The sequence below is a fragment of the Uloborus diversus genome, chromosome 3 (assembly GCF_026930045.1).
Source record: "Uloborus diversus isolate 005 chromosome 3, Udiv.v.3.1, whole genome shotgun sequence".
Classification (NCBI taxonomy): Eukaryota; Metazoa; Arthropoda; class Arachnida; order Araneae; family Uloboridae; genus Uloborus; species Uloborus diversus.
The window spans coordinates 10720351-11008708 of NC_072733.1; the positions used below are offsets into that span (position 1 = coordinate 10720351).

General features: G+C 33.0%; 2 protein-coding genes across 2 annotated transcripts in view; one reads left to right on the forward strand and one right to left on the reverse strand.

Annotated features, from left to right (window-relative positions):
• Positions 1-77410: 77410 nt before the first annotated feature.
• Positions 77411-217690, reverse strand: LOC129219334 (importin-5-like). Its single transcript, XM_054853694.1, has 27 exons — positions 217499-217690; positions 204667-204747; positions 196857-197049; positions 188752-188854; positions 180391-180484; positions 173209-173313; positions 172977-173108; positions 170379-170499; positions 166914-167001; positions 157567-157673; positions 153983-154107; positions 151505-151594; positions 142961-143131; positions 132152-132252; positions 127744-127861; positions 118192-118275; positions 117971-118103; positions 117805-117866; positions 110825-110981; positions 107082-107254; positions 100188-100355; positions 98999-99121; positions 87656-87730; positions 83391-83535; positions 80630-80858; positions 78290-78431; positions 77411-77670 (listed from the first exon to the last, which is right to left on the reverse strand). Exons 1-27 carry the CDS (start codon positions 217571-217573, stop codon positions 77584-77586), a joined length of 3282 nt encoding a protein of 1093 aa, XP_054709669.1. The 5' UTR covers positions 217574-217690; the 3' UTR covers positions 77411-77583.
• Positions 217691-270080: 52390 nt separating this feature from the next.
• LOC129218224 (latrophilin Cirl-like) overlaps positions 270081-288358 on the forward strand; it is a 147676-nt gene continuing 129398 nt past the window's right edge. Inside the window, exons 1-2 of the mRNA XM_054852445.1 lie at positions 270081-270100; positions 273507-274530. Coding sequence (XP_054708420.1) covers positions 270081-270100; positions 273507-274530 — 1044 coding nt within the window. The remainder of the gene's footprint in view (positions 270101-273506; positions 274531-288358) is intronic.

Genomic DNA, 288358 nt, shown 5'->3' on the forward strand with positions numbered 1-288358 from the left:
GAAATAAAATAATCGGTGTCACTCCTATTACTTTCGGAAATATAATCATTCGAAATTAGCATGTTATGGAGTTATTAAAAAAAAAGACTTTTCTAATTCGAATGGCTTTTTGCACGGTTTGTTTTAAACTTTAATATAAAATTACAGTAGTGACACCTAAAATAATTTGTTTCTAATGCTTTTTATAAAAAAAAAGCTTTATAAAAAGCATTAGAAATACAGTAAATCGATATAGGTACAGATGGACGTATTGTGTAATGTGCATTATGGCTAACATAGTCGTACTAATATTCATATTTTTCCAACCATACTAATTTTTTATCTGTTATTTATATTAAAAATAGAACTATTTATAACATAATGTCTTGAATAGTGATGGACACAATGTATTATATAGCGAGCATTCAGAATCTGAAACATAATTTGAGGATGACGTATATTAAAACAAAGAAAACATAAAAAATCAAATCACCCATTTCAGGAAGACGGTTATTTCTTATTGATATCTGGTAATTTTGTAGCACTAAAGCTTGAGAAAACATGGTATCCCGGAGAAATAGTAGAAGTTGACCATTTGCTAATCTAAATACAACTAGCCCCCTCATAGCAGAGATCTGAAACTAATTAAGTTTGATAACCAACTCGTTTATCTAACATTTGAATTAAAAAAATTAGTGTCACTCCTACTACTTTTGGAAATATAATCATTCAAAGTTAGTATGTTGTGGTGCATTTTTTTAATTTATTATTATTATTTTTAATTTATTTTATTTGTTTATTTATGTATTTTGTTAATTTAATCTTATCACACCCAGATAGTGTTTTGACCATAATTATTTTTAATTCATTACAAAGAAGCAACGTTTAACATAAACAGCTTTGGGCAGTAAGAGCGTCTTTATCTTGAATAGAAAATGCTCGTTTTGATATAGGTACAGGTGGATCTATTGTGCATAATATGTTTAGATTATCATACCAATACTCACCTTTTTTCGGTCAAATAAATTTATTTATTCCAATCCTTCTTGCCATGCATTTGACCTTTACTTACAAATGGTCAACTTCTACTATTTCTCCGGGACACTATGTTTTCCCAAGCTTTAGTGCTACAAAATTACCAGATATCAATAAGAAATGACCGTCTTTCTGAAACTCTGTGATTTGATTTTGTATGATTTCTTTGTTTTAGTCTACGTCACCCTCAAATTATGTTTCAGATTCTGAATGCTCGCTATATAATACATTATGTTCATCACTATTTAAGACATTATGTTATAAATAGTTGTATTTTTAATATAAATAACAGATAAAAAATTAGTATGGTTGGAAAAATATGAATATTAGTCCGACTATTTTAGCCATAATGCACATTACACAATCTGCAAATTTGAAAAACACGCAAAAATGTGCCACGCCCCCTAAATTTAAAAATTTAATTTCCCAGAAACGGTAAGTCAGACAAAGCTCATATTTTGCACAAACATTACATTCATGATAAGGAACAACATTTGCAAAAATAAAGAAAATTAAAAATGTCAACAATCACAACCTGCCTGATCCTTACAGACAATGGCTCTTAATTATTTATTCGAATACGATATAAAACATTAAAATTATTATCAACTTCATTAATAAGAAACTCCTCTACTCCTCTGCTTCCGGCTGAAAGAAAAAAAAAATACATTTTGTCTACGTTCGAAAAATTACACTTAAAAAACGGACTCAGTTCAACTGGTTTTGGTTTTGAATTTTAAGTGTTCGATTAAAAGAAAAACATGTGCGGGCATCTAAGCCATAACGGTTAAAGCAGCCTGCTATAGGAAATTGTTCAATATTCAAAAATAAAAACACTTAATTTCAATCGAATTTATTACTTCTCTAGAATGTCTGTTTCAATCGCTACGTGAGATCTTCCTCATTCTTTAATTAAATTCCATGTTTTACGAATAATTTTAAATCGTACTATGCTGGCTAATGACAAAACATAGACGCATGATTTTATTTTTTTTTCGGCAGAAAGCTTTTTTGCTGTTTTTTATTACGCATTCCTTTAATGAATAGCATTCGAAAAGGAATTCGCAATTGCTAGGTTTATTGGAGTGTCGTTCTGTTAATCAGAATGGCGAAGGTTCGAATCCGTGCCAATAAATATTTCTTTAATGTTTCTTTTTCCCGTCAGATGCTCATATGGGCAGGACTGTATTTGCCACAACCTGTTTTTTCACATGCAAAATTACTGCTTTTTCACGAGTCACTAAGTCACACTTTTAATGATATTTATGTTTGCATTGAAAATACGTACTACCTAAAGGTGAGCGATGATCAAATTATCGCAACGTTGTATTTAACGAGGTTTTGTTACTGATGTCTTCAAATTACATGCCTTCTCTTGTGCGCTTACTTTTTTTGGTTCTTCTTCATAATGTTCTTGAAATTTTTAAACAGCGAAATGCCTTATGAAACGATTCGAAGCACAGTGCGGAGTTCCGCACGGGTCGACTAGTAGTGATTAAAACAGAGAAAAATCACTTTTTTTTCTATCAAAGAAGCATTAATGAAGGAATCGTGGCACTTTGTACCTTTGAATTCGGAATTTGTGAGCTTTATGTATTTTTTTGCCTTGACCTCTGACTGCAGTATTGCCCTCATAACAAAATCAAAGGGATTTTATTGAAATATATGTTTTATGTGGGTGTGATTTCCTTTTTTTAGTTTTTACTTATGTTCTGAAAAAGTAACTTAAAATCTAGTTAATGATGTAGTTAAGTTATTTTATTCTCTTCGGGAGGGAAAATATTCTCCCCCTCTCAAATCCGCTACAGTTAATAATAATGGTATGAATGTTTCAGCAATATTTTAGTAATGATGAATGAGTATTTTTTTCCAGCTCTAAAATGAAAAGTAAACATAAACACATATTAATTACTACTGTTTTAATTGCTAATAAACATTATTGGTAATACTTAACATTGTAGTCAGAACCTTAAACTACAAGCTTTAAAATGAGGGGTAAATTATGAAATTTGATAAAGGAATGATTAAGATTTTGCGTGGTGGCAGAAATACAGGTTAGAAAAATAATGTATGAGATTATGTATAAAATGTTATGTTTTAGGGGCCCCAACACTTCTAATGCCTATGGGCCCCGAAATTCTTGATCCGGCCCTGCATCCAATGGAACAATCGTCTTTTGGATTCTATCTCAATGAAGCAAGTGAATTCTTTTACGGCAACCCTGACCTTAGACACGGCGCGGTGCTGCATTGGCGCGTTCTTAGCGCCAAAACTGACAAAATACATTTTTTTTTTTTTGTTCTGCAAAGCACGAAAATAATGGAAAATTTTGCTCGTAATCATAACAAGGAAAAAAGACATGAAAATCCGTAAAGCTTTTGGGAAATCTGGAAGAGTTGGCAGGTGTGGTCCACTCATTGAGCACTAAGAATTATGAATAAATATGCATTTTTAAGTCATTATTTCAATTAGTTCTTATTTAAGTCCGGTCAGACGATATATCGGACAGATTTAAATCTGAATATCGTTACCGAAGTAATAGATATATATTGATATATTACGGTATATCGGTATATCGCCCAGCCCTGATATGCACATATAATACGTGTGCGTGTAAACATATGTAATCCAGCTTCTATATTTCAATATTTTGGGTTCTAAGATTCTGCAACGCAACGATTGCAAAAAAAAAAAAAAGAGAGAGAGAGAGGGGGAGAGATTTTCGAATTTGTCGATGGATTGCTTTCGTAGTGTTACGGTAAAAATAGTTCATGCGATTTTCCAGCTGAGGTGCGTTATCGTTTTGAACGTGTTTCTAATGATAAAAAAAAAAGTAGTAGACGTTTCAAGGTCAGTTGTTAGATAATTTTAATCGGGGAAAGAAAAAGTGGAGGGAAACTTACTTGTTTACAGGAAAGAAAAAAAAAAAAATGCTATGCACTGCAGAGAAAAATTGTTCTTTTTAAAGCTATATATAATCATTACAAGTATTGCTTCGTTCCTGGATGCGTATCTACATCTAAAAAAACTCCTCACAAGCGATTTGTTATTGTTCCGTCCCAGCAGGATCTTCGAAAGAAGTGTTTTCAAGTGTGTTTATTAATTAAAATTTGAAATGAAAATTTGCACTTCATTTTAATTAAAAACTATGTCAAGTGAGAAATACAGTTTGAAATATATGTTCACAACTGTTCATAAATAAATGTTTAATAAGCATATGAGATATTTTTAAAAAAATGCAAGTAAACAAAGGAATTTAAACCGTGCACAATAAACTTAAATAGAAAGTAATAGATGCATTACTATTTCCATTTTACTAACAATGCAAAAACTATTAATACTTCCTTTTTAACATTCAAACTATCTTCAAATTTTAACTATTACAAATTGATAATTTAAAAATACATTTTCAGTTTATCACCAGAAGCGTTTCTATATATACAAGACCTTTCTCACATGCAAAAAGGTACTTATTTTATGAAATGAACACCATTTTCAAATTTATTATTTTTATCAAAAGAGCAAAAAAATATATTTTTCCTTTTTTTTGCTAAGTTGCACAAAAACTCGAGGATAATCAACATGTATTAATGGATTTAAAACAATTTTCCACCAAAAAAAAGCAGATCAACTTTTATTGCCAACAAAGCGAAAAATTTTCATGCAAAAACTGCTCTAAAACTTAGTACTGGAATCACTTGCAGTAGGGTTGTTACAAAATGCGCGCCTCATTAAAAGCCGCCAAGTAAGAACTGTAATAGCGCTCTTACATTGTAATTTATATATTCAGGTAAAAAAACCGTCGACACACAAATGGAAATGATCAATCTTGATAAGGGAAACTAATGCGAATAATATGAACTGCAAACATAGACGGATATGTACGTACAATTTTAAAGAATAACAATGGTGAAACTTTGTTGTTTCACTCCCTGCACTTCTAGGACATTAAATCTCTCGTCCTTTCGAAAAAAGTCAAACACCATGAATGACTTTACTTGCGGAAGATTATTGGATTGACCTTTCGTGAATCCTAGCTCCATGATGGAAAAAATGCTGGTTAAAGGCTTTAAAAAGGCTGAAAAAGACAGTGCTATTCACCTCCTGGTAGGCGCAACACGGCATGGAAATGGAGCTCTGATCGGAACAGGGAAATGACGTCAGCTGCTGACGTTTTAGGCCACACCTCTTTTTTGCGCATCGCTCTTTAAAAAATTCATAAAAAATCAATCGTTGGTTTTAAAAATCCGGCCATGGTGAATTTTTGTGTTTTGTAAGCCTGTCAACATTGTGCAATAGTTAAAATCGGAATATTTGATAGGTTGATACTTCCCTATTGTGTAGAAGAAGCTGTGCGATCCGTCAGCGCTATACGCACCAGGTGTCTGTCATCGCGAGCTGACGTCACATTTCGGGGTCCACTCCCAGGTTTCCGAGCTGTCCGACCCTCGTCCGCCCACTGCTTCCAAACACACATGATTGTGCTGCTGTTACGCTGCACACGAACGGCTACTGCACGATAAGACAATCCAGCTTCACGAAGGCCGACGATTCTGCTCCGTTTAAACTCATAAATTTGCTCAAATTTCGCTTTCTTTCGTCGAAGAGGTATAGTAAAGATTCAGTTAACGTTTACTCTAGCATATAACCACCGATAATCATACACGCCTCGCTACAGCCTTCTATTTATATTCGGTTCGATCCGCCGTTCAGAGGTCGCTGCTCAGCATACGCATGCGCTACCGATCTGCAATTCTAATCATTTGCATATCATACCCTACTTTACATTAACTGCAATTTTCAGCTCACTCTCCTAAGTCCTTCGTGGTGTTGCAATTTTCAAAAACAGGAGTGTATTAACAAGAGAGACCGATATATAAAAATAAATATCATATTTCAAAAGGACGACCGTTCATTTTTACTGCCGTGTGCAGATAAACGGCAGTATCTACAAAAATGAGTTTTTGAGATATTTGAAGAAACGCGTTTTTGATTTCCCACAAATATTAATTAAATATTAAAGTTTGATTTTATGTGATTCTATATGTTTATATCGAAATATTTTTTGGGTAATCTGTTTCATTTTGATTTGTCAATCAAAATTTTGATTAATGCAGATACTGCCGTTTACCTGCTCTTCGCGCTAGTAATTTTCATCCACTTTTGACTGGTAGTTAGCAGTAACTGCACACTATGCTATTGAATGACCAATAATTACAGATTCGACATAATACGGAGTAGGTACGTTATTACGAAGTATATTCATTGCGAAGGGAATAATATATTTTGTTTTAAAACATAAATAAATACCATGTATACACTTGACATAAATTTAAAATAAATGAATTAAATGTAACTTGAAAATAAAAAGAAAATTTTATTTTCTTACATACAAAAAGGAAAATAAATGCCTTTATGCATATATGTTGGTTTATTATTAAAAAAGATATAACTTAAATATGTATCAAACAAAATGACCTACATACATTTGATAGAAAATTAATGCAACATCATATACGTACCTACCCAAATACCAGATATACTTGCTTATTTAAACAGTCCTTGCTAAACAAACTCAGATTTCTAGTTTATATTTTTTGAATTTAATAAAACGTTGAATATTATAAAACTTCAGTAGATTTTCTTTTCTCTCTCTCTTTTTTTTAATGAAAAATCGCTTAATGTTCCAATAAATCTCTATGAAAATTTAGGCAAAAGAAATGCTTCGTATGTTAACAATGGCTCTCATCGAACAACTAAAATTGCAGCCGCTTAACATTAAAAATTGCGGAAAATATCGTCTGCGACAAAACAAAACAAATGGAACAAAATCGTTCTGTTGCTGCACGTTTATTTATCGTCTGCCAAGTATTGCTTGTGTTTGCTCGTATGTTAGCTTTTATAACTGTATGTTAGCAAGAACCGATTTTGTTTTCTTGTTTTTAGAACACGAATATGACGAATCAAAGAACATTTTTTTAAATGTCTGAGGCCTGTAAAATTACAAAACGTTTTCTTCGACTTTATTTGAAATAAAGTATGGTTATTTTCCTCAAGTAATGGTTTTAAATCTCTCTTGCGCTGAAAGACGCCCGAAGATAAATTTTTGAGAGGCGATAATTCCCAATTTTGCCGACTGATAAAATACGACCTGGCACGTATTTCTACATCTGATGAGAAGAGACTAGGAATCATTTTTAAAAATGCAATATTGTCTCTAAATTTGCCGAATAAAGGAATTTTTTGAGAGGCCACGCAACGAACTCCAATCGGGGCGCTATTGCTTGCGCTTAGTTGAGTTTTAAAAAAATCGTGAAAACGGTTTTTGCGTCTTGGTGCCAGTTTTGGCAGCGATTCATTTATGTTCCATTCTTCGAGCAATGGTTATGGACCGGTATAGATCAGTAAATACATGCTACTGATTACTTGCACAATGCAGCGATAATATCAATTACTGCTAATCACCACTGATTAAAAAAAATGCTCTTATTTAGCGGCAAGTAAATAAACATGTTTTTACCATAAAGCTGAAGTAATGTAGATTTTAGAAATGCAAAAAAGATGAAAGTGGAAAATTTCGCAGTTACTGCCGTTTACCTTCCCACGGCAGAACGGTTATGGGCAAAAAATTTCAAAGATGAAAATAAATGAAAATCAAAAATTTGTAGTTACTGCCGTTTGCCTGCCCACGGGAGAAAGTTTCCGTTCTTCCGTGTGCAGGTAAAGAGCAGTAAGTGCATTCTGCGGATTACCTGCAAAATGTAGCGATAAAAGCAGTTACTGCTTTTTGCCTGCCCACGAGAGAAAGTTTTCGTTCTTCCGTGGGCAGGTAAAGAGCAGTAAGTACATTCTGCCGACTTCCCGCAAAATGTTGCGAAAAAAGCAGTTACTGCTAATTACCACTGGTAAAAAAATACTTTTTTTCTGCGGCAACCAAATAAACATGTTTGTACCATAAAACTATATCAATATAGATATCAAAAATGCAAAAAAAAAATGAAAATCGAAAAATCTGCAGTTACTGCCGTTTACCTGCACACGGCAGTTTAGGACTTCGTACTACACCGCCCATTTTAAGGATCTGGTCTTTTGAACCCGTTCGTTTGTAAACGACACATCCCTAATGTATTGCGAATTTTAGATTGTGATGTACATTTTTAGTATGGTCCATAGGTTAATTTCTTGAATTGTCAATCAAGCATAAATAACCATTCATGTCCAGATATGTTTAAGTTTTCAAATGAAAAAATAATTATTTTTATATTTATAAAATGTTTTTTCGGTATATCTATTACGAAGGTGTTTCAAAACGTAAGACAACAAGAGGTCTGACGAGTGTGCAGATTCTCTATGAGTAAAAATAACTTTGATCGCTGAAGAAGACAAAAATAATTAGAACTTTCTTTCAAACTCTGACGGTAGAGGGAGCTGTGTCTCGAATAACAGGACGAAATATCAGTTAGATGATTGGTGGCATTGGCAGAAACATGGTCAATCGTAAATTATGTCCATTATTATGTAACACTGGGTCGATTGCGATAGGATAGATGATTCGACACAAACGACCAGGACTCACAACAGGCATTTTGTTGTTACACGACAATGCCCGACCGCATACGGTCACAGCTACTCACGATTTGTTACAGCGTTTTCTATGGGAGGCATTGGACCACCCTCCTTACAGTCCCGACCTTGCACCAAGTGATTTATTTCCATCTCTTCGGACATTTAAAGAAACACTTGTTGGGTCAGCGTCACAGAACAGATGCTGTGGATCAGCAAGCCTTCTTGACGTGGTTTCACAACTTTCACGAAGAATTCTTCCGTGCAGGTTTCAATGATTTGGTGTATCGCTGGAACAAATGCCTCTATAAGTACGTTGACTATGTCGAGAAGTAATCTTTACCTTTGTCGTCTTACATTGTAAATATTTTTGTAGTTCCTGAATAAATTCTTTTGCTGCATGCGTCTGTTACCTTACTTTTTGAAAATCCTTCGTAAATAGTGTATAATATACGTAATTTAAGAATGTGTAATGATGCTTTCATACTTTTTATTTCTGTTTCTGTGTGAGTTTACCAACCAAATTCCTCTATTTCAAACAACTACATCTTTTTTTACAAACTTAATACACAAAACAATATACACAACATGAATAGTACATACTTGAATTAAATACCAAATTGGCCAAGAAATTTTATTTTTCATTCCGTCCCCTTTTGGTTTACTGAAGTCTAAAAACGTTATTTTTTGTCATTGATTTGATTTTTGAGGAGCTGTGAAGTATAAATGGTAAACAATCAACACACAATAACAGTTAGAATTCATCATTCGTGTAATTTCAGTGATTAGTTTTTTCCATATTTCATTTCGTGTTTTTGACCCCTAAGCGAGTTATCACCCTTTGAAATGAGTAAAAATTTTACATTTGACCTTGAATTTTGATTTATCGTCATTATTTTAATTATATTAACTTACAGCTATATAACTTAGCATGTGAGACTATTACCTTATGCATTTTCTCATTGAAATGCTCAATTAACTGCCATAAATGTAATTCAAATAAATTTGTGTCAAAGTGTAAATGTCAAAAAGTCCCATTTTTGACTACGAAAAAAAAGTGGTTCACTCTCAGAAATGGACTTTCAAATTTGACGAAATTTTCTTCGTTTTTGACGAAACCACTTCCAGGGATATGCTCCGAGCGAACATTTCGTCAAATTGAAGAAACTGCTTTTGTTAGTGGTTTGAGGGGGCGAATTTCGTCAAATGTAACGAAATATTTCTTCATTCTAGTTTCGTCAAATTAACAATCATTTTCGTAGTTTTGAGAGCATTAGTTTCGTCAAATTAATTTCGTCATATATGAGGACATTAGTTTCGTAAATTTTTAAGAAAATTTATTTCCTTTTTTTTTCTTCTTTGAGCACATTATTATTTTTTTTTTTTTTGAGAATACAGTCGAACCTCGTTAATTCGAACACGCTTAAAACAAATAACTGCTGAAATGAACTTTTTTGCAATCTTTGTCGTATTGTTTATTGTTTTTTGGATAAAGCGAACCAACTTTTTATAATAATCGATTTTAATGGTCCCTTTAAGTTCGTTATAACGAGGTTCGACTGTATTTTATAAGATTCGTGTGCGTGTGATCAAATCCTAACTTCAGAATCTTACCACCGTAGTTTCCCACTTTATTACGTATAGTCACTTTCACAGGCCCGTCATTTACGAGGTCAGGGGGTCAATTGACCCCCCCCCCTCCCGTCTTGATTTTTGAACATTCATGTTTTTATACATGACTGGCCGTTGTTTTAGTTCGTTTTCTGTAAAATTTTTATTGAGTACAGACTCTTTGTCATATTTGGGAAAAAATTGAAACAACGGGCCTGCAGTCCCCTCCCCCCCCCCATCAAAAAAAAAGACAAGTAATTGTTAAAAAAAAGAGGCACATAGAATATGTCAAGCGAATTTTTATTTATGTAAAAATGCAAACAAAAAACTTCTTAAAAAAGGTAAAACAAATCATTGCAGATTAAACTCCCCATGATATCTAATCAACCCCCCCCCCCCCCCATAATGGGGGTTTTCCTTCAAAAAATCTAATTTTTGTCGGATATTTTCCAAAATTTGGCACAGAAGATCGTTATTGGACGCTCGGGAATTCACACAAGGTCGTTTATGTCCCTCTATGGGGGGGGGGGCAGACAACCCCACATTGGGGGTTCTCCGTATTAAAAAAAATTTTTTGTCCGATCTTTTTTAAATTTGCCACAGAGGTTCTTAGATGCTCAAGAATCACGCAGTGTAGTTTTCATCACTTTATAAGGGGAGGGGGGGGGGCGATAGGGGGGGGGTTCTTTGAAAAAATCCAATTTTTGTCGGATCTTTCCAAAATTTGACATATAGGCTCTTTGATGCACGGGGATTCACACAGGGTAGTTTTCGGTCTTCTATGGGGGGGGAGGGCAACCCCTATGGTAGTTTTCCTACAAAAAATCCAGTTTTTGTTGGATCTTTCCGAATTTGGCAGAGTTTCGTTATTTGATGCTCAGGAATTCTGATAGGGTGGTTTTCTTTCCGCTATGGGGGGCAACCCCCATACGGGAGGGGTTCTTATAGAAAAACAGTTTTTATCATATCTTTTCCAAATTTGGAACAGAGGTCCTCTGATGCTCGGGAATTCACACATGGTAGTTTTCAACCCTCCATGATGGGGGGGGGGAGCAACACCGCATTGGGGGTTCTCCTTATATAAAAAGTTTTTTTCCGATCTTTTCTAAATTTGCCATAGAGGTTCTTTGATGCTCAGGAATTCACGGAGGTTAGCTTCCGTCAATGTATGGGTTGGGGGGGGGGGGCAACCCCGATGGGGTTTTCCTTGAAAAAAAATTATTTTTTGTCGGATCTTTCCAAAATTTGGCATAGAGGTTCGTACATTGATGCTCAGGAATTCTCATAGGGTGGTTTTCGCCCCGCTATGGGGGACAACCACCAAATGAGGGGTTTTCTTACAAAAAACCAGTTTTATCATGCCTTTTCCGAAATTGTCACAGATATCCTTTGACGCTCGGAAATTCCCGTCTTCGCCCTGCTATGGAGTGGGAAACCACGTGTGTGTGGGGGGGGGGGGGTCTTAAAAGAACCCAGTTTTTGTCTGATCTGTTCCAAATTTGGTACATTTGTCTTTTGATGTTTCGGCATTCTCATAGTGTAGTTTTCGCCTCGCTATGTGTGGCAAACCCCATAGGAGTTTTCCTTATTAAAATCCAGTTTTCATCGGATCTTTTCCAGATTCGGCCCAGATATCCTTTGATGCTGGAAATCCACATAGCATAGTTTCCCATGGGGTAGTATTCATATGGGGTACTACCCCATGTGATTAAAGAACCTATGTGCCGAATTAGAAAAAGATCTGACAAAAGCCTGGATTTTTTGTAAGGAAAACTCCCCTAATTGGGGAGGGGGGGGGTGCCCCTAAAGCGGAAAGAATATTTCAAACTGTTTGAACTACATCGCTACATCGCGATGTAAGGACGGCGAATCATCACGATGTTGAAATTCCTACATCGCCCTGCCCCTACTGGGAATATAAAAGTGCTACTTCCTCAGCAGACATTGGGTTCTGGAAAAATAAATCATGTGCCACTTTTATGCACAGTTAGATCGATATATGCTCGGGAGAAAATTGCTGAGAAGTTTCTTCATTGCATCGCATGAAAAATTCCAGAAAAAAAAAAAAAAGATTTTTATCCACCTTATACCACAAATTTCAAAGAAAAAGTACAATAAATTGGACAACTTTAAGTTAGTACATATTTGTTCTAAAATTAGATACAGAAAATAAAATTAGATAATCTTAAGAAAAAGCGTACCTTTTTCTTTTTCTAATTAATTATTTGTTTTATTAATTTTGCTTGTATGTAGAATGTTTATTTGGCCACATGAAATGCATGCAATAATAAAACTCCTGTTTTTTAATACAGGAATTTTGTTATTGCATGAATTTCATACTTCATACTTTGAAAACAATTCTCTGCCAAAATTGCAAAAGGTATTTGAAAATATAAATCTTAAAAAAATGCAGATGTGAAATAAATCTTTCGGTAAAATTAATTTAGTGTAATGTTTGTTAAATAATTATAAAAATATACCTTTGCTTTTCACTCCTAAGTTTTTATTTTTATTTCCAAACATGTGTAACATGAAATCAATGTATAATATACGAACATTTAGAATATTGTTATAATTATGAAAAAGTCTTCGTCTGTCCTTGTTCCAGTTATCTCCGTGATGTTGGATCCATCCTAAAAAAAGTTTTAAAAAGAGAATATATAACATAATAAGTAAAGGTTTAAGTCCATAGGTGTATGCCCTCATGCACATGGATCTTTTTTCTATTTCGAGGAAAGTTTTAAGATTAAATTCATCAGTTTATTTCTGAAATAAAACATGTTTTCACGATATCTTTCAAAATCTGAGTTTTTTTTTCCTTAAGTTAAAAATCTAAGATTCGCTTGTGACTTTGAAAAGCATCTGATTTAATTTTCATATTTTTCAAAATATATGATGATTTCAATGCTGACAGTTTTTTTTCAAGCAGATTGCAAGAATGAGTTATTTTTACAGCGGATGAACAAAATTTTTATTTAGGCAGATAGACTCTCAGTTAGTTTCTGAAATTAATTTCCAAATAATATTCTAGAATTAGAGTTTCTTCAATTTTTCGAGAATCAGCATTATTTAGCCATTAAACGAGTTAATTCTTTTGCACATTTTGAATTTTCATTTTTTTGAGCTATAAAAAAATCAAAAGGGCGAAAATTGTTGATCTGTGATTTTTTTTTAAATTTATTTTTTATTTTAACCGATAGCCAAAATACACCGTTTTCTTTTTTTTTTCCGATTTTCGTGTTCCGTTTTCTTCACGAATGTTTTCTGAAATACTCTCTCCCCCTACTCAAATTAGTTCCAATAAAGTACTTATGAATTAAGTACTGAAACTGGTGATTATGATTTTATTTGCACTTTTTTCAGAGATTTTATTGTGCAATGTTATCAATGAACAACATTTACTTACCGAGCTTTACCTCCTTAAACCATTATCAAATTCGAGTCAAAAACCCAGGGCTCCAACACTCGAAGCCAAGCTTCATTTCATAAGTTAACTAATAATTACATAAAGCTACCTTCTAGCTGATGGATAGGGATTTAGTAGGAAAAAAAAAACTGATTTTTCTGCTATACTGGGGGTAGAGTACTTACAAAATGGGGCGTAGCTTAAGGGCGTGTGTACTTCGGATTTTTTTAACTCAGCTGGTAATGATTTTAAGAGGGAATGCTTGCCAAGTAAAGTTTTTAATTGATAGTACACTGTCAAAACTGCGGGTGCCTTTGACTAACTATTTGGCTCCCTGGGGTGAAAACACCGGGCCTCAGGGTGCAGTAGAGGCTAGGAAGTGTGATCAAGGTGAATGACGCTAATAAATGTGAAAACGGACCTCCTAAATGCATGGGTGAAACGCTGGCGCATGAGCTCTCCGCTCTGACATCATTCAACCACAATCAATGGCGGACGCAAGAATAACTACGCACATGCACTTTCCCATTGAATGAAGTACGAAATTGGATTAAAACTTATAAGTTTCTGCGATTTACTCTTCAAAGTTTCGCGTAAGTACATGCATTTGATCATAGTGTAGCTTTTAAGGCTTTCGAACATATTTAAAATTGTTTCAAAAGGTACGTTGATTCTTCAGTTAGCCGTTATATACATTTGCTATTCCTATCATGCATAAATTTTACCTAAAAATAGCTATCAGCACCGGATAAGTAACATTTAATAATCAAAACGCTTAAATTAGATGATATTTGAAAAGTTATTTCAACTATTAATTTTGACTATGTCGTTTTACTTGCTTGTATTATCAACAATCTTGTGGATTTTTAACTAAAAGATTCATTGTTAGCAATGTGATGCACTCAGCAAGTGAACGGAAACTCTAATTACGATGATAGCAAAAACATAAAAGCACGAAAAAAAAGGAAAGCGGATTGAGAAAAAGAAATTTCTTCTCCGTCTCGATTTTTTTTTTTTTTTTTTTTATTTATTATCTCGTGTCTAAGTTAACTAGCTTTCCTCGGCGTTATTGCTTAAAGCGAATGACTGAACTTTTTTCGTCACTCTAGTAATAGTAAGAATGAATAACTCGTTAGAATTTGTTTTGGCTTTTAATTTATCGAAAGACTTTTGTTCTTTTATATTCTTTACGGATATTCAAATGTCGAATCATATATACGTACGTACTAATATGGTGCTCTTTGATTAAAATTTCGAACGTGATGAAAGGTTTTATTTTTCCATGATTGCAACATAATTGAATATTTATTGTTCGTGTTAATGATTTACAAATAGTACCTACGTTCTTCATTTTCGGTACGATCGTGCTGCAGTAAATGTCAATAACATATTAAAATTACTGAGCAATCCAAGTGGATGTACGAAAATTAATGCACGGCAGACAAATTTAAGTCATGAACACTTCTAAACTATGTTCGAAAGTTGAAATGTGATCAAATGCCTTAAAGTACAAGTTTTAATCATTTTCAGAACTATTCAATGTGGAAAATGTACCAAGACTTAGCTTTTTATAACTCAAAACAATAAATAATAATGTATACAATTGTTTACGGAAATGCACACAAAACCGAGGGGGGGGGGGGGGTGCTCAGCAACAGAAAACAGAGGGTGCCAATGTTCTGCCATAGGGTTCCGTTTTTCACCGCGGTGCACGCTGGGTGAAGGGTGCCGGTTTTTCGCCCGTGTTAAGGGTGCAATTTCGGCACCGTAAAGAGTGCCGCTGGCGAACAAGCTTTTCACCCTCGAAAAGTGCCAAATGCAACCTGTAGTTTTAACAGTGTATAGTACCTTGAAATCTTTAAAAAATATTCGAACAAAATCATAAAATCATCAGAATCAATCACTAGTACAAAAATATTCAAACGTAGCTCTACTTACTAGTTTGGGACGGAGACGAAGGGAGTATCACCTTTTAACTAAGCATATTTGATTTTTAAAATATGCAATTTTCACGCAGTAAATAAAAAAAACGCCAAGGGAGAAGAGCTGCCAAAGATAGGGGAAATCCAATAACAAAGTGCATTTCCTTGTTTGTTTGTGTCTTGAGAACTAATTGACTGATATCAATGGATTTTTTTTTTCCAAAGATTTATAATGAAAATAGGGACCAGTGTGGTACAAACAAGCAAAGCTTGTTACTTCTTATCATATATTTTCATTATCCTTTTAATTTTACATATTTTTTCATTATCCTTTTAATTTTTCATATATTTTCATTATCCTTTCAATTTTTTAATTGAAGTTCGGTTAAATTTTCAGACATTTTACTTTGTATCCAGCAAAATCAACAAAAACAAAACATTTGCTCACACATGCTCACATGCATGCTCACACATGCTCCAACAAAAAATTTGGATTTATTGGAAGTTCATCTATAAAATGCTTCTTAGTCTGATTTAATGTAGACCGGAATTTCTCACTTTTTGCTGACAATACCTTGAGGCGGCAAATATGGCAATGAAATTAATGCTGCATTTACTGTAGCTGTAGAAACTATGTATAATGGAAAAGTTCATAATTATGACAAATCATGTAGCACAAATTGACATAGAAAAACCTATAAATTTAGTGTATGAAGTGGGAAAATAAACAAAAAATGCTTATTATTGTTATTACAATTTTCAAACATGCTGCTATACTATCTTTTCTTTTTAAATCGAGGTTAAACATTAAAACTCTACTTTCAATAATTTATTTTAATTTGCGGAAAATTTTTAAAAAATATTGAAAATATTCTGCTGAAATATCAAGCACAACGATAGAGTTCTTTATGGAAATTAATATTTTCTTTATCTTAAAATGATTTGTATTAAATTGATATTTACTTTACTTCATGTTTTATGCAAGTAAAAAAAAAAAGGCTCCACAAATAATGAACATAAGCACTTATTGCTAGAAACATCTGCTGCAGGGAAAGAGATTATATAAACAACATGGGATATGCATTTAAAAGTCTTGTCTACGAACTTAACAAAATAAAAGACGGTATCATTTCGGATCCAAAAGCTGATATAAACGGTTTGCATTTATTTTTTATTGCATCAAGCGCTTTTTTTTTTCCTCGAGTTTCATCGATTTTATTCAAAGATTGCTAAACAATTATTTTAAAATATTTTCTACGAACACTTTTGTGTTATAAAGTTCTTGATACTTTTTGATTATTAATTTCTTCAAAATCAATTTTATTTTGCTACTTAAATATTTCATGAAGTTTTGTAATATTGTTTACCCATTCCAAAATATTAATTTTTACTAATGGGTATAGCAATATTTCATTGAAAATGATAAGTTTGCGAACACTTTTGGGAACTACTGTATAAATTATTATATTGAAAAAAACATTAAATGTGGAGTGGAAGAAGAAAAAATATCAATACTTACTGGGGGATTGGTACATAGTATTTTTTTAAGAAAATAAAAATGCAGAATGAAACAAATTTGAACTATTAAACTAAAAAATACACTTCGTTTAACAGAATTATTTTTGTAAAATTCATGGAGAAGAATGAAAACACATAACCATGTAATATATTACACGTCGAAATTAAAAGCTTCAAAGTTCTATGCCATTTATAAAAGCGCTTATATCATCTGTGTTAGTTTAGCTACGGTGGAGTGTTTTTTTTTTTTTTTTTTGTGAGTTTAAATTCGTACAAATTCTTTATAGTCCAGTCAATAGATACATTTTATCTTGCAAACAATGGGGTCAAAGTTTTTATTTTTTAAATTTGTGCATATTGGTGCCGACATGGAAAAACCAAGTTATCCAACACGAAAGACCTCGGGAGAACTTTTGGGGGCCAAAAAACCACTAAAATTTATGACTTTTTTTGTTTTTTCCAAAATATCTCCGAAATGGTTCAACTTAGAAAAAAGTTTTAAATGTAAAATATAAAGAACATAAAATTTCCTACAACTTTTGTATTTACAACTTTTTTGTAGCACAAATAACAAGCTTGCTATAGCTCTTTGAAAATAGGCAGTTTTCCTCCACTCCGAAAAAAAAAAACTTTCATACTGAAAGCAAGGCGTCATAATTATTAGAACTTGAATAGAAACTGTAGTTTCAGAAAGTTTATCGACAGTTAGAGTAGTTTGAGTTTCTTGCTCCCCCCTCCCCCCCCCCCGCTGGACACAGTAGCAGTTCTGGCTGACAGATTAGTTCCCACTAGACTCCAAAAACAAACGATGTATTATGAAACTGAAATACATATATACGCATTCATTTAAAGCACATACGACGATGCGATAATAATTTTAAAAAAATTTAAAAAAAAAAAAACCTTCCCCACTGCTCACGAACTAACTTTTCTGATCTGACAGAGGTAGTCTTCATCAGACTCCAATAATAGATGATATATTGTTATTTGTAACTGGATTACACAATATATACATTCATTTGAGGGATATAATTCGTACATTCTAGTCTAATTATTGCAAACAAAGATGCGATTTTTAAAATTAATGTGAAGGAATGAATATTAGGCAGCTAATAAGCAAACAATCAACACAGTCATGCAACCTATGCTCTGATACAATAATAATAATAAACCCTCCCCCACCGCTCACGAACTAATATTTCTATTTATTATTTTCGAAGACAGAGGTAATCTTCAGTCAGACTCCAATAACATATGATTTATATTGCAGTTTGTAATTGAATAACATATACTTCTCATTCATTTAAAGCACATAATTCGTACCATCTATTCTATTACAAGCGGAAATGCAACATTCGAATATAAATGTGAATAAATAAATATTAGGGTGATAATAAGCAAACAATAGACATAATAAAGAATAAATAAAGGTACAATAGTAATACGTACTGAACACTTTGAAAAAATTCTGCAGAAACTGACTTTTGGAGGCATGAAAAACCCAAAAGAATTACCTTACAAAATGAAAATCCAACTGTAGAAGATTAATACATACATCTAAATTACAGAGAGATTCATTCGACCTTAAAGCAAATAGAGAAATGACAACAAAATGCGCTGTTTATCTTCTTCGAAGCCGTTTTGGAGGTCCAGGTTCTTCCGGTTCAGAATCTGTAGGGGGTAGAAAGAAGCTATGGTCCTTTAATTGTTCATCTCCTTGTTGCGGTAATTCCAAAAGCTCCTGGAACAAATCATCTTCTTCGGCAGTCTCATCCAAAGATGAAATTTCTGCAAAATTTTCACAATGCGTTGTGCCACTGCAGTGTTTGCACGTGCTGGAGCATTTTAAACCTGCCTTGTGACAAGAACAGGCTCCAGTACAATTTTTCTAGCAGGTACAAGGTACAATCTTCAAAAGATTCTGAGTAACTGAATCTCTTTTCGTGTCAACATGCATTAGACCTTGCGTCTTGCGTTCCCAACCCCATTTCTCTGGATCAATTATGTTGCCCAACCAACTTTGAATTTGGTGGTAGAACCGATATAAGTGATTACGTCCAGCAGGTAGCCCTGCAAGATTTATTTTATCCCTGTATACTAGTTTTATAAAAAGATTAAATTGCAAAGTATCCAAAAATAGGTTCAAATACTTTACGTCACCTGTGTATAATATTTGCAAAATGTTTTCTCCAGCTGCAGCTAAGGAAGGCATCATGATGACAGAGTAGGTCCATAAATACTTCAACAGCTTCCTTAATTTCATGATTTTTTTTTTTTTTTGACTATTTTGTACAACTTAATTTTGCCTTGGCCAAAGATTGCCGAAGTCGTATCACACCCACTAAACGCATGGATGAAAAGAATATTGCTGGGGTCAAACTTAAAAGATTTAGTGGGGAAAAAAACAAAAAAACAAATCACAAGCATTCCCTCTTCCAGGTTTTAAAAAGAACAAGTTGCTGAAAGGCTGTCCTAAAGCTGTCATCAATCCTCTCGCCTACTATAACAACCTTTTCAGTTTCTTTTGCCTTTGAAAGAGCAGAAAGTAAGTCGACATCATCTTGAGTCTGCCTAACTTCAATGCCACACTCTTCGAAATATGTCTCAAGAAGTAGAATAAGACAATTATTTTTGTTACTATTTGCCAGAAACCTTTTTTGAGCAATTTAGTTAACATGTTAGGTTCAACCATTACTTCAAGGGAAGAGATTGATTGCTCATTGATATAGCATTTGTGACAGGCAGTGTGAATTGTCACTTCTTTTAAGAACTTCAAAAAACGCTGATGTTTTTCATTTTGCCGTTTTGCGCTGCATCTTTGAAGATTTTCTGTTCCCTTCTCCTTCACAATCTTTATTTCGCATTCATGCAAACTGATTTCGCAAATAATAATGATAATAATAAAAAACACCTTGGTCAGGCGTAATCATTTCTAGGAAAAGAAATTGTAATTCAGAACATACAAATTGATAAAACATACTCTCGCTCAAACCGTGAAGTGACCAACATGAGTAGCTATTGAGTCGATTCATCTCATTTGGAGAAAAAAAAAGGGGGGGGGGGGTGGAATGGGGGTGTTTTGTTTAACATAAAGGGAACGGAGGCATTTACCCTCAGCTGTGAAAGACAAATGATTTTCAAGGTCAGACTGCCGGCTTTTCTCCTTTTTTCCTCCGTTATCCGATGCGCTTTCACGCACTTCGCTGAAGGGGTTCAGAAAAAGTGTGACTTTCAAGAAGCTGTAACTCGCTTGCTTTTCATGCTACAAAAATGTTGTAATGACAAAAGTTGAAGGAAATTTAATCCTCTTTATCATTTGCATTGGAAGTTTTTTTGTAATTGTAACCATTTTTGAGATATTTTGAAAATACTACAAAAAGTCACAAATTTTTGGGGGTTTTCGGCCCCCAAAAGTTCTCCCGAGGTCTTTCGTGTTGGATAACTTGGTTTTTTCATATTGGCACTAGTGTACACAAATTTAAAAAATAAAATCTTTGACCCCATTTTTTGTAAGGCAAGCCCGTTTTTTTCTACCTATTGACTGGACTATTAGTCATGTTTGTAATTTTTTTAACGAAATAAAGGAAGTACGTTTTGGAAATAAATGTCAACAAACCAATATTCTCTTTTTCAAATAAAAAAATAACGCTAGCTAAGCCCAACGTGGAGGTGACTCAAAGTTAACAGACAGAATTCTAAACCTAATCGAACCGTTCGTTTTCAATTTTAATGTGTTTTAAATACAACAATAAACACAACACTAAACAAAAATGTAACAATACATAAAAGAAGGCACATTGCACATACAAATTTCAATAAATACTAACCTTTTTTATGAATCCTGTAGGATAATTTCCGTAAGATAATTTAACGAGCAAGTACAAGACTGAAACGAAAATTCCCAGAATGCACTGCAATATGACGAAATTGGGACGAAATAATTTCGTCAAAAATTTGAGATTTCTGGTTTTGTCAAATATCACGTGATTCGGTGACGAAAGGATCGTCGAAAATAACGAAATAGTGCTCGAGGATTGCCGAATCGTCAAAATTGAGCGTTTCATTTTTGACAGTGTTTTAAACGTTTTTCATGTGCAGCTTTTAGTGATATGAGTTTCAATAAGAAAAAGGGTAAATAAATATGATGGAGCACAGCCATCCCATGAATTTGTATACATTGACCCCACTTCGACTGCGAAAAGAATCTTGTTGCAATTATTGCTGTTGTGGCAGCCTCGTCCAAGAACTGCGGGGTATTTTTGGCCGACGTCCGCCGCTCATTACGGCGTGGGGGGGTGAGGTATGTACCATTACGGGTGGTGGCTTTGTTTTAGCATGTTCTGTAACTTTGTATGTTCTATAATTTATTTTAAATTAAACGTATTTCAAGGTTTCTAATTTTGTGTAGTATTTTAGCTTCAGAACTTATAGATTTCTAAGATTTACACTAGGGATGTGTCGTTCATGAACGAACGAGTCAAAAAGAACAAATCTTTAAAATAAACGGATCAGTTCGTTCACCTAAAAAATAAACGACCGTTCTTTTGAACTGTAAGCAGTTTCAACATTGTATTAATGCACTTGAGCACTTGTGATTAAATGGAATTTTTTTTCTTTTGAATTACATTCATCTTCAAATTTTTAACTGTTTAATCAGTCTCAAATTTCCTATTTCTATAGGTGCAATACAAAAAATTCATTTCGAACCCTTTTATTTTCTGCCTTTTCATCATTTTTCTTAAACCGTTGCAGTTCATTTGCAATTTTCCAATGTATCCATTAGTAATGTTATGTGTAACTTGTTTGGGCGATTAACAAAATGTTTGGACGACTAACAAAATGTTAAGACTTTCCACCTCTTGTCCACGCACCTGCTGAAATCCTTCTCACGCTTTCTGTTGCCAAAATAATTTCTAAAAATACTTTTTATCACTTTTCTGGCAATCCTTTTGTCTTCTATAACAATCCTCCTATCAACAACCATCTGTATTGATTTGACTTTCTTTTAACTAGGCGATTTCCAAGTCGCTTGTTTTCTATTCAATATCCAGAGATTTTTTTTAATAGGGATTATTACTGCCTAATTTTTTCCCCTTATAGAAAAGTGTTGCGGTTTTTTTTTTTCTGTTCTCATTGGTACTGTGAAATAATTTTGAATCTCCTAAATATTTAGCTGAGTTTTTTTTATTTTTAAATTAAGTTATCCAGTACTCCGGCTGAGCTACCAATATAGTTATTGTTACCTTTTTTGTTACACATGATCTATTGGTAATACTATAAGATGTATACAGTGCTGTAGCTGGAAATTAATATTTGAAGGAACTCATCTCTTTCTTTTGGATAGATGTAATTGGTGACAGATGTTTGTTTTAGGGTTAAAAAGATCAGTTCCGACAGCTTACGCCAGTTTTTATTTAAAAAGCAGACGTTTTATGATTATAATATTTTTGTTAAGTTTATGTACATTTAACGTACATAGTTTAATGTACGTTCTCGTGTTTTATATTATAGCCTGTTTTTTGTAGTTCTCTCTTTTATTGTTTTTGCGATTTACATTTTTTAAATGCAACCTAATGTACACATTCAAAATTATTTTTTGCTTTATTTTCACCTGTAACCATACTACACTTGGAGATATGATATTTCCGTTTACAATTAGAGCACTACTTTACGTAAGTTCAATTTTGCAAATTTTCTGATGTCACAAATAGTTTATTTATTTTTTTTATATAGTAAAATTTAATAACTTAATTATGAGACAGACTGAAATGGAACTTACGATTTTTGGAATGGAAAACATATTTTAACAATTCAAACATTCGGCAACTGAGAAATATCTTACAACTATAATCGCTTTATACATCTAAGCCTAAATGAAGAGATTTATTTTTAATTCATGTTTCATAAGCATATTTTCTTACTTTCAGATGATTTTATTAATTTTTTTCTTCAAAGAATATTACTGACCTAGTGAAACATTTCGCGTATACATGAGTATGTCGTGCAGAAAGATCACCAGCACTTTTTTTTTTTTTTTTTAAAGAACGAAGTCGTTCAAACGAACGAGTTGAATGAACGGATCAAAGGAATGAACGGATCATTAAAAAGAACGACATTGCCCACCTCTAATTTACACATACACTCTTATAACAAGAGAATGGACTTACCCAAGAAGGGGTATTCAAAATATGGAACGAAATTTTACAAAGACATCATTAATATATGAAAATGATCACAAAATGATCATATCCCGAATGCATGGAGATTTTAATACCCTAGCGTGAACGTACGAGGCAGCTGAGGCTCGAACCCCTATAACTGGAGAGGCCGACGCATCCGCCATTTTGGAGCAAGCGTACAACACGGAAAGCTACCTTTATTGGCAATTATTCGCCAAACAGGTAACAAGAGAGTCAGAGAGCGAAAGTGAACATTGGCGAAATTTTGGAAACAGTTGGCGTCCTTTCCAGGCTGCCAGTCACTTCGCGGGTCATTAATTATCCATTTCTTTTTTCTTTCTGCATCTGCTGGAAATCTGAAGATCTGAAATCCTTTTCTGGAGCTGTTTGCACAATTAACAATCGAACAACCACCCATTTGACTCAATTTAACACATGCGAAAGAAATGTAAACATCAGCAGCAATGCTATTGCTACGAAGCACTATGGATCAAGTTTGCTCCAAAATGGCGGATGCGTCGGCTCCTCCACTATAGGGGCCTTAGCTGAGGCGAGCATTGAGGCATAACAGTCGCGTACGATGTCTTACGCAATTTCATACCACAATTACTGACAAAGCGATCCGAGACATACTCGATCTGTGCCAAATCAGAGTAGATCAGAAAATGTGGAAGAGGAAGTCCTTTGGCACCCTTGCTGTGTATGATCCAGCATTGGCCTGTTAAAATATGTCTCCTGGGAGCCCGGTAATGAGTGCAAGCACATGTAACTGAAACCTGGCACAAACGTACCATTAGGCTGTCATGGTGTTGTAGATTAATATTAGGGGTAATTATGCATCATATGGCACTCGATGCTATCGTTCCAGCTGCAGGTGCGTTATGCCGTTGAAAACAACGGCAGGATTAGAACTCTCACACTATTACCTCCATTTGAATAGGTGTCGCGAATGTGGATCGAGAATGATCGAAATCGTCTTTAGAGACAAACCAATATTCAATTTGGGCAGAGATAACAATCGCGCACGCTTATGAAGATCCCGTTGTGAAGGCTCTATAAATAGTGCTTTGCCTTTCAGCTGAAAACCGCACCCACAGTTGGAATGATGTAATAGGGTGCTCTCGTATACGAAACATGGTCATCCCTAATACTGACCCACAAAGCCAAGTCATGGCGGCCTTACCGTACGTATGTGGCAAGCTTCAGACCCAGACACATTTCGTCCGCCCACTAAAGAATTTTCCAAGAGTAATGTAACACCGTGCATACATGTAAACACTGTTATGACTCCCCCCCCCCCCGTCAGGATAAATTTCAGGCTGCACCGCAGCTAAAGCCTAAATACTGGAATATCTAATCCTGTTGTTAATGGTTTGTTAAGATTTATTAAAATGTCATTTATTCACAAACTTGGGGACAAAAGTGCTGTGAGTTTTGCAGAATTAAGGCTTTTTTGGACAAGAACAAAAAATCCAGATTTTGAATTAGCATAATACTGACTGTGTTGCTTAAACATTTGATTTTCACTAAGATTTGAATTTTACTAACAGATTGGATTGAACTAACAGATCTTTTCATAAAGGACAGTTAGATGATTTTAGTACATCGTTAAAAAAAACTTTAAAAAAAAGGTGTGGTAAAAGACTTAAAATTTGTATGGTGTTTCTGTTTGCAAGAAACCTCCTTTCATGAACGAAAAGTTGTCCAGGTGAAGATAAAAATCATTTTTGATAGAAGTCAGTTTTTCAGTCTTTACTAGAGATTAAATGCCTTTGTCCGAAACACTGTTTAGAGGTTCATTAAAGCTTGTAGCCAAATTTGTTAGCCGTAGAAAAAGCTAATACTGTCAACTGTCTCGAATCCAAAGGCTGTTTTGGATTTCAGGTATGAGTATTTACACATTAAAAAAAATTAATTGTGCTCTTGCAAAAATAAGCGTTTTTATTTTTCGTCAGAAAAATACATTGCTTAGATGTTGAAGAAAACATAATTATTTATACATTGAAACAAGTCACTTAAAATTGGTTCCAAAAGCTAAATTGCTCAAATGTTTTAATCTATGGATTTTTGAGTCAAATGCATTAAAACGAAAGGTATTGACAATCTAAATTTTTGCAACAATGGCTAAATAAAAAGTCATTGTTTCAAGTTTTTAAACCCCAAGCTAATCCTGAAATTAGGAAAAATTACTACTCCAATATAGTTGTAGACATTTGAAATAATTTACTGAAAGAAGTTTGTACTTGCAAGGGGGTGAATAGTTTTAAGAGGGCTCTTGATCTTTATTGAGGATTAATAAAAAGACTAGGATTAGCCAAGCTGGGTCCAGAGCCGATTGCTAGCCGTTAGTCTGCGTTTGTATATATTGGAATCATATGCTGTAGCTCAAAGAGTTAATTGAAAGAAATCATGGAAACATCTAATGTTTTAAAGATTGTTTGAATTTTTTAAATAGTAAATATGATTGATGTTGAGAAACGTATTCAAAATTGCATCTTGTAAAATAGAGTTTATTTGCTAAATTTTTGATCGTAATTAGCGCATCGTTTTAAATCCAAACATTTTTCTCCAAACAGATATTCGAATTTTTGGTCAATCCATTTTTTTCTACCTTTTGTGATCACTTCAACCATTAATAATTAAAGTTTATCTATATTTATGTATATAAAAAGAAACAACGAAAGCAAAAGCATGCTCAAAAATTATTTTTTTTCAAAAATTATTTTATTTTTATATCACATCTGGCTACCAAGTTGCTCAAACAACGTTATATTATAACGTATTTATGACAGGCATGGATGAAGGCAAATTCATCAGAAATTAATTCAGGGGACAAATGAAACAATTCGGAAATTTTTGCTGTTTTCAAGAATAGAGGAGAGTTTGGAGGAATGTAACAGCTGTATTTATGCTGAAAAAAAAGTGAAAAATTATTTCTACAGGGTGCGGCAGGGAAATTTGCTGATTTGAAAAGTCAATAAAAGAAAAAGTACTTTATGTATCAATTTATTTTTTTTATAAGATATTATATACATTCTGAATTTTTATTTTAACTAGATTTAAAAATTACATCGGGCAAATGGCGGCCCCCATTAACGATGCACTGATCTACCCTAGATTTGAAGTTTTGTTCCGCTCTTTTGAGCATATCGACAGGAATGTTGGTGATGACTAGCCGAATGATGTCCTTCAGGTGTTGCAGGGTCCGGGGCTTGTCGTTGTAAACGATCGATCTCAAATCGATCGATACGATCTAGTTAAAATAAAAATTCAGAATATATACAATGTCTTATAAAAAGAAATAAATCGATATATGAAATACTTTTTCTTTTATTGACTTTTCAAATCAGCAAGTTTCCCTGCCGCATGCTGTAGCTAGTGCAGTTGCTATGCCCGATTATAACCCATTTAAAGGGTGTCCCAAAATTAATGCAAGATTTGAATTTGCCGCCATTTTTTCAATAAATGGTTGGCAACCCTGAAAAAAGAACAATTTGACAGCTGAGAGTTTAGGGTAATAAAAAATGGAGCGTTATACGATACCATAACGCGCTTTCATTATTGAACAATTGTTTCAAAAATAATGAAAGTTGAGGCTGGTCAAACAGTTACTGTTATTGGCGTTCGGTATCGCAACACGGTAATGCACGGGTGGTTGTGGGCTTGTTGACATAGACCTTTGAATCCAAATAACCCCATAAGAAGAAATTTAAAAATGATAAATCACACGATCTAGGTAACAATTCTGATCACCGCAATGAGAGAGTACGCGACTAGGAAATGCCTTATGCAGTAATTGAAATGTTTCACTCTAGCTGTATGGTACAATAACACCCCATTTTTACTAACCCTAAACTCTCAACTGTCAAATTGTTCTTTTTTCATGGCTGCCAACAATTTATGGAAAAAATGGTGGCAAATTCAAATCTTGCGTTAATTTTGGGACACCCTTTAGAAGCGAGAGTCTGCTGCTGTTACATCTGCTGAACAAGATATTTATATATACAGACACACACTCTATAACAAAAAAATCGACGCACCAAGATCGGACAATTCCTTTTTGGTGCGTTGATTCTTTTGTTATAGAGTGTATATATATATATATATATATATATATATATAATATTTTGTTATGGCATAAATGCAGCTGTACAATTACTCCCATCATGCCATCCTTTCTAACTCGCCCCTATGTTTCAAGCTCATGTTGAATCAATTTTATCACTCGTTTAGAGCATTTTCATTCATGTTTATGTTTTATAATGTCATCGTTATTTTCTCATTGAATTTTCATTCATACTGGGCATGGTTACAGGACTCAACTGTGAATGGGCCGAAAGTTACTTTTCTAGAAGTTCTCAAACTCAGTTATAGCGTGACTCTGATGAGTTGAGCTATGACCTTGACAATATTTACCTCTTATGGGGCTAACAGGAAAGGTTCATTGGCGCTTACTTCAGTTTTGCAAAGGTATCCCAAACCCAATACATGCCAATAACACGTCTTTTTAAATTAAACTCCTCAAAAAGAGGTAAACATTGTCAAGGTCATTGCTCAACTTGTCAGAGCCACACTACATCGATACTTAACAGTTGGAAATTGAGAACAAAACTAGGTTTCGTTTGAAATTGTCCTTGGCTTTGAATTTTCTTTTATAAATCCTCTATGAGGTTGATGAATTTCGGCAGTATTTCCATAACACGTTCTTCGACGAACGGGTGTGTTTGCCAAAGTAGATCTCGTTTTCTCTTCCGGCCTGTAGCAGCAGCAAGTTGTGCAGCTGTGGTTGTAGCTCCATTGCTTTGCATGATGAGGAAAAGAGTTGACAATAAGTTAGCATTTAAGGGTATAATGATAGCGAAGAGAAGAAGAGGCAGCAAAAGAAGAAGAAGAAGTGGAATCAAATGATCGTCTTTCTCATGGTGATGAGATGGAACATGGATTGGAAAAAAGAAACCTTCGTGCTCATGTATATACTTTCTGTCGCTTAATTCATGGTGTTTCGATTCGAGACTGAGAAAGTCTTCAAAGCTGTCGGGGAATTTGCTCTTTCTTTTACCGCTATTTTTTTCCGATGGCCAGAAGACATCGAACTTTCGAATATTTTCGTTGCGTCTGGTACGATTTTCAAAGGGTTTTTTCATCCGGTAATTTTCCACTTTAGGTGACAATTTAATAGGAATTCCATCAAAAAAGTGTTCTGGGTCAGATCTTTTACTGATTAATTTCTGAGTACTTAAATTATAATTTTCTGCCGGCCTATCTCTAAATGAAGCTTCTGGTCCAAGAGATTGGACGAAGAGAGAAGGTGAAGATTTTTCCATAAATCGATGATTATTTGACTCAAGTTTAGATGTTGCAAGGCCAACCAGTAGACAAACAAGCACAAACGACCATCGCGTTTCCATTTCCAATCTGAAAAGGAAAAAAATGTATTAAATGACGGAAACACACTGTAGATCATTGTTTGAAGTAAAAGCATTTCGACACAAATATTGTAATGCTTTTTATTAAATAATCGTGCACAGTTGCATACATAGTACTAAAATTTTAAACGATCTTCCTTAATTAACTCTCGTTACTTTAGCAATTGCCAACTCATCTTGGACCGACATATATTAAGACAAACGATTGGAAAGGTACTGCATAAGGACACATGGGGGAATATTCTGCTTCTTTAAAACTTCATTTGTGACTGGGAGTTTACAAAACACACCACTCTAAAACTTAGATACACTTAAAAAGACATCGATATCTAAACGCTTTCTCACCAATACCAACAACTAGCAACTCTGCCCATGACCTCCTCAAGTGTGTTTCTAAACCAAACCAAACATATGGCTAAAATTGATTCAGGCGGGGTATAGTGCTGCTCTGGTTAGTTGAACTACGGACCTTGACAATGATTTCCTTTATTTGGGAGGTTCCGTATAAAAGTTACGTGTTACTATAGTGCATTTGAGTTGCAATATTTCAGGAAAAATTACTTCGAAAGTAACCTCACTTAGCTCAGTATACCAATTACCCTTTGTCTGAAAAGAGGTAAACATTGTCAAGGTCAAAGTTCAACTAACCAGAGCGGCACTATATTCCTACCAGTGAACGAACACACTCCATTGAATAAACATTTCGTTTTTTCTTTCTTAAATGAGCTGTAAAAAGTCTTTCCTAGATCAATTGGTAACAGTAACTCCCTTCTGTACAATTCCAAAAAGGAAACGACTAGAGAATTTTGTTTTTGTCCGATAGGGTTTGCAGGTACTGGGTTAACGCAAAATTTATCATTTAATCCGTCAAAAAACCTGGAGCAGATTTGTAGAAGTTTTCAAGTTCAAAAAAAAAAAAAAAAAAAAAAATATATATATATATATATATATATATATATATATATATATATATATATACATATGATTACAACTATTTTTAAACCTCTAGCGGGCATATGCATATGAGAGAAACAGAAAGATCTAATTTCGTTTAATAGTTTTACACTGGATAGCAGGGTGAACGTCTGACCTAAGCTATTCTTTCCTCTCCCATAGACCTACTTTTTTCATTGAAAATTTTCTTGGAGTCTATAGTAGTCTGCACACGTTATGTTTCTATCTGAGAGATACGCGGGACTGTTTTAAGTTTTTGTTGTGTTTTATTTTCTATTTATTTTATTATTTTGGGCTTAAATATTACACGTTTTTCAGGAACGGACCATTGAATAGAAATACGTTTAAACCGTGTTCCATTATCATAAAAACTTTTGACGAAAATATAGAAAATGTAATGTAATCAGAGATGAGCTTACTTAAACAGTAAAGCGTATCTCTCAGTCATACTGCTTCTATTCTAAAACTAAACTAAAACTAAATTACCTCAAATCATAATCTAAAATGATAAGCGCACGAGACAAGAAGTTCAGCTACGGCATATGCCAAAAATTTATACGTACAGAATAGTGTATTTAAAAGATACGCGCGACCTTTCATATAAGTAGAGAGGCCTCCTCGCTTGCTGCAAGGTTATTTTTATGCTCCAAATGCTATTTTTTTTACGATAATTATGAATGAAATTGTTCATTTACTGTATAGATTAGTATACTATATTAGACTACCCAATTTTTCCTCTGAATCACGAAATTGTTCTTGATTCTTTGAAACAAAGTTTATCAAGCGATACGTTTTCCATTGCACATAGAACATTCTCGAGCTCTTTACGTTGCTCGCTCATATAGTGGTGGTCAGAATTATTACGACAGCAGGAAATTGCACAAAAAAACAAAATTCTGAAATATTTCAGTGAAATTTATTCACAAAATGCATTTTTATGCTAGGAATGCGGAACATTTGAAAATACAAAATATAACTGTTTTGCCACAAGTAATAGAAAAATGTCATCGTTAAAGCTGGACAAAATTATAAGGACACCGAGCGTTTTGCTCTGAAAAACCCTAGTAATCAATAATATCTCTCTTTTTTTCAATCCATTTTATCAGCCTTGATGTCATGAAAGTTGAAGAACGTCCTTGGAAATTTTTATCCTGGCTTTTTCGATGGAGAAAATGAATTTTTGCTTGGTTCAATATTGAATAACATTTTTTCATACTTCGGGTGCCAGAATGCCTCACAAAGTTTCCATTAAACTTAGATAGAGCCTTTCGTCCGGCCAGCATAGTAATTTTACGAAATAAGAATCAAGCAATGATTTTGAGGTATGATAAACATTTCAATTTTCATCTTTTAACCACTGACAACCCTGGTTAGGATCCGGAAAAAAGTAGACAACCTTACTTTAACGTTTTCTTTACAACTTTTACTCTTCATTAATGACAACAATTTTTGGAAACTCAATGAACAAGGCCGTATCCAGAAATTTTTTTCGGGAGGGGCCCGGATTAGCACATTGCCCTAACACACACACATACACATATAGTATATATAGACACAACAAACGCATAAAAATGTTAACATAGAAGACTTTTTGTCTCGATTTTTAATGCTTCCATTGTTTGGGCGTTGTTATTTTAATTTATTATTATTTTTCTTATTCACCTTGTAGTGGTAAGGATAACAGGAGAGTGTCCCTTTAAGTCGGTTGTAGAACATCCATAACTTCAGGGGGTCCGGGGGGTTTTCCCCCGAGAAATTTTCGGAAAAAAAAACTGTATTTTAAGGTCTTATATTAGGTAATTGAGACTACAAAAATATGAAAAAAAAAAAAAAAAATTAGGCAAACAAAGTCTTTTAAAAGTTATACATTCTTTTGCAAATCAAGATCAAACAAAATAAAAATTACTTGCTCGACAAATCATGGAACTTAATGGACAGAGAGGAGAAACGAGAGAGGAGAAAAGAGAAGCACCTCCTCATCTGCTCATATCGGCTTTTAGTGAAGTTTGTTTTTGATCACTTCCCCTATCCCCATTTTTTTCCCTTAAATGCCATACAGTATGTGAAAATTGTACAAAATAGTTTAAAAGAAATGGTGTAGACATTCAGAAAATAAGAATGGAAGAGTAATATTCTGGCCATTTGGACAATTCATACTTTATTTTCTCGATAAGATACAAAATTGAAGAACTTTTCAAGGAATTTCAAAAACTTAAATAATTTTCAAAGACTATCGAACAGTTGAAATTATTTGAAGCTCTTTATTTATACTTTTCAAAAGTTGATTGCACAGTCTTACAAAATGAGTATAACTTTGTAAGACACACTCATTTTAAGTTAAAAATAAATGCAACGAAATATTTCTCGAAACAAACTTTTTTTTTTTCAATCACAAGTAGTGCAGAAAATGAAAGAGAGTACAGTAAGTGTTATTTTTTTCTCATACTAAAGGTATTAACAGTATGCAGTAGAAGTAAGAAAAAAAAAAACAAGCAATAAAAAAAGAACTTTCATGATACTGAATTCGGCATTAAATAAATGCAAGACAAGAAACATATCAGTCACAAAAATGATCTTGAAAATTATGCTACAAAAACGCGAGAATCGTGATTTTTGCATTTTTTACTCAGGATGTATCAAGGAGCTGAATTTGGCACATCTTGGTAACAAAATACTCGCCTAATCGGAAACTAGGGGCCCAGCCTTTGGGGAGTCCCCGGCTCGAAATCAGTACAGTGCAAGTTTTATAAGAGTTTTAGGGGGAGGAGGGCAGGGTCGTGTACAGAGGGGAGAAAGGACACCTGTTGGCCCGGGCCCGAGCTTAAATGGGACCCAATATTTTTAAACCTAGGGTTGAAAATATGGGTAAACAATATGGAGGGGGCTCAAAAGAAGCATTTGTGACAGCCCCAAAATTTCTGTGCACGCCCCTGGAAGAGGAAGTGCACAGAAGTCAGTTCGGTAGACTTGAAAAGTCTACCGAACTGACAAAGGGCCTGCTTTAACCCTGGACTGCCCTGAATTGAATGGGGAAAGAGATCAGGAAGTCCTAATTAAAGATCTAAATTTCAAGTGTGCCTTGCAGCTAATGAGAACTAGAACTGCTTTCTCTGTATTTCTGCAAAATATTATAAATTTTGAATAGTAGCAAAATTAAGATTAAAAAAAACTTTGTCATTTTCCTTTTCTGACATTAGGAATTAAAAAAAAAAAAAAAAAAAAAAAAACCTTCTTCTGTTTTACGGTACAAAACATTTCGGGTTTCGGGGGGGGGGGGGGGGCGTCAGCTCCCCCCCCCCTCCTTCTGGATACATCCCTGTCAATGAAGTTAAATCACTCATTTTTGGGCACCTTTTAACCCCTGGCGACCCTGATTAGTTCATAAGAAACAGGTAGGCAACCTTGCATTAACGTTTTCTTTACAACATTTAGTCTTCATTTATGACAACAATTATTGGAAACTCGATGAGGGTAAATTACTCATTTTTGGGCACTCTTTAGCCTCTGGCAATCCTGATTAGGAACCGGAAAAAGGTAGGCAACCTTATTTTAGCGTTTTATTTACAGCTTTTACTCTTTAGTTATGACAACAATTTTCGGAAACACGGTAAGGGGTAAATTACCCCCCTTATTGAAAACCTTTTATCCTTTGACAACCCTGATTAGCGACCCGAAAAAGGTATGTAACCTTACTTAAGCGTTTTATTTCCATCTTTTACTCTTCATTTATGATAAAGATTTTCGGAAGCTCGATGAGGGTAAATTACTTATTTTTAGGCACCTTTCAACCCCTGGCAACCCTGATTAGTTCACGTGAAAGAGGTAGAAATTCTTACTTTCACGTTTTATTTACAACTTTTACTCTTCATCTATGGTAATAATTTCTGGAAACTCAATGACGGTAGGTCAAGCCTAGTGGGATCTTAGACTATTGGGACACTTTTCGAAATTTACGGTATGAAAATGCATTTTTAGGCAATGTTTGGTGACGCTGAGGGAAGGGGCATTAACCTTACCCTTTTGTACCTAACTGATCGAGAGAGCCGCGTCTACCCACTTTTCTTCAAGTCTTTATATCAAGTTTCAACGAAAAGAACACAGAAATAGTAGGCATTTTCCACCGCCAGAAGTTGCCATTGGGGCCAAAGGCTCTGGCTTGCCCCCCCCCCCCCGCAATCCATCACTGAATTGTTCTATTGTTATTTTTTTCAGAGACACATTTATACTTTTATTAACTTGTATTATTTTCATTCATACTGGTTTTATGAAATCCATATACAAAATTTTACACTTGATGAGAAAAAGGAAAAAAGATGAAGATGAATAAAAAGGCACCGCAAGAGGAGGGCGCACCAGGATTCGTCCCTGCGTCTCGGTGGGCCAGCACGGGCCTGAACCGAGGTCTAGGATTCAATTTAGGGAGGGGCAAGCAGAGTCACATCCAGACTGGTTTTTAGATCGCCCTCCGAATGTCTAAACATGTAGCATTAAATTGCGTTTTAAAAACTTCAATATCAAAACATCTCTTGGAATAACTCAGTATTCTTACCATTCTTCTATCATCATCAAACATATCCTAAAATGTTTCTAGGATTGCCCCACCTCCCATGGCATTTGAAAATCAATGTATTTACATACTGAGCGTGTTTTTTTCTTTGTGGTAATTTGCATTGAGTGTACAGCGTGTCCTCATTTAACATGCAAGACCTCTATTCTAGCAACCTTTAGTCCTAGATACATGCTCCCAACAGCAAAAAATAGTAAAAATAATTATTAAATAAAAAAAAACCCGCCTGCGTAAAAAAAAACATTAAAAAAATATACATATATAAGCACAGTAGTTTAGAATTTCATTAAGTATTACTGAATAACTACTGCATTGAAATAGTTTTATAATAGATACACACATAAGACAAATCATAAATTCAAAAGCAGAATAGTGCAGAAAATGAAAGAGAGTACAGTAAGTGTTATTTTTTTCTCATACTAAAGGTATTAACAGTATGCAGTAGAAGTAAGAAAAAAAAACAAGCAATAAAAAAACATTAAAAAATATACATATATAAGCACAGTAGTTTAGAATTTCATTAAGTATTACTGAATAACTACTGCATTGAAATAGTTTTATAATCGATACACACATAAGACAAATCATAAATTCAAAAGCAGAATAGATGGATCAGCAGTCGGAGTCCATTCCTTTTTGACCAGTCAAGGAATCCCTTAAAATTTTAATTTTAACGCCCCATTCCACGCCCTAAGAGGCATAGTAAAGATTCAGTTAATGTTTACTCTAGTATATAACCACCGATAATCATACACGCCTCGCTACAGCCGTCTATTTATATTCGGTTCGATCCGCCGTTCAGAGGGCGCTGCTCAGCATATATATATATATATATATATATATATATATATATATATATATATATATATATATATATATATATATATATATATATATATATATATATATATATATATATGCTGTGCAAAATCTCCAACAATTTGAGAAAAAAAAATGCATACTAAGCCGTTATGTAGCCCCCCAAGAGTATAAAGCGAGTGGCCACCACAAAACGCAGCGTTTCATATCATGGTGAATATTGGTCGTTCTAATACCTTTTTTATTTATTTTTTTTAATGTTCTAATTGTTTTTAAATTCTTGTGATTACCTAAAATATTACTTTAGGGATGCGGGAGTCATATAAAATACCCATCCCTGGAACAATTCGAAATGATGATGGGCGTGGATGATGATTTTCCCGTTTTTATAGTAGGGAGCAAATGAAGGGCGTGGCTTAGCTGTTTCATGCTATTTTTTCTTTCATTATTTTACAACATATGCGTCTCAGGCAAGTTTCACATAGAACGCATTCGTAAGATATATTTGTCATTTAATAGTTATTCGCTACCTTAAACTTTCATTGTACAACATGAATAAAAAAAGATTCTGAAGACTTTATGTGCACACTAGCCGCCGTCGACGGCCGCTTCGACCTCGTTGCCTACGGCGGCTTGTGCAGCCGGTGGCTCGTGTAACAAATAGTTTACTTCTAAGAGACGATTCATTTTTTTACTATTTCCTTAATTTTTCAAAAGTAATTTCTAACTTTCATCCAGTTTCTTTGTTCTAACTACCATATTATTGTGAACAAAATTACTTTATGTTACCTAGACATGAAAATTGAGAAATATTAGGGGGCAACAAGTAGTAAGCAGATACTTTAGGAGCACTTTTAATTAAAAAAATATTAGTAGCCATTTAATGCAAGACTTTTATTCTATATTAGCAGTACCCGCATGGCGATGCCCGTGCTAAGAGTTGAAAGTAAGTCCGTTGAATAAAAAAAATCCACGCCCCCCCCTCTTCTGATCTGAAATGATCATTTTTCTCCAACTGAAACGCGTACACTGTTATAACCAGAGGTGCCATATAGGAGCGAATTTCCGCCTTAGGGTGCAAAGACGGAACCAAAGGGAGCCATGGAGGATAGGAAATATTGTTCCGATATCTTTTAGCACCTCAGTGGATGAAAGAAGGTAATGAAAGGCCATCAGCCCACGCAGTAGCCAATAGCTGAATCTTTTTCCTTCGAAAAGGTGCCCCGCTCGCACATGCGCTGTGCGTTCCGGTATAAGTTCAGTTTACCCACTTTAATGGCGGACGACGATGCTGCAACAAAGTTGTGGGTACATTGAAGTTTCACATTGAATCGACAACGAAACTGGATTAAAATTCAACATTTCTGTGACAAACCTTCAAAAACTTGCGTAAGTACAGGCTTTTAATCATGGTGTAACATTTAAGGCTTTCCAACAGGCTTTTAGTGTTTTCAGAGTTGTGTTTCAACAAAGTAAACTATTACTTATTAGTTATAGTTAACCGTTTTAACATGGTGATGTATGGCTTTTTCTATCATGTGTAATAATATATGATGTTACTTGTTTGTCGCGTCAGCGGCCTCGCGGATTTTCCCCAAAAATGTTTATCATTAGCTATACGAAATAATTAATAAGTACGGGATCAAAATGCAATGATTTAACTACCTGCTACAGCAGATACTCTAAATGTCTTTATCTTCTCAATAAAATAGGTGCGTAGACGTAGCAAAGGATGAAAAAAAAACGCTTTGAAAAGAAATCTGTGTGTGTTTTATGTCATGACTCATTACGTGAAAATTTTCGTTGGTGTTATTTCAAAAAAAAGAATGCAGTGCCTAGACGCGTTTATTTTTTTTTCTTTCTAATTTCTGTTTCCAATGATTTTTATTATGTAGGATGCTAAAAATTTGTTTTTATTTTTAATGTCAAATAAGTTCCTATTTAAAAAAGAAAAAAAGTGCTTTTTTAGATCACTTATGTTCAAATATGATATTCAAATGTCGAACCATATGTACGTATCTATATGTTACTCTTGATTAAAATATTTTGAACGTTTATCAAATGCCTGCAATTTATGAAACGATTTGATTTTTCCGTGATCGTAATATAACTGAATATTTTTGGCTGTGCCTGTAAATTATCCATAAATGCCTACACTCTTAATTTTTGGTACCATGCTGTAGTAAAAGTCAATATTATTTAAAACTACTGAACAATCCAAGGGTTACAACTCGAATAGAGGAATTGAAGTCATGAACTCTTCTAAATTATGTTGGAAAGTCTGAACTGTGATCAAAAGCCTTAAATGACAAATTTTAATCCAAAATCAGTTCAATGAGAAAAACGTACCAACACATTGTATATCATAAACCCAAACATTAAACACCATAATATTAAAAAACGCACACAATACGGGGGAGGGGGGAAGAGGATCTACTGTAGAAATCAGTAAGGGTGCCATTTATCTCTCCGAAGGGTCCTTCTTTTCACCCGCGCTGTCTGTCTTTTAAAAGGTGCTCATTTTTCACCCTTGTAAAAGGTGCGATTTCGGCTCCGTATTGGGTGTCGCTGGTGAACAATCGTTTCCCCCCTGAAAGGTGCCAAACGCAACCTGTAGTTTTAACAGTGTGCACACCTTTTCAAAAAAAACCTTTGGAATTTATAACTATTCACCAAAACACATAAAAAGATTAACAATAGCTTTAAAACTGAAAATAATCCTTCAACTGTATAGTTCATCGCTTAGCGTGCAAAGCAACTACGCTACTGTAACCCTGCCTTTTAGTGAGTGAAGCAGTTTTTTTTTTTCTGCATTTTAAAATTCTTCGCCAAATAAACAATACTATAATAAAAACGTTATAAAGAACAATCACAATTGAATAATACGATAAATCAAATTAATAACTTAGATAAGTAACTATCTTTAACTATAAGAACAAAAAAAAAAGTTGAAGAAATAAGAAAAACAAACTCCAATAAAAAAATCCTCCAAAATCAAATTATGTACCTAAATATCGAGAAAAAAAAGCATTCAAAAATCAGTTCGATGACCACAACAAAGTCATGTGGGACACAATAGCGTAGCGTTTGAGCCGTGCGGCATGGCTCCTCGCAGCTATCAACACTGTCGGCCAGCGCCCTCCCGATGAGTTAACGTACCCTGCCATCTATTAAGAATTCATAGAACTAAACTTACCCCGCCATCTATTAGGAATTTACGGAACTAAACAATACATTAAACATTTAATTTGCAATTGTAAATATTTCAGTCAATCTGATTAGAAAAAAAAAAAAAAAAACCTATAGCCTTCCTCAATAAGTGGACTATTCAACACAAAAAGAATGTTTCAATTCGAACCAGTAGTTCCTGATATTAGCGCGTTCAAACAAACAAACTCTTCAGCTTTATATTAATAGTATAGATGAGAATTATAAGGTCATCTAAAAGCACTATTCTGAAGGGAAAAAGTATCGACGCATGAAAAATGTTGCAACATTGAATATACATGTTTATTTATTCAAAATAATAACAATAAATGAAAAATAACATTACTTCAGCCATCAGTTTGTAAAACAAATAATGACAAAAAAAGTATGTACATAATTTTTAAAAATCAAATGATACTAGATAATAGTAATTTTTTGTTGAATTAAAAATTTATTATTTAAAGAGTAAGCTGTAAAATGTATGATGCAAACATATGTATAGTTAGAAGGTACAAAATAACTGGGAAAAAATGTTGTGTCATCAAAAGCTGGGTAAGAGTGTCATAAAATAAACTAAGGAAATGATCCTGATTTTCTTTAAGAAATAAAACAGAGGCGTTATGAAGCTTTTTCTTTTTCGTTGGAGAGAGTTAAGGGGAGTTTGTAGTGTGATCACATACACTTTAACGAATATGATATTCCATGTAACTATATAATTCCTTATTCAGAAAGTTACCGCCCTATAGCCAGGGCTATGGCAGAAATACATCGCCAGCTCAGTCATTCCAGCCGAGGACTGCAGTTTCGTGCTTATTAGCACTCGTCAACCCGGCATAGGAAGTGACTGAGCTGGAAATGGAAAACCTCTTAAGGAAGCCAAGAGTGCCAAACAAACTGGTAGCTAATATAAATATAAAATTAGCACTGGCCAGTCGAGTGACCGAAGCAATGGTTCGGCTCAACTCGAAGATTGAAGGCAGGACATGGTATATTCAGAAAGTTACCGCCCTATAGCCAGGGCTATGGCAGAAATACATCAGCCCTATGCCGGGCTGACGAGTGCTAATAAGCACGAAACTGCAGTCCTCGGCTGGAATGACTGAGCTGGTGATGTATATAATTCCTTGCATCACCGAAACATGAGTCTGCAGTAATTTGCCATTTTTGTGCATCAAAACGCTGGTAATTTATTCATTTAATTGTATACACATTTGTTTATTTCTGTTACATTTCTGTCCTTCAAAAAATAAATAGAAATTTAGTATTAAAAACATAAATACAAAAAGTAGCTGCAAATCAGGTGATGAGAAAAGAGTGAGGGACGGTGGGATAAATATTGACCTGATATGGATTGAAAGTTCTTCTTATTATTGAAAATATGGAGTTGGAGAGGGAAGAGAGGATTTTTTTACTCATGTTTTTCGCATTCCTATTTAACAGTCAAGGAATTTAAAATATCATAGTAGTGACATGTGAATATATCAGCTATAAGGGGTTTTATTAATTATTTGCTTCAGTTTTGAGAAATTTCTAAACGATTTATTTTGTTTTTACTCTGTCCACTTCCATACCACATTCTATAATAATGTTTGCAGAAAATCAAACTGATTTATTGTTAAAATATGTATTCACCACAGTTTTTTTTTTTTTTTGTAAAAAGTGTACTTTAAAAAAAAATTTGAATTTTTTTTTCCGCCGATTAATTGGCAGATTATAAATAATCGCAAAATGGCCAATTATGACAGATTAATCTTCGCATCCCTGGTCAAGGGGTGCCCAATATTTTAAAAACTACGTCTCACTTTTCAGAAACTTATTTTTTGAAGACCCACTTTATCTCCAGCATAGAAGTTCAATGTGTCTACCGTGTTTGAAAAAAAGGCGGTGTGTAAAAATAATCCTTTTCTTTTATTTTGTAAGATTGATTCATTTAATTGTTATGAAAACGTGTTTTGCTTATATACCATGCGTTTTTGCTCGTGGAAGGAGGTTTACTATGTTCAACAGAGCTTTGAAAGGAAAAATGATGATTATCATCAAGAACTTCCTACTGAAGTGTTAAAAATCTCTTGACTTTTACCGAAATTATCGACATTTAATTTCTCAAACGAAGATTTTAAACAAATTTCTTACACGAAGTTTTCTAAATTAAAAAAAAAAAAAATAATAATGAAATATAGTCAATTCGCGATAACTCGAAATCCGATAACTTGAATATTATTATAACTCGAAGTTTTTATCAAATCCCGACCCCTTTGTCTTTAACTCCATGCTAATTATTCCCAATATCTCGAAGTTAATTTCCTTTAACTGGAAGTTTTTTCAAAGATGACTCGAAATTTATTTCGGAAAAACGAAAAAAAAAAACAGAAACAAGTGACTGTAAGAGAAAAATTAATTTACCTGCACTTGCAATTCCTGCACAATAGACCTCTAAAGCAAGAAGAGTTGAGCCAATGTGTGATAAAGGAGTTACACGTGTGGAAATGAGGTATCTTGTTTTCTCTTGTTATACTGTACTGTTTACATTTTCCCATGTTGTTAGACTACGGATTTGCTTTTAAGTTGTCAAGTCAACTGATCGTACCTTTATTCAAAGGCTGACTTAAGTTAAGATGCGTTCCCCTTTATTCTTCAGTTCGATCATTTGCTGATAAGTTCCTGAGAGACAGAGTGAGCTTTCTTTACTATTAAAGATGTCTAAGCAAGTACTATGTCCATGATATTAAAAGAAAAAGTGAAACTTCTAAAGTAGTAGAATCCATGAATCCGAATTTAAAATGAATGAAGACATATATGTACCTTTCCTGAAGCAGAATCGCCTCTGTGTAAATGGTTCCAGCAGTATCGAAATCAAAACCATGCTTTTGATATTTTTCTCTCGATATTTTTGATTAAACTGTGCATATTGTGCTTAAAAACCTTCAAGATTTGTCATTCTGTCTGTTATTTGCACATATTAATGAAAGTATTCGATGGTTTTTCATATTAAAGTGTCGAAAACCGAAACTAGTGGTATTTCGAACTTCCGATAAGTCGAAGTTTTCGTCGGTTCCTTAGAAATCGAGTTATCGCGAATCGACAGTATATAAAATTGAAGACTTCGGTGCACACACAAGAAGGGGGCAACTCCTTTTTTTTTTTTGCCAGTTTTTTCTTACATTGAAATATGTGAAGAAAAATATTATTTTTTTCAATCTGAACAAAAACGAGACATCTCCAACGAATATATTCCATAAGATACTTTTAAAAAGGCTGAAACGTAACTGATGGTTATGTTTCACAAAAAAAGTGAAGAAAACGTTAAGAATTTTTTGTTACTAAATTGTTTTTCTTTTCTTTAATCATTAATCCTGCATTGTTTTATTATTTGATCCAAATGCTAGGGATGCATCGATTATACGGCAAATTCGCTAAATAATCATTATTGGCCACTTTGCCGATTAATTATAATCGGTCAAATTTTGCTGATTAATTATAATCGGCCAAATTTTGTCGATTAATAGGATTTTTTTTAAATACATTTTTTAAGTATACCTTTACCCAGAAGCTATAATGAATGCATTATTTAATATATAAGTACATGTAATTTTCTGCAAACAGACTAACATGTTGTAGTAGAAGGAAAGCGTTCAGAGTAGAAACATTTTGATTATAAAAAAAAAAAAGAAAAAGAAAAAAAAAAACGGATCATTTCCTTACCTTAGTGTATGTTTTCACGATACCCTCATCCCAGCTTTAAATGAAACTACATGATTACATCACACATTTTACATCTCATTATTTAAATTATTAATTTTTGATCTCACAAAATATTTTTTATTTTTTAAAGTCATTGGATTTAAAAAAAAAAAAATGTCTACATACGCTATTATTATTATTATTTCGTAAACTGATGGTTGAAGTAATGTCATTTTTTTTAATTAGTTTTTCTATTGTGAATAAATATACACATAACATACATATGAAAATGTTGCAACTGTTTTCATGTGTCGATACTTTTCTTCTTCCGCCTATTGCTCTTGGATAACCTTCTAATTTTTATAAAGAATGAAATTATTGGATTAAATGGCTAATAATAATTAAAAAATAAATTTAAATTAAAAATGCTCTTAAGTTAGCCTGCTGACCACAGGCTACTCCCTACAAATTTTAAAATTTCATACCTAGGTTACGTGATGTAATTTTTAAGCAAAAATATGAAAAAGAAATTGGATAAAACTTTGAAACTATTTTAGAAAAATTAGGAAAGAAGAAAAATGAATCGTCTCTCTATTGACTGTTTCTATGATCGAAATCATAAAAGAAAAAATGAAAGAGACATTGGTAGTATTAAAAATAATCATTATGATCATTAATCGGCTAGGCCGATTAATCCACCGATTATCAACATCCGATCAATCGGTAATCGGCCAATTCGCTAATCGGTGCATCCTTACCTAATACTATTTGGATTATTATTATGAATTCAAAATGTATTTTGAATTACAAGTACTTGGAGCAAGAACGAGACAACGCCAATACGTAACAATTTCAGTTATAATGCATTAGTTTCAATAAATAAAAAAAAAAAAAAAAAAAAAAAAAAAAAAAAAAAAAACTGAAATTGGTTTCATAGAGGCAAATTCTAACATAATATAAAGTATGAACACAAAATCTTTAAAATACAATTTTTTAAACTTTTTTTTTTTTTTTGCAATCTTTGAAAGATTAAAAAAGGATACAGCGGACTTTTGAAGTCTTCAATATTTAACTTTTTCACGTTGGATGATAACTAATCTTATATATTATACTTTCAAAAGTCAGGTGCAAAACAATTATCTAATTATGAAGTAAATAGTGTATTAGAGTGTTGCGACTCACTGAAAAATGACGCACGATTTACAATTCGAGATACGCTTGATGTTAAGTTATAAAAATCACGAAACTTAGAAATTAACTGGACACACTCACCTTTCTATTTGGCTATAACTTTCTGTATTCAAACGGTACTTTGTCTTGACTTTAACTCCTCATTCCGGGAGAGATAAGTGGGAGCTGAAAAATTGAAACTATTTTAGTGAGCTCCGCAATCGGGCGAACATTTAGCTTTGACTGCAAGTCGCGGTTGGTGTCACGAAACGACTCCGCCCTTTCTCGAATGCCACTTCTAGTTTGAAAGAATAGGAGAAATTTTTTTCGTTACATTTTAACAGGTGCGGACACAATTCAGAAGTCATCTGATGAGCAACAATTAGCAAAAAGCCGACTCTTCACTGACAAACTATGGCCTTCTCGGTTGCGTACATTTTATCAATTCACTTATTGGAGCGATTCGGACGAAAAAGAATGAGCGTCAGGAAGTATTTTGTCTTTGGCTTTGCAGAAAAAAAAGAGAAAGAAAGAGACAATTTCATGAAACTACTAATAGCTTTGACCCCACTATTTAGTCGGTTGCTTTCGGAAATGATATGTAAGATGGTTAGGGACAGGGTTTTTCTAAAGTTCGAGTTTCCTGGGACAGCTCCAAAATTTCAGTCCCTGTTCCGATTTTTTTTCTACTCGTTTTTATTATCCAGAATTAAGAATATCTTTCTCGAGTTGTTCCAAAAAGGAGTGCGTTAATCACCAAAATAAACTCTGATGAAACTTAAACATACTTTAATAAGATCAAAAAAGGAAAAGAAATATTAATGCTTCAGAGAAATTTAAAACTACTTCATCAAAATAATTTAGAAGGGTAACAAATTTATTATTTGTTCACTTTAAAAAAAAATAAATAAAAAAAGCAAAATTATTTATTTTGTCACACAATAAGCATAAGAAAATAATTTATTGGTAAGAAAGTATTAACGAAATTATTTACACACGTAGCGCCCCGAAATTCGAAATCTGGTCAACTTAATTTAATTTTAATCAAATTAGTAGAATTTTACTCAAAACTTAGGAGTTTTAGAATTATGTCTTGGTATGTATGTGATCCAACACAAAAAATAGAAACCAGATGAAAAAGGATATTCAGGTGTATGAGTAGCATCTCCTCGTAATAACGCGTTTGTTGGAAGACAACAAAGAAACTGCGATTTCTTGTCAGCGAAAGTCTGAAAACGGGATGTAACCGAGGTCATTAAAAATAACGTTTTACAAACATTCAAGAAACTAATATGTGTATTCATAACAATGTATTTTTTTTTTACATTGGGATGATTTATTTTAAAAAAAAATTGTTTTTTTTCTTTTTTTGCTGAAATAAGGAACTAAACAATTTTATAACTTTCAAAAACAGCTAATTTATAGGCCATTTTATTTATAGGCTAAAAAGGGAAGAAAAACAATTTTCCTGAGAAATAAAATATTTTTACTACTTAAGTGATCTTAAATTGAATTGAAAGCTGCTTTATTACCTCTCATATTTCGGGAAGGAAAAGCGCGATGCATCCGAATGAGCGTATAACGAGGGGTTATAAAAGTATTATGTATTAATATGATCATATGTTTTTCATAAACACAATACTACTTTTTATTTTTTACTGTGGTTCATTGCAGTTACAATGGCCGTTTCGTTTTAATTTATTGAAGTATTTTCAACACCCCTCCCCCTGCCAAGAAAAAAAAATGGAACGATGTGAAATTTTTCTCAAATCAATAATATTGTAACGGATTCGGTGCGACTCCCACTTTCTTGAAATGAAGAAACAGTTCTTGATAAAAACACAGGAGCTTTATTTACACTATGTACAGGAGAGATCGTCAACAACTGCTAAATTATTCATCAGCAATTAAGCAATTATCACACAACACCGTAAACTCAACGTTTACACACGTATTTACTTCCAAATACGAAAACAACACAGCGAAATGCCTCGCAATAAACAGAGCAAATACACACTCTCCAGTACAAATTCTCAAACGAAACTCCCCTTTTCATCACGCAGTACGCCTTTATAAACATCGAAGACGTTTCTACAACATTCTTTCTGCTTCCAGAAATGCGTAGACCGTTATCAAATTTTATCAATGAAAAGAAAAGGAAATAGGGGGTCGTATACTTTAGCGGAATGAAAAGGGGTTGTATATTCATTACGGGAAACTATTTACAGGTTACGTTACTACAATAATTACTATTTACAGGATTTGTAACATTGCCCCCTTCCTAAGGACTGCACGTCCCGGGCAGTACAATCCCCAGAAAGGGTGCCAAACTTCTATCACAAGTTTACAAATATACACATTAATTAATAACTAACAGATACAGAAAACACAATAATAACAAGAAATATTACTAAACATTAAAAGCAAAAATTATCTACAACTTTTATGTTATCAACCATGGTTGTGTACGTAATACTCATGAACTATGGCCACAGTATGGGGCTAACCGATCATAATGTACAACCCTAGGTTTTGCATTAGGTGATTTTTGGATCCTCACTACGACGTCATTCAGTCGGTTAAGGACTTTGTAGGGTCCATCCCAATGCGACTGCAATTTGGGTGAAAGACCTTTCCGTCGGATGGGATTCCATAACCAAACCCTGTCGCCTTCGTTGAATTCATGTCCAGTAGACCTTGTGTCGTATCGGGTCTTCATCTTCTCCGCCGCGATGTTGATTCGCTCTCGTGCGAAGTTATGAACGTCTTCCAACCGGGCCTGGAGATCCTGGATGTACTCCTCAGGCGATGCAGGCGCATCCGGAGGACGGCCGAAGACGAGATCACAAGGTAGCCGAAGCTCTCGTCCGAAGAGCATCTGAGATGGGGCATATCCGGTAGTCTCGTGGACAGCACTGCGGTAGGCCAGCAGGAACAAAGGTAGCTTCTTGTCCCAATCCTGTTGATTTCTGGAGACCATAAGTGAGAGATTATTCAGGATTGTGCGGTAAAATCTCTCCACCATGCCGTCCGATTGTGGGTGTAGTGGTGTTATCCTAGTTTTCTGAATTCCGAGAATTTGACATAGGCCCTTAAACACAGCAGAGATGAAATTCCTCCCTTGATCGGAATGAATCTGCAAAGGTGTTCCGTATCTCGAGATCCATTGTTGGACCAGAGTCTCTGCTACGGTGGTAGCCTCTTCATCTGGAATGGGATATGCTTCCGGCTATTTGGTGAAGTAGTCGATGGAAACAAGAATGTATTTGTTCCCATCAGCAGTTCTTGGTAGAGGACCCAGGATGTCGATCCCAATTCGTTCGAAAGGAGCTCCAACGTTGTACAGATGTAGCTTCCCTCTGCTTCTTTTCTTCGGTCCTTTACGAGCAGAACAGGCGTCACAAGAATGGCACCTCTTCTCCACGTCATCCTTCGCCTTGCTCCAGAAGAAGCGCTCCCGAACTTTATTGAGGGTTTTCAACACACCAAAATGTCCTCCAGTCGCACAACTATGTATTTCTTTCAGAACATCTGAAATCCTTGATCGGGGAAGTAGTAACTGCCACCTAGACGTTTTGCCATCATCAGATTCCCATTTTCGGTGTAGCACGCCGTTCCGTAAATGGAGCGAGTTCCATAAAGCCCAGTATCTTTTTGTTGCAGGACTAAAGATGGAAACGTCCTGCCAGCTAGGTCGCCGACTGTCACTCTCCATGAACTCCAAAATTGGTTTTATGTCGGGGTCTTCAAGTTGATCTTTTCGAACTTGGTCGTCACTCCATGGATCAGGTTCTGAAGATGTTGGAGTCACTGTCACCTGATAGGCAGTAGGGCTAGTCGTTCCATACTGTTTCTCGATTCGGGAACAATAACTGCAGTTCTCAGGACAGGGTCTCCTTGATAAAGCGTCTGCATTACCGTGAGACAACCCTTTTCGGTGCTTGATCTCCATGTCATATTCCTGGAGCCGCTGTATCCACCTGGCTATCTGGCCTTCTGGATTCCTGAAGTTCAAAAGCCAAGTTAACGAGGCATGATCTGTCCGAAGCAGAAACTTTCGGCCGTAGAGGTAATGATGGAAGTGTTCTACAGCTTTCACTATGGCCAGTAACTCCTTTCTGGTGACGCAGTAATTTCGCTCCGACTTCGATAAGCATTTGCTCCAGTAAGCGATGACATGTTCATTGCCGTCAATTTCTTGGGATAAAACAGCTCCGATGCCCTCGTGGCTCGCATCAGTGTCCAGGATGGATTTTTCAGGCTGAGGATAGGCGTTGATGTTAAAGCCTCCTTCAGTCGTAGAAATGCATCTTCGCATTCTTTGGACCATTCAAACTTTTGCTTGCTCTCCGTCAGCTTATGCAAAGGTCGTGCAATGTTGGAAAAACCCTTTACAAACTTCCTGTAGTACGTGCAGAGCCCCAGGAAACTTCGCAGCTGATGGATGTTTTCGGGACGACTCCAACTCTTGACCGCAGATACCTTTTCTGGATCGGTTTGTACACCTTCAGAAGAGATGATGTGACCAAGGTAGTTCACTTCCCGGCGGAACAAATTACATTTGGACGGGCTTAACTTCAGATTGGCTTCCTTAAGCTTTTGCAGCACCTTCCTAAGATTAGCCAGATGTTCTTCGAAACTGCGTCCCACGATGATGATATCGTCTAAGTAGACCAGACAGGATTCGTAGGAAAGTCCTCTTCACTGTCTCCATAAGACGCTCGAACGTAGCTGGTGCATTGCAGAGGCCGAAGGGCATCACTTTAAACTGCCATAAGCCTTGTCCAGTTGTAAACGCTGTCTTTTCTCGGTATCTCAACCTGCCAGTAGCCGCTCTTCAAGTCCAGGGTCGAAAACCACTTGTGTCCGGAAAGAGTGTCCAAGGTGTCGTCTATCCGTGGAAGAGGGTAACTGTCTTTCTTGGTGATTTCATTCAGTCGTCGGTAATCGACACAAAATCTGGTGGAGCCATCTTTCTTTCGGACCAAGACGATGGGAGAGGCCCAAGGACTGGATGAAGGTTCGATTACATCATTCTCCTTCATCTCTTTCAAGAGGGTCTCAACCTCTTCCTTCTTGGCGAACGGTAGTCGTCTTGGATGCTGTTTAATAGGGGGGTGTTCTCCAGTGTAAATCCTATGCTGCGTTAAATTCGTACGGCCAACATCCTCCGATGTAGAGGAAAACAGATGCTTGAAGTCGTCCACCAATTGTTCCGCAGCAGTTCTTTGATCTTTCGATAATGACGCACTCCCAATTAATTTCGATGTCAAGGACTCGGAAGACACAGTCTCGGGGGAATTGATTCTTCTAATGATGCAGTTTACTGGAGTACAAGTTGCCAACACTTCACCTTTTCGGATATTCCTTGGCCTTTCACTCACGTTGGCGACTCTCACAGGAATTACATCCTTAGAAAGGTCCACAAGCGTAGATGCTACCAGCACTCCTTTTAGGCTATTGCTTAGGTTAGGGTATTCAATGAGTCCAAATCGAAAACTATTGCTTTCCTCAATGGAGCCAGGTATTAATGATTCTGACCTTGAGGGAATCGATAAATCTGTTTGGGCTATTATTTGATGAGCAGATTTTACATCATTTTCAACGTTGAAGATGGCTATGTCTTCTCTCATCGAGTGCAGTTCATTGGTCTTGAAGTCAAGGGTGAAGTCGTATTTCTTTAAAAAGTCCAATCCGAGAATGAAGGGGTCCGTGATATCCGCAACGAATGCCGTATGATGGTAGGTGGCATTCCCAAACACTATTTCCAAGTCCACTTTACCCTCAATCTCAATTTTGTCACCTGTCACAGTCTGGAGACTTACGCGTGGCGATGTCCACAACAGTTTCAATCCAAATTCACGAGCCACATCTGTCCTAACGATTGTCACATTGGCTCCAGTGTCGACAATCAGTTTGCAAGGATTCCCATTTACATGGGCGTAAATGAAAAGTCCATCACTGCCACTACTAGTAGAGGAAATCTGCAGAGCTCTGGTGGAGGTGTTTTCTTTCCCTCGCGTAGCTTGGCGAGCAGGACAACTCCTTCGCAGGTGCCCTTCACTACCGCATTTCCAGCACTTCTGCTCTTGTTTCTTTTGGGCTGTTATGCTGTTCAGATGTCTTGCCAAGTCACCGAGTTGTCTCTCAAGTTCAGCGAGATGGGACGACCTGGAATCAGACTCATCAGCTTCCTGAGTCCGGATTAGATGGCGATCCACACGGGTTGCTTCTTGGGCGGCCTCGTATCTCATCGCATATATCAAAGCGGATTTCAAGTCGTTTACATTCGCCATCCGGAGGGCCTTCTGGATCCCAGGATTCCGAACTCCGTCGATGAAGTAGTTGAGTGCCAGGTTGTCTCGAACATCCGCAGGACAGTCGCAAAAAGCAAGATGCGACAGTCTCTCGATATCCGCCGCTAGCTCTTGCAGGGTTTCCCCGGTTTTCTGGAAACGGGACTTCAACTGGAGTCGGCTGAAATCTTTCTGGCACTTCTCACCGAAGCGAAGCTCCAACGCAGATGTGAGGGCGGCGAAATTCAGGCGCGGCTGTCCGGAAGGGTCTGGAGAATGTCCGCTGCGTCACCTCTCAGGGATGCTGCAAGATGACAGGCCTTGGTAACAGAGTCCCATGCGTTCGCTTCCGCCACTATCATGAATTGAGTTTTGTACACCTGCCACGAACTTTTCCCATCAAATGTGGCCAGTTTAATGGACGGTCGAGCAACAGATGTGGGAGCGCCAAACTGTACAGAGCTGCTTTCCGCGGTCGCCAATCTCCTTTCCACGTCCTTAAAGATCTCTTCTTTAAGTAGATGAAATCTTCTATCTTCTTCTTCAAATTTATTTTCTACAGCATTGAATCGGCTTTCAACGGTATCAAATTTTTCTTCAATAGCATCAACTCGATGCTCTATGTCATTAAATTTATTTTCCATCACAGTCTTTACCGAAATAAGGTCGTTTTTAATTTCTTCTTGGTTAGACGTTAAGTCCTATTTCAGCACCGTTAAATCGCTTTTTAACTGGTCTTGATTTGCCAACATACTTGCAGTCAGATCACTTTTTAATTGTTCTTGATTAGCCGCCATATCATTTTTTAATTGTTCTTGATTAGCCGCCATATCATTTTTTAATTGTTCTTGATTTGCAGTAAAACTTGCAGTCAAATCACTTTTTAATTGGTCTTGATTAGCCGCCAATTCATTTTTAACAGAGTTGATTGCATCAAGAAGTTGTTTTAATTGTTCATCCATTGCGCGAGTAATCACCATAAAATTAAAGTCCAAATTCAAAAAGTTTTTTGGAAAAAATGTCCAAAGTCACACTTACTCCAAGAAAGTCCTAAAGTAGCCCCACGTTGGGCGCCAATTGTAACGGATTCGGCGCGACTTCCACTTTCTTGAAATGAAGAAACAGTTCTTGATAAAAACACAGGAGCTTTATTTACACTATGTACAGGAGAGATCGTCAACAACTGCTAAATTATTCATCAGCAATTAAGCAATTATCACACAATACCGTCAACTCAACGGTTGCACACGTATTTACTTCCAAATACGAAAACAACACAGCGAAATGCCTCGCAATAAACAGAGCAAATACACACTCTCAGTACAAATTCTCAAACGAAACTCCCCTTTTCATCACGCAGAACGCCTTTATAAACATCGAAGACGTTTCTACAACATTCTTTCTGCTTCCAGAAATGCGTAGACCGTTATCAAATTTTATCAATGAAAAGAAAAGGAAATAGGGGATCGTATACTTTAGTGGAATGAAAAGGGGTTGTATATTCATTACGGGAAACTATTTACAGGTTACGTTACTACAATAATTACTATTTACAGGATTTGTAACAATATTTTGCGGTTTGTAAAGGTAACCTACGAGCAATCTGCATAGTGATATAAAAACTGGACTTGATTATGGAGCTCAAAAGCTAGCCACTGAATTAATGATCCCCAAACAAGGCTCAAAGCCATAGTTTTTGCTGTTTTTGTAGTAGGGAGCAAATGTGGAGCAAAGTGAAATAGAGGGGCAAAGTGAAGTGGTGAAATATTTACTCTATTTTTGGCACCACTTATTTGGTAAGCTTTTAACTATGTAGTAACGCATGTGGTCTATTTCAGTCAGGAAAAAGTTATCTCTGAAGATCAAAGCATTTGATGATACAATCGATATTCAAAATCTGATACTCTACTCATATTGTAATAGTTTGTTGTTAAGTCAAAAATTATTCTACTGCATTGCTTATTTGTTTAATATTAAGCTTATTTTTTAAAAAAAGGTTTCGTACAATTACTTAAGGCAGCGGTTCCCAACCGGTGGTGGGTGGTTTTCGAGCCCCTGGGGTTTCGTGAGAGGTACAAAGGGGGTTCGCGAAAATTATTTTGCATTGGCGGAATTTTACATTCTTGTTTGAGATGAAGTCTTAAGTTCAACAGATTTTTTGTTCATCATATGTTCATTTGTCTTGGGCACATTCGATGCTCTTTGCATGAAAATGTTTGCCTAATTGCTGACACATTTTACATCTAAAGAATTAATCTTCATTATAACGAGCGAGTTTTACCGCTTTCATCAGCAATGGGGTCGTTTCCAAAATTGTTTTTTTTTTTTTTTTTTTTTTTTTTTTTCTGAAATAGCATGCTTAAAAACATAGGATCTGACCATTTTAAAAATAATTTATTTAAGTTTAATATTTAAAAAAAATTACTTAAATCGGTGCGCTTTCATTGTTTACGCTTCTGTCGTGTGACATCACAAATGATGAAATGCCATTCAATGTTGCCATTCACAGAGTAAAATATTTAATTCGCATCTTTACTCATGTGTATTGGCAACGATATGGTCGATAGCAAGCGCAGAGCGCAATATTCAATTCGCTTTTTGATTATCATAACGTGGAAACGCTGTAGAAAGATGCGCCAAATTGCATCATTTGTGACGTCATAAAGACCACGCCTTGTTTTCGAAATCGGACATTTAAAAAAATTAATTAAAAAATAACTGTAAGGAAAAGGAAAGTATTTTCTGGGTCCATGTTATTTTTTTACTCATTCTATCAATTTCAGTGACTAAAAGTAGTACTTTTGACTGAAGGAAACAACCCCATTGAAAAGTTACACTTTTGAATACAATGTCTTCTGATGAAAGAATATTAATGCTTTAGTTTTCTCAGTAGCTCAAGAAAGATTAATCTTGATGTAAATATTACACGGACCATATGCAATCACCTCAAACATCTTTAGTTAATTTTCAGTGTTTAGTTTATTTTCTATTTGAGTGCGATGAAGAGATTTCGCCTTTCCTTGGTGTGCCTTGAAGTGCGCGGTCGCGCTGCTATTTATTACCATAACATTTTCACACTACAAACGCTACAATTTATTTCCAGCGTTATTGTTGAAAAAATAGAAGGAATGGCGAACAAATAAAGAAAGACTACGGGAAGTGTGAAAAAATAAATTATTTAGGAAAAATTTCCTGTGTGAGATAAGCAGTAAAAAAAATCAACGGAGTTAAACCATGCAACTTGATTTGTGCTGTATGTAAATAAAAATTATTAAATAAAAACAAAAAACCCGACTACGTAAAACCAAAAAATAAATAAATAAAAAGAAAAAATGCATAAGCCAGTAGTTCAGATCAACAGTCGAGACCCATTCCTTTCTGATTCAAGGAACCCCGTAAAGTTTGAATGGGCCCCGACTGTTGATCCTTCTATTCTGCTTTTGAATTTATGATTTGTCTTAGCTGTGTGCGGTTATAAAACTATTTCAACGGTTTAATTATTCAGTAGTACTTAATACATTGTAAACTACTGGCTTATACATTTTTTCCTCTTATTTATTTATTTATTATTATTATTATTATTATTTTTTTTTTTTTTTTGGTTTTTACGCAGTCGGGTTTTTGTTTTTATTTAATAATTTTTTATTTTACACTTTTTAGTTAATTTTCATTGACTTAGTTATTATGATTATAAGACGGTACATTTCGCAACCTTGTCATTTCATTGTAGAGTTTGTTTGTATCGTGAGGTTTATTAAGTAACTTGCGGTGGTCTAAACTACTGATAATTAGTTCCTCTAGGGACCTAACTCGGCTTAAAGCTAAATGTGCTTGACCTTCGACAAAATTGCGCGAACTTAAGACCACAGCACAGCTATAAAAACAGCCTGTAGAACTCATGATAACGCGAAATCGGAAATGTCCCCGTCAATCAAATCTTTCTCGCAAAACTAAAAAAGCCTCTCAAGAAAGAACACGTCGCGAAACTCAGTTCCTTGAATCATGGCAAAAACAGATGCAACATGTTAGAGATGAAAATCCGAATTAGTAGACTTTCTTTCTTTTGGGGCTTTTTGCACAGGTTTATTTTGATGAGGACTACAATCTGAGTGTCTTGCCTTCGTTACGAATAATATATTTTTTATTACAGTATAGAATACATATAAAGAACACATGAAAGAATTTACGTCAGAAAGAGGGGAAAGTACATCCGGAGCGAGGGTGTCTTGACCCACCGTCTCTAGTGGGAGAAGCAATCGCTTAGACCACTCGACCACTGAGACCCCAATTAGTAGACTTAGTAAACAAAAAATTCATGCAGTGAAAACTACCTGCATTTGTCGCACGCAGGTAGCGTGCGACACAGTGTGCGACACCCAGCGTGCGCCGATCCCAAACTGACAAAATGGCAACTGGTTTTTGAAATGGTACTTTTGATTATTGTCATGTGTTTAGTGACACCCCCAAGGTTAAGACAAATCGATTGACGTAAGAATTACCAAAATTGGCCAAGGCGTTTAGCCTGTAGAACACCACATAGGAACAGACATACATAGAATGATAAGACGGTCATAGTGATGATGATAGAATCGAATAAAGATAATAGAATAGAATGATAGACGGACATAGAATGATAAACACATTACCCTCCTTTGCGTCGCGCACGCGCAGTTGTTAAAGGATTCATGGAATTTGAGCAAAAAATTTCACTTGTAAGAAGTGAGCATAAAAATATTTTGTTGGCAAAAAATACTTTCGGGGGGTACAATAATTAGAGATAATTATAAGCGTTTTTTTGGTTTTTCAAAATATCTATTTTATTCCGCACTTTTAGTATACCAACAAGAAAATTCTTCAGTACTTCAAACGATTATGTACGCAGAATAACTTTTATCAAACCGCTGGACTCGAAGCAAGAACGGATCTTTAAATGCTTCAAGGAGGGGGCGATTGATTTTTTAATTTACTTCTTACAACATATCTGGGGGGGGGGGGTATTACCTCAGCATTTCATCAAAAACAACTAAAATATAGAGATTTAGTCAGAGAGACCGCCGGTTTTTCTGTTGGACGAACTTTTTTCGTTGAAAGAGGTATTCAAATCAGTGGTTGGAAGTAGCGCGCTACAAGTAGCGACGCTACTGTAGTAGCTACATTTTTGAGTAGTTTGTAGCGTAGCGCACTACTGTTTTAAAAAAGTAGTGTAGTGAGTAGTTAACTACAAAAAAATAGTAGTTTGTAGCGATTTCTGGAAACTACTTTAAACTGAAAACAAAAAAAAAAAGGTTCAAACGAAATTGATTGGCTCAAATTTTACACAAGTACATCAGCGGATGCAATGAGAAATAAGACTCATAAAAATACGAGCTGACCTCAAGCATTTCATTTTGACGCCACACGTTCTATCTGTTTGACGCCATTAGTTTTTTTGCCGTTGTAATTTTCATATTTCACCAATATTCATATTGCAAAAAGCACTTATTTTCGCGAAAATATATTGGTGATTTCGGGAGTTGAAAATTTGGTGAATTTTATATGAACTGACCGAAGATTAAAAAACAAAAATATTTTAGCGAGGCTTAAATTTTTGACAGTATTCACCAAATAAAAAGAAGCTACTTAAAATGTTATAGAAAAGGATGAAATTGAACTGTTCTAGAGGACTTACAATAAATACGAGCATTACAGTGTGTGAGTATGATAACGAACATTTTTCTTAATGTCTTCTGATGAGCTAATTTATCAATCTGTTTTGTTCAATTTGTTCAACTCTCTTACGGTGTGTGTGTGTGTGTATCAGGACCCCCCCCCCCCCAAAAAAAAAGATCGAAAGTTGGTTTTTCAAGTCGCGCACTCTCGTATATTTTATCCTTTTACATCCAAAAAAAAAAAAAAATCATATAATTTGAACAACGGCAGCAACTGCCGATTATGTCTGAAAGTGTGAATCAGCACTTGTGTAATGCTAGGCCAAATTGAAATAAAATGTTTTTTTTAGAAACTCAAAATTTCTGTTGATAAAACGTTGCGCTCCTATACCCCACATATGCACCACAAAAACATTTATTCAAATTAAAAACCATTTAGATATCCCACACGTGCCTAACATTTATAATTTTCTTCAAAAAATTAAGTTTTTGATACATATTTTCAGAAATGTAAGATTTTACGAAATGAACAAGCTAAAAAATAAACAGTAAAGTAGAAAAGTAGTTAATTAGCGTTAAATAGAAATTTTTGTTTTCATGCAATTTTTAAGTCTCCCACATAGTACTCAAAGATCTGTTTTTTTTTTTCAAGTTGAGTTAAATTTTTCATTTCAAACTTATATTTTTTTAATTATTCGTTTGTACTTGTTGATCTGCAAATGTGTTCGCCAGTAATTTTTTAACTTGATATTCTATTTAATTTTATATGTAATTTTTTAAAAGATAACTGGAAAAAAATCAATTTTTTAAATAAAATTATTAATTTTAGGTCACGTGTGGCATATCTAAATGTTTTTTAATTTGATAAATGTTCTTGTGGTACATGTGGGGTGTTGGGTACAGGGGCAACGTTTTATCAACAAAAATTTCGAGCTTCTAAAAAAAGTTTTTTTTTTTTTTTTCGATTTGGCTTAGCATACACGTAGTTTTACACTTTCAGGTGCAAGTCGGCACGTGTTGCCGTTGTGCAAATTATATGAAACTTTTTCTCACGATTGTTTTGACACAAGACACAAGAGGAAAAATACAAGAGTGTATGCGATTTGAAAAATTGACTTACATTTTTTGAGGGACAACCTATTGTGTATGCTTTTTATTTACTTATTTTTTGGAAAGTAGCGAAGTAGCGACTACATATCAAAAGTAGTTTGTAGTTGCTACATTTTGAAAAAAGTAGTTGTAGTTGTAGTTAACTACATTTGTAACAAAGTAGTTGTAGTTGTAGTTCGCTACAAAAAAAAAATGTAGTTTTTCCAACCACTAATTCAAATATACCGTTTTAAAACTTCAACTTCGTAACAATTCAGGGGTTTTTTCGAAACCCTCTCCCCTCATCGAAGTTCGCCTAAGGACTTCAATTCGGGAAAATTGCCGGTGCAGGATCCCTCAAGGGACGAAGGGGGCGGTGCAGGATCCCCCACGGAGGGGCGATCGCCCCCATCGCCCCTCCCTAGTATCCGTCCTTGACTCGAAGTTATTTTCAAGAAGACAACCTAAATTTAGAGACCTTTCAAATTTTAATGGAAGAAAAATTTACATTTCTCTGAAAGCTTTTTTTTTTTTTTTTAGATTATCCATTAATCGACGTGTGAGTTAGCGTTACCGTTTAATGTACAAAACGGATTTATAGGTTTTGAGGCTGTCGCAAATTAGTTTTAGGGCCCCTTAGAAATGAACAGAACTACATAACATTTTCATGTTCCTTTTCGGGAGCCCCTCGCGATTTCGAGAAATGCGACATGGTAAATCCGCTACGGTAAATGTATACTTTCTTGGCAGAAAAAGACACATTTCAAAATTTATTACCCTTCCGAATAACGTTCCTATGTGAAGAAGGATTTTCAACATACATAGAGATCAATAGAAAAGCAAATTAAATGCTGAATCTAATGAATGACTGAAACTGTCAAATATTTGAGCCCAACTATGAGTTTCTTTATTTCGGTAGAAAAATATTTTATTTTTCACTTTGTGAACTATGAAGAAAAAGCTGAAAATTTTCTTTTTTCTTTTTAGGTACAAATTTACTGCCAAAAATTAAAAAGAATGTTTCAATGCAAGAACTTTCAAAACAAATTTCCCAATTGTTCATTTTGAAAAAGGTAAGTTATCTTAACTCATTTTGCCCTACATTACCCTACTACTTTTAATACAACATTATGAAGCAAAGATATCTCCTGTTATCAGTCAGTATTATCACATTTTGTTTTGATTTTTGTACGTCAAAAAGTGATGCATTTATTTCAGAGGCACCCTAACTTTTTTGACCCGCGAGTTGCACCTCATATTAAGATAAATCTCGCGGGTCAGAACACCGGGACAGAAATAAAGCGGCAAAGAAGTTCAAACGAAGAATTGCTGTCATTATTTCCTAATGGTTTTTTCATTAATGAAAATGTTTATATCTGTTCCTCATATACCAATTTCTGAATATTTGGCAGCAAATTTGATATTTTCCTAATATCTAGGAAACTTACTCCGGCCCATTATGTCCCTGGTTGTTGAATTTTCGTATATGTACTCAATGGCCCCCCAAAAATATGTTTACTAAAAATCATTACCATAGCCCCCTGAAAGGTACAATATGGGGGTAAAAACGAGGGGGGAGGGGGAGGGGGCACAAGGAATGCGTGTGCGAAATTTCAGCTTGATTCCTTTTTTCGTTTAGGCTGTAGCCCTGTCAAAGAAAGCAAAAACTTTTTTGAACAGCGATTTTCTAACTTAAATTCCTCCTCCCAAAATCCCTCTTCCCAAAAGCAAGGATATAAGAGCGTAGCTTTTTGTAATTTCATTAAAACAATAGCGACTTTTTTCTTTTTCCCAATAACAGATTTAGTAATATGTAATTAATCGGGAAATGGGTTCAACATACTGAAATAAAATCATAAGGTCGTTTAAAATGAATGAAAATCATTGCTCATTATATGCATGTAGCCTCCCTTAACGGGTTTTAGGGGGGAGGGGGCCCCTCCTAAAGGATAAATTTATTTAACTATTTCATTTATTATTTTTAATTGACTTCTCTATAACACATTTTTTTTTTTTTTTGGTTATTTAAAAAGCACACAAAACACACACAGCATATTTTGAATAAAAGAATTTTTGTTTGCCATAATAGCAACACTGGAGTCAGAGGCCAGAGCGGAAAAATACATTTATCTCACTGATTTCGAATTCAAGGGAACGTAATATCGCAATTCGTCTATTAATTCTTCTCTGATGGAATCAATAATTAAATGTTTTTAAAAAATGTGTAGACGCACTTAAAAGAGTCATATAGATCCAGGAAGCTATTTTTGAAGCAATAGACTTCTTTTTCAGCTCATAAAAAATATAAAATGAATGAAATCACAGAGTAGTTTCTTTGCAAAACAATGATATCAATGAAAACGTCATGTAGTATCAAAATGTCACCTCAACTCTATCATGGCTTTAAAAATAAATCAGTAACTGCTTCGAAATTTGCAAACAAAGTTTCCGCAGACCCGGATTTATAAATTTTGGGCCCCCGTACAAAAGATCAGCAGGACCCCTAACTGGCAACTGGATTGCTCACCTCTCTTCCCCCCTAACCCCAGTAATGATTTTTTAAAAGAGTGATTGTTGTTGTTTTTTTTTAAACTATTTAATATTTCTACACATATTTTGAATTCATTTTTTTTTGTGTGTTCAAATCTTTTAATACTTTTACTATTATTATTATTTCAAGGTTTTTAACTTGCCTGTTTTAACGCTTCTAGATAGTTATGTACGTTTTTCAGTCATGATCATGACTTACCATTTTCCCCCAGCTCAGAGATTCAACCAATCTTGTAATTTCAATAGCCGAACCTAGTAAGTTATGTCTATTAAAGATTCGCTGTTGTTCTTCACGCATAATATGCGTTAAGTTTTTAATCTTCCTGAATTGTTTACTGAAACATTACAAAAGTATTTTCAACTTTTAAAATTTGAGTATGGGTTCCTTTTATTTATTTTTTTTGGTCTCTTGGGTCGTAGGGCTTTCAGTGTTGGGGAGCCTGTGGGTACGTAGATTCGGAAATGAGTTTCTGAATTCTTCAATAAAACTTGTGTGTTATGAAGCTATGATTTTCTTATTTACATACAGCCAAACCTCCCTTAACGGACACTCCCCGTTAGCAGACAGTTTCTGAATCCCCAACCACCGAGATAGGTGTATAATGTATTTCACTCCTCGTTAGCGAACACTCCCGTTAGCGGACAGTAAATCAGCAGAGTTTCGTTAAGATTTTGCTCAGCACTGCTTTCGTGGAAAGCATTTTTTCTTCATCTTTAGGATGTTCTGGGGCTAACGAGTACCGATAAGAGGATTAACATCCCTTTTGCTCCGAAAACAAGAGCCATTCAATTCAAAATTTTAAGCCGAAGCTTATGAAAATTATCTTTTCATTTCATGACGAAATTTCAGAAAAAAACAAAAGAAATAAAAAAACTCTCTCATTTTACACAGTATTTTGCTTTATCAGTTTGTATGGGAGAGGAATTCATTCAAAAAAAAAAAAAAAAAACTCTCGTGTAACTAAACGGTATCCCCCCCCCCCAGATTTTGGGAGACGAGCGTCGGCGCCGTGTCCTTTCCCTACAGACGCTGATGAGGAATCGGCACAGTATTGTCAGATTAAGTGAAAAGTAGCCGATTGGACTACATTTTGCTAAGATAAAAGAGACATTTTAAGTTGTATTTAAGCCATAAATAATGTTGTGCAAAAGAAAGAGGCTAACTTTAAAAGAAAAAAAATCGAGATTATTGAGTATGCAGAAAAAGAAAAAGCTAGCTTTAGAAAAATTTCTGAGCATTTTGGTGTCGGGATGACACAAGGCGGATGATTATGAAGGATTGGAACTACCAACTACCAACAAACTAAAATTCATTTGGAGAAAAGCCTTTACTTACAATTTTATAAGTAAAATATAAATTAATTTATAAAAACTCAACTGAGGTATGGGTTCATTTAATAACCTAGCCCTCGTGTTATAATCATTATGACAACGTTCCTAATTAAAATCGTCCATTTTATAGAATCTTGGTGATATTATATTGGGTTTAGTATTTATAATTCGCTTGAAATGTTAAACATGTTTTACATCCACATTCAAGCACGTTAGTGCATAATATTTATGTACCTAATAGTAGATTAAAAGGCTTCAAGTGATCCTAAAAGAAACATTTAAAAATAAAGTCAATAAAACTTTGGTATGAAATATTGTATGGGGGTGGCCTGGGGGTGGGGGAGGGCTATTCAATTTCTGAGGACCCTTCAAAAGTTACTTCTGTATCCGCTCCTGGAACACCCCCCCCCCCCCCCCCGAAAAAGGTGAATGGGTTCTCTCAAACATTTTCTTTATTCGGCCAATTTTTTTTTACAATTCGGCAAATTTGGAGACGGTAGGGTAATATTTCACTTTTTTTTAAAATGACGCCTGAAGTGTTTTCTCATTAGATGCAAGCATGAGAGCTTGCTCGTATTTTATCATTTGGTAAATTCAACCACAAAAAAAAAAAAAGTTCGGGGAGCTCTTGTTTGTATGTGTGACGTAAATTTGGCAGTAAAAAGCAAGTTTTATTTTGAATGTTTGGTAAAATCAAATTTCGATTTTAATTATAATTTCTATACTTCCACAAATTATATTACATTTTTAAACGTATTTTAGTCTTCAAGTCAGGCTACTATGCTTTATAACACTTTCTATTTTAAAACAATATCACTAACCAAACAAGGCTGTGTATTCAGGCGATACATTACATAACAGTTCGAGCTTTGTGAAGCTTTAGAACCATTGCTGTAAATGAATAAACAATGTCTCGAAGGTTATCGAGTTTGCTTAAAAGAATGACTCCAATATTGATACTATTGACAATATTTTTGATGACACTATCAGAACATAAGATTAAATATTTTTTATTTATATGAAATGTTTTAAACGTTTTTTTTTTTTTTTTTCTGAAACCAATGACACTTTGGAAAGATAACCGAAAAGCGATTAAATAAAAACCAGATTTTATATTACGTATATCAGGAGCTACAAACGTAATTAATCAATGTTTAAAAGTCATTTTTTTAAGTTAGGACAGTTGAGTCCTTCAATTTTTGTAACAATTTCAGGATGTCTTAGTTGTAATATAATAAGAAGAAAAGAAGTTTCCTTTTTTGAAAATCTGATTTGTTTGATCTTGAGTGAAGGTCAAAGTTTAAAGTTATAAATATATGGTGCTAAATAAATAATCGTTTTACTCTAAAGCATTGTTTCCCAACCAGTGGTTCGCGAAGTGTACGAAGGGGGCTCGCGAAAATAAAACTCTAATGGCGGATTTTTGACACGATCACTTCAGTTTCTCTCTGTAGCCTTTTATCGGATAAAATTCTATCAAAGCTTGAAAAAACATTTAAAAAAATCAGGGGAGGGGGAGAGGAGCATATGCGAACTTTTGAAAAATATTTTATCAACTTTCGAAAAATATTTTCGTAACCATTTGAGTGTGGCAATGCCCTATCCCGTTTCTGTTTTGTTGTGCCAGAAATGCGTAGAAAGATGATCGGACCGCTGTTTGTTACTAACTTTCGCATTAGCTAAACTACTTCGAGCATTATTGATGTAATAGAGATGGAATGTTTAGAAACCTAAAATATCAGTGGAAGAGTATCAATAACTCAAAGATTTTCTTCAGAAAAATTTCCAAGGCGAAACTTGCCACAGTATAAGATATGCAGAACAAATTTGTCATGGAATAAAATAAAATGGTCCAACATAATTTGCGTTCTTCTGAAAAAGGAATTTCATAATGTTGTAGCAAAGAAGAATAAAAAATATTTTTGGTAGAGCTGTTACTTTTTTGAGCAATAATTAAAGTAAATGAAAACCTTTCACAAAATTAATTTGCGAAAAAGAAGGGGGGGGGGGGGAAGGTTTTCGTTATTTGTTATGCTTATGCACTTGTTACCGACTACAAGGGGTTCGCGAACTTCTTTAAAATATTGAAAGGGGTTCGCTAACAGAAAAAAAGGTTGGGAACCGCTGCTTTAAAACAAAGAATGAATCAAGCCAATTTTTTTTAAATGTAATTATTACTACTTGATGTTAGGTACAAGCTAGACGAGACGTTATTTGTAGCCTTTTCTGCGTCAAAAAATTGTCCTTTGTGCTCCCATCTGGTAATAGGTTGACGAGTTAACTTCTATTTTATAACAGTTGATTGCAAAATTAACGAAAGAAACATTGACTGAAATTTTGCTTTTTTCTATTTTTTGAGTACGAAACGAAAATGGTCAATTAAGGAAGAAAGCTTTTCTTTTTTTTTTCAGCAAAGGGAGGAGGACTTCTGCTTAAATGAATAAAATGCGCTAACTGTAAAAGTTCGTTCGAGACTTTTAACAAGTCATTACAAAATTAATGTAAAAAGTATGACATACAATAGAGGAATAAAAATTCTTTTTAGAACCCGAAGGAGGTGTAAAAGATGAATTAAAGCTTGTACTAATTCAATTTTCGGGGGGGGGGGGGGGGTTGCGGATTAACAAAATCGAAAAATAATGAAAATAGAAAAAGTTTTTTTTTTTTTTTTGCCTTTTTACTTACTTTTATAATTACCAATTGCAGAAATAAATCATTACAATGAAAACAATCACATTTTAGATTGTTCGTAAGCTAGAATTAAAACAATGACACAGAGATATGAAAAATATCAAACGTTGTAAAATGATCAACAAAAATCCATAACACAACAAGAATTTCATGATAATTCCAAATTTTCTCACAACAGCACTCAAAAACTAATATTAATAGCACTATAAGGAAAATACAGCGAAATATAAACAAACAAATAAGTTTTACTAAAAAGCATGACTTTAAGTAATGTAAATATCATAAAAAATAACAAGTTTTATTTTTTCCTGAAAGTAAAAATAAAGACGAATAAATAAATAAATGTAAAATGACAAATTTGCTAAAACTCGTAGAGACGCGTTTCAAGGTTACAAGGAACTCCTTTTTCCTTTCAAAAAAAGATGTGAGCTTGCGGATTTAAAAACTCCACCTCAGTCGATTGTTTCTGCTCACATCTTTTCTGCATTGAAAAAAAAGTGTTCCCCGTGACTTCAAAACATGTGTCAGCGAGTTTTTGCGAATTTATACTTGAAAAATAGAAAAAACAAACTTTTATTGGCACATTTCAGTCTTTAGTTTTCGCTAAACTATTAATGACCTCAAAGTGAACGAAATTAATGCCTGAGTATCGAAAATAAATAATAGAAATAATAATACACTGTACAGAAGAAAAAAAAAGGCCTGAAATACAATGAAACAAATAAGTACGAAGAGAAGGTTTTTTTTCTCGAGTAAAAATTTGAAAAACTCGTTGACACTAGGGTTTCCAATTTCGCGCCGAATTCAGTCCCGCGGGGTTTCGGGGTTGTCAAGTACCAATCCCGCGGGATTGACTTTATTTTTCAAAAAATTAAATTTTTATGACAGAGAAAAAGTTCTGCTTTTTAGAATTGCCTGCTATTATTGCTTGAATTAGTAGTTTTCTTGAATTCCGTTCAACAATTGTAAAGCACTTCAAAGTCAGATCCTAATTAGCAACTATCGTTTGGTAAGCAAAAGTGTGCCGCTTGTATGGGATGGTAAAGGATTTGTACTTTAAAAATAATGCGCTTGATGAAAACACGTGCTGTGGCTAAACTGCGATAGGTTTTACTAAAATTAAGAAATTGTGGACAGTTAGAAAAAGATCCACATTAACTTCATCACCTTCTGAAATAGATTTTTCTTTTAAGCTGGGTTTTTGCTTAACAACTGCAAATTTCGGACAAAAACGATGTCTGTTGGATATGTGTTTTGCTGTATCCAATTTAACTTGCATTGACAGTAGCGGATTTTAGGGGGGGAGCACGGGACACGTGCCCCCCCCCCCAAAGGATGAATTAATTTCCCTATTTTATTCATTACTTTTTACTTGACCTCTCTTTTTACGTAGTTATTTAAAAGAACACAAAACACTTACAGCATATTTTGAATAAAAGCATTTTTGTTTGCAAAAGAAGTATTACTGGAGTCAGAGGCCCAAAGTTGCAGAATATATTTAACTCGCTGGTTTTGAATTCAAGGGACCGTATTATCGCGATTTGTCCACTAATTCTTCTTTAATGGAATCAATAATTAACACTTTTTTTCTATGTGTGGGCACACCTAAAAGAGTCATTTTGATCCAAGAACCTATTTGCGAAATAATAAATTTCTTTTTCAGCTTATAAAAAATGCAAAATGAAAGAAATCATAAGGTAGTTTCTATGAAAAACCATGATTTTTAATGGAAACGGCATGTATTGTGTTTCAATATGTTATCTCAACTATATCATGGCTTTAAAAACAAATTAATAACTGTTTTGAAATTCACACAAAAATTGTTTCTGAATTCTTCAGTAAAACTTATATTCTCAGAAGTTATGCTTTTCTTCATAAATTAATTAAAAAAAAACTCAAGTGAGGTATGGATTTATTTAATAAGCTTGCCCTTGTGTTATAATCATTATGACAATGTTCCTAAGTAACACGGATTGAATTCACAGGGAGCTCTTCTTCACTGCAGAAAAGATGGAAGCTTGTTTATGTACACAGACAACCGTCTGAGGTGGAGTTTTTGAATCCACAAGCTCACATCTTTTTTGAAAAGAAAAAGGGGTTCATGGTAACCCCGAAACACCTGCCTACGAGTTTTAGCAATTTTTGTGTCTTTTAGTGTTCATTTATTTACATTTTTACTTCAAGGAAAACTTTCAACCTTTTTGTTTTTCTTGATTTACATTGCTAAAGGTTATGCTATTTACCAAAACTTGTTTAATTATATTTCTGGCATTTTTCTTCTTTTCAGTGTGTTATTATTTCTATTATTCATTTTCGATGCCGACTAGTAAGACATTATTTTCATTCACTTTGATTCACAAATAGTTTAGTAGAGAATAAGGATTAAAATCTGAAATGTACCAATAAACGTCTGTTTCTCTTTTTTCAAGTATAAATTCGCAAAAACTCGCTGATACGTGTTTTGGACTCACGGGGAACTCTTTCTTTTTAATGCAAAAGATGTGAGCAGAGACAATCGACTAAGGTGGAGTTTTTAAATCCGCAAGCTCACATCTTTTTTGAAATGAAAAACGTCCCTACGAGTTTTAGCAAATTTGTCATTTTACATTTATTTATTTATTCATTCATTTTCATTACTTAAAGTTATGCTTTTTAGTAAAACTTATTTGTTAGTTTACATTTTGCCGTATTTTCCTTATAGTGTTATTAATATTAATTTTTGAGTAGTGAGAAAATTTTGAATTATCATGAAATAAATTCTTGTTGTCTTATGGATTTTTGTTGAACATTTTACAACGTTTGATATTTTTCATCGCAGTGTCATTGTTTTAATTCTAGCTTAAGAACAATCTAAAGTATGATTGTTTTCATTTTAATGTATGCACGTATTTTCTTCGTGTGAATTTTTTTTCGATAATTGCTAACTATAAATGTAAGTGAAAAGGCAAAAAAAGTCAAAAATTTACAATCATTTTCATTATTTTTCAATTTTGTTAATCCCCCCCCCCCCCCCCCCCGCTGAAAGCAACGAAATTTGGATTGCAAGCTTTATTTCATTTACTAGCAAATATATCTTGGCCAACATTGGCCTTGAGCAAGTTCATTTCTTTCAAGGGAGAGCAATCAGTAAGAGGAGGAATTGTTGGTCTCAGAGTTGGGCTACCATTGCTACCAGGGTTGCCAGATTTAAGAACAGTAAATACGGGACAGGCTTCGAGGAGTAAAAAGGGGAAGGGGTATTTTTTGAGATTGAGGGCAATTACCTGTTATGTATTTTCAAGGGGTGATAAACAACCGTGTTTTAATAGCTTTCGGAAGATTCCTCTCAGTATGTTTATGGGTCAGCACATGTTTGAAGGAATTCTAACTCAAAGAATAAAGCAAGCAATAGAATGAAGTTCAGTAAACTGATTGACGTTGATAGGAACATGTGCTATTTAGTTTTTTGTTTGCGTTCACTATAAGTTCGACGGTGCAATTGAAAAATTTTCTTACTAAATGTGACTACTTTATCTGAAATAGTAATGAACGGAATCGTAGAACAAAACTTGGTTTTTAATGCCATACCAGCCAATGGAGAAATCTGAATGAGTAAAATAATTTTAACGTACCATTTGCCACTTATTGCCAATGTTCATAGCTTTTTGTGCAACTAAGCTATTAAGAACTTCCTTTATTGTGAAAAATCATCGTATAGATCATCTACTATAGCTACACTCAGAAAACTACTTTATCCGTTAAAGCCATTGGTCTTAAAACAAAAAGGGGATTTTTATTTGTGAAAGCAAACTACTTTCTCATATGTAATTCACAGCTATTTCAAAAAATGTCCGGTATCTCTCAGTCAGTCAGATATTGTATTTTTCTACTGTCTAGATGTTTTAAGAATTTATTGACGAACAATTTATAAAACTTATCTTCAAATCTGCTCTCTAGCTGTTTTACCATATGTGTCACAGTATCATAAAGTTATCAGCTGCAGTTGTAGATTCATTTTGAAGTTTTTCACAGGCAACTTCAAAAACGGGAGACACATTACTAAGAAAATGGAAAACTAATGGAACCTCATTGGTTTCAAATGTTGTAGCTGTACTTTCTTCACTTAAGAGACATTGTCTGTAAGGATCAGACAGGTTGTGATTGTTGACATTTTTAATTTTCTTTATTTTTGCAAATGTTGTTCCTTATCATGAATGTAATGTTTGTGCAAAACATGAGCTTTGCCTGCCTTACCGTTTTTGGGAAATTAAATTTTTAAATTTAGGGGGCGTGGCACACTTTGCATGTTTTTCAATTTTGCAGATTTTAAAGTTCTTGTTGCTTTAAGCGCCCCTATAATGACACGCCTTTTTTAAATTCTATGCTATTATATGGTCTTCTTAGCTACTATCACAGCTGTCAAATTGGTGTCATTACGAGGGCGACGGCCACAAACTCCGTTTAAAAATGACCGAAAATGAATTTTTTTACTACATTCAATGCCAATTTTCTCAAAGCGCCTTCATGATGACACCAACTTTTTTACATAAATTCCTAGCTACACTTGCATATATCAAAAATATGTAATAAAATTCGTGTCACTATAAGGGCGCCAGAAGATATTGGGACTTTCATGTGATAAATTTCACAAAACTGCAAATGTTTAAAACCTAACTACTCGCCCTCATAGCAGAGATCTGAAACTAATTAAGTTTGATAACCATCATGTTCGTCTAACATATGAACTAAAAAATCGGTGTCACTCCTATTACTTTCTATTTATTTTCTATTATTACTTATTTATTATAAAAAGCATTAGAAACACAGTATATCGATATAGGTACAGGTGAACGTATTGTGTAATGTACATTATAGGCTAAAATAGTCGTACTAATATTGATATTTTTTCAACCATGCTAATTTTTTATCTGTTATTTATATTAAAAATGCAACTATTTACAACATAAAATCTTAATTAGTTATGAACATATTATATAGCGAGCATTCAGAATCTGAAATATAATTTGAGGATGACGTAGACTAAAACAAAGAAAACATAAAAAATCAAATCACCCAGTTTCAGTAAGACGGTCATCTCTTATTGTTGTCTGGTAATTTTGTAGCACTAAAACTTGGGAAAACATGGTATCCCGAAGAAGTAGTAGAAAATGACCATTTGCTAATCTGAATACAACTAGCCCCTTCATAGCAGAGATCTGAAACTAATTAAGCTTAATAACCAAATGTTTGTTCTAACATTTGCGCTAATAAAATTAGTGTCACTCCAGCTACTTTTGGAAATATGATCATTCGAAGTTAGTATGTTGTGGTGTATTTTTTTCATTTATTATTATTTTTTTAAAATTTATTTTATTTGTTTATTTATGCATCTTGTTAATTTAATCTTATCATGCCCAGATAGTGTTTTTGACCATACTTATTTTTAATTTATTACAAAGAAGTAACGTTTAACATAAACAGCTTTGGGCAGTAAGAACGTCTTTATCTTGAATAGAAAATGCTCGTGCATAGGTACTTGTGGATCAATTGTGCATAACATGTTTAGATTATCATACCAATACTCGCCTTTTTTCCGGTCAAATAAATTTATTAATTCCAATCCTTCTTGCCATGCATTTGACCTTTACTTGCAAATGATCAACTTCTACTATTTCTCCGGGATACCATGTTTTCCCAAGCTTTAATGCTACAAAATTACCAGATATCAATAAGAGATGACCGTCTTTCTGAAACGGTATGATTTGATTTTATATGTTTTCTTTGTTTTAGCCTACGTCATCCTCAAATTATGTTTCAGATACTGAATGCTCGCTATATAATACATTATGTTCATAACTATTTAAGACATTATGTTATAAATAGTTGCATTTTTAATGTCAATAACAGATAAAAATTAGTATGGTTGAAAAAATATGAATATTAGTACGACTATTTTAGTCTATAATGCACATTACACAATACGTTCATCTGTTTACTGTGTTTCAAATGCTTTTTATAAAAAGCATTAGAAACATTATTTTAGGTGTCACTACTGTAATTTTATATTAAAGTTTAAAACAAACCATGCAAAAAGCCATTCGAATTAAAAAAGTCTTTTTTTAAATAACACCATAATATACTAGTTTCGAATGATTATATTTTCGAAAGTAATAGGAGTGACACCGATTTTTTTAGCTCATATGTTAGACGAATATGTTGGTTATCAAACTTAATTAGTTTCAGATCTCTGCTATGAGGGCAAGAGTAGTAGTTTGGTTTTAAACATTTGCATTTTTGTAAATTTCATCACATAAAAGTTCCAATATCTTCTAGCGCCCTTATAGTGACACCAATTTTATTACATATTTTTGATGTATGTAAGTGTAGCTAGGAATTTATGTAAAAATGTTGGTGTCATCATGAAGGTGCTTTGAGAAAATTGGCATTGAATGTAGTAAAAAAAATTCATTTTTGGTCATTTTTAAATGGAGTTTGTGGCCGTCGCCCTCGTAGTGACACCAATTTGACACCTGTAATAGTAGCTAAGAAGATCATATAATAGTATAGAATTTAAAAATCCATGTCATTATAGTGGCGCTTAAAGTAACAAGAACTTTAAAATCTGCTAATTTGAAAAACACGCAAAAATGTGCCCCGCCCCCTAAATTAAAAAATTTAATTTCACAAAAACGGTAAGGCAGACGAAGCTCATAATTTGCACAAACATTACATTCATGATAAGGAACAACATATGTGAAAATAACAAAAATTAATGTCAACAATCACAAATGCCGTAACCTGCCTGATTCTTACAGACAATGGCTCTTAAAAGCAATAATTTTCTGAGAGGCTTAGGGATGGACGTTCATTCGCTTATAAAATAATTCATGAGAGCAGGCCAAGATTTAATGAGTCGATCTACACAGCAGGAGTTAAACTTTGCCATCGCGTCGGGATTTGCTTTAGTACCTAGCTCTTTAAACTCTAGGTTAGCAAACTCAAAAACTTCTTCGGCTCATTCCGCTTAACTGCAGAAAAATGTGAATAAATTTTTAAAATAATAGTTTTGACATCAATTTCTAAAGCATCAGCAGCATGGCGAAATGCAGTGTTAACTATATGATTTAAACACCCTGACATAAGTAAATTTTTGTTTTGCTAAGTAGTGTATATGTTGACCGCTTTGTTTCAAAATTAGCGTTGATATTGTTGGTTGAAAATGATGAAACTGACTAAATCCAAGTCTGACTCAATCAATGAGTTAGTTAAGCAGTTTACTATAGAGTCAGCTGTCTATGAATTTTTTGCTCTTTAATTTACTTTTGTCTCCTTGCTTCCCATTTTTTGTTTTGCTTTAATTTTTTCCCTTTAAAATAATGTCACGTTTTGTAAAATATTGTTATTAGCTAGAATACGGGACTTCAACCATTCCGTATGGAAGTTCCCCGAGATGCGGGACAATTTTTCAAAATACGGGACTGTCCCTTGAAATCCGGGACGTCAGGCAACCCTGATTGCTACCATTGGCGAGAAAATCCTGTACCGCTTGCTACGACGAACTGTATTGTTCTTCAAGTAGGCTATAACATTGAAAACTAAATTCGCAAGTTCTTAAGCCATTTTTCCTCACTCTTATTTAAAAAAATGGAATCTTTTAATCAATCGGGCAGCGAAGCTCAACTTGCCAAAGGTGGACAGTAACTGTTCTTCAAGCGTTTTCTAATAATCTTCGGAACATGCACAACCTTTCAAAACAGATATATCGGTTATTTCAACGAAAGAGAATGGTCCCTACACCATGAGTGAGCCCTCCCCTTGTTGTCTGCTGAAAAAAGTTTGGAGTTTCTTGCGAATATCGTCCCAGTAATACGCCCAACCGTCAGGACCATCTAAATTGAATTTCTTTTCATCACTAAATAGAACACTTAGCCATTCATTTGTCCAATTCATGTAATTTCAGGCCCATTGAACACGAGCATCTTTATGCTGTTTTGTAAACTTCGGCGAACGACGTATTTTGCGATAAACAAGAAAGGCACTTACCTGCAGCAGTGTTGGGCATTAATCAATTAATTTTTCAATTACCTTGTTAATTGATTAAAAAAGTAACTACAATTAAACTATTAATTGCACTTTGCAATTACTTTAATTGAATTAATGTACGTTAATCGTTTCTAAAAATGAAAATAATTGCAATTAATTTTTTAATTTCTTTTATGAAACAATTAAAACTAACAATTAACTGTATGTATCAATAGGAACACCGCAGGGTACAGAGTCCAAAGTATTATTCGATTTCGTATTTTTATTCAGTGCTGATTGCTCGCTCGCGGAACTAGTCTCGTCTTGGCAAGCTTTTTCCACACGTAAATGTTTGTGTTTTAATTAAGTGTTTTAAGTTTGTGTAAATCATTGTTTTAGTTTACCCCGTAACAAGGGAGCAAAGGTCTCACAGACCGCTCTGTTGTAATTTTTTTTTTAAAATCGTGTCATTAAGATACATTTCTGTAATTTCTCTCAGATGGTCTTTGGACTTCTAGTACCAAAAAAAAAAAGTTTTTTGAATTTTTAATTGAAATATGCCTTTTCAGAGGAAATTTTGCTGGAGTCATAAGATTTTTTGAGAAAAGTCATATGCTGCAGTAAATTATTTATTGCTCATAATAAAGTTACTGTTGTGCATTGATCTTTTATTTGTTGCTAACATGTGTAATTAAATAGTTAAGTAAAATGGTACCCGTCCAGTGTCCACATTCCAGGTAGACCTGTCACTTGTACAGTATATTATACAAAACCAGTAATTGTTTTAAGAGTTAGTCTTAATTAAAATTCACAAACAATTGACAATTGTAGTAAAATACAATTAACAGTTGATGAACTGCTAGCTGTAATAAACTACAACTAACAATAAACTAATTGTTAACTGTAGTAAATACAATACAAAAATGACGCCAGCAACAGGCTCTGGGCCCAGCTAGACTGGTCCTAGTCAATTTACATTCCCCAGTGAAGATCAATGGCCCTCTTAAAGCTATCCACCCCCTTGCTCATTGCCACCTCTTCCGGAAAGCTGTTCCAAGCGATTACAACCCTACTAAAGAAGTAATTTTTTCTAATTCTCAGGTTAGCCTGAGATTTGAATAGCTTAAAACAATGACCCCTCCTCCTGGTCTCCGTGCAAAAATTTAACCAGTTAATGTCTTTCATTTTTTATCAACTTCAAAAAAGGAGGTTATGATTTCGTATTGCGGCTTTTTATGTGTTTTCGTATTGCTTCAAGAATACTGGACGGATTTGAAAAATTCTTTTGTTTGGAAGAGTATGCTTTCCAGATGGTCCCATGTAAATATTTTCTGGATCTGATGATGGGTCCCGGAGAAATCTAAGAAACTTTAAATTTCATACATTGTGGCTACGTAGACCAGCTTTCCTCAGCTCCGTGACACGTCACAGGAGGTCATGTGGTTTTGTCGTGAACCGCGTGAACGGTGCATTTTTTCGACGAAGGAATCTCGACTTGAACAATATTTAATTCTCAAGCATTGGAATGTTTGATTTTTACGGCGACCGCCTGACTTTAATTTTAATTGTAGTTTTACTAATGTATTTATTACTCATGCAGTAATTGAGTAAATTAAATGTATTTTGCTACAAAAATAGTTGAATTAATTTAATGTAAAATTCTTTTTGCTAATAAATAACTTCATTTAGTCATTAGTTTTTTTTTTTTTTAATATTTCAGTTTTGAAATATATTTAGTGTTCAGTTCAAGGGGAATAGAAGACAAAAATCCCCCCCCCAAAATTAAATTTATTTTCCTTAATAAATATAGCGTAGCTGGTGTCCTATTTCTGAAGTTTGACAAGTATTCTAAATTTAATATTTCATGATGCCGCCAGTTTAATTTACAGTTACGGCAATACTAATTAACAGACTTCGTTGGAATTTTTTTATGTACTATGCTCCCCGATTATTAGGAGACGCCTGTACCGATTAGGAAAATTCTTTTCCTGTTTGAAACGGTATACTTCTCCCGGTCGTCTAATGGTCTTCAACTCCGGGTATGAGTGAACCTGGAGAAATCGAGGGAACACTTCAAATTTCTTACTTGCGCTTTTTTGTTTGTGAATCCATAGCGTCTCACTTAGTGAAACGATTTTTATGGTTTTTTTGTTTAAAGGATAGGAGTGATCTAACTTAGCTTCAAACATTTGCTTCACCATATTTGTTCTTTAGAAAAAAAGTTATGGGCAAAAAACAATAAACTCCATTTAATTTCAATATCAAATGATTAAATATAAAACCCATTGTTAAAGAAAATAGCATAAAACAAAGGTACTTTCTTTACTCAGTGTTAAAGAAAGTATCATAAAACATTAATATTAATCAGAGGTGCCTCCTTAAGTGTGGGGAGGGGTGTTTTGTGGGGTATTTTTCCTTTTTAGGGGGGCTCTTGCTTTGGGGAAATCCTCCCCTTAAATATCTCTTCTGTATTAATCATTAGTAGACATATCCAGGGGTCTGGCCAGAGGATATTTGGGTCCGTTAACGGACCCTTCACAAAAATCCGATCAACCAAAACGGACCTTTCAAAAAATATCGATCAAACAAAACGGACCTTTCACAAAATCCCGATCAAACAAAACGGACCCTTCACAAAATTCTGATAAACAAGATCGGATCTTTCACAAAATGTTAATTGAAAGAGCAAATCTGAAAGCAAAACAATGAATATTTCTGTGTATAAACCGATAATTTTTGGAACCTTTTTTGAAGTCAAATTAGAGGGATCAGCTTATACAAAATCGGCTAATTTTGAAAGAAAAAAATCGGCACTCTTGCGATGCTCCTGCAAGGGATAAATAATTGCTACTGCCAAATAAATAAATTGGTTGTTTGTTAGTTTTATCACAGCTAATTAGCAGCGGTGTTGTTGTAAACTTTTCTGAAAAGGCATTGGTAAGCACTTTTCTCCCCGCTCATGATTTAATAAACAATAATAATATATATCTGCGAAATGAACTTAGAACTGCAAAAGGATAGTAAGGGTGGGGAAAAAATATGATCGCTTCAGATAGGGTTACCAACTTCAAAATTATCACCACTTAGCATCTGGCGTTGAACCTTTATAATGACTTGATTAGAAAATATTCTCATTTTACTAGCTTGTCAATATTTGCATTTTTGCAGTGCGGGTGCGATGTTTAATTGTTATTTTGGGAGAAAATTATATGGGTTTTGATTTTTCGATGCTAACAAGGATGATTAACTTTAAAAAAACTCTTTTAATTACCGTTCTTTTTCTTTAGATGTCTACATTTTGAAAAATGCAATCCTTTAAATCTGATATGAGAGTCATATTTTGTTCTTTTTTCGAGCTAACTTCGCTTTATTAGGATGCAAATAAATGAAAAGTCTCTTTATTTCTGTTAGAACTCTCATTTCAAGTTTTTAAAGCAAAATTCCATTTTCTGTTATGAGTCAAAAATTAAAATGCTGAATAGATGGTTTATTTTATTTCATTTATTTATTTATTTATTTATTTTTTTTGCTTCAACTGTGTCCACAGATGTTAATGAAATGTTTATCATAGGACTCTAAAATGCAATTTTAAAATAATTTTATCAAAAATATTTCTTTTACAAGTCGTTTTTATACTTTTGATGCCTTCACTTTGAGAATTGCGATCTCTTTGCATCCGCTATCGGAATCCGATTTTTCGAATTTTTGATGTTTATTACCCTTTGTTAAGAGGTAAACAATTAAAATAACTTTTTATTTTTGTTAAAATCACGGAATTTATACGTTTTAAACGAAATTCTGTGCTTTTTAAGAGTGTCTTGGGTCACAAAGTTAAATGCTGAACCCTACTGTGAATTTTATTTATTTATTTATTTATTTTTGTTACAATTATTTTAAATACTGGACAGAAATATTTGTAGTATGATTTAACAAAATGTAGAATGGTAGATAAATATTGATACTTGAGAGAGCGATGCCCCCGCCAAATATCAGAAAAACACTCCAGAATGATATTCTTGACATAGAAGAGGAAAACACTCAACTTTAAGTTTAATTGATGCAGTTTGTGCCATCTCTAAATTATAAAATTTCGTTTTAACAAAATTTTTTTTTTTGCGAAATTAATTATTTTTCACAAAATTTGTTCATTTTTCACAAAATCATTTAATTTTTCACAAAAAACGGACCCTGTGAAAAATCCTGGACAGACCCCTGATATCGCAAATTGTGAATAAAGACTCCTTCGAAACAAGGAGAACATTCATTTAGTATCATTGCTCTAGTAGTATTTTGATGCTCTATATTAAATTCAATGGTCATCTTATTCAACTTCCAAACTTTGAGCATTCCCCGAATTACTAAAACGTATAAACATTGACGTATAAATGCTCACTCTTATTCATGTGATGTTTCAATCTGATGTTGCTGTGTGATGTTAACACTATTGTGTATGTGAGAATCTTATGAAATCACAGTCTGCCCTTGATGAACACACACAGTATCTTCTCGTCCCTTGGCAACGCAAAATGTTATGATATCTAGCTTTTTTTCCCGCATTTTCTGTTTTTCGTGAAACATTTGGTTAGTAAACTCACTAGTAAATAATGAAAACGCTAACTTAATTGAAAGGTTGATAAACTTGTTCAAAATACAAATTTGTTAGTCAAGTGCCCATATTTGGGACAGTACTCTTAGTTTTGAGGGCTGTTACACCTGTTGGTACTTCACCACTAAGGAATAAATGGTGTTACAGAATAAATTAATAGTTTTCTTATGAGGCTATGTGAGTTGAACTTTGATGTATAAGTTTTATGGGTTATTTTTATGAGTTTGAAAATTTCAAAAAAATTTGCAATTTTTAAGTATGGAAATAACTTTGGTTACCTACGCTAACTGAGCAACATTAGTTTGAATCCGTTTCACAATTCGTTTCGGAAAAATATGCAGTTTTTTAGTATGGAAATAACTTTGGTTACCTACGCTAACTGAGCAGCATTAGTTTGAATTCATTTCACAATTCATCTTGACTTTGTACCTGTGTCTCTTTTGGGAAAATTCATTTGCACCCAACTAATTCAGTTGAACTTATTCATAAATTTGAGAAATTGCAAATACATTTCACACTTGGGCCACTGTTCCAAGTTGAGGCATTATACCATAAAGAGTGTCTATTGAGGTAAAAACTGTATAATTGTATTAATAAAAGCGTATGGATACAAATTTTTATAAATTCAATGATATTTTGATGACAATAAATATGCCATACCATAACAGGACAGAACAGTTGTCATTGGTGAAAACTATGATTCACCTATTCATGAACAAAAGACGTTTAGTCAATAAAATACATTTGTTACTTCTACAAATGAAAATGAGTCTCTAGTATAGATCAGGCTAATTCATTTGAAGTGAATTTAACGTACTATGAAGGAATGAAAAGGAATGTGAAATAAGGAACAGTAAAAGCTAAAAATAAGCTGTGCTAATAATTATTCGGGTTTATCAATTGCTTTTATGTTTCCAAGAGGGGAAAGCAGAAATATTACATTCAAAAGAATTAAGAAGGCAGGGGAGACCGTCAATATTTTCAGAGGCAAGTGTACATTCTGATCATCACTGAAAGTTTACAAGATCATATTATTTCTATGTAATGCTATTTTTTTCTTTATTGGGTTGTAAAATAAACTTCTTTAAAATGACAGTCGGTGTCCCAAACTATTATCTTTTGCTGAATACATGAAAGAAAGATCAAAATAAAAAGTGTCCCAAGTTAGGGAGGGAGGGGGTCCTAACTCGGGACAATGAACATTTGTTTTATTTTTAAAGGGACAAATCTACACTTATACCTTGTCTTGAAGGGACGTAGTAAGGCACATCCTGAAAATAGAAGACTGTGTTCAAATGGAAAACGTATGACTAATATGCTACTAGAGGTAAAAATTCAAAACTGTCCCAAGTATGGGTACTTGACTGTACGAAAAATTAGCAAAAAGTTTTAGCGTTTATGACCATAAAATCATGATTTTTAACTTTTTACGTACTTCTAAAACCTGAGTCCAGTCGTATTCGACCTGGGGCTCCAAATAGTAGGAAGTTCATTTTCAGGTCAATTACTTAGTAATACGCCAATAAATATACATCCAAAACTCGCTAACACCCAAAACTCGAACTGTAGCAAAGTATAAACATTTATTTATATTGGCCTTTTAAATTGAATTTTTCAGTGAATCAAAGTGTAAATCCAAATGGATTCGTATTCATAGATATGAATCAGAAATGATTTGGAAATATAGGTCTGAATCCGATTTCATATTCACACTTGCAAATATGAATCGATTCGAATTCACACTTGTGAATACGAATGTATTCGTATTCCGATTGACACGTTAAGGTGCTGTGAATCAAACTCGAATTCGGATTTATGAATACGAATCTGCCCATCTCTGGTCATAGACATCCTGCAGACTGTGTTATCAAGTCATATCTCTGTTAACTTACAATTTAGAGGAGTGAGTTAGGGCAATGTTAATGTTTAACACAAAAATGCTTAACAAGAAAAATCAGTAAGCACAAAAGGATATAACAATCTGGACAGTACACTGTATAGTTTAATACAAATCTTTCCACATGAAATTCTCTTTCACAAAAATAAATTTTGGTTACCTCAGTTTTGCATTTCACTTTTTTCACTCTCTATTTAGTTTCCTGCACATTTTTCCCATAAGAAATTTCAAATAAATCAGCATTTCATGGTCTCTTGCCAAAGTTATGGAAATTTAAACATTTATTTAGTCATCATAAAAGTAGATCATATTTATATTAAGGCCAAAGAAGTTTTCATGCGTTAACAGAACATCATAAGTTAACAATCTTCACTACAAAAGTCATAGCAACCAGTTTTTAGTCTCTGTACAAGATAGTTTCTTTTCTTTTCTCAATTTATTGAAGTGCTAAGGCTGACTGTAAGGCTGCTAGCTGTTGTTGCGTTAGGTGCCTAACACAGATTGAAAAGAGTTGAGCATTAATCTGAAACAAAATAAAACACTTTTAAATGATTAATTCAAACATGCTGAAGATGAAAATAAACAAATGCAATATTTCTCTGCACAGCGAAAACATAAATGAACCCACTTATAGCATGCCTTGTTTGGCTCTCTGTCTAGCCCTTTGATGATGGGGTTACCTACCATTCAGATTGGAATTCCCTTAGATACCAATAATTAAAGAAAATATTTCATTTAACTAATTATCTAAACTCTAATACTGATAAGAAAAAGCATCAAATTAATTTTCATTGATAGGAAAACTCTTGGCGCCAAAACCTAACTTTAATCAAAACTGCTATTAATTTTGCATTAGAATACACCACATTAAGGTGATATGGCTAATAACTGTACGACCACAAAATGCATTAACATCTGAAAACATTACTTGTGAATAATTTTGAATCTAGTGCATTTTAGATTGTTTTACAGTTCTAGATCCCTCTTTCAGAATAATTTCATAAAAAAATCTTTTATTAAGCAGCCCATACTTTTAATAGCAGTAATTCCTTAAAGATATACTTTTAGTGATTGTTTTTTTCTTTGTTAAAACTATATTAGTGGAAATTAACCTATGAAAAAAAGGGGAAAAACACACTAACCTGAATGTCTTTCATTAAAGCAATTAACCTCTGTCCAACATCAGAAGTAACTTCAATAGCTTCTTTGTGAAATGCCTCAGCAATTATATGCACTATTCTGGGTAAATTACAATTCGCATTTCCTAGAAGTACTGGATTATTCCTTAAAAAAAAGCAAAACAAAAAATTAAAACCATAATTTGAAAACAAAACTACATGTGACAATTGGCATCAATACTAGTAGTTCACAATGGCATATAGACAGAGGAAAAATTCAGATTTCGAAATTTACTAATCTACTTCACATGGATTTTGTACACTGAGCTACATGTGATATATATATATATATATATATATATATATATATATATATATATATATATATATATATATATATATATATATATATGGTGTATCAGTACAGCATTTAGACTTTTTGAGGGCAGACAGAGTACACCTGGATGATGGGAAATCATATAGCAATGCATGGTCGGAAATGCTTTCCTGACGTGATAGTGACGACACAAAGCACAAGACAGGACACGAATAAGAGGAAAAAACATGTTCATTATTTTTAACTAGCAGTACTTGCATGGCGATGCAAGTGCTAAGAAGTTAAAAAAAGTCTGTTGAACAAAAAACATGCCTCCCCTTTTGATGTGCAATGATCATTTTTCTTCAACTAAAATGCGTACACACCTATTTAAAAGACCTATTTCAGTCTCTTTGGAATTTAAAACTATTTGCCAAAACACATAAAAACATTAACAGTAGCTTTAAAACTCAAAATAATCCTTCAACTACATTAGTTCATCGCTTAACGCACCAAGCAACTATACTACTGTAACCATGCCCTTTAGCAAGTGAAGCGGTTTTTTTTCCTGCAATTTAAAGTGTTTCGCCAAAACAATGCTATGATAAAAACGTTATACAAAACAATCACAATTGGATAATACGACAAATCAAGTTATTTACTTAGATAAGTAACTATCTTCAACTATAAGAACAAAAACATGTTGGTTGGTCAGAAGTAATTTTACAATTAATTCTATCAACTAGGTTAATACCAACCAGATTAGAGGTCGTGGTGTGTCATATTTGGAGATGAGATAAAAAGGCAAAGTTTTAAGCAATGAGAATAATTTAACAAGAGTAAATATCACAAACTATCGGCTGCAGGCTACTCATTTAGCATATACAAAAACTATATCACCAGATAGAGTCCTCAAAACACCATTTCTGCTCAGTAGATTCTCCAGTTTGTGGTCGTGGAATTCCATTTATTCATCTCTTTGACCAAACATGGAATACTCATTTGCAGGCATTCATTTGGGTTCGAGCATCAGATCAGCTTGTGATGAGCACCAGCAGACAATAGATCCCCGGGAATAAATAGCTAACCCGGCCATAAAATTTTAAAATGATTTGAAAAATCTTCATCTAGTATACATCATACCTTAATTTTGGAAAAACTTTCTAGGGGAGGACTCTAGAACCCCTTTCCTGTAAAATCTTCAAAGTTAGTCTACAATTGCATTTTTTGAACTACAATTTCGAAAATTTGGAAGAGGAAGGAGAAATTGATTTTGTTCTCATTTAAAAAAAAATGATCAGGGACAATCCCCAAGTCTCGATCCCTTACTCTGACGTCAATAAATATGGCATATAATTGCATTTTTAAGGCTTCCATGTCTAGAAATATCCACTGAGTCACCTGTACCTTCCTCCCCCTAACATCACCAAAAAAAGGTGCAAAATTAGTTTCAAGGCTACAAGCTTCAAAATTTTTCCAGCGAAGAACCCCTGGATCCCCCCTCCTATCACAAGTGATTTTTCCCCCTCAATAAAACTATTTTTCAGTTGTGCTACTGCTCTGAGTATGGCTTAATTTAAACATTGCTATTTAGAAAAATCATCTGACTGGCTGACTCATTGAGTAATAGATAAAGGGAGCATGTGCTTCCCCTGCAAAAATATCGAGATGCATGGAACCATAGTGCCGAATCCTTTGATTTTACATATGTGTGCTTTGCACACATATGTTCATATATGTGTGCTTTGCACACATATGCTGAATTAACACTATTGAAACGAAATTTACCACTTTTTCTTTATAAAAGCAGATTTTCAAGAAAAACTACAATCATTTCAAGTCAGAGAGTAAAATATCAGAACATTTCAGGATTTCTTTCATAAATAAAGGAATTTCAAGACAACTGTGAGTCATGTAGTAAGGAATTACTTCTAACAAAATTTTGCTCAAGAGCCATTACATTTTAAAAACCCATTTTTTCAAAGAGATCTAACAATTATAGTCATGTAACTTTCAAATCTAAAAAATACACACAATTGTTCACTTACGTTTCAAGCAAGGTACATAGGAAACCCAAAACATGTTTGCACTCTTCTCCATCTTCCCATATTGGTAACCACGACATCCACATAGGAATCATCTCACTCAAATTTATAAGTGAATTGTTAGATGCCATGAATTTTGTAACAGCTGATATTGCGTTTTCAGTGGCTCTTACATTTTCTTCAGATCGCGATTGTGGATCATTAATGATTTGAATTAATTGAGGTACACTCTCTAAAAAAAAAACATTTTTATTGAATTTTCTTCATTATATATTATTAAAAGCACAGTAGAATACCATTTATCAGAAACAAATGGGAACCTTGTTTAACTGTCAGTCCTTGAATTTTATTTCATTTTTGTTAAGCAACAACATCACTTCGCAATCAAAAGTAGGCAGCTCTCCCTAGTGCATGACTTCAAATGATACATGCTTTACCACACCTTCTTTCTCTTTAATATTTTTAAAAAACAAATTTGCAAATTTATCTAAATACAAGTATTCAATATATAATTATTATATATTGAATATTTGTAAAGTCAATAGTTCTAATATATAAAATGCTATTAAATTTTTAAGGTAAGGTCCAAACTCCTAAAGATTGCAGATTACGAGTAATCAACTGCATTTTGGCATGCTAATAATAGAGCTTGGGCCACTAGAGACATTTTATGCAATTGGCTCCACAGCTCTTTCCAGAGGTAAAGTTATTAAACTCACACAGTTCAGAACTCACTGAAAGAAGAGCTTTTAGAAGTGACAAAGGAGGCCAAAACCAACGAGGACACCGACACACACAACCAAAAACGTTCTCATTGAAAATTTTGAGTCATTCCTAGACAATAGCAATGATCTTTCTGATTTGTTAGTAAAGGAAGATTCTGTCATTGAAATGACACAAGTGATCACGGATGAGATGCTCTGCAAAGAATTACAGAGAAAAATTCTTAAGGACTGCACCAAGACTATCATAGCCAGCTTCTCTTTATAAAAAGAATATGAAATTAACTTACGTTTTCTTTATGCATGTTGTGCATAATAGTCAATATAAGTACACATTAATCTTATTATACAATTAGTCATCATTAGAATGAAGTATTTTGTTATATACGGAACCAAACCCCTATTTTAATATTAGTATTAGTTCTCAATTTATGCAGTTTCGATTTACGCGGCATTTCCGTGGAATGTAAGCACCGCATAAAAGGAGGGTCTACTGTATTATAAATCGGCACGATGATTTAGGATTAAGCTTTTTAAGAAAATTTAGAGGAGCAGCCAGCAAAAAAGTTGGCTTGGGGTCAAAATGACTCTGTATTTCTAGTGTTAAACATTTCAATTTTCTAAAAATGTTGAAAATGTGCTTTAAGGCACACCAAACTTCGACACAATTTTCTTCTTTGCTATGCCAGAATCAACTTAATTTATTTTAGCTTTTTCTAGCAAGTTTCAGATTTTAAGTTTTCTGTTAGCCATTTTAAAAGTTCTATCTTAAACCTTCAGGAATGAATGAAAAGCAGTACCAAAAGCACTTGCTTTGTATAAAAACGAAAGAAAAAAGCCAGTCTTAGAAGGACCAGTAGATTTGTAGAATACTGCAAAATTCCGAAAGTATCACTCCTGACAAGTAATTATTCCCCAATTCCAAACATATGTCCCTTTGCCCTCTCACTTTTCCACCCAATTTTAGGGCCCCACTAATCAGAGCTTTGTTTCCTCCCATTTGTGCAGGTTTTTCCTCTACAAAAAGAAATAAAGCCAACAATGATTTTAAAAAAACATGCAAGATCATGTGTAAAATATCAGTTCCAGAGATGATTAGATCTACTTTCTTGGATTACTTTTGATGCAATGGTGTTGGTTTCTTTTTTTTTTTTTGCTCACAATATTAGAGCAAAACGGTGATTTTGACCTAAAGAGTTACGTTAACAAGATAAATCAGACAAATGACATGAAATTTGTCAGATCAAATACAGTGAAACTTCTCTGGAGCAGACCACTCTCCATTTCTCAAAAAAAAAAAAAAAAAAAAAAAAAAAAAAAAAAAAAAAAGTAGTCCTTAATGGAGGTTGGTAGCTCAAAGAGATCATTTTTGAAAATGTAAAAACCAATAACAGTATTAACAGAAATTGCGTACTTTCTGCTAACATTAATTTTTCATTCAGTTTGACAGGAATAAATATTCACTGCAGCTTATTGTAGTTTTTGGCTCATCAAAGTTGGCTTACTCAAGTTTTATTGTAATTAAAAACATCACAGTAATTATTTGGAATTTTGTACATGTTTAACTCCTGAGTTCAAGTATCTGAGGTCTTCTAACAGTCACTTATAAGAACTGTCTTTTAACCAGAATTTTTTAAACTATGAAAAGTGGTTTGGTTCTGATTACTTCAGTTAATCAAAGCTAAACAGTACAGTAAACTCCCGATAATCCGTGGGGTGGATTATCAGCAAGTTGTTTAACACTCTGGAACATGTATTTTCGCATTAAAAAGCAAATACCAATGGCTGTTTTTTTGTCGAAAAATTGTAAATAAACTCAGTTGTTTTTGCTTTATTTATTTATTGTGTTTTTTTTCATCGTACACACTTGATCTTTATTGATGTCAAGCTCTTAAGTGCAAAAATACAAGCATTTTTACTGTACTGTATATATTTTCACTGTTTGAAGAAAGTATTATGCATAGAAAAAATCAGCTGCATTCCCAAATGGAAAATAAAGTATTTAGAAGAAGAAAATTGAAAAGAACATTCAAATCAATTACCTTTACAATACTGAGCAAACTCTGGCCCACCAAACTGCCCAAGCACCCCAATTGTATATGCTGCAGTCTGTCTTAGATCAGGATCTGAATCACTTATTGATGATAAAAGTGGCTGCAGAAAGTACTGTTGATATTTAGAGCATGCCTGAAAATATTTATTTTAAGTATAAGAAAAATTTTTTGTGAGAAATTAAAAAATGTCTAAAGAATACCTATTTACAAGTTTTCCAAACTGAAAAATGTTTGAAATGTTTTGCATGCTCAAAAAAAAAAAAAAAAAAAAAAAAATGTATTATACACTTACCAAAGTTATAAAAATTAGGTTAGAAAATACAATTACAATTTTCAATTATGCAACCCACAACTATTTTCAAATCTGGATTTTTATGCCTCATAAAATTCATACAAATGCAGCTAAAGGGACTAAACTGAATGTTAGGAAAATAATATATATTTTTTCATTTATAATGAAAAACTTTATCAATTAAAATCCAATTGGAATAAAATGAATCAGGGCTCGCGTTTACATGCAATAATGGGTTGTTTACGCAAATTCGTTGGAAAGGGATGCAACTACTGTATAAGTTCGAGTCCTGGAGACCCAGAAGTTCAAAAGAAAAGAAACCAAAAAAAAGGGGGGAAAATGCTGAAGATCTATCTCATTTAGTGATTGCTTTTAGGAATCAAGGGCCCCTGTACACTCGACGACTGCTACGTGCGACAGATTAAGGAATCAATTAGCACCCCACCTCATTAGCCCTTTGATTGATTATAGCCGTTAAGCTATACGCGGCTATCTATGGGAGTTGGCCGCACAGCGTTTCGTAGTCTCCTGCCAGTTCTTAGTTGCTCAAGGATTACTAGAGAACAGCAAATCGCAGCAGAAAGAGTTCTGAAAGAACAAGCTACGCAACCCGCACGAAGTACGAGACAGTCAGCGACAGCCTATGGCTAGCACCGACATATTATTCGATAAAGAAAATTTTGTTTTGGCTGTTAGCGAGCACAAATCTCTGTGGGATCTCTCAGCAAGTGATTACTGTGATCAGAATTAAAAAAATAAAAGTATGGAGCATTAGCTCAATTAGTGATTGCACAGTTTTCTGATTTGGATGCTAAGGAATTGTAACGTTAGTTATTTGTAAGACTGTTATAATAATTTATTTAGAATAAAATTTAAATGAAAAGACAAGTAATTATTGTAATTATTATAAGTTAATAAAAACATATAAAAGATCACAGGAAACTAAAAAGTAATTCTAAAATTAACATAAAAATAATCCTAAAATTTATACAATATTACTTTAATCCTATTATTAGTTATTTGATTTTATCTGATTTATTTATTCATTTTTCTAAATACAGATACTCTTTAATTGACTCGGACAAATAAACGTGGAATTAGTGGTTGAGAACCAACTACTTTCAAAACACCTTGTTTTAACACATGTTGCCAATCCTTTCATACGGTAGTTTATTCGCCTATAAAGGCAGTTATGACCAACAGCCCAACCCAGATGGTTCTTTCTGATTGCATTTACTGCCCACCCATAGATGGATTCATGTCAATATATATATTTTTCATTTATTTATTAATGGGGAAGATTATTTAAAAACAAAAATCCAGGCTTAATATTTTGTCTTGAATTTAGTTAGAATACTTTTTAATTAGTTAAAAAAATGAATAGTTCATTTAACATTTAAGTTTAGTTTCATTAGTCATAACTTTTGCTTTCTTTTTTCAATAATTATTATTTGATTCAAGATGATTTACTATGGTTGAAGCAAACCTAACCTAGCAGCGTCGTAATACTGTGATTAGCTTCTAGCGCACTAAGCAGTACAACGCTGCCAGGTCAGGTTTTCCCCAACTGTAGACGAAATTGAATTTAGCAGTCATGAGAACGAAGAATTTTTCTTTACTACATATGAACAACAGATTTGAGAATTTGATTTTTTTTAATTTAAAACTTTGAATGAATTATTCGCACAAATCTTTGCTCAAATCCCCTCTTGGGTAAACCCCTGCGAATATTAGTGCAGTTTAATTATTGTACACATAAACTCAAATTCTGTGTTCAGGGCTGAACTAAATTGATGTTGCTTATAAAAAATTAGATACCATACACATCAAACGTATTTTAATCTCTTTTACAAGCTTATTTCATGTTTTAAAAAACATAAATATGATTCAAACATTTATTCAAGCTTATGTTCAGGTTTTTTTTTTTGCAATTGGAGTTTCAAAAATATTACATTTGAATGATTTTGTTACTTTATAGTATACAAAATGTCAAGCATTCTAGACATTGAAAATCAAAATATTGCACCCCTCTTTTTCACTTCATCCATTTCATCCTTCGAAAGCTATTTTTAATGTGGAAATCACCATCGTTATCCTTTAAAAAATAGGGCAAACTTTGAAGTGTTATTACAAATATTTGCATTACAAGATTTCAAACATATGTCAAATGCACCGTTTCAAGTCAGAGCTTCATTGCCTTTGAATACCGCTTCAAGTCGCATGAGCAATCCACACAGGGTCTTCTCTGATGACTTGTCGACCACCTGTGTCTAATAAGGGGGATTCTTGATCGGTCGGGCGTACAAGTCGTCAAGAGTAGAGGCACCCTAACACCAGAGCAACCAACAGAAAGGAATAAAAATAACACTATCTCTTTATCAGCTATTCAAATAAAATCCTATTGCTAACCACTCAATGGGGTTTTAGTAATGGGCCAGGAGATAACAATGACCTCCTGCTGAGCTATCTGAACTTATCTTTGGGCAATTTCTGAAAACAGCAATAAAGAGTAAAAGTAAAAGTGTGGTTTCAATGCACCCTTCAGGACTTGTGCAAGACAGCTATACAGTAAAAGCTTATCTATTTTGCATTCATGCAACCAGAATTACTTTAAAAAATCATTTTTCAACCCAAATAAAATAATGGGGGGGGGGGGGGGGGGAATGGAGAACGTTTTTGCGATCCAGCCAAAAACAAAGTTCTGAACTTGCCAAAATTGATATTATAAAACAGTCAAAATTAAGTCCAATAGTACTAAATATAAGTGGCAAAATTAAAAATTTGGAGATAACCAGTACAAATAGCAGGAGAACCTGTCTTCTGTCTTGGGGAAAGAGGTAGTACTAGTAGCTACGGTAGGTTTTGCTGTACAGCATGATTTAAAAAAAAAAAAAAAAATCAATGAAAGCCTACCTAAGACATTATCTTTAAACGCATTTTACTAAGAACTTGAAAATGACAACTTATATCCCTTTACTTATAACTGTCTCAGCTGTCAAATTCATTGCAAAATAAAAGCATCTATCCCGATTGATTGAAACTATGATGAAGCAATAACTCATACTAGGTGTAAATTTTGCACTAGGACTTTTTAATAAGTAACCATAATTTTAAAATTCCATTCTACGTTTAACATTTAATACTTTTAAACTTATTCTAACAATTTTGTAAAAGCTATAAAGATAAAATAAACAAATATAAATTTCAATTCAGTGATGAACTCTATCACAACTCTTGCGGCAATTTTGAAACTAAAGTATTGGTGAGTGAAGAGTAGGAAAAATTTTGAATTTCACATATTTCCAAACAATTGTGAAGGTGCTAACATTGATAGATGATGGCACTCTGAAAAAAGTTGCTTTTAAAAGTTAATGGATCTTACATTTTCCATCTCCAGCAGGTCTACAAATGGGAAATATCTGGTTTTACTAGTCATACAGAAGGTACTAAAGATTTTTTTTATGAATTTTTCCTTCCCAGCTGTTTTTGCTATGCAATTTAGACATTTCCATTTACCTGATAAATACTATACTCTGAGGTAAATGAAAACAAAGGAGCTTTTCACTCTTGTTACTATTTTGGAAGAATATGTTTTGATGTAACTGACACTTGTGAAAGTTTAAAGATGTTCAACTTAGTTTGAAATGGATATTTTTTCTCTCTCCTGACAATAAAGACTACATATAAAGGAAGAAAAATAATTATGGAGTAATGTTTAATTGCAAAATTTATTCAAAATCTCAGTAACTCGGTAAAATCTTTGCGCATTCAAGTAAACATTTCTTCAACCATTTTTAGGCAAAGAAACGAATATTTATTTGTCATGAAAATAGATTCAATGTGTCCTTTAATGACTTTTATGAGGATAATATTATTCAACTTTAATAATATCCTACAAAACTTTAAAAAGTTTTATTACATGGTCAAATAAAAAAAATAAGAGAAAATTGTATATACATACAGGTCCACCATGTTCAATGATGTCTGCAAATACACACAATGACCACTGACGATCAGTAGAAGGTCTACCAGGCTCCTAAAATGAGTTAAGATATCAATAAAGACATTTCCAAAAAAAAAAAAAAATCATCAAAATGCTTTAAATAATTTTTTTAATGCTTAATTGAATGAAATTTTATAACAATCTTGCATCAACTTTCAATCCACCACAACCACAGTTTGTGTTGTTAAATACTAACAGAAGGCTCACTAAATCAGAAACATCTAATATATTTAAAAGTCAACTATCACACATGTAAGGATGTGGGGGGGGGGGGGGGGGAGGTTACCATTTTTTGATCCAATTATAATTCTGATCTCCAACTCTATAAAGTGTAAATAAATTAATGTGTAATAAATTTACACATTACGAGAATCTGATACTTGCACTTTCTTGCTATAATGATCACAACACATTCAAAATGAGATAATAGTTAAAAAAAAAGCATGTTTTTGTTTTCTGAGTGCAAATGGAAAAGAGGACTGTCTTCTGTGCGATTTAGAAGGTTTGAAAATAATCGGATAGATAATTTGGTGACCCATTCCACAGTTTCTTGACTAATTTTACTTTTGTGATCAATTATCAAACTTGACATTTTTTGGGGAGATTTTGTGACCAATAAACCACCCACCCTGTATGCATTTGTTAACTGGGTCACTCCAAAATTAATGCAACATTTGGTGTCCAAGACTTTAAGTTGTAACCCTTTCCCAAATTTTATTCCAAAGTTAAATGTAAAATTAAAAATGATAGGTCAGACATATTTTTCTTTAATACATTACTAAAATTTTAGAAAAAGTACATTATTTACTTTTTAAATGGGGTTATTGAAATTGAGTCCTATAAAAAAGCCATGTCCCAACAGCACTTCTTTAATTTTAAACCTTATTTTTTTCATGTTATTAGTGTTTTAAAAATATGTTTTTTTTTTTTTTTTTCTTTTCAACTCTTTGTAAACTTGACATTATACTAACATATTTTTAAGATAAAATTTCAAATTTAATTTTATTTTATGGAGGAAAATCTTGTGTCCCCTAATTTTTTGTCTCCGGTGTTACTGCCTCCTTATTCTTAATATTATAATAATAATTTGTTACTTAAATATTGGCAACAATAGCTATACATGCACTTCTACAAGTTATTATTCATGTTTAGTAGCCATTTTTTTCACATGTGCTTTTTTGAAGAATTCCAGGTGAGGAAAAGAGAACTTTAGAGGTAGGTGTCTTTTTGATGTGTCCCCTGTGTTACTATTAAATTTTATTAATGTTTAATTATTTTTTAGTTTAATCCATGTTAAAACCTTGAGGTTCAGTTAAAAGAAAGAAAATCATATACTTTTGCATTGTTTCCATGAAAACATTGTTACAGGGGGAACTTTTAATACAATTTTGTCCCCTGTGTTACTAGTCCCCTGTGTTACCATGATCTTGGTAACACAGGAGACAACAAAGTAACATAGGGGACTTAATTGTTTCTAAGCTTGTTTTGTAGTTAAATTTTAAAAGAAAAAAATATTTAGGTTAAAAGAACATTCAGTATTTATTTTTAATTATATGAATATTATGTATGTTTATTAGAATTCAATTAAAAATTTGTAAATTTTTCTTTGGTTATATCCAAATTTTGTCAGAGATTGTGATAAAAAAAAACAAAGGAGGGCTAAAAGGAACGTTTTTCTTCTCTTAGACTCTATTTTAGTTTCTGTAGTAAGAAGTTAAATTTTTTTTTTTTAAAGTTATCATTAAATGAGTTCAGTTTTGGTACTTAAAAATATTTTTAATGGAAAAGAGCACTAGTTTTTTTTTTTTCGTTTGTTTGTTTAAATTTCAAGAAGTGTAGTTTTTAAAATAAGCAGCAGGTTTTTAATTTAATGTATCTGTCTTAAAGTCTTTCTTAACCTACAATAATGAAATTTTTAGTAAATTTGCCCCTTTTTGTTGCAGATAATGGCATTAACAGCTGTTGAAAAGCAGCGTCGTTATAGAGAATGAAGGAAAATAAATAAAAGTAAGGAAGAAAAGTCGAAACAAAAAGCACGTGATAGATATCATGCAACAAAACGGTTAAAGTCTGATATGTCTGCTAGGGAACTTCAATTAAATAGAAGAAAATGGCGTACAAATAAGGCCAAACAAAGGAGAGGGAAAAAGCTTGAATCTACATTAATATTTTCACCAGATGAAGACATAAATAAGCGCAGTTGCACTGGTAGGAAGAAAATTAGACAAAACAGAACAAAGCTTTATAAGAATAATTTACATCTTAAAATAGAAAATAAAAAATTAACACAAAAGATAGGAAAATTAAGGAAACAAGTATATAGAAAGAGCATACCAGATAAAAATAAAAAAGGGGTTTTGAGTCCTCGTGCAAAAATTAAACAGTTTATGAGAGCAAATTTCCCTGGGAAAAACTCGCCTGCAACTCAAAAAGTTTCAAAGCCTTAAATATAACTGTTTAACTTATTCAATGACAAAACAATATAAAAATTTGCAGGAAAGAAAGAAGAAATCACTCTTTAAAAAAATTTGTAACAGGCAAAGTGATTAAAAAGTACCGTATTATGAGAGAAATCGGTTTTGAAATCTAGGATTCAAAGAGCTATTGAGAGAGAGAAACGGACCGTAAAAAATGGAAGCGTTCAAGATTTCTTTTTAAGAGATGATGTAAGAAGAGCAACAGCCGGCAAAAAAGAAACTGTTACAAAACATTCAGAAAAAAAACAAAAGAGGTACTTACTTGACACCATGAAAAATTTACATAAAAAATTTCTTAACGAAGGTGGAAGATGCTCTTATTCTTCTTTTGCTGCAAGACGCCCATATTATATGGTAGCCCCCTCTATTGAGACCCGAAATACGTTTTTGTGTAAATTACATTCCAATATTAAATTCAAAGTAAATGCTCTTAAGAAAATGAAAATTTTGAAAACAGATAATTATAATAGCTTAATAGAGTTGACAGTGTGCAGCTCAAACTCAAAAGACTGCATGTATAGGGAATGCCCATCATGTGACAAAAAATGTGTTCCTTTAAACATTATAAATTCTGACACTCTAGTTGATTGGTATGAGTGGGTTTACCAAAATGAGTCCTACGAAAAAAATAAGAAAACTATAACTGTGAAAAAAGTTACGAAGGAAAAGATGACTACTCCAATTTCTGTGTTGGTGGACAAATTCCAAGCTGAAATAGTTGATTTCAAGAAACATGTCCATAACATTCGAGAGCAGTATAAAGCTTATAGAAGTTGTATTGACAATCTGCAAAATAATGAAGCTACTTTGCATATAGATTTCAGTGAGAATTATAATTTAAAATTAGCTGAAGAAATTCAAGCACATCATTACGAAGCATCTCAAAATCAGATAACTTTGCACACTGGAGTATTACATTGTGGTAGTGCAAAACAAGCAATATCTTTTTGTACTGTATCCTCTTGCAACAAACATGATCCTAGTGCAATTTGGGCTCATTTAGCACCCATCATGAAAATGATTAAAGAAATTGAGCCCAATATTGATACTGTACATATTTTTTCCGATGGTCCCTCCACACAATATAAACAAAAAAATAATTTTTATTTATTCAGTAAGAAAATTTTTAAATTTGGATTCAAACGAGGAACATGGTCCTTTTTCGAATCAGGACATGGTAAAGGTGCCGCTGATGAACGAGTACAGATAGAGCTAAGTAATTTAGTGCACAAAAATCTACCACCCTTACGCTATTTTTCGACATCGCTCCCGTGATTTTCAAGCATTTGTCATAGCGTGGTACAGGTTTTTGTATACCTATTCGTACAAAGTTACCGCCCGTTTAGTCAACCATGAGGACTCTTTCAGGGCTTTGGCTGGGGCGTTTTTGAACATCTTCTGGTGTGCCCTCACCTCGCTCGCAGTATCTTTCATTTGTTTCGGCATCTAAAGTCTTTCCAAGGTGGTCTGTGGCACAACAGCAATAATGAGCTCAGAGAAAATGTTATCCCATGGCTGACTACACAGGCGGCAATTTTCTATGAATAGGTATACAAAAACCTGTACAGTGAAACCTGTGTAAGTTGACCACCTGCGGTGCAGTACTTTGGTGGTCAACTTAGACAGGTGGCCAACTTATAAAGGGTGGTACTGATTTTTTTTTTTTTTTGCATCATGCATTTTGACTAATTCACACTTACTTTTTCTGTTCAACTCACTTTCATTGTTTAACATTACTTTGAAACAATAATTGAAAATGTTATTCAAATATTTTTGTTTTTTTACTATATTAGACACTGTAGTTTTAGAAATTCCATATGTGTGAGTCAATTTTCTCCTGCTCTCCCCCTTTTCAATTAACTTTAATATTTCATACTTTTTATAAATCTCAAGTTCATCTAATTTTCTTTTTGAAGCCATTTTATGTAAAACTTATAACACAAAGAGCAACAAGCTGGACTCTCCTAGTTCAATACAGCAGTTGAAAATGAAAATGTTCTATCTAATCCCTTGTACCAGAAATAAATAACTTTACTCTTCAGCACAATTCCAGTGTTGCCACAAAATATTGCAACTGGAAGAAAAGACTTTGTACTTTTCTACTGACACCTGTTTTCATTGAACAGAGAGTACAAAAGGTAATCTCAAATAGAACAACAGAAGAAAAAGTTTTAAACACTATGCCATGCTTGAAAACGCTCGACTGGGAAATGCGGAGCAAGATAACTTTTTTGCGGAACTGCGAAGTGTAGCTATTTTTGCGGAGTGACTCCGCGAGGTGCGGAGCAGCTGGCAACCGTGCATCAAAACATTACAATTATTCATGGAAAGCTATAAAAAATAATAACAAAGTAAAAAAAATGCTTGATTAAGTTTAAAAAAATAAACCAAATGGTCAACTTACAAAGGGTTTTTTACGTTACTCCAAACCAAATTTGGTGTACATTAGTGGTCAAGATAGACAGGTGGTCAAGATAGAGAGGTGGTCAAGTTACAAAGGTTTTCCTTCATTATATAAGATAGGACTAATTCCGTTCCCGACAAAAGCGGTCAACATAGGCAGGTGGTCAACTTACAAGGGTGGTCAACTTTACAGGTTTTACTGTACCACGCTATGACAAATGTCTGGAAAATCACGGGAGCAATGTCAAAAAAATAGCGTAAGGATGGTAGATTTTTGTGCAATAAATTTCTTTGCTCTATCTGTACTCGTTCTTTTTTTATATCAAAACGTAACTTACTTTAAAAATACGCCTCGTACATCTGATGTGTACAGATTCATTCATTTTCTGAGCAAGGCAACGAAAATAAAATTATACATTGTTACGGAAGAAGAAATTGAAGCTGTTCTCCAAACGCTTCCTAAAAATATTCCTGTTCTCAAAGGAACAAGGCGTTTACATCAACTAATTGTTGAAACAGAAGAATTTCTTCATTATAGGGATCTCAGCTGTTTCTGTGAGATAGATAGCAAACGAGGATTTTGCAGTTGCTACGGCCCTAAAATTCGTTTTGCGTGTGACTCAAGAAAAAGTCGGAAACAATTTGGGATTACCGCAAACACCACATCAGAACCCTACTAAAAAAAAATTAAAGGTATCTGATGTCTATTCTTCAAGTAGTAGCAATGATTCTTCCAAGGGTAGTGATGCTGAGTCGAACACTTCAACTAATTCTTCTACTGTTGAACCGAAACATATAGAGGAACCGTCTGTGAAGAGGATCACAACTGGGAGGTATTTGTTAATTCGAATAATTGGAGGGCGAAAATTAAAGTCATGTTATAAATACATAGGAATTGCCCAAAGTGATGTAGAGGAAGATGGGGAAATTCAAGTTATGTTCCTAAGGTCAACTGACGACAGTGGGAAAAACTTTATAGTGAAAGAAAATGACACATTGTATATCAATTTTGATGATGTTTTAGGCATTCTTAAAAATCCAACTTTGAAGATGAACGGGAATAGATTGTATTATGAATTTAATGTACCCATTGATGTATATGAAAAATAAATTGTTAGTTCGATTAAAACCCCACTTTTCAGAGTGTTGCATTCAATATGTCCACTTGGTTACTTTGATGTCTCCCGTGTTACCAACCTGTTTTTTTTAATCTGGACAAAAGGGAAATTTTTTTTTTGAAAATCAAATTGAAACATGGCAATAACTTATTAGTCCAAGTAAATATTAATATATTTTTACTGTATTGATGTGCTTTTTACTGAGCTGCATAAAGTTTTACATTGGGAAAATACAATAAAGGTAACACAGGGGACATAAAAATCCCATTTAAAGAGGAAAAATATTTCAAACAAAAAATTATAAGGCAGAGTAATAGTGCATTTATATCAAAGTCTTAGAACCTTAGAGATAGTTCTTTACTTTCATATGAAAGCATGAAAAGAATTATTTAATATTGGTAACACAGGAGACATTTTTCAGATTACATGGTTACATTTCTAAGTTTTATGATTAATGTTTTTTAAAAAGTGTGCGGCCAATATTCAAACTGTACTCATGTATATATTTACAAACCTCTCAAACATTATTTTGATTCTATTTAAAAATTTTGTTTTTCTTTTTTCAATTCTTGAAAGGGACCTTTATTTTTGGAATGACCCAACTAGGCAAATCAATATTCATTTAACCCTGGCTATTCCTAATGAAAAACTCTATTTTTTAACAAGTAGTGTGTGGCGCCAGATTTTGAAAATCAGTGGGGGGTGCTTAAACACGGAGTCCAAATATTGGTGTAGGGAGGGGGGTCGCAACACGTTAAACGCAGACTAATTCCACAAGTACAAAATTTCAGCCTAAATAACAAAACCATATTTTACTGAACAAAATATTATTGAGAGTCAAACATATTTGTCTAATTTGCTCTTTTTGTATGCTTAAATGAATATTTATAAAATGTGTAATTGTACTGATGTTTTTAAACTACAAGAGAAAATGATAATTTTGAAATATTAAGTACTATAATATTTTAGGCAGAAAAAATAGCAAATTAAATTCATTATCCATCTCAAACAACAAATAAGAATCATAACAGGTACGTCAAGAAATAACTTGAATAACCGAATGCACATTTCAATTCTCGTCATACATTCTTTTATTTGCACCCGCTTGTTTGATCTAAAACTCTTCATTTTAAATTTTATTATACTTCTTCCCTCCTTCCAATTTACGTAAATAATGTAAAGTAACAGAAACACCCGCTAAATTGAACTGTAGAAGGCAAGGTTAAAAAAAAACAAACATTTTTTTAATAAAGGTTTTGAATGATGTCGTCATGTTCTGTCTCCCTTGAAAACATCTTGATTGCGAAGCAGCAATGAATTACACCAGTCAAATTATTCAGAAAATTTCAAGCAAAAGCAAAGAAATAATATAGTAAGTGAGAAAAAAATTTCTTGGGAATTCCAGGATTGTTTTAAGTAAAAATTAAATGAAGTGACTTAGTGACCCTCAAACGTTTTTGCACAAACAGGAAAAATACATAAAATACAAATACAGTAAATGAATGAGCGTAAAGAAACTCATTTAATGTAAGTGAGAGTAAATTTTATGGAAGGTGAATATCTCTGGCGTTATAAAAAATGCCGACAGCTTTCGGTCGCCACATATCTCTAATTGTCCCTCTTTTATGTATGATAACTTGCAGTAAGGTTCTTTGACAACACCACGAATCTTATTGAGAGCGGGGGGGGGGGGGGGGAGCACCCCAGCACCTCCCAGAAATGTTGCCCCTGGCTTGTTGATAGAGTACAAGGAGTACTCGTATCAAATATCACATTTTGCGGTTTTCCTGTTCCATCCAAGAGTCCCAACACCAATTTCTAGTATTCTTTCTAGGTATTATTGGACATATGTGCCGCACCTACTATAAGTCCTTCATTGTAATATTAAGTTAAAGAAAGAAAAAAAAATCTACTGTAAGCACCACACACGAAGTCAACAATGTTAAAGCAATATTACTGTATTTTCGGGAATAAGCACCGTGGTGCATACAAGTAAAAAAGTAAATGCAAAAAAAAAAAAAAAAAAAAGTTGGTGTAGTGCATATAATGGGTACGGCGAATAGTCTTTTTTTTTCACATAAAAAAAATTCAAGTTTTCTAAAACATTGAAAATGCTACTAATAGATGGCATCACATCATCCTGCTGCCAGCAGTTAGCACAAAATAACGATTAACATAGAAAAAGTACGTCAGTCATGTCAAAAAAAGTCAGTGTTTCAATATTTTTTTCTAACATAAAACAACTTTTTTCGATGTTTGCAATTTTCTATTTTACTTCTGATTTCTATATAAATAACAATGTTACTATATAAACGCTTTTAATAATGATTGATTTCAAACGTCAAAATAAGAAGTAAAAAGGACTTTTTAAATACAGTCCGGCGAAAAAACATGTTTGACACAGTTCTGTATGTTTCAAGAACCTTATCCGTTATTGTTCAATATTCGAATGCCTACCTATGTCGTTTCTACATTGGTCGATATTTTTGTGCTACTTGGGCCAGAGAGTTTGACATTGGCGAGGCAATGAGGGGAAGGGTCCGCGTCCCTGGCTCTGGATAACCAACAAATGTCTCCTACCAAGGTAAGAAAATTATATTTACAGTAAAGTATATATAGTTTCGGTAATTAAAAATATTTCTTTTATTTGCATTTCATTAAAGCTTTTTTACTACTAATTGTGCTTTTTAAGTTGTTTAATGTTGGGTTTGACAATTGTGGCACGTATGGCGCATACATTAAAAAAAATTTTTCTTTGAGAATATACATATTTCGATACAGCGCTTACACTAGGTGCAGTGCTTACTCCAGAAAATACGGTAATAGTTTAAAGGGCAGGAATGAAATTTAGACAGAGCTTGTATCTAGTTGATTCAAGACTCACAAAAATTACCATTCATTTTCCACCAGTCTTGAGTTAATAAAAAAAATTGGGCTAAAGAATTAAGGACATTTAGGACAGCTACAGAATACAGAAACAAGTAAGTTTTCATTGTTAAAATTTCAAAACAATTTGAAAATGTTGCAAATTACAAATTTTTTTTCCCAACATTTGTTGCGCATCTTAAAATTTTGACGATTATGTCAGGTAAGTTAATTAGTAGGTAAACTAATTAAATATTTTATTTTTTACTCTGATTAGTTATTTATTTTATTGTGAAATTAATTCTATCTATTCCGAATTTTGCAAAGGAAATTTTATAGTAAGGAAGACAAGAACGGCAATTTTCAGGAATGTCAATCGACGAAGCTCACAAACAAAACAATGTGCTCATTAAAGCAGATGGTGGAGCTACTTACCGTCTGCTATACTCGGATGGTAGCAGGACCCGAAGTTGCACAAATCGAATCGTCCATAAATTTAGAAATATTCTCAAATAAGACCAGCAGAGAAGAGGGAAGCACTCACTATGAAATTTCTAACGCAAAACAGCTTTCATTCATCAACAGCATTGAGATCTATGATTAATATTCTGAATGAAATAAGCAACCCACTCTTAGAACCAAGTGGTGACCTCATGGATTTGAACTCACGATTACTTGTAGATTCTGAAACAGCATCCAATTTGCACAGTATAAAAATAATTGGCAAATCAAGCAAATAAGTTCTTTCAAAAAACACTCATTGATTGCTCTGGTTCTATGAAAAAAAGGGAGGGGGAGGGGAATCCAAACTGCAAACAAATTGGCAGTATTTAAGTGTTTCAGTGAAATCCTTATCTGGGAAAGAGGGACAGCTTTCTGCCGTTAAAAAAGACCACAGCCTTTTTTCCAAGCTCTATTACATTGCTTGTCAAGTACCTCAGGATAATCAGGATGCCTTTTCCAGTCACGAGTATCATATTTACCCTTGATTACTTTATGAAAACGACAAACTTTGAATTGGAAAGAAAGCTGATCTTTCGGCTTGTTTACAGCCTGTGGAAGACAACACAGAGCAGCAATCTCAGAATTTCCATATGGTGGCGATGGATGGAGTAGCAACTGCCTTCACCCAGAGCCGAGAAGCACGTTTTCTGACTATGAAATGAAATTCATTGCTTATTTGAACAGTCCACATTTCGATAAGGCACAGAGAATAAATGTAGCATTTGATGAGTATGTATCTGCTTCTCTAAAGTCTGCGTTAATATTGAAAAGAGGAAAAGGTTCTTGTCCACAAAAATGAAGGCTACAAAACAATTCTTTAAAACTGGCCTGAATTTTTGAGAAATGACCCAAATAAGCAGGAAATATTTGAATGCTTGGAGGACCTTTCAGCACAATAAATTTTCAACAAAAAGTCCTTATTGTTACTCATCACAGGAGTGTCCTTTGCAATGGTGGTTTTAATTTGACAGGCTTGATGCCTTGCTCCTATGATGAAGCCAATGGTAGAATTCTGTTCCAAGCTCATACGGTGCATCTGATGATTACAACCAAGTTTTCATCAGGACAGTAGACAACCCACTGCGATTCTTCAAAACCTCAAGGGGTGTTCGATTTGACAATATTTATGATAAGGAGACATAAAAAGGTGGAATTACACACACTATTGTCTGAAATACATCTATTTATAAAAATTACCTATGGTAAGTCCTATCCGAGTGCAAGATAATTTTGGGATGCTATAAAAAACAATCCAAATGACGTAGTGAATGCCTCCGTGGCTAAAAAGGATCCTTAATGCCTCTAACACATAATGAAAAAAGGAAATAGCTTTTACCTCAAAATGCACAATCTTTTCGTTATGCCTCCGGACTACTACATTTTGCTTTAATTTAAAATTTTATATACATATGCGCAAAACATAGATCAGATGGTTGCTATTTTACTTTTACAAAACACTAATTTAAATATTCTTGTAAAAAATATATTACTTTCTAAAAAATTCTCATCCCACGAGTCATGGAAATTTACAAATAGAAGTGACGAAAAATCATGGAAAGTCATGGATAAATGTAGCAAATACCCTGTTTATCCCAAACTTGTTAAAAGATGAACAGCAAATAATAAATGGTAAGTTCAAAGACATTGGAAAAAATACACTAAACTCCATTTTTTTTTCATTGAAAAGAATTTTATGATTTGTATTCTCTGTGTTTAGTTAAGATAGTATGTGTATGAATTCTGGTAAACAAACCTAGCAAAGATATGTTTCAAAGCAAACATTTTTTGATAAGTCCATGAAAGTTTCAATGAAATTATAATTTTTTAAAGCATATCCCCCAATTTATAAGCATAAAATACACTGTTTAAAAGACTCTATAGTGAAAAATAACACGCAACGTTCAGATTTAGAAAGATAATTAAGCAATACTTACTAGAAGGCGAACAAAAGGTACAAGCAACATATCAAAGTATACGTAGAAGTCTTGCTTATACGTTGCAGTTAAGGTGCAGACAACATCAGCGATTTTACCCAAAAGATAAACGTCATCATCATCCTTAATAGAGCAAAAATTCTTATTACATAATTGCTTTTTATTAAAATTAACAGTGTAAATGCAGGGTGCTATCTAGCAAAATGAAAAATCAATATTTTAATTTTAAATAAAAAATTAGCTTTTAAACCTCTCAGTGAAGAAATCAGTATGTTGCAAAAAAGATGTAGCTCAAGTGTTTGACAAGTAGATAAACAGGAGGATAAAGCATTTTTTGAAGTAAAATGCTCCTATTAAAGTATTTCAACATTCAGTAAGAGAGAGAGTGTGTGTGTGTGGAAGGGGGGGGGGGGGTGCACTTCATCGATAAAAAAAATTACACATTCTATCTTTATATATTTCTAGCAGTAAAGACTAACAAGCAACATGGTAGCTACAGTACTGCAGGCAAAATCTATCTTTTTTCCCTTACACCTCAAGCATTTTTAAATAAATATCTCTGATTTCATTCATACAAGAATATTATTAAAACAAAAAAAATTTTAATGCCAATAAATTTTATGGAGTTTCATTTTTACATGAATCAAAACCAGGAATTCAAAACTTAATATATATTTAGGTTTACTGAAAAAAATTACACTTGTTAATTTTTTGAAATTTCAATGCTGGTTAGGCCTATCAGAAGACACTTTTGATATCCTCCAAAAGCAATTACCTACTTCATGGATTACTTCTGCAGCATGATTTGACAAAATGAAGCAATCAATAAATAGTATATAGTTTTAGCTAAATTTTACTCTGACCAGAAAAGTTTTTCCCTGCATGTTAAACACAACATATTTTGCTGTTTTCAAATTTGAGGTGTAAGCTTTTGTTGATGAATTGTTATGGCATTTTTCATATTTGTATCTTTTTTCAGACCTTTTCTTTATCACAGATTGCCTTCTTTAATTCTCTTTTAAGCTGAAAGGTTTTGCAAATATTTTATTTACGTATCAATTTCTTTTTGTTTCTTTTTCTTAAGCAACATATATATTTACTTTTACTTATTATAGCTCAAAAGCAATTAATAAAATCATTTTTGAATTATTTCAGTACAAAACTTTAAAAGATAACAGATGCAATTTACCTCTCTTTCGAAAGATTCCTCCAATACATCATCATAATCTTCTTCTGTTCTTTTTTGATCACGAGTCTGAGCTCTCGAAAAATGGTTGAATAAACTTTTGTTTAATAAACCAACTAGCACAAGTAAATCATCATGGGCAATGCATGGGTAATTTAAAACTTCAATGCACTGTAAAGAGAAATTGATATGAAAAGGGAAGCATTCAAAAATGATGCAAGGAATTATGAAAACTTTTAAATTTTTACTTCAAATAAATCTGAAACATAAGAGTTAGCAGTTTGAGAGTATGAATTTAATACTCTCATAATAATTAAAATTGTTCTCAAATGAAAATATTCTGTTCTGAGGCAAGTTGTAGTTGTCTAAAAGGTAAAAACTTGGAACCTAACATGAATGAAAACAGGGTTCATACTCAACTTTGAAAATTAAAAGTAAGAAGTTTTTCAGGTGTTTTGTAGAAGACTCTTAAAGAGAATGAATTTCGTTAAAAACTTTTTAAATTTAATGATTGTAATAAAAATACAAATGAACTTAATTTCTTTGCCTCTTCACAAGGCATCATAAATGCAAAAAATCATACCCATGGCGGAAGCAAAGAGATTGCGATTTTCAAAGTGAACGCGTTAAAGGTATAAAGAACGGCACGTAAAAGAAGTTAGTTAAGTAAATTATTTTAGAATTGCATTTTAGAGCTCTACAATAAATGTATTATTAATAACAATCGATGTAATTAAAGCAATTATCAAATTAAACCAGTGGTTTAGATTTTAACTTTTTGATTTGAAAATTAACTTTATGATTTTTTATAGGAATAAAACGAAATTTCATTTATCCTATCCCCCCCAAAAAAAAGCATAATAAAATCAGAAAAATATGATTCTCATATTGGATGCAAAGAGATTGCTTTAATCAAAATGAAAGCAGCAAAAGTCTAAAAACGGCAAATAAAAGAATTTATTACAGCAAAAAATTTTTAGAATGGCACTTTAACAAGTCTACAAGAAGTTATATTATTAATAATTATTGACATAATCATCAGAAATTTGTAAAAAAAAAAAAGCCTAACGAAAAAATCGGATTTCCGGCATTAACAGACAAAAAATAGCAGAATTCCAGTAGAATTCAGTAAAACGTAATCACTTGTATTGGATTAGCGATCGAAGAAAATCTTTAAGGTCATGTAGAATAAAAAAATAAGGAGTTTGTAAGGAGATAATAGCAAAATTCAGGAGTTTTAAGGGCCCTTATTTTCTTTTCTTAAAAAGCAGAAGTTTGTAAGGAGCATACAAATCCTGGAAAAAGGTAATTAATTAAAAAAATCAGTGTTAATGAACAGCAGTTGTCTTCAAACTATGTTCTGCACAGCCCTAGCATTCTGTAAAAAGTGTCTGCAGTTTCCCTGAGTCACAAAATAGAAATTCAAAACTATGTCATAAAATACCCAGTTGTTAACTAGTGTTTTTAACTGAAAAACGATAAAGATGAATGAAATGTGACTGTAGATGACATCAACAAGGCTAGACTTGAACTGTTTATGTAAAGTATTTAACACCTTAATAGCCATGAGCATATATATATATATATATATATATATATATATATATATATATATATATATATATATATATATATATATATATATATATATATATATATATATATATATGCCTTGCTCAGCCAAACTTATATTATTTTGTACTTTAATTTTGTTCTCTTTCTTTATTTTGTTAAAGTAAAGTTGCTAGACAACAAAATTTGCACTCATTTCCTCTCTAATGCATTGCATAATTATGAGCGACTATGTAAAAAACAGTGGCATTGGGGAGTGAATCTTGTACGCTTTTTTTTGGCAGGTACGAGGTTACTTACACCCCAATCACTAAGGCCCTAAACTCCATACCATCAGACCGCAGAGATAAAACTCGGCTCCCAAAAACAGAGAACTAAGGAAAAAGTAGTTTTGAACACTGAGTATTCTCCAAGTTGTTTCAAGCACAAATTACATTAGCCGAGTGTTAACTGAAATAGAAATGAAAGGGCCGTCACCATTGGGTAGAGTGACATTTTCTACCTGACTACATTCCACGTGGTAGCTAAAATCACATGCTGATAAATGATTGACATAAGAATTGGAGTAGCAAAATGGATCTAGTGAATACAATTGTATTTTTATCCGACTCAATTTGAAATTTAAAGATTTCAATGCATTTTTTTAAAGTTTCTGGAAAGAAGCTTAAAAGAAAAAAATGTTATTTCATCTTGTTATTAATCAAGATGAAATAAAAACTAATTCAATATTATAGTCACGTTCTTGGTGAGGGTTTCATCTGGGCCGGGCTGTAATTAACAAAATCACCACCCCTCCCCTTCAAAAAGATGTTTTATGTAAATATGAAGTTCCTACAATTTTTCAGAAACAACTCATTTTTATTTTGGTGTTGTAACTATAGTTGTAATTAAAAAATGAGAGCTGAATTACGAATAATTCTATGTAAAATTTGCCCAAGACGTAATGAACCCAAAATATTTTGCTTTGTTTTCGTTGACATTTAATAGATTAAATATGATTTAAGAAAAATTCAGGAAAAACTTCAGAGAATTAAAGAAAATTTATTTATTTTATACCTTACTTTGGGTGCCATTCCGTGGCAGACCGTTGTCCCCTCCCCCTACATACACTACGGATTAATATATTATATTCTCTTTCTAATATTGAAAATCTGTCAGTCATAAATGTTTTTTATTCTTGTGTGTGTAGTCAACATTTTTGAATAATATAGAAGCTTAATATTTTCTACCGTGTTGTGTATGAATTAAGAAAAAAGATAGAACATAATTAAAAATAGGTAGAAAAGACAAATTATTTACAATATTATTAAAAACTTGTTAATATTGGCTTTAGAATTCGATCCCCTCTCCCCTCAATCTGGACTATTTTGTGAAACATTTGTTAACATTTATTCTCTTAAAAATCCATAAGAAACCATACAGGACAAATTCATAACTGCATTTTGTCCTGCATTAATTTTCCATGTGAAGAACTTTTTTTTTCAACAATATACAGACAGGTGATTTTTTAGTATTTTTACTGAATTTAATATTTCTTGAGAAAGCAAAATGACCTATGCAGAAAAAAAAAAGAAAGGGCATTGGAAGTTAAATTCAGCATGTTCCACTTAATTTCATGCTTCCAATTAAAATAGTCTGCTATATAGATACAAAAATACATGGGAGAGCTTTCAGTTGTAATAAAATATACTAACAGTGTTGTGTTAGTTAACACATCCAAGCAATTTCAGCATTTTTCATCCTGTTAGGGTCACATGTCTGCTTATAGTCCCTTTTATGAGTTGAACAGAAATAATATATAGTTAACACTAGAAAGACGGAAGCGGTCATTTTGACCGCAAATGATTTTCAAATGCTCATATTCGCTGCGTTTAATTTTCAAACTCCTTTTCCTTCATTGACTTTTCCTAACTATTTATTAAGATCTTACAACAGTATTTTTTTTTTCTTTAGGAGTATTATTATAGTTGCTATAAATGTTTATACCTAGAAAGACTGACTACGGTCATTTTGACCGCTAAGTGAACCTTTCTTTATGCATCCGTTTTTTTCTTTTTTTCTCTTATCAGTTATGTGTACTATGGACTATTGTTAGTTGTCAGGGTGAGTAATCTTCTTTTGAGCTTGAGTAGTACCTGCTGGTCAGGTTTAATTCTTTGAACTGTTAGGAAAATGCGAAACACCTGTTGGTTGCATGGTTTCAGTTTTCTGCTATCTGCACAATTGGCAAAGTTGAGAAAGGTAAATTTGAAAAGCATGTGACTGGACACGTGAAATTATTTTGGGTCTAAAAAGAGTAAATATAAACAGGTAAATTCCAAAAATGTTTGCTGGAATTCTTTTGTGTACCAAAACATGTGCTTTGCTTGAAGCATTGAGGTTTATTTTCTTCGATGATAATGAAGTGCTCAGTCACATAATTATCTTCATGATGCCGAGAAGAACCGTTGACAAGCAAAACTTATAGGAGCATTAATACCTGAAACTGTTGCAGATTTATCTAAAACAGATTATGGTTCAAATGAAGTCTGACTTATCTGAAGAGATATATTTCTAGCGGTGAGAATAGTTTGCTTTCATGAGATTTTTGCAAATATTTTTCGAAGCCTAGATTTTCAGAAAAGGATTGTTCTTCTGAGTTAGAATCAGAAGAAACCTCGCTAATAAAAACTGATGCTCAAAATATAAAACTCAGTGAAAGAAAAAGGGAAAAGGATCCAAAGCCGAAAAAAAAGGGGAAATTTAAAAAACAGAACTCCTATTTCTCCAATTTCCTCCAAGACACCTCACTAATCAATTTTGCTGCACATAAATACATATCTATCTCAGGAAAAAGATTAACATAGTGTGAAATTGACTATGCGGAAATAAATCTACAAGCATTCGTTCTGATTGCGAAAAAAAAAGAAGAAAAAACTGTTAATGACTAATATACATGTGACGTGATAACATAAGTATTTCGAAATAATGTAAAAGATAGTAATGTACAGTATCTTGCGATATTTAAATATTTTTTTAAACCAAACACATGCATGGTTGATTATAGTACTTGTTAGTTATTACATGCTAAGAAAATATCCTCATTTTTGTACAAATTTGCTCTTTCTCAATGCCAATTGTGTAAAGCATGTGTGCATCACTTGATCAATAATAAAATTTAAAAAAAGGCTATCTGAGACTTATTTTCAGACTATATTACGATTAAATTGTTAAACTCTGACATGTTGAAACAAATCTTTTCTCTGGTTAAAAATCCGAAAGGAGGAATTTCCTATCTTTTTAGTATGGCGGTCAAAGTGACCGCTGCCAGTCTTTCTAGGTATACGCAAAACGCCGTCTTTCTAGTGTTAAACATTATTTTTTTATCACTTTAAAATTTCTTGTTCTCATTCTTACTTAATTTTTACAATCACTTGTTTTTTCAAAGCTCTTTCTCATCCTCTATCATGAAATTATATGCGTGTTTGTGCGCAAAAATAAAGTTATTCTAATTGCTTCTATATATTTACATTCCCTAGCATAAAATAAAATGTAATTTCATCCATTGAGAATATTTTTCCACATTAATGTGTTACATTATTCATGAAGCTAGTAATAGTATTTTTTTGTGCAATTAAAAATCTAATGACCTGTTTTATTTGTAATTATTTGAAACAAAGAAAATTCTAAATTCGTTTACATATTATTGTGTTACTCTCTAAAATTGTGGGACATTCAGCTTCATTCTGCCATTTTTTGTTTGGGAATGATATATGTAATTCAGTTTCAATTGGACAATATACTTTGCTACTTCATTAATTGATCTGGATAAAAAAGTTGCAACAGGTACTACTGTTTATGAAAAGTAGTTGATTTGTCCACAGGTGCTTCCTTTTTAAGAGCAAGGGCACACCCCTCCCTGAAACCCTTCGCAGTGATGTTATATGACTATAATTATGGAAAGAATTTGCTTAAAAAACTTTTAGCTGTTTACAGATTGTTTGACCAGCATTTTAAGGTTAAAGCAATGCTGCATTAAAAAAAGTTTTTTGTTACTTTAAAATTTCCGAAAATGATTTGATAAAGGATAAATTGAAATGAACCAAAGTGTTCCATGATTGTAAGATATTCTCTCAGAAGTGGCCTATAACCCCCCCCCCCCCATATCTCTTCTAAATAGTTATTTTTCTCATGCATTATGATTTTACAACTTTTTTTTGTTAATTGAGGCAAAAGTTAAAAAAACAAAGAAACAGTGGAATTCCTCATTTTCTTGCATTTTCAGGCATGTTGCCCAATTGGAAAATATCAGTGCTTACCAATTGCAACTTTTCCGCGCTACAGCGACTCGAAAAAAAAAGGGAAGATTTTTTCGCACTATTCTGCCGAGCATTGCGTTAATGTTTTCAGCAGTACCTTTTGATAACACCTATAATGAATGTTAATTCTGATTAAATCTCGTAAATAATCGTTGTTTCTCTGACATTAAGAGTGTTGAGTGAACATTTATCAATAGTTTCTAGCATTTGCAAATCCACGAGCTCAAAATAATCCATATGGCCGTCATCCATTTTGTTTATACTAAAGGATGATGGGAAGGAAATCTAGATTTAAACCATCCGTTTCCCGGTCACAAGTCGAGCTCTGGAAGTGGGCGTTCTGTGACCGAGTTTAACGCCAAACCGGAATGGAGAATAGAGTGGTTTTTCAACTTCGAGGTTTAAGACTCGGTCCGAGTTTTAACCGGAGTGGAGAACACCAGCGTAAATATAATGCAAGAGTAACACCTGAAGTTTGAGCAGTTGATTTTTTCTGTAGTATGCTAAAAATTTGAATGAAAATAAACTACAATACAATTCTAGAAATGGCTTTACAGAAATAGTTGTAATAATTTGATCTACTTTAAGAATTAGACTAAGATTTCTAAGGATGGGATGAGGTTCTTAGAAGAAAGCTTGTAGTTTTAAAAGATTTGTAAGCCAAAAAAGTAAGGAAACCAATAAACTAACTGTTGAGGTAAAAAATAAGAGAACCTGTAAAAATACTGAAAAGAAGAAAGAAAAAATACACAAAAGAAACATAATCCACTTAACTGAATTCTGAAACATATTCTGATTTTAATGATGTACGTCAATCTTGCATTTAAAAATGTTAAAGTTTCATTTCAGGCCATTACTTTTGGACTGATTTCTGAATCTGAAATTGTTTTCAAAGTAAGGTGAATGACACACTAAGATATTCTTGAGTCACTGAAAATGCCACTAAGCCGTGCGACACTCTTCTGTAATTTAATTCTATGAAAATTTAACATTTTGAAAAGCATAATAAAGGCAAGATTTTTTTTACCTCCCCAAGTGCGGCCATTTGTGCACATAAAACTTCTATTTCAGGTTCAGAATCAATTGCTTGTAGAAGTTGAGGAAGTACATATCTCCACACTTCTTGAACATACTGGTCTCCTCGAATTTTAGCACAATCCAATAAACATGGAAGTATTTCAGCAGCAGCTATACGAACACGTATTCTCAGTTAAGAAATCAAGCATATAAAATTATCAAAGAACAGTTGAGAGGCCCAGCAATACCAACTATAAAAAGGAATATTTCTAGAGGCAGTTCGTGTTGTGCTATTAATTGGCCTGAAGGTTCTTTTTAATATAGGAGTGATTGGGGAATAATGGGACAAGTGGATTTTCTCAAGAAATGAATCTCCTTATAGTTTGAAAATTTGTTTCTAGAAGGCGCTGGTAGTACCGCACATGACTTACATGAGCTACTTCGTTTCATTAGATAATTGGACAGCAAAGGAGAAGAATTGTTCAAATCATTTTTTAAAAAATAATTGATCCCGTCAACTTTTCTTCACAATCATTTAATGCTTTCAGTCAGAATCTTAACAATTTTTAATAGTTTTAAGGGCTTATCAGTAGTTTTTAATAGGTGACAAATTCAAAGAAAAAGAACCAAAGGAAAAATAATTTAATTAAAACCTATCCCCTAGAAAATTTAGGGAAATGAAACCATTACTACTCCCTTTCACACATACCCAGGTAGTTATTGCATGTATAATAGGTGTTTTTATGTCAATAGTTGGGCACATTATAATTAAAATTGATCAAGGGTTAAGAAAAAGCATGTACAGTGGGCAAAACCATAAAGATGACTGTTGAGGACTGAAATCATGTAAGTAGTATATGCAAGTTGTCCTATAAACTAATAAGGGTATTATTTTGATTAGTTAATGTTTTATAAATATGCTCTCATGGTACATAGGTATGCGATGCTGCCATTTTTGACATTTTGGATGACAAAAATTTCATTCAGGGTTCATACTTGATTCGGATGAAAAAATTCCATGACTTTTCCAAGACTTTTTCATGACCTCATAAAAATTTTCATGACTGTTTTACATGAAGAGAATAGCACTATTTAAAGTCAAACTTGCCATTTTTTGGAAATGAGCATTAGCAAAACTGCCGTGTGAATGCCACTACCTCTCAGAAGCTTGTGATGGAAAAAATATAAATATACACCTAAAAAGCTTAAACTATTCTTATTTCTCTACATCATATAAATTTAAGTAAAGTAAAAATGAATAGAATATAATGATGCTTAATTGTCTCATAATTTTTTTACTAACAGGCAGAATAAAAATGAAAGGGACAAAGGTGTAATGAGTCATAAGCTTCAATAAATTTACTTCAAAGTTTGTCTTTTAGTGTCAACAGTGCATTTAATCATCCACATAACTTGACAGTTTTTTGGTTCTTTAAAGTAAAGCTGCATTCTTTAGTAAATTCATGTTTCTAAACCAGATATTTATTTAAATAAAAAAATCAGAAGTGAATAAATCTTCTCATTGAAATGTACTTGTTCATTTGCACATTTTCAAATGCATATAAATTAATAGGTTCAGGAATTCCAGAACATAGTGTTTGATTCCTGATATTGAATGCAGCAGGGGGTCACATGGATTATTTTTGCGGCCGTATGTAGGGCACTACCATTTTAGAGTATTAGAATTCCCCTATTTCTGCATTCTATCGCCTGACTAAAGATCTTTATTTTCTAAAAACATCAACAAATTAAGATGAACCCTGACAAATTTAATTGTAAAGTTTTCACGAGTGATGGAAATGAATTCGGATGAAATTGAACTGCGTTTTTTACGTGGGCGTGGCAAAATCAAGAACGTGCATGTTTGCTACTACAGAATATAAAATATTAGAAGTGTTGAAAATAATGGTAAATTCAAGATGAGTGATGTCAAAGCAGTAAAATCACATTGCAAAAAAATACGAGCAGCTGCTACAGAAATGAATGCAATGAGATTTCAAAATTCAAATTTGTTTTTGAGATCTTTCAATTTTCCAGTTTTATTAGCTTTTATATGTTCAATACTGTTAAATCACTCTAGGTTTCTAATGCTCTTTTAGCTACTGTTACTTTCTCTTTGGTCAGGACATTTTTCCATGACTTTAAATAAATTTCCATGACTTTAAATGAAAATTTCAATTTTCCATGACTTTTCCATGTCTGAATTTTGCTTTTTTTTTCCATGACTTTCCAGGATTTCCATGACCCTTACGAACCCTGTTCATTTAACTAGGGTTTTCCAGGCGACGTGCGATGTAGACTGGAGGAGCAATTCCACCAAGACTGTTTTATAGAGAGCATTTAATATCGGAAAAGCACATATTCCAGATTCTACGGTACAAGGAGTGATAAAGCAATAATATAAATCAAATACTGAAATTTAATTGCAAACTGTAGCAACATTGGGTTATTGATAAGTGTCACTTACGTATTAACTACAGCAGACACCAAAACTTTTGGAGAAATATTTTTAGAATACTTAAAACAACCTCACGACTACAGCTGTTTTTTCAAATTAAAGACTAAAACAGGAATAACCTCAGAAGAATAATGATATTAGCAACACTGCAGGACAGAAAAAATGTGGTTTGTTGTTTATTTTTTCAAAAAAATGAGCCTGAACTAGAAAATACGAGAATTTCAGTAGTGTACCTAACAATTTGGCCACCCAATGTAAGTTTGTCGACATTTGGTCCACAGATGTAACCAAGCTCCAACATGTGAGCTGCAAAGCGAACATGAAAACCTTTTTACTCTTTGGTCAATACATGGTTGCTGCAAATATCACTCAACAAGGGAGATGTTCTAGTTAGAACCTAATTTTTAAGGTTTCTCCCACCTTGCAAACTACCACGATTTTATAATCATGCCAAGTATTTAATGCTAAAAATCTGGCCTTTTCCACAGTTTGTAGCAGACATTTTTTTCGTATTATCTATAGAGAACCTGTAGCATCTGGCATCTCCGAAACACCAATACCTGCAATTTTGGAGCTATATTATATGTTCTTCAGTTGCAATTCTCATTTTGTGTTGTTTCTAATTAACTGAAAAAAGGCCTGATTATCTAGCCTAAATATACTTTCACTACTTTATTATATGGAAAACATATTTACATGTATAAATACACTAAACATTTCACAATTTGCTTTTTAAATTTCAACCTTTTAATTTTTATTTTTTAAATATCTTTAAAAAATAAATGTAAATGCTTTAATTATCTTTACAAGGATTGAAAGTTAAAAAAATTAGTTGTTTTAAGTTTCATACTTTCATTTTACACAAATATGCACATTTAAGAACAAGTCACATCAAAAATTTTTTGCTTCTATCATGGAACTGCATGTTGCTGAAAAGCGGACCTTTATTTTGCATGTTTTAATGCTAGATATTATGCATAAGAATTTCTGAATTAGTTAAGAAAATATTGCAAGAAATTTTTTCAAGTAACTGTTCCAGAAAAACATTTTTAAAATTCGTAAGTTTACAAACTTTTGAAAAACAAAAGAAAAAAAAAATCATAACATTTAGAGTATATATAGGAATAAAAATAAATCTAGGTCTCCATATATTTGGCTAGTAGCACACAAGACACTGAATTACTTAACATAAAATAAACACTTAAATTTTTCTTTTTTTGTTCCTGGAAAACATAAACATTTAATTAAGCATTAGAATTGAAGATAGATAATTTTCACTCCAAGACAAAGGATATCATCATGAAAGTAAAATTTTAACATTGGAACCATCAATTTGACTGTGTCTTCAACATAAGCAGCAAAACCTTCCTTTAATTCTCGTGCATAGCAAACAAGCATGTGGCAAGCAGTAGCTTTTTCATCAAGACCAGCTGTACGGATGCCAAAGTTGTGCTACAGGGAAATATTAAATGAAATATTAATATCTCCAAAAGTCCAAAATAAAATAGGTTTTTTAAATTAGTAACACTTAACTTTTATACATCTTTATCTGTTGTTTAGATTAAAAAAAAAAATATGTTTTCCATGCATTTCTTGAAAAATGTAGCTTGAGATTCAACTGTAATAAAAAAATATTATCTTCATTAATTATCAAAGTTATCCGAGTTTCCTCTTTTACAAATAGGACATTAGAATTAACCTTTTTTAATACTGCACCAATGTCCATTTTTATTAAAAACTTCTGATTCCCAACCTGAACAACTCATATTTGGTTTCTGCTCTGTTATGATCGCACTTCAGTCCTGCTACTATGTTTCATAGCCACATGTCATGGCACTATTTGCAAACACAGGCTTATTGAGAAAATGTAATTGATTAGGTTTACAAGCATGAAAAATAAAGATTGCAGTTAGGATTATAATCTTCAGCCTATAAAGTAATTACACTTACAGCAATGATAGCAGAAGTTTAAAAAAGTTATCAATGAGGATTATGATGTGCCAATAAGGATTTTGATTACAGATTCATGACAAATTCATTTTTCTATATTGTTCATTTGAAGTAACAATATGTCATGAAAATTATGATCTTTTGTTTAATACAATAGAATAAACTTCAATGATAAAAAGTTATTCAGTAATATTAACTTTAAATTATAGTTTTCAAATTAAGATGCTTTTGCAACAATTAATGATGTTTTCAAAAAAGCAGAATAAAATCATTTGTACATTTAAAGAGGGTAAGAATAATCTGTATAAGGTCAAAACAAAAATATATCTACAAGTTGTAGATATGTGTGTCATGAAGTCAGGCTAGGAGTCAATTACATTGAAGCATAGGAATTTAATATCAATGCTAGAAAATTGAGAGTACCATACCTATTGTATTGGCTTATAAATTTTGCTGTGGATTATGACTATAATTAGAGTCTATAAAAGTTAATCAACTACATTTACAGAACATCAAAGATGGTGATGAATATTTTTATATGGCAATATAAATATTTTAAGAGCAAACATTTTGGCATTTTTTTTTAAACACTTGCATCTCTATGCTTCTTATTGCCTCAAATATCGCCTAAAATTGTGTAATTGGAATTTTGTTAAAAAACTCAACCCATCCAGGTTTCTGTGGGTTTTTCTAGGTTATTGTGGGTTAAAGTTTTTATTTCTATATGCAGGTATTGATATATAATATATGTGCTTATTAATACAAAAATATATTTATTTAGTTAAATTTCTGAGAATCACATTTGATCAATATCATATAATAAACAGTAACAAATGATTAACAATAATATTATTAATAATATCAAATGTTAAATATTTCCTGTTATCAGTATTAGACGATTTCTAAAGTTAAACTGAAAATTTCTTATTACTTTTAGACATCTAGAATATATTTTAGGTGCCATAATATATACTTTTTATTTTTGTAGTTACAAAAATAATGAAACCCATTTTTAAAGCAGCAACGCAAAATAAATTAGATTCAGAACTAGTTACTAAAATTCACACAGAATACAAATACAAATGTGACGACCAGCAACAGGCTCTGGGCCCAGCTAGGTTGGTCCTAGTCAATTTACAACCCCCATTGAAGATCAATGGTCCTCTTAAAACTATTTACTCCCTTGCTCATTACCACCTCTTCTGGTAAGCTGTTCCAAGGTTCCACTACCCTGCTAAAATAATAATTTTTCCTAATATCCATGTTAGCCTGAGATTCGTATAGCTTAAAACAATGACCCTTTGTCCTGTTTTCAGTGCTAAACTTTAGCCCCGTAACATCTTTCATTTTAATAAAATTAAACAACTGAAGTATGTCCCCTCTGACTCTTTTTTGCTCAAGACTGTACATTTTTAGCCTTCTAAGCCAGGAATCATAGTCTAAATGAGAAAGTCAATTTATTAGCCTTGTAGCCCACCTTTGAACCCTTTCCAATACATTAATACCTTTCTTAAGATAAGGAGACCAAAACTGAACAGCATACTCCAAATGAGATCTTACCAAACTTCTATATAAGGGCAGAAGAACTTCTTTAGATTTGTTTGAAATAGATCTATTGATAAACCCAAGCATCTTATTGGTTTTGTTACTAGCTATGCTGAACTGTTGGCTAAAACGATAACCGACTTCATGCATTTACAAACATGTCATGAGGTACAGAATTGAAAGAAAATAAAATTTGCGAAATTTGGAGTTTAAATGGAGCCGGGTGTTGCAATGAGTAATATTTCAAGAGTTATTAAAGGCTCTAGACGTGCAGTAAGAAATATTTTGAAAAGAGTAATTAATGGATTGATGGTTAAAAGATCTGGACATACTCCTTGCTTGTCCTCGACAGACAGACGACAAGTGCTTTCACTAGCTACACAGAATAAGATGATCACTACAGGCATTAAAAATGCTTTGAAACTGAATTGTGCAAGGAGAACTACTCGCATGGTGTTGCATAATGCTTCCAGGGCCCAATACAGGTTGATTTTACTACCGCTTTTCGGTACTTTCACAAAAATCAAGTTATAAAATCAGCAGCTTCGCAAAACTAACTTTGAAAATCGACACAATCTAGAAACAATATTTAAAAAAAAACGAATGTTTCACAAAAACCTGTGTTTTAAAATAGAAAACATGTTCTGTTTAAAACATAGTTTACTAATAAAATAAAATGCTAAGATGATTTATATGAACAATCGCTTTGGTAACATCTTTTTCATAGCATTAAACTCAAGTTTCACTCTTTTTCGCCAAATTGCTTTTAAGCAATCTTTTAGCATCAGTTTTAGGGGATGGTGATTTCCTGAATTGTACACAGTAAAAGCTTATTGAGCTGAGATACAATACTATTTTCCCTACCTTTTGTGTCTCCCCCACCCTCAAAAAAAAAAAAAAAATGTTCAAAATATTAGTTAATGACATTTGCACTTTTCAAACTAAAGTTTAAATTGCTCTAATTTTCTGAGACAAAAATAAAAATTAGAATGTGCCTTTAAAAGATCAGAAAAATCAATGCTAATAAAAAAAAAAAACCTTTCAGAAAAATAGAATATTGATAAAGTACTTTCACAAAAATAGGTAGTGAGAAAAAAATCCTGGATTTGCCCCTGGCTTCCTATATGAAACATAAAAAGTTCAGAAAAAAACCACCACTTCTAAGCTGCCACAAAATAGAACGTTTAAACTTTGCTAAACAAACTATCGCCTGTACCTCCAAATGGTACTCTCTGTTATTTTCCAATGAAAAAAAAGTTTAACCTGGATGGTCCTGGCAGGTTTCAGTATTATTGGCATGATTTACAGCAGTCTTCTCATGTACTAGTGAGCCAGCAAATGGGTGGAGGCTCAGTCAGACCCCGAAGTGTTTTCTTGGGGGGGAAAAGTAGGAAATAAGGAATAAAAAATTGAAAAAACAGGAAAAGTAGAAAAAAAAATCACTTAAAAAAGTAGGAAAAATAGGAAGCGATGGGACTAAACACACGTAAAGAGGGAACAAATTTAGAGTAAATTTTATTTCTAATGTAAAATAAACTAACAGTATTTTTTATTTAAAACTGTCCCAAAAATAAGCTAACAGTACTTTTGAAGTATTAAATGGATTTAATGAAAGGCCGAGTATCAAAAACAAAAAGAAAGAAACAAGCTGACAATCATCAATATGAAAAATAAACTGGTGGAAACAAAGATATATGAAAATAAAATCCAAACAAACACTTTTCAACAAAACAGTAATAAAATTTTTAAGTGTAAAAGAATAAAATGCAATATAGCGATCGTAAAAAAAAAATAATAAAACTCATACTTTGGTGCAATAAAATCATTTTTGTGGAAGATTTGTTTTGTCAAAAACAAAAACATTCCTTCGAGAGCATCCATTTATCATTTGAAAATACTAACACTTTCAGCTCCTGCTGTCATAAACTATGATACAAAAAGCAAAGCAAATATTAAATTAGTTTTAGTTAAAAATAATCAGCAGCTGACATGCATTCTTGCATAAACAGGGGCAGATGTTTGAATTTGAAGAAAAGGAAAAAGACTGAAAATGCAGAACTAAAATAAATTTGTTCTTAAATATGGGACATAAAATTTATAATAAAGTATTTAAACTAAATAAATAACAAAATAAGTAAACTATAGGGTTTGTATTATGTTGTGTACTTTTAGCATTCAACATAAATTTGTTTCAGACACGTCATTTATGGGGCGTCAGTGGGGTCAATTTCTCCCCTCACTGGCTTTGGCAAATTAATGCTTAACTAAACAAGTTTGTGCGGTTTTTGTTGTTTTCAGATAATATTTGCATCCAGTATACATCCTTTGCTAGCCACCCCCGGGGGAAAATCAGAATGACGGGCCAGTTTTAATTTGAATCAAGCAATAAAAACGAATATTGTTTTATTGGTTTGATGATTTTTTACCTCTTTCGTGTTCCAAAATTTGTCACTGAAAAAAAAAAGGAAAAATACATGCATGGTAAACATAACATTTTTATCAAAGCCAAAGATCAGTTGCTAATGTTCTCTGTGCAGAAGGCATGTAGTTTCGTTCAATCCTCATCATACGACAAAAATATTCATTCGGAAATTGTTCATAAAATTGAGAGTGAGGGGGGAGCACCTGGTATCAAATGCTAGCATATATCTCTTCCACCCCCCCCTGAACAGGCAGCCTGAGTACAATAACTTACAGTAGATACGACGCATCGGTATAATTGCCGCACCCCAACAAGAGTAAGAGTCTGTCAAAAAACTTATATGTTCCGAAATGCCGCACTGCCATAAATGCAGCACATAAAAATCAGGGGCGTAGCTAAGGGGGGGGGTTTGGGGACAAAACCCCCCCGAAAATTTAGTCTCAAAAAAAAAAAGAGAAAAAGAAGAGAGAAGAGAAAGAAAAAAAAAAGAAGAAAAGGGAAAAATTCCAAGCGATTATACATATATATATATATATATATATATATATATATATATTATAGATGTATATATATATATATATATATATATATATATATATATATATATATATAAGAAGTAACCCCCCCCCCCGAAAGTCGGGTCTAGCTACGCCACTGATAAAAATTATGAGCAACTCCTCGATATTGATGATATATCAGAGTAGAAAATACCCATTAAAAAGAAAAAAAAACATAGTACATATTTGCTTCTATCCCTAACTTTTAAAAATGTAAAGAAATAAAAACGGAATCTCGCACTTAAATTGATTTCCGGTTTTTCTCCCAAAATCGGGAACGTTTTGCCCATCTAGGTTTTTCTGTGCTTTTTTTTTTGCAAATACATTTTTGCAAGGAAAGAAAATGAAATTTAATAAATTTTATAATCTTGTTTCCGATTTAGAATGAACAATAATCATATTTATGTATGAAAATGTTTGTTTCCGCGATTATTTTTAAGTGATCCGTTTTTGCGAATTTCTGTTACCCGTGCCTTTTATTTTGTACTAACATCAATAAATATGTACACTGTACAGGTTTTTCATTTTTTGCTTCCTTACGTTCCTTTTATGGTTTTTCATTGCCTTTCTGTTTAAATACAGCTCCGTTTCACTTGTAATCACAATCAACTGTGCAAAAATTTGGCAAATAGGAAATTCAGCTTTTCCCGCAGTTTTTGGACAGTTGGCCATTTACTTTGATTAAAGCTTCTAATTGAGGGGTAAATATTATATTATTGCATCAGAATGGGCCAGTATCTGTATAGGAACTCTTTGGGATCTGCTCAGTAATGTTTTGGGGCTGGTTTTTTTGCTTAAGGGAAAACAGACATTGTTTTTGAGCATTCAAGAATGAATTCGGAAAAGTACAAGAATCTTTTTAAAGATCAATTAGCCATATACGGTAAACTTCTTTGTGGCAAAAACTACACTTTTCAGCACGATAACATGATGATTCATGCATCATACGAAATAAAAAAGTGGCTTTCAGAGCAAAGTATAAATGTTCCCCCGTGGCCTTCTCGCTCCATAGACTTAAATCCAATCGAAAACTTGTGGAGGATCTTAGCTGGAAATGGGAGGCAGTTTATCTGTGTCAAAACCTAAAGAATGCTATAGAATGCTTGGGAAGAACTGTCTTGCGACATTTTGTTACAATTGATAGATTCTATGCCGAATCACATCTTTCATGTGATAAAAAACAATGGAGGCTCCACAAATATTGAACAACCATATTAGAGGATTTTCTTTTAGACCATTAGTGGCAGCTAATTATGTTAACAACTGTATTTGGAAATCACGGTTGGCGTCTGATATTTTTTTCCATTAGGTTTTTAAGATTTTTCATGAAATTGTATGAAAATATCATTCTTATACAATAATTATATACGATAACAGAATAAATTGATGTTTTTGACTCATATGATGAAACATTTTTAAAAGTGCTGAATTTTTTCCTTCACTATCTGTGAAATTAGATAGGTGTTTTATAATTATGTCCACCACTGTAACAGTAAGAAAACGTGCTTCTCAGTTACAAAATTGAGGCATGATAAAAGAGAGAAAAAAAGAAAAAATATAAAAAACAAAAAATGTTTTACAAAATTCAATAGTTTAAGAACTGAATATTTCTTTTATACAATTGCACTTAATGAAAGGATATTAATATAAATCTGTTAGTTAGTTTTACTATGGCAAAATAAAAGTGGGCTAACAAAAGTTAATCTTTACTGAAATTTAAATAAATTTTAGGAAAATTGATACACACAAAGCTTAGTGCAAAATTAGATGAAATGAGTTATTAAAGATAATGTAAACATACCTTTTCACCTAAATTAACCAGTTCCCAATCTTCGTCATTTTCAACAACTTTTGCATCCTCAGCTAGAAACAATACATATGATGAAAAAAGCAGGCAAATGTAGGGTAAGACATGATAAAAAAAATTTTTTTTGGGGGAAAAAGGAGAAGTGAAGAATGTAACTTACAATTCACAAAGGCAATTTCAGGTTTAATAGCAGCAGCTTTAAGTACAGGCTGCATTACATATGGTAAATAAGGTTCAAAAGCCTTTCCTAAAATTTTGCAAATTCTGGCCCAAGCTGCTATCATGTATGAAAGCTATGAGGGAAATTGAAAGAACATTACACTATATTTTTGGAGCTTCGTATATCAATTAAAATAGATTCTTTCTTTTTTCAATACAAACCTGTGGATCATCCTCTGCGATTGGAGCAGCATTTGTTTGTACTTTCAACAATAAGTCCATAATTTCACTTGCATCAGATAAAAACTAAATGAAAAATTTGAAACAAAACATTCATTAAAAAAAATGCATGATAAAGACCTATATACATATTTCAATTTCAGGTCACACTCAGGAACTTAGCGAAACTGACCTTATATGATTACATAAATACTATAAATAATTTTTAAAATTTAATATGTGAAAAAAAAGTTTATTACAGTGTTGTAACTTTTAATAAAGATAAACTGATTGAAACTAATGAAATCAGTTAGAAATAATTATTATTTTTTTAAAAATTTCAATTTGGAATCAAGTTGTATAGGAATATGCGTTAGCAAATTATTGACGTACAACCAAAAAAATAAATAAATAAATAAACAAATAAATAAAAATAAATGAATAAATTTAAAAAAAAATAAATAAAATACAAATTTTTGCTATTTTTCTTTCATTTTTTTCATGCTCTCATGGTTCGTTAAATATGTGTCACAACATAAGTGTTTCTGCTTCTGTCACCAGTTCACTATTGGGTCATTCTATGTCAAATCACCCAGGATTTTCCGAAAATGACATTCACATCCTTATATATTATTTCTGTAACCTGTTTTTGGTTTCTACGCGAGATTTTCCTCAATTCTTGATCGATTTCGTTGATTTACACCTTATTTTAAAGCTTATCGTGCAGGCTACTGACGAAAAATAGACCCACGGTCTAAAATTTGTTTTTTTGGGCAAAAAAACCTGTTTTAAAGAAACAGAATGTGGTTTTCGGTTAAATTTATAACTTTAACTTGCACTGTTACCGACAGAGCTGAATAGCTTGATTGGCAGAGCGTTCGACTGCTAACCAGGAGAATGCGTGTTCGGGCCCACGTCCGGACAATCTGCATCAAAAAATTAGAAAAATATCGCGCATTACATGAACAATAAATATTAAATATGAGGGAATACATGAGGTAGAAACGCTCCTAGCTGTTATGAAAACTTGATGCAACACGGAGCTAAATTGATACTCAATTGTAAGGTTTTTTTTTTTTTTTTTTTTTTTTTTTTAAAGCTTTGGCTCCGGGAAGAAAATTAAAGCACACTGTAAGCGAAAATATAAGTATCAGGTTTAAAATTTCAGACTACATTGGAATTGTTTTTTGTTCAGTAAAATATAATAAATCGTATGTTGAAATATAGATTCTTCTAATGAGTTTTTGACTCTTTGTACAAATTAAAAAAAAAATACTACCTCAATTTAAAGGGTAATATATATATTTTTCTTCTTTTTGCAAAAAAACAAATAGCGTATCACATTTTTACTACATTTGAAAAGCTACACTTAAAAAAGAACTTAGTTCAAATTATTTCGTATTTTAACTGTGCTGTTAAATGATGAACACGTGCTGCCATCTAAGTCATAATGGTTCAAACAGCCTGCGATAACAAATTGTAAAAATTTTCAAAAATAAAAAGACTTCTCAGCAAGAAAAATTTTTTAAAATTACCTGTGTTTTTTTTTTTTCGGTAGAGCGTTCGGCTATAAACTGTCTGAACTTCGGGCCAGTTCAGGTTGTCCGACATAATAGCAAATTTACAGTAATATTACGCATTACATGTACTCATAACATACAACAGATAACACACGTAATAAAATAAATGCAGTGGGAATGCTATTTGGTGTTTCGACTCCTTTATGCAGGCTACAGTTATCAATCAGATAAGTTGATTGCTAATCAAAGGGTGTTCTTCCCTTTTTTTTTAAAGCTTTGACTCCGTCCAGACCACTGAGCATAATGTAAGCATAAAAAGAGTATTAGATATACCTCAAGGGAATCCTTTTTGCACAGAAAAACATTTTCATTGTATGCTGAAATGTAGATTTTTCTAATAGCAGTATTCGAACTTTTGTACAAATGAAAAAACTACGCCAAATTAAAACTACGAGTTTCAACCAGTAAATACAAATACAAAAGTGACGACCAGCAACAGGCTCTGGCATAGCTGCCAACCTCAAGATACAAAAAATAGGAGCACTTAAGGTAAAAAATAGGAGCACTGAGGGCTAAAATAGTAGCATGAAATCGTGGCCTGCGCAAAACCTTCCTTCTGTACCATAAGTTTCCATAAATTCTAAGCACTTATAAAATGCTTTTCTAAATTTTCATGTTAGATTTTCAACAAAACTACAACCAAGTTTAAAACAAAATTATTTTACATTAAAAAAGCAACATTACATAGATACATATTGAAAAGTTTTAAAAAACATGATTACTGTTTGATTTAATAAAACTGCAATCCTTTTTAAAAATATGCTTTTATACATATCCTACATGCATAAGAACATATTGAAGATTTAAAAAAAACAATTATTTCTTATACTTGGAAGTAAAGCAACTTCGTAGTAAAGGTCAAGACTCTGAAATTTTGAAGGTGGCCAGTGGCACTCGACTCCAAAAAATTAGTGGCCACCAATGTCATTAAGTTTTGAAATACAAACTGGAGAGGGGGAGGCAGTTTTTACAACTTCCCTAAAAAAAAAAAAAAAATTCCCCTTCAAGAAAATTATTTTTTAAAAAAAACATAACTTTTTGCCTTCTGTTATTTTTAATAGTTTGTATTGAGACAAACAACTAATTCTGTTTTCGGGAACTTAGGCTATTAATAGTCTTGTCTACTTCATGTTGCAAATGACAAAACAGGGCAACAAAGCGAAAAAGTCAAGACAATAGATTTTTGAGTTTGTTGCATTAAAAGTAATTATAAATAATTAATGAGCATTAAAAAAACTAAAATTTAGACGAAATAGCGAATTTTTAGCACATTAGAGTCTAAACCAATGAGGATAGAATAATATTAAGAAAAAAAATTCTGCATTTTTCAAGAAAAAAATTTAGAATTTTCCGAAAAAAAAGCCTATTTTGCATTATTTTCAATAGTTTGCATTCCAATAAACAACTAATTCCAATTATGAAAACTTGGCCACTTAAGAGTATTGTGTACTAAAATCTCGCAAATGACCAAATATGGCGACTAAGTCAAAAATTCAGATATAAAATTTTGAATTAACAGCATGAAAAACAATTATATAAATAATTAATGACCCTTAAAAAACTAAAATTTAGACGAAATAGCGAGTTTTTAGCACGTTAGTCTAAACCAATGAGGATAAAATAATATTCTGAAGAAAAAATTTTGCATTTTTCAAGAAAAAAATATAGAATTTTCCGGGGGAAAAAAAACAAAAAACAGTCCATTTTGCATTATTTTCAATAGTTTGCATTGCAATAAACATCTAATTCCGATTTTGAAAACTTGGCCACTTAAGTCTTGTGTACTAAAATCTCGCAAATGACCAAATATGGCGACTAAGTCAAAAATTCAGATATAAAATTTTGAATTTATAGCATGAAAATAATTCAAAAATAAAAAATCCCCATGAAACTACAATTTAATTGCGAATTTTTAGCACATCCGTATCCAAAGCAATAAGGATAAAATGAAATTTTAAATGGTATAACTGTTTTCATATTTCTCAATAAAATTATTTAAAATAACCAAAAAAAAAAACCATTTTGCAGCACATTTTGCTTATTTTCATTAGTTTGCAGTTAAAAGAAACACCCAATTCTGCTTTGTCTTTGAAAACGAAGGCGCTTAAGTATCGTCTGCTAACTTCCATCTTGTGAATGACCAAACATGGCGGCTACGTTTTACACGTAGCTGAAATACTCGATGAAAAAACGACGATCTCCAACTGGCGCTCCCCCTCAGTGTTTATCCTGACACTAAGCTTCCAAAGCATCAAATTGTCTTCTCTTTTGTTGAGTTTGCGCATAATTCCTGCCTTCGAGGATAGGGAAATCTCTTCTTTTTCCTCAAAAATCGAAAAGTGTACAAGCAAAGTCAAAGAAACGGAGTTTTTTGGAAAAAATCGGATTTTCGGAGTACGCAATAAAAATCGGAGAAACTCCGGGAAAAACGGAGCACTTGGCAGCTATGCTCTGGGCCCAGCTAGACTGGTCCTTTACAATCCCCAGTGAAGATCAATGGCCCTCTTAAAACTGTCTACTCCTTTGCTCATTACCACCTCTTCCGGTAAGCTGTTCCAAGGTTCCACTACCCTGCTAAAATAATAATTTTTCCTAATATCCATGTTAGCCTGAGATTTAAATAGCTTAAAACAATGACCCCTTGTCCTGTTTTCAGTGCTAAACTTTAGACCCGTAACATCTTTCGTTTTAATAAATTTAAACAGCTGAATCATGTCCCCTCGGTCTCTTCTTTGCTCAAGACTGTACATTTTTAGCCTTCTAAGCCTGGAATCATAATCTAAGTGGGAAAGTCCACTTATTAGCCTTGTAGCCCGCCTTTGAACCCTTTCCAATACATTAATGTCTTTCTTAAGATAAGGAGACCAAAACTGAACAGCATACTCCAAATGGGGTCTTACCAAACTTCTATATAAGGGCAGAAGAACTTCTTTAGATTTATTTGAAATAGATCTATTGATAAACCCAAGCATATTATTGGCTTTGTTGCTAGCAATGCTGCACTGTTGGCTTAACTTTAAATCCTGACTTATTAGGACCCACAGATCAGTAACTTTGTCTGCCTGACTAAAGACTGAACCTTGCAAATAATAACTTGTACACTTATTTCCATGCCCTAAATGTAGCACTTGACATTTCCCAACATTAACAGCCATACCCCATTTATCAGCCCACTCCGTAATATTATCTAGATCCTCTTGCAGCTGATTTGCTTGTTCTTCATTTTCTAGTCCCCATAACTTTGACATCATCAGCAAAACAATTCGTGTTCCCAGAAATATTTTTGTGAATATCGTTCATAAAGACAATGAACAAAACAGGCCCTAACACTGATCCTTGAGGAACCCCCCTTAAGACCTCACTCCAATCAGAATAATTTCCCCTTACAACTACTCTTTGTTTCCTTCCGGTCAGCCAATTTTTTACTCAAATGAAAGTTTTCCCTCCTATTCCTATATCAGCTAATTTGCTAAGTAGAGCAACATGCGGTACCTTATCGAAAGCTTTTTGAAAATCAATGTAAACAACATCTACAGGCTTCTTATTGTCCAAAGCCATGGTAACTTTGTCATAGAAATGTAATAAATTAGTTACACAAGATTTACCTTTCCTGAAACCGTACTGAAAACTAGTCAATAGATTATTAGTCTCTAGAAAATTTACTATCTTAATTTTCATCAATGTTTCAAAAATTTTGCAAACCACCGAAGTTAGACTCACAGGTCTATAATTTTCCGCACTCCCTTTAGACCCTTTCTTGAAGAGCGGTGTAATGTTAGCCAGCTTCCAGTCCTCTGGCTCTGTCCCCGAATTATAAGAAGCATTGAAAATGTTTGCGATTACATCTGCTAATTCCTCTGCACATTCAACTAAAATTTTCGGATAAATATTATCTGGCCCCGGAGCCTTAGTCTCTTTAATTTTTTTCAAATGAAGTAAAACGTCATCCCTGGAAAATACAAAGTCCTCAAGCTGTATTATAGCTTGTGTCTTGTTGGTGTCAACTGTTGAGATACAGTTATCGTTAAAAACACTCGAAAAAAGTTATTAAGAACATTAGCAATATCATTATCGTCCTGAATTAAAATTCCGTGCTCATCAACCAGTGACCCAATATGACTATTTCGAACTTTCCCCGAATTAGCGTATGCAAGAAACCTCTTGGGATTCCTGTTTATGTTATCTGCCAGTCTTTGCTCCAACCCTCTTTTCTGAATCCGTACCAAATACTTAAATTTACGCCTTGCCTTCTTACAATATTGGAGCCTATCTGCACTGTGACTTGTTTCTCTAAACCTATAAAAAGCAGCTTGCTTGTAATTTTGAGCGTCTTTAGTTTTCCTGGAGAACCACATTGGCCAAATTTTAGTGTTGACATCCTTTCTCCTAAAAGGAACATGATCCCTAACCGTATTTGCTAGATTTTCCTTAAACTCTGCCCACTGAAGATTCACATCGCTATTGTCCAATCCAGAAGAAAAAACTGCTTTCAAACTCTGCCGAAGTGCCACAAAGTCAGTATTTCTGAAATTGGGCACAAACCTAAAATTCTCTACTTTGTGCATATCAAATTTAATCCCAAACCTAATACTGTTGTGGTCACTATCTCCAATGTGTTCCCCTACACATAACCCCTGAACAGAGCCTTCCATGTGGCAGAAAACTAGATCTAAAATCGCGTCCTGTCGAGTACCCTGAGTTACAATTTGATCTAAGAAACAGTCACCAATTACTTTCAAAAAATCCTCTTCTCTGCTATTGCTATGGTAAAAATTATTCCAATCAATTCCTGGAAAATTAAAATCTCCCATTATGATGACTGACCCCTTGCTAGAAATGTCACTAATAATACTAAACATCTGTTCGTCTTGACCCTGGCTTAAGTTGGGTGGCCTATAAATATTCCCCAAACGTAGTTTTTTGCCCCTATTACTAATCAACTCCAGCCAAATCATATCAATCTCATTAGGTTTATCATTAATTACCAATTCGTTGCAAATTAAAGTGTCTCTGACATAAAATAAAACCCCACCACCTCTTTTACCTACTCTATCTTGTCTAAACAAATTATACCCAGCAATAGATAATAAATCATCATCACTTTCGGCAGCCCATGTCTCGGTAACTCCAATAATATCCAACCTCTCGTCTATAATTATGCTTTTCAATTCTTCCATCTTGTTCCTAATACTACGAGCATCTGTATAAAAAACCTTAAGTAAGCCCATCTTACTTTTATTTAATGCTGCACGATTGTTTGAATCCCAAGTGTTAAATCTTTTCTCTTATTAGCCACCCTATTTCCGTTTCTACTAAAATCCCGAAAGTTAGTACCCTTTCGAATTCTGCTCCTTAAACCATGCCCCCCATTCCAACTTAGTTTTTTGATTCTGAAGCCTCTAAAACCAAACCACTAACCATTTTGACCCCTGTAGAGCTCAGATGTAGGCGATCCCTAGCAATCCAATCTCGTTTACATCTACTCCACACATCAATAAACCTGATACTACGCTTAACGCAAATTTCCTTGAGTACCAGGTTCATACACCTAGCCCGTTGGTTTAACCAACTCCTATGCACTCCATACCTGGGAAGCAAACCAACCACTTGGACATTTGCCGAACAGTTGGTTGCTTTGTCCAACAGGGAATCCCTTTCCTTTGTAAACTCATCATTGTTACTATGGCCTACATCGTTAGTTCCCACCCACAAAGTAACTACATCCTCTTTATTAAATACCCCCTTCTTTTCAGCAACCCTATTTACATCTCTCACCCGAGCCCCTGGCAAACAACATCTAGCCACCTTACGTCTAACTCTGCCTATTGAGTTTCCCACCTCACGCACCATTGAATCTCCCAAAATTATACCCTTTGTTTCCCAGTCAGTCGCCTCAGCAATAACTTTCCCCTTTACCTCTGGAATTTTCCCACTATCTAACACACAGCTAATTCCCACATCCTTTTTACTAACTTCCTCCTTTAATTCTGGGATATTCCCACTATCTAACACACAGCTAATGCCAACCTCCTTTTTGCTAACTTCCCCCTTTCCCTCTGGAGTGTTTACCCCATCTACATGCCTACAGCCTAATGCTAACTCACCCTCCAAAGTAAGCATCCTAACTCTGATTGCTGAGAGTTCAACACAATTTGTGCAAATGAAATCCTTCTCAGACTCATCCTTCCCCTTAAACAAGCAGAACATCTGACATAGGTCACAAGAAATCCACTTGTCCCCTTTACCACTTTTAACCTCCTTCATTATGCATATAACTCCCATTCTAGCTCAAAATGGTACACTTAAAAAGTCAATACAAAAATACAAAATTGGAGAAATATTGCTAATTATTAGAATTAGAAAGCATTGGAAGTAAAAGATACAAATATTACTAAATCCTAAGACAAGCAGTAAATTAAAATAAACAAGTTACACCCTAAACAGAGCAGTCAGGCTTAACAAGAAATCAAACACAATTTGGGCTTAGCTACACAGAATAGAAAAACACTTTAAGAAAGCAAGTAAATCAAAAATAAGACTTAAAAGCTTATATAATACTTAATTATATAATAAAATACAATAAAAATACTGAAACTAAAGTAGTAAAATAAACAATTACAGTAAAAAATCACTTATCTCAGGAGCAGCAAAAACACTCCCCAGCAACTGTAGCGCCCTCTAGCGGCGAATTGATCACTTGTTGAAATCTTTAATTTCAACAAGTGAATCTTAAATTCGAATACGATATAACACATTAAAATTATTATCAACTTCATTAGTAAGAAATCATTTTCTACTCCTCTGCTTTCGGCTGAAAAAAAAAAAAAAAAAACAAACATTTTGTCTACGTTCGAAAAATTACACTTAAAAAACGGACTCAGTTCAACTGGTTTTGGTTTTGAATTTTAAGTGTTCGATTAAAAGAAAAACAAGTGCGGGCTTTTAAGCCATACAGGTTAAAGAAGCCTGCTATGGGAAATTGTTGAATATTCAAAAATAAAAACACTTTTTTTTTTCAACCAAATTTATTACTTCTCTAGAATGTTTGTTTCAATCGCTACGTGAGATCTTCCTCATTCTTTAATCAAATTCTACGTTTTACGAATAATTTTAAATCGTATCATGCTGGCTAATGACAAAACATAAACGCATGCTCTTATTATATTTTTTCGGCGAAAAACTTTTTTGTGTTTTATTACGCATTCCTTCAATGAATAGCATTCGAAAAGGAAGGCACAGTTGCTAGGTTCGTTGGAGCGTCGTACTGTTAATCAGAATGGCGCCAGTTCGAATCCGTGCCACTAAATATCTCTTTAACGTTTCTTTTTTTTCCCTCAGATGCTCACATGGGCAGGACTGTATTTGCCACAACCTGTTTTATCACATGCAAAATTACTGATTTTTCACGTGTCACTCAGCCACACTTTTAATGATATTTATATTTGCATTGAAAATACGTGCAACCAAAAGGGGAGCGATGATCAAATTACCACAATGCTGTATTTAACGAGGTTTTGTTACTGATGTCTTCAAATTACATGCCTTCTCTTGTGCGCTTACTTTTTTCCGTTTACTTTTTTTGGTTTTTCTTCATAATATTCTTTCTTTGAAATTTTTAAAGAGCGAAATGCCTTATGAAACGATTCGAAGTACAGTGCGGAGGTCCGCACGGATCGACTAGTCTTGTTTTTATTGTGTATCAAACTAAAATGAAAACTTACTAGAAAACTATCAACCTTTGGACCACAACATATCAGTGCAATAAAAAGAACATAAATCCTTCTTAAATTTGAAACTATCTTTTACTTTTTATAGTTACCAAATCCTTTTATGTAAATTATACAGCATATTTACAAAAAAATCCTGCAATGTGTTTGTAAAATGCAGAAAAAGAATCAATAATGCTTTAATATTACATTACATTGAAATTCATTATAAATTCACAAAGGTTAAAACTGATAATAAATTCTTGCACCTTTTCTTTACCAACAGCTAGTCCTATTAGACTGACACACTCAATTGTCTTTCCACGGAGAACTCGCAGATTAGGATCACTGGCACTTTGGATAATGTACTTTAAGCATGGCATGAACCTGTATAAAACAAAATTAGAGAAATATGACATTACTGAAAATTCAGTATGTATCACTGACACTACTCTAAAGTGACCATGTTTGACTAAGAAAAAAAATCAGTATAGATGGTTGTTTTGCTTTCAAATAAACAATATCATTTAAAAATTGCAGGTCTTTAAAATAAGTATTTGATATACATGTCGATAAAACTTGAATATAATTAGAAAAAATCTTGATAGGATATTTGTCCTGAATTTACAGGCTTACTAAAACAAAGCATATTTCATCATCTGCAGTTAAATGTTTAAACAACTAGGCTAGCAACACCAGCCTACTATCCTCAGAGGTATTGATTTGGGACGAAACCCTGGAAGAGTTTGACCACATCTGAATGAACGTGCACTAGTCAAATTAGCGCACATGATGGATCTTCAACCATTGTCAATATTAAACCCATAACCCCAGCCACGAACTCAGTGCTTTACTGAGCTCAGCCGGTGTCCGCAGTACTATTTAACTATGTACGGAAAGCAGGCTTGATGATATAATTTTCTCAAGAAAATTTTGCAACAGTTTTATAAATGTCCCTACAAAAAATTATATCAACATGAATAATGAAATTAATTCATTGTAAAACTGATAATAGCTATAATTTTTTTTCTGTGTGTCAGAATGTTGAGTACGTGCAGCAGGAGCAGAATCAAAGAACTAAATTTGTTTTTTTGGTGCAGATAGAATGGAAAGCTTGTTTTGAATTGATAAGTTGTTACGAGTGGAAGAAGTTTTGAGATGCAGCACTGTTACTAAAGAACAACATTCAGTTTCAACATTAAACCAAATTTTATTGAGTGAAACTGAATCAGAAATTTGGTGCAGCAGATGATCTCTGAAGTGCAACTATGATTCATACTTGGACATAGATAGTATCATAGCTTTCTCAAGTAAACATTAATGGTTTTTAATATCATGAAACACAATCAACTCTCAATAACACAAAGTCCAAAAGGACTGGTTAAAACCTTTGAGTAATTTGTAGTTCAAATTATCAGACGTTCCTTTTTCAGGCTTTTCAAAAAAGATTTTTATTTTCTTTTTCAGGAAAAGTGCATAATAGAGACAACATTTACAGTTTCAAAAAAATTAATTAGTACTACACAAAAATATCTTTGTTGATAAAAATTGTTATTAAGATACTTTGAAAAAGGAAGTCTGCTTACATTTTTTATCACATCTTAAAACATCATTATGTTTGAAAGTCAAAGGCCCAATTTCTTTTCTCTTGATTATAGTTCATATTACTCTTAAACGTCATTTTAGCCTAAAAGCAGATTATTTGAATCATCCAGAAAGTAAAGACAAGATTCTTCAATTTTTAGAGTTTCGCAAAAATTAGCCAGCAGTTAAATTTTAGGTTGTCAGACAAGGCAAAAAGTAGCCCAATCGGCCACTTCTCACTTAATCTTGAGACTACGTGCATTAGGGAGCACTATTGTAAATGAGTTATCTCTCACACAAGCTGATAAGCAAAGCAATGTGTTACAGGAGAAAAATACGTTTTATTTTTATTTTGGCTGTATATGCATAACTAGAAACAAAACTCTGGTAAAACTTCAACTTAAAAAGAGTACATTGAAGATATAGAGACAACTTTGTATTGAAAACAAAATTATTTTGGGACTGAATGAAAATCAAGATAAAGGAATATTAGTGTTGTAAGGCTTCAAGTTATTGAGAGTCGACTGTAGCTGCACTGTGTTTTCTTAGAGACTGTTTCTGCAGAAATTCCCTTTAAGAGAGCAAAACATTCTACATTGTTCTTTTTAGGCAGGGAACACAAAAATTCAACTTTCTTTTTAACTTATTTTGTCTCTCACAACAAACATAGTTACTGTTTTCCTTTCAGTAAAAATAGCTACTTTGTTTTATGCACCAAAAATGTAGACAAAATATTTATCAGCTGTTGTTTCTCATGTGAAACATTGAGAACAGCTGAAAATACTGATGCCTTTTGCTCCAGTCGAAGAACCCTCATTTTATCTGGAACTTCATACAAACTTTTAAAAACTTTTGTTTTGGATAGCCAGCATATTTCATATGAAAAAGTAGTGATTTGTGCTGCCTACTCATGTCTTCCCAAATCATGCTAAATACTCTTAAATGGAGAAAACAAGGTTTGCCAGAATAAAATATTTCAGAAGCCTCATCAAGAGCTTTCCTCAAGTCAGATGATATTTACTTGATTATTCTGGCATGGCTATACTAAACATTATGACGACTACTACTTCAATCAGCAGCAATATTTTAGATCCTTGATATTATCTCTTTTCTTGAAACTAGCAGAAAATAAATTTATACAACAGCTAACCCATGGCAGAATCCTTCTCATACTTCGGCAAAACCCAAGGGTTCCATGGAACACACTTTGGGAAATGCTCCTCTATAATATTGATTCCTATTTAATGAGCAGGGACTTAGAAAATTGACTTCATATCCTAAATGAAATTATTTTAAGGTCAAGATGTGTGAATATATTCCAGGGGTCTGTCCAGGATTTTTCACAGGGTCCATTTTTTGTGAAAAATCAAATAATTTTGTGAAAAATGAATTAATTTTGTGAAAAATCAAATAATTTCGCAAAAAAAAAAAAAATTAAACGAAATTTTAGAATTTAGAGATGGCACAAACTGCATCAATTAAACTTAAAGTTGAGTGTTTTCCTCTTCTATGTCGAGAAAATCATTCTGGGGTGTTTTTCTGATATTAGGCGGGGTGGGGGGGGGGGGTGCATCGCTCTCTCAATATCAATATTTATCTACCATTCTACATTATGTTAAATTTTAAATTATACTAGAAATATTTCTGTGCAGTATTTAAAATAATTGTAACAAAAAAATAAATAAAATTCAGAATAGGGTTCAGCATTTAACTTTTTGACCAAGACATTCTTAAAAAGCACAAATTTCATTAAAAACTTATAAATTCCGTGATTTTAACAAAAATAAAAAGATATTTTAATTGTTTACCTCTTAACAAAGCATAATAATCATCAAAAATTCGAAAAATCGGATTCCCATAGCGGATGCAAAGAGATCGCAATTCTCAAAGTGAAGGCATCAAAAGTATAAAAACGGCTTGTAAAAGAGATATTTCTGATAAAATTCTTTTAAAATTGAATTTTAGAGTCCTATGATAAACATTTCATTAATATCTGTGGACACAGTTGACGCAAAAAAAAAAAAAAAAAAAATAATAATAATAATAAAAAATAAAATAAACCATCTATTCAGCATTTTGATTTTTGACTCATAACAGAAAATTGGAATTTTGCTTTAAAAACTTGAAAAGAGAGTTCTAACAGAAATAAAGAGACTTGTCATTTATTTGCATCCTAATAAAGCGAAGTTAGCTTGAAAAAAGAACAAAATATGATTCTCATATCGGATGTTAAAAGATAGCATTTTTCAAAATGTAGACATCTAAAGAAAAAAAAAAGGTAATTAAAAGAGTTTATTTAAAGTTAATCATCCTTGTTAGCGTCGAAAAATCAAAACCCATATAGTTTTCTCCCAAAATAACAATTAAACATCGCACTGCACCCGTAAAAACGCAAATATTGACAAACTGGTAAAATGATGAGAATATTTTCTAATCAAGTCATTATAAAGGTTCAACGTCAGACGCTAAGTGGTGATAATTTTGAAGTTGGTAACCCTATCTGAAGCGATCATATTTTTTCCCCACCCATATCCCCCCTTTTCCCTATCCCTTTGCAGTTCTAAGTTCATTTCGCAGACACATATTATTATTGTTTATTAAATCATGAGTGGGGAGAAAAATGCTTACCAATGCCTTTTCAGAAAAGTTTACAACAACACCGCTGCAAATTAACTGTGATAAAACAAACAACCATTATATTTATTTGGCAGTAGCAATTATTTATCGCTTGCAGGAGCATCGCAAGAGTGCCGATTTTTTTTTTTTAATTAGCCGATTTTGTATAAGCTGATCCCTCTAATTTGATTTTGAAAAAGGTTCCAAAAATTATCGGTTTATACACAGAAATATGCGTTATTTTGCTTTCAGATTTGCTCTTTCAATAAACAATTTGTGAAAGATCTGATCTTGTTTATCAGAATTTTGTGAAGGGTCCGTTTTGTTTGATCGGGATTTTGTGAAAGGTCCGTTTTAGTTGATCGGATTTTTGTGAAGGGTCCGTTAACGGACCCAAATATCCTCTGGCCAGACCCCTGTATTCGAACACAAACATATATTCCACTAACTATATTTAATATTTTAAAATTAACATACTTTTCATAATACTCAGTGAACTTTTCTTCAGCACTATCTGCCAAAGATGCTAAAGTGACAACAGCTTGCTCTAAAACTAACTTTGTTCCCCGTTCCATTAACTAAAAAAGATAAATTGCACAGTTAGAATTGACAAAGTTGAAAGATGCTTTAGACAAACACAGAAGTAATTTAAAAGTTTTTTTTTTGGTTGGGGATATTCAATTTTTGCTTACAACACAAGGAAAAAGATGCAATAGTTTTAGAAAAAAGTGATAGTTATGCAACTTTTGCATTGAATACTAAGAGAAATGTAATTCAACTTGGTAACCATAAAAAGTTTGTTAGGTAGAAAAATCAGCATAAAATAAAAAACAAGATAATTAAAAAAAGTGATACAGTAAACTTTTAACTCATTTACACAATGAAAGGTAATCTAAATAATAGCTGAAAAAGGACAAAAGTCGATACAACTACGCATTAAAAGTTTCCATTAATATGCAAAAAATCAAAATTTATACATGTACTCATGTAATCGGGATTGCACAAACTGCATACCTGCCAACCTCCGAGAAAAATTATCTGGAAGATTTTTTTATCAATAGTTTTTTTTTTTTATAATTCGATTTATTAATCAATCAATGTTTTTTTAATCAAATCTGGAGGATTTTATTTTTTTTTTATCCAGATGATTTCAACACAAAATAAAACATGAAACCTACTCTCTTTACATTTAACAATATGAAATGAGGTATGAATTTCATATCAATTGAATACTTTCATTTAGTAAAAATTACTAGTATTGCTTTCTTTAAAAGTTAGGAAATAACGTTCACTCATCTTAAGATCAAAGCAAAAACAGCACAAAATGAGCGAATGAGAAAATGATAATTGGCGCTGAATCGTTCCCTTAGTTGCTCGCCGCGGCGCTCGTTTCGATTGAATACCAATGAAGTCATGCACTGTATTACGGACTGACGTCAAAAATTTGCCTCACGTCTTCCCATGCAATTATCCTATGACAGCCTCTCCTTAGCTACTTGGCCTAGAATGCGGTGCTGTGTTCCGAAAAAGTATCATTGTTGGCATAAGCCTATATTTTTTAATGTTCTTGGAGCAATTTCATAAAATGCTAGGAGAGTTTTTAAATTGATTAAACTTAATTGTTAATTCAAACTATCCCAGAAATATATTCTCGTTTTAAATGTCATAGAAAACCTGTGAGCGAAAACCTCAAGAGACGAGAGAGATAAACACCCAACAAGTCAATCATGTGTTTTGCTCATCGGTGGATGTGACGTCAGGCCTCAAGAGTTGAGGATCTTTTTTGCTGATAGCATTGCAGAAAGTAAATTTAAAAATAGCAACAGTTAAAAGATTAACCAAGTTGAGTTGCTATGAGTGCAACATAAGCAAATTTTGACCATGTCACGTCGTTGCGTAGGGTGTAACTGAGAATGCTTAAATAGCAAGTCAATCAATCAATCGATCTCTTATCATTTGGTTCCGTTCTGCAGATGGTGTGTGTTTTTGATTTGAGCATGTGGGCTCAGTAGATTGATTTATCAACGCAGAGGACGTGGAAGTTTTTCATGAGATATGTAATAACAAGATTCGATTCTCGATTACGGAGTCGGTCGGGCTGGACTGAATTTAGTATATGGTGAGGAATCCTCCACTACTAGATGATTCCTGTTTTGCCTAAAGCTGGGTAATTAATTTCCTGTGCTGCCTTTTCTGTGGCATGGGCGTGCCACAGATTGAATGACCATGGATTTGGTCTGCCGTCCACGAGTGGACGTTTTCAACTCGTTTGTACATCTGACAGATGGATGTTGCCTTCGTAATTTTGTGTGCCAAGTTTAAAGTATGAACTTCCAGTGGTACGAACTTTTTAAATAGTTTTCTGGACAGTTCCATCATTGTGGCATTGTGTAAGGTAAACTTTTTAAAAATATTAGGAATGTTTTAGAACTGATGCTTTTAAGTAACTGAATCTTGTGATATTTCTCTGTGATGTTTGTTTGTTGGGGGGTATTATTTTATTTGACTTGTTATAATAGGGGATGTGATTTTTATAAATGTTTGTTTTTTCTTATTTATATTTGTACACCAGTTTTGAATAAATCGTTATTTAAATTTAAAATTGGGTTTCCGTTTGTTCATTTCTCCAAGGGCCTACCATTTCACATCAGTTGGTCTTCTGAGGCCAACAATCGTTAGTGCCAAAATTGGCGAAATACAATTTTTTTTCTACAAAACATGAAAAATCTGGAAGATTTTGCTCATAACCAAAAAACCAGAAATGGATATGAAAATCTGTAAAACTTAAGCAAGAGTTAGCAGGTATGAAACTACCATTGAAACTTTTAGGACAGTGTTTGTTTTTTCTCTTTTCTGTTGAGAATATCATTCTTGAGGGTTTTCCAATAATTAGGGGAGGAGAGGGGGGGAGTGCAGCAATGCTCTCTGGGAGATGGGCGCCCCTTCAGTATCAATATCTGTATACCATTCTACATTATAATACGTTATACAGGAAACATTAACTGGAGATGTTTAAAGGAGGAACATGGAGAAAATAATTGAAATAAAAAGATCAGGCAGAGGTTCAGCATTTAACTTTTGACACAATACACTCTAAGCACAGAATTTCGCACCAAGGCACCAAAAGTAAAAAAAAACAGTTTATAAAAGAATTTATTTTTGTAAAATTTTAGAACTGCATTTTAGACGCCTATGATAAACACCATTTATATCTATCAACACAGTTGAAGGAAAAATAAAATTAAAACATTGATTCAGCATTTTTAAATTTGTGACTCATAAATGAAAACAAAATTTTGCTTTAAAAACTTGAAATAATGGTTTTAATAGAAATGAAGAGTTTTCATTCATTTGCCTCCTAATAAAGCGAATTAAGCTGGAAAAAAAACATAGATTCTCATATCAGATGCACACAAATTGAATTTTTCAAAATGCATGCAATTCATCAAAAGCATGAAAATGGTATAAAAAAAGTCTGATAAAGTAAAATAATTTTAGAATTGCATTTCAACAGGACTACATGATGAAAATTATTAATGATCACTGACACATTCAAGGATAATTGCAAGTGAGAGAAAAAAATTGGGATATGGTGAGGTATAACACAACAGACAATAATGGACTTTCAATATTAACACAATTTCCAATATTATAAAATAGGGAAATTCCAGTGAAAAACTGGAACTTAATCATTAACCCTTAGCATCAAAAAGTCAAACATATAAAATTTTCTCTGAAAATAATGTTTAAACATCACACCATAAAGGGAAATATTGTCAAGCACAGGGATGAAAACAGCCCAAAGTCAAAAAAGAGGAAAAATTGTGCGGCTTAAAATTTGGATTTTTTTAAAAAATACAGTGAAGCACCGTTTATACGTTTCTCTTTTATGCCTTTTTATCAATAATGTGTTTTTAAAATTGGTCCCTGCAAAGTCCAATACACATTAACCTATACCAATTATACGTTTTTTCATTTGTAAGCTTTTTTCATACAATCCCTTCAAAAACGTATAAGGGTGCTTCACTGTATTGTGTGAAACTATAGATATATATTGATATTACGCTGCCTTTTAAATATTAATAGAGAAAAATTGTTTTATTCCTTTTGACTTGTAGAAATGCTAGCATATATATATATATATATATATATATATATATATATATATATATATATATATATATATATATATATATATATATAAAAGCTTGTATTTATTTAAGATTTTAAAAAAGACTTTAATTCTTTTTATCATTTTCAATTTCCCACAGCCCACAAGTTAACAGATACCCCTCAAAGGCGGACACCTCTCTTATGCGGACAATTTTTAATTCCCCAGTTCCAATGCAAATAACATTATTAAACCCCTGTCCTGCAAACACCTTATAATGTGACATCAAATGCTATAAAACTTCCGTATAATTAAACACTTAATATAAGCTGAATCATTAGACACCATAATTACAAAATGACATTATCAGTGTTGCCCACCTTGAAGAAACAATTTGAGGAGCACCTGTGGTGATTGAGAAGCATTTTGAAGTTTTGTAGAGCAGCTGTGTCTATTGTATAAAAACTAATTAAAAAAAAACTAAAACCAATCTAAAACTGTTTCTGAGCTTTGATGGTCATTTTAAGGATTAGCATAAAAAATGATTACTTTAAATTAATTAAACAGCTTTAAACACTATGTCTGCTTGGAGAGTATATGCATCTTTAATTTCCTATATTTACATGCAATCACAATAAAATAGCACAATGTTACTAAAATAAATTAGAATTCAGTAAAATTTTCAAGAGCTATATCTCTGGTAAGCATTAAAACTAAATCTGACAAATGATGTTGGCTTGAATGGTCATGGCAGTCTTCAAGGAATATATAAAAAGGAGGATTGAAAATAATAATCTACAAAAAGGTATTAATGTCATAGCAGTAGAATGGCATAGCAGATAAAAATGAGAGATAGAGTTAAAGAAGGGGATGCAATTGGATTTCAAAAGCTACATCTAACGATTGCAAAGTCACTCTCCAGCATTTCCCCACCAACAGCAAGTTACTTCCTTCTTTCTACCCAAGAAAGAACAATTGCCTCAGCAAAAATCCTGATGGGAAGGTCGGGGAAGAAAGGAGGTGAGGCGGTATTTGCGTGATCGCTTGAAAGTGACTGTAAAATAGGCATGGTAAAACAATAAGCATTGCAAGTCTTCAGCAAAAAAAAAAAAAAAAAACAAGAAGGGTTGAAAATAATAGTCTACAAAAAGTTGTAAAGGTCTGAGTGGATGGATGGCGTAGTAGACAGAAATGAGCGAGTGTTATGGAAGTGGCTGCAATCGGATTTCGAAAATGCTTAAAGGCTGACGATTGCTACGTCATTCTCAAGCCTTTCCCCCTCTCCACTCAGGAAACTAAGTTCCTCTCTTCTATCTACCTTAGAAAGAACACGTGAGACAGCAAAAATCATTGCGAGGAGGGGGGGGGGGAGAGATCGATTGCTTGAAAATCCACGGCCAGGAAATACAAAAAAAAAAAAAAATTAATTTGAATTTTGTCATCTTGAATTCAAATTATGTTTTTCGCAATCACGAGTGTGTGTGTATATGTAAGCGTGTGTGTTTCTGTGTGGGGGGTAAGTGTGTGTGTGTGTAGGCATGTGTGTTTGCGTCTGTGTGCAGGCATGAGTGTGTGGTAGTTGTGTATATGTGAGTGTGTAGGTGTGTTTGTGTGTGTATGTGTGTAGGTGTATATGTATGTGTGTGTGCAGGTGTGTATATGTGTATAGGTGCGTATATGTATGCGTGTAAGTGTAGGATATTGACGAAACCTGGAGACTGTTTTCGCTAGAGGTGCAGCATCGTGAGGAGCCCGTCGACGGTGATGGTGCGGAGGGTGGCGGTGGGAAAAATCAAAGGAACATCAAAAACAGTCAAATGAAAACAATAAGCAATTGTGATCGGAAATCGGATCTGAAGCAATTACATCCCCCCCCACCCTTAGCTATTCATTTGCAATTCTAAGCTCAATTTGCTTATGTATGCTTTTTCAATAGAGTCTGGTGGGGGAAGTGGTCGTTCGTCAAATAAATGGCTATAGCTTGGAAATAAATGTTTGAATAAATGTGAAAATTTTATTATAGAGTAGGACAGTTAGAAACTGCATTTTGAATACAAAATTTTACAATTGGTGAAATTTTGTTTGGTGAAAAAAAAAATATTTTGTGTGAATATGAAATTTTTTTAAATCTAAACACATCTTTTAACTTCCTTGGGAAATTTTGTTTGTTAGAATTATGAACAGATTGACTGCATAGGAAGATTTCTCACATGTTTTGAGAACTCTTACTCATTAGCAGTTAGCTGAATCTATTTTAGATATTTTTTTTAAACAATTTAACTAAAATGGGCTGAAGTGGTCATAATATTAGGCTTAAGAAATATTGTTCTTCTAATGTCACTTAATCATTAGGTGTAACACATATAAATTACATATTAATTTCAATCAACATATATCGTTTTTACAGTAAACAGGGTTGAATATACGAGTATATACCTATGCATACGCATATACTCGTGTAGGCACGCATATAGACGTATTCACATAAATGCACCAATAAATAGGTGTATGGGTATCTGCAAGTATTTTTAATCTATACAGATATACATTTGACTATACACGTATATATTCACTTATACTCGTATATATATATAAACACTTACTCAGGTAGACACGTATATTCGCGTACATACTCCAGTTGACTTACATACAAACATACAGTGGCTCCAAAAAGTGTTCGTACACTTTGAAACTTTTTAGTAAAACCAAAATTACGCGAAACTGAATTCGAATATGAAGTCCAATTTTTTTTTACATCATTCCTATGACATTCTAAATACAACACAGTAGTTTTTTAAAAATATTGACGGAGCTTCTGTTTGAAATGGGTCAAAAAACGAAGAGACAGAGAAATAACACGCCACAAAAGTCATTGTACACTCAAATATTTTCGAATAAATTCATGATTAAAAGATCATATGCTGTTTATTTAATATTTTTGCATTCTGTCGACCCTTAAAAGTCATTTGGCTTTAATTTTTTGTTTATTTATTCCTTAATATTGTGCGTATTACTTTAAAATCGCTGGTATTCGTAAAAAACAACAAACACCATTTGAAATTTGATTTTTTTTCCCTCACTGTAGCGGTAAATTGGTTTAAAATGTATCAAAATTAGATAATTTATACCATTCCATAGTAAAGTGCTAGGTAAAATGCTTTAAAGAAAAGAAACGGACCGAAAACAAGAAAAGAAAAAGTCAACTGGCAAAGTTAACAAAACGTGATCGGAGATTTAAAGTTAAAAAAATTATGAAAAACACACATTTGAGTGATGTAAATGTTTTTGCAGAGTTAAATGAAAAATTTTACATTTAATTTTCACCTAAATTTGCTCACCAAGTTCTCTGATTAGCTGGATTAAATGGGACCTCTTCCCGCAGACATTTTCTTGGACGTGCGAAAAGCAGAAAGCTTATGCTTTTCATCGCAAAATCAATGATAAATAAGCTCAGAACGTTTTATAATTATGTCATACTTACAGATAAAAATGAATTACCCATTTTTGGTTAAATTGTTGTAGAATTGTAAGTAGAAGAAAAAATTTGGAACTTAATCTTAAGAACTTTGTTGGATCAGTTAATCAGGATGGTGGAGGTGTTATAGTGTGAGGGTGCATATCAGCATCAGGACTTGGTAGTTTGGAATTTTTTGATGAAATAATGAATCATGCCATTTCTTTAAATATTTTAAAACCCAATTTTGAACTCTTAGCCAAAAATTTGGTTATTGGAAACAACTTTGTTTTTTTAAATCAAGATAACGATAAGAAGCACATGTTATCCAACGTTTGCATCTAGTGCCTCGAAAATTATCCTAAAGTTTAGAAAATACCCCCTCAATCTCCAGATTTGAACTTAATGCAACATATTTAGAGATATTTGGTGGCTAGATTACGAAAATACGGCTTTGAAACGAAAATAGAGCTAGAAACAGTAAGATTCAAAGTGTTGTTAAACACTTACTCAGAAATTACGCAAAAAAAAAAAAAAAAAAAAAAAAGAATGAAATTTATTCCCAGGCATTTAAAAGGTGTTGTTGATACTGCACGATATTCTACTAAATAATAACTTCATAAAAAGTTAGATTATTCAATAATATATAGACTTTTTTTAAGTGTACTAAGACTTTTGTGAAATAAAACATCCAGCACTTTTTTGGTTTTTTATTTAAAAAAAAAAAAAGAGTTTTAATATTTTTTAAAAACTTTTCACGTAGTTTTGTTAAAAATTGATCATAGATCTTATAATTAAATACCTGTTAAGAAATATTAATTCTAACCAATGGGATAGGGGCCAATTTCGCTGAAAGTCGGAGGTGTACAAACACTTTTGGGAGCCACTGTATGATATACTAATATACAGGGTGAGTTTAAACTTTTTGGGGAAATTATTAAAAGGTATTAGAGGGGATAAGAAGCAAGAATCACACAAGGAACATATGGTAACAAGCACAATGCTGACTCGCTACATGCATGCAAAGCCAGAAGCTAATGGATGTAAAACAGGTCACAAATTTATATTACACAAAGGCAATTTTACACAACATATTAGGTCTCAAGAAAGTTTTAAAGCGATTGAAATTTGCGGCGTGCAGCTGTAATACAAGTGCCTGGCAATCACACAGCACTCTCTGTTGCAATAAGGAGACTTTTGAAAAACTTCCATCAGTCGCTGTACCATTGTTGAGATTCGTGTATTAGAGCTACTACTGACCGCAACTTTTTAACAACTGCTCTAAAAAATTTAGAAAATTAAAATTAGAAAGTAGGGTATTGAGATGGGGTATATGTGTGTCGGTCTATCTGTCCATTTCCTCAAATAACTTTTGAGTGAAAAGTCAAATTCAAATGATTTTTCTTTTGTTCCAAAGATCTCGGCAAGGACACATCATTCTCATATACAACTTTTTTTTCTTAAATTTGAAAATATTTTCGTTCAATTTTGAACAGTTTAAACATTACCAACTACGGGGAAATTCAAGGCAAAAATAAATCTCTAACTTACAGGCGACTTTGCTTGAAACAAATTTTAAAGGAAGAAGCTGCTGAAGAAGAACCCCATGTATAGAGAACATATTTTTTATTTGAACAATTTTATGTTCAGTTTTGACCTCAGACTAAAGAAAATTTAGTTCAAACAAATTTTGTTGGAAATGGCTCCTGCCGACCAACTTCCAACTACTAGAATTTTAGAGCAGTCGATTCCGACTCCTGTACCCAAAACTTAATGGGTAACTTTGACTCTGTAGCTTTGGAAAAAAATTAGACACAGAGAAAAAAAATGATTGACTCTGACTCTTGGATTTCATTGGTATCAAATTTTGAATGAATTCGTTTATAAATACGTATACATTTTTTTCTATTTTTATATATTTTGAAAGATTTTAAATTGAAAAGAATGCAACAAATAGTATCATGTATATCAAGCATTTCTGCATAAACACAAAACTGAAGCTATAGTGAGCGTAACGCATAATGGATTAAAAGCTTTTAGTAAAAAGCTTAATGTAACACGCCAATGTTCCCAAATGGGAACATTCCCAAAATATTAGATAAAAAATTTCAAATTTTTTTTTCTTGTGTTGTGTAAAGGGATGCCTTAGAGTCCTACTTTCATGCAACGATTTAATATTTTACACTCGCAACATAGAGCGGTGTTTGAAAGGTTAAAGCGATCACTCCCATGTGGTTTATATATAGCAGTATTGCTTAATGTGTCACAGATAATGTTGTCATTTATTTAATGTTATCAAAATTGGAAAGTACTGAAACTTTCAATGTTGACACTAGGGAAGGGCAATGTAGGAATCTCTACATCGTGATGCATTGCTAACCTTACATTGCGATGTGTCACAACAATTTTTTTTAACTTGAACTTGCTTGATTAAACTTTACAAAATATAATACAAGGTACAAAAATTGAATATCATGCCTGGTACTTATTAACAGATGTCAGCACCAAAAAAAGAAATATATATTTAAAAAAAAAACGTGAAAAGTGCAAAAAATATTAAAGACATGTTTGGAGATTACAATAAGCCTATTTTTTCCAATGCAAAAAGATTTGAGCATATAGAAGCTAAGTCATGCGTTCCATTCACATCTTCTTGCTTCAAAAGAGGTTCTTTGTAACCAGTAACGTAGTTGGGAGAGAAGGAAAAAGGGGGTTCGCACCGGGTGACTCCCGAAGTGGATATAAGTTTATAAAAAATATGAAACTTTTAATTTTAAAAATGTCCACCAATATGTCAAAATTAAATTTAATCTATTCAATTTTTAAAAAAATAGAGCCTAATATTGCAGGCAGGGGGTAGTTACATGTGTCAAGGGCAAATTTCGTACAAACTGGATTCAGTTTTTATTTGTCTTCTAATTTAAACTTTCGTGACACCGCAGAAAGAAGAATGAGTTGTTTCTGTAAATTGAATAAAGTTCATATCAACATAAAATATCATAAGTTTTTTTTTTTGTGTGTGTGGGTATTTATTGTTATTATTTTTGCTTACCATTTTGAATTCTATTTTTTTTCGCCATTAGCAAACATAAACTTCAAGCAATAAAAGCAGAGGAGACAGAATCCCTAAAATGGCATTTTTTCTTTTTTTGACTAGTGCAAAACTTTTGAGGTTGGGCATGTGGCAGATAATGACACCCATTTGCTCATAGAAGGATGTAGTGGCTGAGTAAGGAGTTGAATTCTTCTCTGAACAGCTAGACAAGTGGTGTTTTCCCTCCCTTTTGAGAGGGATGGAGTCTTAGGCAGAGCAGTAGAAGTTCTGTATTCATCAGAAAGCAAGATTGTTGGAAGATGCAGATATTTTCTGTCCAGTTGCTGCCACACCAAATTTTTCTCTCATCTTGAAATTCCTCCAACTTGGGTCCAGTTTGAACCAAAGAACTTGCATAAAAAAGGCCAAGGCCTACTACTACATTATTCTGCCAACGTTTAACAAAATGAAAAATTATTAAAATTATACACTTATCAAAAAATTACATAAAATATTTCAATTTCTCAATTAAAAATAATTAAACAAAATTCTGTTCCAAAACATAAAATAGCCAATAAAAATTCAGCTAAGGATAAATTAACAAGTCAAACCAGAAAAATTAAATGTTTTACATTAAGTTAAAAATTAAAACAGAATTAAACGATTTATTTCTGATTATTTTTTTACCTCTTTCAATTTTGAAGTAATAACAGATTCAAGCTTCTCAACAATAGTCTTCATGTAAGGGGAAAGTACAGTTTTAGGACATTCTTCAAAGAAATTAACGAGGGCAGCACCAGCATGAGCTTGAACTCGAGGACTGGAATCACTCATCAGCCGTAGTAAGCCAGGTATGACCTGAAAAGTGTAAAAATAAACTAACGAAAATAAGACATGTTAATCTTATATACTTTTAGATTTTCAGTTCTAGGGGAAGTTCTCACGTTATTCTATGAGTAATGATGCCATCCCAAGATTTAAACTTAAATTTTCCGATTAACCACATGGAATACAAAAAAGCTTTCCTATTTATTTTAAAATATCTTGACTGATATTTTATGCTTCCTTTGTATTTATATGTAATTCTTTTGAACTGTTAATCAAAGTAATAAATTCAAAATTAGGAAAATATTCTAGCAGATAATATTTATTTATGTGTCATTTAACAAACGCATTACCAATCTACCAAAACAAGAATTACTTTTTAGTCATCTTGGTCATTAACATTAAAATGAGAAAAATATTTTGTTACCTCCATAAATAGAGCAGGAGGGGAGGAGGGACAAAAATACATTTAAAATGTGAGAGATGTTAAAAACTGAAAATGGTAGAAATGGTATCAGAGAACATAGTTTTACAGTAGGTTAACTTTCTCGAATAAAACTGAAAATTGGATGGGGTTAAAATACTTACTTGTGAAGCGAAGGGGAAGATGCAAGAAAATATTTTACAAGTCAGATTACTTCAACTTGCTTGATTAAGAACTGAATTCATTTTACCAAAATCTTTCGCTATTTTGCTTTTATTTACATGTTATTAATTTTGTACTGAATAACATTTGTCTGAACAAAATCTTCATTTTCGTACTTTGATCAGACTTTACATCCACTTGAGTATGAAAAGGTCCTTAATGGGTCATTCTCCAGAAAACGTAACATTTGAACACAAATATTTTTCAATTTCGAAACTTTTTTTTTGGTTCTTACATGAAAGTGTTACCTACTAGAAGTGACCATAAACAATGGCCCAGCTAAGTTCCAATTATTTTACTCATAATTTTAAAAAAAAAAAGTGCATAATTCATAGAAATTCAAAAAAAAAAAAAAAAAAATTAATATTTAAAAATTGAGGCCAATTTAATATCAAAGTAGTGATTTTGTTAATTGTGCAAACAATCAGCTATTTTAATGATTAGTGGGAATATAATATTAAGCTCTCTTAATTAAAAAAAAAATTCTTCATTGCTACAATCTGCACATGTTAAGCATATAAAAACATGTTCACGTTTTTTTTTTTTTTGCATTAATTTACATCCCTGAAATTCAAGTTCACGGAGGTGAGAAGTCAGGATACCATACAAAGTTTTTAAAGAAAAATCTATCTTTTTGTTTTTCGACAAAAATCTCACAACTTCAACTATGGCTGAAAATAAACCCTTGTATCATGTCCATTGCTTTGGTGGTTCCACACTAATCTCATCATAAAAATCATTCCCGAACTATTAATATCTTAAAGTCATTTTTTTTCCCATTGTGTAAATGTGAAATGTGACAAAATGAAGAGCTTCAGCGATTCAATTTCTTAACCATAGGATTTTCTTTACTTAGTAAATCACCTGTTTTATCATTTACTGTAAAATCCCGAAACTACTGGAAAATCCCCCCCAATTGATTACAGTCCCCCTTTTTTGTGGAAAGTGACATCATTTTAAAATCCAGAATATACCCCCCCCCTTCACCTGAAAAATTTTACGATCATCTTCATTTGCCACTCCCTCCCAAAAAAAAAAAAAAAAAAAAAAAAAGAGAATTCGGCTTTACTTGGAAAGCATTTACAGCGGTTTAGTTTCACCCTCCATGTGCAAATTTTCTTTTCTAAAAAAAGGAAAGAAAACACAATGATTTGAACAAAAAAGAAAAAAAAATGGTCTCCACAGTTTATTCCTTTCAAAATATCTATACTCCTTTTGATGCAAGGGCAGTTTTTCTTCTTTTTCATATGTATTACAAAATAAAATTTATATGATTGTACTGCTTTTTATTCATTTTGGAAGGAGCATTTTTCTTCTGACTTGTGAAAATGAACAATCTTCAACTCGATGCCATTTTGAAAACGTGGTGCCATTTTGGAAATGCGTTGCTTAAAAAGTAGCGCAAAACATAAAATTAAATTTTTTTTAGGAAGAGAAATAAAGTAATTGAACGAGTTTACAATCATCAGAAATGTATATTTTATTGAATTAAATAAGAGATGTCTTTGTTTACGTTCGCGAACTTTGTAAAGCTCAGTTTTCGAAATAACGATCTTCGTAACGAATTTGCAGCCGTGATTACGATTTTTGCTTCTATTCTGAAACAAGAACATTAAGATTTTATTTCTTTTAGTGTAACCTTATGAGATTTAGTACATGAAGAATTTTTATCAATAAATTATAGGGGTCTTGCCAACTGAAGGTGCAGAATCTTTTCTTTCGAAAAAATGGCGCCCACATGCAACTTATTACTACTAGAGAATTATGACACGTTTTTATTAATTAATTTCTTGCTTCATTAGTATTAACTCTTATAATCTTATTTCTTTTCTGTACTCTAAAATTAATTCTACTAAAAACAATAATTTTGGCTAATTTTCCAAAAAAATCTCGATTACAACACCCCTCCTTCTGATATTAAAACCGTTTACCCGCCAATGTTCCAAAAATGGAACATCATATTTAAGTGAAAATTTTCCCAAGAAATAACGTTAAAATAAACAAGTTTTTTTTAACACAGTTTAGTCTTATTTCAAAGTATTTTTTGATTTCCTGCTTGATTGTTTATATGTTTCCAATTATTTATTGCGATTTTTCAAAGATGAGTGTTTTTTTAGCTTTTTGCAACTTTTTCTTATAAAATTTACCAAAAATTGGCTTTTTCAGAAAATGTGATGATATTTATTATAGTTGTGAAAAATACTTCAATGTATGATTTTAAAATGCTTGTAGAAATGTACAATGATATTTCTGAAAGGTGTACCCCTTCAAAATAGCATGTTCCAATTTTGGAACATTGGCGCTTTTAGGGAGTCAAATTTCCAAGAAGTAAATCGTTCGACTTCCAAGGGGAAATTTCATTTTTCGTAATATATGTTTCTTTTTTTTCTCATTTTGAATGTACTGTGATGTAGATGTTGGCAAAACCAAGTAAGTTTATATTTTGAAAGGATATGACGTTTCGTTAGCAGAGAAAACAATAAGTCTTCTGTTTGACTGACTATATGGCTCCGAATCCACACCTGCTCGGACAGCTACATTGTCACGTGATAATAAAAAATAATATTAGTGAGCGCTTTATTCTTCATATTTTAAATGCAGTTCAATAATTCGCTAGCTTTGTTTTCGAGCGAAACGAAATTCTGTTTGACGTATACCAACTGTTCATAAATGTTAAAAAATGTCTACAAGATTTCTTACTGTGGAACAAGCTGTGGCTTATTTAGAGACATTGCATTGTCAGATTCGGATTTGTCAGATGTAGATATATGCCAATTACCCCCTGATGAACTAGGCAATATCACTGAGGAAGAATAGATGTTGACAGAGATGAAATCCTACAATTTTTTGGTTTGTTGCTATTGAGTGGGTACCATTCTGTTCCTTCTGAAGATATGTATTGGAGCAGTGCAGAAGATACATCTGTGCCAATTGTATCAACAGTTATGCCTCAAAATCGTTTTCGAAAAATAAAAAACAACTTTCATTTGATGGACAACTATGAATTAAAACAAAATGACAAACTAAGAAACGTTTTCCCTATTTACGAAGAATTGTGTAAAAACCCTCAACAATTTGGTGTATTTCATGAAAAATTGAGCATAGATGAATCTATGGTTCCCTACTACGGTCGGCATTCATGTAAAATGTTTATTAGATGAAAACCAATAAGATTCGGCTTCAAAATTTGGATGCTGTGCTCTTCAAGTGGATATCCATATTCCATGGAGATTTATTCAGGCAAAAAAGAAGGATCCCCTGATGTGCAATTAGGATCCAGAGTTGTAAATGATCTATTATCAGTTTTGACTGACACGTCTAAGCATGAAGTATACTTTGATAACTTTTTTACATCATATGATTTAATTTCTCAACTATCAAAAAAAACTGTACGAGCAACAGGAACAATTCGTGAAAACCGAACTGGCCATTGTCCACTGAAATCCAAAAAAGCCCTTTCTAAAGAAGATCGAGGAAATTTTGACTATCGATCTGATGGATCAGTGTACATGTGCAGCTGGAATAATAATGCAGTGGTTACAGTAGCATCTAATTGTTATACACATGAGCCACTTGCATCTGTAAAATGTTACTCAAATGCGCAGAAATACAAGATAGATGTGCCACAACCTCATCTTATCAAGAGATACAATGAAGGGGGGGGGGGGGTGGACGTCTTGGATAAACTTTTTGGGAGCTACAGACCTCATTTGAGGAGTAAAAAATGGTGGTGGAATCTTTTTAGTAATGCTCTGAATATTTCAGTTGTAGCTAGTTGGTTACTTCATTGTGAGTTACACGAAATCAAGATGAAGCATTTAGAGTTCTGAAGAGAAATAACAACTGTCCTCCTAAGAAGAAAAGTACGAGTAGAAAGTCATCCAGGGCCTCGTTGTCCTTTACATAAACGATCAAGAATGTCTGATGGACATTTTATTGTATCTGCATCCCAAGGACGTTGCGCAGCGTGCAAAAAAATACGACTAAGAAATGTTTCCATTGCGAGAAACGACTTCACCAGCAATGCTTCCTTTCATATCATGGGCATTAGATATTTCTGTATTGGATTTTCTGAATTCTGATATGTACATAAATGCAATTTAAAATATTACTTTTTCCGCAATAAAGTATGCTAAGACAAAAACCGCATTCAAAACCTCTTAGTTTAAAAAAATTCTCTTTAAAAAAAAAAACTTCATGCAAAGCGCCAATGTTCCAAAAATGGCACACTGAAAAACATAGTAAAAAAATTTTTTCTGGAAATTTTATTTAATTTCTGTATTTACTAGACATAAATAGACATAATTTCAAAAAATTACTCAAATTTGATCATCCGTCAATAGTTTGGCGGTTAAACGGTTAACAAGTTTTGTTTTGAAAATAGGAGGGGGGGGGGGGTTACTTTCAGGATTATACGGTATATAAATATTTTCCACTTTTCATACTCTATACTTTATCAGCACCTTCCTTCTACATAACAAGTATCAGTTTGAAAACATTTGTCAAGCATTCTAATGAATGCTGTTCAGGTTTGACATTACTAAAAAGAGAATATATTTGCAATACATTGTTTAATGGAAGTGGTTATACAATAACAATGACTTTTTAAATTTCCAAATAAAAATATTTCCTTTCTATTTTTAGCTTCTGGGGTTCCTTTCAGGCAAGAAAACCAATATGGTTAATCGGAAAAGAGAACCATTTCTCTGAGTAGTACATTACCAGAAATTTTTCAGGTCAAAAAAAAGCATTCTAGATGTAGTCTGAAACTTTCTTACATGTTTTCAAACTTCTTAAACTCTTATTAGAAGAATCTTCTACCTTAAAAAGTTCACCATAAAATACAGTAGAACCTCTCAATAAGGGACACTAATGGGACCAGTAATTATGTCCCTTAAATAGAGGTGTCCCTTCTTCGGAGGTATTTTAGTTTATGCATGCAGTGTGTTAACTCAGTATAATTGTTTTATGAACTTAAAATATTCACATTTAAGATTAAATACTTTTAATTTTTCAAATGCAGCTTAATAAAACTCACACTTAATGATTTTTTTAAAGTTTTTATTATTTCTTAATAAATAATTTCTTATTAATAATAATTTCTTATTAAAATTAAGTCAAAAATTTGGTATGTCCAAAGTTTTGCAGCATAAAGCAATTATTTTGAAGTAATTCAATGCATGAATTTGCTTCATGTCAAGTAATTTACATTTGCAATGCAAGACATTGTGATTTAAAATTAGTGTATACATTTCAATTTGTATATAAAAATTTAGTGAGTTTCTGTGCCCTCTCCTTTGGTGCTGAGCCTACTTGAATAAAAATCTGGGTGGGCAAATCATGCATGTAACTTTCAGCAAGACTTTTAAATAAGTGCTTGTTTCTTTAACATCTGTTAATGTTAAACTCTCCTCAATTATTTTTTAGAGGAAAAGTGAAACTTGAATAATAATAAATTCATTCTTTCTAATCACGTGTACATAATGTTTTGTAATGTTTTTTCTCTGTGACTGTCCCTTAATAAAGTGTACCTTAATTAGAGGCAAATACATGGAGGTCCCTATTCAAAGGGACTGAGACCAGAAAAAATGTCCCTTAAATAGAGGTGTCCTTTATTCGGAGGTGCCCCTTACGGGAGGTTCTACTGTACATGACAAATGAAGTTTAAAATAACTTCTATAGTTTCTATGTACAGATCTGAAAGATAATCGAGTCAAAACAAAAGAATCAATACGAACAGATCTTAACAATTAAGATGAGTTTGGGGGGGGGGGGGAGCTTTCTACTGGTTGATAATCCTAGTTATAACTGATTTCAGTTTCAGCCATCATTCATAAATCTCATTATCATGCCTTCATTAGTCCCAAACTTTGATTTGGACACCTTGGAAATCTTTGAAAGCCGGACATTTAGGTAAAAATTTAAATGGAGTATCCAAAGATTTTTTGATGTTCCAAGTGGTTTGCTGTGTGAGTCATAATCTGTCTTAAATAATTATGCATCATATGCAAGTTACAAGAAACTGTTCTTATAAAAGAAAGATTTTCTTATCAATTTCTTCAAGGTAGTTTGGTTAACAGATTGTTCATTAGAGTTTAGGAGGAACAACTTGTAAACATATATATTTTTTTCAAGTACGTTGAGTTTCACTTTTGTAACAAATAATTGCAAACCAAACATTTCAGGGAGACAAAATTTAGTGAAAAGGTTACAATACAAACCTAATTTGTGTCTGGGTTGGCCCCAATTGTTTCAGAATATCTGCTGGTATGTGTCGAGTCCAAAGACACAAAGGAAATTATTAATAATTCAGTTATGACCTTTATTCCAAAATTTTAAGTTTAAATCAAGCTGCTTAACAGTAGTTGTTTCGTCGAAAGATAGAGAAAGAAGTTAATTTTTTCATTTAATGAATAAAGCTGTTCTTTGTACTCAGTTTTTTCAAGAAACCAGAAGACTCGACTTTTGCCAGTTTTGAGCATGAATAGAAGAGAAATAAGCTTCTGCAATTTGACAGTCATGAATGGTGCTGTTTTGGTGTTCAAGCTGTTGTTTTGCTCTTCTATCTTTGAGATAATTACAGCAGTTAAAAATTTTTAGATTAAAAAAATACATAATTCATGCAGTTTTCTTGTTTTTTTAGGAAATTTTAAAAATTCCTGGAATTTCACTTTTTCTTTTGATAATTTTTGAATTCCTTGCAGTTCTGTTTTTCAGGTCCCCCCCTCAACTTTGCAAGTCTGTACAAGGGCTAGTATTAACAAAACCATAGAAAAAAACCATCTCATTACTTTTTGATCAGCTTTAGCAAAACAGTAGAGCTGGTAAAATGGCAAAACAACCAGAATTCAATAAAAAACAGGGATATCTTATATATATTTGAGGCGCAGTATAACCTACTAAGGATCTTGCGCCAAAAAACCCAATCAAATCAAACAACCAATATATATTTGAAGCAAAGTTGTATCTACCCTACTTCAGTAAGTTAACCATAAAGCTTATTTTTAACACTATATGCTAATATGTGAATTGGAATGAAGATAGGCTTTTTACACTCAAAGATTAGTTACATACATGATTTGACTCAACTGTCTGTTTCTGATACTATATATCGAGAATTTAACTAAAGATAAATAGGCCACAATCTCTCTTAAGATGAAAATTACTTTAGGCTTTTAGAGATTGGACCAGAAAAAGACATAAATGGAAAATGTCAGAGTGTCAGTGATTTTTGTCCACAGGATATATTTAAGAACTTCATAAACAGTCTCAGAAGTTCTTAAGGAACCATCTAAAAATGAGGAATTATAAAAATGTTTCATACTTTAAAAGCAAGAATGCTTCCGAAGAAAATATATTTACTTTGTTTGTGTAGCTTTAACCAGCCCCCGTGTGCAATGAAAGTGTGAATTTGAGCGCACAAGAATTTGCAGCTTAACAACTATCTTTAGCAAAATAAATAAATCATTTGTGCACAGGTTTGTTTTAGACAACATATTTTCATGACACATAGCCTGTGATTTCAATAGCCTTTATGAATATATAATATACTATTATTCAGTTCACTCTCTTACTATAATTAAGACTCAAAATTCTTTGCTGGCAAGATTTTACTCAAAGGAGCAGAACTCATAAAAGGTAAATTTTAACCACAAACATTCTTCTTATTTAGACAGGTTTTCACTTAAGTAAAAACTTATCTGAAACTTCTAAAAAAAAAAAAAAGAATGAAACATTTATTACAAAAATGCACATCATACCTTGTCATGAAACTTTTTCTGAAAAATGGGTGCAAAATCAGTAGACATTTGGCCAAGTGCATTGCATGCAGCATAGCGAACACGAGAATGCTGAAACAGTTTAAATATTATATTCAGAAATAAATTAAATACATGTATACAGCTTAGTTTTTGAGAAATTCAGACAATTTGTAAATAAAAGAAAAAAAAACACACAATTGGTTGGAATGTGAATGCTGGATGATTGCAGGAACTGCACTATGTGCCATAATCAAACCCCATATATCTTGTAGAACCATCTTAAAAATCAACACATTATAAAAGACGGAGGCCTAATAAATTGCTGACAAGGTGAACATTAAGTGCATAAATGTATGCAGACCATCAGGAGCAACTGAACTAGACGCACGAGTTCAGTCTCAAGTAGCAATCTTTGACTCTGGTATTGGCAACAATTTATCTAAAGGTGGTCATTGCACAAAATAAAGATTTTTTCGGATAATAGAATAGGAAATTTACTATTATCCAATATACTACCATTCAATAACTAGACACATTACCAGAGAATATGCTAAAATTTTTGGACAACAAATGAATATCACTGATTTTGAAAACAGCAACATTTGAATATATAGGGATGAGAGTGGTCAGATAGCAAAAATGAGGAAATCCAAAAAAAATTTCATAAAACCACACGGAAAAGGGATGATATCCAAAACTGCATTGAAATAGCCCCTGGAAACCATGATATTTAAAAATTCAACAAAAAGAAAGAAGTATAATTCACCAGTTTTAAAGGTAATACATATTTAATTATGTATACGCAATCATTTTGTACAAAGTTGCTCCATTACAACATTTCTTGCATGAGTGTTTATTCCTAATTAAATCAAAATTTCAATAAACAGACAAGAATTTCTAATCCCTGAGTCTTTGAATAAAGGGTTGAGGGAGCGAGAGGTCAATCTTGGTTGTTCATAGTGTTGAAAATGAGAGCATTAATTTTAAAATTAGGTTTGTTTGTAAAGTAAAAATTAATGACAGAGTGAAAAATCTAAAATTTCCTTATGTGGTAGAACATACTTTTCATAGAAAGAATTGAAAATAAATAAATATATAGATAAATCATTGGTTATCCTTTTCCTTGCATTGGAACTCAAAATTTAGTTTAAAAAACTTCTTAACATGATTTCAGGATCAAAAGAACAATTTGCAGTTGCCTCATTTAATCATGAAATCCTAAAAAAAAAATAACAGGCAATAAAGCCTGAACCATTTGAGATTCACCATAAATATTTTTTACACTTTCTTAAATACATAAAAAAGTAACCAGTTCAATTAAAATTTGAGACTGAGGGAGCCAAAATACATTTTTTGATTGATTTTTGCATTTTTCTAAAATAAATTAAAGAAATAAAAAATATTTTGAAAATAATGAATAACATAAGCAGATATAAGGTAGCATATAGTAAAAAACCATCCAACATTAAAAAGGATTGAAATAATTGCAGAATGCTAAAAGATTGAAATCTCGTATTATTGTGTGAAAGATCTTTAGTGCTTGTGGACTGACGAATTCGGGACATTCTCGTGAGGTAACAATTTTTAATTAAGTCATTTTTGGGAGATGCATTTTCGCCTATGGGATATTGTGATATTTTTCATTCATGTGATTGGGAGGGGGGGGGGATAAAAGTATAAATTATTTTGGGGTGTATTATCAATAGTCTATTTACATATTTCTATTGCTATCTTGACAATGTTAAATATCTTATTCCTTTACAAATTTGAATCTATGTTTATTTCCTTCTGATGGATTACACAGCATCTTTAACATCAGCCGCTGAACACCTTTTATTTAGAACCTTGAACTTAAGGTAATAGCAGAAACTTATGGCCAACAACACATGCTTTAAATGAAAAATTATCATATCAGCTTTGTGCTAAAATATGATTAAAGTGAAAAATCAACGTAATTAAAGCACAAATTTTGAAAAAAATACAGCATATAGCTAGTTTAAAGCTACATCAGTTGTGTTGGTGACCTTTTTGCCCTGATGAAGAGGCTCCATTGTAGCTTTGAACTAGCTATATGCTGTATTTTTTTCAAAATTTGTGCTTTATTTACATTGGTTTTTCACTTTAATCAATACATGCTTTAATTTAATCATATTTATTAATATTACTATTCTGCACATACATATGTGTAATCTTACTTTATAATTTGATATATTCCCACCCCAGAATCAGATCTGACAGTGGCATTACATCATAATTTAACTTCATACCTACTATACTCCCCCCCCCCAAATATAGATAAAGAAAAATTTAAAGTAATGTCATTAATCAAAACATTGTTAATTATTGGCTCAAAAATGAATAAGATAGTCATTAGGGGGGGGGAGAAAAAAGCTTTTTTGTTTTTTCAAATAAAATTGTTGTGAAGTCAAAACAATAATAAAAAAGGGTAAAATGCGATACAATAAGTATTCAACATACCGGCTCATCCATAAAAGGATAAATAACCTCTACAATTTGAGGTAGTAATGCAGACATCTGTTTATGGCAACCCTCTCCAACAGCTGAAATTGCCATTAAAGCGGCATGTCTTTGTTTCCAGTCAGCTATAACAGAAAAGATGACAACAACTATTTAAGACATGCATTAATCTCATGTGAATTTACAAAGCTGTCATGCAATTCATTTAAGATTCTAACACTAAGTATTTTTTTAAAGACCGTAATATATTTGATTCAAAATATATTCTTTCTATGAAGAATGTAATTTTTATACTTTTCAAAGGGAAACTAAATTTTGATTGCAACATTGTTACTATCAATTATTAACACTAGAATTATGGCAGAATTTGTATACCTGGAAATAGGGTGGGGATCATTTTCATCCTCAGAAAATAAATCTGCATAATGATATATATTTGTAAAAATTAGTTAAAACTACAGTTATTTATAATAATTACAGTTTATTTTAAAGGATTCTCAGATTCAAAGGTTATATAATGAAAAAAGGTTTAAAATGCATTTAAAATCACTAGCGCTGTTTCAGTTGCTTGTCAGAAACTAGGGGCTAAAGTTCTCTTTTAAGTACAAACACATTATGAATACTTGACTTCTTATGACTTACTATGACTCACCAAAAGTCATTTTTGCTTTTTCTTAGCAATAATAAATTAATTTGTACTTAATTTTTTTCAAAGGGGTAAAAATGACATTTACCTACACTTCAAAATTCCTTTAGTAGAACCTTTAATTTAAGTTTTTCAAAAATACTATTTTCTTGAAAACTTTATATTATAACACATTATGACGATTTATGAAAAATCAAAGATTAAGCTTCTTGTGAACATTTAGAGGAGCTGGCAAGAAAAAGTTTGCTAAAAGGTCAAAGTAACCCCTACTCTAATTCTAGTGTTCTCCAATGTTGCAGGCCGCCACAATCATCAGTAATGGCTTATTTTGTCAAACAGCAAAGTTTTTTTTTATAACTGTGCCAAGTGTTCAAAAATGATATTAATTATTTTATTTTTATAGAAAAATTGGGACTTTTTTGTAATTCGTAGTTGACTTTTTTTAAGAATTTTATAGTAGAAACTACAAATAATCCATAGCATTCGGCATCTCTGAGAAAATAAATGTGTATCATACCAAAATTTTTATGGCTTTAAATGATACACACTACTGACCTCCCATTGGCAATAAAATTATATAATTTGGTTAAGTTAGTTCAAAATTTTAATGCTAATTTTTTTCTCATGCTAACATACCAGCCGTGGCTGAACCTCTGGGGCATACCTGACAACCTCATGAAATTAAAAAAAAAAAGGGAAGATTGGGTCAAAGTTTCAAGGGAGAAAACATGCAATTTTAAATGATGTTTATGGAGGAAAAAATATGGTTTTATCAAGCATTTTTAGTTTAAAATACACTAATTTGATCTATAAACTTATGAACATGTTTGAGCTCCAAAAAAGATTCCTTGTAGCATGCAAGTAACACAAGCTTTTTTGCAATTTTGTAACACCGGTATTTGCTGAGATAAAATATCGGTAGTTTTGGTATTAATTGAAAATAATTAATAGTTTCAATTAAAGTATTTTCTCAATTTAACTAATTAAATATATACTTATATATTTTAAAGGTACATTTCTTTTTCCATGATACAGAACCAAAACCATTGGCTTCTAAAGCACGAACCAATAGAATATCCTTAAACAAAAGTTGCGGAAATATTGAAAAACGATATTGTCATTCCTAGATGAAGATGAGATGAATTGCATTTTTGTGAGCATTTTCGTTCGTCAGAGCAATGCAAAGAGATCAAATTTTGCTTTGGGTTTCCTTCTCAAACGTTCACAATGCTACAATAGGCGTTTGGGACTGAAATTCTGTCCTATTCGCAAGTAGAAAAGTGGCACAAGGCTGAGAAGTGATGACTTACAAACCCCAGTCTGGACGCCCATCTTCAGCCTGTACTGACATGAATGCGCAACGAGTGTGTGAATTTTTTAACACATACTAGTGTTTGAGTCTCTATCAAGTAGCAAAAGCCCTGGACTTATAGGAGACAATGGTGCAAAGTATTGTTAAGGAGAAGTTACACATGCTGAAAGTCTGCGCGAAACTGTAGCCGAGAGTTCTGACTGAAGAAAATCCGAGTTAAAGCTGCTGTGGTGCTCTAGCCTTCCTACAGTCTGGGCTTGTGGCCTCCTGACTTCTTGTTTCCACTATTAAAATCAGCGCTAAAAAGGAAACGTTTTGACTCCATCGAGAACATCCAAGCACATGTCAAGGCAGCCCTTGCAGATATCCCGGAACAGGACTTAAAGGGATGCCTTTGAGTCATGGAAAAGCCGTCTACAGAAGTACATTGTTGCAGGAGGTGCCAATTTTTAAAACTAGTCAGTTGTACTGATCAGCTCAATAAATCTGGAACTTAGCTGGTCCATTGTTAAGTTTCTTCTAGTGGGTACCACTTTCATGTAAGAATGAAAAAAAATGAAAACAAAAGTTTTTGAAACTAAAAAAATATTTGCGTTTAAAGGTTACATTTTCTGGAGAATGACCCATAAATGAAAAAGCTTTTTCTGCTGATCAGAAAGGTGCTAAAGATAGGAGGATTTTATTATACTCAGAAAGGTTTTTTTTTTTAATACCAAAAAAGGTTTCTGAAATTTTTTAGTGTAAACAATATGCAGGGGGCCAGTAAAAGTAATTTGTGATGGGCCCTAAAATTTCTGTGCATGCCCTTGTTTATTCTCTATAAGCAAGCAGTTGAGAATGTACCTAAAAAGACTACATTTCAGTGCATAGAAATCAAATGTGTACATCCAAAAACATTTACCGAGAAAAATATTGCTTTCCAATGCTGAATACTGTCAACTCACGATAACTCTAATATTCCTTTATCTCCAAGTTTTTATTGGGTTCCAGACCCTTGAGAAGGCAGTGAACTTCCCAAAACTCGAATGTTTCAGTTGGTTCGTTGAGGTTTCAAGTTATCGAGAATTGACTGTATTTAAATACAGTAGAACCTCAATTATTCCAGCTAATTGGGACCGCTTGTGCCTCGGATGTCAGAAATCTCTGTTAAATTTGTAGAAAAATTTGTCAGAATTGCAAACTTATAAAATTTATCAATTAAAAATATAACGGCAAATTTTTGAAAGATGAAAATAAATGTATAAAAAGTAATATCATACAGTTAAGAACTAAAATAGGAAAATAACTTGTAGTAGGTTTTTAAAAATAAATTGAGTTTTTCTACAATGCCAAGTTAGATATTGAAAGATAAATTAAAAAACTCACTAATTTTTAGAAAATATTTTTATTTTTAAATAGGAAATTCAGCATTTTATTAAATTCACATTATCTTCTTTGAAAAAGATGGCTCCATTATCGTCTCAGAAACCTTGGTTAATCGAGGTTCTACTGTACTATCAAAACTTTGCAAAAAGGTGCCGATTCCTAGATTTCTTAAAAAAACCTTAAAACTTTAACGAAACATAACTCAAACTTTGTTCCAAAAGAAACCAGTTTAAAAATCATATTTATTTAGATACAACTTACGTGAACTTAGCATTCCGTGCAATACATTCAGTACAATAGGCAGAACAGTTTTACCAGACAAAGCACAAGAAAGGCGATCAAGTGCTGCTTCTCCAACTACTGGATTACTAAAAAAAATATTTTAGCATTAATTTTTCTGACACTCAAAAGGTTATATAACTATATATACAATGAAACTTCTATGAGCAGTGAAGTCTCAGAAAAGACCATCAACAATTGCTTCCATCATGCTGATTTTAAAAAGCAAAAGGAAGCAGAATCTACAGCTGAAGCAGGATTATAACCTTTCAGGGGGAAAAGAATTCAAGCACTTTTCAAGGCAAAAATTTTTTTAAGGTAATATCATAAATTTGTACTAAAAACATTGTATGCAGATTTCATTTACTGCAAATATAGAAATAAAGCAAGAGACACTTTGATGAAAAATCTACTATTCTGAAAGTTTTTCTGAAAATGTCTGAAAAGTTCGGTCATGAAGAGAAGCAGATCCCAATGGCATTGCCAGAGGAGTTTTTGAAGTCACTCCCCCCCCCCATTTCAAAATTTATTTCCAATATTAATACAATGGTTTATTACAATATAAGGGCGGTTAAGACAAAAACATCACCCAGAAAGTAATTTCAGGTTGCGCTATCAAGTTCTAAAATGTTAGAGGTTCGCAAATCATTTATAAGTATGCAAATCAATTATTCGTATGTATGTATTAGTTGTTCAGCCAATAAGGCATTTCAACTGTCCTCGAGTAAAATTAGTAAATAAGAAAAGTTTATGAAAGTCCATAGTCCGGTCTCCACACTTCAAAATATGCAAAAGCTGCTTAAAGAAGTGAAATACTTTGAATGTAGGAAGTATTAGGAACAAGATAGAAGAATTGAAAAGCATAATAATAGACGAGAGGTTGGACATTATTGGAGTTACTGAGACATGGGCTATCGAAAATGATGATTTATTTTCTATTGCTGGGTATAATTTGTTTAGACAAGTTAGAGTAGGTAACAGAGGTGGTGGGGTGTTATTTTATGTCAGAGACACTTTAACTTGCAGTGAATTGGTAATTAATGATAAACCTAATGATATTGACATGATTTGGCTGAAGTTGATGAGCAATAAGGACAAAAAAACTATGTTAAGGGATTTACAAGCCAGGGTCAAGATGAACAGATGTTTAGTATTATTAGTGACATTTCAAGCAAGGGGTCAGGCATCATAAAGAGGGATTTTAATTTTCCAGGAACTGATTGGAATAATTTTTAACATAGTAATAGCAGAGAAGAGGAATTTTTGAAAGTAACTGGTGACTGTTTCTTAGATCAAATTGGTAACTCAGGGTACTCGACAGGACGTGATTTTTCTGTGACATGGAAGGTTCTGTTCAGGGGTTATATGTAGGGGAACACATTGGAGATAGTGACCACAACAGTATTAGGGCTACTGGTTGATGAGCACAGAATTTTAATTCAGGACGATAGTGATATTACTAATGTTCTTAATAACTTTTTTCAAGTGTTTTTAACGATAACTGCATCTCAACAGTTGACACCAACAAGACACAAGCTGTAGTACAGCTTGAGGACTTTGTTTTTTCCAAGGATGACATTTTACTTCCTTTGAAAAAATTAAAGAGACTAAGGTTCCGGAACCAGATAATATTTATCCAAAAATTTTAGTTGAACGTGCAGAGGAATTAGCAGATGTAATTGTAAATATTTTCAGTGCTTCTTATAATTTGGGGAAAGTGCAAGAGGACTGGAAGCTGGCTAACATTACACAACTCTTCAAGAAAAGTTCTGAAGGGAGTGCGGGAAATTATAGACCTTGTGATTCTCACTTTGGTGGTTTGCAAAATTTTTGAAACATTGATAAAAATTAAGATAGTAAATCTTTTACAGACTATAATAATCTATTGACTAGTTTTCAGTACGGTTTCAGGAAAGGTAAATCTTGTGCAACTAATAACTAATTTATTACATTCCAGTGTCAAAGTTACCATGGCTTTGGACAATAAGAAGCCTGTAGATGTTGTTTACATTGATTTTCAAAAAGCTTTCGATAAGGTACCCCATGTTGCTCTACTAAGCAAATTAGCTGATATAGGAATAGGAGGGAAAATGTCAATTGGATAAAAAACTGGCTGATCGGAAGGAAACAAAGGGTAGTTGTAAGGGAAAATTATTCTAATTGGAATGAGGTTTTAAGCGGGGTTCCTCAAGGATCAGTGTTAGGGCCTGTTTTGTTCATTGTTTTTATGAGCAATATTCATAAAAATATTTCTGGGAACATGAATTGTTTTGCTGATGATGTCAAAGTTATGGGGAGTGTAGAAAATGAAGAACAAGCAAATCAGCTGCAAGAGGATCTAGATCATATTACGGAGTGAGCTGATAAATCAGGTATGGCTGTTTAATGTTGGGAAATGTCAAGTGCTACATTTAGGGCATGGAAATAAGTGTACAAGTTATTATTTGCAAAGTTCAGTCATTAGTCAAGCAGAAAAAGTTACTGATCTGGGCGTCTTAATAAGTCAGGATTTCAAGTTTACCCAACAGTGCAGCATAGCTAGTAACAAAGTCAATAAGATGCTTGGGTTTATCAATAGATCTATTTCAAACAAATCTAAAAAAGTTCTGCCCTTATATAGAAGTTTGGTAAGACCTCATTTGGAGTACGCTGTTCAGTTTTGGTCTCCTTATCTTAAGAAAGATATTAATGTATTGGAAAGGGTTCAAAGGTGGGCTACAAGGCTAATGAATGGACTTTCTCATTCAGACTATGATTCCAGGCTTAGAAGGCTAAAAAGTCTTGAGCAAAAAAGAGACTGAGGGGATATGATTCAGTTATTTAAATTTATTAAAATGAAAGATGTTATGGGGCTGAAGTTTAGCACTGAAAACAGGTCAAGAGGTCACTGTTTAAAGCTATTTATATCTCAGGCTAACATAGATATTAGGAAAAATTATTATTTTAGCAGGGTAGTGGAATCTTGGAACAGCTTACTGGAATAGGTGGCAATGAGCAAGGGAGTAGGTAGTTTTAAAAGGGCCATTGTTCTTCACTGGGAATTGTAAATTGACTAGGACCAGTCTAGCTGGGCCCAGAGCCTGTTACTGGTCGTCACTTTTGTATTTATAATTTGTAAACTTGAGCCTATTCAGCTTCACTGAATAACTTGTAATAGTCAATAAATGTGCAAGTTCAGATTCATAGAGCCATACTTTAAAATTGGACATATATTATGACAAAAGTAGTTCTATTTTGGGAACAAATGGGTTATTGGGAAATTTAAATTTAGAAAGGCAAAATATTCAGGTGTGATTGTGATTTGTGAGTTCATAGGTTGGTCCTAGTCAATTTACCAGATCCAAATGAAGATCAATGACCTTCCTTAAGCTATCTACTCCTCTGCTGTTTACAGCCTCTTTCAATAAGCTGTTCCAAGTACCCACAACCTTACTAAAGTAGAATTTTTGAACATTTGAGGTAAAGGGGAAAATTGGAGATATAGGGAGGTAAAAGCATAACAAACACTACTGGATTTACAGTGAACAATCATAACACAACTACCCCTGTTACACACCTTAATTATTTTAGCAGACATAAAGAAAATGACGTACTTATAAATTCAACTTTATAAAATTATATAATTCAACTTTGTATTTAAAATACAAACTTTAAGTTAATTTGTTTGGTGCTCAATTGCTTAAATTTTAATTTTTTTCAAAAAACCTGTTATGACCAAAAATTAGCTAAAGATAATTAAATTCCAAATTGAAAAAAAAAAAAAAAATAAGCATATAATTAAACAAGACCAAAGTTTTTAATTCTTTTATTCTTTAGTCATTACAATAAAAAATAAAATAAGCTAATCTGATGTAGCATGAGTCAAAATAACCTTTAGTTGCCAAAAATCTAGAAATATTAACAAGATGCAAAAGGATTGAAATCTCAAACAAGGGAAGCAAATTTTCGAAAATTAAGTTCAATGTTGTCATGTTTCCCATAAAATAAATTTGTATTTCACTAAAATTAAACATAAAATACGCTAATCTGAGATAGCATATATGAAAACAACATCCGATTAGTCAATATATTTCAATATTTGCAAGATGCAAAAAGATTGAAATTTCAAACGCGAGAAGCAATTTTTCACTAAGTCTTAGTGCGTTCAATGTTGGCATGCGTTGTCCAGCGTTGACTGTATACAATTTTTCCTCTTTTAACAAATTCAGTAAATAAAAGCAGAAACAGTATTGCTTTAAGTTTTTTTTACTAATTATAGTAATGTTTTTATCATCCAAAAAGTTATTTAAGCAATTCAATGTTGATAAATGATCACTTCTTTTAATGACTGATTTTTCATGGAACTGCAGTTGGTCACTCTTATGAAGTTTCAGTATATATGAGGCAATGAGAAGCAAAGGGATGTAAGTGGGCCTTTTGAAGTTTTGAGTAAAACATGTTTAAAGATAACATCCTAGGTAGGCTTTCATTGAATTTTTTTTTCTAAATCATGCTGTATAGCAGCAACTACCAGGGCTACTAGTACCATCTCTTGCCCCAAGACAGAGGAGAGGTTCACCTACCATGTGCACTGGTTATCTCCAAATTTTTAATTTTGCCACTTACATCCCTTTGCTTCTCACTGCCTCATAAGTGACAAGTAATGTTGTTGTCAATTTTAATTAAAGGACAAGATTCACGGTCGCCACTCACCATGTGGCGACCTAGTTTGAAAAAGTAGCAACTCGAAAAAACTTCCTCAGTTGCCATTTTTTCCCCCTTTCCCAAGAAAAATTCCTGGAGTGAACAGGAATTATGCACAAACTCAACAGCGGAGAAGACAGTTTATTACTTTGGAAGCATAAGTCTGAGGTCAAATATTGAGGGAGAGGGTTGAGTGGAGAACATCCTTTTTTAGCTATGTGTAAAATATAGCCACCATAGTTAGTCATTCACAAGATGGAAATTGACAAGATGCTTAAGTGCCTACGTTTTCAAAGACAAAGCGCAATTGAAGTTTTATTTAACTGAAAACTAATGTAACTAATGCAAAATGTGCTGCAATTTTTTTTTCTTTTTTTTTTTTGAGTATATTAAATAACTTGATTGAGAAATGAAAGATTTTATATTTAAAACTTCATCTTATCCTCATTGGTTCGGATACAAATGTGCAAAAAAATTTTGAACTAAATTGTAGTTTCATGAGGATTTTTTACTTTTTCATGCTATAAATTCAAAAATTTATATCTTAATTTTTGGCATAGTTGCCATATTTGGTCATTCCCAAGATGGAAGTACACAAAACTAAGTGCCCAAGTTTCCAAAAACGGAATTGGATGTTTCTTGGAATGCAAACTTTGAAAATTTTATGCAAAGTGGACTTTTTTTTTTTGGATAATTCTAAAACATTTCTTGAAAAATACAAAATTTTTTCTTCAGAATATTATTTTATCCATTGTTTTAGACGCTAATGTCAGGGATGAAAACAGCCCGAAGTCAAAAAAGAGGAAAACTTGCGAGTATATATATATATATATTTATTTTACATTACGAAAAATTATATTGACACTATACTGTCTTTTAAATATTAATAGATAAATGTTTTTGTGTTTTTTACTAGTAGAAATGCTAACAAATGAATAAATAAAATAAGCTTGCATTTATTTTAGATTTTAAAAGATATATCAATTCCACTTACCACTTTCGATTTCCCATAGCCCACAAATCAGGTGAAATTAAAACTTTATTACGTGACATTTAATGCTATAAAACTTCCATATAATTAACTTAATACAAGCTGAATCAGGGGACACCATAATTACAAAATAACTATCAGTGTGGCTAACGTAGGAGAAACAATTTGAGGAGCATTTTGAAATTTTATGGAGTAGCTGGGTATATTCTACAAAAATGATTAAAAAACTAAACTCAATCTAAAACTTTTTGAGCTTTGATGGTCATTTGAAGCACTAGCATAAAAATGATTATTTTTAAAATGATAAAAAAGTTTTAAACACTATGTCATGATTTGAGAATATAAGCATCTCCAATTTTCTATATTTACATGTGTCATAATAAAATAGCACAGTATAATTAAAATAAATTTGAATTTATTAATATCTTCAAGAGCTATATCTTTGGTAAGCCTGATAAGCATTATAACTAGATTTGAAGGAAGGTGTTGGCTTAAATCAACTCGGATGGAATAGGATAAACATTTTTGAATGAGCGTGGCAGTCTTCATTAAAAAAACAATAAAGTATTGTCAAAATATTAGTCTACAAAAAGGTATTATTGTCTAAGCAGTAGAATGGCAAAGCAGATAAAAATGAGAGTGTTACAGAAGCGGATGCAATCGGATATCAAAAGCTACTTCTAAGGATTGCACCCACCTTCACTCTCAAGCTTTCCCCCCCCCCACTCCTATTTCACCCTCTTCACCAATAGGAAAAAGTTCCTTACTTCTTTCCACTCAATAAAAAATGTGTGCCTCAGCAAGAATCCTGATGGGAAGGTTGGGGCAGAAGGAGGGTGAGGGGGTATTTGCAAGATCGCTAGAAAGTGGCAGTGAGATGGGTGTGGCAAAACAATGAGAGTACAAGTCTTCAGCAAAAAATAAAATACATACAAGAAGGGTTGAAAATAATAGTCTACAAAATGTTATTAAGGTTTAAGTGATAGGATGGCATAGTAGACAAAAATGAGCGAGTGTTATGGAAGCGGATGCAATCGGATTTCGAATTGCATAAACACTGACACTTTCTACGTCATTCTTGAGCCTTTTTCCCTCCCACCCACGAAATGAAGTTCCATTCTTCTTTCTACCTTAGAAACAGCATGTGAGTCAGCAAAAATCCTGACGGGAAGAATGCGATTGCAATCGATCGATCGATGGCTTGAAAATGCTTAGCGGCCGGAAATGAAAAAAAAATACAAAAAGCGGAAACTCGCAGAGTCGCAGAAGATTTTCATCTCTGTAATAAGCTAAAAACCGACTATTTCATCTAAATTGTAGTTTAAGGATTATTAATAATTTATAATTATCTATATGCGACAAATTCAAAAATCTATTTATTATCTTTAATTTTTCATGTAGCAGCCATGTTTGGTCATTTGCAAGATGGAAGTAGCTGATACTATTTATTGAATAAGTTTCCAAAAACAGAAATGAATGTGCATCCAAATGTCATGAAACTATTGAAAATTGCATAAAATGTGCATTAAATTAAGTTTTTTTTTTAAATTAATTTTGCCTTGAAAAGGGAAATTTTATCTATATTTAAGTATAAGTTTTATCTGTATTCTATTATATTCATTGCTTCGGAGGCTTCGTTATAAACTGAAACTATTTCATCTAAAAAGCAGTTTCCTGCCGACTTCTCATTTTTTTACTCATTAATTTTTTTGAAAGAAATTCAAAAATCTATTTTAATTTGCATTTTTCATAAGTAAAAACAGTATTGAATTATTCCGTTCTAGAAGGTGCAAAGTTCTATTCATTTATTTTTTTTTAAAATGAAAATTGTAAAACCTCCCCCCTCCCCCCAGTTTGTATTTCAAACCTGGTGACAGTGGTGGCCACTAAGTTTTTGGAGTCTGGTGGCCACTGGCCACTTAGAAAATTTCTAAATCTTGACCTTTAATTTTAATATATTTAACATCAGGATGATTAACAACTTCAGCAAAGAAAAGTAGGTCAACTTTGCTATATATTCTTTTAACATAAAAAAACATAGTAGTATAAAAGGCAGGTAATATACAACCCAAATTCAAAATAATGGAATACTTCCTACTTTTTTCAAAATAGTTTATTCTAACCAAATTTAAGTGCAACTTAGGTATTTAAATGAACGTGCCACCTTTCTTAGACCGTAAAGTGTACATTTTATTTCAAATAAACTCAATTAAAAATAATCTTAGGCAGAATAATCCAAAAGTTTATAGTGATGAAGATTTACATTGAGTCAAAAAATTAGAATATTCAAATTAAAGGGGGAAAAACACTTTCAAAAGAAACAATATCAATACTAGAACGCATCATTTTTTGCTGGATTCAATGCTTTAATCCTTTCTCACACGGATTCTACCACCTGTTTACATTAATCGTTTCTCTGACACTGTTTCCACACTCTCTTCAATGCGGCAACAAACTCAATTTTGTTGGCGGGCACCAGGTCTTGAACCACTTTCTTAAGATTTGACATTACCACAAATTCTTGATTGTATTAAGATTGGTAGAGTTGCTTAACCATTAAAATCTATGAGTCGATTTAGAGATGTGACACGGAGTATAATCTTGCTGAAAAATTAAATGTGTCACTAAATGTGTAACTCCTGTGCCTCAGATGAAGTATCATGCATTGTTATTGATAAACAGCAGAAGTCACACATTGTTTTATTTTAAGGTATACATAACTTCCTAATTCCAGCAGCTCTCATGCAACCACAAACCAAGAAGAATGTGTCAAAGTGGAGAGAACGTCTTACACAAGATTACTCATACTTTTCTTTTTAAACGTCAAACCCGAACACCTTTTTTGTTCACAGATATTTCAAAAAGATTCATCACTGAATATAATACTTTTCCAACCTTGTTGCCTGTGTTTGAGCTTATTTTTGTTCCAGGAGAGTCACGCACATTTCTGCTTCATGTTTGTCTTTGGTCTTACTTCGTAGATCCACAATTAAAACTGCAGTTTATGCAACCGTCCAAGTGTAGTGGACGTGGATAAGATAACTATACATTTTGTCCAACACTTATGGACGTAAAAAGCATTTTTCAATACATTATTTTAGGACAATTTACTTTAATTTGGGTTCATCTCAGCCAAGTGTTACAATTTTTCTACCTCTTTTACTTCAGTTACTTTTTAGTTGGTCAGTCCTTCTATATTCCTTTAAAATCTTACATACCATAGATTGTAAAACATTCATTTGAGAGCTTGATAGAATGATACAATATATTTTTTTTTTTCTATTGATCACCTTTACGACCCATTTTGAGCAATAAAAGGCATTTAAAAGTGCATAAAATTATCCAGGTGCCAAGCTCCATATTTGTGACAAACTATAGGGTAACAAGTATGCAAATATTTTCACTAAGTTTTAAAATTCCCATTGAATGAATTGATTATTTTAATTTTTGATCCATATAAAAAATCTATCTATTTTTGCAATGTGTAAATGATCCATAAATTGTTAAAATATCTGAAAAAATGCTTAAATTGATTTACCCATTCATGAATAAATTATGCATATTATAAGAAATACAACATTTTAAAGTTTATTAAAACTGAAACTACTAGAGTACAGAAAGAAAGTAAACAAGTTTTATTTTTTGGATAACTAACCTTTCCTGATCGTCATAATTGTCATCATCAGTAAGATCCCAGTTAGGATCTTCTTCTAAATTTGTCATCATCTTGAGAATGGAATCAACTTCAAACAGATATAATTTGGAGTTAGATTAAAATTATTTAAAAGCCAACAAAATGTGCAATAAACAGGACACATCATGGACTACAGAGAATGAATTTAAAAACTTTTAAATTTTATTGAAGTGACTAGCATGCTCTTACAAGACCTTTTAAAGGCATTTATGACTGTCATCTAATCATCTTTAAACTTTCTTAAAGGTATTTAGATTATATGATTCTAGACTTCATATTAAGTCTGATTATATATAGTTGTGTGAGAACACTCACTACATACCAGCCAGGAATGGGTTTATCGTTCTCTATCTTTACCCTCATCAATTAAACAAGTTTTTCTTTACTTAATTACTTGCACATTATATCCCGAAAAGTTTGATACGTAACTAAGATATACAAAACTCTGAAGATATTTTTCCCTCACAAAATATGAAAAATGCAAAACTTGACTGTTAGCACTTATTGGATATATATTATTAGAATGAAAAGAAATGATCTCTATCCTCATTCACTCTTCCCAGCATTGAGAAAATATTGTTTGGCAGTGTAAATTGAACAACATGTTATCTTAGTTTCAAACGGGAGTTCCAATAGGGTATACTCCATTTACGCCCTATACTCTCAACCATTTTTTAGTATTATAGCACATACTCTCAAGCTTCAAAAATTTTCATTTATAATTCAGATTCCATCATCGTGTTTTCAAATCTTCCTAAAGCAAAGTAATATTTTCCTACAAGTAACCTTATCACTTTATATTCATTTCTTAACACTTAATAAATCAACGCCTTCTGATTGCACAGTGGTAGATCCACGGGATGGGGGAGGGGGATTGGGGCGATCGCCCCCCCCCCTACAGGTTTGATAGTTCAAAAAAATTTCGGAAGACCACCAAATTTCTCCACCCCCTCTTCCCCAAACATATCACAAAAATCGCCTATAACTATTTTTATGACTTTAATTCCAAAAATTTTCCAGGGGAAAGTTCCCTCAACTCTAAAATGTCATCAAAAATTGTTAAAATTTTTGAATTTTTGGAGCTTTAATTTTGAAGATTTCTTCAATCCCATTCCTTTACCTAATGCTACCAAAGTCATCCTAAAAGACTTTTTAAGACCTCAGTTTACAAAAACTTCAATGGGAAGACTAAAACCTTACCACTTTCTAACAACACAAAGAAATCTTAAACTATGAGTTTAAAACTTTAATATTAACATTCCCGGGGGAGAGTTATGAACTAAAAAGAACTTTGCCTAATGTCTTTAAAGATCATCTTAAACTGCGTTTTTAAGACTTCAATGCCAGAAAAAATTTTGGGGGAACATCTATGAATATCCCCTAACATTGCGTGTTTGAAGCTTTATTATTGAAATGTTGTTGGAGAGCTCCCGACGCTATCCCTTCCCTTAATGCTATCAAAGATGTAAAACAATCACATTTTCAGGACTCCAATGTTGAACAATTTCCGGTGGAAAGTTCAGAACCCCTTTCCTTCTTCCAACAACATAAAAGATGGCCTACATATGCGTTTTCAGGACTTCACCTTGAAAAATTTTCTAGAGAAGAGCACTCAAGTCCTTCTTTCTTCATTTTTCAACATCATTCAAAGATTGATGAAAACTGATTTTGGCATTTCTACATCATAACATTCCTGGGGAAAAGTTCTGCAATACATGTCTTCTGCTACATCATCAAAGATGTCCTGCGTTTTTAGGACTTCAATTCTGAAATTTTTCCGAACCCTCTTGTTTTTAGCATCATTATAGATTTCTAAAATTACGATTCTGCAGTTCTAATACTAAAGCGCAGCAAGACAGAATTTCTGAATCTCATCCTTTACCTTCAAGCCACCAAAGATGGCAAACAATTGTATTTTTTTATTCCCTAAAATTTCCAAACTTTTTGGAAGAAGGGCCTCCAAACCCCTCTTCCTCCTATTAACCACCATAAAGAGAATCTAAAAATGCGTTCCGAACAAAAAGCTTTTTTGAGAGAGCCCACAAACACTCTTACTTATGCACGAATATTAAACCTTTAAAAATGTTATTTTCATTAGTGCTCCCGCCCCTCATAATGCATTAGTCATTTGCCCCTCCCAAAAGGGTCGTCTGGATCCGCCACTGTGATCTCACACACATATTGTGCATACTGGATTACTGGGAGTATACCCTCAGAAAAATCGATGGGAACATCACTGGGTTAAAACAAAATAGCTGAAAGAAATGCACATACGAGCACAAAGCATTAGTAAAAATTAAAGCCTTTTGGTATTTCTAAAGCTTCTAACCAAGACATAGCTGCCAACATATCAACTTTAAAAATCTTACAATGCATGCTGTGGGTGTATTTGTACACTTTTTTCACCAGCATACAACAAACTGTTAAAACTAAAAACATTATATTTTCAAATCTTTACTTGTTATTAATAAGCACAGAAAAAAAAAAAAAACTGGATTCACAAAAGAGAAACATAGGATTACAAAGGGCAGTTAGTTTTAAAAAGGCAGGCCTGTGCATTTAAAAATTTAAGAATACAAGTGTGCACTTTTAAAATATTGTCCAATATTTTACTGTAAGATGCATCATTTAATATTAATCTTTAAAAATATTCTTTTGGAAGAAACTAATAACTTGCTGTTTTATCTTACTTTTTCTTTCGTAAATTAATGCAGTCAGCAGCTTTTTCCGAAACTACTTTAACTGGAACTTAAGCTTTCTTAAGTTGCTGACTTAGCAACATTCAAAAATTTTATTTCAATAACTTATTCAAATCATAAGATTTTTTTGTTAAGTTCTTAATGATTAAAATGATATCCAGGTTATTATCAGACAGAGAACTGCACAGCTCTGTCCTTGCCTTTTTGACACTACTGAATATTCTTTTACACTCTGCATTGCTATGAGGTATGGCTAGAATGGAAAGCATGGAAAAGGAGAGCCTTTCATACATCAACAAACCATTGACATCAACTAATTTCTTCAAGGCAGTCTATTTTTTATCGATCCTCTCCCCTTTTAGCACAACATCGGGCAAATTATCTATTTGTACAAAGGGAAATTCACTTTGGAGCTTATCTTACTCTTTATCTGCAGTTTCTCTATTCTTCTAAAGCAACGTAACAGGAAACTCATTAAAAAAAAGCAATATTAGAGATCTGAAACCTGATTACCTTACAATTATGCCATAAGATCTTAAATTACAATACCTCCAAAAATCTAACAATATAAAGCTAAATCTTACAACTTGGCAGCTATGCCAAGAAATAAAGCCTTTTTAAGGAGTATGGGAACATCGTGTAAGGTTTGAAATTTATTTCTAAGAACATTACAAGAATATAAATTAGTTTGAAGAAGTTTTAATTCATATATCAAAAAAAAACATACTTATCACAGGAATTTGTCTAATGCCCAATTTTCTAACCATAGCTGGAGCTGTTTCAGAAAGTGTAACTATTACTTCAACAGATAGATCTTTGCAAGAATCTTCATTTGATTCTGTTATGCCCTGAAGAAAAAAAAAGATACAAATCATATTTGAGCTGCAAGAATTTCAAGTTAGCTCCACACACACACAAATTGCACTTTTCTTTTCTCTCTCCCCACTTGAAGACATAGTTATCATACACCTTATTTACAATAAGGTTAAGAGGAAAACTTAAGTGCTTATTAAGCTAAATTTTGGAAATTTAGTTTTAGGTATCAAAGTTTCAAAGTCAACAACATTCTTTCTCAAAGCAAAATGGTGCATACAATTTGAAACTTTCCTTGCATTTTGAGAAAGAATAAATAGCTGCAAAAAATTGCCCAGCTAAAGTGCTTCCTTGTGCACAGATCTAAACTCATCATCAGTGATGCAGACACTCTTTGTAGATTATACTTTTATAAATGATCTCTGATACTTAGCTTCTAATTTCACTGAAGTTTATATTATTTTTAAAATAAGATAAAAAATATTTTTTTAAAATGTTCTCGTAAGATAAAAATGTTTTACTGATCCGACGGACCAGTAACTAAAAAACTGCACTAGGCCATGTACATTTTTTGTGGTTCACCCATTTTGAGCTTTGCTTATAAATAACGAAAACTGAAAGGAAAAAAAACACCTCTAAACAAAATTTACATGACAAATGGAGTCAATTTAGCAGTTTTCAATAGACAAGGCAAGGGAAACAGAACATTAGGCATTTTTCTGTTCACCAGTACAGGTCAAGGAATTAAGACAACAAATTCTTATCTGTGTTAATGTTTTGGGAGGAAGGCAATAGGGAAGCAAAAAAAAAAAAAAAAATATCATACAATGTTGTAACAATTTCTTAATCAATTTTTTCTTGCAAACAAAGCAAACATTGTAAATAAAGGTGCAAACTTTGAAGTTTTAAGAAATGAAGGTACTTAAATTTTTGAAGAGAAAACAAAAATAAATTTTAAGTGGTCCCATGGACCACTAAAATTTATATTTTGCTGGTTCGATGATTGTTTTTGGGACAGGGTAACAGGTAGAGGGTGAGAAAATTGAGGACTATGAAGTTTATTTTATCCTAAACTAAAGGCTTATTATAATGAAAAGTTTCATTATCAGGTTGAATTTTATGTTGCTGTGCACAAGTAGGGAATAAAATAATGAAAATTTTAGGAATTTTTGGGCAAAATTCAAAATTTTAGGAACTTTAGGGCAAAATTTGATTTTGGGATTTTTAGGACAACTTCTACCCCCGTAAGAATAAGTTTCTGAGGCGCCAGAAGATATTCTAGAGTTTTAAGATTTCTCACACATTTTTATGTTTGCATTTCACAACTTTTCCACACTACTGCTAAGAGATCTGGCAAATTTTGATATGCCATACTATTTGGGTTTCCCCCCCCCCCCCCCGACTGTGAAGAAATGATACATAATGAGAATGTACAATGAGAAAAGGTATAAATATTTGTTATTGAAGTAACCCTAAGGTGCCAAGGTATTACTTATTAAAAGTTAAGCAACGTAATCCCATTATATGCTAATGAATTGAACATTAATGAAAAAAAAAAATATTTCATTACATGAAGGGTTTATTTATTAAAGAAACATACAGTGACCTCTCACTTATACACGACCAAAGGGGAAAACGAAATTTTCGCGCAAAAGTGAGATTTGTGCATAAGTGAAACCCCCCAAAAATAAGCTTAAATACAGTAAGTTATCAACAGTTATAGTAATACTAATAGTACACTACTGATACTAATGAATAAATACGCACATCATTTCCATTTATGCATTGTAATTTAATAAAAATGTAAAATTTGAAGTTGCACGTTTTGTCATTTTTTATACACTGTACAGTATGTAAGTGAATTCCACAAAACCTAAACACTGTCACGTGATCAGTGTCATAGTCTGTCAGGATACAAAAGATCCTCGATAGGCTATGTCAATGCTTTCCGCTTCACCACGACTTTTAGGAAGGTCAACCTTTTCGCATGTAACCCGTTGTCCCCTCCCGATGTCAATCACAAGACTAACTGCACCCCCAATCGCACACTTGCACGAAAAAAACGCGTTCTTGGAAACATTTTGAACTTTGGAATAAAGGTGTGTGAAAGCATTCCAAGAGACATCAAGACGGGTACAAATCTTCTGATAAGCAAAGAGTGAATCGGTGATTTAACTAAAACTTGAAAAAAATTTATCGCGCATAAGTCAAAGGTGCATTTTAGGTTTCGCATATAAATGAACAACAGTTAACATTGTTTTCCTATATCGCTGGCCGGGAACGTGAGAAAAACGCGCATAACAGAGGTCGCGTATAAGTGAGAGATCACTGTACTCATACATTTTTGGTGAAGTTTTCATAATATAAATAGAGCACTATCTAATGAATTTTGTCCACCTTGAAACACATGGAAAACAAAGCTCTTTCATAACATAATAACTCACAAAATCATGCACTAAATTCAACTACATGTCTAACAATTTTAATACAAGTAGATGCTTTTGAAACTTACCTTTAAGCAAAGTTGCATTAAAACATCAAACTGCCCTCTAAAAATTTGAGGACAAGTTTCAGCAAGATCAATTAAGTGCCTTAAAATATCATCAGGACATGCATCTGGATCGTCTAATGCACAACTGAAAACCTAAATTTTAAACTTTAAAATTAGTTTATTGGACATGAAATTTGACAGGTTCTACTTTTCATTAGAAACTTTCGTTAGCAAAATGACAGATGAAACTTACATGCAGCACCAGAGTAAGACACTCACTAAACATTTTCAACACATGAAGTTCTTTTTCATGAGCTAAAAGGAATGAGGTAGTTGCTTTCACGGCAGCATACCTTACCTAGAACAATGAGGCAGTATTTAGTTAAAGTAAGTTTCAAGGTAAAGTTTAGTCAAAAGCATTTAATTTAACAAATTAATACTTTAGAAATGAGCAAAATCAAACCAAGTGCAATACGTAAGGACACATGCATATTTATTTGAATCAATACAAATTTCAATCAAGGTTATACAAATACACTGATTTTGTTGCACTTAGGCAGAGCTTGAAAGAGGTTTTCTCATCGGGATTGGAAAATAGCAACGTATAAAGGTGCAAATTAGCAGTCGCCACTTGCCAAATGGCGACCAAAAATTTCAGTGCTAATCGCCATTTTGTGACAAAAAAGAAAAACTTCCCCAAGTTAACTTATTGCTTGCATTGTACTTCGGAATTCGGAACCAGTATTTTAAGCTGTATTGGTCACTACTCTAAGGTGCGACATCATTTACTGATGTGCAAGAACAGTTGAAATGATGCCCCCTCCCCCTCGCTGATGCCTTGCGTTTGACACACAAAACCAGCTGCACTAGACAGGGGAAAGTGAAAAACCCTTGCGGTTCAGTAGACACGATACCGAAACCCAATCAAAGTCAAATGATTGATGAATGATTTTATTCAGGGAGCCATGTTGCATTTGAAATCATAGTCCAAGCGAAAAACTATCTCGGTATAGAGATTTCAATCTTCTTGCATCTTGTAAATATTTAAATATTTTTGAAAATCGGAAGTTATTTTGATACAGGCTACCTTAAATTAGCTTATTTTATGATTAATTTCAATGATTGGATTCATTTTTGTTGATCCATGCTTCCTTTGTAATTGTACATCACGGAGAACTGCACCTGAGATTTTAATCATTTTGCATCTTGTACATATTTCGATATTTTTGAAAAATGAAAGTTGTTTTGATGCATGCTACTTTAGAATAGCTTCTTTTTTATTTTAATTTTAATACATGAATTTGCTTTTGAAGCCATGCGAACTTTGAAATCGTACTTTGCTCGAAAAATTGCATCTCTTGATAGAGATTTCAATCCTTTTGCATTTTGTAAATATTTTAATATTTTTGATAATCAGAAGTTATTTTAACACAGGCTACCCTATATTAGCTTATTTTATTTTTAATTTTAATGAACAGATTTATTTTTAGAACCATGGTTCCTTTGTAATCGTATTTCGAAGAGAATTGCATCCCGTGCTTGAGATTTCAATCCTTATGCATCTTGTACATATTTTGATGTTTTTGACAAGCGAAGTTTTTTTGACATATGCTACTTTAGATTAACTTGTTTTATATTTAATTTCAATAAATGAATTTACTTTTGGAGTTATGCTAACTTTGAAATCGTACTTCGCGGAAAATAGCATTTCAGGCTTGATATTTCAATCTTATTGCATCGTGTAAATATTTCAATATTTTTGACAGTTGTAAGTTATTTTATGACAATCTATTGTAGATTAGCTTATTTTAAGTTAAATTTAAAATGATTTATTTTCGCGCTTCCGGACCCATGCTTCCTTTGTAATCGTACCCTTACAAGAGTCAAAAACCCCTACTGCAATGTAACAGCAGGCAAACTAAAATCAAACACGAGAAAGAGAGAGAGATTCAAAAGATGAAGTCTATAAATACTGCGTACCTGATTAGCATAACTGTGTTGTCACATGTCTGCCATGTGTGGAAAGAGACATGTACAATTCATTTTAGAACTTCATAGAACACGATAGAACAATCATGACGTCATCTTATCTTCGGATGCCGGAAGGTGAAAGGAGAAATTCCCGGTTGGTTTTCATTCATACCGGAAGTTGTTTTATCGCAAGATTGCTTAGCAAAGTGAATTCGTTACGTTATCATTACACCGAGAAAAACATTCACAGTAAGTTTACATTTACATGATTATAGTTGTTTGTAAATTATGAGATACATATAATAAATTACTGATAATATATAAAGGATAAACTTATGTTTATGGAGGGGGGTGGAATCCCGCACGGACCTTTGGATTGCCCAGGATTTAGATTTTGTGCGTGTTTCGTGCAATCCCACGCTTTAATTCAAATCCTGCGGATTATGTTCCATTTAAGAGAAAAGGTGTCAGTACTAAAATTTGGCCCATGTGGTTCTCCAGGGAGATTAAAGAAGCTCTAAATTATAAGCAAGTGGCTTTTCGTCAGAGTGCAGATAGGCTCCAGTATTGTAAGGCAAGATGGAATTTTAAGTATTTGGTATGGATTTGGAAAAAGGAATTAGAGCAAAGGCTAGCAGAAAACCTTGATGGGAATTCTGAAAGATTTTATGCTTACGCTAATTCTGGGAAAGCTCGAAGTAGTCAAATTGGGCATTTGGTTTATGAGAATGGAAATTTAATCCAAAATGATAGGGATATTGCTAATGTTCTTAATAACTTTTTTTCCCAGTGTGTTTACGATAACTGTATCTCAACAGTTGATACTAGCTATTATGCAGCTAGAGGGTTTTGTGTTTTTCAGGGAGGAGGTTATATTTCATTTGAAAAAAATTAAAGCAACTAAAGCTACGGGACCAGATAATATTTATCCAAAAATTTTAGTTGAATGTGCAGAGGAATTAGTGGATGTTATTTTACATATTTTCAATGCTTCTTATAACTCAGGGACAGTTGTTGAACAGGGTTGCCACTCCATTTTGGAAAAAAAATTCCCTGTGTTTTCCCTGCATGAAAATGGCAGATTACAAACGAGCAAACATTGATGTTAGAAAATTAGTATCTTGATAATTTCACCACAGGAAATAAAATCGAAACAATAAATATTTTCATAAATAAATAAGAATTTGTAATAACTAAAATAATAGCATGGTGATTGAATATATTTAACTTTTTATGCAAGGTAAAAAAAAAAAACCTTCTCTTAACCATTCATTACTTGACCTAAAAGTGTAAAAGTTAAGCAGAACAATGAATATTGATGACTAATTTCATACACTTTAAATGAAATTATCATGAAATTCAAAATACATGTTAAATGAAACAATAAAAAGATTGTTTTTATGATCAACATTTTCCTATTTATTCTTATATTTCTTATCTTTTCTTTATTTCTGAACTTCATTAATATTGTCAATACTATTACTACTACTTATTTATTTTTTTTATAGTTTTGGACTTAGTTTTTTGCAATTTTCAATTAAAAAAAAAATTCTCTGTATTTTCCAGGTTTTTGAGGAAATTTTCAAAATTCCCTGGATTTTCCGTATTTGTTCATTAATTTTTGGATTTTCTGTGTTTTCCTTGTTTCTTCAGGTTTCCCTGTGGCGTGGCAACCCTGTTGAATGTGCAAAGGATCTATGGGATGTTACTTTAAATATTTTCAATGCTTCTTATAACTCAGAGACAGTGCCAGAGGACTGGAAACTGGCTAACATAACGCCGCTCTTCAAGAACGGGTCTAAAGGTAATGCTGGGAATTATAGACCTTCAGTGGTTTGTAAGACTTTTTAAACCTTGATCAAAATTAATATTATGAATTTCTTAGAGACTAACAGTATTGTAACGGATTCGGTGCGACTTCCACTGTCTTGTAATGAAAACACAGTTCTTGATAAAAACACAGGAAATTTATTTACACTATGTACAGGAAAGATTGTCAACAACTGCTAAATTATTCATCAGCAATTAAGCAATTATCACACAATACCGTAAACTCAATGTTTACACACGTATTTACTTCCAAATACGAAAACAACACAGCGAAATGCCTCGCAATAAACAGAGCTAATACGCTCTCAGTTCGAATTCTCAATCGAAACTCCCTTTTTATCCATCGCTAACGGTTTATATACACACCGAAAAGAAATCTCTCAAATATTCCACACACTTCTGGAACATAGTAGACCGTTATCAAATTTTCTCAATGAACAAAAAGGAAATAGGGGGGTCGTATACTTTAGCCATATGAAAAGGGGTTGTATATTCAATACGGGAAACTATTTACAGGTTACGTTACTACAATAATTACTATTTACAAGATTTGTAACAGTATGTTGACTAGTTTGCAGTATGGGTTCAGGAAAGGTAAATCTTGTGCTACTAATTTATTGCATTTCTATGAGAAGGTTACCTTGGCTTTAGATAACAAAAAGTGTGTGGATGTTGTTTATATTGATTTTCAAAAAGCTTTTGAAAAGGTACGGCATGTTGCTCTTCTCAGCAAATTATCTGATATAGGAATAGGAGGAAAAACTTTACTTTAGGTTAGAAATTGGCTGACTGGAAGGAAAGAAATAGTAGTTGTGAGGGGATTCATTGTATATGGAGTGATGCTTTAAGCAAGGTTCCTCAGAGTTTAGTTTTAGGGCCTCTTTTGTTTATTATTTTTTTGAATAACGTCAATGAGAATGTTTCTAGAAGCATGAACAGGTTAAAAACAGCTTCAAGAGGATTTAGATTATATTACTAAGTGGGCAGATAAGTGGGGTATGGCAGATAATGTAGGGAAATGTCAAGTGATACCCTTAGGTCATGGAAATAAACATAAGAGTTATCGTTTACAGGGTTCACTCATTACCCAGGCAGAAAATGTTATGGATCTGGGTATCTTAATAAATCAGGATTTCAAGTTTAGTCAACAGTGCAGCATTGCAAGTAACAAAGCCAACAGAATGCTTGGGTTTATCAATAGATCTATTTCAAACAAATCTAACAAGGTTCTTTTACCTTAATATAGGAGTTTAGTAAGACCCTATTGGAGTAGGCCATACAGTTTTAGTTGCCTCATCTGAGGAAAGATACGTGTTGGAAAGGGTTCAAAGAAGGGTAACTAGACTAGTTAGGGGACTTTCAGATTCAGATTATGATACCAGACTTAATAGGCTTAATATTTATAGCTTGCAGCAAAGGAGGATCAGAGGGGACAAGATTCAGTCGTTTAAATTTATCAAAATGAATGATGATAATGGATTAAATTTTTGCACCGAAAGGAGGACAAGGGTTCATTGTTTTAAGCTATTCAAATCTCAGGCTAACCTGGAAATAAGGAAAAACTACTACTTTAGTGCGGTTGTGGGCACTTGGAACAGCTTATCGGAAAAGGTGGTAATGAGCAAGTGGGTGGATAGCTTTAAGAGGGCCATTGATCTTCATTGAGGACTAATAAATTGACTAGGACCAACATAGCTGGGCCAAGAGACTGTTGCTAGTCATCAAATTTGTATTTGTATAAATCTTAACAGAGAAGGATGTGAGACGGGTAGAGAAAGTTACCAGGGTAGGTTTTCTTGAGGTAAAATGTTCTTTCCTACCCTCCCCCCACAAGCCTTTTGGAAAACAAAGTGTATAACTTTGACTGCCAACCATTACTTGGAAGGAAGATCTGATAAAATACATAGCACAGAACACTTCAGGATCCTCCTATAAACAATGTAGTGCTTATGTAATGATCTCGAAGAAAGGGAGGAGCTGAATTGATATTGGTCAAAACAAATGGCAGCGTAACTACTGAGCACTGAGTGACAGATTTAGACTGTCCACAGCACCCACAAGGTCGGAAAAAGAGTTAACTAAACACAGCCTCTGGGACTGCAAAACAGATAAGCTTGGTTGAGAGCAAAACCACCAGACTACTGAAGTGCTTTGAATATTTGGTTTTAATCTATTTGCTAGTCCCTGATAGTGACAAAAATGTGTGAAAGAAAATGAAATGCCACTTTCAATAGAACATTGATGGCTATTAAAACTTCAGAATTCCTACCATGTTACCCCATTCACATTTTCTTCGTCAGGCTTTAGATACTAACAAGAACTACAGTAAAATTTCATTACAAAATATCTTTTTTAACAAAATAAATTTTTGGTCCCAATTCAGTTTTCATTACATTGTTTGAATTTTATTACAATGCCTATTTAATGCAGTCCCATGAAGAACATTGAAACAATCCCTGGACATTTATTTGAGGAGCAAAATTCACTTTCGAGGAGTAAAATATATGAAAACAGCAAAGACCAACATATTTTAAAGCTTCAATAAAATAATTTAAAAAAAGAAAAAACAATTCCCCTGATGAGAATATTTATCAAATGCCTTGAATGAAAAACGGTTTATTTCTCTGGGTGATAAAAATATTATGAGTTTTGAACAGAGATGCTATAAGTAAAATGCCATAAGAGAGGAAGTGGAAACAAAAGAGAGAAGTTTGAAGATAGTTCAGTTCTAATTATTTTCAATGTGGTGAATATATAGCTGCAAATCATATATAACACTCAAAACTTAGAAGAAAGTATTGCTTTAAATATTGGAAAATATTATTTGAATTTTTTTTTCCTTTCATCAAGACTTAAGTCAAATTTTCCTCAAATTTCACGCCTGCATTTTTTCAGAACTTTACAATTTTGTATCACATTTCCAATTTCCTGTAGGTTTTTTGATATCACTATGGTAAATATTTCAAGAAAGCATTGCTCTTTTCAGGAGTAGGGAGCAAACAAAAGAGTTAACACCAAAAGTCAGGAAGTTTTAAGGGTTCTTAGAAGAAATAAGTTATTTTCAGGTTATGCGCAAACCCTGTAGGTACCATAGGGATAATTGTGACCTTGACATTACATACTAACTTTTCAGTTCAAAAACACTTTTAAGAAATTTATTTCTTCGAAGACAAGCAGATACTAACTAAATGTAGTAGCAATAATGTGTACAGTATACAAGAAAAAATGAAAATTATACAGAAAAAAGATCAATTATAAGGTGAAACAAAAAAAGCACTTAATTTAAGTGCTTTTTTGCACTTAAAATAAGTAAATAAGATTCAAGGGCTGTTGTGCCGTGGTCTGAGTGTTGTTACTCCAAACATTTTGGCTGCATCTGTGGCGGCCATCTTCAGTGTTTGTGTGGTCAAGATTCCAGGGAAACGACTTCCTACCAACTGAAACAGCATGGAATCTTACAACATTATTGACACCGACCGTTCAACAAAAAATTCCTTTATTCTTACAAAAAAGCACTTGTTAGAATTTAAATTTTTTTATTTTTTCAAATCTAACAAAATGCATCTAAAGCCATTCAGTTGATATTGCAAATTAAATTTAACACAGTGAAGAAAAATAAGCGATTAAGACTTACATTACTTTCTTGATCAGTTAAACTTCGACAAAGCATCTGTTGAATAACTTCAAGATACCTAGTTTGCTCATTACCAAATACTCCAGGCACTGATCTAAAAAACAAAAATACCCCTATAAGCAATGGTTTGAACACACCACAGGAATCACATGCTTGAAATTTAATGGAGCATACTTAAGATTTTCGAAACACAATGATTATGTCTGTACAGGTGTGAAGTAACTTTCAATACTTTTATAAAACCCATTTAAATGTATTGAAGCAAATGTTTCATACTTAATTGCTTTATATCATCATACATATTTTTATAAAAAAGATTTAGAAGTGACGTTTGCCAAAAAGGAAAATAAAGGATTTTTTCAAAAAAAATATAGGAATTTTTACCAAAATATAGGAACTTCATAAATAAAAGAGAACAGGAAGTACAGTACTAAGTCTGAAATTTGGAATGTTGTTCCTTTTTCAATTTCTATGAAGAAAAAAAAAAAAAACTACTATGGGTATGAGCCATAGATCCAGATGATTTCTAACGTCACTTATAAAATTAATGTAATGTCACATACAAAATGCAGAAAAATAAAACATAGGAAATAAAAATGTACCCTACCAAAATCATTAAAGAAAAAGGAAACATGAGCCTGCAAGCCTTCTAAGGCTGATGATTTTTCAAGACGAATAAGTCATCTTTCCCCTCTCTTTCCTTATAGGATTGGGAAACATCAGTGAAAACGTAGCAATTTATAACCTTGAAGAAGATCTCAAGTGAAGAGGTGCTCATCTGTGGATGCAGCTTGATACCAATGAGGTTTCAGTATAGTTAAAATAGTTGGTATTTTACGTATTCTGACAGTAAAGATTCTATTGTAGTTTTTGCCTAATTTAACTTTTTTTTAAGTGAAAATACAATTTTATGTTTTTTCTTTTTTCTTCTCAGAAAAAAAAGTTTAAAAATAAAACAATAAAAATGGGGAAAAAAAATCATGAATTTGGGACTTTTTGTTGTATTCCATATTTTCAAAATAATTCAGCATTCATACACATGGACACTTATTGCTGCTCTAGTTCAAGACATCTTTAAAAAGTTTCATTTTGAAATTTTTATACTGAAATATAGAGTACTTCATGTTTTATTAAGTTCTACATACAGACATGATAAATTTCAATGTTCTTACTCTCTTTCTTTAATTTTTCATGGTACATCCCATATTTTACAGTGCAGAACTTTTTTTAAAAATTGTTTTTCTCAAGACAGCAACTTTTACCACGTCTTAGCATTTAAAGAGTTCAGTGTGCTCTCGTTTTACTTGCAAGATCACTATTCCTGCAACCGTTGGGCTTAGATGCAAAAATGGTTAACATATAGTGCAGAGTTAAGATATGGAAACTTGGAAGCAAAAAAGAAAGTTAGTGAAAAAATACAAAATCTAACTGTTTATATGGACTCTAAGTCCCCTAACTTATATTTAGGGGAATAATCTTCAATGAAAAATTGAAATATTTGCAACCAAAACTCAAGGAGATGTTCGAGTCAGCAAAAGTGTCATTCTTTTGAAAATCAAACATATTTATTTGTGAATGACAATTTGTATGTTAATTTACATAATTTAAGCTTTAATATTCATTGCACTAATAACTTATTCTAAAGTGTAAATATATTGATACTAGTGATAGGCCATAATAGAGTTCTCATTATCGAATCACTTTATTATTCAGGATCATTCCAGAACTCTATTATTATGAGTTCTCGATTATCACATCTCGAGTACTCGATTATCACATCTCGAGTTCTCGATTATCATTATCTCGAGTTCTCGATTATCACATCTCAAGTTCTCGATTATCATATCTCGAGTTCTCGTGTTATCACATCTTGAGTTCTCAATTATCACATCTTGAGTTCTCAATTATCACACCTTGAGTTCTCGATTAACAGGTCCCGAGATCTTGAATATCTCATTCCGAGTTCTCAAGCGATGGACTGCTCAAGTTCTTGATTATCACTTTCCGAGTACTCGAGCAATCAACTGCTTGAGTTTTCGCTTTGTGAACTTCTCGAAATGTTGAGTTCTTGAGATGTCAATCACTCGAGAGATCAAATGCTCGAGTTCTCACTTTGTGAACTTCTCGAGGTGTTGAGTCATGGGTGCAAGTTTGGTGATGTGTTAAAGACAAAAAATATTTTGAGCACCCCCCGTCACCCCCAGAGGCATGCACAAAATTTATGAACATAAATGTTGTAGATTTTGACTATGGCAGTTTTGAAATCTGTGTTTACCTTGAATTTTTTGTTTTTGACTTTTCAAACAACATTGACCTAGTTTAAATTGTAATACTTAAGCATTTTGATATTGTAGTTCAAAAACCATAAAAACCACCAATAACAGGGGGGTGGGGGGCCTATTTTTTTTAAATAAATGTCCAAAAAATGCAATGATGGGCCATTTTGGTAAAGTTCAGGGAAAGGAGGGGTTCAGGGACTCTCTTACATCAACCCAGGTAGCATTAACTCATCCGATTTTGCTCAGCCGATCCTCGACTCCTCCTAAACTCATCGCGTAATGTACGCTGATATCGTTGCGATCAGAATCCGAGAACGGTTTATGATGAGCTGTTTTTTATCGGAAAACTATATCGTTACGATCAAATTTTCCGATGAAAATTTGCCGAGCTGTATTTCATCGGAAAAAGAGATCGTAACGATCGAATTTTCCGATGAAAATTTGCCGAGCTGCATTTCATCGGAAAAAGAGATCGTAACGATCAAATTTTCCGATGAAAATTTGTCGAGCTACATTTCATCGGAAAAAGAGATCGTAACGATCAAATTTTCCGATGAAAATTTTCCGAGAGAAATTTCATCGAAAAACGAAATCGTAACGATCAAGTTTTCCGATGAAAATTTGCTGAGCTACATTTCATCGGAAAAAGAGATCGTAACGATAAATTTTCCGATGAAAATTTGCCGAGTTACATTTCATCTTAAAAAAAGTAGGTCGTTTAAATTTTCCGATAAAATTTTTCCCAATCTAAAATTTTTGGAAATCTCCCAACTGTTAAAATAGAATAAGTTTTATTATTCGAATATCTGACTATTGATCAAACGTAAGGCTATACGGATCAACATTCAAGTTTGAGAATCGGAGGAAAAATGACTGAGACTTTGACTCCGAATCCGACTCCTGGATTTTGGTAGGGTTTACTCCAATTTGCTGCAAAATCAATTCAACATTAACTCCACGATTCCAACGCCGATTACCTCACTGGAATTGCGAACAAAATGAGACTCTGGCTCTTGAATGATTTCTCTCTATCTCCAAAACAATTCCACTTCGTTCAATTTGACTCCCAAAATTACCGACTCTTCACTAGCTAGCGCCATAAGTATATTCACTGAATAAAATTCTCACTTTCCGTTCAGAAATCTGTCATGGCCTTGCCACCATGGCGCCACAAATGATTTTCCATTTAATACATTATTTTCCGCCTTGAAGCGAGCATAACTTGTCTAGTGGTTAGCATATGAATCTCTTATTCCAGAGGTCTAGGGTTCGATTCCCGGCTAGAGCGACATTAGTGTTACATTAATAATTAATTAAAGAAGTTATTAAAAAAATAATATATATTAAGTAATTCCCAAATGACGTCATCCGAAAATACCCCTCCTGCAAGTTTTCTTCCCACTGTTAATTTTTTTTCCTCCTGCTCATCCCTATATCGTAGTTGTTACTACTTCTCATCGTATTTTCATCCTAAATTCATCGCCTCGGAACGACACTGCTCGTATATTGCTCCAAATCTCATCGGTATCGGGAGCAACATTCATCGGATTCCGATGATCGGATTCTACTATTGCCGATGAGACATATTGGAGCAATTTCCGATGAAAACTCATCGGAACCCGATCATCGGCCGATCAAAGTTTGATCAGATTTCGATGAACGGCCGATCATCGGCCGATGAGCTGATGCTACTCGGGAACTTTTTCAAACTGATAGTCCCAAAATCAAAATATTGGGCAATCTTCAAAAAATATTATAGAAGGGGGGGGGGGGCTGGCTCTCCCCGATACTAAAGCATTGAAATTGAAGCTTTAAAAATGAAATCCTATTTGATCTTTTATAACATTTATACATTTTTTGCATAAATGTTATGAAAGTGCATTATCGAAGGTATGGTGTTCAGGAACTCTCCTCGGGAATATTTCGAAATTGAAGTTCCAAAAACAAAATTTTAGACGATGTTGGATGATGTTAGGGGTAAAAGCGTTCTGGGCTCCAAACCATTAGCTTTTTTGCTGATCGTAAACCTTTTTATTGCAGAAAATCTCTTGGGACATAAGATTTTCACTTTTGCAACATAAATTAGTTCTGATCGGAAAGTCTGACAGCGCAAACAAACCAGAAAAGAAAGAAAGGTGGGGGAAGGGTATGGGCGATTAATGAACTTGCACCATGTCCCTCCCCCATCCCCCCCACAGTCTTCATTTGTAAAAGAATTCTTTATATGTAGCAGGTGTAAAATTAGCAATAAAAAAACAGCTTATGTGAAGTAGATATATATTTTAAACGAGGAACGCTATCCAATATTCATTAATTAAAAAAAGCAATTGGGGAACTGAATTCTCACCCAAGGGAAGGCCCCAAATCATGTCCCTCAAAAGGCACTCAAATACAGCCTAATGTAGCGTTTTTTTATATTTCAGCATTAAAAAAGTTTCAGAAGAGATCTCCCGAACCCCTTCCTCTAAATTCTTCACAAATGTCCTTAATTTGAGTTTTTAATTCTTAACTCACTCAAAAATAGCCAAAATAGCACTTCAATATTTCAGCATAGAGAAATTTTTGGGGAAGAGAGCCGCCCTGCAAACGCTTTCCCCTAAGTTGACAAAATTTGACTAAAAATTTGTGGTTTCCCCTTTTCATCACCGAAGTTTTTAGAACTGAATTTTTAAAATTTATCAAAAGGAAGCCTTTGAATTAATTCCCTCTTTTTAAGTGCCTCAAAGATTACCTAAAGAGAGTTTTGAATACTTTAGCTTTAAAGTGGGAGGGGGACTCCAAATCTCACCCTCTATGTTCATTAACAATGGTCTAAAGTTGCTCTTTATGACTCCAGTTTTGGAATTTCGCCTAAAGAGAGCCTACCTCCCCTCTTGACATTGCCAAAGACAGCCTAACAGTTTTTAAGGCTTCAATTACAAAGATTTTTCGGAAGAGGGTCCCAAATTCCCTTTCTCCTTAGTCATTTAGGTATAGCCTCAAATAGTTTTTAATGCATCAGCTAACAAAACATTTTTAGGTTAGACCACCGAAACCATCTCTCACAAATTCATCAAAGATTGCCTAGATTAGTGTTTTTAAAACTTCAGTTTCTGTTTTTTTTTAAAACCTCACCCTCCTCACTTTTACATCATTAAAGACAGCCTAAACATTTTTGACCTTTTTTTTTTTGAGTTTACAGAGAAATCCTGAAACACTCCTAGCTTAAAAAATGGTCTAAATGGAAAGTCATTTCAATTTAGTGATTCTTCAAGACTTAGAATATTTTACCAGAAACATGTCAAAGATGCAGGAACAGTTGCCCATCGGTGTTTCAAACCAGCTTGAAATTTTCCTCCCAACATCCCTGATAGTTCCTGTTTTACCTGGTATGTGGAGGCCCTCCGATGTGGCGTTAACATTTCATCCCATCAGCAATCACTCTATCAGTGATTCAGATTCACCTCGAAGACAATTCAAGAGCACACATAATTTGCATTTATGCGTGTAAAGTTTGCAAAAAAAAAAAAGAAACGCAAATGAGAAAAATGAAAGGATAATTGAAAATAGCAAGTGAAAAATAAAGATGAAAGGCAATCAACTCGAAAAAATAGCGGGCAACTCTGTGGTCTGCAATGCAGTGAGTTGGAAATAACAGAGCTACTTAAAAAAAAAGTCAAACGACGTGAGTCTAAAAGTCTCCTCCAAAACCACGTTGCAAACAAAACAAGCCCATGGTGGAAAAATCGAGAGAATGTGGAAGTTTGTGGTTATGGAAAGGTCCAATAATTAAACAGGGATGAGTATGGTCAGAGAGCAAAAAGGAGGAAATCCAAAAAAAATTTTGTTAAAGGGATGATATCTAAAACCGCATCAAAAAAGAACCTGGAAGTCATGATATTCAAAAAAGAATGGCTAACTTATCAGTTTTGAAGGTAATATGAATTTATATAAGTAATAATTTTGTACAATTTGCTGCATTGTACCATTTCTCGCAAGAACGTTTATTTGTAAATAAATTTATATTTTGAAAAAGATGCAACAATTTGTAACCCTTGATTCCTTGAACAAAGGGTTGGGGAGCCAGAGGTCAATCTTGGCTGCATCACACAATAGTGTCAACTTTTCATTTTTTTTAGGGAAAAATACATTTTTTTTCATTAAAAACATTTGAGTTTATAGTGTTAAACGAGAGAAAACATAAATTTTAAAATTAGGTCTGTTTATAAAGTAAAAATTTATACAACAGAGGGAAAAATCCAAAATTCTATATGTGGTAGAACATACTTTTCACAGTAAGAATTGAAAATAATGTATATAGATAATTAGTTATCGTTTTCCTTGCAATGGAACCCAAAATTTGTTTTCAAAAACTTCCTAATATGATTTCAGAATCAAAAGAACAACTGGCAGCTGCCTCATTTAATCATGAAATCTCAAAACTTTCAACAGGCTCTTAAGCCTAAACCATTTGAGATTTACCATAGATATTTTTTACTTTCTTAAATGCACAAAAAAGTAACCATGCCAAGTTTCAATAAAATTCGAGACTGTGGGAGCTAAGCCACATTTTTTGATTGACTTTTGCATTTTTTCTAAAATAAAATAAAGGTATAGAAATATTATTGAAATGATAAATAAAATAAGCAGATATAAGGTGGCACCTAGTAAAAAACCACTCAACATTAAAAATAATTGAAATACTAGCAGGAGGGGGGAGGGGCTCTGTAGGATTACATACCCCCTTAGACTCCAAAGACGTTCACCCCTCCCCCATAATTTTGGCAAGTCGACGCCCCTGTTCTGAATATAATTTTCAAAATTTGTGAAATGATCTAGAAAACACAAAACTTGGGTCCCTAAGTGTGCATTATAATGATCTTCTGTATTACATAAACATAGCACTCAACGTAATGAAACTAAAAGGAGTACTTTTTATTTTTTTGGTTGAGTTTGGTTGCTTGAGTAATTTATTGAGTCTAGCTGCCTAAATTAAGGCATCTGCGTCATTATCATAGTTTGTCTTCACTCATGTACACCATTGTTTCAATAGAGGCATAAAAATAGAAAAATGTCTTCTAACAACTTTTTACCATGTACAGTGCTGGTAATGGGTAAGAACTGAAATTTGGAGTGACCTGACTTTTGCATATTTCTAAAACAAGCAGGGATTATTAAACATTATTATGAACAATAACTAAACTTGTAATATATAATGAGAATAAAATACAATTTTTGATTTAAAAGGGATTGAATTACACAGCAAATTCAAGTGAGTGAGTTTTACAGAAGCAAATGCTTTTGGATTTTTCAACGCATAAAAAATTGCGATTGGCAAAAAAAAAAAAAAAAAAAAAAAAAATAACAAAATTACATTCCACTTTAAAAATACTTGGGCAAGGAAAAATTTTAAAGCTTAGAAAATTTTATTTTTTACTACGAAGAATAATAAAAATTCCCGTTTTCGAGATAAAATATGTAAGTCGATCAACAAAGACTCGTAATAAACTTTTTATAGGTAACTAAAAAAAATCAAAGCACAGAAAAGTACTTATGCACATCTAGTGGGGTAGGTGATGAATGTATTGTGAAAGTTTAAGGGTTATGACGACAATAATGTGACACTGATTGCAATAGAAATACATGTAATTTAGTTTTTGTATATAAGAAAATGGAAGCAATGTGAGATAAACAAATAGGACGCTGCATTGAAATTTTGTTTTTGCCTTAAAAAATTAGCAGCTGCAGAATATATGATGTTACAGGAAGCTTATGGAGTGTTTGTACTTTCCTATAGCACAACTAGAAGATGGTTCAAAATATTTTAATGATGGGACCTATTTCAAAGGAAAGTGGAACAAGTGCTCAGGTAATTTCTGCAACAGAATAAAAGAACAGCATTGTTGCTGAGATAGTGGAAGAAGATCATTGATTCAAGTGTGCAAGACATAGAGGCTATTTTGAAAAAGGCCATCAACACTTGGAGGATTAATAGAGTTTGATTTAATTAATTATATGACCACTGTTTAGTGATCAGTCCCTATACAGGTGAATCATTTGTTACTGGACCCAAATTTATCATAAGCTCCCAGATTTTACTTACGCAAACATAGTTAAAGCCAATTCTCTCAGGATACCCTCCGGGGAGCAAGCAGAATCAAATAGAAATTTTAGAAACTCTGGCCAAAGGTTATTCCCATCATCATCTACAAACAAAACAAAATTATAATGTTAATTTTGGAATATACATACATATATGCTATGATGTAAGACAGAAATTGGAATAAGTCTACTTTCACTTGCTGATGCCTTAGCTAGGTGAATGTTGGTACGCACTGGCTAGTGTTAACATCAGATTTTGGATGTATTTTTTTATTATTTTATACATTATTTTTATTAATTATATTATTTTTTCTACTGTAAATAAGATAAAGTTTACAAACATGAAGGACCCTAATGATTGCCATAGCAACTGGAATATTTATAGCATCTCCTGCAAGTGTGGACTTGGTTATGTTGGACAGACTAAACTTGCTCTCAAGCACCGTCTGAAAGAGCATGAAAATTATGTTATGTTCCATCGCTCTGCATTGTTGGACTTCTGGCCAGTTTTGATTTTTCATCTGCAAAGATATTTTGTAAATGTTCCTTTGTTTATGACCTTGATTTCTGGGAAACTTACTATATTTGAAAAAATTCTCATTCTCTTGTCAATGATTTTTCCAGCACTCCATTTTTTCATGATATTTGGAAGCAATTTCTATAATTGCTTTATCGGTTTCTTCTTTGTCCCTCACTCTTTATGTCTCCTGGCGACCTATGTTCAAGCCGTCCGGAACTTCCAGTGACGTCTATTTCCTTCTCATGAGAAGGGAGGATCGCTGAGAAAATAGTCGGTAGCAACATTTCATGCTACGTTTAAACCCTCTAGTGAGAATTTTCTCCCCTTCGACCTGCAACTCGAGACGGGGAAACGATTGACCAATAAATGACTCCATAATCTCATCTCCAAACAGCTACATGTGTTTTATTAGTTTAACTTTTTAACTTAGTCAACTTTATTTCTCTGTAATGGAGAATCACAAAGGCGCATTTTAATAAGAGGGGGGGGGGGGGTCCCTCTTTACACAGGGGTAAATGAATTTTTCATTTACTATTTTTTAGTTGACTCCTCTGTGAAATGAAGAATTTACGAAGAAAGTAATACTTTATTGAAGAAAGTAATACTGGAGTCATTAGGTGTAACAAAATACATACTTAACTCACTGGTTGCGAACTCAAGGGAAGGTAATATCGCGGTTTGTCCAGTAATTTTTCGTTGATGGGATCAAAAATTTACATTTTTAAAAATATGTGTTGAAGTACCTAGAAGAGCCATATCGATCCCAAGCTATTTGCGAAATGCTAGATTTATTTCTCAGCTTATAAATAATGCAAAATGAAAGAAATCACAAGGTAATTTCTTGGCAAAACCATAATGTTAATGCAAATGGTATGCAGTATCAAAATATCTCAGCTGTATCATGACTTTAAGAACAAATCAGCAACTGCTTTGACATTTGCAGACAAATAGTTTCTGAATACTTTAATTAAGCTTATATGTTATGAAGCTATAATTTTCTCAATTACACAATATTTTATGGTTAAAATGTAAATTAATTTAAACAAACTCAAATGAGGTACGAGTTATTTAATAATAGGCTTGTCAGATTTCTTAAATGTTCAACCGGGACACCGAAATGGATGGTCCCTCCTCCCCCCCGTGTCAAGTATTCAAAAGGGGCTGATTTTTGGAGTGTACGGCAATTTACTCTCAATGCTATGAATAAATGGTTACTAACTATGAACATAAAACAGATGTAATAAAAAATGACAGAAGCAGATAAACTATGAACATTTCATTTCCAAGATGTAAATATTTACAATTTGAGCTAGAAAAAACACTTTGAATGAGGAATAAAAAATTTAACACTATTTAGATATACTTTTATTTTGTAAGACTTTTTTAAAGTCTTTTTTGGTTTATATCTTGTTGTAAAAATCCTCACAAACTAATCCGGTTCTAATTTTATAAGTCAATGTAACAAATGATAAAGTAATCTTTCTAAATAATCCTTCACACTCAATTATTTTTAAACCTTTTTGGTGATTTATAAACAAATATTGGTTTTTGTTACAATGCGTTATTTAAATGAGGGTAAGGGTATCAGTATAAGCAAATATAAAAGAGGACTTTTGCATTAAATGGAAGAATAAAATTATGTAACTTCACCCCCCATTAAATATTCAATGTCTGTTTAAAAACTCAAAAAAAAAAAGGGGGGGGGGAATAAAATAGATGCATGTACTCATGTATGCACATTCAAAGTAATACTTCTTAAATTCATACTGTTTGACACTTTAAAAAATATAAAATGTAGAGTTTGGCTCTTTATAAAAAAAACTTTGATGGTTTTGTCAGTGTCAGGTATTCAAAATCTGAAGAAAACTAGTGTTTTGAAAGAAATGATATTCACAATGATAATCATAAAAAATAGACTTCAGAAAAAGCACTTAGTTTGTACAAATTCGTTTAAAAATATTTTATTTTTTAAATGGAATTGCAAAAAATAAAATAAAATAAAAAATAAAACAGTAAAAAGAAGTTTTTAGCAAAACAGTTTTATAAAAACCATACTTTTGCTTTGTTTTGAATTTTTTTTGAGATGGTTTGTACCCAAAAAACCCGCCCTTTAATTATGACTATGGGAATCAAGAAACATCAGTTTAAAGTAATTAGTCAGAAATGGAAAACAATCACTACTTACAAATGCGAATAAATTAACTGCAAAATATTGAGCATTAAATCGGCAGAGAGACTAGGAACGATTAATTGAAAAACTAAACGCTGCAGGAGGTGTTAAAAAAAGTGAAATCTTTGCAAAAGATAAATAATTTTTATTATTGCTACCGATTTCAAATACACTCATTTTCTAAGAGTCAATTGATGTTATCAGTTTTAAATTTACAGCTTAAGTTAAGATGTATTTATTAAACTACTTTATAGACGAACAACAGTGCCTTTCAATCTCTTAACAATTACATTACTTAGGTGGAAAAAATACTTAAAAGGCACACAATTTTATTTCCATTAAGCTATTGATACCATTTTGTTTAGCTATTTGTTTATATTTGTCATATAAAGCTAAAGAAAATTCTTGTAGGTTAAAAGTCAGTTATAAATAACTGACTATTTGGAATTATAGACTGAAGTTTTAAAAAGCTTAAAAAATCATGACGCAGAGTACTTTGCTTAATGATTTTCATCAAAAGAGTGTCAGTCAAAGCGAAAAATCAGCATAACCAAGCAACTTCTTGCTGCCGAGTAAGAGTAGTCACCCACTTTTCCCCTGCCTTGAAGTTGTCGCCAGGTAAACAAGGTATCGAAACTTAAACGTGTGTTAGAGCGTAATGCAAAACTGCAGCTCACGAGAAGTGACGTCACGCAGGAGAAAAAACTGGTTTCCTCTCTAACGAGTTTCTTCTGGATACTTTGAATGCAGATCGCCTGGCTTCTGATTGGTTGTCTCTCCCCCTTGCTCTGAGCCTGGGGTTGACATGTCGTTTGCTGATTGGTTGTTTGTTGTCTTGTGTCCTGAATTCCTATTTGGTTGGTCCTCTTTGGTATAAACACAGGTGTCCACGTGGTCGTTGTCGGTTCTCTCACGACTTTCGGTTACGTTGGTGAGCTTTTTGCAATGATGAAGAGGCTCCATTGTAGCCTTGAAATAGCTATATGCTGTATTTTCTTCAAAATTTTTGCTTTATTTATGTTGGTTTTTCACTTTAATCATATATAGGCTTATCATTAACAAAAGGTGTCAGGAGGGGACCTCCGGGCTAGAAGAAATTGATGCATTTACATATGCTCAGGCATGGTTTTGGTTGTTTTTCAATAAACTTTAAATTGAGTACATACCTTTGCTCTGCCCTATAGAAAATTTTGAAATAACTGGCCGGTATGTGTCTATCTATAAAGTATAGCTTTGCTTATATGTCTTTCAACAAACTGACATGAAATAAAGTACAAATGAAAATTACCTACAGTGGAAACATTGACAAATTATTTTGATTTTTTTTTCAAGTTCAACCTAATGATTCAAATTCCCACAAATATAACAGTTGTTAGGTTCTAATACAAGTTTCCACGGTCAAACTTGTTTATAACAAGTGTAAAGGGACCATGGTATTTACTCGTTATAACCATGGGTGTAAGTTTGAAGTTTGATGACGTGTTCAAGATGGAAAATATGTTGAGACCCCCCCCCTCCCCCTAGGCACGCATGAATGCTTTGAAAAGTTTTCATAGCAAGAACTTGCTTGGATTACGTAACACCTGACAATGATCCTCCACTCTTACAATACTCATGCAACACAACTCTAGATTTCTCTGAAGAAGATTACTTTTGTTGATTGAAGTATATTCTAAACTCTCTTTGAAACGTATTGATAAATTCCGATTTTCTCATTTTTTGATACAAAGAGAATGTGCTAGATCTGGGGCTATCTTTTTAAAGAGATCAAACAGATGGTATTAAAGGAAACTTATTAAATTTTTCGGCAATAAAGAAAACAAGCGTGAGATAACTTTTACTTGAATTAAGAAATAGAGTAATTTTTAAAAATAAATGCAGTCCGCATAAGCATGCCTTTCATTTAGCATTTTATAATCAACTAAAGCTATGTGTTGATTCACTTTAAAAGTATTAGAAGAATGATGTGTAATATGAGCTCCAAACTGTGTTGCTTGCATTATGAAAGGAATCCAAACAACTGCTCATACTAGTACCAGGTACAAACCAGGCTATTTTTTAACTATAGTGGCAAAATCATTATTAGTTCAGAGGTTTCATTTAGTTTTGCAATGGCTTTGTTGTTACCTAAATGATCTGATTCATACTGCCTTAAAAATTGACTTATTATGACTACTTTGAGGAAAAATAGAAAAAATTTCTTTTCAGTAGGAATTACATATTTTTTACACTTGGTAACAGGACGAGCAATTATTTACATTCTGTTAATAATGTAAAAAACACTGTTGTACACACATTATATAAACATTGCACACATCATTTTTTTTTTCGTTTTGAAAGTAAATTGACACATAGCTTTCAATGCTTAAAATAAAATGAAAGGCATGCTTGTGCAGACTGTATTTATTTTAAAAATTTACTCTATTTCTTAATTCAATCAAAAGTTCTCACACTTTTTTTCTTTATTGCAGAATGTAAGTGAAACTTATAAAATTTTTTTCAATATCTTCTGTTTGATCCTTTTAAAAAGATGGCAGATAGGACACATCTTAACAATATGTCAATAGAAATGTTTTTAACACTATTATTTTTAATGATTAACTATTGATACAAATCAATTTTTATCCTTAGACATTCCAATATTAATTGTTCTGAAAAGTTTCTGGTTTTTTAAAAAAAAAAAAACTCAGAAGTGCTTTAAAGTAATAGAAAACTTGAATTTTCTGCAAAAACTTTATTTTTTTATTTCAAAACAACACCCTTCTAATTTTTTCTACATAGGAGAATGATTTAAATATGCTACAAAAAATATTTGACGCAGATCATAGTTGATACTCTAGAGATATGACTTATTCCAATGGAAAAAGCATAAAAACCAAGGTTGGCTTTCTGGCAAAAACTAGTTTTTGCTGTGACAGTGGCAATTAAACAGGCATTACTGATTGTATGCTCACTTATATGCTTCATCTAAATCGTTTGTGATTAAAATTATCATGTGCTACAAGAAGAAAGTACCAGAATTTTGCTTGCTAATATTAACCTAGTTTTGTACTTAATGTCACAGCTTTGCAAAACAAATTGGACCCATTTTTTAAACTTATTTTTCCAGTCAAATTTGTACCACTACCTCAGTCACTACAGGGTGGACCTTTTTCACAAAATATGCAATAGATGAAAGTTTCACGAACATTGCTTGTTCCTTGATGCATTGCTTGCTAGCTCTTTTGTTGCAAGAATCTTCTTAAGTTTCTCATTTGTGCATATTAAATTGAGAAACTGTTTAGAATTTTGAAACCACCTTTTCTATGAGGCAACTGCAGGGTCCAAATAATGTAACATTTAATTTTGAATTGTGATAATATTGTAATTAAATTCTGCTGTGGTGAAAAATTAATTATTTTTCCATGTATTTTCTATTGTACTTCAATAATTAATTTTTTGTCATTTTGTGAGTTTTTGCCAGTTTCTGCCGCAAATGTGCCAGAAAGTGGCTTTTGCCATGCCGATTTTAACCGGCTTCCACCAGTGGTTTTAACCAACTTGGCTGAAACTTGCCAACCCTGATAAAAACAGACTTTAGGTAAAGAGTGGCAACGCCCAACTATTCACAGAATACCTTCTGTTGTTTACACTGAAAGAGAAAAGTATTAGCTTGAAATTAATACCAAATTTAGCTTAATTGGTTGAAAAATAACGAAATTCATGAGATTTTTCTAAATTCATGCCAAAACGGCGACTTCAAAAACAGGGTTCATACTTATTTTTAAAAGTGAAAATTAAGGATTTTTTAAGGACACACAAAAAGTTTTAAGGACTCATCGGAAATAATTAGATAACTTTAGGTACACCATTTCGAAGTTTTCCAGGGGGGGGGGGGGTCAAGTACTTGATATATATTATATACACACATACACAAATGTATAACATTGTTTCTTAAATGCAGGGACAGGCGAATTGATTGTGATGCCCCAATCACAATCAATTATCAATGAACTATTTTTTAAAATTTTATACATCACAGGGATAAGTTATCAGAGAGCAAAATGGAGGAAATCAAAAACGAAAAACTCTAACTCCTGAGTTCTTATGATAAAGGGTTGATTGAGCCAGAGTTCAATCTCGGATTCATCCCTAAATAATAGCAATTTTTCATAATTTTTAGGGAAAAATACCTTTTTTTTTAAAAAAAATAAAAACATTTGGATTTCAGGGGTGGAAGATCAAAATTTCATTTCTGTATTAGCTTTGTATCAGTAAAAATGGCAATTTTATATCAGAACGAACAGTTTTGTATCAGTAAAACGCCGGTTTTGTATCAGATGAACTCGCTGTAAATGTATGATTAATCGTAATACATTCCTAATTAGAATCTTAATTTAGTTGTTTCAAAGCATTTTAACATTTATCATATTTTTATTTATAGCATTTACATGACACAGACAACAACTATAGCATTTAAATTTAAAAATGTCTACATTTATTGCATTCAAAACTAAAGAGAAAAAAGCCCCTTTAATAACATTTTTATAAACAGATTTTAATTTTTGCAAAAACAGAGGGGGGGGGGATGCTAGTATAAAGGAGTGAGATTCTTTTTCACTTTGTTTTTTTTTTTTAAACAGGTTTTGGGAATTGATTAGTTGTTTAAACTTGAAAAGTAAAGTTTCTTGGTGTCAAAAACATTTCTTTACACAGAAAGATTTAAAAAATAAAATAAAGTTTTAAAAATTGCATAAATTAAAGATTTATTTAAAAGAAGTAAAAGTTTTTATGCCTCAACATGTCATAAATATAATTTCGAAACCACATTGATAAGTTATTCACACATACACAATCTAACTTATAAAACTTGTTTATATTTTTTCATCTCACATCAATATCTGAAATTTACTTTTAATACTTGAATTAAAACTATCTATTTGCAATGACGAATAAAATCTTGAAAGAAATTAATAAATAAGTAAACTTCAAACTTTAAACACTTCAAGAGTACTTAGCCCTTTGAAGATTTTAAAAATCCTTAAAATAGAAGCTAAAAGTATTCCAAAATTTTAATTAACAACTATTCTGCCACATGCTAAGCGCAACAGTCGTATATGCAGCTAAGTTCAAAATGAGAAATTGCCTTTTGAAGTTTGGGGCCTCCACGTATTTGATTCAAATGCAACTTTTTCAGATTTTTTTAAAAAATATTTCAATGACAAATGACCATAAAACATTGTGTTTTGGTGAAATATGTAACAAAGCACCAGATGACCGAAAACTCAATTTTGATGAAAAGTGCAGATACCACTTTTGTGCTTAGCACACCTTGGCTTAATCGTTTACTAAGAAAATATGTGAACAAATCACAAACCATGCAATGGTTCTTAATACCGACTAGATAGCAAAAAAGAAGGAATAATTACAAGCATACCTATGCAGTTTCTTGCAAGCTCAGAAGCAACATCACAAGTCTTTCTTCTCAGATTACAATTTACACCTTGCTGGATTCGATGAAGAAGCTGATTTTTCAATTGGCACTGTTCATCGGGCGACAGTTTTTGAACAATTTCTTCATAATCATCACAGATAATTCTTCTTAAGAGAGCGGCAGCTAATTCTGCTTGCTACAAAAATTGATTTCAATTTTGAAAGTAAATGATAATTTAAACACAGATGTGTTTAAAATTTAGTATTTTCCCACAAAATAAATACCTATAACACTAATATAATCATATCTATATCATTAAAATAAAAATTAAAAAGCATTGAAACCTCAAATATGCTACCGTATTTTCAACAAAGCACATGTTTAATGATGGCATGTTTCAAAATGGAAGATTTTTACTGATATGTACAAGATATATAGTAAACTCCCAATTATCGGCAAATGGATTATCCCGAGTCATTCAACTATCGGGAACCTGTATTTTCTCAGCAAAAAAACAAATACCAATAGCTGTTTCTTATTGAAAAATTGCAAATTTAAACTCGGCTAGTTTTGTTTTATTTATGTTTTGTGCTTTCTTAATTGTACATACTTGTTCTTTATTGATGTTAAGTTGTATTGTACAAAAATACAAAACATTTTTACTGTACTGTATATATTTGAACTGTTTGTAGAAAGTATTTTGTGCATCAATGCAGCTAAGTTTTTGAGGAAGGACATTTTTATCTTATTTGTCCCTTATTTTAGCCTTTTTGCAATTTATTCGTGGTAATTGTGCCATCCAACTATGTGAATAATTGGGAGTTTACTGTACATTTGACATTCTCCATTAAAAGTTCATGGAATATTTCAATCTTCAAAATAAATCAAAGTTTTATAAACAGGGTTCCCACTCCTCTATCAAAGCAAAAAAAAAAAAAAAAAAAAAAGGACTTTATAAGGACCTTTTAAAAATAATTTAAGAACCTCAAAAATTAACACGCCTTAGCATTTTTCAGCAGAAAAAAACACTGAAAGCATTCATCACTTGAATGGAAAGGAAGATTTTTTTTTTTTTAAATTACTTTACAAAATAAAATGTATTAAAAACTCAAGAAAAGCATGATTCTTTTCCCCAACAATTCCAAGACAAGAGGACTAGAGGCATTTTTAAATTAATTACTGTACATTTTAATTTGAACTTCAAGTGTAAGATGTACCAGTATTTTTGATGCAAAAACTTGCAGGAAAAAGTGCATCATGCAGTTCCGAAAATATGGTATATAGTTAGTGCAAGGTTAGAAATGTTGCAAGAAAATGAAGTTAATGCATGGGGGGGGGGGGGGGAACATGCTGAAATGGATTTCACTAAATGACTAAGAGTTCTAATTTAATATAGTATAGTTTTTAGTATGATTAAAATAAAAAAATAATTACACAGAAGTTAATTAATCATTACACTGAATTACATACCCCAGGGCCGAAATTCAGGGGAATGATGCTTCCCCCCCCCCACATAAATTTCTCAAATCATTTCCTTAAAATTAGACTGAGCAGGATATTCCTGCCCGGGAAAAATTCACTATCTTTTATGAAAAATAATTGCTTGTAAAAAATTTGGATACATTTGTAAGTAAACACAAAGTTTCAAACACAGACTTTTACAATATTGGAATGCCAATTCAATTTTAACCCTTGATATCAACAGGGTAGCCACAAAAAGAACAAAATCCTTTTCCCTAATTTCTCAGTTTCCAATTAAAATTTTCATTCACTTAAGGCTATATTTCTACTATTCCTTGCTACTTGAATGCACCAGCTTTTTATACTATTTGAGGCATTGATTATTTGTGTATCAAAGTCAGCAACCATAACATGGAATGAGTTGAGACTGCTGCGGCAAGCCAGGCTCCCCCATCTGCCACTTATGTAACTTCCAGGTTGCGTGGATCTTATCCACGTGATGACGAATGAGTCAGGAGACACTGTGTTTTTCCTATTTCTTCTCGGGGAATTATGGAACGCAATATTTGATGTAATTAAGAGAAATTACCGAAGCTATGTATTTCATACTTATGGCACAAATATAGTACAACAAACTCTTCGATACTTCTCATGATCAACATCTTGTAAATAAAAGTCTTATTATTGATAATTACGGAGTCAGATTTCTTATCAAGAACATCAATTCTGTTCATAACAACAAAGTGGTGACCATGGACACTGGATATTCATCAATCTGAGAGTGTTTTACTTCAATTTTGACTGACGATTCGGCAATGTATACCAAAAGCTGCTACTATTCTAGCACCCTTAGTTCAATTTCTAGAAAGGCACAAAAATAAAAGAAAAATCTTCATTCTAAAGCTCACAAAGAATCTGAGCAACTACAATGGAATGATGGAATTACTCTTTCTTTTCAAAAGTCAAAAGAGGCTACACTATTAAGACACCCTATTCTTGGTGCTATAATCAGTTTTTTTGTTGACGCTTCCGATGTTGCTGTTGGTGGTATCCTAATGCAACTTTCCAAAAATCAGTGGAAACCCATTGCATTTTATTCTTCTCAGTTGAATAAATCTCGACGAAATCGGTCAACCTATGATCTTGAATTATTCGCTATTTTTTCAGCAATTGAGAAATTCCGACACATGGTTAAAGGTTGTATGCTTGTTATTTATCCAGATCAAAAACCTTTTACTCTGCCATATACAGGACCTCACCTCTCATGAAGATAAAACATTTGTGATAAAAATTAAAGACAAAAATGTCACAATTTCAGTTGACAGGCTAAAACCTGCATATATGTTAAAAGAACCAGACTCAATAGACACGTCTGTACTATAATCTCCTATGCAACAAGAAATTCCAGAAAAAGAGCCTATCACACGTACAACTCGTAGTGGCCGTCATGTACATTTCCCCAAAGACTTGCAATTGTCATGTAAATAATTATTTTGTACTACGCAATTGTATCATTTTATCACTAAAGTTTCTCGTATTCATAGTCATGTTATAATATTCTGTAAGTTAATGTGTCGAGCCGGGCTCCATCTGCCGCTTATGTAACTTCCGAGTCTTATCCACCTGGCGGCGAATGAGTCAGGTGACTCCGTGTTTTTCCTATTTCTTCCTGGCGAATCACGGAATGCAATATATGATGCAATTAAGGGGATCGAAGCCATGTATTTCATACTTATGGCACAAGTATAGTGCAACATACTCACTGCTCTTCAATACTTCTCATGATCAACATCTTGTAAATAAAAGTCTTATTTTTGATAATTACAGAGCCAGATTTCTTATCAAGAACATCAATTCTGTTCATAACAACAAACTGCTAAGGTAAGAAATATTAGCATAATAAATAATTCTCCAGAAAACATGTTGGTTAAATTAATTAAAAACTGAATTCTAATGTATTAATAGAACATTTCTGCATTCATTTTCTTAGTAAATGGTTTCAAATGAAAATGGAAAAGAAATGCAAAGATTTTAAATAACTTTCAACATATTTAATTCATGGAACTTACGGTTTGGTTACAAAAATCCTAAGAAAGGGTTACTTATTTAGTATTGTGCAGTGAATCTAGCATTGCAGTAGCAGGAATTTCTTTATGCTTTAATTTGCCACTCCTTAAAAACAAAAAAAAAGGCAGAAATTTTTTAGCCCTCAGTGAAGTCGGAGACTGTGCTTCAGTCCCCTCTAAATCTATGTTTTTCTTTTCCAAGGAAAGAAACAATTACTGAAAATAAAAAATGGAAAAAAAAGTACAAGACGGGTGCCAAAGATTGCTTTCAAGGACTTACGCTCCTCACCTAGGCTATTATACTTCATTCCAGTCTAACTTGGAAAGCTAGGCGAACCGAATTGCAGCCCTTGTCAAGGAAACAAGGTTACTCTACATAGGGAGCGTGCCAGTCAGCAAGGCAATTTGCCGAATTTAGCGTGGGAAAAAAGTAATTTAAAATACCAAGAATGAAACAACTATTCTTTAATTTTTCAAAGAAATTAGATTTGTCTCAAATATATCTCATCATATTTTTATTACTAATGAAAGGCTGTAAATGAGATTTCAGTTTGCAATGGCAGAGAGCTACTGGTCAAAAAAGTAATTAACAAATAATTCTGAATGATTAAAAAATTAGCAGGAACACAAATTAATAATAATAATTAGAAGAAGAGAACCATGCTCTGACAGACGCATAGTCTGTCTCTGGTGATTTCTTCATTCGCTGATAAAAACCACGTGCCCAATTGTCAAAATACTGACCTTCCAGTATATGGGTCATTCTCCAGAAAACATAACTTCTGAATGCGAATATTTTTCAATTTTGAAACCTTTTGTTTTCTTTTTTTCAATCTTACATGAAAGTGTTGCCTACTAGAAGTAACCATAAAAAACGGCCCAGCTGAATTCCAATTATTGTACTCATAAATAAAAAAATTAAAAAATACCTTGTTCACGGAAATTTAGAAAAAAATTAAAAAAAAAAAACAGCCACACAAGGTGCGTGACATGCTACGGAGGTGAGAATTCACATGTTGTGAACCAAAAATATAATAAAATAAAAATTATTATTAAAAATTGTTGTCAGGTTTAAATAGATATATTTTTGATGAAATTAAAAATCATTGTTCCTTAAAGTTTTTACAGTAAAAGACGTGCGACAGAAAAGTTACACTTTTTGAAGAATGACCCATATATATCATCTATTTCAAAAGAAAAGATGACGGAAGTTGATAAAAGTGAGGAGAACGTTAGTACAATAGCTGCAAACATTTGCCATGGTAATAATGGGCACCAAACCACCAAAGGCATTGAAAAGAACCATTCTTTAAGCAGTATAACAAATGAAAAACTACCAGGCATGTTCTTCAAAGCACGTCTTCATTTTTCTATGTAGATTATTTAAGTTCATCAACAAGCAGTTAGCGAAAAAGACATGTAAATTTTCAGTTCTTGCCTGCAACTTTATTAGTTTGTTAAGAAGTGGATATTTTACTTAGCTGATTTCAAAAATCTTGCTGAAATTAATTACAAACATTTTAAATTTTTTAATGAATATGAGACGGCAACTGGAACGGAATCTGATTATTCTATCAAACAAAGGCCCTTTTCAGGGCCAAATTTTTAAATACAAAGCCGAAACCTCAAACTAAATACACTGCTTGACAATTGCTAAGGAACAAGTGATTTATGCAAATTTGTACCTCAACCACATGGACAATGGAAATAAATTCAAAGTTCAGATGGCGTGGTAGACCAAGACTCGTTATCTGTATAAAAGACGGTGCATACACGCTCAAGATTCGTACAAAAATTCACGCTGTTTGGTTTTTAACAAAAATAGCGCTGGATGTTAAAAAAGGTTTTTCTCTAAAATTCTGTTTGGTTCTTGAAATACTTAAGAGTAAAATGTCAGCAAGATATCATTTGAGTATCTACGATCGTGGACGAGCGGTTGGACGACTAGAAGCAGGTCAATGTGTCAGCACTGTGACTGCTGCAATGGGCGTATCAAAAAGTGCCATCTCCCGATTAAAAAAGCCCGCTGAAGGTGGAAATGTTTTGCAAAAGCATGCCGAGGGTCGTGGTAGAAGCACCACATCTTCAGAGGATCGCTATGTAGCCCTCATGGCAAAAAGGAACAGAAATTTCACTCCTGGACAGATAGCTACAAATCTAACAACCGCTACCGGTACGCATGTTTCTGCAAGAACCATCTCACAGCGAGTAAATGTCGCTTTGTATGCATGAAAGCCCATACGTTGCATCCAAGTTCAATCACGCCATCGTCGAGAGAGATTCCGCTGGTCTAAGAAACATGTTGGTGGGATCGTCAAAATTGATCTAGAGTGATGTTCTCTGAGGTATCTCATTTCAGTGTGACAAGTGATTCTGGTCACCAACTACTGTGGAGAGGGCGTGGAACACGTTATGCGCAAAATTTGTTTGCAACGTGATCGGTACGGCCCAGGCGTCATGGTGTGGGCAGGCATCATGCACAATGGCAGAACACCGCTTCACATTTTTGAATAAGAAAACGATACGTCGCAAATGTACTGCAGAGATGTTATACTGGACCATGTACGTCTTTTTAGGGGGGTCTGTAGGTCCAGACTTTCTCTTTACGGACGACGATACACGGACACATTGGAGCATTGAAGTGTCAGACACACTTCAAAGTGAAAACAATTTCCGAATACAGTGGCCTGCTTACATTCCTGACTCAAATCCAATTGAACTTGCCTGGGAAGCTCTTGGCAGACGTGTTGCGCGAAGAACCGTCCCTCCCAGAACAGTACAAGAACTGAAATCCGCATTGAGAGAGGAGTAGGAAAACACCCCCCAAGAACTCCTCAATGTTTAGTGGGAGCATGGAAAACAGATGTAAATTGTGCTTTAGTGTCCCTGGTAATCGTACATCATATTAAGGTACTCATGTCTCCATCATTCTGACCTAGATAATTTTTTTGTGGTTGTAGGAAAATTATTTAAGTAGGATTATTTTTTTATTTTTAAGTTTTTACTTCATTGAGGCAGTAATATCTGTATCATTTTGTACTCATAATGAAGGCAAATCCTCCCTACTAACTATATATTTCGTTCTGTTTTTTTAATCATTATCTATTCTTAACTATTCCAAAAAACGTAATTGTTCCTTAGCAATTGTCAAGCAGTGTAAAAATGTATAATACTAAGCTGTTTACGGCTAACGTAAAATATCCGCAAAAGAAGGATATCTGTACTTATATTCCAATCGTTTTTGAAGTACACAACATGTTTTACGTTTATGTTAAATAAATGTTTCCAAACAAATAAATATTGAAGTGTCATTTTTCTCTTTACATTATAAAGATTATCAGTTATTCATATCTGTAGTTTCATATAATATATCATGTAATCGCCGTGAAAATATTCTAATCGCATTCATTATATAAACAAGCAACACGAAATCTTGAAATAGAAAGCCCAAAAAGCTAAGTCCGCGCTCAAGCGCAGTTGAAATGGCAAATTTGTGATAACCGGGATTTAACGTCTAGTGATATTTTACCCTGCCTCTGACGTGGAAAGCTTACCTTTGCTAACCTGCAGATTCTTTACTTCTGTTTTGAATAACTTCTCTTTAATTTTTCACATGTGATTGAATTGCTCTCTAGAGCTGAGAAATGCATTCTAAGTTTGTTTAAATCTTTGGAATAAAAAAAAGGAACCCTTAATATTTATAGATTATTTTCCATAATCCTGCTGATTTAACAATCCAAAATGCCAACCATTACTTCGGCATTTGGAAAAGCTGCCATTGTGTCTTTTATAAAAGATGAAAACACTCGGAAAAAAACGGAAAATTTGGGGAAAAACCTTTTTATCCCCATCAGAATGTACATATTCGTTTTGTATTCCCAGCCATATTTTGGCTTAAAAACGAGCTGATGTGTGCATCACATGAATTCCTTTTACTCCAATTTAATGTCATTTTCTCATTATTGGCAATTTTAATGCAATTCAATAAATTACTCTCTAAATATCACCAACTGTGGCCAAATTGAAACCGGATTTTAAAAAAAAATCCAAATTTGGCGACAAATTTGGAGCTTAAAATGTTTAAGGAGCTTAAAATGCTTTAAAATGCTTGCAGAACAGTTTTGGTCAACTGATTTTAAGTTGCAGAACATCGTTGAGTACTCTGCTTTGGAGGTAGCTAGCATTGGGTTTAGGTATGTAAGCAACATTTGTGCATAGTGGGGGAAATCAGAGCTGTAGTTGACAATCACTAGATTTTAAAAGGACAAAAAATACAAGTGACTTACCTCAGGTGGTGCTCCATCATTTCCAATGACAGTAACCAATAAGGAAACTTTTTCAATAATTGGAATTCTAACATATATGGTCTAAAAAAACACATTATTAAAATTTAAGGACTATAAAACTTCATATACATACATAAATCAAAAATAAAAGTGATATAAAACATGCTTTAAACAAGCTGTTAAACAAAATACAGAGATACACAATAGGATGAAAATAAAATGAAAATGCATTACTTAATATCAGCAACAAATCAGATTGTTTGCTTGTATGTTTAGAAGTGACAGCTTTAAAGAAAACAATCTTAAGGGAAGAAAGAAAAATTTAAGATGTTTTTCAGGGATTTCAAAATATGAACGACAGTCGGACCTCCATATATCAAAGTTTTAAATTGCTGGAAAAAAATTCTATACAGGGTAAGTGCTCCAGTAGTCAGCCAGTCTCCAATAGTTGGGCACAAAGACATAAAATTGCTTATCAATAGATATATAACTCAAAATCGGATATGATGCATTCTCACGTTCCTTTACCTGTCCACAACTATCATCAACAAGAGTGAACTTGTAAGTATGTTTTATTAAGTAGTAATGAGTCATTTTATTTTAAATGGTGTGCCCATCATCCTAGTTTGCGATTCTGCTTATTTTTTTCTTAAGAAGACACATCATCTTTAAATGTAAAGTACTTATTTTTTTTGTTCAGATGTAAATTTGCTTTCACTTATGTTTCAATAGATAATATAACATTATGTTTTAATTGAAAATTAAACTCCTTCTTCGACTCAATTGTTTTTTGACGGGTGGTCGACTACTGGGTACTTAATTCTTATTCATTTCCAATAGTCGGTCATGGCAGATTGACCACTGGTTCTGTACTGTTTTGTTGATCTACCCAGTAGTCAACTGGGTACCTATTATGGATTTTCTAATGTTTATCAAATACTAATCAAAATAAAGTATTGACACAGCGGCAATTTAGGTGTTTTGAGAAAAAAATCTCTTTCTAACGTTTTTTTCTTCTAAAGAAAATGTTTAAACTTTCTGCTTAAAACTTTCTTTGACAAAAGGGGGTTATATTTGGTCCTTTCATTACCTCTAATATTGATTTTAACTTAGAATTCTTGAAAACTGGTGTTGTAAATTTAGTCCATCATTGCGTGAAGAATAAATGTTCTGCTACTTAACATGCCATTACCAAATGGAGATTTATCGTCTTAGCATCTTACGTTTATGGTTTGATTTTACTAAGGCTAATTATTTCAAACCTTGGTAACACTTTTCATTACTGCTTCCATAACCAAATATTTATTTCCTTGGGTTTTCTTCTCTAGAAAATCAAAATTTATTTTTGTTTATAATAATGCTGACTTAGCTTCAGATTTGCATTACGTAGCTACTAATTCCATTTTAGTTTATTCATCGTTCACTAATATTCTTGTTGAAGGATGCATGATTATCTTCATTACACCCCAAATGTCTGAATTTTTAATTTACTTACATACAGAACCGTCACTTGAGCAATCAATGGGGGGGGGGGGAGGTTTAGCTTGTATTTCGATGCTCTTTTCCTTTCAAACAAACTGAATTCATACCCTTTGACCCCCCCCCCCCCCCCCAAAAAAAAAAAAAATTTTAAATACGGACCAGCCTACATAATTCATCTTACTGCAGTTTGTTCACAACGAATTAACAATTGTTTTTTTACGATAAATTTTGCTTTAGATGTGACTTTATTGCTAATCTTTTAAGTAAAAGAATTTTTACTTTTATTGTTTTGAAATGAAATTATTTCCAAAACTACAATTTTAATTTTGTGTTCCGTATGTTGGAAGATTTGTTCTAATGAACATAGACTAGTCAAATGTCAAACATATCAATCAATAATTCTCTCTTTAGTGGTCATGTGAATTCTATCAACTCTTTCGTTCAGTCTTTATGTTAACATAAAGGGTTAACACTGAAACCTTTTGTGCCAGTATGGGGGGAGGGGGAATCCAAATTCTCATGTTTTGGAAGTTTTCAAAATGCCTTTCCCCCCAAAAAAATTCTGGCTTAACCCGGTCTTTTCATCAAATTTCTTCTTTCATACCATATGATGGGGGGGGGGGGGGGATTTCTGGAAGCTGGCTAACATAACACCACTCTTCAAAAAGGGGTCTAAAGGTATTGCTGGGAATTATAGACCTGTAAGTTTGACTACGGTGACTTGTAAGATTTTCGAAACATTTGATCAAAATTAAGATCATGAAGTTCTTAGAGACTAATAGTCTGTTGACTAGTTTGCAGTGTGGTTTCAGGAAAGGTAAATCCTGTACTACTAATTTATTGCATTTCTACGACAAGGTTACCTCAGCTTTAGATAACAAAAAATGTGTGGATGTTGTTTATATTGATTTTCAAAAAGCTTTTGACAAGGTACTGCATGTTGCTATTCTCAGCAAGTTAGCCGACATTGGAATAGGAGGAAAAACTTTACTTTGGGTTAGGAATTGGCTTACTGGTAGGAAGCAAAGAGTAGCTGTGAGAGGAAATCATTCTAATTGGAGTGATGTTTTAAGTGGGGTTCCTCAGGGATCAGTTTTAGGGCCTCTTTTGTTTATTATATTTATGAATGACATCAAAGAAAATATTTCTGGAAGCATGAATTGTTTTGCTGACGATGTTAAAGTTATGGGGATTGTCGAAAATGAAGAACAAGTAAAACAGCTGCAAGAGGATTTAGATCATATTACTAAGTGGGCAGATAAATGGGGTATGGCAGTTAATGTAGGGAAATGTCAAGTGCTACACTAAGGTCATGGAAATAAGCGTATGAGATATCGTTTACAGGGTTCAGTCATAAATCAGGCAGAAAATGTTATGGATCTGGGTATCTTTATAATCAGGACTTCAAGTTTAGTCAACAGTATCTTTATAATCAGGACTTCAAGTTTAGTCAACAGTGTAGTATTGCTAGTAACAAAGCCAACAAAATGCTTGGGTTCATCAATAGATTTATTTCTAACAAATCTAAGAAAGTTCTTCTGCCTTTATATAGGGGTTTAGTAAGACCTCATTTGGAGTATGCTGTTCAGTTTTGGTCGCCTTATCTGAAGAAAGATATTTTTGTATTGGAAAGGGTTCAAAGAAGGGTAACTAAATTAGTAAGGGGGCTCTCAGATTTAGATTATGATACCAGACTTAATAGGCTTAACATGTACAGCCTGGAGCAAAGGAGAGTCAGAGGGGACATGATTCAGTTATTTAAATTTATCAAAATGAAAGATGTAAATGGATTAAATTTTTGCGGGGAAAGCAGGACAAGGGGTCATTGTTTTAAGCTATTTAAATCTCAGGCTAACTTGGAAATCAGGAAAAACTACTACTTTAGCAGGGTCGTGGGCACTTGGAATAGCTTACCGGAAGAGGCGGTAATGAGCAAGGGAGTGGATAGCTTTAAGAGGGCCATTGATCTTCATTGGGGACTAATTAATTGACTAGGACTAGCCTAGCTGGGCCCAGAGCCTGTTGCTTGTCATCACATTTGTATTTGTATATCATTTTAGTTAATGACATAGAACAAGGGTTCTCAAACTTTCAGGCTCTGCAACGCCTTTAAAGACTGACATGAGGTCAGCTCTCCCCCCTATGTACGTGCTTAATACAAGCAATCTAATTAGGCAACCTTAGTTTATCATGTTCAGAAAAAAATTAGCTTTAATTTGATATATAAATGATGACTATACTTAATGAGTGCATAAATGTGCACCAATAGTACCCGTTTACATGTGGCTGCGAATAGGTAGCGGCCAGTTGCGCAACAACAACCTTAACTTTTCTTCAAGTTCTTCAGGTATACTGCTTTGGAATTAGAGTATAGTTTATTTCAATACCAAAATCGTCATTTTTACCCCAAAATTTCAAATGATATTAATTTGATAAAAAATACTTGCAGGCACTTCTTGCTAGACAACCTTGCCAAAACACATTACCCCTATCATAATGTAATATTAAAATTTGATTTTGACTTTATACTCGATGAGTGCAGAATTCTGCAGCTGGATCTCGTACTATTGTAATAGTCAATAAATGTGCAAGATAAGATTCATAGAGCCATATTTCGAAATTAAAAAAGATTCACACGAAGTTGACATATATTATGACAAAAGTTTTCTTTTGGGAACAAATGGGCTATTGTTGGAATTAGAATTAAAATTTAGAAAGGCAATAATATTCAGGTGCGATTGTGATTTGTGAGTTCATAAAAAATTACCTGAAAACTTCAAAGAGCAAATCGGGAAAAGAGTGGGGGGGGGGGAGTAATTTTTAAAACTAAGAACCCAATTACTTGAATATATATATGGACAGCATTTGATATGCATACAATTCATTTTTTATGCTAAAATAGTTTATTAAGTCAAAATATCCTGCATAGAAATAGTGCCAGTGCCTGTTGATAACCAACAACAGGCACTGGGCCTTGCTAGACTGGTCCTAGCCAATTTATTAGATCCAAATGACAATCAATGACCCTCCTTAAGCTTTTTACTCCTTTTCAGATTGCAGCCTTATTCGGTAAGCTGTTCCAAGTACCCGAAACCTTACTCATGGGCGGATTTATGGGGGGTCAGAGGGGGGCAATGCTCCCCCAGTTTTGGGAGGACTTTATGTAGTAACAACACATCTTCCAAAAATTTTAAAAAAAAAAAAAATCATTATTTTTTTGTTTTTGTTTATAGTTGAGAAGAGCATGGGTGGATTTATAGGGGGGGCAAAGGGTGCAATGCCCCCCAGTTTTGAGAGGAGTTCATATAGTAGCAACTTATCTTCCAAAATCTTATAACAAAAAAAAAATCATTTTTTTTTTGAATAGTTCAATGATAATGAAGAGACTAGCAAATGTTCTTTTCTGAAGGGAGAAAAAAAAAAAGGAAAAAAACCGAACATTAAATACAAATAGTACAGCTGTCACTGGGGTACTGAAAATTGGTCTAAATTCACTATTTTGGACTGAAAACCATTTGAGCAAGTATATGAATGGAAATATAGGCTAAACGAGCTATGCATTCAGCTGCAACACTTATAATAATTAACGTTTGGGACCCACCCCCTCCCCTCCCTAATTTGCGCTAATAGAATGATCTACTCGTTATGATTTGTTTTCTCTTTTCAGAATGCTTATTTTCAATTTGCGTGATTTCAAAAACTAGATGTTTTATGCTGTTAGAAACGAAAGATTTTGAAGAACCTTCTAGTATCACACGTTCAAATGAAATTGGCTGATTTGAAATGTATGCTATTGCAAAAGAAGTACATAGCTAAAAGGTTTTTGTACAGCAAAATAATATCAAATGTAAGTTAACACCATACTCAACGAATGTATGTAACAATGAAACAAAAAACTGGGAAAATTGTCCAACCATTGAACAAACAGAATGTAAAATCACTGTAAACAATGGGTTAATTTTTTAGGGGAAAAAAATAAGACTCTCAATCCCTAGCAGTTCAAAACTAAATTTCTGATTTTCCAGAATCATACGTTGTAAGGAAAACGTCTGAATAAAAGAAAAAGTGAGGGAGATATATTTCCGGCACGAATGCTTTGCACAATTCTTGTAAGATCGCATTATTACCTGATGAAATGTTTTTCTAACAGTGTTTCCTTTATTTTTTAAAGGAAAAAATTCGTATATATGAAATTAATAGTTAGAACTGTACTTCATGCGCTTGGAAAATTTTCGGCTTGTCTTTTTTTTTTTTTTTGAGAAAGAAAAATAAATACTATCGCAAACTGAATAAGTTTCAGTTATCTGAACGTTCTGATTAATTGAATCTTTTTACTTAGGGAAAATACCATTTTCCTTACTTTTGTAACAACTGACGAATTTTCGTTAAAATTAAAAAAATCAAACAAAAATCAGCAGGTAAGAGTGAATTACATGCAAGGCCGGATTTGCCTATAGCTTAGGGCCCTTGCTTTGAAGTGGAGAGCTAACTCAAAAAAAATTGTGATTCATTCCTTAAAAAGCTTTACCATTTAAAAATCTAGTAAACTTATCATGACTTATCTCGCCGCATAATAAATCAGCCAACTGAACTGGAAAACTGGTGCTTGAAAAACTAATTTCATTTTCAAGTACTTGAAAACCTTGAATATTTGGAAACGTGTGGCTACAAACCTTAAATTTTAAAATTTCTAACAAATTGTAAGGGGAGGAATGCCAAAATGTGTCAAATTCAGCTCCTTGCTACATCTTGCATCAAAAATGTAAAAATCATGGTTCTCGCGTTTGTAACGTATCATATTACTTGAAATAAATTTTTTTGTGACTCACATGCTTCATATCTTGCTATTTATTTAATCCCGGACGCAGAATTTTGGAAATTCTTTTGTATTGATTGCTTTTATCTTACTTTTACTGCATATTGTTAATCTATTTAGCCCGGGGAAAAAAATGATACACTACCCCTATTCCTTTTCGTTTTCTGCACTACTTATAATTAAAAATAAAGTTGCAATGAGAAATTAAAGTTTATTTTTTCTTTTAAACTTAAAATAGGCGTTTCTTACAAAGTTTGAACAATACCGTACAACTGTATAATCTACTACTCAATTTCAGAGACTGGAAAGTGCAAATTATTGGTTCTAAAATCCCTGAAAACAATTGGCACAGTATAGCCTACTAGGGCTCTTGAGCCAAAAACCCAATCTAACTAACCAAACCTTGAAAATAATTAGACAAGTCTTTGAAATTCCTAAGCAAAGTGTGCTTCAATTTTATTTCTTATCAAGTGTATAAATTAATAATTGTTCAAATGGGTAGTATGTTACTCTCTTTATACCTATTCTCTAAACCTGTGCACCATTTCTTTTAAAATATTAACTTGCATCACAAAGCACTTTTAAAGCGTAAAACTTTTTTAAAAAAATGATTTGCCTATTATTTCCAATTAACCCTTATAAGACTTCAAAATTTAGAATTTTATATCCATTTTATATAATTTCTTCCAGAGACCCCCAGGCCCCCTAAAATTGGAGATATTCTATATCCCACTTAAAAGGGAGCCCTGCGTCACTCTCTTAATACCAGCTCCCTCTCTTTTAAGGTCAATTCAAAAAGGACAGCATGATTACACACAGTAATGAAAACGGCACATAAAGAAGTAAAGAATCGTCTTATGCATCACAGAAAACAGATAAAAACATGGAAGGGGGGGAGGGCAATTAAAAATGTTGCTCCAAAAAAAAAAAAAAATCCTGCCCCCCCCCCCCCAAGAACTCAGTCCTAAATCCGCCTGTGACCTTACTAAACATTTGAGGTAAAGGGGAAAATTGGAGATATAGGGAGGTAAAAGCATGACGAACACTACTGGATTATAAAATGCAAAATCCTCATTACACAGCAATTTAATTGAACTGTTATTGCTTTTAGCACATTAGCGTCCAATGTAATAAGGATATGATGAAATTTTAAACACAAAATTTTTCATTTCTCAAGAAAACTGTTTTAAATAATAAAAAATAAATAAATGAAATGCTTTACAACACATTGTGTTATTTTCATTAATTTGCATTTGAATAAACATCAAATTCTGATTTGTTTTTGCAAACTTATGCACTTAAGTACTTTACCTACTTCCATCTTGTGAGTGACCAAATATGGCGTCTATGTTTCACACGTAAATGAAAAGTATTGCCGTTCTGGTCAAAAAACGATCTTTCTTGATGTGTTTATCCTCAGGCCTATGCTTCCAAAGTGATTTATTTTCTTCCACCCTCTTGAGTTTGTGCACAATTCCTGTTCATCCCAAGACTTTTTTTTCTTAGTGAACAGGGGGGGGGGGGATGGCAAATGAGGATGTTTTTTTGCGTCACCACTTTTTCAAACCAGGTGCCATGTGGTGACCGTGAATCTTGACCTTATAAACAAGCCAATTCCTCAACGCATTGATATTTTTCGAAAAAAATCGGAAGTAGATTTTTCAGCCAAGAAAAAATCGAAGTTTCGCAGCATTCAAATAAATACGAGGAAAATGGAGTACTTAGCAGCTAACCCTTTTCTGGCATACCTACATACTATACTTAGGATAAAAAATTGTGCAGAATCGACCTAAAAAGTTGGTGCTGAAAGCTTATTTTGGCGCTCTCTAACGTAGTTGTCATAGAATTCCTATCTCTTGGAAGAAATTTGTTTTCAGTCCTTATTTTTAAGCACTATATAGAGTTCTACTTTTCCCCTGACATTGGTGGATGACTTAGAAGTGGGCACCATCTATTGAGAAGAAAGTAAACATTTTTATGACTGATTGAAAAAACTGCAATAAGGGGAGAAAATGGTAAAAACAGGAGTCTCCCTTTAAAAAGAGTAGAGTTGGCAAGTATGATAAGAGTAGAAAAAAATTGAAGCATTGAAGTCTCAGGCTGCATTACCCCTCTTAAAAATAATGAAACCATGGAAAAATGTGTTAAGCATTCAAAGCGCTCTTTATTACATCTTCAAAAAACAAAACAGCAATTGCAAAACAAATTTCGAACATGAAATTATTCAAACAGATACTCCTAGTTCTCCATGTATTATGAATAAACGCTGCATCATCCATACAGAAATATTTCTAAATATCATAGCTTCATGCAAATTTCAGAGCTATCACCATCCGACTTGCAGTCATGTTATAAAGAATTTTGTATGAGTAATATTTTTTTTCCAACTCAGAAGCTGCAGCAGGAGTTTAGCAACATTTTTTTTTTTTTTTTTACAGTAAAGGAGGGAATCACTTCCAGCAGAACATGTTCCAAAATTGTTGGCTGCAACTGAGAAAAGGGTTCTTGTAGAACAGGGTTGGATTTTTTGCCGGCAAAAAGGTATTTTTGCCGGGACAGTGGAAAAAACCATGGCAAAAATGGAAAAAACCAGCAAAAATGGAAAAAACGACAAAAACCTAATTGCAAATAAAGTAGCATTATATTGTTAATCAAGAAATAGTGACAATATAATATAAATAATGCACTTTAATATTTTAGTTATGTCTCTCCAAGTTACTTCTAATTTATAAAGTGAAAAAAAAATTAAGAAGAAATGTTGGGATTGCAAAACTTAAGATTCTAAAATGTTTGCTAAAACAATTTTTTCAGAATGAGCCAATTCCTTCAATGCTAAAACAAAGAATGTTTACTTAAGCTTAGTAAATTAATAAAAAGATTGAATTCTAATTATATATACATATATTTAATTACTTTTTTTTATCCCACTAAGTTTTTTAAGCTATTTAATTAATAACAGAATATTTACTTGAATATAAAAAAATATTAACATTTCCTCACTAAAGAAATAATGCATTTACATGCAGTACAGTACCTAAAGATTTCTGCACACTAGTCGCAACTCTTTCAATGTGTGGTGCAAGTTCTGCTGCAATAAAGAGATATTTCTCAAATTTTTCTTTTGTGCAATCAAAAATACGAAACCATTTGTCAATTGCTTCTCTCACGAAACTAGTTTATTGCCATGCTTAAACAACAAATAGGTTTTGATGAAGATGGTATAGACTGATGATTTAAGTGATGTTTCAATCTAAAGAAATGTGTATTTTACTTTTTAATTACTTGTATTTCTTTTATTTTATAGTTGTATCTTGATTTAGTATACTTTATATAGATATTTAGTATTCTGTAAAAAATGCTATAATAAACAGGCTAATTACATTTTCATTGTAAGTTAATTATTTGTCTTAGATGTTACAAACTGAAATTTTATGTTAATGTTTAAAAATTTAGAAGTAAAAATACTCCATAACTTTAAAAGTAACTTAAACCTTATTTTTTTTTTAACTATAAAAATAATTAAATTAAAATTTTATCAAAATCTTTTCATGCTTTTACTTTTATATAAAAGGAAAAAAACTGTCCGTAAGTTGTTAACACAAAATCTATTTTTGCCACTTTTGGTTAAAAACTGGCAAAAAGCTATTTTTGCCGGGCGGTAAAAACCGTGGTTTTTTCCGCCCCCAGCAAAAACTTGCCAACCCTGTTGTAGAATATGAAAAACAATTAGATCACGAGAAGTTAGAGGCATTGAAAACTAGGAGTAGTTAGTAAGTGTCAAGATTCAAGAAGAAAAAAACAATGGAAATAGCCGGACAATGTAGATGAAATTTATTATTCACATGAGAAAGTAATAAAATACTTAGCGCACTAGATGTAGTAAATGAAAGAGGACTTTTTATAACTTAAAATACATTAAAAACATAACTTTTAAACCTTTATAAATGTACTTTTCTTGTAGTTTAAACAGATTTTTACAATTTTAAACAAAACCATGTGCCAATTTTATTTTTAGGGAGAAATGATTTATAATTGCAGCAATTTTTTGTTGTAAATATAACGTCAATCACAAAATCTTTAACATCAGTCACAGGTATTAAATAATTTCTATTCTTTCAATTTTTTTGTTTTTTCAATAAAAAATATTTTTTCATTTCATCAATTCTAAAACCTATATTTTAAGGGGACGAAATCTTTTTAGATTTTATGTAATTAGTTTGAAGAGAACTTAAATTGTATATAAGTCCCTTTTTTCAATGTCTTCTGCGTAAAATCAGTCATTTTTTTATTCCCTTAATTTCAAACAAAAAAAATTTTCCGATGTTTGAAACAAGTGTGGTGGCAGTGATGTATCATATCATGATATTTTTGATTAATTTCAGAAGAAACAAAATTTAATTTCAAGACAGTGCTGAATTTTTTTCTTCTTCAAGGATTAGGCATAAAGCCTGTTCCGGCTTCTTGGTCGCCCCACTGCTTCCTGGGCCTACTACAGTCTCGTTTGCCCCATGGTCTGTAATAAACGGCTGCTCTTGGAAGTCTCTCTCGTGCCATACGTCAAACATGGTTTTTCCAATTGTTACGCTATTCCGTAATTTTTTCATTGAGGCTGAATATCTGTAATTTCTTTCGAATAGATTCATTCCTTATTTTGTCTAGGATAGTGCAGTTCTTCAGTGATCGCAAATACTTCATCTGCTGCTTGAATTCTACTAGTTTCTTGACTGTTCAAAGTCCATATTTCAGAGCCGTATAGTAAGGTTGGCACTGCCATAACTTTATAGAACTTCGGTTGTGTTTCCTTTCTCGTTTTCCCTTTAGGGTTCTTGTAAGGGTTCCACATAAGTGTTGAAACCTATGTAGCAGGGTTTAAGCTGGGTTCAAAAGTTCTTTAGCATAAAAGCTAAAAATTGATGGAAAAATGTTAGCAAAATGCTAAAATGTTACACATTCTCATATATTTATATATGCCTCAGTGTGTTTCATCTAAAGTTGAAAATAAAATTCACATTTCATCTGTGATATCTTTGGAAAAATAAGTACAACAGCGATTTTTTTAAAACATAAAATAAAAAAAGAAAACACGATTTTTGTTTAGAACGTTGTTGTCCCCTCCTCCTAATAAAGCAGTTATTGGGGGGACATAGACTAACAGTTATTGAACTTAATTGTAGTTTAAACATCTTAGCTAAGATTTAAAAAAGATTGAGTTGATTATCGCCATGCATGCTTCCTCTCTAGGATAGTACATTTCTCCTTTTGTTTTTTAAATTTATTTTTTATTTGAGCAAAAAAGCGAAAATGCATTGCTTTATTTTCGCAATTGAGATAGTGTTTTCGCATTATGCGAAAAATGCGACCGTAGCGGAAACCCTGCTATGTAGTTTGTTTTGGACATCATTGTCGTGGTCAAAGGTGATGTCACATCCTAGGTAGTTGAAGTGCTTCACCTGTTCAATAATTCTATTATCAATAACAATTTTACTTCTAATTGGCTCTTTACCCTTAAATGCCATTGTTTTAAGTTTTTCGGGATTGAGATCTTCATATTATATTCTTGGCATATCTTGTGGAGTATGCAGGTGGATTTTCGAAGATCGTGTTCATTTGATTGGATAATAATCTGATCTCCAGCAAAGAGTAATGTATTAACATAGGTTGATATATTTAGGTTAATACCAGCATTAACTAATGCTTTCCAAGTATGCAGGATATCATAAATATAAATATTGAAAAGGGGTGGGGATAAACCACAGCCTTGGCGTACTCCTTGATTAGTTTTGATTTTCTCTGTATCAATCAGTATGTCTGTATTTTGAATTTAAAAGTTAAAAATAGAATCAAATTGTAACTTCAGACACCATAAAATGACCCAGTAGTTAAATCAGAATATTTCGCTCTGGTTATCAAATGCTAAAATTACATTAAAAAGTTGGCTTGAAAAGTTTTGCACTTGAAATTAGGTGTACTAAGGAACTTGAATTTAAGCTAAATAAGCCTTTAATGAAAATAAACATAGCATATTTTATTTTCCAGCTTCTTAACAAAGCATAAAGCTTTGAAAAACGGAGAACCCGATTTCCACAACGGATGCAAAAAGATCGCATACTTCGGACGCTGAGAAATTCCACTAAAAAGATTGTAGAAATCATTTAACTACTAAGGACTTACCAACAGTGGCATATGAATAAATCTATTAAAATGAGAACAGGAGATTAATTTTAGTATTGTGCAAAAGTGTTGCAGAGCAATACAGAGCATTTCTGCTACTAGGTGTATGCTTTGGTTCAAAAAGCGGATTCGTAAAATCGTCATTGACAAAGACTAGCTTGACATTTCAGCAAAACAGAAGTCTAGTCTCAATCGTCTCCACCCATACTTTCAATCATAATACTAACAAAAACAATAACTATTGAAGCTGATTTAGATCTACCGAAATTGAAAAGAAAACGCTGTGCTCATAATTTAACAAAAACGAAACGTGTGGATCACATATGACATAATAGTACGTGTTAATAGCACTGAACAATTTACCTCTGCATTGTTTCTAGTCTGGTTATCAGTACTCAGAATGTTCGAAAGAACTGTGCTGAAAGAATTGATATCCATCGTCACGATTTCAAATTAATAAATATATAACACGCGCCCAACAAAACAAAATGAGTGACTTGCCGCCTTGCGCCACACGAAACAGTCAACAGAACGCACGAGCTCGCGCCTTATGCCGATGCCACCAAATTTTCAGATTTTATTTCTTAATAGTCAAAGTTATGGCGGTCCACCGTGCTTCCTTTCCGAAAATTTATTTAATTATTTAATCAAAGCAGTCCGTTCTGTTCCGAACAGTTTTCGTTGCATGGAGGGTAACTACAGTTTAATTTAAGCCTTGTAATAGTCAGATTTTAGATTTTTTTAAGTTTCCTAGACGAGTGTGAAGAAAGTCGACGTAGGAGCAGCGTTTCAACGGAGGAGATAGGCTTTTCAATTTTTTTCCTTGAGTCATTTGACTTGACCTTCCGGTGGGATTCACTTGGAAGTCGCAAGCATTTTACCCTTTTCTTGATTTTTTTGGACGTATATCTTATTTTCTATTTCATTTAAAATGTCTTTTTTCAAATGAAAAACAAAAAAACTTGAAAAGAAAGACTCAAGCAATTCGCAACTCCAACGAACTATAGGGGGCACTGCAGTCACTGTCTAATGGCGGAATTGAAAACTAAAACAAACGCATGTGGTAACGAAGAAAATGCTAAAAGTGTTGTGATTTTTGTTCGTATGTATGATTTTTTCGCTTTATTCATTTGAAAAGATTTTTCAAAGTCTTTTGGTTATTCTGACCCATATAGAAAGAGATTAGAAACCAAAAAGTATTACGAAAGTAAACAATTAATGCAGAACACACAGTAAGTTGTTCTGAAGCAGCCATTTTCACGATGTTGAATTCGGAATTCATAAATTTTTGGTTCGCTTCGAACGGCATTTTCATTTTGTACCGTTTTTTCTATACATTAGTACATATTAAGTTCAGTTTCGTGACATTTCCAGCATTTGTTGACATTTTTGTCACATAGTGCACATACGTGGCAGACTGTCAAGAGTAACGTTTAACACTAGATAATTTATTTCTATGACTATATGATTGGATATCCAAAGAAATCATGCATTTAATTCATTCGTCATGGAAATGATTTACCTGATATGCGAAATCTTGTCAAGATACATTATTCTTTCACATAATTTTAAAACCATAAACCTATAAACAGATTTTTGGCGAACTTTTATTTTTTATTGTTCAAATTCTTAACGTTCTTTCTGGATTTTTCAATCTGTTCTGCGATAAATATTTTCAAGAAAATTTATTTGCATACTGTCTATTTCAGTAGGATACTGTATTAACAAAGGTTATTTAAATCATTTATGTGGAATTAGGTTAAGGAAAAGTGTCCAGTCAATGTTGTTAAGTTCGTTTTTTTTCCCATCGAATTGAAAAACTGATTCAAATTCACTCAGAACAAAATAAATAAAATGTGTACTCACAGTTTATATATGGTGGTAGTTTTCTTTTCAGTTGATTGACCATTATTTCTTTTTGCTTATCGAATTCTGTAATCTTACTATCATTTTATTCCACTCATGATAAAAATTAAAAATGGTTTAACTAAAAATGCGAAAACTCGCCAAGGCTACTTTGCTTGCACAATACTAAAACTACTATAACCCTAAACAAATTTGGCGAAACCTTTCAGCTGAGAATAAAAGGAATAAAGTAAATTCTTTCTCGGTTAAACATTTTTCATTTTGTTCTACGATAATAAATTGAAGAAAATATTTTGCATACTTTCCATTCCAACTAAATGCTGCTGTAAAATATGATTAGTTAAATTAATTTAAGATTAAAAAAAACTCATATTCTTACAAATTCATACAAAACAATTAAAAATTTTACCTGGTATTACGTTATCCAATTTTGTTAATCCAGACTTTTCTTGTTTACGCTTCCACCATTTAATACTTTTTTGAAAGAAATAAGAAAAACTAACATTATTTTGAGAAGCTCGAGAATACTACTAAGGGACGAATTAATTTCTGTAGCTGAAAGCAAACTAAGACACATCGATTGCGTTAATAAATACTCAGAACAAACTGCCTGTGTTTACGTCAACAGACACACGTGATGCGCAACGTGGCAATGTTTTAGGTGCAGACGCAGTTTTATAAATCACCGCAAGGTAGCGTATTCGAGCGCTGGAGTTCCGAATAACGAGAGTCTTGTTGTGGACAAACTACGCAAACATGCCCTATTAATTTTTTCAGAATAGTTTATCAGACTCAGATAGGCTTAAGCTTACGCTTAAAAAAAGATGCCAATTGTTAAAACAGTCATTTTTGGAAATGACGCTCAATTCCTTCTAATAAAGTACTAAAATTTCATAAGGAACTCGACAAACGTATCGGTAAAAACAGGGGCGTGCTTAGAATTTTAGCGGCGATGTGCGAAATTGTTTTAATAGTCGATAGGTAATTATTTTTGTTATTTATTTATTCTCTCCTTCAACATAACACACACCACAACCTACCCGCACCAAACCCAGCACGTAAAAATCGATAATTATTTTGACATTTTATTATAAAATTGCTATTATGTGGATTTAAAAAAAAGAAAAGCAATAGACGCAACAACATTTGCCAAAAACAAACATTTATTTCGAAAAAAGAAAAATCTAGTGACAAATAAATTACGATATGCATTTCAAAAAAAAAAAAAAAGCCAATCTGCTGAAGATTAATTTTTCTAGCTTCACATGTGGATTTAAGACTAAGTTCCTGGGGGGGGGGGCAGGTCTTTTTTTTTTCTTTTTTCAGGAACAGGGACGAGATTTAGCCTTTTCCGTGGCCCTATGCTATTTCAGGTTTTGGGCCGCTTTTGTACTCCGGACAACTTTTCTGTCGGAGCAAAAAAGGTCATTTTTAAAGTTCCCCGCCCTCCCCCCACTATGTTGTTGTCTTTTTTCCTGCGATACATAATGCCATGCCTAACTTTTTTTGTGTCGCTTTATTAATATGCTAACCTGCTGTCCTTCTTCACTTGAACTTAAGAGAGGAAATAGCGTCAAGAGAGTGATGCAGAGCTCCTTTTTAAATAAGGTATAGAATATCTCCTATTTTCGAGGGTCCGGGAGTTTCCCCCAGAGATTTTTTTAAAAATAGGTATAAAATTCTGAATTTTGAATCATTATAAGGGGTAATTTGAACTACAAAAATCTCAGGAAAAAAATAGGCAAGCATAAACATTTCAAATTGTTTCTCTCTTTTGAAAACAAAAAAGCAAAAATTAATAATCTCTCTTTTGCAAATTACGATTGTACACAGTAAAAATTGTTTTTGGGTATACAAATCAATGACAGCAAAGAGAAAAAGCGAGGGAGAAGATAATATTATGCATTGTTATTTCCAGGGCCGAATTTAGCTTCATGACACCTCTAGGCAGATTTGAAATCTGCCACCCGCCTCCACTTAAGTGATTTATCCAAGGTCAATTTAAATACTTAAAAGCACTTATTTTCATGAGGCTTAAATTTTCACGAACCTGTCGTAATAGAGAAAATTTAAGACTCGTGAAACATTTCAAATTTGTATATTATAATCAAATTTTGATTCTGTTAATAGTAAATTCACAAAAATATTCAAAACGCGAAATCACCGATAGCTTTATTTTCGTGAAAATATATATGTATGTGTATGTACTCTTTATGTTTCTTATAGTCATGTAGTATGTAGTGCATGCACCCCATGTTTTTCCTTTTAAATACTGCAAGTATTTTTATTGCTAGTAAAATTCACAATCACAAACTTTTCAGGCAATCTGTAAGGCATGTTGAATCTCTACGGGGCTTTGAATCTACGCAAGGCTTAGAGAGTTTTTTTGTTTTTTTTTTTGAGCAATCACGATTGCTTATTGTTCTCATTTGACCGTTTTTGGTGTCCGTGCCTTTTTCAACTTGGACCAGAAGCCACTGCAGCACCACCGCCCACCTTCCTCTGCTGGCGGCGCGGCGCGGCTGCTCCGGTTTTGAGCTATCCGCTTCTCCTGGTCGGAGGCGTCTATGTCCTACACACACGCACATTCACACACATATACACACAGGACTTCACACACATACACTCACACACGCCTACGTGCATACACACAGGTCTACGCACACACACAACTATGCACACGTAACCGCCCAGGAGGAGAGGCAGGCTTGGGGGGACAGGAGCCGTTTCTAGAAACAATAACTCCAATGAGTAGGGTCCTGTCTCAGTTCGTGATTGCGAAAAACGTAATTTGAATTCAAAATTTCAGAATTCAAATTAATTTTTTTTAAAATTCGTTTTAGTTCTTTCAAAAGCGTGATGATTTCAAAAACTATTTATTACAATTACTGTATACTGTATACTGTAGTACAAATACTGCCTTTTAGTATTTGTGTGTCTGAAATTTTGCATTCGACTTTAAACACTTTCATAAGACAGTGACAACGGCATATAAATTGAAAAAACAAGAATTTAGTTCATTTTTTCGTTTACAAAATAACCGTACAAAATTAAATGAGCAATAAAAAACACCGTAATTTCAAAATCATTTGATTCACTTACTTTTTTTTCAACATTCAAATACATATATTAAAACTATCAAATTGTGGCGTTCCGAAAGTAGTAGGTTTGAACTAACCTACTAAGCGGAAGTAATAGTCCTAAATTACTTTCCAATTCTTTAAACATTCAAGTAAGGTTTCGTGATGAGCACTGAAGAGTATAAAAATAGTAAAATGCTCTTTTTAAACGTAGGAGATAAAATGGTCACTCAACCCTTTCAGTGCTGCATATAGTCTTTTAAAGAGAAACCAGATGTTATATCTCTTTTACCTGAGGCACTCTTATTGATGCGCTCCGGAAAGACCTTCTTTGAGTTAAGGGAAAGAAATTCTTGGAAGGCATCGATCAAAGTGCATGTTTTCTATAGAGGATGTACTCTGTCCCTGCCGCAAGCTAAAACTGAAACTGATTACCTATTACCAGAAGTCTGCCACACCGCATTTTTTGTGGTTTCGACAATTACTGTCAAGTCCGCTGAAAAGTTAGGATTAGTTATGTCGCTGTTTTGGAGAAAATTGGAAAAGAACTGATGTTTTATTTTCAAGAATAATAATTTAAAAAATAAGATTGAAACAAAATTTGCCACCCCAAAAAAGTTTGCCGCCCTAGGCAGCTGCCTACTCTGCCTATTGGTAAATTGGGCTCTGGTTATTTCCTACGATGAAAGTATCAAACGTTGCAAACCGATCAACAAAAATCCATAACACTAAAGGAATTTATCGCATGATAATTTGCAATTTTTGCACTAAAAATTTAAAGTTTGAAATTTCTGTTGAAAGTAAAAAAATGTGAAAATAAATAAATAAATATAAAAAGAGACAAATTTTCCATCTCTTATCTTTTCAGAATACAATCGCGTACATTAAGTTAAACTACTTCACACAGATTTATTTTATTCTCTTGTAATATTTTAGCGGCCCCTAAATTTCAAAATATTTTAGCGGCTCTGTGCGGCCACACAGTTTGCCACCCCCTAAGCACGGCCCTGGGTAAAAGGGATTTGGTCAGCTTTTCTCCTCATAATAGAAATATTATTTTGACCGCAATTAACCAGATAACCTTCAAAATGACTATAATAATAATTAAAAAAAAAAAAAAGGATGTAGAGGTCAGTAAATCTGCTATTGAAGATTAAATTTGCACTAAGTAATAGTAAAAGATATTGATGTTGGCATAAAATTAGATAGAGAATATACATGTTTCCCAAATCTGAAGATTCACCAAAGGGAACTAGAGAACCTATTCCAGTCATTCTAATCAAAGAGTTAGGAAAGAGCAACAGGCAGTGGCAAATACAAAAGGGGGGGGGGGGGGTCATGGGGGTAATGACCCCCCCAAACCGCGAACGTATTTGAAGGTATGCTTGAAAAATTGAAAAAATTCAATATTTTTTGGGCATTACACGAAGGGATGAATACAAGGAGGGGGGGGGGGGGTCATGTGGGTCGGGACCTCCGCCTCCCCTGGAATCTGCGAAATTTCTTTGTAATCGTATAAGGTTCATTGCATTTGAGTAGTGAAAATGACAGCTTGAAAAAAAAAAGAAAAAGAAAATAATAATAATAATAATTTGAACGGGACCATAAGAAAAAAGAAAGAATTTTTGAATTCCTTTTTTTTTTGTGGCATAACATGTCATTTGCTATTGATATATTGCTTTGCTTGAGACAGACTTTCTACTGTGCTGTTTTCAGGCACCAGTACTTACAATAAACAAAGAAGTGTCTGCGATCCGATCGCTTTTCATGAAACAAATTTAATGGACGATAGGAATATTTCTAGAGCTGTAAGGCATCGCTTCATTTCATAAAACATTTGATTGTGTAATTATTTTTTATGTAAAGTCTCTGTAAATTAGTATTCCTTTCTGTTTCTATTGTGATTTTTAGACATTTTCCTTTTTGTTCGTGCTGAGATTATTTGTAAATGTGCAGTAAATAGTTAATTAGTTTAAAAAACCAGTGATTTAGATTTTGTGTCATGCAAGAAATGTAAAATTTTAGTTTCATGTTAGCAAGAAAATCGTTAACTAGGATTTCCGTAAATTTTTAGACCGTAACTGTGCTGAAAAAAGTCGCGTTTTGTTAGAAAGGACTACCTATAGCAAAAAAAAAAAGAAAAAAAAAAAAAAGAAGTTTCGAGTGACAAAAACGTTGTTGTATTTTTTGCAAAGTTATAAAAAACCGATGAACCCAAATCCGATGGAAACATATCCCGAGTTCCTGTATCAGGCTCTGAGACTGCGACGCTCTCGTTCACCTCCGATTTTTCTATAACCGAAAAGAATCAGTCGGTAAGTATTGATCTATGTATAAATTACATTCATAAAATATTAAATTTTTAATTAGATTTCGCCGCATTTTTAAGTGAAGTTTTAATAGTATATTTCAGCATACAAAATAGATGTGTCATAATCAGATATAGGAATGAAATGAACCTTCCTTACGGCGACATCGGTACATAAAATATAAAGAAGAATAGAGACCGTCGTAACGAGCTATTATCTTATTGTTTATTTTATTATAATTAATGTGCAATAACTTTTTAGTTACGTCAGTTAGTTAATGTTTAAACACAACTTTTAGGCTAAACAATCCTTCATTTCAGGCACAGATCTATAGGCATTAAAATCTTAGATGAAAGGAAGCAAGCTAACATTTTCGGAGGACACTTTTTTACAAAAACTAGCAATTCGTCCAATACCAATATCAACACTCAAAATATTAATAACAGATGTAATTTGTCTCAACCTTTCACCAAAAATGATGTTGATGCAATAATCAAGATCTTAAAAATGCTTCCCCTGGCTCATAATATTTCTAGTAAATTGTTAAAAAATCCGTCTGATGAAGGTATAAAAACTTCCTTTTAAGATTTAAAAATAAAAGTTTACAAATTAATATTTTCTGCTCTCCGAAAAGTTTCTACTGTTATACCTATCAAAAAGCTAAACAAAAACTGCAGTTTAATGGATAATTATAGACCGATCGCGCTGGCGCAAAGTAATTGCAAGATAGATCTAGACAAACTAATTTGGTGGGAAGAAAAGTTTGAAATTCTCCTCGATTTCACCTATAGCTTTAAAAAAGAGCGGGGGACTGAAGATTGCCGTTTTAAAATGGTTTATAAAATAAAAAATGCCCGAGGAAAGCGGAAAAGAACAATTTACTTTCTCATTTCTTTAGACATCAAGGAAACCTAAGATAATATGTAATATAACATTCTAGTTAAAGAACTGTACAAAGCAAATTTGGATGAGAATATAATTAATAGGATCAATGACTTCTTAAATGGACAAACCAATTTTTCCAAAGAAGAAAACGTATAAACAAGGCCTCCCTCAAGTCTACATAATTTACCTTTCTTTGTTCAATTACTTTTTGATTGATCTTGCAGGTATTCAAAATAATTTATGCAGCCTATCTTCCTATGCAGATGATATTATCTGCTTAATTCATCACAAAGATATCGATACTACAATATATTTCGTCTTAAATACGTTTAACAACATCTCGGAATGATAAAGTAAGACAAAACAACGTTAGAAGAAGCACAAATTTGCAAATTACAGCAGACACGTGTTTTGGCGTTACAGGGAACGCCTTTTTCAATGCAAAAAAAAAAAAAAAATGAGCTTATGGATGAAAAGACATCCGACAAAAGTCAAGAGCAGATAAGCATGCAGCTTAAAAGATAAAAACAGCGGATTAGCCAAACACCAATGACAAAGTTATAAACCGATCAGGAACCAATAGGAATGCAAAGAGTTTTCTCTTAGGTACGAAACCCGGAAAGAAAGAATTCAATTGGAGAAAGATTAAGCCGAAGCTTAAACAAAAAGAAAAGAAATTGTCAGTAACCGTGAACCGCAAGAAAGGAAAAGCTAAATGGAAAACCATGAAATAAAATAAACAGAAACAAAAAATATTCGAAAAAAGGAAAAATAAAGATAAATAGAAGAAAATTGGGGAGGGGGGTGTCAATCAAGACAAAAAGGTGAAAATAAACAAAGGAAGATAGATAAAAATGAATGGGAAAAAAAGGGGGAGGGGGATGGGGAAAGGACAGTATTAAAGATATGGGAGCCAAATGTTGGAAAAATATGGAACTGCACTAAGATCGTTAACCAAGTTAGAACTGTTCCTCAAAATATGAAAGGATTTCCAAAAGTCAAGATCTGATGAATTGGGGCATTTTTGGATAATCTGATTAGAGTTAAAATCAAAAGAGTGATTCGAATCCCAACAATGTTGAGCAATACTATACTTATTTAATTGTTGTTTTTTCACATAATTTTGATGCTCTTTCAAGCGAAGCAGTTTCATATTTTTCCAACACTTGGCTCCCATATCTTTAATACTGTCCTTTCCCCATCCCCCCCCATTTTTTTCCCCATTCATTTTTATCTATCTTCCTTTGTTTATTTTTACCTTTTTGTCTTGATTGACAACCCCCCCCCAATTTTTTTCTATTTATCTTTATTTTTCCTTTTTTCGAATATGTTTTGTTTCTGTTTATTTTATTTCATGGTTTTCCATTCAGCTTTTCCTTTCTTGCGGTTCACGGTTACTGACAATTTCTTTTCTTTTTGTTTAAGCTTCGGCTTAATCTTTGTCCAATTAAAGTCTTTCTTCCTGGGTTTCGTACCTAAGAGAAAGCTCTTGGCCTTTGCTTTCATTCCTATTGGTTCCTGATCGGTTTATAACTTTGTCATTGGTGTTTGGCTAATCCGCTGTTTTTATCTTTTAAGCTGCATGCTTATCTGCTCTTGGCTTTTGTCGGATGTCTTTTCATCCATAAGCTCATTATTTTTTGCATTTAAAAAAGGCGTTCCCTGTAACGCCGAAAAACGTGACTGCTGTAATTTACTGTTCAGTACAAAGGTATTTATTTATCTTATCTCGGAATGAGCTAAGAGTAATCTTTTAGAGTTTTCACATGCAAAATGCGTAATTTTAAAGATGTCTCCTTATAAAAATTAGCCAATTTTTTCGCTCCAAATTAAAGACACAAACATTCCATGGAAAACGCATCATAAAATTCTGAACTATAAAAGAAAGAAATTCACGTACCTTACAGTTTGCAGAAGAATTACTTACTTAAAGAACCCTGGTTTGTTGCGAACAGATTCAGGAAATAGTTGTACAGAGATTCTTAACAGAAATGTCAACACTATTTAACATGAGTTCTTTGGAAATCTCGTTAAATATCACAAATATTGCCAATTGACGCTAGATTTGGTATCTCATTTCTGTCGCCAGCTAGGTGATACGTCACCAATTTTTGACATTACTTTAACTGACATTGAATATAATCTTGGCTTTCCGAAAAAAAAAAAAAAAAAAAAATAGCCAAAGGAAAATAAAAACACAACCGAAACAAGAGTTTTTCAGGAACATCCGTGCAATCAAAAAGGAGGTTCACAAGTAGACCCTATACATACGAAATTTCAACCTACTGCGGGTCATCAGTTTTGCTCTGTGCGAGATACGTACGTACATGCATGTGGATGACACGAGAACAAAATTTTTAATCAATTCGGTTATGGTCATCAAGGATATTTTGGATGCCCCATACGCTCGTACGTACAGAAGCAGGCAAAATTGTGCCGAAGCATGTGAAAAATTGATTCAGGGTTGAGTATAATGTAATTCTTGGCTGAAAGGTTAGTAAAATTTTTATGTGATTACAGTTCATCCGTTACTTTGTGCAAGTAACTTAAAATAAAAGAAAATCAATTCCAAAAACTGAGCAAGGTTTGATTTTTGAGTTCAAGCATGATAATATTTTACCCAGTAGAAACAAAAAAATATTTATATGAATACATTTCGTTTTTTTTTCTCTCGATATGTTTTGTACACGAAAAATTGGAATATGGCGAATTAAGGGGCCGCACAGTGGGGCGAAAACGCCAAAAAGCGCTTAAAAATGTTTTCAAACCTCTCTCGCTTGTTTGTGTACACATGCATGTTATTATGGATTTTTTCGATTTGTTTGGGCTCAGAGTCCAAAGTTCGCAGGTTTACGAAGCTAATTCCTTCTAAGGGTCTTTCTAAAGAACATTTATGACTAATTAATATTAATTTCTAAGAGAACATAAGAGGACATTCTTTTGTAGAGTGTTTTGAAAAAAAAAAAAACCGTGAATTCCCAAGTTTTCGGTGTTGATCAAAACCAATTTTCGGTTTGAGAATTCGATTACTCTTTTTTTTCGACCTATTATTATCGTTGGACACGAGAGAAATTAAATATACCCACCTTTAATAAGAAAAAAATATAGACTGCTTAAAAGCAATTTTTGTAAATTCCCGCACTCACTGTTCTTCAACTTTCTAAAGGCTCCCTTCAGCTTTGTAGTGGACAAAGGGCTCTAAAATTCCAGTTCTGATTGCCTATGAGGTAGACCTGTGCAAATTTATTAATCCTCAATTGGTTTAATATAGGGGAAAAAAACCCCCCATTTATAAGCGCTTTTGCGTTTTCGCCCCACTGTGGGCCACCCGCAAAACAAATATTATATCAATTTAAAAAAAAATCGTGGTATCACGCTCATTTTACTCCCTTCCTCCTCGTGTCACAATTTCACAGTGATAGGAACGGGGGACCCTCTAGTGTGATGTGATGTCACAATTTTACGAGCACCTTCCCCCTCAAATCGGGACATCATTTGCGGGCGGCCTCTTAATTCACCGTATTCCATTTTTTCGTGTACGAAACATATCGAGGGGGGAAAAAAGCGAAATGTATTTATATAAATATTTTATTTGTGTCCATTGGATAAAATATTGTCGTGCTTGAACTCAAAAATCAAACCTTTCTCAGTTTTTGTTAATTATTTTCTTTTATTCTTAGTTACTTGTACGAAGTTTTTTTATTTCAATATTTTTGTGAAATACAGTGCGACATGTGACAAATAGGGGTGGGGTAAGGCGAAGTGTGACACTTTGACACAGGAGGAGGGGTTCAAGTTTGCTGAAAAAAGTCTGACATCATTAATGAACAGCCTCTAATCAGATATTTCGTGGCGGTTAACTTAAGGAAAATAAACTTTTGGCATTTTATAGCAAACAGATTGAACTTTTAAAAGAAAAACATAACACAATTGCATAAAACAATTGATGTTTAATTCTGAATACAAAAACGATGCATTAAAGAAGTTCTATAACTTCGTCGTGGTTTTGCAATTTTCACCATACAGGAGTTTAATATAAAGGTGCAGAGTTTGTTTGTTTGTTTGAACGCACTAATCTCAGGAACTACTGGTTCAAATTGAAAAATTCTTTTTGTCTTGAACAGCCCATTTACTGAAGAAGGCTATAAGCTATTTAAAAAAAAAAAAAAAATCAGATTAACCGAAATATTTAAAATTGCAAATTGAATGATTGATTAAATGTTTAATTTTATGAATTCCTAATAGATGGCGGAGTAAGTTTAGTCCTGTGAATCCCTAATAGATGGCGGGGTAAGTAAACTTATCGAGAGGGCGCTGGCTACGCTATTGTGGGACTGTTGTAATCATACTGTAAAAACGATTCAGAAACGTTCCTGGAAAATAATAGGCAGCTGATGTGCCCAATTTCAACCAGTAACATTTCTTACAAAAACCAGGAACGCTTTCCGATACCAGTGAGTAATCTTCTTGAAATGCTGGGAAATATCCCCTGTTAAAGCCAGTCGTGAACCTCCTACAAAAATTAAATAGGTTTAATGTATTTGATTAGAACCTTCCTGGTTTACCAAGTAAGGTCCAGAAGCATTACCGCGACAATGGCCAAAGCTGCGCGAATAATTGCCTGCAATTCCTGCAGCTATCCAGTAACTTATTTGCTCCCATTGGGAGTTCAGTCAATCTGGACAGGCCGTGATCAAATTGAAACCGATACACCTTATAAATATGCTCAGTCATTCTTTAAACTGGTAGCAAAAAATATCTTTCACACCAGTGATATTTCTGCATTCGTGCATCTTTTAGCAATTCAGGAAACTTTTTGCGAAGATACTTGATTTTACGGGGAAATAGGTGAAAACCTCTGAAATCCCGAAACGTTCCACGGAGATAACCAGTGACGTTTCAGAATTTTTTTACAGTGCAGCAAGCTGAGTTCTTAATGCTTTTTATTTCGATATTCAGGTACACAATTTGATTTTGTAGGATTTTTCTATTGGGTTTTGTTCTCCTTATTTCTTCAACGTTTGTTTATGTTCTTATCGTTGAATATAGTTACTTATCTAAGTAAATAATTTGATTTGTTGTATTATTCAATTGTGATTATTTTTTTTTTACGTTTTTATTATAGTATTGTTTATTTGGCGATAGGGTAAACCGGGGCACGTTTACGCAGTGCCCTTTTTTAAAAACGAATTATAACTGGAGAGCCAACAGTCATAACAGATTGATGCTGCTCCCTAGCAAATAAACTCACAAATTTTTGAGCATCAGTCGAGTTTCGGTTTAGCATGCAGAAAGAATAATCTATTTTTTACCAAGTTGAGTAAGTTTTGTGCTGAATGTTTTGAAACTTTTTGTGAATAAATAATACTTAGTTAACTAAAAACAAATATATAAAAAATAGTAGAATTTTATCATTTTTTGAGAATTGTATTTGTATGAACTGAAATGTTGTTAAATTCTTTTGTGCGTTAAAAATAAATCCAAACTTGCGACGGGGCAAGCTTACGCTTTGACGTCTGACACCTTAACGCACGTTTTCACTATGTCGTACTTCTAACGTAACCTGACTCTTTTTTAGCTCCGAACTGTCTCAAAACTTTTTAGTATTTACTATTTAGTTTTGAAAATCACCATTTAATTTTTAATTGAGTTAAATTCGTATCTTATAGCTTGCAATCATGTAGCGCTGTCTTCATGCCCGTTCAGCTTTTACTTCTTACACAATTCAGTTTATAATAAATGTGCTTTTTTTTAACGATGGTAAGACATTATGTTCAAAACACTAACAGAACCACGTTAGATGTCAAAATAAACATGCGTAAACGTGCCTCGTGTCCGGGGCAAGTTTACGCAATCGACTTGGACACAAAAATAAATTCTTTAATGGTTAAAAACACAAACTGAGCAACATCTGAATATACCAACTTTGACTCCATTAACTGCTTCATAAAACCGCAATGTCTAAAATTTCCTAAGTTAGATATTAAAATTCAAAAATTCACTGAAAAAAAATCTGCGTAAACGTGCCCCGGTCTACCGTGTAGAAAAAAACCGCTTTACTAGCTAATGGGCAGAGAGGATTATTTTCAGTTTTAAAGCTACTGTTAATCTTTTTATCAGTTTTAAAATCCAAAGAGACTTTAATGGGTTTTTTGAAAAGGTGTGTACGCATTTTAGTTGCAGAAAAATGATCATTTCACATCAGAAGGAGGAGGAGGGTGTCGATTTTTTCTACTCAAAGCACCTAGCACAGACATCGCTGTGAGGGTACTGCTTGTGTCTAATAAAAGCCATTAAAAGAAAAATTATGCATCCAAAAACGATTTCTAAGCAGTAACCACTCCATTCAAAAAAAATCCGAGATTCGCCACTGTCTCATGCGAAGAAGGGGGCCCCGCGCTCAGTATGAAGTATTTATTTTTCATTTCAAATGTTTTTTGTGAAACTTAATTTTTTTTCAACCTGTTATATAGACTGTTAAATATGGGTAAAAGTTTTAAAGTAGAATACAAACCTAAATTGTATAGGAATATTTTTTCTGTTTACAGTATATAAAACTTCTTAAACTACAGATAATCACCCTTTGGGATACAGAAGACCCTCGTTTTACTCAGGGGTCACGATTCACGAAAATAGTGTAAATTAAAACCTAGTGAAGTGTTAAATAGGGGTTAGGTTTAATAAATTTTTAAAAAATGCTTCATTATAGTAATAGATAAAAATGTAATTCTCATATATATAATAGCGAGTGATTGAGTAGCGCTGACGTCACCAACAATGAAACTCGCACCACGTCATGATAATTTGATAATATTTTTTGATAATGCTCGACATGCAGGGAAATGCTTTGTTTTGACAAGGCTGAACTGGATCGGGTAGCTTAGCTGTTTTTCAAAGTGTCATTTAAGGAGGATGAAGAAACGAAAAAGTGGTCGACAACTATCGCTATCTACTATAGTTTAGAGTTACACGGGAGTTAGGGTTAAAATTTCAACAATCAAAGTATCACCAAATAGGCAATTGCTTCGTTCAAATGTAGAAGCAATTTTCACCCGTCATATCTTGACGGGCGATATTCTAGTCAGTTTAACATGCACTTAGTTCGATACATAAGCACAACGTGCAAAAAGAAAATAGGAACTAGTTTAGTGCTTATAAAACAGAGCTGGTTATGATAGTCTCTAGTAGTCATTAATTATTTTTCTCTGTAGTTCTTTGTTGGGCTTTAAAGATTATCAGTTTAAAGATTAACTTTGCTTATTTATAAAATGTATCGGCTTCAGTACAATTACGGCCCGTCCAAAGAATCCGACCCGTCCATCCGAAGCTCCCAAAGGGAGCGAATAAGTATGGACTACGCTGCTTTGCAAGAATGTCAGGCGAGTAAAATTCTCGTTACGTACTTGCAATTCTGGCTTAGCTTTGGCCATGTTTGCAATAATGCTCTTAGAACTTCCTTGATAAATCAGGAAGATGCCAAGCTATTATATTATACCTTCGTAAGTCTACTCTAGTTTTCTAGCGACACAACTAGCTTTTAACACGAATATTTCTGAATTTTTCAGGAGGCTTCCAGGATAATATCAGGAAGGTTACTGAATTTTAGCGGAAAACGTTCCTGGTTTTTCCAAGATATGTTACTGGCAGAAATTGGGCACATCAGATGCCTATTATTTTCCAGGAACGTTTCTGAATCGTTTCTACAGTGAAAAAGTAGATGATAATATTTATTTCATGAGATGCGATTTTTCTCCCTCAATAGTTTAGCTTCCATGATCTACTTTCTTCACGAGTAATGAAAATCGTTCGCAGAAGCTCCTTCCTTCCCCTTCTGAATCCCCAAAACTAAAATGGAAACTTCTTTGCTAAGGAAGAATGCTTTTAGCACACAGTTTTGAACAGTCGATAATAAATATTCCGATTGCATTTAAAAATACACAAAAGAATAAATCTTGTTATGAAATTCAAATTTGTTTTATTAAAATAATTTACAAGATTATACTTAAAAATAGGATTTAGCTTGTTGCATTAGAATTTTAGCAGCTACAAAAATATCAGCGGTAAGTAGTATTACAGATTTTAGTCTTAAGAAAGTTCAGTGACGTCTCCCATAATAGAATTATTGAATTCTTCGTAATTCACTGCAATAAGATTCGGAAATATTCATTGAAGGGTTGCGACAGCTTCTCCTCAGCGTTCCTCTGTGTCCGATTTTTTTTTTTTTCATCGTCACATGTGAGTATAACTTGATAAGGAAATGAGGCATCGTGAAAAATGACGAAATATTTCCAAAAATAGAAGATTCCAGTTAGTTCTTGAACAACTTCAGAGTTCAACATCAGGGGATGGAGAAGGGGGGGGGGGATTTCTGCTCGTTCAAAATTCACTGTCTTGATCAGCTGCCTAAATTTGCTAATTTTGTTCTTTCACCGTTTGCTTTGTAGTGGCATAGAAAGTACTAATAATAGGTGAACATTCGGATTGAAGTTAAATGGTTTGGTATTTGGCTTTCAAACTTAGCTTAAAATATTATACATTATTTTGAAAATTTATATCATTGTATTGCAGGAATTCAATCCTTGCTTTATTAACATGTTTCATTTATTGTCTTCAAAGATTTAGTTTTCTTCATTTTGTGAATCAACAGTTTTAGTTTTTCCCGAAGCATTTTTAACCTTTGAAACTATCAGGTTTTTCACGAATAAGTTACGGAGACCTAGTGACTTCTATGGGTTGCGCAATAGTACAGTCATTAAAATAAAAATAATTTTAAAAAAAGTACAGTTTTGCACTTTTCTGGCAAGATTTTGAAATAAGTTTTCACTTTCATTAAAAAAAAAAAAAAAAATAAGTTGGCAATATTGTCCACTGCTTCTTTCGTCATTCAATAATTCTGAAGTTGTTGTCTAGAAGTTATTTTAAAAGTTTTTGAAAATGCTCCTCCTAAATTTTTATATTCTGTGCACTATTACATTTTACATGTTATTCAAATTCCAGTCATCCTTTAGTTACGTCAGGGTTTAAATAACGTACCTGCAGTGCACATATGCATATATATCATATATAACTAAATGTGTGGTACAGTAGTATGTTTAATGTATAATTTATTAATCGACAAGGAATTTCGTGTCAAAACCTTTTAGCATTAAGTAAATTTCTCTATCCGATGTAGCCTTTCTCAGTTTCTGCAAATGAGTAACAGCTGTTAGTGATAGTTTAAAAAGTTATTGAAAAAGTAGTTCTTTCTATTCCGCCCAACATATAAGAATAAATACCGTGGAGGTTTAATTCTCATTTTCATGCATCTGTAGCCAATATGTGATATCATTTTATGGAGAGTTTTAATTCAGGAAAGAGTTATCACGAAGAAAGATGTTTTGATTACACACAACAAGGCTAGATGATCCTCATTCTAGGCTATAGCGTGACTTGGCGAAATTAACCACTTTTCACATTCTCCAAGCATTAGAACATGACACTGTACAACTCCAAGAGAATATTGCTCCTTCAATCAAACACTTTAATCTTTTTTATTTTAGCAGAAGTGAAACACATTGTACGATGATTATCATGTTTCGAAAATTTAGATTATCTCAGTAAAAGTTAAAAAGTCTTTGTTTTGGTACAGATGAGATGCTTCTTATAAAGTTTTAATGTTTTTCATGGCAAAATAGTTTTTTTTCATCATCAAAGTTAATGGATTTTATTAGAATAAATCTAGTCTAAGTTAAACTAAAATCGTAAAACCAATATAATCATATCCTAAATCAATCTATTTTTAAATTTCAGGCGAGCCAAAATTTTTTTTTTATTTTTGGATTGCCTATCAACTGCACAACAAATCATAAAATTTCGATCCTAAAATAATATTTTCTTGTTTCATGCAATCTAAAACATATATATATTTTTTAATTTTAGTGTTGCAAAAATGAAAAGGTGATTAGTCGATTCTAGAAAAAATTCTTTTTATTTTAGAATTGCCTATTTACTGCGCATGAAATTGCTCTATGATCATCACGCTTCGAAAATTTGGTTTCTCTCATTAAAAGAGAAAAAAATCTATGATGGAACAGTGTGAAGTACATTGTTTTCATTGCAAAATATTTCTTCCCATTATCAAAGTAAATGGATTTCATTAGAAATAGTCCAGTCCAAACTAAACTAAAATCGTAAAATCTCGTGGCATAAGAAACCTGAAGTAAGACTTGTTTTTAGCACTGCGATTGAAGATGAAACGAGTCCATTTGTATCCCTAATTAAAAAAAAAGGAAAATAGTCATGTTGAAAAACTTAGCCTGAGTCGAAACGGTGCGATTGAGTAAAATGTAATTTGGATATGTGCATATGCTTCTAGCAAGCAATTGAAATCCTCTTTCCTTTCAAAGGCTTCCGCTTTAGTGGATGCACGCAGCTATCGATCCGAAATTCGATCGAGTTTAGTTTGCTGCTTTAGATTCAAATGAAGCACACAACGGGTCGTCGCAGTTACAATACACAAATTGGCCGGTCGAGAGTACCCTGTATTTTGAATGAAGGTACGGATCCACCACCAGCACAAACAAAATGCTCATTTCGTGCAAAGTGGAAAAGCTGGTGCCGTGCAGTGGTATCGATTCCTGTCGAGGGGAAATACCTTTCCATGATTGGTTCAAGTGCTGCTTAGAAATCAAATTGATACTTCTTGCCATATTATGCAGACTCGTAGTATTTCATAAAAACCAATTATCTTAATGGGTATTCATTTATTAATTTTTAAGGTCGCGTCATCGGGGCCGAAAAGTAACTTCAGTGATAAATGGTTTTTTAAACATGTTTCCACAAATTCAAAATGAGTTCCGATGCACCACTTTTGTTTAAATGTGTGGGATGAAGGGATATTTCGTCTGATATGTGTCAAGATAAGTGAAATTAAAGCCAATAGCTCCACAGCAGCAAATATTTTCATGATTATTGTTTGTTATATCGGACACTAAGTTCAGTTCGAATGAAAACTAAGAGTTACTTGGACTCGCTTAATGATGAATTACTTTGCATAAGGTTTAACAGCAGTTGAGAATAAAAAACTTAAAATGAATACTATAAAATAAAATCTCAACAACTAAACATACAATGCTTAACTTATTTGTAAAAATTACAATTACAAAGTGCGCCGTTTCTGATATAAATTTACTAGAAACCTCAACTAAATAAAAAAAGAGCTTTTATGCAGTTGGAAGTAAATGCTTTTTGCTTGAAATATGTATATTTGTTTCAATTTTCCTATTTACAGTGTAAATGAATTAATCATCAGCCATCCCGAGGAGAACACATTGGATACAGTTTTGTAACACTTTTCTTCCAACAGAACAGATTCGAAAATCATTTCAGCACACTAGCAGCATATTTGGAAAGATATTTTAGCTTACATCCGATGATTTTACAAGTGTGCTCCAATGGTTTTCCCATCTGTTCCCAGATGAGCCCTTAATCTCTTCTCAAATAATTCTAAATTTATGTTACAGATATCCTGAGGGGCCACATTTGGAACAGATTTGGAGCACATTTCAATACACTTTCTTTGCAACGGAGCGCATTTGTAATACATTTTAACGTACAGTCAGGCAATTAAGGGGACGCTGGACCTGGAAAAGAAACTTTTTTAATTATTGATGGATTTGTATGAAATTTTAACCATATACTTTAAACACTGGTACAAGCTTATAAAATTTCATTAAAAAATTTTAACTAGAAGACCAATTATTTAAAAAAATGTAAATAACCTTAACGATATAACAAAACTTTGAAAAGTCTCTTGCGTAATTATTTTGATTTCGCAACATTGAAACTTATTTTAAGTCATTCTCTATACTATAATAAATAAAACAAAACTCACAAAGTTGTCCTCATATTCAAATAAATTCAAAAAATAAAAATTTCAAAAATGCCCAAAAATTTGACAAAAAATTCTTCCTTTTGAACGTCCATTGTCCCCTTAAAACATTTTCTCTGAATTCAAGTTTTCTAAACGCGTTCTCAATGCATGCAGTGAATTTGTAGTGATGACATCTCTAGAACAAATACTTCTGTTGCATTACTTTCGTTTTATGTTGAAATTTCATTTTCATCGCGACAACAGAAGTATCACTTCTAGAACACTTTAAATTTGAAAATAAACAGGCAGCCTGAGCGGTTACTAACGAATAATCTGAATTATTTACCGAAGTAATAATTCATCAAGAAATCATTGATTTGTTGTGCAAATATGAGTCGAATTAGCGTTCTCTATCACAGACGAGCTCTTAAAATTGTTCCATAAATCATTAGATTGAATTACTTAGTTATTCAAAATTTACACTAATGAAACCTTATTTCAATTGAATATTCGACGCAAATTTATGGATTTTGTAATATGACTAACTTTTAGCAAAGTTCAATTTTGAAATCAAATTCAATTGTATAGAATAGAAGTGCAGATTATTCACAGAATACCAGCTAGTTTAGTTTTTAGACGACTATTTGCAGTTAAAATTACTATTTTAGTTGCTATTATGATGATCATCTCATATATATATAATTCCTCTAACATCCATTATTCTAAATAACCAGAGCTTCTGAAGATACTGTATTTGAAACATTTTAAAGCAAAGAATTTCATAAGTGCAGTATAAAATAATTTTATGTTATTTACTTTGTGATGTAGAGTATATTGATCTGTGAATGAACATTTAAGTAGGGAAATGTCGGGCAAAGTTGCGGTAAAATATTTATCGTTTTTAACGACAGCTGTCTGGAATAATTTTACCTATGTAGTGAACATATTTGTCTATACTAGCCAGGAAAACGTTATTTCTGAAGAACAAATGCATATGATAGTGCAAGCAATTTTGTGAAATTGGTATTCATTTTGTGATATTTTGTTGTAAGTCAAAACTTATTATTTTTCTTAATTATAAAATGATAAAGCTCTTGTTTCAACATGTTAACTATTAATTGAGACCTACTAATATTGGGTGCAGTTTAGCAGTAAGTTGCCGCCCCTAAGCCAGGGCTAAGGCAGAACAAAATGCAATATGCACTGTAAAAACGATTCAGAAACGTTCCTGGAAAATAATGGCCAACTGATGTGCCCAATTTCTGCCAGTAACATATCTTTCAAAAACCAGGAATGTTTTCTGCTTAAATTCAGTAACCTTCTTGAAATTATCCTAGAAGCTTCCTGAAAAATTCAGAAATGTCCCATTTTAAAGCCAGTAGTGTCTCTGAAACTTTAGAGTAAACTTATGTAGGTTTCATATAACAGCTAGGCACCTTGATGATCTATCAAGAAAATTTCACAAGCAGTATTGCAAGCATGGCTAAAACTAAGACATAATTGCAAGTAAGTGCAAGAATTTTACTTTCCTGCAATTCTAACAAAGCTACGTAGTCCCTGGACTTATTCGCTCCCTTTGGGAGCTTAATCAGTTTGGACGGGCCGTAATCGAACTCAAGCCGATGCACTTTATAAATAGGGTAGACCGGGGCACGTTTACTCGGATTTTTTTCAATGAATTTTCTAATTTTTTTGGGAAATTTCAGACATTGTGATTTTATGAAGCTGTTAATAAAGTCAAAACTTGTATATGGGTCATTCCATACGAAATGAGCAAAATTCGCAAAAAGTGGTGGCCGCATGGTAACAGATTTTTATGAAATTTGGTATACAGGTTCCTTTTATGCCTATATAAAAATGTCTAAAATATTTTTGCTTAAAATTTTTTATTTGAATAGTTACATGAGATTGAAAATTGGTCGAATTGAACAGCATTCTCATAAATGCTAAATGTTGCATTTTTGAATGCTTGTATCTTATTAACTATTTAACGAAAACATAAAAGTTATATGATGTTGCAATCTATGGAATAGGGTAATTAATCTGATGTCAGTAAAATTTTCAAAGTTATTATTGTTAACTTTTAACCGAGTTTCAAAAACTGAAAATATTTCAATTTTCTCATAATTAAGCATTTTATTTTTTAATCTCAATCTTTAAGGAATGCATTAGCTTTGATGAAATTAATACCCAATAATGTGCTAAGTATTGTAAAAGAAATACCTTACTTTTGAAGTTGTATTTTAATTCCTTTGTCTCCAAAATCAGTTTTAAACTTAGTGACATTTTGTAAAATGATGATTTCCCCCATGACATAGACACAAAAATTCAAATGAGGGAAAATTCAGACAACTTTAAAATTTTACAAGAATATAGAGCTGTGTTTCTACTATTTGCTTGAAGAAACTCGAAATTGGTTTTGATTTCCAAACGTAAAATAAAATTCAGAAAAATAGCATATTCTTTGTGTTTTATGGGTCAATCCATACAGGTTCGACGAATGGGTGCGCTCGACCATTTTTAATTTTTTTGAAATTTATCTCCCTAAAAGCTGGATGTGAAAGATGTTTAAAACTACTTTTATTTTTTTCTCTCAACTGGACCTTTGATTTTTTAGAGGTCATCAAAAGTGATTTTCGTAGTCAAAAATGGGACTTTTAGATCTTTGCATTTTGGCCAAAATCTATTTGAATTACATTTGTGACAGTTAATTTAACGCTTTGATGTTAAACTGCATAAATTGATAGTCTTACATGCTGAGTTACGTAGCTGTAAGTTAATAATTAAAATAACGGCAACAGGTTAACGTTCAGGGTCAAATGTAAAAATTTTACTCATTTTCAAAGGGAGATATCTCGCGTAGAGGACGGAAACATAAAATGAAGTACGGCAAAAACTAATCACTGAAGCCATGCTAAAAAGAATATGTAACTGTTGCTGTGTGTTTGTGCACCTTTTATTGATTACAGCCCCTCAAAAATCGGAAAAATGACAAAAATGACATTTTTAGACCCCTGTAAACCAAAAGGGGATGGAATTAAAAATAAAATTTCTTGGCCAATTGAATATTCCATTCAAGTACTATACATGTTATACATATTGTTTTTTGTATTTGGTTTGTAAAAAAGATACAGGTCTTTGAAATTGAGCAATTTTGCTAGTCAATTCACACACTAAAACAGAAATAAAAAGTGAAAACTTCATTGCACTTTCTTAAATTACGTATATTTTGCCCTATATAATACATTATACTGAAAAAACATATTGTATTTTTCAAAATAATTATTTTAATTTTATAACTTGGAAATATTTGAACATGAATGAGTAGCTTATACTGTATGGAACCTGTATGGATTGACCCTTATGTGAAATTACGAGAATTCAAAAAACTAGATAAACGACTGAATGATGCAAAAGCAAGCATATCTAACATTTATTTCGATTTTTAAAAAATGTACATTTTAGCAAGTACTTCATAAACATGCTTTTAGGAAAATGAAACAGGAAAGAAATGGTTAGTTTTGCTAAACTTACAATAAAAAGAACTAACTAATAAAATTTGGCCTTAGTTCAAGTTACTCTAGTAACAAAAATAAGCTGATACCAATGATTAAAATTTAGTAGCAACTAAAAGACACTACAATATGTTACGTAAAAAAACTTGAGTAAATTTAGAGCATTCCCTCATCTTCAAAAAAACATCTGAAATAGAGGAAAAAATGAAATTTTCGGAAATTTTCGATTTTTTAAAGTACGATTTCGTCATCAAGAAATTCATAAACAATTACTAAATTAGAGCAGATAGTTAGTTATAGATAGTTTTTCAATCTGAATCATTTTTACTGTTATTTTTTCCTTAAAAGAGCTAGAAGAGTGATTTGAAATCTGAAGTAAATTGGCAAAATTTCAATATTTGTTAATATCTCAGATTCAAAAAAAGATCCGAATAAATTTTACTTTGCTCTTTTCCAATAGAGATTTGTTTATAGAATGCGGAAATATTTATTTTTTAAGAGTACGTTTATAACTTATGGAGTTATTGAGTCACAAACTGGCAGCAATGAACTCTGAAAATTTAGGCTTAGCGTAAGCATCAACTTCTAATTTTAATAACAAAGCAACAAACAGTTTTTAAACTTCCATACTTTGCATTTACTCACAGATATGCATGGTTTACCTAAATAAAAATTTTCATTGAAATCTGTGACATGTCAGCCACAGCATATTTGCTCATTTCACATGGAATGGCCCATATTGGGTATTGCTCAGTTTGTATTTTCAACTGTAAAAAAAATTATTTTTGAATCCAAGTTGGTTGCGTAAACTTGACTCGGACACGGGGCGCATTTGCGCGTATTAAAAGTGATACCAAGGATTAAGTGAAATAGATATTTAACCAAATTTAAATGTTTTATTACACTATTTAAAAATACGAAAGTTACACGTAATTAACTAAAGAATATTTTATAAACTAAAATAAAATCATAGGGCTTATTGCTAATTAAAAACAAAAACTATTTAGCCATCGTTACCGTTTTTACTAACAAAAATAAAATAAGGTAAACGCACCAGTAGTGGCCACTGCTTCAGTGTAGTAGCCACTTAAAAGTTTATATTTGAAAAACAAGGGTTCCAGGTCTCCCAATGGATTCAGACGTGCAGGAGGTAGAGCTTAGACTACACTGTAAAAACGATTCAGAAACGTTCCTGGAAAATAATAGGCAGCTGATGTGCCCAATTTCTTCCAGTGACATATCTTGAAAAAATGAGGAACGCAGTGGCGTACCGAAGGGGGGGCGGAGGGGGCGGTCCGCCCCAGGCCCCGCTTTGACACAGGCCCCCAAATTTCAATTTTTGGTTTTCACCAATATTGTCGCATATCTTAGTTTGAATGCTTAAACAAGTTGGCTTAATAAATCATAATTTTTTTAAAGACCAAATATTTGTTCAGGGATACAAACAATACCTCTTCGGGATCAATGGAGGGTTTATGATACCCAGGCCCCGCTTTGACATAGGCCCCAAAATTTCAATTCGTTTTCTTTTTCGCCAGACGTGCCTTATGTCATGGTTTAGATAAATAAAAAGTTGACTTTTTATGTATAATGAATATTTTCTCAGTGACTCTTGCCTAAACAAAGAGAGGGCAAATTATGTCCCACAGGCCCCGCTTTGACATAAGCCCCGAAATTGTATCTTATTTTTTCCAGTAGATCTGTCATATACATAATGATTAGAAATATTAATCAGTTATGCGAGTTGCGCGTATATATCATAAATTTTGTTAAATATGACTTTTTTTCATAGTGACCCGTCCTAGTGTACAAAGGCACATGAGCGCTTGGGCCACGAATTTAATAGGGGCCCCAAATTTTTAAATTAACTAAACCTATAAAAATCATTTGCTTTTATTTTGTTAAGTGCTTTCAGCAAAGTTTTATGCATTTTTTTTCAAACAATTTATAAAAAAAAACTAATGCATAACAGATGCACGTTTATAATTTTTGATCATTACAGTATACAGCTAAAATATCTGTTTTATGTTTTGTTTTGTGTATTAAGACTACGATGGTCTAGTCTTAATTCATACACTATTTTTGAAACCAAATTCAAACATATAACCAAAATGAGAAGTTGTCTATCCTTTGTGGCGTTGGAAAAATCAGTCAGATAAATTTTTCTTTTACCAGCTGCACTTCTGTGGTTTTAAGTTTCGTCTCCTGCCCGAAACTGTAACTTCTAAGAACAAATCGGACCCCTTCTGACTCAAGCAAGCTCCTTTTTGCTATGCCCCTTTCGACAGCGTAAAACTGTTTAATTGGTCAATCCTTCGGGACTTTTGACCTTGACTGCATAATACCTCCTCCCATCCATTCTATACTCGATTGCAAGCTTACTTGACTATGGAGAAATGAGCTGCGGCCAAGCAGAAGAAATAGTTCCTAGCCCTTTGTCCGATAATCGGGGGAAATTACGCTCTTCGCTTTAGAAATCGGATTAGTTAAACCCACGCATACGCAAATTTTTTTTGTCTTAATTTCTGTCGAACATTAAATAATTTTAATTCTACCAGCGAAGCCGCGCGGAGCGATTTCTCCACTTCAATCAAACGCGCCAGGCAAGTATAGGGTCACACCAGAGTTTTTTTGTCTGAAGAACATATTTCATCCTTATTTAGGTAAGCATGTTTTAAAAATATTTTTCTCTGAGATTAGGTGATGTTATCAGGTAAATAGTTCCCTAGTGTGTCTTACTCAAAGGAATAGTAAAGGTTTTTTTTTTATGTAAAAGTCAATTTTTATCCTAAAATTAATTAAATCTGGAATGCCTAAATGTTTCTGCTCACTGTACTAGGATGTTCAGATGCAATAAATTTTTAAGATACAATATAATTTTAGGACCTTTTTCCGTTTTTGATATTTTCTTACAAAGCACAATTTTATTAAAAATATAGTATTTACTAAATTTTACTTAAAACCATATGTTTTACTGTGGTATTTACAATAGTGTCCGAAATCAAATCAACACTACTGAAATATGTAAAAATGTACCACTTAAAATAATTACTGTAATATATGATACGTACACATAGTTTGAGAAACTTCAGTTTTAATACCAGGTAGGCCCCCATTTCGAGTAGCGCCCCAGGCCCCCATCTGTCTTGGTACGCCACTGGAGGAACGCTTTCCGCTAAAAACCAGTAACCTTTCTGAAATTAACCTTGAAACTTTATGAAGAAGTACGAGATCTGCCCTGTTAAAGCTAGTCATGTCTCTATAACCTTCTAGAAAAATTAAGTGGGGTTAGTGTAATTAATTAGAACCTTCCTAATTTACCAAGAGGGCTCCATAAAAATCAGAGCGCCCACGGCCAAAGCTATGCAAGAAGGAACCAAGCATATCTTTTGCCTGCAATTCCTGCCTTGCAAAGACTTCAGCTACTCATTGACATTTTCGCTCGCATTGGGAGCTTAGTCAATCTGGACAGGCCGTAAGCAGCCTTACGCCGATACACTTAATAAACACGCTCATTCATTCTTTAAACTGGTTGCTAAAAATATTTTCCACAACAATGAAAAGTCTGCACGCGTGCAACTTGTAGCGATTCAGGAAACTTTTTTGTGATAATACTTGTTTTTACGGGGAAATAGGCGAAAACGTGTGAAATCCCGAGACGTTCCACGGAAATAACCAGTAACGTTTCGGAATTTTTTCACAGTGTATATTGAGCAGTTCAAGGAGGAGTAGGTAGAGCATCATGGAAAATTGTCATCAACTATTCAGTATGGTCGTCTGGATGGGCAATGATTTTTCAACTGTCTTCTAACGCTTCTCCATAACGAGGTACATAATCATTGCGTTGTATTATGAATAGAATAATGCTCAAAAATAATATTTTTAGAGCTGTAACCAGGTTATAAAACGTGAAAGATTATGTTTGAAACGTTTTTAACTCGAAATAACTGCTTTCTTGGCTGATAGTTTATCTGGCCACTACTAGTACCGAAAAAAATGGGCGATTCAAGAGTGGCCACCGAGTGGCCACTACTGAATCAGGAAGGTTTTTCATAAATCATTTCGATTTTCCTTTTAATAGGTTCTAATTTCTTTACATAATAACCTGCTTCATCTCTGATATAATATTATTCTGTGTAGTAGTGGCCACCCGGTGGCCACTTCTTAACAACAATAGGGCCACTACTGACTCACGTACAATGGTCACTGATGTATAAAATTTGAGGTTTGTGAAAAAAAAAAAAAATGAACAAATTGACATTCTGGAAATTAAAATCTTAAGGTAGAGTAGGGTTATAATACGCTCATTGAGTTTCAAATGTGGTAATTAATATTGTAGGCCCACAGTTTAAAAAAGTCACAAAATATGCTTCACTGTTGCGACTGCTATAGTTTTTTACCTGCTGAATGGACAGAGCTGGATTACCATTCAGGCTATCTCAGGCCCTAGCCTGGGGGCGCATATGACGGAGGGAAAAATTATTAAAAAGCTTGATGGTAAAAAAAAAGGAAGAAAAAAACAGGCAAACAATTTGGCGCGCTCGTACACAGAAAAGTTCAACTAGAACCGATTGCAACCTGCCTGCTGAGGTAAAAAAATGGAGGGGGGGAGGGCATAATGCTTGATTTAGGTAATACCTTTTCTGATCAAAGCAGATAATTTTCAATATCTTGGGTTTAAGCAATCATTTCTTAAAAATATTGATTTTCTAATGGTAAAAAAACTTATTAGAAGTAAGTCACACACAGTAAAATTAGTAAAAGCCATGATATAAAAAATTTTCAATTATAAAACTTGTTTATGGAACAGTTTTTTCTCTTGAAGTCTTTGAACTATGTCAGTAAGTATGTGTTTTGCATTTAATAATTTATTGATTCATATTTATTTATGACTGCCAATCTTCAGGTGCGTCCAAAGTTCAAATTTTTGGGAAAGGGGGGAAATTATCACTTTACCGAATAAAACTTAAAAGTTTACCGAATAACAAAATACGAACATTGTACTACTAGTAGTTTTCTAAAATATATGTGAATAGCAATAACTTAGTGGTTACTAAAATTATGTTTACAATAAATAACATAAATAATCAGAAAAAAACGAAATAGTAAATATTAAATTCAAGTACTTAATAATTATTACCTGGCATACCACATATTTATCGCCAAAGTTTTAAGATAGGTTACAAACATTGTAAAATTTCTGAATTTGTGTAATTTGTAACATTTTCGGACTTATTAAAAATTTTACCCTTGAAAATTCCCTGATTTCTGTATTTTATCGATGTCCAAAACATCCGTAATTAATTCTTCAGACCAATTTTATTTTCTAAAATCTTCATTAACTTAAGATACATCTGAGAATTAACATTTTTTATGAGTCTCTTGAATCAACACGGGTAGCTTAAAATTTTCGCGATGAATGAGATCGGCAAAATTAGAAGTCTAAAAATCCTCAACTACAAAATTAGACATATAAGGAGGGTTAAAAATAATGCTAAATATATATTTGTGAATGTTCAAATGGTAAAATCACATAGAAAAGAAAAATGAGCGAGTATTAAAGAAGCGGATGCAATTGGATTTCGAAATGTGTGAAAACTCGGCAAGTGTAATAGCGTAAAAAAAAATGGCCTAAATGCGTATTTTTAATTTAATCTGTAGAATTTGATAAGTATGCATGTTCTTGAATTAAAAATTCATGACTAAATGTCAATTTCCATGATTTTTGAGCATTTTTTGTCGAAAATCATGATTTTCCATGACCATTTTCGATCATAGCCGAAATCCATGACTTTCCGGGTGCGCGGACACCCTGCCTTTAGTAGTATTGAAACTTTACGCAACCTATTTCCTATATCAATTGATGTACCTTGGTAAGGTGCAGGAAACAAACTGTCCAGAATTACATTGAATGGTGTGCTTACCTTACTATTTTATTATGAATGATTTTGAAGTGATAGTGATTATTCAGTTTATACTCGTACTTAACAATTTCTACTAAAAACGTTTTATTTTAACCTAAGTACTTACGTACTTTGAAGAAAGATATGTACAATATATTGGTACTTAATGTAACTATCTTATTAAATCAATTTTATTAATCAGTTATTTGAATTTAAAGTAAGTAATGTAAATTCTAGGGAAAAGATGTCAAATGGCCACTACTGACTTATGCATGTGGCCACTACTGAAAATTTCAGATTTTGGAGTGGCCACTAATGGATCAAATTTGAAGTTTGGAAAAAAAATAGATAAAAAATTTAAAAAATTGAAATTCTGGTATTTTTAGCAAATGGAACGATTAAGGAAGAGCTGGGATATAATACGCTCTTTGAGTTTTAAAATTGGAATTAATATTGTAGACCCACAGTTTAAAAAACACACAAAATATGCTTATTTCTGGCCACTACTAGTGCGTTTACCTTACTTCTTTTCGCATATTTGTCATGGGACCAATATGTGAACTTCGATTATGGTTTTGACATCTAAGACATTGAACCTAGTCTTTCGTTTTCGGATTGGTTTTGTGCTTTCAAACAATAGATATGCACACAATTTTCTACTTCGTCATCAGAATCATTCACTAATTTCCTTTTTACAGAGTGTACTAACTTTTTTTTTTACTATCGTAGGTTTCATACTTTTTGCTTTCTGTCTTTTAGTTCTGATTCATTAGAAACTTGTAAATTTTTAAGTTATTTCTCCTTTTTGTTTTGCTCTGCCATTATGTTTCTTTTTTCTTTTCTTTTTAGCTTCTAATTCCTTTTGTTTGAGAGCTTCTTTAATCAGAGTATTAGGATTACGGGCATAGGGGAAGATTGTTGTCAATGAACCGCATAACAGTTGTCGATTTTTTTAGAAAGGAAATCCAACTCTAATTCCACGTTAATTATAGGAACAATTTCTCAGTACAGTTCTCTTTTAAAAATAATATTCACTTTCATGATAAATATACACAATAAAGAATGAAAATTAAAAATAAATATTTTAGCTTGTGGCCCATTCATGGCTACCGGTTGCTATGGGTGGACCATTGAGTTTCCATCGATGGACCATATTCTCAAATTAAAAAATCAATGCGTAACTTACAAATATTTATAATAGGTGATCAATAAACACTACAAATAACAATAAGTGATAGAAAAATAGATTTATTTTCTAAAATGTTTTATTTTTGGATAAGAGGAACATAAAAAAACCCCAGCACTCACACAACACACAGCTGTTGTCATCACATCTGGTTCACCACTTGATATTTTACCAACCTGTGCAACACCGTTCTTAGCTAATACCTTTTCAACTTATTTTGAACTGTTGAGAATTTTGTTAAATCGATTTTGAAAATTTTTGTTCGAAGCAAGATTGAGCTTGCTCTCTAAAATGTCAGAGAACATTTTTGAGCATTTTATTACTGAAACCAGAAGCTTAAGTCTCAAACTACCACAGAATATAGTACTAACAGACTTTTTGTCTTAATTAAATCTGTGGGACATGTTATTTTTCTCCCCAATTTTTCGGAAGTAATTCCAAAAACTTCTGCTCTAGTTTCAAAATATGATTCACTAATCATATTCCTATTTCGGAGGGCTTGTCTCATAAATTTTCAATAAGTGACCAAGGTAACAAATCGGTTTTATTTTCCATGCGACTGTTTAAGGGGGTCCGGGACACAAAAATCCTCAAATTTTGCAAATTTTTTTTATAATTTGAAAAATTGCTCCGTTTTTTTCTGCTTAAGAGGACGTTTGAATCTTGTTTCTACCTTAAATAGAACGAAAGTTATAGTTATTTTTGTTGCATGCATCTAACGAATGTGTACATAACTTTAAAACTTTAAGCGCGTTTTTCTCCATGATGCAATTTTTCCCGATTTCCTGCATTCAAACTCTTATAAGTCAGGAACCGATAGAGATAAAGTAATGAAACTTGGAGCATATCTTTTTCAAGCAATTTACTTTAATTTTTATTCGGCGAATTTGAAAGAAACGTTTACTGCAAAAATTATGATTTTTTTAAAAAAAAGTATCTTCGAATTTTTCGAAATTTTTCTTCAAATATTTTTTATTTTTTATTGAATCAATATTTTTAAAATCGCCGAATAAAAATTAAAGCTTAGATATTTGTGCATACTTTTTTGAAAAAAAATTGAAAATTGACCAACAATATTTTGAGTTATAGCAATTTAAAGCAACCCCATTTTTTTGAAAAAAACTAATTAAATTTAAATAAGAAAATAATTTTTTTTCATATTTATGTTATGATTTTGCTTATTAAATAAATGATGAATCAGTTCAAAAAATTTCAAAACTCTAAAGTACATAATAAAAATTTTTTCAAAATGTGTCCCGGACCCCCTTAAAGTTGGTTTCAGGACTCTATATGGTAGACAGACTTCGCTAAGGCACATGCCACCAATTCTATAAGCTACTGAAGCACGTTACATGCTCTTACTTGTCCACTGGCCATATTTTACCTACTTTGAATTTTTTTTTTTTGAAACAGCAAAAGTATTTGAAACTGCATTATTATGATTTAAATTTTTAATCAAATTTATAAAAAAAATGCCTTGAAATTATAATTAAGTATAAGAATTTTCATGAATTATTGAGATTATTTTTTTCATTGTCATATTTATTTTAAAATAATTGAGCAATTTTCAAAGAGGTAATTGAGCTGAAGTTACAACAATATTTGAGATTTTCCATGAATAAACCACTTTGTCCGGTGGTCCATTCGTGGAAACACCTAGTGGTCCAGTGATAGCAACTGCGTCATTTTAAATATTCTTATTGGTGTTACTGCTGTGACGAAACATGATGAAACATGAAGTATGGGGAATTGTACTTGAAAAGGCACTTTTTTAAGTCAATGTTCACGTTTAATTGATCAATGATTTTCAAAGCATGTTATAACTAAACGAAAATCTCAATAATTAGTAAGAAAATGGAAGAAATCTTTTCTGACTGATTAACAATATGATTAAATAATTTTAGCTACTTGACGACTCTGCAGTAGATTGTTTTTAGACAAACGAAGGTACTAAAACTGATTACGCGTCTTCACAAACTCTGGTATGGGAAATATCTTCGCGGTCTAGTCATGGAACCGGTTCATTGACGGCAACCTTCCCCTAATCCTTTTTTTCTTTTCCTGGTTCTAAGCTTTGGTCTTACGTTTTCAAATGGTCTCAGTTGGTGTAGTCCATATGTGACGAAGTGGAAGGAATAGTGGGAGATATTCTTGGATTATCGATAGGCATTTAAGTCTCGGAGACTTATGCAGCACTGCCAGAGGCATTAGAATGCCTGTTAGTAGATGATGATGTTGATTTTAGTCTATCAGTTGCGTACGATGACATGAAATCAGGTTCAGAAAACACACTGAGAGGCAAGAAAAAAAAAAAAAAAACCTTCAAAATGCATTTGACGCTATTCTGGCTGATTCTTACGTAAAATGATCTCATGTTCAAGTAGCCCTGCGCTGGGGCTACTTGGTCCCACTCAGCAAATCCATTAGAAAAAGCTGTAAAACAGGTGATGGTATCAAGAAAGACCAATGATTTTGAAAAATAAACTCAAAACGTACATTCTAGTGAGCAAACTATTCATATAAATTGCAAATTATTTATATAAATTAATATAAAACCAACGTATACATAAAAAAAAACATATTTTTAGGCAAAGATAATTTCTCAAATAGAAACAATCTTACTACAGCTAAAACCAATTGAAATGCTATTTATTTAAACATTTGAAAGAATGAAAACCCCTCGGTGGATTGATTTCTCTGATATTATTTAATACTTGCTCTTCCTACTAAATACTACAGGATGCACAGGCTTGTTTTGTGAACGATCTTTCTATTTCCTTTTTAGAGCTGATATGTTTAAGTCAAAATAGGCTGATGTCACTCTCTAAGACGTTTCTCCGGAATTAGTTGAATCTGGACACAATTGTACCTAATTTTTTCCCTTAATAATCCGCATTATTTCCTACTTCAAGGGGTTCTCTTTTACTTTCGGACTCTTTTTATCCCCAGATCTGCAAAAAAACGGGTATAAATAGTAATTAACCCCTTTATTGTAAAATATTACAAACCTTACTTAACAGAATTTAGTGATGAAATATGGTTTGGGGCTGTTTGAACGCTGGGTTCAAGTAGCCCCATTTTAAGGTAACCAGTGCACTTTTACTAACTTATATTAGTTACTGTGTTCATTATATAGCAATAACCTTAAAACACTGTTATTTCATTGAGAAATAAATGGTAAACATAAAACTATCTTGACCTTGATGATATCAATTGTTTTCATGAACTTACATTTGAAAGTTTGCAGACACAAATAAAAACTGTTTAGACACCTTGCAATCATAACCTCTATCAGAAAAATGCAGGAATAGCAGAAACTTTGTTTTATGATCCAGCCTCTACCTATTACTGCTTGGTCATGGAGGAAGTTTCTGAAGTCTATACATTGAGTTATATAGGACCAGGACGGATTTAAAACACTTTTTTTTCTCATGGATTCAAGTAGCGACTGGAGGCTCAAGTAGCCCCACTTTACGGTATTTAAAAGATCATCAAAACCGATCTTTTTTAATAGGGTTTTCTATTGCCATTTTTTCACTTATTTTTCGGCGTAAAACCAGAATATCGAATCTCTCCTGTGAGCCCCATGTCTCAAGATTTTTTTTTATTTTTATAAAAATCGTTTTTGAAAAACGTTGGAAGCATCGCATGTTGCATAGTCAGAGTCGCATCTTCAGTGAAAAATAGTTTTTTTAAAAATAAGCCTCAATGTGTGTGTGTGTGTGTGTGTGTGTGTGTGTGGAGAACATGTTTCATTATTTTGACATTTGACGTGGTTCTGTCAGTGTTTTGAACACAATCTCTCACCATCTTTAAAATAAAGAAAATGTATTACTGGCTGAATCACGTTAAAGCTGAACAGGAATGAGGACAAACAAAGCACTATATGATTGTAAGCTATAAGATACGAATCTGTTACTAAATTTAAAATTAAATGGTGATTTTCAAAACTAAATAGCCTGAAAATACTAAAAAAGGTTATAGGGTGAATTCCAGGAAAAAGGACACATGACACTTGAATTTTAAAAATTAATATTCTGCCTCTTGCCATATACCATTTTCTTCAGAAATAAATGAATTTCTTGAATCTTAACCTGTTTTTCCCAAATACATCGATGACTTTCAGAAAATCAAGTGACAAATCAAGTTTTCTCTTTATGTTTTTGCAGAGCAAAAAATATCTGTTTTCTTACATATTGTAATTTGAATAAACTTATTATCAAATAATAATATTTAGGTTAACTTTTATCTTTTGAATGTTTAGTTAAACTTTTTGGTAAGTAATTTAAAATTTCTTTTATTTCAACCATGAAATAGGTCCACTACTGAGGTGATAATTTGATGTCCTTCCGTTACCGAAACACTACATCTCAATTAGTTCACCAAGAACCTATGGGGTATAGAAACTAATGTTCTTTTTATGCAAAGCAGAATTTTGTCCCTTGTCAAGGAGGCATAGTTAAAATTTTAATAGATATTTAATTTATATGGTTTTTAATGGTAACGAAAGGACAAAAAAAAAAAAAAAAAAAAAAAAAAAAAAAAAAAAAACGGTAACGGAAGGACATTTATCTATAAGCTCATACAGGGTAATATTTAAGACTGCTAGTAGAAAACAAGCTATTGTTTAAAGTTAGTAGTCAGATTTAAAACATATATACAGTGGCTCTCAAAAGTATTCGTGCACTTTGAAATTTTTTAGTAAAATCGAAATAACGCAAAACTAAATTCGAATATAAAGTCCAATATTTTTTCACATCATTCCTACGTCATTCTAAATAAAACCCTGTAGTTTTTCAAAATATTGACGGATCTTCTTTTTGAAATGGGTCAAAAAACGAAGAGACAGAGATATAATACGCCACAAAAGTCTTCATACACTCAAATATTTTCGAATAAATTCATGATTAAAATTTATCATATGTCGTTTTTTATTATTTTTGCATTGTATTGACCCTCAAAAGTCATTTGACTTTAATTTTTTGTTTATTTATTCCTTAAAATTGAGCTTATTACTTTAAAATGGCTGGTATTCGTAAAAAACCACAAACACCATTTGAATGTTTTCTCATATTAGAGGTAAATTGGTTTGAAATGTCTCTAAATTAGTTTATTTATTCCATTCTATCGTAAAGTACTTGATAAAATGCTTTAAAGAAAATAATCGGACCGAAAACAAGGTAAGAAAAGGTCAACCGGCGAAGTTGACGAAGTGTGATCGAAGATTTACAGTTAAAATATTTATAAAAAATTTACATTTGATTGCTGTAAAAGTTTCTACAGAGTTAAATGAAAATTGTTACACTTAATTTTCACCTAAGATTGTTCGCCAAGTTCTCTGATTAGCTGGATTAAATGGGACCTCTTCCCGCAGAAATTTTCTTGGCCGTGAGAAAAACAGAAAGCTTTCGCTTTTCGTCGCAAAAATCAATGATAAATAAGCTCAAAACGTTTTGGAATAACTTCTTACTTACAGATAGAAATGAATTCAACATTTTTGGTTAAAGTGTTGTACAATTGTAAATAGAAGAAAAAAATAGGAACTTAATCTTAAGAACTTAGTTGAAGCAGTTATCCAGGACAGTGAAGGTGTTCTTGTGTGAGGGTGCATATCAGCACCAGGACTTGGTAGTTTGGAATTTTTTCATGAAATAATGAATTATGCTGTTCATTTAAATATTTTGAAAACGAATTTTAAACTCTTAGCCGAAAATTTGGTAATCGGAAAAAACTTTTTTTTTTTTTTGAATCAAGATAACGATAAGAAGCACACGGTTTTCAACGTTTGCGTCTAGTGTCTCAAAAATTGTCCTAAAGTTTAGAAAATACCCCTTCAATCTCCAGATTTGAACTTAATGTTACATATTTAGAGATATCTGGAGTCTAGATTACGAAAAATACGGCTTTGAAACGAAAATAGAGCTAGAAACAGTAAGACTCGGAGTGTGGTTGAACACTTACTCAGAAATTACGCAAAAAAAAAAAAAAAAAAAGAAAAGAACAAATAATGAAATCTATTCCCAGACGCTTAAAAGGTGTTGTTGATACTGCATGATATTCTACTAAATAATCTATATATATAAAAATCTCGTGTCACGATGTTTGTTCGGGGTAAACTCCGAAACTACTCAACCGATTTTTCTCAAATTTCATATCAATGTGTCATTTGTTCGAACTTAAAAGATAGGATAGTTTTTATAATTTTTTACTGCAAATTTCATATTAATTATGCAATAATAGTGTGAATTAATTGTTTAGTTCTAAAAATTCTTAATAGATGGCGGTGTAAGTTAATTAATCGATATAACTCTAACATCGTATGACTTACTGCTAAAAACACCATGATAAAAAAGCTCAGAGATGTTGCTTAGAATTTCCATACAACGTTTCGGGATATTACAGGTTATTATTTACTTCCTGAGAAAATCAACTATATTTTTCAAACCGTTTCCTTGAATTGCTACAAATTGCAGATTTCACACCGTTGTGAAAAGTATTTTTCTCCACCAGTATCAAGATTAACTAAACGTATTTAATAGGTGTATCGGTTTCGGAGTGATTGCGGTTTGTCTAGATTGACTCAACACCCAATGAGTGCGAAAAGTTGTCTGGATCACGAAGCTTTGCAAGAGTTGCAGAGGAACTACTTTCGAGCTACTTGCTTGAGAGTCTGTCTTCGCGTTGGCAATGCGTGTATTAATGCTTTGAGAGCTTTCTTAGAAAAGCAGGAAGGTTCCAGGCTATTATATTAATCCTGCTTTAGGCTTCTCTGCAGGTGCCAGAATCATAACTGCCTTTTTAACCAAGAAGACTACTGAATTCTTCAAAAATATTCCAGGTTTATTTCAGGAAAGTTAATGAATTTAAGCGGAAAACAATTATTTTCTTTATTTTGTTCCCCAGGAAATTTTTAATATCATTAATTCTTGGAAAGATACATTCGCAACAGAAAATTGCAGTGACAATTGCATCGTCAGGCATTGCTGCTACTTTTTTTAGATGGTACACGAACAGCACATTCAGCTTTAAAGTTGCCAATTAGATATTCATAACAAACAAAACACAATGTGTACAATAAAGAAAAAAAAGACGTGGTATGGCTGTAGTGTTGCAAGAGAGTGAAATTATAATTTGGGATGAGTGTACTATGTCTCATGAGTAAAAGCATTCATTCGAAGCACATCATAGGATTATGCAAGATTTGAATGGCAACGATAAACTTTTAGGCGAAATTGTCTGAATACTGTCTGGGGACTTCCGGCAGACATTACCAGTTATTCCGATGAAATCAACGCATGTTTAAAAAAAACGTTTTTTGTAGAGTAATGACGAGATAATGCGATTGGCCATGAACATGCGAGTATAAACGCAAAATATTCTAATCGCATAAGTATTTTCTAAGAAATTGCTGAGTATTGGAAACGGTGAAATTGAACTGTATCAAAATATACAGTACAACAAATAGCCAGACAATTTCTGCACTGCCGTTGAGACGAAAAGTGAACTAATTGAGAGTCTATTTCCAGATAAATTTAATTTTTTAATATTATAATTGCCTCTGTAATCGCGCTGGTTTTGTAGCAGTTTTGTTTTCGGTAAACATTCCCGAACAGACAGGAATATTTGTGGATCGTCAATTGTCGACTGTCAAATACATATCCTGATGCATGTCGCAAGTTGTATTTATTGGTAGCACAAAGTCATTGGGAGTTGGCACTTTCTAATGCAGGTTTGACATAAGGAGAAACAGTATTCGTCAACTGTTTAAAACAATTTTGACGACATACTATCCAACACAATCATTATTTTTTAAGGAGAAACTATATTACTTTCACGTTTGAAGACGTATTTCATAAATTTTAACAAACACACAAATGTCCAAATCCAGATTTTACACCAGCGATGAATATGAAGCTTTAGTTTTAACTGAAGGTTTTTGCGTTTCAATTTCAAATTTGCCACTTAGACATTATGATATGCCGTCACTTGATAGTTGAGCCACCGACTTAGTTAACACTGATTTGCGACGTATAACAACAGAGCAATGACTCTGTCTTAGCTACAATTATTGCGAATAATGAGCCATTACTGACGGCTTTAAAAAAAAGCTCTCCATTGATGCTGAACAAGTTGTCGATGAAAACAAAGCAGTAAACACTGCAAATGAATTTTTAAATTCCCTGGATACACCAGGAATGCGTCTACACGATTTCCGGTTGAAAATTGGCTCAACAATTTATTCTTTTTCGCGATTTAAACCCACCTAAATTACGCAACGGTACACGTTTCTACATAAAGTCAACAATATTTGTCGGAAAAGTTTAAAGGAGAAATGTTTGTGTTGCCACGTAATCCATTATTAGCGTCATAATTTTCAAACACATTTGAAAGGCTTCAATTTTTGATTCGTTTAGCTTTTGCAAAGACCATAAATAGATTTAAAGAACAAAAAATGTCTTCTTTCGGTTTGTTCTTGAAACATAAATATCTCTCTTATGGGCAACGAAATATTGCCTACTCACACGTGGAAAGTTATCATACTTTTCGTATTAGCAAAAGACTGGTTGATCAAGAACATTGTGCACAACTTAGTGCTTAGACAGTTTTCAGTTTTCAAATAATAGAAACAATATTTCGAAGTCAATGTTATCTACTTCATTGAAAAAATTTAATTTTTATACATTTTTAATTTAGTTAGTGTATTTTGTAAAGAAGTTATTGATTACAAACTATAGAGAAAGCTAATGTGAATAAAATGTAGTGTAGAATCTAAAAGTGTATGGTGGTTTACGCTTAGTTTCTACATTCGGTTATTTTACAATCAGTTTCGATATTTACTATCACTTTCAATTTTTTTTTTTTTTTTTTGCGGAAGTTATACTTACAAAATTTACTAAGCGTAAGTATAGTGCTTTTTCCATAGAAAATTTAGTTAGTACTTATTGAATTCAATAAGTACTTTCTTCAGCCTGCACGTAAAAAAAAAAAAAATCCGAAACGTTACTGAGTAAAAATTTTCGATAATTGCTTGCAGTTCTGGCTAAGCTTTGGCTATGTTTGCATTACTGCTTATAGAAGTTCCTTAATAAATCAGAAAGGTGCTAAGCTTTTTTTTTTTTGTATCCCTTCCTAAGTTTACATTAAAGTTCCAGAAACACGACTAACTTCAAACGGGAAGATCTTCGAATTTTTCAAGAGGCTTCCGAGATGATTTCAGGAAGGTTATTAACTTTTATCGGAAAACTTTCCGGGTTTTGGCTTGACATGATACTGGCAGAAATTGGCCACATCAGCTGCCCATAATTTTCCAGGAACATTTAGGAATCGTTTTTAAATTGAATAACGCCCATTATCAATCTCATATGTTATAAAATCGGCTATACTATTTTAAGCTCTATTAAAAATATTTATTTGATTCTATCAAAATAATGAGTTCAAGTTTATTTTAATCCAACTTCTTTGCCACAGCAACGCGTGGCAGGGTCAGCTAGTAACTTAATAAAAAGTTAGATTATTCAATAATATATATACATTTTTTAAAGTGTACGAAAACTTTTGTGAGATAAAATTTCCGGCACTTTTTGGTTTTTGATTTTTTAAAAATTAAGTTTTAGTATTTTTTAAAAAAAAACGTCATGTAGTTTTATTGAAAATTGATCATAGACCTTATAATTAAATACCTATTCCGAAATATTAATTCTAATCAATGGATAGAGTCCTATTTCATTGAAAGTTGTAGGTGTACGAACACTTTTGGGAGCCACTGTATAAGTAATATTTGAACAAAAATTTTTAGTGCTTTTATTTAAAAAATAAACTTTTATTTAAATTTTTGGTATGACATGCTTGTGATATGACAAGCCAATTCAAGCAGAAACAGTTGCTTACAAATTTGAAATTTATAATGGAACAATACAATATTGAAACTGCTTTCAGATTTGTTGCCACAAGTCATAGGGAAGGACTGTTGAGAGCACTGGTTTAACTGTTAAACGTCAGATATATATATGCGTCAGGGTTTTTTTTCTTTGGGGGGGGGGGGCTGAAGTGAAAACAAAACACCACCCCAGTGAATGAACGCCTCCAACCAGCGGATAAACGAAGCATTTTCTAGTCGTTTTCTTTGTGGAAATGCATGGAAGAAAGTTCCTAATGTCAATTCAGTTAGGAACAAAACGTTGAAAACTTATTAAAAAAAAATACGAGCCGTTCCTTCAGTGTTTGGATTACCCTACATATTAATTTTAGAGTTTACCTTAATTACAAAATAAAGGCATATATTATTTATCAAAATCGTATGCATATCGTTTCGTACTTTATTTTATATTACGCCGAGGAACAATACCTAAATTACAGGCGTAGGCCTTCTTTATTTTTCTCTTTTTTTCCCTTCAGTTTTACATCTATTTCTTGCCGAACCAACTGCATTTGTATGTTATAAGCTAAATTTTCTAAACATTCGAAATCAAACGTATGAAAGACTACCCGAGTCTTTTACCCTTTAAAGACTGGGAAATACGCGGCGCCTAAACTAAAAATTAGTTTGTTTGTCGAATACAAATCCTTATAAATTATGCTTTTTCCGTGTTCTTTCGAAATCAGAGTCTTAGAAAGCAAAACAAATTAGTAATTGTTTAAAAAATACCCTGTAAACTTATTTTGAAAATGTCGCAAAGGAAATTCATTTGCATTAATACTGCCACGTTTCAAATTTCTTTTAAATTACTTTAAAATTGCCGAATAAATGTAGCACCTTTTATTATGTAAGTATTTCTGAGTTGAGTAACAAACTTATCAAGCTTTGAAAAATAAGTGTAGCTTTGCCCCCCTAATGGACCATATTGACACCTATCCATTTACACAAAATCTACTGAACCAATTTTCTAGAAACTTGGCATAAAAAATGTCATACTCAGCCACAAAGCTTATGGTCCTTAAAGGTTTAACGTGTGAGAAATATTACAGCACAAAACGCTCAGCGGAGTCAAACACTAAAGAGGCATTGGAACAGAAATTTAAAAAAAAGTCACCGTAACTTGTATTGATCTCTGAAATTCCTCTAATGAACCATATTCACATGATGGGGCATAGACGCATATGTCCTGTCCAATTGTACAAATTCTAATGAACTAATGTCTTCAAAACTTGACAAATATGTTGCTTACGTCAGAATATAATAGAATAAAACTTTTCCATACTTTTAATTTACACAAAATCTACTGAACCAATTTTCTAGAAACTTGGCATCATTTAGGAGTATAAAAAAATTCGATCATTTGATGGTAGAAAAAAATTCTCTACCTCCAAGGTTATGGTCCTTAAAGAGTTAATATGTGAGAATAATATAACACCAACCCCAGCTCATCCAGTAAAGCAATAGACATATTAAAAAAAAAAAAAAAATCCTGGCTCCGTAACTTGTATTGATCTCTGAAGTACCTCTACTGACCTTATTCACATAATGGGACATAGTCAGATGTGTCCCATCCCTTCACACAAAATCTATTGAACCATTTTTTTCAAAACTTGAGAAACATGTTTACGTCATTATTTAATAGTATAAAAAATGCCCTACTCAGCCACAAAGTTTATGGTCCTTAAAGGGTTAACGTGTGAGAAATATTACAGCACAAAACGCTCAGCGGAGTTAAATAAGAGGCATTGGAACAGAAATTAAAAAAAAAAGGCACCGTTACTTGTATTGATCTCTGAAATTCCTCTAATGAACCATATTCACATGATGGGGCATAGGCGCATATGTCCTGTCCAATTGCACAAATTCTAATGAACTATTTTTTCAAAACTTTACAAATATGTTGTTTACATCAGAATATAATATAATAAAACTTTTCCATACTCTACCACGAAGCTTATGATGGTCTTTAAAGGGCTAATGTGTGAGAAGTATTGCAGCACGAAACGCTCAGCGCAGTTAAACACTAAAGAGATATAAGAGCAGAAATAAAAAAGAAAAAAAAAAGAGACAGCGTAACTTGTATTGATCTCTGAAGTTCCTCATTCACTTTCATATCACATCGCCGAATCTCAGTTTTAAAGCTGATGTTAGCTCCTTAAAATTCAATCAGCTCTGAAGTATGAGAATCTGTAGACCATCTGAGGGTGTTTTAGATCGATAAATAGTGCTTCCACTGTTCTCGTCTAGAGCATTGGTTGTCACCACTATTTCAAGCTCAGATTTAAAGGCTTAATGAGACGTCATTACGTGCGCATGGAGAGGCGTCTCATTAGGACTTAAAGTGCTATGGAAATAGCTAGTTAAAGACGGTTAGCAATACTTTAGCTGCTTGTAGTAATGGACTATTATGTGATATGCCGCAATAATTCTTCAAGTTAAATAGCTCTCTTTTTGTATGATTTTCCAGCGTCATTTTACGTATTGTTAAATTTTCAGTCATTTTGGACGCTGGGAACTAAGAAGTTTGATAATTTTCGCTTGAGCGAAACTATTACTTTGGTTCGTTTGCTCTGACACAAGTGAGTGGTGGCTGCATGCTAAAGTTAAACATCTACATCAAAAACCCTAATTATTTTTTCTTATAGAAAAAAAAACAACTTAATCTGAATTCTGAAATTTTGAATTCAAATTATGTGTTTCGCAATCACGAGTTGCGACAGGGCTCTACTCATTGGAGTTATTGTTTCTAGAAACGGCTCCTGTCCCCCCAAGCCTGTCCCACATCCTGGGCGGTTATGTGTGTGTGTGTGGGTGTGTAGGTGCGCGTCCGTGCATGTGTAGACTTGTGTGTGCGCGTAGACCTGTCTGTTTGCACGTAGGCGTGTGTGTATGTGTGTAAAGGCACGTGTGTGTGTATATGAGTGTGTGTGTGTGTGTATAGGCGTGCGCGTGTGTAGGACATGGACGCCACCGACCAGGAGAAGCGGCTTCCGGGGGACAGTCGCGCCTGCAGAGGCCGGTGGGCAGTGGTGCTGCAGAGGCCCCTGGTCCAAGCTGAAACAAGGCACGGACATCAAGGACGGTTAAGTGAGAGCAATTAGCAATCGTGATTGCTCAAAAAACAAAAACATTTGTATGCACAGAAGGTTAAATGATAATGCATTTAACACATATAGGATTTTTAATTTTGAAATTTTTTGTATTTTGAAAATAAGTTTGTGATTCTGTGGCTGATATATTGACATATAACTTTCGTAATTGATTAATTTATACTTTTAAATATAATTAAACTTAAAATCGATGTTTTAGAAATTTAAAAACAAATTTCAAATAACAAAATGTTTTCATATCATCGTGCAAAACCAGTTTAATACAGTTGCATGTGATTGAAATCAAACTTAAAATAGATTGCATAGTTGTATATATAAATGCATAAAAACATGGCAAAAAAATCGTATTTGGCTTTTGCCAAATGTCTTTTCATCCATAAGCTCACTTTTTTTCTTTTTTATTCTTTTCGAAATGGACCCCGAACTATCTGGCATGCCTTAGAATTCGAATTTCCAGGCATGCATGTCAATCTCACAGCATGTCGGCTTTTTGGGCATATCGGCTAAAGAGGGGTATTACAGTAAGTTGATTACGTGGAAAGTTCAGTATGTGCATTGTTTATTATTTTTATGCATGGGAAACTGAATAACACAAACTACGAATTTAGTTTTTTAATATTTCCTATATTTGCATCAATATTTACTTTATAAACGAACTGAAATAGATCATACCGAAATGTATATAATTGATGCTCGGATCGTTGATAAACGTAAAAACTAGACTAGCTGATATTTTGATTCTACAAATTATAATTTTTTAATTTTTGAAACTACAATTAATTTTAAATGAAAATTAAACACACACCACGTACACACCCACATACACACACGCTCGCACAAACACACCAAATTTATTTTGTAGTTTTAAATTTTCACTTCTATCGGCAGTCCCATGACTTCCTCTTTTTTGAAAATGGAATTATAGATCATGAAATTAACTATTTATGAAATTACTATCTTCGATCCGCGATTAATATTAAAGGCACTGATTGAGAAAAATTTTTCACTTGAGAAATATTCTCTCTGTGAGATAAATAATTCTTTGGGCCCACCTCAATCCCAGTATCATGGGACTTTTGAAAGTTTATTTTACGTTTGAGTGCTTTTTCTAAATGAAAAAGATTAATGTACCCCAGAGAAGCGGTTATCTCATGGATGTCTATCAAGCCTCCTCTGGATATCAATATTTCTGTTTCGTTTTAATAAAATTTGGTCATCAATGTCAAACTATTTTAATCCAATTAATGAATGGTTGTTACGAAAGCTTTCTTTACTTTAAAATTTCTGCACCGAAGTTGCTATCAGCGCTATAATATGCGTTTCATGTAAAAAATTTCTACCAGTTTAAAAAAAGAAACGATAATATCATTCTTCTAAAAATGATTTCAGGGGAAAAAACCTAAAACCTTTACGAATCTAATTTTTTTTATTACTTTGTAAACAGAAGAAAGATTTTTAAAAAAATCCCTTCAAAACATACATAATTTCTTAACCCACCCCCTTTAAAAGTATATATATATGGGATGGGTGCCTATAAACTATCTTACAGTTCAAGTTCATTGAATCAAAAAAGAAAAATGTGCGTCAGGGGACGCTCGGCAGAAGTGATAACTTTCATAGGATTAAATTATTATCATTATTTAACCCTATGAAAGTAACAATTGGCTTATGGTAGCTATAATAAGCAACGAAATTTTTGCATTGTATGTTATCTAAAAATCTTGCAAAGACTGCATTAAGTACAGTTCCGTGACTTGTAGTGGCTTCTTCTGGCTTATTAATAATTTGAAATTGTAATTTGGATTGTATAAACGATAGTAAATTTTTAGCTCGATCAGAAGCAAAATTAACATTAAAATCTCCGGTTAAAATTAAAGGAGTTGTACAATAATCTTCATTAACTAAAGCAGAACCTTCTTGTGTATAATTTAAAAGCTGTTTATGAATAAAATGAATAATACTTGAAATACTTTTGTTTGGAAATATATATGTTGGCAATAATAATTTGTTTCTTTGCTTCATTGAGACATTCCAACATATTTCACCAATATCGTTTTGTGTAGACGGATTAAATCTTGTAGCATTATTAACATGTACTCCTAAATTTGGAGTGACAATATTTATGCAAACAAGATAATTCTAATAAACTGCTACTCCTCCTACACTTATATTTTGACGCTTTAGTTGCACAATACGTTTAAAAGATGGAATAATTTTAGCATCATCATTTTTGCACCCCCCTGAAAAATCACCAGGGACCCTAACCGCAAACTTTATTGGATTCCCCCCCCCCAAATTACTAACTTTTTAACGATTGATTGTTTTAAAGTTAAAGTCAGTTTCGATTTTATACAGTGATGCACAAATTAAATGTTCATTTATTATTTTTTGTTTTCTCGCCCCCCCCCCCCCAACCCCCCGCGTTGTGGAGTCTGCGGGGATGAAGTTCGTTTAAAATCTGTACACCTTATCACAGTTCAAAACCCTAAATGAAGCGAGATATTTTTAATATAACTGATTGCAAAAATGTTTTTGTTTTGAAAACAAATTTAAAGATTAAATGCTGTTTTGAATATATATTGTTTACAATGTTATTGGTATTATATTGTATTATTAAACTCACCTTTCGTTAAGAGATTGCGTTATGTTGCGATGATCATCCATCTTCTGTTATTTTATACTATCACTTAACGCTTAAAGCTGACCCAAAAAATAAAGAAACAAAATTTCCCCGACCATGCGCGCTTCTGTCGTATGCGCGAACGAAAGGAATGCCAGACGAGAATTGCACCGTTATGTCACAAATTGAATTATCACTCAAAAATATAGCCTATAGCCTTCCTCAATAAATGTACTATTCAACATAAAAATAACTTTTCAATTCGAACCAGTAGTTCCTGAAATTAACGAGTACAAACAAACAAACTCTTCAGCTTTATATTAGTAGTTAATTATTAAGAAAAATAAGACAATGATACGTATATAATATTCTTGTACGAACCATTTTTAGCATAGTTTAGGATTTTCTTTGAAAATTACTCTCGAAATTTGTCTCATGGCTGACTCGAACCTACACCCACGGGATCGCATAGCCCACACTTTCAGGACAAGCCACCATGGCTGCTTATATTCTGCGTTCCAAACATTTTATATTATAATGCAAATTTTCCCATTTTCATAACATTTTTTATTGCTGCTCCACTCCTATCAGTCATAACGTGATGTTATATAGCCTACAGCCTTTCTCAATGAATGGACAATTCAACAGAAAAAGAATATTTCAATTCGAACCAGTAGTTCCCGAGATTAGCACGTTCAAGCAAACAAACTCTACTGTTTTATATTATTAGTATAGATAGCCTTCCTCAATGAATGAACTATTCCACACAAAAATAATTTTTCAATTTGAACCAGTAGTTCTTGAGATAAGCGCGTTCAAACAAACAAACTCTACTGCTTTGTATTATTAGTATAGTATAGATAGCCTTCCTAAATGAATGGACTATTCAACACAAAAAGAATTTTTCAATTCGAACCAGTAGTTCCCGAGATTAGCGCGTTCAAACAAACAAACTCTACTGCTTTATATTATTAGTATAGATAGATTATGCTTAGTTATCTGAACGGATTCAAAACATAAAAAAAAGAACACCCTTTGATTAAGATTTTGCAGCAGCAAGGGGCGTTTCCGAAAAATTGATTTTTAGACCGTAGGTCTATTTTTCGTCATTAGCGGACCCAGTAAGCTTCAATATGGGAGGGGGGGGAATTCTTCAAGAGAGAAGAAAGATCTCGCATACCAACAGAAAAATAATCCACACAAATAATATCTAAGATAAGATATTGAAGAGAAGTGTTTTTATTTTTGAAAATTTATACAATTTGTATCGCAGGCTGCTTGAACTGTTATGACTTAAATAAAAGCACGTGTTTATCATTTAACCGCACGCTTAAATACAAAATAAGTTGAACTAAGTTCGTTTTTTTAGCGTAGTTTTTCGAACGTAGTAAAAATGTGACTGGCTATTTGTTCTTTCCCAAATAGAAAAAAAAAGTAATAATTTACCCATCGAGTTGTTTGTAATTTTAATGTTTTGCTTCATATTCTAATAAATATTCATAGGTTAACTAAATGAAAAGCGTAATTTCAATTTGGGGTAGTAATTATTTTATCTGTACAAAGGGTTAAAAACTGTCATCAGAAGAATCTACATTTCACTATACGATTTTTTTTCTGAGCAAAAATTATTCTAATTGTAGTCAGAAATCTTAAACCTGATACTTATATTTTCGCTTGTATTATGCTTTAGTTTTCTTATCGGAGCCCTAAGTTTCAAAAACAGAATAGAAAAAAGATCTTTACAATTTAGCTGCAGGTTGCATCAAGCTTTCGTAACAGCAAGGAGCATTCTAATCTCATTTATAGCATTGCCTGAATTGTGTTATTTATTGTATTTTAAGTGTCGATGTAATGCGTAATAAGTCTGTGTTTTCTTAAACAGATAGTCCGGGCTGGGCCCGAACACTCATTCGTCTGGTTATCCGTCGAACGCTCTGCCGATCGAGCCATTCAGCTCTGTCAGTCACAGCGCAAGTTAAACTTATAAAATTAACCGAAAAACTCAGTCCGGTGCTTTAAAACAGGTTTTTTTAACAAAAAAAAATAAAAAAAATAGAGAAAATTCTTAGAACGTGGGTGTATTTTTCCATTAGCCTGCACGATAAGCTTTAAAATGAGTGGTAAATCAAAGAAATCGATCAAGAAATAAGGAAGATCTCGCATAGGAACAAAAAACAGGCTTCAGAAATAATATATAAGGATTATTGGTTTACTCATAAGAAAAATTTGACAATGATATGTAAATATTTTGTTTTTTTACAAATCATTTTTAGCAAAGTTTAGGATTTCCTCTGAAAAGTGCCCTCTGAGCTTTGTCTCTTGGCTGACTGAAACCTAAGCCCACTGGGTCGCGATGCAGTTCGCGATGCCCGCGTCTTCAAGCCGAGCCACAGTGGCTACGCATATCCTGCGTTCCTAGCATTCTATATTATAATTAAAATTACCCCGTAACATGCGTTACGTCACAAATCGGTCAAATCGGTTTACCCTCCCATAAGAATTTATCACTTCAAAAAAAAAAAAAAAAAAAAAGCTGGAAGTAGTGTTAAGCTCAACGGAAAAATATCTCGACTTCTATCTTATTTGAACGAATAAATTATTTTTACTTACCTAACACCCTTTTTTTTCTGGCATGAAAAGCAATTTTGTTATTATTTTTTTTAAAGTTACAAATTCAAGCAGTCAAGATTTGTAATAAAATGCTAATTATGTTTTCCATGTGCAAAGGAAATATCCGCTTTAAGCACATGTGTATTTTTAGTCTATTCCGTTTTTTCCGGCACTTAAGCCGCTGTCACAACTTTGAATCATTCAACGTTTTCTACGATGTATTTCAATACTTCCATGTGTTGAATAGTTCCAATTTGAACAACTTTTCCTAAAAAAATGCCATGAACTCTAATAAGACAACACTAAATTTGATGCCTCCAAATTATGGTGCAATCTTTAATTTAATCCTTTCATGTGATGAAAACTATTCATCTTTTAAATTTGGTTTCATTAAAACGTATGCTATTATCAGTACTATATTTAAAAATACCATTAGCAAATACATTATCCGCGCAAAGAAATTTTTCGAAATTAAAATTTAAAAAAATCTTTATTGAAGAAGAGCGATGGCTCAGGGATAAACTGTTTGCTTTGCATTTCTTATTTATTAAGCGGTATATAGCATCTAAACTATGTTAATGCAGTCATTAAACATTATTTGAGCTAGCCTAAAAGAAGAAATTTACCCGCTGTATTTTTTATTGTAATAATGCATAGTAATTTAGTAACTGATACACAGGCAGCCATGACCGGCTGAAGAAAGAACAGGGCAATCCCAATAAGGACAATCCATGTTATAATTGCAGCCTTACAGATCATTCTATGTCAAATAAAAATGACAATTTTTACCATCGCCGTCTGGGATTTTCTTGAAATTTAGTATACTGGATATATTACAGACTTACAGAAAGATGTGAAATTTTACCGAGTTATGTACAATTTTTCTTGATTTTCATGACCATGGGATCCCCCCCCCCAAAAGGAAAGGCAGTTTGAATATCTACAAAATCGTTCCTAATTGAGATAGATAAGGACTTGATATAGATAGATAGACCTTGAAAAATTCTCAAGTAATGGCAGTACCAGTCTTACTTCTTGACCGAACTTTTAGAGCAATGAGATAGTTTATGTTCCTGTAGCGACAAATTCTTTGTTTTAGCAGATGCTGACGTAATTTCATCACTGTCTTCTTCATGTGAAAACACATTTTAAACTAATTAATAAGCTGAACTTAATTATTGCAAACCACTATACGCACATTCAAGTAAATTTATGACAGTGTTTAAAATTTTTAACTAAATTAAGAATTCTTTATTTTTGAAAATTAGGTCCAAGGTAGATGACAGGGAAAACCGTTATTTTCGAAAGGGTTTATTTCCGATTCGGAAAAATTGAATTTTTTCACCTTTTCAGGAAGTTTTAACAGAAATTTTTAGCAAAAAGTGATAAAATTAGTAGGTCTCATACTTAAATTTTGATGCTATTTCCTACTCCCCCCACCTCCTCCTTGTATGTTAAAAAACCTTCTAACTTTGATAATGCAAGTTTTTGTATGATAATAAAATTTGCATAGATAGATCAAAAAACATTTAATACTTTTTCCCAAAAAATGAAATGTTTTCTCCACAAAATTGTCTCAATAATGTCAATTATATATATATTTATTTATTAGAGTCCTAAAAACATGAAAGTCAGTTTTTCAAGTCGCACATCCTCTTATATTTTTCCTTTTATATCAAAACAACTAAAAAAAAATTCATATAATTTAAACAACGGCTACCCGTGCCGACTGGCGCTTAAAAGTGTAAACCAGCAGTGTGTACTAGGCCGAATAAGTTTTTTTTTTCGAAGTTCGAAATTTTATGTTGATAAAAAACGTTGCCTCTATAGCCCTACATGAACCACAAAAATATTTATCCAAATTAAAAAATATTTAGGTGTCCATCAGGAGGCTTAAATCTTATGATTTTCTTCAAAAAAATTGATTTTTTTTCAATTTACCTTTTAAAAAAATACACATATTTAAAAAATAAAATATCAAGTTCAAAAATTATTATCGAAAACATTTTCAAATCAACATTTGCAAATGAATAATAAAAAAATACTTAAAATGAAAAATTTAACATAAAATTGAAAAGATCCATATTTTTTGAGTACCATGTGGGAGACTTGGTAATATCGCAAGATAGCAAAAATTGCTATTTAACGCTATTATCGACTGTATTGTTTATATTTTTTACCTTGATAACTTCTTAAAATTTACCTTACATTTTTAAAAATATATAGAGAAATTAAATTATTTTTTGAAGAAAATTACAAATTTTAGGCCTGCTCGATACCTAAATATTTTTTGATTTGGAAGAATATGTTTGTGGTACATGTGGAGCTAGAGGCAACGTTTTATAAACACGAAGTTTCAAACTTCCAAAAAAATACTTTTTCAATTCGGTCTAGTACACAGTGTTGGTTCACGCTTTCAGACCCATGTCGGCACTGGTTACCATTGCTCAAATTGTACGAAACTTTTTTCACTTTTTGTTTTTGACCTAAAAGGAAAAATATAAGAGGGTGTGCGAATTGAAAGATCGACTTTTGCATTGTTTTTTTTGGGGGGGGGGGAGGGGGGGAGGACACCCTAATATCTATTTTATTATTAATTTTTACATTCCATTGAACAAAACCCAGCTAACTTTTACATAACACAGAACAAAACTTAAATTTACTTAAATAAAAAGTTTTGAAAAAATACAGAATTTAATTATTATAAATTCACATAGCAGTAAATTAAACACCACTTTAAAAGCATTTCTGCATACTGTGCCGTGCTAAGAACAGAAGTGGAATCTGCAGTTGAGCTCAAACTGAGATACTGCGTTTTAAAGTTTGACTCTTCCATATATATGATTCAGAGTTCTTTTTTTTTCCTTTCAGAATTTTTCTAAAAAATAGTTCCCGATAAAATGACCCTAAAAAATTCCATTTATTAAGCAAAATCCAAAACAGAGAACAACTTGATTACAATAACTCAATTTTGTTCAAAAGTGCAGGTACGACTACTTTTACTACTGCGCTTACCACGGCCGTATGTTACCACTGAAACTCCAGCGTGAGTTTTGGTTCAGCTTTAGAAACCATTACGCAGTTTTGGTTTGAGGTTTCTGTTGGAAAGATAAAGAAAAACCAATTTAGTTTTGATTTGGATCTGGACTGCATTGGAAAAAATCAAAACTCAAAATGCTTCCATTTTCAGACAGTAAAGTTACATTGCAAGGGAGGGAAATCATACTTATTTTTCTTTCAAACAATATCAATCATGTGTGAATGTCAATGATTGCTATTATTATTTCAAGTTTCAAAGGCAATCTAAAAGAGAAAATCTAATTGTTATGAATAGACACACATACCCAATATGATTGGTTGAATCACGATTTGACTTATTTCTCGTGTTTCACCAAGAAAGCGCTCAGTTACAAAACAAAAAGGCTGTTTTTTTCTAATAAAACTTTCCTTTATGTGTATTTCTGTCAAGCAGAAAAGGGAGATGCCTGGATTGCATGTGTTTTTTAATGCTTAATCCTTTATATGTTCCAAGAAAAAATAAGGAACCCTATTTTTATTCATAAAAATATCAAATTTTCCATTTTTCTAATTTTTATAGAAAAACCCCCGGAAAAAACCGGTTTTTTCCACCACTTCTAAATTTTCGGAAATTTTACATGTATCGTTACTGTACAATTTGAACTGACATAGTAAAGTATACAAACCCTTCAATGTGTTTGGTATGTACGCATATGTTTTATATTAAAGAATTCGTCGTTGAAATATGATGCTTGTCCTGCATTTTTTAATCGTATTTATACGTAACCCAGGCTTGTTCACATGTGCCACCCTATAGGGGCACATGTGAACTATTGAAGACATTTTTTAAAAATTCCATAAAGTAAAGAAATAATTTATTTTAAAAATCTGAAAAAAAAAATCCAGGGTACAAAGAAAAGACTATTCAATCACGGGGACACACTTTCTCCAAAAAATTGATAATTTTTTTTGCGGAATTAAGAAGAAAAAAAAATGAGGCCCCTTTTCCCCTGAAGGAAATAGGTCTCTTTTCGCAGAATTTCGTCTAATGATATTTCTTTCTTATGATAGGGAAAATGGCTATTGTCAATATCAAGTTTGTAGTGGATATTTCAGGAACACCATTCGTGAATTACTAAAAAAAAAAAAAAAATCTTTCAAAAACACACACCCTCACCACAATTTTTCCAAACATAAGTTTTTATCTACAGCGTGATTTATTATGTTAGTGATTCTCAGCCACCAACAATGAATTTTCTTTGAATTTAAGCTTTTGAAGGGGTTTTTTTTAAGGACCTGAAATCGCTGTTTTTATCAGATCGCAGTTTTACGGGGGCGTACTCATTCCTTAGCTTTTCTCTATCATATAGGTACATTTATGCCATTAATTAAGATATTTAAACTCCTTTCTAGCTAATGTGTCTATAGCGTGTCAATTAAAAGTAAGTTATTTAGTTTTGGGCACACATGATTATAAAGTCAGACAAAACAACGTAAGCAGAAGCACAAATTTGTAAATTACAGCAGACACGTGTTTCGGCGTTACAGGGAACGCCTTTTTCAATGCAAAAAATAATGAGCTTATGGATGAAAAGACATCCGACAAAAGCCAAGAGCAGATAAGCATGCAGCTTAAAAGATAAAAACAACGGATTAGCCAAACACCAATGACAAAGTTATAAACCGATCAGGAACCAATGGGAATGCAAGCCGAGGCCAAGAGCTTTCTCTTAGGTACGAAACCAGAAAGAAAGAATTCAATTGGACAAAGATTAAGCCGAAGCTTAAACAAGAAGAAAAGAAATTGTCAATAACCGTGAACCGCAAGAAAGGAAAAGCAGAATGGAAAACCATGAAATAAAATAAACAGAAACAAAAAATATTCGAAAAAAGGAAAAATAAAGATAAATAGAAGAAATTTTGGGGGGGGGGGGGGTGTGTCAATCAAGACAAAAAGGTAAAAATAAACAAAGGAAGATAGATAAAAATGAATGGGAAAAAAGGAGGGGGGGGGGAATGGGGAAAGGACAGTATTAAAGATATGGGAGCCAAATGTTAGAAAAATATGGAACTGCACTAAGATCGTTAATTAAGTTAGAACTGTTCCTCAAAATATGAAAGGATTCCCAAAAGTCAAGATCTGATGAATTGGGGCATTTTTGGATAATCTGAAAAGAGTTAAAATCAAAAGAGTGATTCGAATCCCAACAATGTTGAGCAATACTAGACTTGTTTAATTGTTGTTTTTTCACATAATTTTGATGCTCTTTCAAGCGAATTTTTAAAGCACGCCGAGTCTGTCCAGTATAGGCAAGTTTACAACTACAATTAATTCTTTAAATTCCACAACAATTAAGAGGGTGAATAGGATCTTTAAGAGAAGAGAATGAAAGTTTATTAATAGGAGAGAACACAACCTGGAATTGGAAACGCTTTAGAATCTTAGCAACCTGATAGCTTACAGATGGAAAGAATGGCAAGACAACCAAATTCTTTCTGATGAAGGTTCGGTTAAGAACATTAGTTTGGGATTTATTTGAAAGTTTTTTATAAATGGAATCAATCAAAGTTGGCCGATAGTCTCTATCAATTGCCACAGCTTTAAGATAATTAAGTTCCACTTTAAGAAGTTCCGACGAAGAACAAATATTAATTGCGCGATAAACAAAAGAATTGAAAGCAGAATATTTTTGATTTGGAGGATGAGACGATAGTCTATGAGGAGGTAAAGAAACAGCAAAAGGTTTACGATAAACAGTAGTTTCAAAACCAATTTCAGTACGAGAAACAAGTACATCAAGAAATGAAATGCAAGTATTCCGTTCTTTCTCACAAGAAAACTGAATATGAGGATCAATGGAGTTTAAAATAGATAAAACCTCATCACTTTCAAACTGATTCTGGTTCATTAGAACAAAACAATCATCAACATACCGAACATAAAATTGAAACTGCAGTTTTTGGAACAGCTTAACCTCAAAATAATGCATGTAAATATCACTAAGAATGGGGCTAAGTGGGTTTCCCATAGTCAGACCATCTAACATAATATAAAATTTCCCATTAAAAACAAAAGAACATTGCTTAAGACAAGTACGGGTAAGGAAAATTAAATCCTCAATTTCCGTATTGGTGAAATGAAATTCAGAAAGTCTTCTACGAAGGCATAACAATGAACCCTCGACGGGAACATTCGTAAATAAAGAGTTAACATCAAAAGAAGCCATAAAAGAATTATTTGGAACGAAACTATGAATTTTTTTAACAAACTCAACAGAATTTTCAATAGTAAATAAATTGTGACTCCTAAGGGGAGAAAACACAGAGGCTAAATATTTTGCAAGTTTGTACGAAGCCGTACCAATATTGGAAACAATCGGCCTGAAAGGAATACCAGCTTTATGCACCTTAGGTAAAGCATAAAATCTAGCACAATTAGCAATAGATGGAACAACAGAGCGTTTAACATTTGAAGGAATAGACTTAACAGACTTGACAACAGATGAAATAGTTTTTAACTCTTTATCACTAGGATCTTAAGAAATTTCAGAATATGGCCCAGAAGAAATCAAATCATTAGTTTTATCAACATAAGATGATTTGTCAAGAACAACAATTTGGCTACCCTTGTCAGCTTTGGTAACAACCAGATCAGAATTCGAAACTAAATCTTTAACAGAACGGCTAACAGTATTAGCAAATACAGGTTTAGAAATTTTCGAGTTAAAGTCAATATTAGAAGCTATAAGATGCCGAATCGAATCTTTTTGAGAGGAAGTTAAGGCACTAAATTTAAAAGCTTTCTCAACAGGAGCAATAAATAAGCTTTGAAAAAGAAGGATTAACACTCACAGAAAATTATCATTACATTTTAGAGCCTCAATTTGAGAATTACTTAATGGAACGCTAGAAAGATTAACAACAACATTCTTATTAACAACAGGTAAATTATCAAGAGGAACGACATGAGAAGATTTACAAAGCATAGCTAATTTCTTTTTCAAAACAATTTGATGTTTATCAGAGGAACAAAGGGTTCTAGACCAAGAATTTCTGTCAACAATGTTAAAGTTGGGAATGGAATTAGAAACTGAAAGATGTAAATCATAAAGTTCACGTTCAATAAACGATAAATGTTTCCTAGTTTCCTAGATCGAAGCTCTGAGTAAAGCCAATTTCGACCGAAAGATTACTTTGTCAATTTTGACAGAACGTGGTAAATTACATTTCAAAGAAATAAACTTCGGAATAATTTTCTTGCGCCTACACTCTGTTACACTCTGTTCTCCAAACGTTTCGGCCGAAACGTTTGGAGAATATACACTGAGACCACGGCACAACAGCCCGGAATCCTTTCATAATATTGACACCGGCCGTGAAAGCCTTCACTCTTACATTGACAACCTCTACGGGGAGGAAACCTACCATTCGATACGCAGTGTCGAAGTGTTGCGAAAGAAGAAATTACAACTGCTTAGCTCCCTTACATTTCTACTTCGGAGCCGAGACTCTGAGACTATTCCTAAGTTTCTACAACAGAAGCGTCTCATCCGCTCTGCTCAAGCCCATCGCATCTACAACCGAACGGAGAAAGCTCTGCTACGTGAACGAATCCATGATATTCGCAAAGACCTTGCCAAAACAAGTACATCGTTGTTACGGTTGCATCTCAGCATAGCCAATTCCATCAGGCCTGCGGACTGGGACACTGTTGATCGTCTCACTTTCAGTTCCGCTGAGAGGAAAATGGAATGTGTGTCAGCCCGACAAAAGAGTAAATTCAATACTCTGAACAACACCCAAGCCATTAGACCTGCCCTAGACATTTCCCGAGTGGTTGTAAACAAATCTAACCGAGTCTTGACAACCGCTGAAACGTCAATTTTGGCCAAAGGCGGCAACTTTGCTATCAGCATGAACTCCATTCCGACGGAGGACATTATTGCCAACATTGAATCAAGCCTAAGACAACTACCGCAAGCAGAGGCTGAAGAAATTCGGAGAGAAGCGTCCCGCATCCTGCACAAAGCCAAGCCACCAAGAAGTAATGTCAGCAATGCAGAGAGAAAAGCCATAAAAAGTCTCAATGAAGACAAATCGATTGTTATCCTACCGGCAGACAAAGGCAACGCTACGACTGTTCTCAACACCGAAGACTACCGAAGAAAGATTAGGGATCTGTTGGACCCTACGATCTACGTAAAACTCCGTCGTGACCCTACATCCAGGATCCTGAAGAAGACCAACTCACTAATTATGAAATCAACACTACCTGAGAAAACAAAGGAGACAATTTCATCATCTGAAGCGCTCATCCCCAGATTATATGGATTGCCAAAAATCCACAAAGAAGAGTTGCCGTTGAGACCTATTGTCAGTGCCATAAACTCTCCTACTCACCTCCTCTCTAAACATCTTGCCAGTTTGCTGAAACCCCATGTCGGGGCAACGGAATCTTTTGTTAGAGATTCGTCCCACTTCATAGAGAAGCTCAAAACCTACAGTCTCCAGTCAACAGATATCTTGGTAAGCTTCGACGTCGTTTCTCTCTTTACGAGAGTTCCAATCAAGGAAGCCATGGAGAACGTACGGGAAATATTTTCACCAGATATCGCTGATTTATTCCAGCATGTCTTAACGACCACGTATTTAAAGTGGAACAATGACATCTATGAGCAGATAGACGGTGTAGCCATGGGGAGTCCATTGAGCCCTGTAATTGCCAACTTCTACATGGAGAAATTTGAAGAAGTTGCTCTTAGCACTGCGGAAAAACAACCGACTTGCTGGCTCAGACATGTCGACGACACTTTCGTGATATGGAGCCATGGAAAAGACGAACTTCACCGATTTTTGACTCTCATAAACAGCCAACATGAGAATATCCAATTTACGATGGAAACCGAAAACGACGGGAAGTTGCCTTTCCTGGATGTCTTGGTCAGTCGCAGAGATGACGGATCCCTAGGCCATCGTGTTTATCGCAAACCTACATATACTGATCGCTATCTACACAAGGACTCTAATCACCATCCTCGACAGAAGAGAGGTGTAATGAAAACTTTATTCGTGAGAGCCAACAGAATCTGCGAACCGACTGCTATCGAGCATGAAATTTCCCACCTCACAAATGTTTTCCAAGCCAACGGTTTTTCAAAGCAAGAGATCAAAAGAGCCTTCCACCCCAAAATAAAAAAACAGCCACTTAAAGAAGATCCGATCAAGTCCACAGCCTACCTCCCCTACGTTGAGGACGTCACTGATAGAATCGAAAGACTTCTGCGACGCCACAATATCAAGACTGTTTTCAAACCCATCCACCGAACCAGCGACTTATTACGATCTGTGAAAGATGCAAGAGATCCCTTGTCCGCCGCAGGTGTTTACAAGATTCCCTGTTCCTGCGGATCTACCTATATTGGAACTACAAAGAGAAGCGTCAACACTAGAATCAAAGAACATCAAAGAAATTGCCGACTAGGCCACACTCAGAAGTCAGCAGTCGCAGAACACACTTTTAGTGAGGGGAACCATGACATCAAATTCAAAGAGACAAAAATACTTTCAAGGACTTGCCATTATTATGCGAGATTGAACAGAGAAGCCATCGAGATATTCAAACATCCAAATAATTTCAACAAAAAAGAAGAAGGAATAAAGATAAACAAGCTCTGGCATCCCATACTGAAAAGGATCAAAACAACAAGAACCTCCAGCCAATCAGAAACAAGGACGGACCTTCAGCTCAATCCCCAGCAGCCAATCCCCGAGCAGGAAAAGGAGAGCCTAAGCTCCAATCAGGAAGCGATGAAGACAGACGTTCACCAGCCAATCCCAGTCCAGAACCAAGAGGACCCATGCCCTATAAATGTTGACAGCACTTCGACACTTGCATCAGTTGCCAAGAAGTCTCTTCCCTGGAAGTTACGAACTCGGAACCACTGAGGATGGCTGCCGCAGATGCAGCCGAAACGTTTGGAGAATATACACTCAGACCACGGCACAACAGCCCGGAATCCTTTCATAATAATACTTTTGCTGTTTCTTTACCTCCTCATAAACTATCGTCTCATCCTCCAAATCAAAAATATTCTGCTTTCAATTCTTTTATTTATCGCGCAATTAATATTTGTTCTTCGTCGGAACTTCTTAAATTGGAACTTAATTATCTTAAAGCTGTGGCAATTGATAGAGACTATCCGCCAACTTTGATTGATTCCATTTATAAAAAACTTTCAAATAAATCCCAAACTAATGTTCTTAACCGAACCTTCATCAGAAAGAATTTGGTTGTCTTGCCATTCTTTCCATCTGTAAGCTATCAGGTTGCTAAGATTCTAAAGCGTTTCCAATTCCAGGTTGTGTTCTCTCCTATTAATAAACTTTCATTCTCTTCTCTTAAAGATCCTATTCACCCTCTTAATTGTTGTGGAATTTATAGAATTAATTGTAGTTGTAAACTTGCCTACACTGGACAGACTCGGCGTGCTTTAAAAATTCGCTTGAAAGAGCATCAAAATTATGTGAAAAAACAACAATTAAACAAGTCTAGTATTGCTCAACATTGTTGGGATTCGAATCACTCTTTTGATTTTAACTCTTATCAGATTATCCAAAAATGCCCCAATTCATCAGATCTTGACTTTTGGGAATCCTTTCATATTTTGAGGAACAGTTCTAACTTAGTTAACGATCTTAGTGCAGTTCCATATTTTTCTAACATTTGGCTCCCATGTCTTTAATACTGTCCTTTCCCCATTCCCCCCCCCCCCTCCTTTTTTCCCATTCATTTTTATCTATCTTCCTTTGTTTATTTTTACCTTTTTGTCTTGATTGACACCCCCCCCCCCCCAAAATGTCTTCTATTTATCTTTATTTTTCCTTTTTTCGAATATTTTTTGTTTCTGTTTATTTTATTTCATGGTTTTCCATTCTGCTTTTCCTTTCTTGCGGTTCACGGTTATTGACAATTTCTTTTCTTCTTGTTTAAGCTTCGGCTTAATCTTTGTCCAATTGAATTCTTTCTTTCTGGGTTCGTACCTAAGAGAAAGCTCTTGGCCTCGGCTTGCATTCCTATTGGTTCCTGATCGGTTTATAACTTTGTCATTGGTGTTTGGCTAATCCGTTGTTTTTATCTTTTAAGCTGCATGCTTATCTGCTCTTGGCTTTTGTCGGATGTCTTTTCATCCATAAGCTCATTATTTTTTGCATTGAAAAAGGCGTTCCCTGTAACGCCGAAACACGTGTCTGCTGTAATTTACAAATTTGTGCTTCTACTTACGTTGTTTTGTCTGACTTTACTGTTCAGCACAAAGGTATTTATTTATCACACATGATTATAGTTGAGAGCCATTGTCTGTAAGGATCAGGCAGGTTGTGATTGTTGACATTTTTAATTTTCTTTATTTTTGCAAATGTTGTTCCTTATCATAAATGTAATGTTTGTGCAAAATATGAGCTTTGTCTGCCTTACCGTTTTTGGGAAATTAAATTTTTAAAATTAGGGGGCGTCGCACATTTTTGCGTGTTTTTCAAATTTGCAGATTTTAAAGTTCTTGTTGCTTTAAGCGCCCGAATAATGTCATGGATTTTTAAATTCTATACTATTATATGGTCCTCTTAGATACTATTACCGCTGTCAAATCGGTGTCACTACGAGGGCGACGGCCACAAACTCCGTTTAAAAATGACCGCACTGTAAAAACGATTCAGAAACGTTCCTGAAAAATAATAGGCAGCTGATGTACCCAATTTCTTCCAGTAACATATCTTGGAAAAATCAGGAACGTTTTCTGCTAAAAGTCAGTAACCTTTCTGAAATTAACCTTGAAACTTTCTGAAGAAGTGCGAAATCTCCCCTGTTAAAGCCAGTCATGTCTTTAGAACAATCGGGAAAACTTAAGTTTAGTGTCATTGATTAGAACCTTCCTGATTTTCCAAGAAGGCTCCATAAAAATCAGAGCGACCACGGCCAAAGCTATGCAAGAAGGAACCAAGCAAATTTCTTGCCTGCAACTCCTGCCTCGCAAAGCTGTAGCTATCCATTGACTTTTTCGCTCTCACGGGAGCTTAGTCAACATGGTCAACCCGTAAGCGACCCTAGGCCGATACACTTAATAAACACGCTCATTCAATTTTTAAACTGGTAGCTAAAAATATTTTCCACAACAGTGAAAAATCTGCTCGCGTGCAACTTGTAGCGATTCAGGAAGCGTTTTTGTGAAAATACTTGTTTTTACGGGGAAATAGGTGAAAACGTCTGAAATCCCGAGACGTTCCACGGAAATAACCAATAACGTTTCGGAATTTTTTTACAGTGCGAAAATGATTTTTTTACTACATTCAATGCCAATTTTCTCAAAGCGCCTTCATGATGACACCAATGTTTTTACATAAATTCCTAGCTACACTTGCATACATCAAAAATATGTAATAAAATTGGTGTCACTATAAGGGCGCCAGAAGATATTGGAACTTTTGTGTGATAAATTTCACAAAAATGCAAATGTTTAAAGTCTTACTACTACTCTCGCCCTCATAGCAGAGATCTGAAACTAATTAAGTTTGATAACCAACATGTTCGTCTAACATATGAAATAAAAAAATCGGTGTCACTCCTTTTACTTTCGGAAATATAATCATTCGAAATTAATATGTTATGGAGTTATTTAAAAAAAGACTTTTCTAATTCGAATGGCTTTCTGCATGGTTTGTTTTAAACTTTAATATAAAATTACAGTAGTGACACCTAAAATAATATGTTTCTAATGCTTTTTATAAAAAGAGCTTTATAAAAAGCATTAGAAACACAGTAAATCGATATAGGTGCAGATGGACGTATTGTGTAATGTGCATTATGGCTAAAATAGTCGTACTAATATTCATATTTTTTCAACCATACTAATTTTTTATCTGTTATTTATATTAAAAATGCAACTATTTATAACATAATGTCTTAAATAGTGATGAATATAATGTATTATATAGCGAGCATTCAGAATCTGAAACATAATTTGAGGATGACGTAGACTAAAACAAAGAAAACATAAAAAATCAAATCACTCAGTTTCAGAAAGACGGTCATTTCTTATTGATATCTGGTAATTTTGTAGCACTAAAGCTTGGGAAAACATGGTATCCCGGAGAAATAGTAGAAGTTGACCATTTGCAAGTAAAGGTCAAAGGCATGGCAAGAAGGATTGGAATAAATAAATTTATTTGACTGGAAAAAAGGCGAGTATTGGTATGAAAATCTTAACATATTATGCCCAATAGATCCACCTGTACCTATATCAAAACGAGCATTTTTTATTCAAGATAAAAACGCTCTTACTGCCCAAAGCTGTTTATGTTAAACGTTGCTTCTTTGTAATAAATTAAAAATAAATATGGTAAAAACACTATTTGGGTGTGATAAGATTAAATTAACAAAATACATAAATAAACAAATAAAATAAATTTAAAAAAATAATAATAAATGAAAAAAATGCACCACAACATACAAACTTCGAATGATTATATTTCCAAAAGTAGTAGGAGTGACACTAATTTTATTAGTTCAAATGTTAGACAAACGTGTTGGTTATCAAACTTAATTAGTTTCAGATCTCTGCTATGAGGGGTGTAGTTGTATTCAGATTAGCAAACGGTCAACTTCTACTAGTTCTCCGGGATACCATGTTTTCCCAAGCTTTAGTGCTACAAAATTACCAGATATCAATAAGAGATGACCGTCTTTCTGAAACTGGGTGATTTGATTTTTTATGTTTTCTTTGTTTTAGTCTACGTCATACTCAAATTATATTTCAGATTCTGAATGCTCGCTACATAATACATTATGGTCATCACTATTTAAGACATTATGTTATAAATAGTTGCATTTTTAATATAAATAACAGATAAAAAATTAGTATGGTTGAAAAAACATGAATATTAGTACGACTATTTTAGCCATAATGCACATTACACAATACGTCCATCTGCACCTATATCGATTTACTGTGTTTCTAATGCTTTTTATAAAGCTTTTTTTAAATAAAAAGCATTAGAAACATATTATTTTAGGTGTCACTACTGTAATTTTATATTAAAGTTTAAAACAAACCGTGCAAAACGCCATTCGAATTAGAAAAGTCTTTTTTAAATAACTCCATAACATACTAATTTCGAATGATTATATTTCCGAAATTAATAGGAGTGACACCGATTTTTTTTTATTTCATATGTTAGACGAACATGTTGGTTATCAAACTTAGTTTCAGATTTCTACTATGAGGGCGAGAGTAGTAGTTAGACTTTAAACATTTGCATTTTTGTGAAATTTATCACATAAAAGTTCCAATATCTTCTGGCGCCCTTATAGTGACACCAATTTTATTACATATTTTTGATGTATGCAAGTGTAGCTAGGAATTTATGTAAAAACGTTGGTGTCATCATGAAGGCGCTTTGAGAAAATTGGTATTGAATGTAGTAAAAAAAAATCATTTTCGGTCATTTTTGAACGGAGTTTGTACCGGTTGCCCTCGTAGTGACACCGATTTGACAGCTGTAATAGTATCTAAGAAGACCATATAATAGTATAGAATTTAAAAATCCATGTCATTATACGGGCGCTTAAAGCAACAATAACTTTAAAATCCGCAAATTTGAAAAACACGCAAAAATGTGCCACGCCCCCTAAATTAAAAAATTTAATTTCCCAAAAACGGTAAGGCAGACAAAGCTCATATTTTGCACAAACATTACATTCATGATATGGAGCAACATATGTGAAAATAAAGAAAATTAAAAATGTCAACAATCACAAATGCCGTAAACTGCCTGATTCTTACAGACAATGGCTCTTAATTTTTTAACCATTCTTACTCAAAATTATTACTTTGGATTGATGAAGAACATAAAAACAAAAGCTAAATTTGGCGAACGATAGACAAAACATGCGGCAGTAGAACAGTTCTGCATATTTTATTCATTTGCTATTTATATTTGGAGTTGTTATTCAGACGAATCTTTCAAAAGCACTGTAAAAAATTGTGTAAACTTACTCCCTAAATACGGTGGCAGCATTTTGCTCTTTGTGTAACCTTATTCCGGCGGATGTCTTCCTCCATAGCAATGGAGTAACTTTACTGATAAAACTGGTGTAACGTTATGAGCGTACACCTCTTTTTATCAGTTGAGTGACTCCATTGCTATGGAGGCAGTTAAGCTGCCACCGCTTTTATGGAATAAAAGGTAATATGGTTGTTATTCAGAAGAATCTTTCAAAAGCACTGTAAAAAATGTGTAACCTTACTCCCCAAATACGGTGGCGGCATTCTGCTCTTTTGTGTAACCTTATTAGGGCGGCTGGCTTCCTTCATAGCAATGGAGTAACTTTACTGATAAAACTGGTGTAACGTTATGAGCGTACACCAGTTTTATCAGTTGAGTTACTCCATTGCTATGGAAACAGCTAAGCTGCCACCGCTTTTATGGAGTAAGGATACACATTTTTTTTTTACAGTGAGTGATTTGCTAGTTTTCCATCTTTAAATTTTAATGTTGCTCGAATTGATGAGTTAAGATACTTTAAGTTTGATTATATTGTAAGAAAAATAAGTGTTTTTATATTGTTGAGCATTTTTTTGGTGTATTTCTTGAAAATAATTGAATTCAGTTAGAATGACCATTACTAGTTTTTAGTATGATTATAACTAAGTGAGTGGGACTATAACTGGTCAAACCAGTGTATTCCTATTTACTAGTATGTTAAAGATAGATTTATATAGAATCATAATTGAACATTAATTAAAATAACAGTGATAAAAATTCAGTTTCTAAGTTCTAACATAGCTAGAACTAGTTCTTACATTAATTAAAACTGCAACATTTGTATCAAAATCTAAAAAGAACCTTTAAGCATGTCCATATGTAATAATTTACCCTATGCAAAAATAGAGTTTGCTATATTTAAAAACATTTTAAATTCTAAATATAAATTTAAATAATTTACTAAATTATTTAAATTTATATTTAGACTTTTTTTTAATTACTAAATATTTTAATTAATATTTCTTAAATTTCGTGAAAGTGAAATTTTTGATATGAATTCTGTGAATGTTTAGTATTATCCTATACCGCAGGTGAAAATATAAATTTGGGACGATAATGGCTTCATTGTTTAGAACATTAAAAACTCAATCTTTTTGTTCTTTTGGCCCGAAATTTTAAACTTTGGCCCTTTTTTTTGTATATTTGAATATAAGGAGCTTTTATGTATCATAGTAATATAAAGTATCAACTTTCTATTTTTTTTGGGGGGGTAGGGGTTAAAAGTAAGGATTTGTACGTGTTATGAATGCCCCCGTGCAGTCACACTTTGAAAACGTTATCTTTAAAGTACCAAAAATTTATTTAGAAGGTTGAATATATATTGGATCTTTGCATTCAGATTTTTAAAAAATAGAGACAATGTTTAAACTACGAGAATAAAGTGCAGATATATGCCTAAAAATGTCACACTCTAGCTAATGAATTTTTCAATATTTAATTTACTTCATTAAGGTTGATAATTTTATGATAAACAAACACGGGTATGAGTGAATCGATACCCTCCCCCCCCCCGCGAAAAGGTCTGAGTTAACACAAACCATTAATTAATAAGATTTGTTTGACATTTCAAATGTGAATGAAGTTCAACTTTTTTGGCACACATCACTTTCAAACAGAAGGGTGAATGTAAAATGAGCACTTAAAGCTTTTAAATAAAAAATGTATTGTATGAATATATGAGTATAATTCTTCAATATGAAAAACAAAGCTGAAATTGATCAAGCCAATCACAGTTGGTCACATTACTTTGTAACAGATTTCAAAGAAAAAACAAAGCAGGCTATGTAGTGAAAAAAAAAAAAAATAACGCTATCAATCAAATTTGAGTGCAGCAGAGCATCAATTTCTTTTCAGTATGAAACGAACCTTCTAAATCTATACCACTTTGGAAAAGTTTTAATTTGAAAGGAGAATGACATTTTTTTTTTTTTTTTTTGCTACAGTATATGGCGATCTTGCGATGAAAAAGGGGACTGCATAACAAGATTGGCAGCACTCTCTAGTTTATAAAGAACTTTTTAAAACAAAATCCAACCCTATTGCAATTACTTTTATTGGGCAATAGAAAACATAACCAAAGTACCACTTGCATTTTCAACCCAGAGCTTGATGAATTAGAAAGGTTCTTGAAAAAATATTTTGATCAGACATTCACCGTCAAGAGCGCCAAAACTAAATGGAATTATTCCAAAAAGCTGAGTCAAATATTTTGGTGAACAACTTTTCGCTGGGGCCAGATGCCTGTAAAAAGAAAGTATCAAAATCTGTGGGTAGTCGAAATTAAAAACCATATCTGACTACATCAGGGTTCTGATGTTCTGTAGCTCTCATCAATAGATGTTCTGTGAAAATGAATCTTTAAAACCCTCTGGAGAAAAATTCTTTGGATTATCAATGTTTAAACACTTTATTTTTATCATAAAAACAACCATAAAGCATGGTTCTATCATGAATCGGTGGTGCAAGCTTTTCTGACTAATTATCTCTTATATGTAAAAATGTAAAAATTAAACTTTTTTTTTATTTAGAAACTTTTTGCAATTATTTTACGCCTTCCCATCTAATAATGATGTGGGACAGAAAAAAAAGCTCTTTTGCTTTAGAACTGTCTAAAATTGATCTTATTATTCATGGGTTACTTCTTGCTTATACGGGGCAATATTTATTCATTCATACCCACATTAATTTTCATAAAATGCCAATATGAATCAAACTGAATATAGAGTTAATACTACCGGAAATAAAGCTTCAATTTTCAATTTTATTTTACCACTGAAGCCACATTATTTCCAAATTTATACTTTTATCTGTGATATGGAATAACTCTTAGTATTCATGGAATGAATTTAAAAAAATTAACTATCTACTTCACGAATTACAAAAGAAATTATTTCTTTTTACAACCCACGTAAATCTAGAATGAATGCACATTGCACATATCTCGGTTCCATGGGCTATACCAATATTACTAATGTATTAAACTCCAAGAAAATCTGAGATGTTGAAGACAAAAGTTTTCTTTTATTTTTTATGTGTTGAGTTGACATGGAGTTACAGTTTTATTTATAACTCACTGAATGATTGAACGATTATTCCATTATGAAATTATTCAAGAGAACCACATAATACGAAATAAAATATTTGCCCGGGGAAAAAACATAAAATGACGTCGAATCCATAAACGCTTTTAGAGATCAAAACTGTAAAAATATGCATATATAGTGTGGTTTTGACAAGCTGAAGCTTGACCTTGGCAATGTTTACTTCTCTGTGGGAAGCCCAGCAAAGAAGGGACGCGTTATTGGCTCGGATTGGCGTTGGAATGAGCATAATTATTTAACCACTCAATACTTAAAGGTGAAAAAACTTGATAGCTGATCAATTGGTTCATCACAATCATTCGTTTTGTTTGAATGGTTCGATATCTGTTTTACGGAATGGTGATCACCTGATCACTCTCTTATGCAAATTTTTCGCTTTCCGATTTACGGATGACGATAGTCTGAACAGTTGCTTATGCAAACTTTTTGGTATCCGATTCACGGATGATGATCATCAGATTACTCGCTTATGCAAATCTTTCGATATCCGACTTACGGATGATGATCGTTTGATCACCCGCTTATACAAAATTTTCGATTATACTCCTTACAAATAAGTTACACTTACACCAAATGCACATAATACATCCTGCTTCCACTGCAAAACCAATTGTTACTGCAAAAATCGGTTCTTATTGAAGCGCTGTTTAGCAGTTTTTGTTTAAACATTGCATCTTTTTAACATCAAGGAAGTTTGGTAGTTATTGTTTTGTCACAGATATGCCGTAAGTGTAAATTTAAAACTCCCTGAAAACTAGTTTAGACAAAACAACGTCACATCTGGCTGCACAGAATATGTGCCTAAGAACAAGGTACCCTATTTCCTTCCAAGAGCACAGTAGGACAAAAGTTTTCAATTTCATGCGTTCCTGAGCTAGAAAACTGCTTTTAGTAAAAACTATTCAGTTAATATGCAAAACAAACTGTAAACAAAAGTTTTTCAATCGGGGCATTTCTCGTGTTTTAATAAACAATGGCTATTGCGACCCGTTTCGAAAACAGGAAATTCCTCAATGATTCCTTTAATTAAAGATCAATCTTCCTTAGAACCAGCACACTGCAAAAAATAATTGTTGTTTTTACAGTAATATACTACTTTTTCCTACATTTTAATACTGCTCTACTAAATAACAGAGAAAAACTGTAAAAATATTTTAGATTGCGCAAAACGATGCGCAAAAGGTGTTTTTTTCATACGGGAACAGAAACTAATGAATTCAAGATATTGGCAGCCATGTTTTTTGATGATTCGGGTGTGCTGAGGCAGTACTGTTCAACTGTAATCCAAGTTAAAGGTAAGTGCTGGTTATATTATATTCATTCCCTTTTCCTCAAAATATAGTTTTCTTTATCATCGAGAATGTATGTAAAATAACAGTTTATTTTGAAATTGCAATTCGTATCCTAATATTCGTTGATGCTGACTTTGCAATTTCTTACAGTTGCTAAGTTGTAGCGATTGCTTTCTAGCAAAAATCCGAGTAGTTGTTGTGATTCTGAATATTTTATTGCACGTGTGATAGTTTTTAAACATTTTCTGAAACTCAAATTTTATTTAAAAATAAATCAATTCCTTTCTTGATCGTATTTAAAGTTATTAGAACATCAAACTTTGTGTACGATTATATTTTGTGTTATATACTATGTCAGTACTTAAAATTTAAATTTTTATTTTCTCTAGTGAATTTTTAACATATCGCGATTGACTTCTTTCTTCTGTTTTTTCTTTTCTTATGTTCAGTTTTAAATACTTTAACATTTTGCATTTAACCATTTTATTGAAAAACTTTACGTTATAGCATCAGTAGCTTTTATACATAATTCGACGAATAAAATGAAAATAAATAAAATAACAACGTGACAGAGAGACATGCAAACAGTATACAATTTACTGATATTTTTTGCTGAAGAATTTGACACTGTGGAAATACAATACTCTGATGTCTGAACGACTCAAAATTCTCTGAAATCTGGAGCCAGCTTTCATACTTAACGGTCGAAAGTAAAATAATAATAATTGAAAAAATCATCAATAAAGAACTCAAAAAAAAAAAAAAAAAAAAAAAAAAAAACCTCAAAAAATAAGCATCTTAAAATACAAACACGAAACCCTTGTGTTTTAAAAGTTTTATATTTGCGTCAGCAGGAAATTAAAGTTTTACTTCAGGAAAATTGCACTAGTACCATTGAAACTTGGGAACGTAAAAATAATTTTAGAAACTATATTCAAAGGCACTCGATTGGAGGTCACGGGAAGTCTCTATGACCTCCCCAAGAATGCCATACTGGGAAAATTTTGTCCGGCTATTCGGCAAATTTGGGGACATAATTGTAATGTTGCAATTTTTAAATTCTCGAATGTGCAAATTTCATTAGATATTGTACTTAATTGTGCGTACTTAATATGTGCATATACCAGTATTTTATTAATCGGCAAATATTTAAGTTCCGTTTGGCAAATTGAGATTATACGCCTTCAAAACATATTTAAGTTCAGGCCGTGCCTGGCTATATTTTAAAATTTTCAGCTTTTCATTTCTGATCTGGCAGTGTTTTGTTCTCCTCAAAATTACAGCTTTTAAATTTAAAGTAGAATATTTACATTACTATGCATTGTTTGTCATATTTTATTCGCTTTGAAGGGCATGCTCATTTAGAAAAGTAGATGCTCGAGAAACTACAGTAGAATTTGAAACTCTTACAACCTTGAAACTCATCAGTTTCCTTACATTTTAACTTTTAGAACACTTTTAGCATCAACATGTTCAGGATGAAGACAAAAAGTATATTATAAAAAATGAAAAGTGTGATTCTGTACTTCACTGTCTTTCACTGCTTATCAAAAGTAAAAATATGTCAGATTGTTATCCGTGTAAAATGAAAAAATCGGAGAATTTCGTTTAAACCTGTAACGGAGATTCAAGCCAACACCCGGTAAGATCTTTTGCATTTGAATACGATGGGTTCCTTAGCAGTTGAGTTCTTTAAAGCGGGGGGGGGGGGCGATTATTTTCACAATAATAGACGATTTTTCAAGAAACTCTCCAGTTTATTTCTTTAAGAAGAAAAGTGAGGTTTAAGAACATTTTGTCAGGTTTCAAAAGATAAGAGATTTGTGGCAAAGCTCCGATAACGGAAAGGGATTTCTGAACTCCCGGTTTGAAATTTACCTTAGCGACCAAAGCATAAGAATCGAAAAAACCAACAAATCTAGTTAACAAAGTAGCGTCATAGAACACGATAAGTCAACATTAATTGAATGGAAACTTTGAAATGAATCGGGTTTGCTTCAGCAGTTTTGAGCCGAAGCAGCTATGTACTTCAACTGCTTACGGACTAGAGAGGCTTTAAAAGGAAAAACCAAACCCTTTTTTGAGCTTTTTGGGGGAAGAAAGCCATCTATTAAACAAAACCTATTTTGAGCTATTTGGGGTAAGAAAGTCATCTATTAAACACTCCCGGGGGTTTTTTTTTGGATGCATTTCGTATATTGGACTTCCAAAACAGAAAATAAACAAATTGGATATGAGAACTCAACAAGGAGTCATGGTAGGATATGCGTTTCATACGAAAGGTTACAGAATTTGGGATCTCAAAAATCGCGAAGTGACAGAAACGCTGAATGTTAAATTTGATGAAAATAAATTCTGGACGAACCTCCCCCCCCCCCCCCAGGAACGAGAAACAGAGGGACACAGTTATATTTCACTACTGAGTAAATCTGAAGTAGAAGAAGAATATCCTGAAAATCATAAAATAGCATGTTGAGAATTAAATGGGTTAAAGCAAGTCCAAGGCAAAATAAAGAATACAGGGATAAGTATTATTCTATTGACACGACGGTTCTAAAGTCCGAAACGTGAAGTCGAGGTTTATTGTTCTGAAAATAACATTGAATATGACACAAAATATTTTAATTTTACTTGTGATGATAATTCAAGAAAAGTATAGGATTTTTATGAAGATAGGGGGGATAATTCAAGTATGCTAGAAGCTAACATTTCCGAGATTTAAAATTGGCAAAACGGAATGGCTCAAGAAATTCAGGTGATATGAGAAAGAAACGTTTACGTATTGGTTCCACTGAATGAAAGTTTTAGAAAGAAAAAAGGGTACAGATATTTTTTTTATTTAAAAACAAATGAGCAGAATGAAAT

Excerpts from the sequence above, each read along its gene's own strand:
- LOC129219334 (XM_054853694.1), bottom strand. The coding sequence starts at position 217,573 with ATGGATATCAATTCTTTCAGCACAGTTCTTTCGAACATTCTGAGTACT. Across the intron at positions 173,314-180,390 it reads TAACTGATCAAGAAAGTAAT|GTAAGGTATGCTGCCGTGAA; the intron begins GTAAGTCTTAAT and ends TCATTGTTCTAG. Across the intron at positions 110,982-117,804 it reads TGGTTAATTTAGGTGAAAAG|CACAACTTTGGCATCCGTAC; the intron begins GTATGTTTACAT and ends ATTTCCCTGTAG.